Consider the following 282,315-nt stretch of genomic DNA (forward strand, 5'->3'; position numbering starts at 1 on the left):
CCTAGAGCCTGTTCTCTGCAACAAGAGAAGACACTGCAATGAGAAGCCCGCACACCACAACAAAGAGTAGCCCCTGCTCGCTGCAACTAGAGAAAGCCCGTGTGCAGCAAAGAAGACCCAATGCAGCCAATACATTAATTAATTTTTAAAAATGGTGGGACCACTTTGGAAGAAGTCTGGGAATTCCTGATAAAACCTACTATGCACCTACCCTATGCTCCAGCATTTCCACATTTACCCTAGAAAATAAGAACATATGTCCAAACAAGGTCTTTTTATATGAATGTTTGTAGGAGCTTTATATATTAGCAAGCAATTCCTGGATGCACAGGGATGGATCAGACACACTGGAAGGAAACAGACACACATATAAATACACTCAGACATGGTCTACACATACAGCCATATGTGTACACACAACATACACATAGACACAGGCATGTACACAGAAGCATGCACCACAGACACGCAGACTTGCACGCATGCACACGCACACAGACATACACACACGTGTGCATACACACATGCGCACGCGCACACAGACACACATGCACACATACGCACACACGCACCAAGACACACACAGGCACACACGCACACAGACACAGACATGCACATGTACAGGTGTGCACACACAAACTCGTGTGCACACACACACGTGCACAAAGCAAAAATTCCTGATGCAAAGGCATAGACAAAGGACTCTGGACACCAGCAGTTTAGCAAATACTTATTGAGCATCAGGAAGACCAGGCAGCAGAGCAGGGGTGCACATGATGTCAAGGAATAAGTGGAAGAGAGAAGGGCATCCCAGGGTGATAGAACAGCTCCTGGAAGGCATGGGGGTTGGAGAGGGCCGGATGCAAGTGCACTGATTGCCCAGAACAGGCCACAGCAAGAGCCCATATTGAAGTAGAACCGAAGGGCTGGAACACAAGTGGCCCTGACTGTCCCGCTAGGGGTGGTGGTCCCAGTGAGAGAGGCAGGGCAGCACAGTCAGGAAGAGCACAGCAGCTAAAAGTCTCATGTCTGAATTGGAGACACGGGTGCTAGTGCCAGCTTTTAAGCATCAGCCTCTCACTGAGCCTCATTCCCCAATGTGATGTATATTTATTTAATGAGCCCCTTCTATTACCAGGCTCTGTGGTTACACCAGAGAATAAACAAATCAAAACAAAAACCCCCAAATAATACGTCAGGGGATGATAAGTGCTCAGAAGAAACTCAGGCAGGGCAAGGGGTCAGAGATTGATGCGGGTGCTGTTCTTCTAAACAAGAGAGTCAGCAGAGGGTGATGTTATAACAGAGACATGAATGAAAGGAGGATGTGGGAGCAAGGAGGATGGTTTCAGAGAGTTGTGGGGAGCAGATGCAAAGGCCCTGAGGTCAGAGTGTGCCTGCCATGTGTTCCTGAAACAGCCCGGAGGCCAGTGTGGCTGGAACAGAAGGAGCGAGAGAGAACAGAGCAAGACATGGGGACAGAGAGGTAGGGGGAGGCCAGATGTGTAAGGCATTATAGACCATTTTAAGGACTTAGAATCTCTCTTGGGGTAAAATGGGAATCCATTGGAAGGCTTTACAGAGATGTGACACAATCTGGCTCAGATCACTCTGGTACCAAGTGGGGAATAGTCTGAAGTTGGGCAAGGGCAGAGTGTTTTGCAATAATCTAGGTGAACAGTGATGGTCCCATTAGTGTTTTAAAAAAGATGTCCTCACTGTATGTTAACATTTGATTAATTTTGTTTTTGTTTTGTTTTACAAATGGTCCATATAATTTCACAAACAATTTGCCAACCATTACTCTAGACAACATTCTCATTTTCGAGATGAGGAAACTGAAGCTCAGAAAGGAAAAAGAGATCGGCTCAGGCTGAGAAAGATCCAGGGATTTCTCTCACACCAAAACAGCAGAGCCACTTCTCCTTCAGCGGGTGGTGGTGAGAGGAGGTCCCTCCACGTACATAAGCAGAAATGGGGTGAAGGATAGAAGGGGGCTTACACTTGCAAGTTTCCTTCTAAATCAGAGATTGAGGGACTCTGTACCCAGGTCACCAGGAGGGTGACTTAAGAATGTGATCATCTTCCCAAGCCTGGCACCTGGGGGTACAGACATGGACTGTACCCCCAGGTGCCAGGGGGGCACTTTCCTCCCAGATCCCTTGATGTGGAATTGCTCAAAGATGTCAAAGACAGGGAAAGCCTGAAGACAGGAGAAACCCCACAGCGCCCCTAAGAATTGAACCTATATCTAATCCTTACTCTTCTCAGAGTCAAGTGAGTAGGCTTGGGTAGAAAGGGGTGTTACCCCTACACACTCACTCACTGGGATGCACTATATATACCTAGTGTTAACAGGGAACCCAGAATTCAGCTCACTGTTCTGGCCAAATTGGAATCCCCGAGTGAGCCTCCGAGCCCCTGACTTGCTCGGGGATACCCCCTCAATCTTACATCTTCACACCCTCCCTCACCAGCCATCAAGGTAGCCTCCATGAGAAGTAAAGGCTGCATCAGGAATGATGCTAACACAGAAGAAATTACAAAAGGGTAGCAGGATGCCCCTGGAGCTTTATTCAGCACTCACTGCTTCACCTGTAACACAAATCTCTGTTATGAGTGGAATTGCCCCCAAATTCATATGTTTAAGTCCTAACCTCCAGTACCTCAGAAAGGGACCTTATTTAGAAATAGGATCCTCACAGACGTAATGACGTTAAAACGAGGTCAGGATGGGACCTAAACCAACTGGTATCCTTATACTAAGGGAAAATCTGGACACACATGCATAGAGGGGGATTTCCCTGGTGGTCCAGTGGTTAAGAATCCAACTTCCAATGCAGAGGACATGGGTTCTATCCCTGGTCAGGGAACTAAGATCCCACATGACTCAGGGCAACTAAGCGCGCTCACCGCAACTACTGAGCCCTCAAGCCATAACTAGAGAGAAGCCCGCATGCCACAATGAAGAGCCCACGCACCACAACTAAGACCCAATGCAGCCAGAAATAAAAAAATAAAAATAAATATTTTTTTAAAAAAGACATGCATAGAGGAAAGAAGACGTGAACACACACAGGGAAGACAGCCATCTACAAGCCAAGGAGAAAGGCCTGAAGAGATCTTTCCCTCACAGCCCTCAGGAGGAACCAACCCTGCTGAAACCATAATTTTGGACTTTCAGACTCTCAATCTGTGGTACGTAGTTAAGGCAGCCTCAGCAAACTACTTAATAGGCCAAGAGATTATTTAAGATGACCTTCACTACAGGTTCTAGAAGCCAGCTATGGGGCTAGGACAGAAGAGACAGGGTGAGTGCTGGTGCTAGTCAGAGACACGGGAAGGGATGGGGGCCCTGAGACAAGAGTCTGGAGCTCCAAGCAGGTGTCTGTGCAGCTCGCAATCACCCTCGATGCCCTCCAGCTCCCCCTAACCCATTGGTCCTGCATTGGCAACTGTGGCCAAGATCTGAGACCTTGCACCACACCTGCAGTTACACAGTGACCCAGAAAAACCACATACTGTTACAGCTCAAAGAAGGTGAGTGCTGGAAGCCTGAGTCCCATAAAGAAGGGAGAGTGGCTCACAGTCCTGGGTCCTGAGGGACAGGGTCTTCAGGACCAGAACTATCTCTTAACATATATATTAACTGTTCCTAATACTTATGTTAATAACAATATTAATAACTATGTTCTTAATATTAAGTTCCCAATTGAAAGCTCTAAATATATTTTTACATAAAATTAAGAGTTTTACCAACACCATTCTTACTGTGGCATTTCCTCTATGAAAAATAAATATTCATGTATACCATAGAGCTCACAGAAACAGTACCAAGTCTGAAAGAATACAAAGGGCGTCTCTACTTCATGTTACTGGAAAACTTATATAGATAAAATAGGATTTTCCAGCCATGAACAAGAAATCTGAAGGACATATCTTGTTCATGGTAGTGACACCGACACGTGGGTTAGATACGACGGCGATCTGTCATTCAGGGGTGCCGGAAGTAACCCTGAAGCCAGCACTCCTCTATTCAGCCTTCCGGGAGACCACGGAGGAGGCTGGTGCCACGATGTGTTCAGAGGATGAGGCCTGGGCTGAGCAGGTGAGGAGTGAGGAGGCCAAGCGGACTCCCAGCGGCTATGGCCACTGGATGGGTGCTGGGGCAGGGGCCAGGCTGGAAACATGAGAGGCAATTTGGGCAGGGAGAAAAGTTCAGTGGCTGAAAGCCAAGGGTTTCACTTCCTAGTGTGGCTGGAGAAGTAGCGCCTCTACAGCCGAAAGAGAGAAAGCCGTAAGCAAGGTCACTGGGGGATGCACCGCCAGCCCCTCACCAACGGCCCCGCGCTGCAAACACCAGCGAGTTCTCCGTCCCCCGGCTTGCCCGCCACTCGCCATTCTGCGCATGCGTACCTTCCAAGCCGGCCAGGGATAGGCCAAGGGGGTGTGGCGTTCCTCCGGGTTCATCCAATGAGCTCATCAGATGCTTTCGTGTCTACCAATGGGGCTTCGAGAGATCAGTCGGGTGAGGCAGGCCCCGCCTTCCGTGCCTAAGGGAGACTGAAGGAGAAGGCCGGGTAGGGTTAGCGGAGCCTTCTGGGGCGTTCCTTCAGCACCGGGAGATTCCTGTGAGATTATCTGGACGCCAGGAGGAATTTTGGTCCCTTAAAGAGAAAAAGGGGGGCTGGGGACCCAGATTCCGGGTCCTGAGGAAAGAGAAGGCTGAGGGGTGGGTGGGGGGATTCATGGAGCTGAGGGAGGCGATGGCTGGGGCTGAGAGGACAGGCTGGGTGCCCAGAGTCATGTGTCCTCCCAGAAAAGGTGACCGAACCTGAACGCCTGGATCCCTCGGTGGCACAGGACCGAGATCTCAGAATCTCGGGTTCTGATAAAGTTGGGGACTGGGGGACTTGAGGTACTTGGGCCTCGAAAAAGTGTATGCTTGAACCTGGACTCCGGAGAGTGAGGGAGACGGGGCCTCAGGGCCCGATGGTGGGTCCTGAGGTTGCAGGGTATTGGGCTGTTGAGCTCCCTGGTCTAGGTGGCTGAGCCTGAGAAGCACAGCTAGGGCAACTGAGGCTTGTTAACTAGTTAACGTGCCCAGACTCACAAGCTAGATTGGGACAGGTTGACTTTAGAAGTCATCATCTTATATGCGAGTAAGCTCTGCCCTGAAGTCAGTACTTGTTGCCAAAACTTAAGATTTCATCTCATTCCACGTGGTTGAAAAGTTTCTTCTCCCTCAAATCACAGATCCTGATCAGTTCTTCCAAACGACTCTGAAAGAAGCCATGGGAACCTGTCGTTTCCAGGGTTTGCTGTTCTTTCTCCTAGGAGCCCCGACCTTGATCTGTGTGTATTGGGAATGGGGGGGAGGAGGCTCACAGAGGATGGATTTCTGGTGAAAAAGGAGTGATTTGGGGCCCCACAGAGAAGGGCAAGTGTGTATGTTTATCTCATTTTCTCTCCAGTGGCACAAAAATTGCTTTGTCAAAAGGGTACATTCGTGGGTTTAGAAGAGGATCCACTGGAGACATTTAACTGGACCACAGACAAAGTTGAGACTTGTGACAATGGAGCACTGTGCCAGGAAACCGTGCTTATAATTAAAGCTGGTAAAATAAGAAAGAGGCAATGGGGGAGAGAGGGAATGGGGGCGGGGAGGGCTGGGAGGAAGGTGATTATGTCCATGTTAATGCTGTTCCCCCTTCCCCAAGCCAAACATTAGCCCCCCTCCCCACGACCACTTCCCTTCCCTCTTGTCTTATAGCAGGGACCAAGACAGCGGTTTTGGCCACTAAGGGCTGCAGCTCGGACGGGGCACCGGCAATACTGTTTATCCAGCACTCTCCACCCCCTGGCCTAGTCGCAATCTCCTACAATAACTACTGTGAAGATTCCTTTTGCAACAACAAAGAGGACTTATATGAGATATGGAGGATAAACAATGATGATGGTACCCTGGGAGCGGGGAGAGGGGTGCTAAGAGAAACTCTATACACCCCTGAAAAAGCAGGAGCCCTTCCATGTTTGTGTTCTTACTCAGCGTAGGTCCCTGTGGGCCATGTACAAAAGGATCTCAGACGTTTTGCTTGTCTTTCTTTTCCTAAATTGTTACCTTGAGTTCTGTAAACGCTGCTCCGAGCAGAGGGACTTCAGCAAAGGCTGGAGTGTAAATCGGGTTTGGGGTTTATTAGGCAGTAAGATGTCGGTGGAGGTTTCAGAGCAGGGTGGGGGCATCATCAATCCAACAACTATTGTTTCCCCGTTGCCGCAAGGCCACAGCCCCGTTCGCCCATTTGTTCTCAAGGCCTATAGTAATCTGGCCCCACCTATCTTTTCCGCTCATTTCCTTCTCTTCCCTCTCTCATTTATTGTGTTCCGGCTGGGGCTAGGATTCAAAATATTTAACAGTGGAGATGGTACTAACCAAGCAGAATGGATGCCGGCTATAAAAAAACAGTCCAGCCTTACTGGTGCCTACCAGCTGAATATCAACACAGCGATTTCTCACAATTCTCCAGTCCACCAAGCCGGCTCGCGCCGCAGGCCTTGTGCTTGCTGTTCCCTTTGCTACCTGCATCCCTCCCCACTGCCGTTTTCTTCCTCCATCTCGACTCAGGTGTCTAGTCTGGGAAAATACGTAACCAAATTATTATAGGTAGTTAGGCCCTCCTCCATTTCTTTGCCACTAGACCTTAGACACGGTGCTTACCGAGTTGTATGGTAGTTAACTACTTACATGTCTGCCTCCTTCAAGACAGTGATCCCAGCTGGCAGGAACCATGTCCTTTTCATTTTTGTATCTCCACACCTAAGCACAGAGTTTGAAAGTAATGTTGGAGGGGGTTCTGACAGCACAGAAATCAGTTGGAGAGTGGTGGGGAGGTGGTAGTGATAGGCCTTGAGTAAAGAGGCATCAGCAGGAAAGACTCGAGGAAGAGACAACTCCAGAGGCAGGACGCGCCCTTAATTGTCCCTCTCTTTCCCCCTTCAGCTCCCAAAGAGTCAGCAGCCCTCCACTGCCCAACCTGTTTGGCTTTAGGGTCCTGTTTGAATGCGCCTTCTCTTCCCTGCCCCAACAATACAAATCAATGCTATCAAGGAAAACTTCAGGTCACTGGAGGTAAACTGAACATCTCATGGTTTCAGAGGCTGGAAAACCAGACATCTGAGTGTAGCCCAAGAGGTTCGGACACTCAGAGTTCCAGGAATGAGGGAGGCCTGGATTCCTCTCTGATTTCCTAAAACATCTATGTGTCTCCCCAACCTTCCTTGTTCCATAGGAGACCTCAACGTACCTTTGGAGGTCAAAGGCTGTACATCCTCCCCTGGTTGCAGGCTGATGTCTGGGGTCTTTACAATAGGGCCCCTGTGGGTGAAGGAAACTTGTCCATTCAGGTCTGTCTCTCCCAGAAAGGTTGAAAGTGGGGCCACGTGGCTTCACACTTCAGTTTGGAGGTTAGAGCTACTGCTGCTGCTGTTACTGCAACCACTTGCCTGTTGAGGAGGTGCTTCTGGTCCCGGGTCACTGGACACCTCCTTTGACGGGTCATCAGTAGGTTGAGGAACAGGTGGAGATTTGAAGCACAGTTCCTGTGGATGTATTTGACATTTCTAATAAAGTTTCTGCTGTGATTTGTGTGTGCCTCAAGACTAGACGTGGCATTATTATGCTAAAAGGGCTCTTAAAATTCATCTTCTCCAACCCACATATTTTGTAGAAAGGAAATCAAAGATCTGGAAAACTTTAGTGAATTTCTCACATAGCTACTTTCTTACATAGCTATGGGCAGAGCCAGGACCAGAACTTTGATGTTTTGACTTAAAGTCTGGTTTTCCTTTCACTCTGAGAGGCTTCCTTCTCTTGCTAGCTGAACAAGAGACTAACATTATCCTCCTCCAGAACACTCCCAACCCAATTGTAAGGCCAGCGTCATGTGCTTTGGGGTTCTAATAGTTCCCTGGGAGGTGTGGCAGGATGAGCAAAATCCAACTCTAAATTCTTCAGTTGTCACGGGCCCCATCGCTCTCTGTCGTGTTTGTCTCTTGCCCACTTTGCATCATTCCTTCCCATCTCCACTGCCTACTTAATGCCTCCTCAGTGGGTGGAGGGAACTTAGGAGGGAGCTGGGCCTCAGTAGGGTCTGATGAATGTTGGTCTAAAACTATTGGGTGGGGAGTTTTTTTTTTTTTTCAGATTCTTATGCTTATCTATTTACCTTATTACTCAAGAATACATAAAGTTTATGTTATTGTAAAAGATTCCAGTGATATAGGAGCTGTATAGAGCAAAGTAAAAGGTAGAGTAAAGGGGAACAGACTTTTTTTCCATTAAAAAAAAAACAAACAGCTTTATTGAGGCTTAATTGGTCTACGGCCATACCACCCTGAACGCGCCCGATTTCGACTGATCTCGGAAGCTAAGCAGGGTTGGGCCTGGTTAGTACTTGGATGGGAGGCTTAATTGACATACAATAAACTGTGGGGTGGGAGGAGAGACTTTTAATGCAGACTGTTGGCCCCTCCCACAAAGGACAGGGGAGTCTGATCATAGTATAGTCCAGCCAGGTTCTTTCTAGAAAGTTCTCTAGTTCTAACTAATTCTGAGTTAAAGCCCACTCCAGCTAATACTTACTCTTTGTTCCTAGGCATCTAGTTCTCCATCACATCAGTTTGGTGAATCTCTCTAAAGAGAGAGAGGAAACACCAACAAATAAAATTTAACTTAATAAAGAGACATATCAATTTGGGAAATTATAAGCATTCAGAGCCATGACTGGTAAACACTATTTGGGGTAAAACACAAAATCAAAAACAAAAAATAAACCAAAAAAGCCAAGTTGCTGTTTCCCATAGGACACTGGCTTCTTAACAGCACTGAAGGCAGTTGCAGAAAACACTCCTGAGTAAGTGGAGAAGGGCTACAGTTTTCAAAAATTTGTCCTGTGCGTTGTTTTGGTATTTTTAAAATTATATCTATCATGTGCCAAAGAGCTTTATGCAACATGTACAAATTTCTCATGCCACAAACTCAAGTGTGCAAACTTTCTAATTTTTAATATAAATATATAATACAAACTATTGAAATACATTATTTGTTTTTATGATAACTTTGTTTATAATGACCCCCCTCCCCCATTATACCTAGTGGTAGGTAGAAACTTAACCAGTCTGAATAAACTCAGTCATGTCAGGGTTTTCGCAGTCATTTCAGATCCAAGTTCAGTCAATTCAGGGCTTTTTTTTCCTTTCCACTCAGGAGGTGACTGTCTAGATTTCACCTCTCATGCCGCTCACGTCCAGGTCCTTACTGATGCCTGGTGTTTAGCTTCCAGTCCTGCTGGCCTCCACGGGGAAACCTTCAACCCAGTCTGGGGATTTATGTGCTCCACACAGACCCTGTCAGCTCTGCCATCCCTCTTAAGCCACTTCCGGGCCCCTTCCAACTGAGATCCCTCAGTCTGAAGCTGCCAAGGAATCCCATGTAGCTGATGAAATTCTCCCAAGATCTGGAGAAAAGATCATTTCATAGAGATTTGCTTTCTCCCAAGGTACTTGGGAAAGAGATGGGGCCTAAACTGTGGAATTTATCTTCCACTATACACAGACTACTATCACACATTCTTCTCAAATATGGGTGTTTTGGTTTTTTTTCAACAATCATGCCATAAAGCCTTCATTCTTAGACTGAAACTTGAAAATTCCAAGTCTAATAAGTTAAAAGTTGGGCCTTTGGGATTACATCTACTTCCACTTCAATTTACATAGCCTACTTTGAAACAGCAAGGCTGAACATGAAGGTATTTCTGGCTCTGTGCATTTCTAGGGTACTAGGCCTACTGACTGAATGGGGGAGAAGGGGCAAAAGAAGTAGTATAAAGAATTGGGGTGTGGGGAGAATTCCCTGGTGATCCAGTGGTTAGGACTCCATGCTTTCACTGCTGGGGCCTGGGTTCGATCCCTGGTCAGGCAACTAAGATCCCTCAAGCCGCGTGGCCAAAAAAAAAAAAAAAAAAAAGAAAGAAAGAATGGGGGCGTGGGGAGATAGCAGTGACAGCAAACTGTAACCCTGCCATACATGTACTCCACTCACCTGAATTTAGCCTCCGTCATCACACATGATATTCATTGCTCTCTCCAGGGCTGTGTTCATGTCCTTTCCTCTGAAATTCCATCTCCTCTTTCCACCTGCCCTGCCCGGAGGGCCCCACTAGACATCTCACTGCCAACTCCAGCAGACCTTTCCCGACTTCTCTGGTACCCACTGCATAGCCCCAGCACATCTGCTGGCCTTCCTTCAATATTTTACTGTTTCCCACACAACATATGATCTCCCCATGTCAAGGTAGCAGCACTTCAGGGTCAGGCATTATTTCCAACAGCTTTACAACTTAAGAGCACCCAGGAGATGTGACTGGCAACTTGATGTTATGGGTGTTCTGGAACTGCTTATTGAAGTGAAATGAACTCCACTACACATGCACACACACCCCTCTCCAACAACAAAACTAACCACCACCAACTGCAGCCGATTACCTGAAACTTCATGCTGATATGAAGAAAAAAGGCAGTAAGTTCTAGAGAGTAGACAAGAAGAGAGGCAGAAGTCTGAGAAGGATGGGCACTGCAGAAAGCAAGAATTTGAAAATTCCTCTATTTTGTCAATGACGTTATAGTGGCCAGGTAGGCACGTCCTCATTTGAGGCAGTGATGTCAAGAGTGGAAGGTGAGTTTTTAGGAATGAAATTGAGCTATTTGTAGTGAGGTGGATGGACCTAGAGTCTGTCATACAGAGTGAAGTAAATCAGAAAGGGAAAAATAAATACCGTATGCTAACGCATATATATGGAATCTAGAAAAAACGGCACTGATGAACCTAGTGGCAGGGCAGGCAAAGACGCAGATATAGAGAACGGACTTGAGCACGTGGTGGGGGAGGGGAAGCTGGGACATAGTGAGAGAGTAGCACTGACATATATACACTACCAAATGTAAAATAGCTACTGGGAAGCTGCTGCATAGCACAGGGAGATCAGCTCAGTGCTTTGTGACAACCTAGAGGAGTGGGATAGGGAGGGTGGGAGGGAGGATCAAGAAGGAGGGGATATGGGGATATATGTATACATACAGCTGATTCACTTTGTTGTACAGCAGAAACTAACACAACATTGTAAAGCAGTTATACTCCAATAAAGACATATTTAAAATAAAAATAAAAAATAAAAACAAAATAAAAAACCTAAAAAAAGGAAAAAAATAGAAAAATTCTTACAAAGTTCAACTTATCAATGAGTCAGTATTTAACTTGATGATAAAATGTAACTTTTCAGACTGCAGATACCTAATTATTGCTACTTTTATTATTTTGTTAATTTCACTACATTGTGATTATAAGTGCTTCAAAGAAGATAACCCTAACGTGGAGATACTTTATACTTCATTAAAATTCTTTTCAATTAAGATAAAGAAAAAAGAATGGTGGAGGTGAGGGATAAACTAGGAGTTTGGGATTAACATATACACACTACTATATATAAAATAGACAATCAACAAGGACCTACTATATGGCACAAGGAACTTTACTCAATATTCTGTAATAACCTATAAGGGAAAAGAATCTGAAAAAGAATGGATATATGTATATGTATAACTGAATCACTTTGCTATATACCTGAAACTAACACAACATTGTAAAGCAACTATACTCCAATATAAAATAAGAATTTTAAAAATTAATAAAAACAAAATCACACAGGCCTATAAGGCAGTCATCAAGTCTTCATTTTAAGGAGTGTTCTGGGGTAGGTGGTCAGAACCTTGAAATACTGATTCCCTCGACAGACCTAAAGATGCATCCAGTGAGAGCATAATGGCTGGTTATCTCCTCTGGGAAAACATTACTGCATAGCTTTCCAAGACCCAGGATGTGTTCATCGGAGAACCAGAAGGGAGGAGACTTACAAATGGACCCATGGATTTGCACCAATGGTGAGGTGGCGTTCACAGAGCACCTACTGTATACAGAGTCCCCACACCAGCTTAAAGCTCCTCATGGACAGAACTCACATTGCCTTGTAAGGAAGGGATTGTGATGTGCATTTTACAAGTGAGGAAATGAAGGCTCAGAGCAAGGGAAGCACTGGTGTGCGGCAGATAAATATGGTCAAGTGTGAGACAGGGCAGGGGACCTTCCACTCTCAAAATGTCCGTTAGGCTGAGTGGCTTCAACAGCCAGCTCTGCCCCAACTCACCCTGTGCCTTGAGGAGCTCTCTGAGCCTCGGGTTCCTCCTCCTTCATCCACACAGCTGCCTTATGCAGTTGCTCTGAGGCTCCAACAGGCGAGCTGGTTGGGCCTTGAGCCTGATGCTGAGTCTGCAGTCAGGAAACGAGGTGAGATGGATGCTGGGGAAAAGCCCGTGAGAGGAGATGGCCCTTTTCACCTTTCCCTCGCCCCTTTGCCTGGTCATGGGATGCTGGAACCAAAAAGGATCTTGCAAACATTTTGGCCTCATTTTATTTTATTATTTATTTATTTGGCTGCACCACGCAGCTTGCGGGGATCTTAGATCCCCAACCAGGGATCTAACCGGTACCCCCTGCAGTGGAAGCACAGACCCCTAACCATTGGACCTTGGTCTCATTTTAAATGCATTTCAAACTATTAAGGCTCAGAGACATTAAACTGCCAGCCAATGTCTTGTACATTCTATGTGAGAGATAAACTTGAACTGCATGCTCTCAGGCTGAGGAATGTCCAAGCACCATCCCAGGGGGGTTGATTCTTATCAGGTTGAAGGGGTGTCGGGTAGCGGCTTATATAAGAAGCAGACCGACGTTTGTCAGTCACAGGCAAGCAAGCTGCCATGGCACCGCGTTTGGGGGTCTTTCTGATCTGGGCTGGCACGTCTATATTTCTACAACTGGACCCTGTGAATGGAGGTGAGAGAGGGGAAATGGGCTAGAACTGGTGTGAAAGAGCCTGCCACAGACATGCATTGATGTGTAAAAATAATGATAATAATAATAGTGGTGACAAATACGTCTGCCATCTCTTGAGTATGTCCCAAGAGCCAGACCCTATTAAGGGCTTCACATTTTATTTAATATTCATGCAACTTCTCTGCAATTTAAACCCAGGTGAGTTTGGCACCAAAGCCAAAGGCGTTATTGACTAATAACCCTCATGACAGCTGCCTCATTGCTAAATATGCATTTCAATGTCCCAGACATGGGCAGCCTACACCCAGGGTTGGTTATGTTGTTCAAATTAAGAGTTTTTGTTGTATGCAGAGTTTACTGTTTGAAATCACAAGGACAGTGTGGTCTTAGGGCAGGTCCTATGAATAGTGTGCTATAGTCGAGTCTCAGCTTTGTTGCTGAATTCATGTGTGTCAGTAGGAGAGCAATGAGAGCATGTCAGGTTCTCATTCATCTGTTCTGTCTAGCCCTCTAGTCATCAAGTACATCAGTTCAGGGTAAACAGTGACTTCAAGATACAAAACAAAATAAAAGAGATGCAGGGCAGGTCCTACTGCAGATTGTATTCTGGTTGTACCCCTGTTTTGTTCTCGCTCCTCCTCCATCCATCTCCTCTGCTCCTGGTTTCCTTCCAGATCTGCAGCTGTCTGAGAACACCACTGTTCCTACTGTACTTACCCCAGGTAATCAAGGTAATCAACATTGGAAGAGAATGACAACAAAACAACAGTCAAATGCAACAAACTAATGTGTGGCGTGGTAACTGAGATCAGGATTCTCCAAAGATAACTTCTTTACAGGCATGAGCTAATCTCACCCTCTCAGTAATGGGAGGAGGCAGGTGTGCACATTCCCCAAGGGGGTCCCCCCCATAGAGCATCAGAGGTGAGCATTCTGTAGATGGTGGAGCTGGAGTCTGAACCCAACGTCAGGGCTTCAGAGCTGGTGCCACCTGCTAAGGTAGAAACTGCCCAAAGTGAAAGAACCCTTCCTAGTCCCTGAGGGAGGGACCATACCATATTGACCTTGACATCCCTGATGCTGAGTAGGGGGCTCTGTATACAGCAGGTCCTTGGGGGTGATGGGCTAGTTTGAACAGAGACTTTGCCAGTGTTACTGCAGAGATCGTGAAACCCTAAGAGCCGAAGATGCGAACAATGCCTTTCTTCTTTCAGATAATGAATGTGTTTTCCCATTCATCTATGGAGGCATAAAGTATTTTGATTGCATTCTCCATGGTGCCACATTCTATTGGTGTGCTCTAAATGCAGATTACATAGGAAGATGGAAATACTGTACTAGGAAAGGTAGGTGTGCAGCTTGTCCTCTCACGTGAGAAGCACATGGCTTGAGATGAAGGGGGAACATCCACAATTGTCTCCTAGATGGACGCCTCGAGCGTCTCCTCACCCAGCCCCGTGTGTTCCATTCATGTCCCTTTCTTTTGATAAGACTAAAAATAACCCTCCCACAATTGATGTTTTCACTCATTTCTTCTATTTTTCAGACTATGCCAAATGTAGCTTTCCCTTTATCTATCGAGGCAAAATATATGAAAATTGCACAAAAACTGGGAGTTTGCTTTGGTGGCATTGGTGCTCACTCACTCCAGACTACGACCGGGATAGAGCTTGGAAGTACTGCTAGCAATAAAAAAGGTAAGAGCATCCAGGGAGGATGGGAAGAGACAGGGGGATAGCAGGGAAGAGACAGAGCTGGATAAAGAGGTGGAGTCAGGTGCCACAGTGAGGAGGAAGGAGGAGGCAGGTGGCGAGATGGGATGAGGTAGAAAGGTGCAGGAGGAAGAGTGAGGAGCAGAGGTTCAGAGAGGAGGAAGAGGAGAGGGGGAGAGAAGATGGAGCGAGAGGAAGAGACAAAGGCAAAAGGCAAAAGATGGAGAGAGGAGAGTCTGAGAGGGAAGAAGCAAGGGAGTTTGCAAGATGAGAAATGGAATGAGGAGGATCTGGGGAGGATTACTGGCAAGAGAAGGCAGAAGAGAAGGTGAGAGAGGGCAGAGAGAGGACAACACAGTCTTTAGAGCAGGCGTGAGAGGGCAGGAGTCGAGATGGGAAGAGCAGAGGGCAAAGGAGAAACAGACCTTTACCCTCCATGGGACTGACTGGAAAAACAGACTCATGAACACTGACCCCAAGACCACGCTCAATTACTGTCCAGTGCATCCACCCGTGGCCATGGACGCAGTCAAGCCTTTGAAACCTCAGTGAAGAAAATCAAGAAATCTCAAGCATGGAGGTGATGCTCTGAGTGGCAGAGGTGAAATCTTTTCCCTGCATCTCCACCGTGTTCCCGCTGTGCGTGGGTCCAACCAATAAACCACTTTCTCTGCAGATGTGGTCTTTTTTTCTCCAACAAAGAAACCTATGTATCAAATGGGAGGGTCTCAGTGTGCTCAGGTTAACCAGGCAGGATCCTCTTGTCTTCCCTTCCCTTCCTCAGGGTCCTGATGGAACAGCAATACACATCACACCTGTCCTTCCTGAGGGCTTGATTAGCAGGTGAAGGTCCGGTGGTGGGACTTGAGGTGAGGGTGGGAGGAGGGGCCCAGAGGGTATGGAGGGCTGGTCCTTGTCATAAAAGATTTTTCTTTTCCCAACTTAGCTGAAATGTTATCTCTTCCTGGAGCTATTCTCTGACTCCCCAGTATAATGTTTTCCGATCACTGCCTTTCCAGTTCATCCATTCTCTACTTGCAATTAAGGTGTCCATCTTCCCTGGGGGACTGTAATTTGGGGAGGACAAGATGGACTGCGTTTGCCCTGGCCTCAGTCTTCAGCACACAACCTCACACATCCTTGGCATTTTTTTAAAGGACTACTATCCTTTTCAAAACAAACAGGAATTTTAGACAAATATCTAACTGAGCCTGATTGAAAGAAGGTTGAATTCACAGGTGTCAGAAATAATGAAGGGCCTCAAAGACTGATCACTAAATTTTATCCTGGTCAAAAACACCCAGTGCCTATATAATAAATCCATGGGACCTGGTGACGAACTTTCAGACACCATCTGGGGAAGAGATACATAAACTTTTAATCACCATGCAGGAAGGAGGTACAATATTTGTCCTCTGTGATTTAAAGCCAGAAACTGAGAGCCTCACTTGAAACCAGGACATGAAATTAAGTAAAATTTTTAATTAAAAATCTTAATAAAAATAAATAAAAGGAAACCAGGGGACTTTCTAGGTGGCGCAGTGGTTAAGAATCCGCCTGCCAATGCAGGGGACACGGGCTTGATCCCTGCTCCAGGAGGATCCCACATGCCGCGGAGCAGCTAAGCCCGTGAGCCACAACTATTGAGCCCATGTGCTGCAACTACTGAAGCCCACAACAAAGAGTAGCCCCCGCTCACCGCAAATAAAAGCCCGTGCACAGCAAAAAAGACCCAACACAGCCAATAAAATAAATAAATAAATAAATAAATAAATTTTAAATTTAACTATTGAGCCTGTGTGCTGCAACCAGTGAAGCCCGAGCACCTAGAGCCTGTGCTCCACAACAAGAGAAGCCACCACAATGAGGCACACCACAATGAAGAGTAGTCCCCACTCGCTGCAACTAGAGAAAGCCCGTGAAGCAACGAACACTCAATGCAGCCAATAAATCAATCAATTAATTAATTAATTTTTTAAAAAAGGAAACCAGGACATTGTAAGGGCTATACAGTTAAGGGGCAGAAAATCTTCTCTCGTGGTCCCAAAGAAGTTTCCACTTTTGACTCTCTGAACAGATTATAAGGAAATATTAACCCAGGGGAAAGTCTATTCCCAAAGCCTTCACATACTTGTTCATGGCACTGAATTTACACAACTGGAAAAGGGCAAGATTACACACACACACACACATGCACATACACACACATGCATTCCTAGTTGAAGAATGCTGAAAAGTCTAAAGCATTGGCAGAGAAATGGAGGAGAAAGTGGAAGAAATGGCAGGTTCTTAGATCATATAAATCTTTCACCTTTTACTAAAGAATTGGCAGAAAAAAATTTAAAACCAATCTCGAGATGCTTCTATCAAAAATAAACAAAAAAATTAGCACATCTCAGACAATACATGCTAAATAACTGATATATTACATATCACCTGCTATGACAAAGAAAAAATGGAAAATAACATATAGGAAAAAATGAACCTTAGACAAATTGACAGATTGGGATTTGACATATATACACTACTATGTATAAAATAGATAACTAATGAGAACCTACTGTATAGCACAGGGAACTCTACTCAATGCTCTGTGGTGACCTAAATGGGAAGGAAATCTAAAAAAGAGTGGACATATGCATAACTGATTCACTTTGCTGTGCAGCAGAAACTAACACAACATTGTAAAGCAACTATACTCCAATTTAAAAAGAAGAAAAAAATGAACCTTATCATTATTCTTTATTTTTTAGATCGATGGACTCCAACTGAAAGTCCAGAATTAATCCTTCACATTTGCAATTGATCTTCAACAACATATGAAGATAGCTCAATGAGGCAAGAATAATCTTTGTGACAAGTGGTGCTGGGACAAACATATTTGCATCCAAAATAAAGAAGCTGGATACCTCCTTCACACCATATGCAAAAGTTAAGTCAAAACGGGTCACAGATTTTAAGAGCCAAAATCATAAAATTCTTAGAAGAAAATATGAGTAAATCTTTAAGATCTTGGGTTAAGAAATTAGTTCTTATATATAACACTAAAAGGACAAATGACAAAAGAAAAAGTTTATGTTAGACCTTATCCAAATAAAGCATTTATGCTTTAATTTTCAGAAAATGAAAAGAAAACTGCCAGAAGGGGAGAAAAGTATTTGCAGTCAGGTGTCAGATAAGGAACTTGTATGTAAAACATATACAGAACTCTTACACCTCAATAATAAAAAGACAAATAACCCAATTTAAAAGTGAGCTAAGGGGACTTCCCTGTGGCTCAGTGGTTGAGACTCTATGCTCCCGATGCAGGGGGCCGGGGTTCGATCCCTAGTCAGGGAACTAAGATCCTGCAAAGTTTGCAGCTCAGCCAATTAAAAAAAAAGTGAGCTAAGAGACTGAGTAGATACATCCCCAAAGAATATGTACAAATGGTCAATAGGCACATGAAAAGATGTTTGACATTATTAGATATAAGGAAAACCCCAATGATATACCTCTTCATTCCAACAAGATGGCCAATAAAAGATACATGCACCCCAATGTTCATACAGCATTATTTGCAATTGCCAAGATATGGAAGCAAACTAAATGTCTATCAGATAAATGGGTAAAGAAGATGTGGGATACATATACAATAGAATATTATTCAGCCATAAAAAATAATGAAACAATGCCATTTGCAGCAACATGGATAGACTTGAAGGGTATTATGCTAATGAAATAACTCAGATAAAGAAAGGCAAATACTGTATGATATCACATATATGTGGAATCTAAAAAAATAAGGCAAACTAGTGAATACAACAAAAAAGAAGCAGACTCACAGATACAGAGAACAATCTAGTATCACCAGTGGGGAGAGGGAAGGAGGGAGGGACACAATAGGGGCAGGGGATTAAGAGGTACAAACTACTATGTATATAGTAAATAAGCTACAAGGATATATTGTACAACACAGGGAATATAGCCAATAGTTTATAATAACTACGAATGAAGTATAACTTTTAAAAATTGTGAATCACTATATTGTACACCTGAAACTCATATAATATTGTACATCAACTATACCTCAATACTTTTAAAAGTTAAAATAAAAATAAAATGTCCCAAAAGTTATGAGATATGCAAAGAAACAGAAAAAGGTACTTTAGACAGGAAAAAAAAAAAAAAGCAATCAATAGAAACTGTCTTTCAGAGGTTCAGATGCTAGACTTATCAGACAAAGACTCCAAAGCATATATTTTGAATATGTGCAAAGAACTAAAAACAAGCCATGCCATAGATTTTGAAAAAGTTTGATGATATTGATCTGTCAAATAGAGAATGCTAATAGAGAGTTAGAAATTGTCTTTTTCAAAAGACCAAATGGAAATTCTAGAGTTTGAAAGTATAATAACAAAAATAAAAAAACTCACTGGAAGAGCCCAATAGCAGATTTGGGCTAGCTAAAGAATCCGTGAACTTGGCGATAGATCAATAGAGATTATCCAGTCTGAGGAAAAGAAAGAAAAAGAATGAAGAAAATTTAACAAGGCCTCAAGGACCTGTGGGACACTATCAAGTTTAGCAATGTACAAACGGGAACACAAGAAGGAGAAGAAAGAAAGGAGCACAAATAATAATAAGAACAACTTGGGAAGTATTGCCATCTTAACAATGTTGTCTCCTCATCCATGAACATGGAATGTCTTTCCATTGATTTAGGTCTTCATTTCTTTCTGCAATGCTCTGTACACATCAAACAGGTGGATTTTTTAGCGGTAAGCAACCTATACTTCAGTAAAGCTTTAAAAAAAAAGAATAAAAGGAAGTTTCTTGGGTGCTTATAAATTACACTATGTCCCACGGTCTGGACTATCATTCAGTCAGCAGGAGAGGTGGACAATGAGTTCTTCTCTTCTTGAGATTGAATGTTCTTGATACTAATCAGAAAGTCCCAGACATCTCCCAGGGATTAACCTATACACATCTTACCCCCCTGCATCAACCTCATGAATTTTCATGATTGAATTTTTCCATCAAACTAAGAGAACCGGGGGACACCTTCTCCTCTTATCACTACAAAGCCTGCCTCTTACATCCCCTGCTTATTCACTCTGCACCTAAGTGCAACCCCTGGGTGGCCCCAAGTCGTGTGCAATGTCCTCCTCCCCCAGGCTGTGAATATATGTGGCTTATATACTGCTCTCGGTCTCATCTGTGCAGTGTTGGGTGTTGTTTATTTGATCCTCTCATACTATTTAAGGTGGGCTGAATAGAAGATGATCAGAACCTCATGGCTATTTCCCTCCTGATCCCACCAGTACTACTGAACTGTAAGGGGTAGAATCAATGGTCTGCTTCTCTGGCAACCTGCAGACCTCCACCCTCCTCCTCATATTGGGAATCTGCTATGACTCTCACTGTTTCTGTTCCCACATCCCACGCTAAGAAAAGAAAGAAAAAAACAAAAAACAAAAAACCCTGCCTTATCCCTCTCCTTTATCTTTCTCCTCCCCCACCCCCATTCTGCCTTTGTCTCTATCTCTCTCTACCTCTATTTCTGTCTCTCAGACCTGGCATAAATTGTGAGTCCAGGCTTTCACAGAAAATAAGAGTTTTTGTTTCTGTGGCAGCACCGTGGCTTGTGGGATCTTAGTTCCCTGACCAGGGATTGAACCCAGGCCCTCAACAGTGAAAGTGCAGAGTCTTAACCATTGGACCGCCAGGGGATTCCACAAAAGGTTACTTTTTAACACTCCTAGATGCTAGGCAAAGATTCACTGGGGATCTTGGGTTAATGGAATTTCTATGTTTGATTTTTTTAAGGAGGAGAATATGGTAGAAATGTTTCAGTGTGACAAGCAAATATTACGGGTTGTATGTGAGCTTCAAAACTGAATGATCAAAGTTCACTGTGCTTATTGTGTGATTTCCACATTAGTTACTACCACTATAGGAGAAAAAGCTACTCCTATTAAAAAAAAGTGATAAAGATAAAATATGCAAAACTGGAAAGCTAATTCCATAGTATTATTCCCCGTTTCCTTTTTGCCATTTTCCCTTGGCAAATTCATGGGATTCTGACACACTCCTATCTTCAAGAAAAAGCCATGGTTGTTTGTTAATTATTACCACCATCCTAACACAAGAAACGAAGTATCGTTGTTGCTTGCCTTAACATGAGTCAGTTATATCACTGATATTTTCAGTGGATGTAGGATCTGTTTCAGCTGTTCATCTTCTCCGCCTGCACCACCGTTACTCCTTCCTACTCAACAACAACCACACTTAATCCTCCCAGGAGTGCACCTCTTAGCTATTTCTCCTACTCAAGGAAACTAGCAGCCTCACAAAATAAAAGAAGTGAAAAGGGGCTTAGTGATGAGGGATAAAAGGAGAAGAGGAGGTGATGGGTGATGGAAGGAGAGAAGGGAGAGGAGATGGAAAGGAAAGAGGAGAGTGAGCGCAAGGAAAGTGGTAAGATGGAGAAAAGGGGAAAGAGAAAGGGGAGAGGGAGGGGGAAGAGGAAGGAAATGGGAGAGAGAGAAGAGCTGTTAATATTAACTATGTACCCAACACTGTGGCGAGAAGTTTACCTTGAATCACCTAATGGAGTCTCATCCTAGTTTTAGTGGAAGGACTAAAAATGGCACCATTTTATCCATAAGAGAGCAAAAGCTCAGAAAAAGTTAAATAATTTCACAGGATGTAATAGCTAGTGAAAGCTGAAAGTGAAGGTCATACTCCAAATCCTACATCTATACTATGTTACCCTTTGGGGTAGATTCAGGACCTGTAGATGCCAACCGCTACAGAGACAATGTGATGTAATTGTAGGAATATTGTTCCAAACTCAGTCCTGCCCCCAAAAATGTATCCTTTATGAGTCTCGGTTTTCTTTTCTGTCAGTGGGTATGGCCAACTCCCCTTGCAAGATTTTGGCTCATAAGGTGCTCAGTCAATAAATCCTTTCTTCTCCAGTGGTATTTATTTGACCTGTGGTCAAGCAGGCTTGGGATGGTTAGGGGAAAGCGAATTTGGATGTTCCAGTCACAGGACAGTGACCCCAAGTTAGGAAAAGAAAAGAGACACTTTGAAGAGGATCTCTTCTGGTTTAGTGAATGCTAACCAGATTAAAGGTAAAGACATACTCTTGAAATCAAGAAATATTAGCTAATAGAAGAGTGAAGCGACACAAAAGAGAATATGCAGAGAAGGAAGCGACAAACATTTCAGGATATCAAATTCTGTTAAATTAGTGAGAAGCCTTGGACATAGAAAAAGACAGTAACCAAGAAACAAAATGCAGAGAAATATCCAGATTCAGATAAAAGTGCTGGAGAAAGTTCACTTTCCTTTGTTTCCAAAAGAGGGAAAACCGCCTTGACAAATTCTCTCATTTTTACCTCCCTTTAAAAACAAAAACAGTCTACTGGATTTTCTGCATATAAATAATTACATCATCAGGAAAAAGAGAGTGCCACAATATATCAAAAAATGACTGTACCATCCAAATTCATCCACATTGAATTTTTCTAGGGAAAGCAATGCAGGCTCACAATTAGAAAATCTAGCAATTACATCAATAGATTAAACACAAATATCACACAAAATCAGTAGCAGGAGAGAACATGATTCAGTTTTTCCTCCACCAGCGGGGGGAGCTTTTAATTTGGAATCACTGACTCATGGAACTAAAAGAGATAGCATTAACAGCTAACATTTACAGAACACTTCCCATGAGCCAAGTATATGCCAAGAGCTTTATAGACATTATCCATTTAATACTCAACTTTTAATTCCCACTGCAATCCCCTGAGCAAGATATTATTTATTAACTTTTTTATACAAAAGGAAATGAAGCCTCAGAGAGTTTATGTAACTTGCCGAAGTTCACAGAGTGAAGTAGCTGAGCTAGTTTTGTTTTTGTTTTTGCTTTTCAGCAGTAGAACTGTTTTTTAAAAAGTAGAATCTTATGTCAAAATCTCTGTATAAAATAAAGTAGAAAGGTGTACGAAGGCCCTTAAGGCAGTGCAAAACTCTTGATAGTTATAATTAAGAAACACACCTTGAATTCTTCTGCTAAAAGTACCTCTACCAGTTAGGCTGCTTTGATTACTCCTGTGCCCCAGTGCTCAGAACAGCACCTGGCACACAGGAGGCATTCAACAAATATTCCTGAGTGGGGAAAAAAATATGTGTATTTATACATATTATATATATACATATATAAAATATCAATAGTTATTAAAATATATTTGATATGTTTTAAATAACTCCCCATTATTAAAGTCTCTTAAAATAGAAACAAAATATTCCTTTAACTCCCTAAGAAATATCTTTTCCAAATCAACATCCAACATCCTAAGTAATGGTGAAACACGAGAGATATTATCATTAAAGCAAAAAACAACAAAAGATACAGCTCCTAAAACACGAGCACCACCTTTAGGAACTCTGACATAATTCACTAGGACAGAATAAAGAAGCATAATACATAAACATTCAAAAAGATGAAATACTAATACTACTTTCTGTTGGTTGAGTTTTTAGCCTTTAAAATTATGTTCAGAGGGGTGTGATTTCATCATCCCTATATTTCTTTCTCCTTCTAACTTCTATCTTTAATCTGTCTTAAGTATACCTTTAATATACTCACTTGTTTTGTTTTTGTGAGTTGGCTATAAACTCCTGGAGAGGAAAGACTGCTGGATTGTACCTGGGTATTCAGGGTGTAGGACAGGGAAATTTACACCTAGCGAACAAATGAATGAGGGGGTGCTGGGGGGCAATAAACATCATTTTCACAGGTACTGAAAGCAACCACACTTCAGGACCCTCCCTGTGTACCCTGTCTCTTGAAGTGAAAGACTTTGTTCCAGGCCTCCCCTGAATCTCCAAAGGCTGGCTCAAGAGTTAATGATGAGGAATACGTGGACATGCAGTAACAAAGAAAAACTGTTAGGCCAGGAATACGTCAGCCATATAGCAGAGTCACAGGACCTTTAGTTCCTCCCTGAAGGACATAGATAACAGCGTCTGATGCACCTTCCTGGTTTTTACAGAAATCAGACTCCCACCAGATGGAAACTGCTGACCTCAAGCGCAGACCCCAGACAGGTTGGGACCAGAAGGTTGATGATGTTGATGCCCCAAACATCACCCTGTTACCTCACTACCAACCAATCAGAAGAATGTCCAGCAGCTAGCTGATCAGGCACCCTGCAACCCACACCCCTAGAGTTGCCTCTAAAAACCCTAATCAAAACCACAGTGAGGGACTTCCTAGGTGGCACAGTGGTAAAGAATCCGCCTGCCAATGCAGGGGACATGGGTTCGAGCCCTGCCCTGGGAAGATTCCACATGCCACGGAGCAACGAAGCCCGTGAGCCACACTATTGAGCCTGTGCTCTAGAGCCCGTGAGCCACAACTACTGAGCCCATGTGCCGCAACTATTGAAGCCCATGCGCCTAGGGCCCGTGCTCCACACAAGAGAAGCCAATAGCCAATGAGGAGCCTGCGCACCACAATGAAGAGTAGCCCCTGCTCTCAGCAGCTAGAGAAAGCCCGTGTGCAGCAACGAAGACCCAGCACAGCCAATAAATTAAAAAATTTAAAAAAAACACAATGAGGTACCACCTCACGCCAGTCAGAATGGCCATCCTTAGAAAGTCTACAAATAACAGATGCTGGAGAGCATGTGGAGGAAAGGGAACCCTCTTACACTGTTGGTGGGAATGTAAATTGATGCAGCCACTATGGAAAACAGTATGGAGGTTCCTTAAAAAAACTAAAAATAGAGTTGCCATATGATCCAGCAATCCCACTCCTGGGCATATATTCAAACGAAACTATAGCTCGAAAAGATACATGAACTCCTATGTTCACAGCAGCACTATTTACAATAACCAAGATATGAAAATAACCTAAATGTCCATCAACAGTTGAATGGATAAAGAAGATGTGGTACACATATACAATGGAATGCTACTTGGCCATAAAAAAGAGTAAAATAATGCCATTTGCAGTAACATTGATGGACCTAGAGATTATCATACTAAGCAAAGTAAGTCAGAAAGAGAAAGACAAATACCATATGATATTACTTATATGTGGAATCTAAACTACAATACAAATCAACATAACTACGAAACAGAAATAGACTCACAGATATAAAGAACAGACTTGTGGTTGCCAAGGGAGAGGGGAGTATGGGAGGGAAGGAATGGGAGTTTGGGATTAGCAGAGGCAAACTATTATATATAGAATGGATAAACAACAGGGTCCTACTGTATAGTATAGGGAACTATATTCAATATTCTGTAACAAACCATAATGGAAAAGAATATATATATATATATATATATGTATATTATATGTATGTATATGTGTATAACTGAGTCACTTTGCTGTACAGAAGAAATTAACACAACATTGGAAATCAACTATACCTTCAAAAAATTAAAACAGAAACAAAAGCAAAAGACCTTGCCTGAAAGCCATCAGGGAGTTCAGGTCTTTTGAACACAAGATGCCCATTGTCCTTGCTTGGTGTCCTGCAAATAAACACTGTACTTTCCTTCACCACAACCTGGTGTCTGCTTTGCTGTGCATCGGATGAGCAGACCCAAATCCAAATTCGGTAACCATGTACAACACATTTTAACAAATTCTAAAACACAAACCTTTACCTCCTCAAGGTGTTTCTTTTCTATTACTAATGTGTGAGGGATGTTTCCCACCCCACCCCAACCCCCATCATCCAGCCTGGGAGGGCAGGCAGTAGTCACCACTACACACAGTCAGGAGGTGTATGGTGCCCACACGTGCTCATCTCATAAACAGTGATTGGTCATTCCAGCCAAAACTCTGTTCACTCTCTGAGAACTCATCAAGTCCTCAAAGGTTCTAAATCTTTTGCTACTTTTCCCCTTAAAATTTTTAAAAGACTTTATTTTTCAGAGCAGTTTTAGGTTCACAGCCTGGGTTCAATCCCTGATTGGAGAACTGAGATCCCACAAACTGCACGGCAAAAAAAAAAAAAAAAATCCATACACATAGAAAAGTTTAATGAATACAACAACACATGCCCATCTACTCTCCACCCAGGTCAATTATTAACTTTTGCCATATTTGCTTCCTCTCTCTCCCTCCTCCACCCTGCCACTCATACTGTTGTTGAATCCTTAAAAGTAAATTTAAACGTCATGACTTTTCACCCCTACACATTTCAACATGCATCTTCCAAGAATAAGGACAATCTTCTATAGAGACACAATAACATTATCACTTAAAAGAAAAGCAATTCTCTGGAAACCCAAATCTCTACACGTTTCATTAAAATGCACATCTCACTTTCATTACTTTTAAGAACAATACAGTTGTTACTTGCAATAAGTGTTCCATCTCTGGTGACAGGAACCATTTTCAATAAGCATTATAAAAATAAAATGGCAAGAGAGGACAAAATTGTCATAATCATCTAATTAAAATAACAAAAAGTTAATATTTTCATAATATCATTGAATACATATCTTTGTGTTTTAACTAAAAGGCAATCTAGGTCCATGCACCACATTTGGTTGCTATGCCTCTTTAGCTTCTTTAATTTGGAATAGCAGTCACAAGTTCCTTCGGCAAGACCTAGGCAAGAGGGCACATTTTAAGTGTCCCACACATTACACACACACACACACGCACGCGCGCACACACACACACATACATTGATCTGGCACTTGCAATAGTATAGTGCAATCCAAAACCCTAAACATTCGATCTTGTGTCTAACACCAGTCAGGCCTCAGAAAAATACTTCTTCACACCCTTGCCCTATGTCCTTGAAACAAATATCAAAGTCCTGTGAGTTGCACCATTATCAAAACCAGAGATGAATACTCTGTCAAGCTTTGGAGGATGGGAAGGAGTTGAGTGGCAGAAGCACTTAGATAAAAGAGAAATTTTCCTCTCAGATAAAAGAACACCAAAAGTTATTGCATAATGAAATATCATTTCCCAGTAGTGAAAAGCATTCTCTCTCTCTCTTTTTCAAATAGTCAAAATTATGATTCTGGAGGGATTCATAAATGAGTCTGATACTTGCAATAGTTGCTCAAGGTAACTGGTGGGGTTGAATAGTGTCCCCCCCAAAATTCTTATCTATCCAGAACCTAAAATTGTGACATTTGGAAACAGGGTCTTTGCAGACATAATCAGTTAAGATAAGGTCATACTGAATATTAGGGTGGGCCCTTAATCCAATGACTGGTATCTTTATAAGGAGAGGAGAGGACACATAGACACACACACAGAGAAGAAAGCCATGGGAAGACGGAGGCAGCCATTGGAGTGGTGCAGCTATAAGTCAAGGAACGCCAAGAGCATTCTTTAATTTCTTTCAGCAATGTTCTGTAATCCTCATTGTAATTTCACTTTCTTAGTTAATTGCTAAGTATTTTATTCCTTTTGATGCTATTATAAATAGAATTGTTTTTGTAATTTCCTTTTCAGAGTGTTCATTGTTCACATATAGAAATGAAACTGATTTCTGTATGTTGAATTTGTATCCTGCTACTTTGCTGAATTCATTTATTAGTTCTAAAACATTTTTTGTGTGTAATCTTTAGTGTGTTCTACATACAAGATCATATCATCTGCAAATAGAGATTAACTTTAATTCTTCCTTTCCAGTTTGGATGAATTTATTTCTTTGTCTTGCCTAACTGGTCTGGCTAGAACTTCTCTAGTACCATATTGGAAAGAAGCAATGAAAACAGACCTTCTCAGTCTTTCACCACTGACTATGGCACTGTGGGTTTTTCATATATGACTTTCATTATGTTGAGGTAGTTTCCTTCTATTCCTAGTTTGTTGACTGTTTTATCATGAAAGCATGTTGAATTTTGTCAAATGCTTTTCCTGCATTAATTAAGATGATCATGTGTTCTTTTTTCTTTCATTCTGTTAATGTGATATATTATATCAATCAACTTTCATTGTTGAACCATCCTTACATTCTAGGAATAAATTGCACTTGACCATGGTTTATAGTCCTTTTAATATGCTAGTAAATTCTGTTGTTAGCATTTTGTTGAGGATTTTTGAATCAATGTTCATAAGGATACTGGCCTATAGTTTTTTTTTTTTTAATTAATTAATTTATTTATTGGCTTTGTTGGGTCTTCGTTGCTGCGTGCGGGCTTTTCCTCTCAATACGATGAGCAGGGGCTGTTCTTTGTCGTGGTGCACAGGCTTCTCATTGCCGTGGTTCCACTTGCTGCCAAGCACAGGGTCTTCAATAGTTGCCGCATGTGGGCTCAGTGGTTGTGCCACACGGGCTTAGTTGCTCTGCAGCATGTGGGATCTTCCCGGGCCAGGGCTCAAACCCATGTCCCTTGCATTGGCAGGCGGATTCTTAACCACTATGCCACCAGGGAAGTCCTGCAGTTTTCTTTTCTTATAGTATCTTTGCCTGGCTTTGGTATCTGGTCAATGCTGGTCTCATAGAATGAGTTAGAAAGTGTTCCCTCCTCTTCAATTTGGGGTTTTGTTTTGTTTTGTTTTGTTTTTTGTGGCAATAGGGGGGTGGTAGTTTGAGAAGGATCCGTATTAGTTCTTTTTTAAATGTTTGGTAGAATTGACCAGTGAAGACATCAGGTCCAGGCTTTTCTTTGTTGAGAGATTTTTTTATTGCTGATTCAGTCTCCTTACTAATTACAGGTTTATTCAGATTTTCTGTTTCTTCACTATTTAGTCTTGGTAGGTTTTGTGTTTATAGAAATTTGTTTCACTTGGTTACCCAATTTGTTAGATTACAATTGTTCTTATAGTCCTTTCTGTAGAAGCAGGAATAATATCCCCAGTTTCATTTCTGATTTTAGTAAATTGTCTCTTTTTTTCCTTAGTCCATTTAGGTAAAGGTTTGTTAATTTTGTTGATCTTTTAGGAGAACCAACTTTTGGTTTCATTGGTTTCCTCTGTTGTTTTCTATTCTCCATTTTATTTAACTCTACTCTAATATTTATTATTTCCTTCCTTCTGTTAGCTTTGGTCTTATCTGCTCTTCTTTTTCTAGTTCCTTAAGTTGTAAAGTTTGATTGTTGATTTAGTATCTTTCTTATTTTTTAATGTAAGCATTTATAGCTATAAATTTCCCCCTTAGCACTGCTTCCACTACTTCTAATTTCCCCTGTGATTTCTTCTTTGATCTATTGCTTGTTTAAAAGTGTTGTTTAATTTCCACAACTTGGTGAATTTTCCAATTTTCCTCTTGCGATTGATTTCTAACTTCATCCCTTTAGGGTCAGATAAGATACTTTGTATGTATCTTTCTTTTAAATCTATTGAGACTTCATTTGTCCCCCAACTTATGGTCTATCCTGGAAAATGTCCCATGTACACTTGAGAATAATGTGTATTCTATAGCTGTTGGTAGAGTGTTCTGTATACCTCTGTTAGAGTTGGTTGGTTTTTTGTGTTAAGTCCTCTATTTCCTTACTTATCCTCTAACTAGTTGTTCTCTCCATTATTATGAATGGAGTACTGAAATCTCCAACTATTACTATTTCTCCTTTCAATTTCAATTTTTGCTTTATATGTTTTGATAGTCTCATTAGGTGTGCATATGTTATAATTTTTATATCTTCTTCCTGCAGTAAACCTGTTATTAACACATAATGTCCTTTGTCTCTTGTGAACTTTTGATATAAAGTCTGTTTTGTCTGATATATAGCCACCTCCACTCCCTTTGTTTTCTATTTGCATGAAATACCTTTTTCCATCCTTTCACTTTCAATCTGTTTGTGTTTTTGGATCTCAAGTGAGTGTTTTGTAGACAGCATACAGTTGGATCATATATTTTTACGCATTCTACCAATCTCTATCTTTTAATTGGAGAGTTTAATCATTTACAATGAAAGTAATTACTGATAAGGAGGAACATACTTCTGTCACTGCGCTGTTTTCTGTATGCTCTTTAGCTTTTTTTTTTTTGTTCCTCATTTCCTGCATCACTGTCCTCTTTTGTGTTTAGTTGATTTTTTGTAGTAAAATGTTTAAATTCCTTTTGCATTTCCTTTTGTGTATATTCCATAGCAGTTTTCTTTGTGGTTACCATGGGATTATATTTAACTCCCTAAAGTTATAACACTCTAATTTGCACTTGTACCACCTTATCTTCAATAACACACACAACTCTGTTCATTTGCAGTTCCATCCCCACCCCTTTAGGTTGTTGATGCTACAATATTACATCTTTAAGCAGTGTGTGCCCCCAAAATAAACTAATAATTATTTTTAAAGGATTAGTCTCTTATATTAGGTAGAAAACAAGATTTGGAATTACAAACCAAAGTTACAGTAATACTCGCTTTTACTAAAAATTGGGGTATTTTTACCTTTAAACATATTAGTCTTTTAAATCATGTAGAAAACAAAAAGTGCAGTTACAAACCATTGTTACAATAATACTAGCTCTTATAATTGCCCATATATTTACCTGTATTGAGATCTTTATTTCTCCATACAGCTTCAAGTTACTGTCTAATGTCTTAATTTTACCCTGCAGGACTCACTGGAGCATTTCTTCCTTCCTTCCTTCCTTCCTTCCTTCCTTCCTTCCTTCCTTCCTTCCTTCCTTTTCTTTCTTCTTCTTTCTTTCAGCTCTTTATTGGAATATAATTGCTTTACACTCTTGTACCAGCTTTTGAGGTACACCAAAGTGAATCAGCTGTGTTTATACATATATCCCCATAGCCCCTCCCTCCCTCAACTCCCTCCCACCCTCCCTGTCCTGGTGCTCTAAGGCATCACCCATCATCCAGTTGATCTCCCTTTGTTAGACAGCAATTTCCCACTAGCTAGCTATTTTACAGTTGGTAGTGTATATATGTCTATGCTACTCTCTCATTTCGTCCCAGCTTCCCCTTCGCCCCCCGCCCCCCAACCCTGTGTCCTCCAGTCTATTCTCTGCATCTGCATCCTTATTCTTGCCCTGTCACTGGGTTCATCAGGACCTTTTTTTTTTTTTAGATTCCGTATATATGAGTTAGCATACAATATTTGTTTTTCTCTTTCTGGCTTACTTCACTCTGCATGACAGATTCTATGTCTATCCACCTCATTACATATAGCTCCATTTCATTCCTTTTTATGGCTGAGCAATATTCCACTGTATATATGTGCCACATCTTCTTTATCCATTCATCTGTTGATGGGCATTTAGGTTGCTTCCATGTCCTGGCTATTGCAAGTAGTGCTGCAATGAACATTATGGTACATGTTTCTTTTTGGATTATGGTTTTCTCTGGGTATATGCCCAGGAGTGGGATTACCGGATCATATGGTAGTTCTATTTTTAGTTTTTTAAGGAACCTCCAAACTGTTTTCCATAGTGGCTGTACCAACTTACATTCCCTCCAACAGTGCAGGAGAGTTCCCTTTTCTCCATGCCCTCTCCATCATTTATTGTTTCTAGATGTTTTGATGATGGCCATTCTGACCGGTGTGAGGTGATACCACACTTAATGATTAGTGATGTTGAGCATCTTTTCATGTATTTGTTGGCCATCTGTATGTCTTCTTTGGAGAAATGCCTATTTAGGTCTTCCACCCATTTGTGGATTGGGTTATTTGCTTTTTTGGTATTAAGCTGCATGAGCTGCTTGTATATTCTGGAGATTAATCCTTTGTCCGTTGCTTCGTTCGCAAGTATTCTCCCATTCTGAGGGTTTTCTTCTTGTTTTGTTTATGGTTTCTTTCACTGTGCAAACATTTTAAGTTTCATTAGGTCCCATCTGTTTATTCTTGATTTTATTTCCATTATTCTAGGAGGTGGGTCAAAAAGGATCTTGCTTTGATGTACGTCATAGAGTGTTCTGCCTATGATTTCCTCTAGGAGTTTTATTCACTTGAGCATTTCTTTCAAGGCAGGTCTAGTGGTCAGGAACTCCCTCCGCTTTCATTCATATGGGAATGTCTTAACTTCTCCCTCACTTTTTTTTAAAATTTATTTATTTATTTATTTATTTATTGACTGTCCGTTGCTATGCGTGGGCTTTCGCTAGTTGCCGTGAGCAGGGGCTACTCTTCCTTGCAGTGCATGAGCTTCTCATTGCAGTGGCTTCTCTTGTTGCAGAGCACGGGCTCTAGGTTCTTGGGCTTCAGTAGTTGCAGCACGTGGGCTCAGTAGTTGTGGCTCATGGGCTTAGTTGTTCCCCGGCATGTGGGATCTTCCTGGACCAGAGCTCAAACTGGTGTCCCCCTGCATTGGCAGGAGGATTCTTAACCACTGTGCCACCAAGGAAGCCCCTCTCCCTCACTTTTGAAGGACAATTTTGCTGGGTAAAGAATTCTTAGTTGACAGTTTTTCCTTTTAGCACTTTGAATATATTGACCCTCTGTCTTCTCGCCTCCAAAGTTTCTGATGAGTAATTTCTGGTGATCTTATTGAGGATCCTTTGTACGTGATGATTTGCTTCTCTCTTGCTGCTTTCAGGATTCTTTGTCTTTGTCTTTTGAAAGTTTGATTATAAAGTGCCTCGGGGTAGCTCTTTCTGAGTTCATGTTACTTGGAGTTTATTGAGCTTTCTGGATGTTTATTTGGGAACTTTTCAACCATTATTTATTCAAATATTCTCTCACTGTGCTCTCTCTCACTCTCTCTCTCTCTTCTTTCTAGGACTCCCATGATGTGTATGTTGCTTTGCTTGATGGTACCCACAGGTCCCCTAGGCTCTGTTCACTTTTCTTCAATCTTTTTTTTTCTGTGTCTCACACTTGATCATTTCCATTTCCATTGTTTTATATTCAAGCCCCATGATTCTTTCTTTTGCCTGCTCAAGTCTGCCTTTGAATCCCTCGACTGAATTTTTCATTTAAGTTGTATTTTTCAGCTCCAGAATTTCTTTTTTGTTTCTTTTTAGGTTTTCTAACTCTTTATTGATATTTCCATTTTGTTCACACAATTGTTTTCTCGACTTTATCCACATCTTCCTTTAGTTCTTTAAGAAAGTTGTTCTTGGACGTCCCTAGTGGCACAATGGTTAAGAATCCACCTACCAATGCAGGGGACACGAGTTTGATCCCTGGTCTGGCAAGATCCCACATGCCTCAGAGCAACAAAGCCCATGCACCACAACTACTGAGCCTGTGCTCTAGAGCCCGTAAGCCACAACGACTGAGCCCGTGTGCCACAACTACTGAAGCCCACGTGCCTAGAACCCATGCTCCGCAACAAGAGAAGCCACCTCAATGAAGAGTAGCCCCCCTCACTGCAACTAGAGAAAGCCCATGCGCAGCAATGAAGACCCAACACAGTCAAAAATAATAAATAAATAAATAAATAAATAAATAAATAAATAAATAAATAAATAAATATTTTTAAAAGAAAATCATTCTAAAATCTGTCTAACATATCTGCCATTAGGTCTTTCTCAAGGATGGTTTCTGTTGATTTTTTTTCCCTTTGAATGGCCGTACTTTCCTGTTTCTTTGTGTGCTCTGTGATTTTTTTTTGGTTGAACACTGGAGATTTGAATCTAAGAATGTGGTGATTCTGAACATCAGATTCTCCCCCTCCCCTAGAGTTTGCTGTTTTATTGTTTTTGTGGGAGTTTGGGGTTTTTTTTTCAATTGTTGTAGGCTGTCTCTGTGCAGCAGATCAGCCTGAGGTGTAAACTTAAATTCTTCTCAGGTCTTTTCTAAGCCTTTTCTTGGACATGCACAGTCACTTGCTAATTTTCCCCGTATGTGTAGTTGTTTTTGAGCGTCCTCATCTTCAATGTCTGGCTCTCAAAAGAGGAAAAAGTAAAAATGAAGTCCCCTGGAAGTCGCTTCGGCTGGAGAGAGAGAGGCTCGCAACAATGGGGGGAAGGTGTGACAACCTCAGCAGCCCACCTTTGTCTGCACCTCTATGATCAAAAGCAGCTACCTGAGCACAGATCCCCGATACTTGGAGGACAGGGTCCTTGTTGCCATCTGGCTCCCACAAGCTGCATGCAAATTGCTCCAGGAATACACACACAGCAACCTGGCTGGGGGTAGTGGATGGGTAGCTGCTACTGTGCTGAGAGATGAAATTGACTGAAATGAACCACAGTTTACCATGGAGGCTTCCCCTGGAAGTTGTTAAGCCTTCAACAGACTCCAGAGTTCCAAAATTGTTATATTGTACAGATTCTGCCCATGCAGTTGTTGTCTAGGTGGGGAGACAAGATTCCTAGTGCTTCTTATTCTGCCATCTTCCCACTGTTTGCCATCGTTATCTAAGCTGAGCAGCTAAGATCAGTAGTTCTAACTACCAAGTAAAAGGGACTTTGTGGGGCAAAGGAGCATGTTAAATGATGCCACAGGGATATGATCAGCGAAATCCAGAATGTGAGAACTCTGAAGGACAATGACCTGGCTTTGTCAAAAATTAATTTTGGGCTTCCCAGGTGGTGCAGTGGTTAAGAATCTGCCTGCCAATGCAGGGGACACAGGCTCGATCTCTGGTCTGGGAAGATCCCACATGCCGAGAAGCAGCTAAGCCCATGCACCACAACTACTGAGCCTGTGCTCTAGGGCCCACAAGTCACAACTACTGAGCCCACGTGCCACAACTACTGAAGCCTGTGCGCCTAGAGCCTGTTTTCCACAACAAGAGAAGCCACCACAATGAGAAGCCTGAGCACTGCAACGAAGACCCAATGCATCAAATAAATTAATTAATAAAATTAATAAAAAATCAATAAAAAATTAAAAAATTATTTTAGTGGGAAAAAAAGAGACAGGAAGGAAGCTATAGCTTAAAAGAGACTTAAACACACAAAATCAAGGGTAATGTGTAAACCTCGCTTGAATCCTGAGTTGAAAAACCAGGAAAAAATATTTTTATGAGACAGGTAAGGAAATCTATTAATTGGTTGGCTATTTAACTATACGAGGTATTTTATTTTATTTTTGTTTTGTTTTTATTTATTTATCTATTTATTATTTTTTGGGGGGTACACCAAGTTCAATCATCTGTTTTTATACACATATCCCCATATTCCCTCCCTCCCTTGACTCCCTCCCCACCCTCCCTCGAGTCCCCCCCACCCTCCCCGCCACCCTCCCCGATAACTATACGAGGTATTTTAAATTCTATTAGATATGAGAACTGAAATTACGCATTTCAACATGACTAATGGTTTGTTCCGAGAAAGACCTGCCTAGAAAGATAAGTCTGTAAAACAATAAATAACTCATTATCTACCCCGGGAAAGTCACACAAACCTGTTTATCTAAGCAAACAGTTTATTCACCTGGGCAAACCGCTCCCCTTGCAGGATTATAGATTGCTCACGTAGGCAAAGAGCTCACTTATTACACAACAATTTGCTTATCAAGGCTTGTTTCAAGACCTGTTTCATTGTGTTCACCAACCCTAAATGATTGTGCCATAATCATTGCTTAATCTTAGTCAGTTCCTTGCTTTGAAAAACCCATCTCAAATAGCCTTACTTAATTTTCCCCTTTGTTGCATTACTGAGACTCTGGTGGTCTTTGTGAGAGTCAACTGTTAACAGGTATAATATTTTTGTGGCATGATTATTTAAAAGGGGGGACAATATATCTCAACAGAACTATAATTCGAAAAGATACATGCACCCCAAAGTTTATAGCATCACTATTTACAATAGTCAAGACATGGAAGCAACCTAAGTGTCCATCAACAGATGAATGGATGGATAAAGATGTGGTGTATATATACACTATGGAATATTACTCAGCCATAAGAAGGAATGAAATAATGTCATTTTCAGCAACATGGATGGACCTAGAGATTATCATACTAAGTAAAATAAGTCAGAGAAAGAGAAAGACAGATATCATACGATATCACTTATATGTGGAATCTAAAATATGACACAAATGAACCTATCTATGAAACAAAAACAGACTCACAGATGCAGAGAACAGACTTGTGGTTGCTAAGGGGGAAGGGGTTTGGGAAGGGATGGATTAGGAGTTTGGGATTAGCAGATGCAAACTATTATATGTAGGATAGATAAACAACAAGGTCCTACTGTATAGCACAGGGAAATATATTCAACATCCTGTGATAAACCACAATGTAAAAGAATATAAAAAATAATGTGTGTGTGTATATATATATATACTCACACACACATATATATAACCGAATCACTTTGCTGTACAGCAGAAATTAACGCAATGCTGTAATTGTTATACCCCCATTTAAAAAACAAAAAAGAGGGAGCTTATATTTTTGAAGAAATATACTGAAGGATTTACAAATTTAATGAAACAAAGTCTGAGATTTACTTCAGTGTAATATGGGATGGAGAGAGTTGAGGGCATAGAAGAAATAAAATCAATCATAACTTGAAAATTGTTGAAGTTCATTGGTAGCTACATAGGTTTTCCTATACTATTTTTGTATACTTATGTATATGTTTGAAATCGCCCAAAATAAAAGTTTTTTAAGTGTGTTACTCAAACCACATCATTGGAGCTAAGCTTGATCTTCCTCGCTTCCTCTCCTATCCTATAGCCAATCCATTAGCATATCTAACCTTCAAATTTCCTCTAGAATCTGACCATTTCGCACGACCCTCCCCTGCTACTTCACTGGTCCAGGCCATCACCTTTTCCCACCTTGATTATTGCGATGGTCTCTGTGTTTCAACCTTTGCCCTTCCCCAAACCCCTTCTATTCTCAGCAGAGCAGCCAGAGAGATCCTTTTTAAAAACAAGTCTGGAGGGCTTCCTAGGTGGCGCAGTGGTTGGGAATCCGCCTGCCAATGCAGAGGTCACGGGTTCGATCCCAGCTCCAGGAAGATCCCACATGCCGCGGAGCAACTAAGCCCGTGTGCCAAAAAAAAAAACAAGTCTGGGGAGGACTTCCCTGGTGGGGCAGTGGTTAAGAATCTGTCTGCCAATGTAGGGGAGGGGGTTCGATCCCTGGTCCTGGAGGATCCCACATGCCATGGAGCAACTAAGCCCGTGTGCCACAACTACTGAGCCTGTGCTCTAGAACCTGTGAGCCAAAACTACTGAGCCCACATGATGCAACTACTGAAGCCCAAGAGCCTAGAGCCCGTGCTCCGTGACAAGAGAAGCCCTTGCTCGCCACAACTAGAGAAAGACCACGCAGAGCAATGAAGACCCAACACAGCCAATAAATAAATACATAAAATTTAAAAATTAAAAAAAAAATAAGTAGAGGAAAATCCCTGGTTGTCCAGTGGTTAGGACTCAGTGTGTTCACTGCTGGGGCCCGAGTTCGATCTCTGGTCAGGAAGTAAGATCCTGCAAGCCATGTGGTGTAGCCAAAAAAAGAAGTCTAAACAGAGTCAAGGTCAAAGTTCTTACAACAGCCTATAATGTCCTACACTCTCTGTACCACCCCTTTCTCTCTCTGACCTCCTCTCCTAAGGCTCATCCCTTGAGTCCCTCTACTCCAGCCACACTGGCCTCCTTCCTGTTCTGCTAAGGCACCAGGCACACTCCTACCTCAGGACCTTTGCACTTGTTGTTCCTTCTGTTCCATGATGCCTCTTCAGGTCTTCACACAAATGTCCCCTTCTCAGGGAGACCTTCACTGACCACCCTGTTTAAAACTGTAACCATCTTCCCCAACCCAGGCGCTCCCTCTTCCCCACCCGTTTTCTCTCCTTTGTACTTGTTGCCATCATATGTCATGCTTGTTTACAGGATTTGGTGTCTCCGTCCTTAGAAAACAAGCCCCACATGAGCAGGGATTTCTGTCTATTCTGTCCCTGCTGTAGCCCCAATGACTGGAACAGTGCCTGGAACAGAATAGGTGCTCAGTAAATATTTATCCAATGACTTTGGTTACGACTGTCTTCCATACGGTGTCCTCGGCCACTTCACTGTTCCTCCAGGTTCAAATTTAGGTGCTAAATCCAGATGGGATACTTAGGAAAGCAAGTTTGACTTTTCAAAAAATTATCCTAAGGGAGGTGGTGCATGTAAATGACGTACCCTGAAGCAGAACTCCATGAAGGGTGCCTCTGGGGTGGTGCCCCCCAGCGGTGGGCCCAGACCTTTAGACAACAGCATTACTCATAAATGATCTAGCGTGCTAGCAGATTAGAAAAGATGTTCGGTTTCCCTCCCTAGGAACCCAGGAAAAGCAAACTAAGACAACAATAAACTACCTTGGTGGCTTTCCAAACAAAGGAGGGAACTAATCAGAAATGAGCAAACTTTGTTCAAGAACAAACTTTTAATGTAGTGTTTTGATTTGCTCAGCATGTCTTCAAGACAAATGACTCAGCTTTCTGATTCATTTTAAAAGACAGAAATAATAGGGGACTTCCTTGTCGGTCCAGTGGTTAAGACTCCTCACTTCCATGGCAGGGGGCATGGTTTCTGTCCCTGGTGGGGGAACTAAGATTCCGCATGCTGCACGGCACAGCAAAAAAAAAAAAAAAAAGACTTATATCGTGGAGTTGAAAAATTCCAGTAGGCAATTTGGAAAAAATGTTTGGCAGGGCTTCCTAGCTGGCGCAGTTTTAAGAATCTGCCTGCTAATGCAGGGGACTCGGGTTTGAGCCCTGCCCCAGGAAGATACCACATGCCCCGGAGCAACTAAGCCCATGTGCCACAACTATTGAGCCTGCACTCTAGAGCCCATGAGCCACAACTATCGAGCCCACGTGCTGCAAATACTGAAGCCCACACGCCTAGAGCCCATGCTCTGCAACAAGAGATGCCACAGCAATGAGAAGCCCGCGCACCACAACGAAGGGTAGCCCTGCTCGCCGCAACTAGAGAAAGCCTGTGTGCAGCAACAAAGACCCAACACCGCCAAAAAATAAATAAACAAATGTTTGGCAATACCTACTGAGACTAACATATGTTTGCCCTATGACCTCGTAATTCCACATCTGAGTATATTCCCAAGAAAAATGAGTGCATATATCCACAGACAAGGATGCTCATGGCGGCTCTATTCATAATAGCTGCAAACTGAAAACAGACCAAATGTCCATCAACAGTAGACTTAGATAAATAAATATGGTACATTCGTAAGATGAAATGCTTCACAGCAATTTTTTTTCCTTGCCGTACCACGCAGCTTGCGGGAATCTTAGTTCCCTGACCAGGGATTAAACCTAGGCCACAGCAGAGAAAGTGACAAGTCCTAACCACTGGGATGCCAGGGAATTCCCTTCACAGCAATTTATTTTAAATTTATTTATTTAAAGGCTGCATTGGGTCTTTGTTGCTGCACACAGGCTTTCTCTAGTTGCAGAAAGCGAGGGCTACTCTTCGTTGTGGTGCACGGGTTTCTCATTGTGGTGGTTTCTCTTGTTTCGGAGCACTGGCTCTAGGCGCATGGGCTTCAGTAGTTGTGGCACGTGGGCTCAGTAGTTGTGGCACACCAGCTTAGTTGCTCCACGGCATGTGGGATCTTCCTGGACCAGGGCTCGAACCAGTGTCCCCTGCATTGGCAGGGGGATTCTTAACCACTGTGCCATCAGGGAAGCCCCCCTTCACAGCAATTTAAAAAATAACAATACTGCTACATGCAGCAACACGGTTGAATCCCACCATATTATGTTGAGTGAAAGAAGTCAGAGACAAAATTATACATAACTGAATGATTCCCTTTATACAAGTATCAGAAATGGGCAAATCCAACTCATGGTGAGAGAAACCAGAAAGTGGTCACCCCTTGGTGGTACTGACTGGAAGGGGGCACAAGGAAACCCTCTGGAATGATTAGAATGGTCTATGTCTGGACCTATGTGGTGGTGACATGGATGAGTGCATGTATATAAATGTATCAAGCTGTATACTTTAATTTTGTGCTCTAAGTTATACTGTAATAAAAAGTTAAAATTTTTTTAAATTTTAAATAAGTAGAATAGAATAAATGACTAGTAAGTTGGTATCTTAAGACACGTAATAGCAGAATGCAGGAGTAGCCGTGTGGAGTGCCCACATGGAGAAATGGGCCCAGGTTCTCAGATTCCCTCTCTCACCACAAGGTGGCTCTCTCTCCTCCCTGAAGTCTCTCTGACCTCGTCTCTGGGAGGGAAAACCAGTTGAAGATGATATTGCCCACCTAGAAATAACACTGGAGCTGGTGGGTTCTGTGCTCCAGAAAAATGAAAGCATGGGCCTAGGGTGGGAATGCTGTATAATGATGCTGGTCTCACTACAGAGGACTGTAGCCCTTTCAAAGCAAGGACTTAAATCCTAGCTCTGTCATTTTCTAGCTGTGTGACCTTGGGAATGTTCCTTAACTTCTCTGTGCCCCAGTATCCTCATTTGTACAGTGGCTATAATACTAATACATACCTTGTGTTGTGGTTGTTTTTGTTAGTGTGAAAGGAGTTAGTCTTCATGAAGCTCTTAGAACATCACCTGGCAAAAAAAGAAGAGCTCAGAGTCACTAAATGAATAATATTAAGGGATGAAATCTCAGTAACCAATAAGGGAAGACCTGGCATCCCACTGCTTCAGGGACCAACTGGGTATGCGGAGCCTGGCTGAACTGGAGATGCCATTCTGGTTTCTATGTTCTTTTCCAGAACCTGATGGCCTACTCATAGACACCACAGCCAGTGCTGATTCAGATCTGTGACCCGGAGGGCTTCACGAGTCTTTCTGTAGGTACCAAAACTGTGTGCCTCGGCGGTGTGGGAGATAGAATAAAGCCCCCCTAAAATGTCCACGTCCTAATCCCTGGGACCTGTGACTATGTGACCTTACATGGCAAAAGGGACCTTGCAGGTGTGATTAGGTTAAGGAATTTTTTTTTTTTGGTCTGCGTTGGGTCTTCGTTTGTACATGAGAGCTTTCTCCAGTTGCAGAGAGCAGGGGCTACTCTTCATTGCAGTGAGCAGGCTTCTCATTGAGGTGGCCTCTCTTGTTGCGGAGCACAGGCTCTAGGCAGGAGGGCTTCAGTAGTTGCAGCACTTGGGCTCATCCGCGGCATACGGGATCTTTCTGGACCAGGGATCAAACCCATGTCCCCTGCATTTGCAGATGGATTCTTAACCACTGTGCCACCAGGGAAGTCCAAGTTAAGGATCTTGAGATGGAAAGTTTATCCTGGATTATCAGGAAAGGTCCAATGTAACTACCGGGGTCCTTATAAGAAGGAGGCAGGAAGATCAGAGTCAGAGAAGGAGATATGACAATAGAAGCAGAAATCAGAATTCCAGGAGCCAAGGAATGCAGGCATCCTCTGGAAACTGGAAAAGGCAAGGAATGGACTCTTTCCTTGAGCCTCTTTAAGGAAGACAGCCTCTGATTTTAACCCAGTAAGACCTATTTAAGATTTCTGATCTCCAGAACTATGGGATAATAAACCTGTGTTATTTTAAGCCACTAAGTTTGTGGCCATTTGTTACAGCAGCAATTAGAAACTAATACACTCAATTCAAGCAATGTCTGGGCAACTTGGTAGTGTTTGTAGTTGTACATCTTAATTTTCTTTGTTTATTTAAACAGGAAATACAATCTCATGGTTCAAATACTAAATTCTCACAATTCAGTAAGTATATACAACTACTTTGGAAAGCTGTTTCTCAATATTTAGCTAGACACATGCATACTTTTAACCCTGCACTTTGAGTCCTGCCTATGTACTCAATAGGAGTGCATAGGATGTCCACCATTCTCTACAAGAATGTTCCTAGCAGCAATGTTTGTAGTTGCCAAAAATTGGAAACAATCCAAATGCCTGTCAACAGTAGAATGGATAAATAGACTCATCATTTCACACCCAGCCACCTTGGGCCCTGAATCCTTCTGCTTCACAGTGTGGAGGAGTATCAATGTGCCTGAAAGAGTATGATGCAATATGAATAGTTATAATGTCAATAGCCAGTGTTTTTGGAGGGCTTCCATCACAGCTGGGTTAGAAGCACTTTACATGTGTCAACTCACCTCATCCTCACAACAACACTCTGAGGTCAGTGCTTTTACTATCCCCATTTTACAGATGAGGAAACTGAGGCACAAAAAGTCTAAGTAAGATGCTAAAGCATGCTTACTAGTACAGAGTGAGGATTTGAACCTCAGCAGCCTGGCTCCACTATGAGAGTGGGAGACATGGAAAGCCAAGAGTAGAGTACAGCCTGGGAGTGGCAAGCTTGCCCCTCAGCGGCTGGGAAATGTGGGACCCTCGGGACCAAGCTGCAAGAGGCCAGCTGCCTCAAGTGCCTGTCTGGAAGCACTTTCTAATCGTTGGGCTGTCTCTACAAATGGGCAGCCTTCCCAGGAGGTTGGTGGGCACAGGCTGAGGGTGCCAGGGTGGAGGGCTGTTAATGTCTTTCCAGTTCCAAGCTGGATGATAGGACATTTGTTCCTGCTCTGATGGTCAGTGCTGAAGAAGCCCTTAGGGATGCAGTGATAGGAGTGGGGAGAGCCGGGAGCATCTTCTGTGTTACAAAAGCCCAACACTTAATCCAGGTTCTTTGCTCGGAATCAGAATAGTAGCTCTGAGTGGCTGGGACATACCTGTGTCTCCCACTGCTCTGAAATAAAGGACCAAAAAATTTGAGTTCTGATTGGTAAAACACAGGGAAATTAATTAATACTCCAAATGCACCGTGAAGGATGATATAGCTTCCAAGTGTGGAAGATTGGGCTTGGGTTTGCCAGATTAGCTGTAAAAGAATCACTTATTACCGATACGAGCTTCTCAAAGCCTGTGAGCCCTGCCGATAGGGCTCCAGACCAGGAACAAGGAAAAACCCAGACCCACAGTTACTGTAAGAATGACAGCTGCAGAGGAGACCAGCCTCTCCATTCCATATCCTGTGGTGCTGGAAAGATGGGAGTGTTAGGGGAACCACTGACTGAAAGCGCCCTCCCTGGACAGGCACCACAGTAACCATTTGCATGAGTTATCTTCAACAGGAGGTCCTGGTAAGGAATGAGGAACTAACAAGCTACCACCAACCAGAAGAATTCTGGAAAGATCAAAAAGAGAGAGAGAACTCCAGTCCATACGTCCCACCAGCCTCCCAGAATCCTTGCTGGAATCCATCTTGGCTGAGTGATGCGTGCGCCACCAGGAAGGACCCTGAGTCGGTGATTGGACAGAGACAACCTGGAAACTAATCCCATCACCATAAAAGCTGAGACTGCAAGCCACATGGCAGAGCAGTCCTCCTGGGTTCCCTTACCCTGCAGCTCTCTGCCTGGGTGCCCCTTCCCAAAAAAGTCTTTTGCTTTGTCAGCACCTGTGTCTCCTCAGACAATTCATTCTGAATGTTAGACAAGAACCCTGGAAGGGGTCCCCCTTCCTGCAACAGGAGTGTGTCTGCATCCCTGCCTCAGGCCCCTGTGACAGGACAGCTGTCTCTAATCTGCTGATGACAGCCTATCCAGCCTCGCTTTTTTTAATCCAGGGAAGTTCTAGAATCATCTGGGTCCAGTCATTTTTACAAGCAGCAAAAGTTCTGGGAAACTGGCTTGTGGAAACCACTAAATTTTCCTCGCCTGTCAAATGGAGATAATAATAGTCTGGCTATACAGAGCTGTTGTGACGATTAAGTGGCTTCCGCAGGGCATGCAGGATGGAATGTGGGTGTGCAAAGCCCAAAGCTTACACGAGAACTAGGAAGAAAGATTTTGAGATGACTCACAAAATCTTAGGATGCATGAAACCCTCATCTACACCTTTTATTGACAAACCAAGTCTTCACTGAGCCAAAGACAAAATTCAGAAAGGCATAGCCAAAGTATAATTGATTGATAGATAAATAGATAGATCTAAATTAATCCATTTAGGTTAAAAACCTCAAATCAGATAATGCTGTGACTATGATCAAATAAGGCATTCACCCCTCAACAGGCTAATGTGGATGCCTTCCAAGCTTCCTGCCAGCTTCCTCTAGACAGCCACACCCGAACGAGAAATGCAGACACAACAGCTTCTTCCCCCAGCCACCCTCTACTGCTTTGTTCCCTTCCGCCACACAAACCCTGTTCACCCTCAGCCCCTGTGTTTTCTTCAAAGAAGCATGACACGGGCGCTCCGTGGGGTCCTCTCCCAAATGGCCTCTGACCTCTCCTGCCGGGGAGCAGAGCCCAAGATCTTTGAGCCAATGGAAACTATGGTAGATTGTACAGTTGGCCCCAGATCCTCACCCCTCCCTGTATTCACGCTCTTTACCATGTAACTGTGTAGTTATATGACTCTAGGTTGGCTGTGTGACTTGCCTTCACCAGCAGAATGAGTTTGAAATGACAGCGTGTCAATCTGCAGCCTACATCTTCATTGAGGGGCTGGCACATTTTTACCTGTACGTTTACTTCCATGAGAACAAACCTGGGCTAGCCTATTGGAAATGACACACACGAGGAGCAAAAGCAAGTCTCCCAGGCATCCCAGCCAAGACAAGTCTAGATCAGCCAACAGCAGATCTCCGGACATGTGGGTAAGCACAGCTGAGCCCAGGAAAACCGTCCAGCCGAGCCCAGCCTAAACTGCCCACCACAAACTTCATGAGCTAAATAAATGCTACCAAGAGTTGGGGTGGTTTGTTACACAGAATTACGACAGCAAAAGCTAAATGATATGGGACACATGCAGGTCCCCGGTCCAATCATTAAGCTGGGCTGCTTGGATTTGAATCCAGTGTCTGCCATTTGTCTGCTGAGTGACTTAACCTCCCTTGTGCCTTAGATTCCTCATCTGTAAAATGGGATGATAGAAGGTCTAACCCAATAGGAATGTTTCATCTTTCAGGGTCCTGATGTTTATTGAGCTCCTGCTGCTCTGGGCGAGGAGGAAGCAACAGTGAGACAAAGCTCCCGCCCTCGCGGAGTGACATTTGAGTGGGGCAGATGCATTAAAAAAACAAGTAGATGTACAATAGGATGTCAGTAGAGAGAGCTGCCATGAAGAGGGTAAAGCAGAGTAGAGGGCTGGAGGGCTGGGGGTGTGGGAGAAGAGATGCTGCTTCTGATAAAGTGGTCCAGGCAGCCCACTCAGAGGAGATGACTCTCCAGCTGAGATGGGAATGAAGAGGGAGAGGCAAAGGGCTGGCGAAGGGCTGGGGGCAGACATGAGCTTGGTGTGTATGAAGAATGAGAAGCAGGCTGGAGTGAAAAAGGCATGGAGGAGAGTGGCAGGAGGTGATGTCTGAGAGTGGGGCAGTGACCGGATCATGAGGAGAAGGGAGTCTGCATTTTATTGTCATGACAATTAAGTGAGTTACTATGTGGGAAGAGCTCTGGACGGTGCCTGGCTTGTGATAAATGCTTAGCAAGTGTCAGCACTCACTTTACCACTGGGATTTTTACCCACAGAATACAGTGTCTCTCTGTTCCAGGGTCTCTAAGAAAAAAATCCCTGTCCTGCAACAAAGAAGAAAGAGGCTCACCAGGGAAATCTTATACACATACACACACACACACACACATATATATAGGACCATATTTGATTTTACAATGTTGTGTTAGTTTCAAGTGTACAGCAAAGTGATTCAGTTATATATATACATATATCCATTCTTTTTCAGGTTTTTTCCCCATATAGGTTATTACAGAATATTGAGTAGAGTTCCCTGTGTTATAAAGGAGGTCCTTGTTAATGGGAAATCTTGACAACAGGGAATTTTCACTTTTGACTCTACATGAGTGGGTATCCTTTGAATTTCAACAGCAAGATTGATGCATTATTTATGGAATACACACACACACACACACACACACACACACACGGAGCCTTTTCTCCACCATTGTGATGTAAACAGTTGACTCTGTTCCTCACCATGTCCTTTCACAAGACTTTCAGGATCAGACAACTCCTGGCCAAGAAACAAGAGCAGAATTGTCCCATTCCTCAATGGATCTGGATGAAAACTGGTAGCAAAATCAGATACAACTCTAAGAGGAGTCACTGGAGAAGAACCAAGCTAGGTCTATAAGGAATCTCACGAGAGATGGCTTGCATATTTATGCTATATCAGAGTCCCTTGCATCTTACCAGATCACTTGGAAAACATCACTACTATCTGGATGTATTTTACGGGGAAAAATATTTTTCTCTGCCTCTGTATTTCTGCATTAGTAGGTTGGCTCAGTAATGAATATGTGAGAGCTTTTGTTGGGAAAACACACACAAACACACACAGCAGTGCAATTGCCCATCACTGGATGAATGGATAGACAAAATGTGGTATATCCATTCAGTGGAATATTATTTAACCATCAAAAGGAATGCAGTACTGCTCCATGCTACATGTGGATGCACCTCAAAGACATTACGTTGAGTGAAAGAAGCCAGACACAAAAGGTCACATATCATATGCTTCCATCTACAGGAAATATCCAGAAAAGAGAAATGCACAGAAGCAGAAAGCAGATTGGTGGTTACCAGGGGCTGGGGGAGGAAGATATAGGGAGTGACTGCTTATGGACCACTGATGGATATGGGCTTTACTTTTGGAATGATGACAATATTTTGGAACTAGATAGAGGTGGTGATTGCAAAACAGGGTGAGTGTACTAAATGCTACTGGACTGTACACTTTATAATGATTAATTTTATGTTATGTGAATTTTAGTTCAATTTTTTTAAAAAACACAAAAATAATTGGAAGTAAAGTCTCCTGGGAAAAATCAATCCCATTCTTTGTAAACTGGCAGGAAATCTAAAACCCCACTTGGCCCCTAAAACACTCACTTTGGAATTCATGTTAATTCCTCCCAGAAACCATTTACAGGGCACCCACCAGGTGGCTGCCACATCCCCAGCACTTTGTAGATGCAATTCCCACGCAGAAATGCCTTCCCTGGTCCGTTGAGTTTACTTTGCTTTGAATTTTGATATCTGTGAGATTAAAGAAGATGAGATTTTGATACAAGTATGCTATCAAACAAGTTATTCCAGTACAAAAGAATTCCTACAAGGCTTCTTAGGTGGAGCAGTGGTTAAGAATCTGCCTGCCAATGCAGGGGACACGGGTTCGATCTCTGCCCCAGGAAGATCCCATGTGCCACGGAGCAGCTAAGCCCATGTGCCACAACTATTGAGCCTGTGCTTTAGAGCCCATGACCCACAACTACTGAGCCTGTGTGCCACAACTACTGAAGCCCGAGTGCCTAGAGCCCGCGCTGCACAACAAGAGAAGCCACCAAAATGAGAAGCCCACGCACCACAATGAAGCGTGGCCCCCACTCACCGCAACTACAGAAAGTCTGTGTGCAGCAATGAAAACCCAATGCAGCCAATAAATAAATAAATTTATTTAAAAAAAAAGAATTCCTACAAACTCAATGATAGAGCCACTAGAGGGAAAGAAAGGAAAGAAAAAGTATTAGCTTAGAAAGATCATGAAATTCTAGACAAAGGTCATTTAAACTCTAGAGGAAAATAGTTAAGAGTGTTGACCTAAAACAGTAAAATAGACAGTTATTTTACCAGCAAAATGGATTTATTCAGGAAGTGCAAAGTTCCTGAATTGCAATTCAGGATTTGCAATCTATGGGGAATCACATGAAAGTCTGGAGAACAAAGAAGGAAGCTTCTTTTATAAAGGAGAAGGGAGAGTTGGGAGAGGCAGTTATAAACAGAGTTCATTGGAGGAAAGTGGAGTTCAAAGTGTAGCGGCTTTTCTTTGGCTGAGTTGTGACAGACTCAGTGGAGAGGCAGTTGCTGGGCAAGAAGAAATTCTTCCTCCTGCTGAGTACTAAACTAGTAACCATTTTCCTGTTGCAAATGCAAAGGTAACTCTTTTCTGTAGATCTGCAATTGACCTGGAGTGATAGGGGTTGAGAGCTCCCACTTCTGGCCTCCAGAATCCATTTAAAATGAGGTTTCTGTTTATTTATTTTCAAAAGAACTTGGGCCAATCTGCCCAGGATTCAAATCCTGGCTTTGCAACTCACCACCTTTGGGGTCTTGGGCAAGTTATTTCACCTCTTTCTTGTATGGCTCACTAGGAAGGAGGTAGCCAAGGAGATCTGAGAAGACACAAAAGTTTTGTGCCCTAGTACATACGGAAACATTTGCATAATGTTTTTTCCAGAATTCAGTACATCTGTGGTATGAACCCTACCCCAGGTCCCCAGAATATAGGAAATAACCATAAAAATAAATGAATTATTTTTTAAACCGATAATAAAGACTGAAGACTTCCAAATTTATTCCCTTCTATCTCCAAGCTCATCTACAACCCCACCCACCTTGACCTCATTCCTGGCAGCTTATTTCCACACTGACATTGCCCTAACAAATGTCTTTAATTTCACTTATTCCTTCTATTAGGGGCTTTCCGTGACTCTGGACTCTGAGGGTAAAACAGTGGGAAAAACAAACTCGGACCCTGCCCCTGAACATTCCCTAATATACAGTAGGTGCTTAATAAAAGCTTTTAGAATGAATAAAATGGTCTTTCTCTCTCTCTCTTTTTAAGTCCCAACTGGCAGAACAAAACGCTGACAACCCTATGTCCAACTTCCAATTTTGTCTTTGAAATTTGCTGGTTCACAAGCTCCCAACTGAGTTACCGGACAAAGTCCCAAAGCCAACGTACTTTCCCAAATGGGTCCTGACCTATTTCCCCAGCCTCATCACCTCCCACACAAAGCTGCACCCTCTTCCCAGAAGAAGGTGGATTCTCTCAGGCCTTTGCTATTTGTCCTTTAAAGCCCTGCTCCAACATCACCTCCTCCAAGAAGACATCCTGGAACCCAACAGAGTCCATTTGTCTGAGTCTCCGCTGCAGGATTTAGTTGAATGTTGTGGCACGTTAGCCAAATAGAAGTTCTCTGAAGAGACAGGGTGGATGCTAACTCAGCTGAGCGTGCTCCTCCCAGCCACCAGAGGGTGCTTTCAAAACACCAACCTCACTTCTTGCCTTAAAATTCCCACAGCGGCTCCCAAGTACTCTTAGCAGTAAAAATTCCTTGTGGTTCAAATCTTGGGTGGGCCACTTATCCATTCTGAAACTCTGAGCTAGAGACCACCTCTCCAGGCCTCTGTTTCTCCATAGGGTCGTCAGATGGATTAAGTACATTGTTTCCTGTAAAGCTCTTGGGACAATGTCTCTTAGGATGTTCTCAGTACAGTTAGCTGGCTGCATCAATCAGAGTCCAAGCAGAAAACAGACAGAAAATCCAAACTGAGTACCTGGGGAGGGGTTAATAAAAAGATGATTTACCACTACTAAGCCACAAGAAAGAATGAAATATTGCCATTTGCAGCAAAATGAACTGGCCTCGTGAATATCATACTAAGTGAAGTAAGAGAAAGACAAATATTATATGATATCACTTATATGTGGAATCTAAAAAAATAATACAAGTGAATCTATATACGAAACAGAAACAGCGTCACAGACATAGAAAACAAACTTATGGTTACCAAAGGGGAAAGAGAGGGGGAAGAGGGATAAATTAGGAGTATGGGATTAACAGATACAAACTACTATGTATAAAACAGATAAGAGATAGGGATTTACTGTATAGCACAGGGAACTATATTCAATATCCTGTAATAACTTATAATGGAAAAGAATCTGAAATACAGACACACACACACACACACACACACTCCTGAATTACTTTGCTATACACCTGAAACTAACATAATATTCTAAGTCAACTGTACTCCAATTTAAAAAAATACAAGACTATTTACAAAGGTGGAGCCATGAGCAGGGAAACCACATGGTGCAGCACTACAGGACTAGAAAGATGGGAGCTTTCATTACCCCTATGCTTGAAAGAACCCAGATGTGTGTGGAGTGGACCTCCAGACAGGAGCTGAGGCCTTGAGTCGAAAGACACAGCCAGCTGGAGGCAACCCCCACATCAAGGAGGGAGCTGGGGAAATAAACACCCCTCCTTCCAATCTCTTGTCAGTGTCCCCATTGGCCAACCCAAACAGGAAGCTGGAGGTCAAGAAAGCCCATGGTAGTCCACAGTGATCAGCCTCCCAAGGTTTGATCATATTCCCAAGAGTATGGCAGGGAAAGGTGGAGAGTGGGTCTGAAGGGGCAAACGAAAAATATCCGAAACATATCACCATCACCATCATCAATAGTATTGATCTTATTATGAAACTCCTCATCTTGGGGGCTTCCCTGGTGGTGCAGTGGTTAAGAATCCACCTGCCAATGCAGAGGACACGGGTTCGATCCCTGGTCCGGGAAGATCCCACATGCTGAGGAGCAACTAAGCCCATACACCACAACTACTGAGTCTGTGCTCTAGAGCCTGCAAGCCACAACTACTGAGCCTGTGTGCCACAACCACAGAAGCCCGCATGCCTAGAGCCCAGGCTCTGCAACAAGAGAAGCCACCACAATGAGAAGACCACACACCACACTGAAGATTAGCTCCCACTCACTGCAACTAGAGAAAGCCCAAGTGCAGCAACAAAGACCCAACACGGCCAAAAATAAATAAATAAATAAATACTTTAAATAAATAAATAAACTCCTCATCATGGTCTAAGAAGGCCTCCAAGGTCTAACCCCCATCTGTTTACCGCATTACACCTATCTCCCCTACTCCTCTCTGAAACCCAGAAATTGACCCAGAAGGGGTGCAGAGAACCCTCTGAATGATGGTAAGTTTCTGATTCAGGATAGGAATCTGGCTGGCACAGATCTACACATTTGTCATAAGTCTAACAGTGCACTTAAGATTTGTGTATTTCAGTGCATGTAAACTTTACCTGAAATGTAAAAACTAAGTAAGTAAGATTGAACAGTAAATAAATATTGAACTCATTAATTTTACACATGAGAGGGAAGTGTACTGGTGACATCGACTTTGAAATGCATCAGAAAAATCAGAGGAAGTGATGGATAGACAGAGAGATGGAAAGATGTGAGGACATGTGATAAAGTAGAGTAAAATGGTAATGGTTAAATCTAGGTGATGGAAACATGAGTGAAATTATGTTAGCTTTTCTCTATGTTTGAGATTTTTCATTAAAAAGGTTTGGGAAAGTGTAAAAATAAAAGTTGATGAGTGTGGCTTCAGCAAAGAAATTGGGGTTGAATTGGTTAGAGGCGCCAAGAAAATAAGAATTTCTCCGGGACTTTCCACAGAAACTACAGCCACTTCCCTGCAGCATTCAGAAATGAATTATGCCAACTGTCAAGTCTTGAATCAGAAGGAAGCACCCTCCCCCTAACCCCGTAGAAAAATGAAGGGAAGACAGCAAAAGAGACAGTGCCCCACTTCTCAGAAATCCTGTTATAAAGAGATCTGTTTAACATCTGAACTTATTTATTATTCATTCAACAAACATCTCTTGAAACCCTCCTCTGCCCCCAGCCCTGCCCTCAGGGGACTCCAGTGGCGGAGACAGACTTGTTCCTCAGAGATGATCTAGAGTGATCAGAACAGTTATGGGGGAAGCCCAGGGGGTATGGGAGCCCCAGAGGAGGCATCTGATCCAGACTGGAAGTCAGAGAGGGCTTCTTGCTGGGGAGGATATCTGAGCTGAGTCTTAAAGAAGGAGTAGGTGTCAGCCAGGGAGAGAGAGAGAGGGCAGGACAAGGGAAAAGCATTCTGGGCAGAAGGAACAGCACATAGAAAGGCCAGAAAGAGAGCAGAAGCGTAGGATGCTACAGTAAACTGAAGTTCAGCACACCTGCAATGTGAATGTAGATAAAGGGTGGGGAGAGGCTGAAGAGACATGAACGAATCAGCATCACGCAGAAGGGCAGGTATGGCCACAGTAAAGCACTTGGATCATCTCCTGACAGTGCTGGGAATCATGAAAAGGGTTATAAACAGCGGACTTGGTCAGATTTGCAAACGATTCCAACTGCGGGGTAAGTGAAGGGGGTGAGGAACACAGCTGTCGAGATAAGCTAAATTATGCTGCGGGAACAGCTCCAGAATTCAGCGGCTCAAACAAGGTTTAGTCCGTGCTCACATCATCTGTCACTCTTTCCACATGGTGGTCACTCTACAACCCTGGCTGACAAAAGCTCTGCCATTTGGAAGGTTGGCGGTCATATCAACAGGGATAGAGAATGTGGAGAACCACACACATCAGTTCACATGCTTCCACGTGGAAGCACCCCGCGCCACTTCCGCTCTTATTTCATTGGCCACAGCAAGTCACGTGTTCATGCAATTCTTTAAGGCGTGGGAAAGGGCCATCTTCCCAGATGCCCAGACGTAGGGGAGGACTGACTATTGGTGACCAGAAACAGTGACCACCACAGCACGTGAGCACAGAAGGTTCACGAACAGCAGGGAGTGGGCAAGAGAAGAGGTGGCCTGGACTCAAGCAGCAGAAAGAGAGGAAATGAATAAATGTGAGATATTCAAGAGTCACACAAAATTCTGTATCTGCTGTTGATATGGCCTAATTTCTTATTCTAAAAAACCAACCAACCAAAAAAAAAACCAATCAAGAATAACAATAAGGGACTTCCTAGGTGGCGCAGTGGTTAAGAATCCGCCTGCCAATGCTGGGGACATGGGTTCGATCCCTGCTGCAGGAAGATCCCACATGCCGCGGAGCAACTAAGCCCATGCGCCACAACTATTGAGCCTGCGCTTTAGAGCCCATGAGCCACAACTATTGAGCCCATGTGCTGCAACTACTGAAGCCCACACGCCTAGAGCCCATGCTCTGCAACAAGAGAAGCCACGGCAATGAGGAGCCCATGCACCACAACAAAGAGTAGCCCCTGTTCACCACAACTAAAGAAAGCCCGCGCACAGCAAAAAAGACCTAACACAGCCAATAAAATAAATTTAAAAAATTCTACAAAAAAAATTTGAGCAAATATTAAAAAAAAAAGTCCTCTCTACCTGTATGTACTATACTTGAAAGAGTACTGTATGTTTCCACAGTGTTGTTGAAACACAGCCATTTTTCTAAACATTAAAAAAATAATAAGAATAACAATCAGGCAAAATGGAGAGATATTGGTCAAAGGGGACAAACTTCTAGTCATAAGATGAGTATGTTCTGGGACTCTAACACAGTGTGGTGACTTTAATTAATACTATGTATTGTTTACTTGAAAATCACGGAGAGGAGATCTTAAGTGTTCTCGCCACACACACGGTAACTACACAAGGTGATGGATGTGTTAATTAGCTTGATTGTGGTCACCATTTCACAATACATATGTCAAATCATCATTGTGTGCACCTTAAATATATACACTTTTTATTTGTCAACTATATCTCAATAAAACTGTGGAGAAAACCAGTCAGTGTTTGTTGGAACACAAATGGGCTCTGAGGGCTGTTTATAGTAGCAGCTAACGTTTGGGTGTCCAGCATTTTTCTAAACCAGCACCATCCAACAGAAATACAGTGTGAGTCTCATATGTAATTCTTTTTTTTTTAATAAATTTATTTATTCATTTATTTATTGGCTGTATTGGTTCGTTGCTGCACACGGGCTTTCTCTAGTTGCGGTGAGTGGGGGCTACTCTTCTCTGTGGTGCGCAGGCTCCTCATTGCCATGGCTTCTCTTGTTGTGGAGCACGGGCTCTGGGCACGTGGGCTTCAGTAGTTGTGGCACATGGGCTCAACAGTTGTGGTGCATGGGCTTAGTTGCTGTGTGGCATGTGGGATCTTCCTGGAGCAGGGATCGAACCGGTGTCCCCAGCATTGGCAGGCAGATTCTTAACCACCGCGCCACCTAGGCAGCCCCTCATATGTAATTCTACATTTTCTAGTAATCACATTAAAAAAAAGCAAAAAGAAACAGGTGAAATTAATTGTACTTAATTCCAACACATCCAAAGTATTATCATTTTAGACTGTGATCAACATAAAAATGATGAATGATTTAGTTTACATTCTTTTATTTTTCATACTAAGCCTTCAGGCTGTAGTGAGTATTTTACATTGAGAGTGCACCTCTGTTGGGACCAGCCACATTTCAAGGACTCAATAGCCACGTGTGGCTAGTGCCTACCCTACTGGACAAAGCAGATCTAGGCACATTAGCTAATTATGATGTCTTCACAACAGCCCTATGATATAGGAATTGCTTCCATTTTATGGATGAGGAAACTGGGGCACAGAAGATGAAGGCACTTGCCCAAAGTCACAAACTGGTGGAGGAGCAGCTTTCTGGACTAGGCGGTGGAGATCTTGCCATGCAGAACAAGGATGGGCTCCTACACAGGTCACTTATTAGGCTGGGTGAGTGAGAGCCCATGGGAGCCCACTCCCTACTCACCAGAGATCTCCACAGGGGAGAACAATGATGGTTCTTGAGACTCCTGAAGGGGAGAGCCACAGTGGGACCCAAGCACGAGGGTGTGGGTGGGAATGCAGAGGCATGGGAAAGGACTGGGTTATCTTGCCTGTTACCCGCCAGAGATTGCCAAAGAGTTGGGAAAATCCCCCTGTGCATCTGACTGCAGACTGGTGGCTGCAAATGCTACTGACTCTTTTTTTTTTTTTTTATTGAAGTATTGAAGTATAGTTGATTTACAATATTTTGTTAGTTTCAGGTGTACAGCAAAGTGATTCGGTTATACACATATATGTATATTTCTATATTCATTTTTCAATTTTTTTCCATTATAGTTTATTACAGGATGTTGAATATGGTTCCCTGTGCTATATATTAAACCCTTGCTGTTTATTTTTATGTATAGTAGTGTGCATCTGTTAATGCCATACTCCCAATTTATCCCTTCCCCTCATTCCCCTTTGTTAACCATAAGTTTGTTTTCTGTGTCTGTGAGTCTGTTTCCGTCTCATAAATAAGTTCATTTGTGTCATATTTTAGATTCTGCATACAAGTGAAATCATATGATATTTGTCTTTATCTGACTTACTTCACTTAGTATGATAATTTCTAGGTCCATCCATGTTCCTACAGATGGCATATTTCATTCTTTTTTATGGTTGAGTAATATTCCACTATATATATATAGTGGAATATATATATACACACACACACACACACACACACACATGCATATACACACCATATCTTCTTTATCCATTCATCTGTTAATAGACACTTAAGTTGTTTCCATGTCTTGGCATTATTGGAAACAATGATGCTATGAACTCTGGGGTGCATGTGTCTCTTTATCTTCAGATAGAGCAGAAAGTTAGAGTGAGTTCCCTGTGAAGCCCCAGACATGGGGGGCAGAGTGGGGGGCTCTTTAACAGCCCATCTGCTGTGCCAGCTCCAGGATAAGAACTCCAGTCTCCCTTGTCATGACCCTCCCTTTCCAAACAGGGAAACTGAGGCTCAGGGAAGACATGTGGCTTTCCAAGATCACACAGAAAGGATGGAAAGGATGCATTAGGAAGGATGGGAAAATATCCTCCCACCCCCATCCTGTGGCACCCGATTCCCTTTCCAGAAGCAATAATATTTACTGCCTTGTGGGAATTTCTGAGATATTTTAGGCATGTACAAGCATTCACACATGGATCTTTTTTTTACACAGCAGTGGCACACAATTCTGCATTTTACTTTAATTTTTCACTTAAGATTCTCTTCAAGCTCTCTCAGATTAATACATAGAGATGTGCCTTGTTTTAAAAAAAAAAATGCCCTTAGAGAATCAAACTGTCTGAATGTACTGTAATTAGCTTAACCAGCCACCTCTTAATGAACACTTAGGTGATTCCATGACAAACACTAATTAATGTCACTTGGGCAGACCTCGTGTTGGTCATATGATCCGTGCCTGTGGATGAAGTCCTAGGAGGAAAACTGCCAAGTCGAGAGTGGTGTGCATTTGTCATCCTGAAAAATATTTCCACAGTGCCCTCCAAATTCCTCCCTTGATCGCTGGTTGACTGCCCATTTCTCAAAAGGGCTTTTTGCTCTCTCTATACATTGTTTGAATGTTTTACAGCGAGAAGGTATTCGTGTATTACTTATGTAATTAAAATTAAATAAGCCCTTCATTAAAAACACGAACCTGGGAAGAAGAGAAACTAGCAAGACGAGTTTGGGCAGAGCCTTCCACTGTGTCCTCTGTCACACCTGCTTCGTCCCCAAAGCGCCCTGAGTGATGTTGAAATCCAGTTCTCAAGCACAAACAGGGACCTCAAAGATCAAACCTTGGAAATAACATAGGGATGAAATTATGTCATGTCCCCCTCTGTTGCCTTTTTTTTTATTATTTATTTATTTATTGGCTGCGTTGGGTTTTCGTTGCTGCGCACGGGCTTTCTCTAGCTGCGGCAAGTGGAGGCTACTCTCCGTTGCGGTGCAATGGCTTCTCTGGTTGCGGAACACGGGCGCTAGGCACACAGGCCTCACTAGTTGCAGCGTACCGGCTTAGTTGCTCTGCGGCATGTGCGGCAACTTCCCAGACCAGGGACGGAACCCGTGTCCCCTGCATTGGCAGGTGGGTTCTTAACCACTGCGCCACCAGGGAAGTCCCTCTGTCGCTTTTTATGTAACTAGATTCTCCTGCTCTTCATCTTCTGCCTCTCTCTCCTCCTTTCCTTCTTTCTCTTACTTCTGTTACGCGGAGCATTAGTCTGAAAACATTTTTAAGTTATGTCCAGTTCAATAAAAGAACACTTACGCAGAATCTGGCAGGAAACAGAAAAGGAAAGGAAAGAATAGGTAGGAGCTTCGAAGTTAAAATTAGAAGAATGAAACAATAATCTATTCTATTTTAAACATCAATCTCTTCCTTGCCTTTCCCTTCCTGAGCACAAGCAAGTAGTTTTCTGGAAGAGGGGCTGGAATAGGGGGGACGCAGGGCCCAGAATAGGGTGTCAGGGCCCAAATGGGGTGAGCAGGGCACGCACCCCAGGGGCCAGCAGAGCAGGCAGTGGCAGCCCATAAGAGATTTGTTACTTTCAGGGGGATCAAGCAAATAAGTAAATATATTTAGGGCACTGGGAGCCAGACTTCTCACTGCTGGAGAAATGAGCTACAGTTAATAGAGGGAGAAAACAAGAAGGAGCACTGTAGTGCTGGGTTGGAATTGGAGATACCAGTGTTAACTCGTGACTTTCAATACAGAGAGAGAGATGTAGAAATAAATACAGATGGAATATTACTCAGCCATAAAAAAAGAATAAAATAATGCCATTTGCAGCAACATGGATGGACCTAGAGATGATCAGACTAAGTGAAGTAGGTCAGACAGAGAAAGACAAATAGTATATGATATCACTTACACGTGGACTCTAAAAAAATGATATAAACGAACTTATTTACCAAACAGAAATAGACTCACAGACATACACAACAAACTTATGCTTACCAAAAGGTAAAGGGGGGTGGGGGGGAGGGAAGAGGGACAAATTAGGAGTTTGGGATTAAAATATACACATTACTATGTATGAAACAGATAACCAATAAGGACCTACTGTATAGCACAGGGAACTATATTCAATAATCTTGTAATAAACTATAATGGAAAAGAATCTAAAAAAGAATATATATATATATGAATCACTTTGCTGTACACCTGAAACTAACACAACATTGTAAATCAACTGTATTTCAATAAAAATTAAAAAAAAAAACAAAAGCCTAGGCTTCTCATCAAAAGACTGGTAACTAAACCCATATCTGTATGTTTTAAGGTAAGGCTGAAAAAAAAAAGAAATACAGATGTAAATCTATATCTACACATATACACACATACATTCCCTGCCTCTGCCCACTGAGAGAGCCTGGGTGCATTAAGAGCCAATAGCAATGACCACATGTAACTCCCAACTCTTGGTTTCTAAATGTCACTCTCCAGTGAAATAGACCAGAGCTCCCCGGAGTAAAGGCTAATTCCAGGACTGGGACTGGGAAAGTACAAGGTTAGTCTGGCCTATCTTGTTGTGCCAGGAAGCAAAAACTGCTCAAAGAATGATGGGATATATAAAATAGATAACTAATAAGGACCTACTGTATAGCACAGGGAACTCCACTCAATAGTCTGTAATGGGCTACATGGGAAAAGAATCTTTAAAAAAGTGGATATATTATATGTATAACTGATTTGCTTGGATGTACATCTGAAATGAACACAACATTGTAAATCAACTACACTCCAATAAAAATTTTTAAAAAAATAATTACTTCTCCTTAAAAAAAAAAAAAGGAATGATGGGGACAGGCCAAAATGATACAGGAGCCAGCTGGAAAGGGCTCCCACAGGTCAAACTGGGGACAACTGGAACATCAAAATAAACAATGATTGTAATAAATTACAATCCCTTGACGCTATGAGTCTCTTCTGATATGACTAAATAAATGAATAAATCGAAAGTCTGATGAGGAACAGGGTATGTACATGACCCCAGAAGACCTCCCCAGAAAACACATTAATCACAAAGGGGAAAAAAGTAACTTTAAAGAGGAGAAGCCTGAAAGACATCACTTTAATGTGAACACCCTAATGGGATGTAAGATCCTAACATCATTTCTGTGGCCCTCCTGCCAAAGACGCACGACCAGAATCTGATCATGAGAAGATGTCAGACGAATGCAAACTCATGGACATCCTACCCGAAAACTGGCCCGTGATGGTCACAAGAGTCATGAAGTTCAAGGAAAGAATGAAGCATTTTTCCGGACTAAAGGAAGCAAAAGAGATATGTCAACAAAATGCAATGCAAGAGTCTAGATTGGAACCTTTGCTATGAACGCCATTTTGGGGACAACTGGTGACACTTGAACGCAGCCCAAGGATTAGATGTCAGTAATTTATCGAGGCTAATGCTGTTTACTTTTGAGGTTGTACTTTGTTTATGGGGGAGACGGTCCTGTTTGTAGGAAACACACTAAACATCTGTAGGTGACGGGGCATAACATTGGTGACTCATTCTTACGTGGTTTAGGAAAAATAATTTCTTTGTACTGTACTTGCAACTTTTCTGTAACTCTGAGATCTTTCCAGAGAAGGAAGCATCACAAAACAAAACATATCCTTGCTTAAAAAGATAATAGCACGTAAATCAACTATACTACAATAAAATCAATTTTTTTTAAAAAGATAGAGTAGATGAACCTAGAGATTATCATACTAAGTGAAGTAAGTCAGACAGAGAAAGACACATATCAGGTGATATATCACTTATATGTGGAATCTAAAAAATAATACAAATGAGCTTATTTACAAAACAGAAATAGACTCACAGACACAGAAAACAAACTTATGATTACCAAAAGGGAAAGGAGGCGAGGGGTAAATTAGGAATCTGGGATTTACAGATACACATTACCATATATAAACAAAAAGGACCTACTGTATAGCACAGAGAACTATATTCAATATCTTCTAGTAATCTATAAGGGAAAAGAATCTGAAAAAGAATGTACACCTGAAACATTGTAAATCAACTTCAATTTTTAAAAAAGGTAATACCAAATATGGTTTTACAAATTGTTAACATAACACAGGAAAGTGAATTCCAAGAAACACTGTAAAGAAACAGACCCCTAGGGGGACTCGAGGGAGGGTGGGGGGGAGTTGAGGGAGGGAGGGAATACAGGGATACGTGCATAAAAACAGATGATTGAACTTGGTGTACCCCCCCAAAAAAAAAAAAAAAAAAGAAACAGACCCCAAAGCACTGGTGGAGACTTACTAAATTGATTTCCTGACCTGCAATTTTTGTCCAGGCTTTTCACAAGCATATTTATAAGAGCAAACACGTATATAGGTTGTACCATGCCCCAGGCACTGTTCTAAGTACTTTACAGATACTGCTTAATTCTCATAACAATGTTATGAGGAAGGTACCATTCATTCCCACCTTAAAGTTAATGAAACTGAAGCAGAGAAAGGTTAAGTAATTTGCCCAAGGTCAAACAGCCAGAAAGAGGTGGAGCTGGTTTAGAATTTTAGCCTGATTTTACAACACAATGAGGAATATTATTATTCCTCTTTTGACAGATTGGGTAACAAAGGCTCAGAGAAACTAAATGACCAGTTCATGGCTGGGCTAATTCTGAAAAGCAGAGGCTAGTCCCAAGAACAGACTTGTATAGTCAGGTTCAAATGATGTCAGTGCTTAGATCCCAAACCAGGAACCACTGTTTGTTCATCAAACCCAATATAAAAAGCACTCCACTTTCATCGACTCAGTCTGTTGATCAAGAGCTTTGCTGTCCAAAATGGTAGCCACGAGTCACATGTGGCTGGTTAAATTTAATTCAAATTAAATAAAATTAAAATTTCGGTTTCTCACACTCACCACCTTTAAACATGAACTCATGAGCTTGTGGTTACCACACTGCACAGCACAGACTACAGGCCATTTCCATTGTCACAGGAAGTACCGTTGGACAGAGTGGAATCTAGAGATCACTTTGCAAGGGCTCGACAATTATTTTTTCAAAAGGGGCAATTGGAATATTCTAGATACTCTTTAATTAATGCAAGGGCACATTCTATCAGATTTTCTCTTAAACACATTTAACTGTGTTTTCTTTGAAGTGGCATTGTCATATTTTTCATATAAACTAACAAGGCAGAAAAGAAAGCCCACAAATCCCAACCTGGGTTTCAATCCACAGCCCTGATAACTGATGGTGCTTGTAAACTCCCACCTTGTATATTTCTAATCCCCAGATCTTGCTTCTGTATGTGGCATTTTGTGTCACACAATGTATGTATTGCCCTAAAGAATTACAGGTGGGGAAAGAAGAAAACAAAGTGTCTGCAAATAACGACAGCTACCAATTACTAACGCTCTATCCAGGGCCTTCCCTGGTGGTCCAGTGGTTGAGATTCCACCTGCCAATGTAGGGGACACAGGTTCGATCCCTGGGCCGGGAAGATCCCACATGCTGAGCAGCAACTAAGCTTGTGCGCCACAACTACTAAAGCCCGAGTATCTAGAGCCTGTGCTCTGCAACAAGAGAAGCCACTGCAATGAGAAGCCCTCACACCACAAAGAAGAGTAGCTCCGGCTCGCCGCAACCGGAGAAAGCCAGTGTGCAGCAACAAAGACCCAAAGCAACCAAAAAAAAAATAAACAAATAAATATTCTAAACAAACAGATAAACACTCTACCCAGCTAGGCCTCTTACAGACCTAATCTTCATCATTCTCACGCTACCCCTAGGAAGCACGTGTGATGATGCCCGTTTTACAGATGAGACATGGTGGCTCACAGAGGTGAAGTCACCTGCCCAAATCCACGCAGGTAATAAATATAGAATATGAACTTAGATCTTTCCACTCCACATTCAGCTTCTTCCTGTGAATGTATTTACCTAACCTAAGGTAAGGTAAGGCAAGCCAAGGAGAGACACTGATTCTGGCACAAAAAGAATTCTGACTCAGCCCACTGGAAAGTTCATCATGATATGGATCAAAGCAATTAAGATTACAGTAGACTAACGATTGAATTTATACTGATGATAGACAGGTCAGAGCAAGGGTGGAGACTAGGAAAGAATAACAGGCATATGGGGACAGATGAAAAGCCTTTAAAAAAAAAAAAGATTCAAGATAAGAGTGAGGGTAGGAAACATCCAGCTGGCTGAATTTTTCCCTACTCTGTTGCTGACACACCCTCTAACCGGAGCCCAGCGCTCACCAACAACACCACTACCATGTGGATTGAAATTATAGGTCTTTTCCATCTTACCCACTAGGGTCCAGTGCTGTGATGGGAGAAATTTTCACATACTGAAGTATGGGGAAGTCATTCTGGCTTATACATGACCTAACTTAAGCTTTTTCTTTTTCTTTCTTTTTTCTTTCTTTTTTTTTTTTTTTTTTTTGCCATGCTGCGCAGCTTGTGGGATCTTAGTCCTCCCACCGGGGATCCAACCCGGGCCCTTGGCAGTGAAAGCACAGAGTCCTAACCACTGGACCGCCAGGGAATTCCCAACCTAACTTAAACTTTATGCTAATTAGAACAGCCTGTTTTGTGGCCTATCAAAGATGCATTGTACATCTGCTTTAACCAAGAAAGATGCATTTAGAAATCAAAATGGAGTAACAGTGGTTCAGGCATTCAAAATGGAGCCAGGTGGCCATCGCAGATGCGGTCTTAGACTCGTTCCTGCATCACTGAGAACTTGAATATTCTGAACTGTATCAGACTCAAGGACACCACCAGCCATTCTCAAAACAGTATCTGCTAGCAGCTGCCAGCTGCAACCTTCTGGTCTCAAGCTCTCCCCTTGTAACTAAGCAACCATTCTGGACCCCAACCAATCCTTGCTTAACAAGCACTCTTACTTCTCGCCAGCCCCAGTCCTGACTCTTGACAAACAATTTATGTAATTTTGTGGGTTTTGCTTTTACAAGCCTCCCTCATTTTGTGGTCCGCGGAACACAATTCAAGTGCTTCTTGAAGCCATGTCTCCTGGGCAATCGTCCTCAGTTTGGCTCAAATAAAGACTCTTTTCTATTCCTATTATAGATTGTTTATTGATTATTTCCGTGGACAGCTGTAATAATGGAAACTTTTATACGTGAAACTGTTCATACCATGGCTGCAGGTAGTTATTTGAGCACTTGAAGAGCACTGAGGAATTGAATTTTAAATTTTATTTAATTTTAATGATTTAAATTTAAATGTATGTGGCCACATGTGGCTGGTGGGTATCGTACTGAACAGCGCAGCACTAAATGGTGAGATGTAGAGGTTAGGGCAGGGCTTTCCACTCTGTGTCCCCCAAAACCTAACATGTGGACTAGTTATTTTGGGGGGCACCCTCTAGGGTCAGATTTCCTTGGTCCAAATCCCAGTTCTGGGAAACCTTGAGGAATCAACTTAATCTTCCTGTGTACCTCAGTGTTTGCATCTGTAAAATGGAGTACCATAAGGTGGCCTCACAAAAAGTTAAAACTTTTTGAATATAAGTGGAGGACAAAATGTCCATTGACACATAAATAGATAAAGATGTGGTGTACACACACACACACACACACACACACACACCCCGGAATATTACTCAGCCATAAAAAAGAATGAAATAATGCCATTTGTAGCAACATGGATGGACCTAGAGATTATCATACTGAATGAATGAAGTAAGTCAGACAGAGAAAGACTAATATCATATACTATGGCCTACATGTGGAATCTAAAAAAATGATACAAATGAACTTATTTACCGAACAGAAATAGACTCACACAGACAACAAACTTATGGTTACCAAAGGGGAAAGTGGGGGAAAGAGGAATAGATTAGGAGGTTGGGATTAACATATGCACACTACTATATATAAAATAGATAACTAACAAGGACCTACTGTATAGCACAGGAAACTATACCCAATATTTCGTAATAACCTATAAGGTAAAAGAATCTGAAAAAAAAAATGTATATAAAATGAATCACTCAGCTGTATACCTGAAACTAACATGACATTGTAAATCAACTATACTTCAATAATAAAATAAAATAAAATAAAATAAAATAAAATAAAAAATAAGTGGCAGGGCTTCCTAGGTGGCACAGTGGTTAAGAATCTGCCTGCCAATGCAGGAGATACGGGTTTGACCCCTGCTCCAGGAAGATCCCACATGCTGCGGAGCAACTAAGCCCGTGAGCCACAACTATTGAGCCCATGTGCTGCAACTACTGAAGCCCACACACCTAGAGCTTGTGCTCCGCAACAAGAGAAGCCATGGCAATGAGGAGCCCCCACTCACCACAATTAAAAAGAAAGCCTGCGCACAGCATAAAAGACCCAACACAGCCAATAAAATTAATTAGTTAATTAAGCAATTAATTAAAAAATAATAAGTGGCAGCCAAATGGACATGCATTGCATGATCTTTCCAACTTGTCCGTAGGTGTGAAACTTTTCATAATAAAAGTTGGAAAACAACATGCTAATACTATTTTACAAGACTGCTCTGAATATTCAGTGGTGCCTGGAAAGTGCTTCCCATGGTGCTTGGCACCTAAGAAACAATGGTTGCTTTTAAAAATTGAGCAAGCATTTATCCGGCAAATATCTGCTCTCCGTAAGGTGCCAGAGACAGAATCATAAAAGAAATAATAATGAAATATCAAATTGTACACTCTAAATATATGCAGTTTATTGTATGTCAACTGTATCTCAGTAAAAGTTCTTAAAAAAGAAAAAAAGAAATAATAACGTTCAGTGAGTACTTCTTAGATGCCAGGTACTGTCCTACCTGTTTTATAGGTATTGGCTCATTTTTTAAATTAAAAAAAAAATGTTTATTGAAGAGCAACAAAGTACATGAATCAAGTGTAAAGTTATATAAATTTTCTACACATTATTATTTATATTCACCTAGTAATGACTTCATGAGTCAACATATAAAATATTTATTACACCCCAGACGACTCTCTCATATCCTTTCGTGGTCAAGACGGTGCACCACCCACCCCTTGCCACAGATATAAGCACTACTTTGAGGCTCGTTTTCTTCCTGAAATTCATATAAATGGAATCATACAGAGTGCACTCATTCATCTTCTTTCCCTTAGTGTATCATCTTTGAGACTGTCCAAAATGGCATTATCTTAATATAATAAAGCTTGGTTTTGGTTAGGATGGAACTATTACTGGAAAGATAAGCACAAAACTGATGGCCAAGGTCAGTGCTCTGTTGTACTTGGCCTTCCCAGACAGACATGTGCTATCTGATGGTGCAATTCTCCCTGCCCCCATTTCCATCTAGTTTTGTTTTGAGATTATAACCACCACAAAAGCACAAAATTAAAAATAAAAAACTAGGTACTGTCCTGTTTTATATATGTGTGTGTGTGTGCATGTGTGTTTATATACATATATATATATATATATATATATATATATATATATATATATATATGTATAAGCTCATTTCAAGCCTCACAACTACTCTATGAGGCAGGTATGTTATTATTTATTTACTTTTGGTATAGTATTTTTTAAAATAAATAAATTTATTTATTTATTTATTTTATTGGCTGTGTTGGGTCTTCGTTGCTGCAGACGGGCTTTCTCTAGTTGCAGCAAGAGGGGGCTACTCTTTGTTGTGGTGCGTGGGCTCCTCATTGTGGTGGCCTCTCTTGTTGTGGAGCACGGCCTCTAGGTGCATGGGCTTCAGTAGTTGCAGCACATGGGATCTTCCTGGGGCAGAGATTGAATCCATGTCCCCTGCGTTGGCAGGCGGATTCTTAACCACTGCACCACCTAGGAAGTCAACTTTTGGTGTAGTATTGGTATTGTGTTTGACATAATTTCAGTCTTATAGAAAAGTTGTAAAAATGACACAAAGAATCCCTATATACCCTTCAACGAGATTCCCCAAAGTTAACACTTTACCACATTGGTCATTTTTTTCTATCTCTATAGAAATATTTTACTCTCTCCTGAACAGTTTGAGAGTAAGAGACAGACAGGTGACCACTCTCCCTCTAAAATACACATCAGTGTGTATTTCCTAAAAACAAAGACATTCTCTTCCATAATCATATTACATTTATGTAAATCAGGAAATTAACATCAAACATAAATTGTCTAGTTTCTGAACTTTCTTGAGATTTTTGTCAACTGCGTAAGTAGTGACTCTTGCAGCAAAAGAAAATCCTTGTTCATGCACTGCCTTTGGTTTTCAAGTCTCTTTAAATCACCTTTCATCTGGAACAGGGCCTCCATCATTCTTTGTGTTCCATGACAGCAATATTTTCGCAGAGCAGAGGCCGGTTATTTTGTAGAATGTCCCTCCGTTTGGGCTTAGCAGATGTTTCCACATGATTAGATTCAGAGTGCGCACATGTTGCCTAGACCACGGAAGCAACGCTGTGCCCTTTCTCAGTGCATTATATCAAGAGATCCGTGATGTCTGTTTGCCCCCTTACTACTGATGTTAACTTTGATCACTGAAAGTGGTGGCTGCCAGGTTTTTCCTATTTTTGTCACTGTTTCCCCCTGTGTAATTAATAAGTATCCTGTGGGGAGATAATTTGTGACCATGGAAATATCCAATATCAAATATTCAAACTTGAACCCACTAGTTTTAACATGTATTATGTATGTACAAGGGTGAGTCAAAACTTATCCGCATTCCGGCTCTGTTAAAACTTCTATAAATTCTACAGCCAGAGTGCAGATAATTTTTGACTCACCGGTCTGAGTGTGTGTGTGTGTGTGTGTGTGTGTGTGTGTGTGTGTGTACACACACGTTTGGATTTATTCTGGCCTTTTTTTTTAATGGAAGCATAGTTGATTTACTATGTTGTGATAGTTTCAGGTGTGCAGCAAAGTGATTCAGATACACACATATATATCCTTTTTCAGATAAACCGTGATTTCTTGTTCAAAGCCATATCCCCACCACTCGGCATGATATCTAACCCATGGTAAGTGTTAAATAAAAATGTATTGAGCAAACGAGTAAATGAATCAACTGTCTGTCATATCCCTCAGGTCCTAACTTCCCTCCCTTCCAGTCTTACATTCCCCTCTTCGTCATTATAATCACACTTCTGCATATACTCTCAAGCCCCTGGCTTTGTCCTATTCAAAAGACAATCTGGGGACTTCCTAGGTGGCGCGGTGGTTAAGAATCCGCCTGCCAATGCAGGGGACACGGGTTTGAGCCCTGCTCTGGGAAGATTCCACATGCCACGGAGCAACTAAGCTCATGCGCCACAACTATTGAGCCTGTGCCCTAGAGTCTGTGAGCCACAACTATTGAAGCCCACGCACCTAGAGCCTGTACTCCACAACAAAAGAAGCCACTACAATGAGCCCTCACACCACAATGAAGAGCAGCCCCCGCTCAAAGCAACTAGAGAAAGCCCGTGTGCAGCAACGAAGACCCAACACAGCCAACGAATAAATTAAATTAATTAATTAATTAATTTTAAAAAAATCTCAGTGTGGTACATCTATACAATGGAATATTACTCAGCTGTAAAAAGCAATGAAACTGGGACATTTGTAGAGACATGGATGGACCTAGAGACTGTCATACAGAGTGAAGTGAGTCAGAAAGAGAAAAACAAATATCATATATTAACACATATATGCGGAATATAGAGAAATGGTACAAATCAACCCGTCTGCAAGGCAGAAATAGAGACACAGATGTAGAGAACAAACATATGGACACCAAGTGGGGAAAGTGGGGAGGGTTGAGGGGAAAGAAGTGGGAGATTGGGATACCAAATTGTATACTCTAAATACACGCAGTTTATTGTACGTTAACTGTATCTCAATAAAAGTTCTTAAAAAAAAAAAAAGACAATCTGGGGACTTCCCTGGTGGCGCAGTGGTTAAGAATCCACTTGCCAATGTAGGGGACACAGGTTAGAGCCCTGGTCCAGGAGGATCCCACATGCTGTGGAGCAACCAAGCCCGTGCACCACAACTACTGAGCCTGCGCTCCAGAGCCCGCAAGCCACAACTACTGACCCTATGTGCCACAACAACTGAAGCCCACGCACCTAGAAGCCCATGCTCCACAACAAGAGAGGCCACTACAATGAGAAGCCAGCACACGGCAATGAAGAGTAACCCCTGCTTGCCACAGCTAGAGAAAGCCCACACGCAGCAACGAAGACTCAATGGAGCCAATTAATTAACTAATTACTTTTTAAAAAGACAATCTGCCAATATCCAACTTTCTACCCACTCAATGCTTGTACCAGAATGATGTAAGTGACCAGAGCTGGTATCAGCCAAAAACAGAATGCAGGGGGCTGAAAATAAGAAAAGAGTTTATTTGGGGTTTTAAGAATCACAATTTGGGGGACTTCCCTGGTGGTCCAGTAGTTAAGACTCTACACTTCCAATTCAGGGTGTGCGGGTTCAAACCTTGGTCAGGGACTAAGATCCCACATGCCACGCCTCGGGGCCAAATGAACAAACAAGAGAATTGCAATTTGGGAGGTACAGATTCAGGTAACCCCAAAAGAGTGTTCCAAGGAAGAGAAAAAGTCAGGGGCTCATAAAGACATAAAGACAAAAAGCCACAAGTTTGTTAAAAGTTGCCTGGTGAGAACTGTGATCCACTCTAATGAAAGTCAGAAAATATTTGTCCCTAAGGAATCACAAGTTGTTTTAGGGTAGGGATCAATAAGTAGATAGCCTGTCACGAGTCTTTTTAGGGTAGTGTCCGATAAGTATCTTGAGTTTCTAGCAAGTGATCTGATCAAAAGACCAGATTCCATCCAAGCTGAGACGCGCCTAAGTCACGCTTCCTTAGTGTCCTCCAGGCTCCATTTCAGAGAGCTCTCTTAGCAATACAAACTCCATTTTGATTTTCCTCTCACATTGGAGGAAAAATCACACAATGCTGCTGAAAAGTCTGACTATAAATGTGTGATATATAACCTCCAGTGAGCCCTTTATTCTGCCTAGAAATCAGCCTAGACTTTTCTGGTCCATACACTTGCCTGCTCTCCTGTTTCATCCCTTCTCAATGCTCCACAAAGCTCCTCCCATTCTCCCCTTGGATACTACACTAGTGAAAAATTATTCGGAATGATTAGGGACTTCTCTGGCTGTCCAGTGGTTAAGACCCCATGCTTCTACTGCAGGAGGGGCATGGGTTGGATCCCTGGTCAGGGAACTAAGGTCCCGCGAGCAGTGTGGCTCGGCCAAAGGGGGGAAAATTAGACTTCAGGGAAATGTATATGAAAATCACAATTAGATACACAACGCACCTTCCAGAATAAAATTTAAAAGACCTACTGATAACACAATACATTGCTGACAATGCAGAGTGACAGGAATTCTAACTTTAGTAAAATATTAGGAGGACAGTGAAATAGGATGGCCAATTTTGAAAAGGGTCTGGTAGGTTCTTATTAAACTAAATATTTCCCCATCCTTTGACATAGCAATTCCACTCCTAGTGTTTATGAAAGAGAAATGAAAGCCTCTGTTCATAAAAAAAAAAAAGTATACAATAGTCATACCAGCTTTATTCATAATAGCTCCAAACTGGAAACAGGTGTCCATCAATAGAAGAATGAATAAACAAACTGGGATAATACCACATTCTGCTGAGTGAAAGAAGCTTTACACAAAAGAGCATATACAGTATATTTCCAGTTAAACTAAGTTCTAAAGCTTTAGGTAGTGAGCATTTGAAACATGGCTAGTGAAAACTGAAATGTAATATAAGTACAAAACACATACGGGGGCTTCCCTGGTGGCACAGTGGTTAAGAATCCACCTGCCAATGCAGGGGACACGGGTTCGATCCCTGGTCCAGGAAGATCCCACGTGTCGCGGAGCAACTAAGCCCGTGCGCCACAACTACTGAGCCTGCGCTCTATAGCCCGCAAGCCACAACTATTGAGCCCATGTGCCACAACTACTGAAGCCTGCACACCTAGAGCCTGTGCTCCGCAACAAGAGAAGCCACCGCAGTGAGAAGCCCACTCACTGCAACAAAGAGTAGCCCCTTATGCTCTGAAACTAGAGAAAGCCGGTGCGCAGCATTGAAGGGCAGAAGGGATTACTGGGTGTCCTGTCTAGCACGCCTTTCCAGGTTAGCTCCACCTTTCGCTATCTTCAACTATGATATAATACTAAACTGATAGCGACATTAAAGATTCCTGCCTGGCGGAATACAGTTGATTATTTCCCTCTGGTTGTTGACCATTTCAACATCCTCTTATAAATTTATTTCAGCACTCTTTTTTTTTTCTTATTTTATTTTATTTAATCTTTGTTGGAGTATAATTGCTTTACACTATTGTGTCAGTTTCTGCTGTACAACAAAGTGAAAGAGCCACATGTGTACATATATCCCCATATTCCCTCCCTTTTGAGCCTCCCTCCCAACCTCCCTGTCTCACCCCTTTAGGTCTTCACAAAGCATCAAGCTGGTCTCCCTGTGCTCTGTATTAGCTTCCCACTAGCCATCTATTTTACATTTGGTAGTGTGTATATGCGATGCTACTCTCTCACTACGTCCCAGATTCCCCTCCCCTCAGTGTCCTCAAGTCCGTTCTCTACGTCTGCATCTCTATTCCTACCCTGCCACTAGGTTCATTTCAGCACTCTTGATCACCTACATGCATGTATTCTTGGAAACCTCCTTTGAACCCGTTGAAACATTTTACGGGTCCCTCATTCATGAATGAGTTAAATAAAATCTTTGACACATGTTCATCTTGCATCTGTGTAAATGCTGATATTATGTTTTTAAAAACATTATCCTTCAACACCTGCTTCCCCACCTTGGAACTTCCTCCAAAGATTAGAAAACACCCTCAGGGAGTGAGAGGTGATAAAAAGAGGATTTGCAGCCTCAGTACCCTCAGAAACTCAGGAGTCCTCTGACTTACACCACCAAGATGGCAAAAAACAGACTCAGTTACTTCCAAAGAGTGTAACATGCTGCTTAGCAGGTCCTGCTTGTCAAAGCAAAAACTGCACGGGACAGGTTAAATAGGCAAGAGGTCTTCATTCAAAGTTATTCCAATAAGATACAGAGACCAGAACTCAGTCTGAAGGCTGAAACACAAGGCAGTTGGGTTTTTAAGAACTGGGGTGGGGAGTGGGGGTCGTAGGTCACCTGTGTTTGCTAATTGACTTCACCCAAAGGAAAAAAGAAACTTTCTTGCATCCTCAGGACAAGGGGTAGTTTCACAGCTTGGAGAAAGGGGCCCCACTGAAGTCAGGCTTCTAGAGAAACTGGGAGGTAGAGGTGCTTATCTCCTTTGATGTTTATATTTAGAAGAGATAGTTCCCAGGTCCTTGTGAAAGGCATTTCCTGGGTTGTAAAACTGGCAAGAGGCTTTAAAAGAGATTTATATACATCTCAAAAGGGCAGAGAAAGAATTTACCATGACAAGTTTTCTAAAGAAACAGGAGGTCTGGGGCATGTGTGGTTAGGCCATCTGGATTCTGGAAGGGACCTGGGTGAGAGGGAACACATGGTTTCGAGACAAGAACAAGTCTATCTAATGTTTAGTTAACCTGAGGGAGAAGTTACAGCCCTCTTGGTCATGCTCTATAAGGCTGGTCTGCCTGGGTTCCCATTTGGACTCCACTGCTTATTAGCTGGATGACCTGAGGCAAGTTACTCAACCTCTCTGGGCCTGGTTTCCTTATTTTTATAAAAAGCAGACGATTAATACTTAACTCATAGGATGGTTGTGTAGATTCAATCTGTTAACACAAGTAGAGCATTTAAACCAGTACCTATCACATAAATATATTACCTGCTGTGGGTTAAATTACTTTACCGTTCTGAGCCTGTGTTTCCCTAATCACCCCATCTGAGAATTTATACGGAAAATTAAATGAGATGATGGATGCAAACAACCTTAGTCCAAGCCTGGCATCTGCTAAGACTTTTCTTTTAATACTTTTTTTTTTTTTTTTTGGCTGCATTGGGTCTTAGTTGCAGCATGTGGGATCTTTCATTGGACTTAGTTGCCCTGGGTCATGGGGGATCTTAGTTCCCTGACCAGGGATCAAATTGGCATCCCCTGTATTGCAAGGTGGATTCTTAACCACTGGACCACCAGGGAAGTCCCTGGTAAGACTGTTTTAAAGGACTAACATTCCCGTAACTATAGTTACTATTACTGATACTGGTTTGTTGCTTAGGCTCTTATTCCCTATTTTGTTACTATAATCTCTATTTACTGTTATTTTATTAACACACTACTCGCTATTATGAATGGTAATATCAGCGGTATTTTTTTTTTCCACATGGCGCAGCTTGCGAGATGGTATTTCCTGGACCAGGGATCAAACCCAGGCCACAGCAGTGAAAGCAGGGAGTCCTAACCACTGGACCGCCAGCGAATTCCCAGTATTACTATTATTACCTCACCATTCTGGTCCCCTGGGCTCCCTCCGTCAAGCCGTCCCAAAGCCTGACAGGGTCTCTCTTTCCTAAGTCAGCCTTTTCCTCCCTGGGCGCCCAAGCTTTCATCTGATTGGAGGAGACGGTGGTGGGGCTCAGGCCCCAAGTCCCCAATAGGAAGCAAAGACTGACAGCAGCACCCGCGAGCCCTTTGGACAGGTGAGACGCGGTGGACAAGCCGCTGAATGTCTTTCCCCGCCCCCCCCCCCCCATCGGTAAGCTATTTTTTAATACAATTTTTAAAGGTTGCTTTCCATTTACAGTTATTTTAAAAAAATATTGGTTATATTCCCCTTGTTGTACAATGATTCTTAAGAAACCAGACAGATGGCAAAGTGGGTGGGGCCTGAGGACGGTGTACAAACCGGTGACATAAAGTTGCGCTCTGCTCCCAAGCGTTGCTGAGTTCCATTCACCCCTCCACACTGCTCAATGGTCTCGCCCGGTCTCCCCCTCACCAGTGGGATCGCCCATAAGCATGGCTAAACCTCCCCAGGAGAAAAGCTTTCAAACCCGATGTTCCCCAGGTCTGTGACTCCAGATCTGTTTCTCCATCTCGGTCTTGGCATTCCCACCCTAGCTCAGCTTCAAGAGGTTAGTGTCAGCAATGAGGTCGAGATAATTCCTTTGGAACACTATACAAAGTAACTGAACTTTTATTGAAGCCTTTATGTGCCAGACATTGACCACACGGAGGCATAAGGCACGGGTCCCTGCCCTTGAGGAGCTCACAGTCTAGAAAAGAAGACAAAGAAGATGCCAAAAAACAATTCCCACAAAATGGAGGGGCAGGGGGCGGAGCCATCAGACCCCACCTCTCCTAGTCCAGGCTGGCTGTGAAAAAGTGAATAGAAAGCTTATCACGGTCTCTCCCACCTTCCTTGGGACAGCTCTGACTTCCCTCTGTCCCAGGCACCAGGAGGACCGGGGAGAGACAAAGATGAGGGGGATACAGTGGCTGCCCTCAAAAAGCTAGAACACTCCGGCAGGATATGTACAATGGTAACTTTATGTCCCGAAGCCGCAAACCAGTGCAGCAAAAGCTGGGGAGAATAGGGGCTGGGCCAGCCCAGTCCAGTGGTGGGAAAGGGAGCAACGGGAAGGAAGGGTACCCAGGGCTAAGGAAGTAGGGCAAGAGGTGGAGAAGCTCATAGGAGGGTGCCAGCAGCCACAGCCAACAGAAGAGCCGCCCACCCCGCCAAAGGCGCTGCAGAGCCTTTATTATAGGTGTGATCTCTTACGGGATACTGCCCCATATGCCTGCGGTCCTGGTGGCCACTAGCACCTCCAGCCGAGCTAGATTCCTCTTCCTGGGAGGTCTCGGGTTCCACCTCTTGTGGAGTAGTCTGGCTGCTCAGGGCTGCCGTGGGTTTGGTGGTGGAGGTGGAGGTTGGGGCTGGGGTGGTTTGGGGGGCAGAGGTGGAAGATGGGGCTGCGGTGGAAGTACTGACAGAGTTGGCTGGGGCCAGAGTGGTGGACCGGAGAGGGGGCAGCAGGACAAGGGGCGGGAATCGAGGGGAGAAGTAGGTCCTGTTGCGGAGGTCCGAGTTACAGCGGGACCCCTGGCAGCAGGAACCGCTGAGTGTGAATCCTGGACCTGTCGCCGAATCCCGGGTGCAGAACTCATCCTGGATGCAGCCCCGAACAGGCATGGACACAGTCACATTAGCTGCAGGAGGGAGACACAGGTAGGTCTGTGGTTGGAGGGAGTGGGTAGGCACAGCCAGAAAGAAACTACAGGGCAAGACAAACGCAAGAACACCCAAAACAGAGGACAGAAGGGCTCTGCATCCATTAATCCCAAAGTCTCAATTCGGGCCCCACTTTGAGAAACACTGTCCCACGGTCTTTGGCACATGGTGGACCACATTTCCCATAGTACTTTGAGAGGAAAAATGTATAGGATGAACTACAAGACCCACAATGCCTTGGAAAAATGGTTTGAACTGGGATACAACACCTCTGGCAGAACATTGCCTCCCTCTCCCTCTCCCCATCCCCCACCCCACTCCCACCAAAATTCAGTCTTGGAGTCAGAACTACATCTCCCATAACGCACCTGGCATAGGATGGAATTTGAAGAACACCCCCATGGTTCCCTGAAGCAGAGGCCAGGAGGCTGAACTACACCTCTCCTAATACTTTCGAGACAAGTGGGGACACTAACCCTTGAGTTTTAAGGAGTCAGAACTAGATTCCCCACGATGCCTGGGCAGAAGCTTGGAGGCTTAAATACATTTCCCTTGCACATCCTCCCATTCTGCACTTGGCAGGCCTCTACGAAAATAGATTTCCCCCAAATCTCTAGGACGAAAGCATTCCTATTCCCGTGCTACCCTCCGAATAGGACTACATTTCTCATGATGCTCTAGGACAAGCCACGAACTTAGGCCCACAGTTCCCAGAATGCCCTGAGGTGGGGGAAGGGCTACCTACCACCCATGAGGCCTCAGAAAGGCTACCGCGGACTTCCTAGGTGGCGCAGTGGTTAAGAATCCGCCTGCCAATGCAGGGGACATGGGTTCGAGCCCTGCTCTGGGAAGATTCCACATGCCACAGAGCAACTAAGCCTGTGTGCCACAACTATTGAGCCTGCGCTCTAGAGCCCGTGAGCCACAACTATTGAGCCCACATGCCTAGAGCCTGTGCTCCACAACAAGAGAAGCCACTACAATGAGGAGCCCGCACACCACAATGAAGAGTAGCCCCCGCTCTCAGCAACTAGAGAAAGCCTGTGTGCAGCAATGAAAATCCAACACAGCCAAAAAAATAAATTAAAAAAAAAAAAAGGCTACCGCAGCCCGTGCAGGCCCGGTGCTTCGGAGCTCGCTTACCTGCCGTCAAGGTGACGTTGCCGTCGAAACAGCCCTTGTAGAAGTGGTCGCTGGCGTTGTAGCAGCTCACGACGGGCGGCGCCGTACCCTGGCACTCCTTGCGGCTCAGCCCCACGCAGCTGTAGCACTCGGCGCCATTGGGCTCATAGGCACTCTCATTGCCTGCGAGGGGGCCGGGGAGGGAGGAAGGGGTCGAGGGGGTTCAGGAAGCACGGCTCTGCTCCGCGTCCCTCCAGCCCACGTCTCCGCCCCTCGACGGACACGCGGCTCAGCCTCTAACCCCGCCCCCGGGAGTGGCCCCGCCCCCAGCCCCTGCGGAGTCCTCCCGCCTCCAGCTTGCGACCGCCCCTAGCCGCTCAGCCCAGGTGTGGCTCCGCCCCTTGGCCTGCGGCCCCTCCCCCACCTACCTGCGGGGTTGAGCTCTCGCGAGGTGAGGTTGAGTTTCGCGTTGCATCGGTCCTGGGAGCACTGCTGCAGCTGGATGAAGGCCAGAATCCCGTGCAGGTCCAGTCCGCGGTCATTCTTGCCGGGGAGTCCCGAACCGCAGCCCCGCACTGCCACCGAGAACTGCCCGTGGACTGCGGAGAGGGGAGGGGCGGGGTCAGAGGGGCGGGGCCTCGAATAGACCAACCACAGAGGCTAGGCCAGAGTGGGAGGGCGGGGGCTCAGAAATAGCCGACCCGAGGGGAAAAGCACAGCTGACCGAGGCGGGGGAAGCTGAAACAGCTGAGTCTGAGGGGACAGACCAGCTGACAGACACTGGACACAGTCGACGGGGGAGGGCCAAGAGAGGAGCTAAGACGGGGCACGACCATAGAGAGTCGGAACCGCAGAAAGCAACATCAGAAGGAACTGAGACTGACAAAAAAGCCACAGGATCAGAGCCAGAGGGGCGGGTCAGAGAGGCGGAGCCTCAGCCTAGGGAATTTAGGAGAAGACCTCTAGAGGGATCTCCATCACCAAGGGCCCCAACTGGATGGGAGAGTCTCGGATGGACAGAATTCTGGCAGGGACAGAAGAGGGTAGGGAAGTCTCAGTGGTCCATGGGGGAAATGGATAGGGTGTACCCTTGAAGGAGACGAGGTCCTAGATCTGGGTTCTCCCAGTTCACCCCACCCATGCGCAACTCTCAGTCCTCACCCCTCTAAGCCCTAATGGCGTGGTTGTGTTGAAGGGCCCAGGCCAGGCTGAAAGGGAAGAATGAGGCTGCGTTCAAGGGGATGTGGCCAAATTCGGGGTGGGGGGATTATAAGGAGGCGGGACCCGGATGGAGGAGCGTGAAGGGGTACCAAGCACCAGGAGGCCCCACTCACTCGTCTCCACCGCCCCCACGGCCTCTGTGCAGACGTCCAAGCCTGGCGCGCACTTCACCGTCTTAGTCTTCTGCGGAGAGCATCCGTCATCAGCTTTCTGCACGCAGCTGTAACACTCCAGGGCCTGTGTCCCTGGGGGTGCAGAGGCAGGTAGAACTGAGCGATCCCTGCTGAAGCCTCCTCCCACAAAGGAGAAATAGTCCTTCCCACTCCCTCTGTCCCTGCGCAATCCTATTCCACATCCTTTTTCCAGGGCAGGGGTAAGGAAAACCTCGCCAGAAATCTGAGGCCGAGAGATACATTGTGTCCCTTTCTTTCAAGCGCCCTATGCCTACAGTGCGAGCATCTTTCCCACAGCCCCTTATGCCCAAGGCAGGGGATCCATGCCATGGACGGGGGACTCCTTCCTACAGTTCTCCACTCAGGATGGGAGAATTTTACCCACAGTCAAGTCGGCTTAGTAAGGGATCCCTTCCCCAGGCGCCGTCTGCTCAGAATGGAAGAAATTTTCCCACAGTCCCACAGGGCAGGAATCCTTCCCACAGTCCCCTCTGCCCAGGGTAGGGAACCCTTCCCACAGCCCCCCCCCCCCCACACACACACCGAGGCTGATGATCTTTCCCACAACCCCTCTGCTCAGGATGGGAGATCCTTCCCGCAGCCCTCTCTGTAGAGCTCCCACTCTAACCCCCTCCACCCCCTTCCAGCAGCAGACTCACCTTCTCGAAGCAGCAGAGGCAGCAGCAGCAGCCAGCCTGTTGTCCAGATCGCTGTCCGGCAGCCTGCTTTCCTGGCGGGGTCCATGGTTCCGTCCTGCTCTCTCGGCTTCCCCCCTAGGTGTGCCGCCTCCCAACCCAGGCCCTCTTACCTGAACCAAGGATGAGTAACCTCCCTCCAGGCAACCCTGGCCTTGCCCAACCGGGCCAAGTCAGCGTCCGCGGTGGGGTGCGACACCCGCCCCTGGGTGTGTCACCTACAGCTGCCAAGGAGGGAAAGGGCGGGAGTCCAAGTTCCCTGACGATTCCCTGGAGAAAGTCTGTGTGTTTAAGGGAGGGTGGGGACCGTAGAGGGGAGAGAACTGAGGTTCACAGAGAGGGTCTACTCAACACTGGGCACTCAGTAAATACTGAATGAGTGCAGGTTTTGGGCCAGGTGATGCTGGAAACTAAACAGAACCCGTGCTGGTCCTGGCAGATCTCACAGTCTGTGCGACAGATATTAATCAAATCATCACACACATTGTTATTTACAGCGAGGACAATGAACGAAGAAGTGTAGGGAGCTACAAGGAGGTGTGGAGTCTAGAAGTGGGTGCTGGTCAACGAAGCGTCCCCGAGGATGTAAATCATCGAGTTTTGCCTTGTGATCTCAAAGACTTAGAGGTTTAGCCGGTGAAGCAGGTCGGGATGCGGGCAGAGCACATTGCAAAGCAGAGGCAGCAGCATGTGCAAAGCCCTCGGTGGGAAGCAGCAAGGACCATTCAAACACAGAGAGGGGAGCAGTGTACCTGGAGCTCAGAAGGTGAGGGGAGTGAGGGGGAAACTAAGGCAGAAGAGCCAGGCAGGGGTCAGACCGTTCTGGGCATTCCAGGCCCCAAGGAGGTTTGAATTAATTCTGAGAAAGATGGAGAATGTTTCAGGGGGTCTAAATCAGCTTAGGGACACAATCAGATTTGCTTTTTCACCTATCCATCCAGCAAGTGATGCAAAAACTTATCAAGAAGTGAATTCACTAATCCCAGGGATTTACACAGCAATGAAAACAGGCCTGGGTGGCAACGTGAGTCTCAAAAATTGTAGGTTGAGCTCAAGAAACCTTAAACAAATAAAAGATACCATGTGACTCCATTTCTATGAAGTTCTAGAGCAGGCAAAGCTCATCGGTGGTGATAGAAATCAGAATATGGGTTACTTTGGGGAAGGCATTGCCCCAAAGGAGTACTAGTAAGGAGCCCCTCCGTCTTCATCTGGGTGGTAGTTACGCATGTAACTACGAATACGTAAAGAATCACAGAGCCCTATGCCATTCATTTATGCACTTCACTGAATGTACACTATTCTTACAAAAAGAAAGGGGGGGGGCGGGGGGATGCCACTGTGACCTCTATAAAAAAGGAAAAGACTGTAGAAGGGACAAGAGAAGGCCAGGAGACCAGGAGACCAGGGAGGGAGCAGGGCAGTCCCCTGGGTAAGAAAGAGAGCAACAGCCCCTCATGGCTGGGAGCTGACTGGTACTCACAGCAAGGCCTGGGTGCTCTGTTGCACCCCTGCACCAACACAGATGAGGCCACACTGTGACCTCGATGGAGTAAGACACAATCAGGACCACTGCCTCCCATGTCTGAACACAGAAACAAATGAGAACACTGTGCAAACCACAAAATGACTAAGCATCCCTATATATAAGCTAATATAAGAGACTACTTATATACTATTTATATTATTATTTAAGCTACAGCTTTAATCTTGCTTTTGTCTCCTGACTCACAGGTAAGATTTACCTATGGCAAGAAAAGTAACGGCTGTGTTCATAAAGATTTTATCCGTTCCCCAGACCCCTTGGGGCACCCCCATTGCCAACAATGACTAGCACCTCAGTCAACTAGGTTGGGTCGCTTGGCATCACGCTCAGAGAGAGAAAGTGAGTGACTGTGAAGTCATTCAATACTGCCCCCTACCTCCCTGCCTCCCAGCCTTGGAATCCCAGCCTCACTTATGGTTTGCTGTGTGACCCCGCCTAAGTGTCTTCACCTCTCTGAGCCTCTGAGGCACCTGACTTATGATAAAGGAAGGAGAGTCTTTCACAGTGGAATGAGGCAGTGGACAAAGTATCAAGTGTGGAGTCAGACAGACTGAAATTTTACTCTTGCCTCTGCCAGCCTCTTGCTGTGTGACCTCAAGCAACTCCATCTCCCTCTCTGAACTCCAGCTGCCTCCTTTGCCAAACGGGTCTGAAACCCCCTATCTCTTGAGGGATGGAGTGAGGCAAGGCAACAATACTATTATTCTTGTGCACTCAGGAGCAGGAGGCCCTGCAGGTTCCAGCCGCGTGGGAGAGTTTCAGGGAGGATCCCCAACTGGTCAGACCAGAAGAGCTGGCGTCTTGGGAGGGAGTGGGACTCAGGGTGGGGAGTCTCCTCTTGCTCAGACCTGCCCGCATCTTGGGTGCTGACACCTCCCCCCCCCCCCCCCCCCCGCCGACCTTGCCACATGGCCTAGGACCAGAGTGCAGAAGGAGGTTTAAGTGCGGGGACTCTGCTTACACCTACTCTGTGACTCTCCCCAGCTCCCCTCCACAGGGGCCACTGCAAAGAGGGGTTTAGAATTGGTTCCCCAGAGAGATGAACAAAGGGATCAGTGTGGAGGCATCAGATCCCCAGCCCTGGAGGTCATGACGGGGGCTTCAGACAAGCCTGGGGCCATCTCCCCTATGGGTATCCTGTCCCCCGGGGAAGGGCAGGCTCTGAGCCCAGTGATGTTCCCAACCTGCTTCAGACCCACTCCTTCCGGGATGTGCTGTCTGGGATGTTTCAGAGAAGGGGTGGGGTCAGCCACTGTGCCCCACCCGAGATGTCAGGAGGCACAAGGGCCTGACTTTCCCATGGGCGCCCAGGGCCCTGCTGGGGCTGGAAGATGGCAGAGGTCACAGGGCAGGGGCAGGGAGGGCAAGGCAGACAGAACCTATCCCGGGGAGGGAGGAGATGGCAGGCGTGGGACCTCATTGGAGCCGAGGCCCCAATCCCCCCAGCTCAAGCTCCACATCCCTTCGCGCTTCACTTACAAAACAAATTCCAATACAAAATTAGAATTTCCAGATGGCAATCACAGGTGATTAAACCCAAGAGGGCTCTTCTGAACATGGGGACCGGTCAACTCCACTAGTCACATGCCCATGAAGGTGGCCCCAGTAAGGGGACCCAGTCTGCAGAGGGGCTGAGGGATGAAATGATTCAAGAATTCAGATGGCTCACATCTGGAGGTAGAGGCCAAGGAACACCTGGGGTCCCCAAGGGCCTGCGAATGGGGGTGTTTTCATTCCAGGGCTTCAGGAGTACATCTGGATCCTTAAGGAATCCTGGGACGGGACACCCAGGTCCTGAGGAGATGGGAGCCAGAGGGACTGAATGCCTAGTTCCAGAGAGGTTTAAGGGAGGAAAAATCTGTCCACACAGGGACAGATTACAGTGGTCAGGGCTGTAGTTGAGGAGCTCAGGGGACTGCAGAAGCCCACCAGGGATCAGGGAGAGCTTCCTGAAGGAGGGGACACCTTAGGTGAGACGTAAAGGATGAAAAATTCTGTCTGTCTTGTTCACCACCGCCCCAACCTCAGCATCTTTCTCATCAATTTATCCAAATATCAGACGTTCCCTCAACACCTAGTTTGCATACTGGCCCTTTACTGTGTGTCAGGGACTCAGTAGTGATGGAAATAGCCCAACCCCTGCCTCCTGGGGCTCCCCACCAGCACGGGAAACACACTTAGCAGCGGGGATGATCCAGAGTAGTCAACGCCATAATGGGGAAGGCAGAGTGATCAGGGCTGAGATGGAAAGCCCAGAGGAAGCATCTGACTCAGTCAGGTGAATCATGGAAGGCTTCCTGGACACATCTGAGCTATGACCTACATGATGAGGAGTACCGTGGAGTGGGGAAAGGTGACTTAGCAAAGGGAACATTACATACAAAGACAGACAGGTGAAAGACTAGCTTTTTGTTTGTTTGTTTTTCACTTTCATGGGATGAAATGTGCCCTATGCTGCTGGGGACACAGCTGTGACCAGGACAACCCTGGCTCTGCCCTCATGGAGCTCCCAGTCCATCGGGACATAGATCCATCACCAGTGATGACCCATGATGTTCAGGAATGGCACAGGGGAGCTCAAAGGGGGGTGCTTCATCCAGCTGGGGGAGTCAGAAGGGCTTCCTGAAGGAGGGCACATCCCAATTAAGACGAGAAGAATAAGGAGCTAGGTGGTTAAGGGAAAGACAGAGGGAATAACACGCGCCAAGGCCTGGAGGGCAGGAGGTTAGGAGTTCCTACAAATTGACAATAGCCCAGTCAGGTCCCAAAGGGTGGAAGCAGGCAGGCCCACAAACTGAAAAAACAAAATTGCCATAAGACTAAGGACGCATGCCTCGCCACACCCCCGCCCATCCCAGCCATGATCCTGGGGTTGAAGGCCTCCATTGCTAAAGGGTAGGACAGGCTGAGGGATGCTTGGGTCTCATAGGTACCCGTAACTCAGATATCTTGCCTCAGGCTCGAGGAACCTCAGCAGTAACCACTGTTTTTCCTCCATGTTTAATTCGGTATCACAGGAGCACCAATAAATAGTTCCTTCCCGTCCCCTCAATCTTCCCCCCACCCAGGACAGAGCCCCCGGGGCTGGCTTCCCGTCGGGGAAGGCACCTGCAACCCAGAACTGCGCGGCTCGGACCAGCCGAGCCGCCAAGCCCACAAAATTCCCGGAAGAGTTCCAAAGGGGCGGGGGCAGGCTTTCCGGCAGTGGGCGTGGCTTCAAGGCACCGCATGAGGGGCGGAGCCTCGCTGGGACGTCCCCCCAGAGGGTGTGGTCACTCAGGGGGCGTGGTTCTCATCAGCCGCAGTCACGATGACGTCCATCCAGATGCGCATGGCCTCTGGGCTCGGCGCCACCATGTAGAAAAGGCGTTCGTAGGTTTTGACACAGAATGTTAGGCGAGGGTTCGGGCTCTGGAATAAATAGCGGGAGTGGAGGTTGTTAAGAGAACAGATGAGTCCACCCTAATTCTAATTCCAGTCTTGCTATTTACAGGCTTTGTGGGGTTGGACAATTATTTAGACTCCCTGAATGTTTCCCCATCTGTCTAACTAACTGATGTTACCTACTTCATTGGGCTATGAGTATTAATTGAATTAACACAGGAAGGCGCTCAGAATTATAGGAGCAAGAGGAATTTACAAAGAGAACAGACCCATGTTCCAATCCCCCAACCTACCTATATTAGAAATACAGGCAATTCAAATTTCCCCTCCCCCCAAAATCTAGGTTCCCCTGTTTTGTAACTGGGAAAAACCTCGTGTCTACAACCTATTTATTGAGTACCTACTTGCCAACCTCAAATTAAGTTAAATCCTTTACATCCATTGTCTGTTTTTAACCTTCTCAACTCTGAAGAAATGGGTTGAAGAGTGCCCATTCTGCAGGTGAGAAAACTAAGGCTGGAGAACAGAAGTCACTTTCCTGATGTCCCACAGCTTGGATTCCAACCTAAGCTCTAAAAAGCCACAGTTGCTCTCCGGAGCTTTCTAAACATTGTATCAGTTTCTGGCACTGCCCTTTAATTTTTATAAAAGTTCTAATTCCTCACTTCTCTGGGGAAAAATAAATATGATATGACACCATGGGGCCCATTCCCGTTTGGCAGTTATGGGCAGATGCTAAGAAATGATCATCCCCTTTAGATGTTCCCAGGCTGCCTCCGTCCTCACCCGGCCCAGTTCAGATATTCATTCTCAACTTGGCATCTGAGTTTGCCAAATTTTTGCTCTAAAACTTTTGTTCCAAGAAAAATATCAGTGGCTGAGAGCCAGAGCCAGAGCTCTTAATTTTTGGTCCTTGCAGTGAAATGACCTGTGCTGGATGGAGTACCCTGACATTAGGGGCTGAGGGTGGCCTTTCCCAGGGAAAAGCTAAAGCTTGACTACTGAGGCTCCAACTAGGAGGGCAGGGCAGCACCAGACAGAGGCTTCACCTTGAAGGCACAGCGTAAGTGATCGTAGTAGACTTCCTCAATGGCCTGGAAGTAGATGACGCCTTTGAGCTTGGTCTCTTCCTTGTCTGATGGAGGGAGGTAAGGGAAAAACAGAGCCAGTGAGAGGTGTGTGTGGTGTGGGGTGGAGGGAGAGGGGGAAACCATTGGGCCCAAGTCCTGAGACTTGGGGCTGGGTAAGGAACGTGGTGACAGAGTCTGAAGGTCCCTAAAGCACTGTGGTTGGGAGGTGAGTGAATGTTGATGGGAGACTAGGTGGGAGACTGGTATGGTGATTGGACAAGACTGGAGAACGGGGTCTGGGAAGCTGGAATCCTAGGTCCTGGACTGCCTTGGCCCCTGAGAAGGGCAGGGACTCAAGGAGAGGTTCAGCATTATTGATTCCCCTAGGAAGAACGAGGGGCCTGGAACCCTAGGTTTGGGGGCTGGGCACTGATAATGCTCCTTCTGGGTATCTTAGGAAAACTAGATCTGGGGAGTCAGAATGGTACAAGACTGTTACCCATGTTACTGAGGAGGGCTGGTGGCTAAAGGGGGAAGAGGGTCCTGGGACGCAAGGCGGCCAGGCTGGGCTTACCGGCATAGTAGGCCAGGCGGCGGGCCTGGCGATCAAAGCAGAACCACCGCTTCCTCCAGGTCTTGATACGGCCGCCCATCTTCACCAGGGGTCCGTGACAGCAGCCCCCGGACACCCGTACGTGCGGGCAGTTTTCGGGGTTGTGGCCCCAGCGTTCCAGGTGCTGCCGGAGATCCAAGACCCGAGGGCCAGGAGGGCGGGATGGGGGTGTGGGCGGGGCCTGCGGAGGGAAGAGAAGGGGGGGGTGACACCATAGGGTCAGGAGAAGGGGGGGCGGGTTCTGCCGTCTGGACCCCCTGAGGAGAGCCGGTCAGAGTAGCTCAAGTGTAAGGCCCCCGCACAGCCTTTAAAATGGTAACGTTAACAATGACGGTCAAGATGATGCTTCCGACAGCTACACTGACTGACTGACACTCTGCCCAGGGTTTTACCAGCATCCATTCCTTGGCTCCCTACGGGCACCCTTGGGTCAGGGCTACTGAGTCCCATTTTTCAGATCAGCACACTGAGGTAGAGAGAGAGAAAATAATCCACCCGCGGTCACACAGAGCTTCTAAGTGGCAGAGCTGAGTTTCGAACCCAGGTCTTCCTGACCCTAGCGCTCACCCTGAAACACCAGAGACATGTTAGAGAAGTGATGGACCCCAGCAGGGCCCTCACCTCCTGCCTCGGTAAAACAGAGTGGTCAGTACATGAGAGCACTGTTTCCATTATTATTATTATTATTCTTGTGATGAAAGCAGTGATCACTGCCCGTGCTAAAAACCCACGGTATAGGTATAATCTCTCTACCCCCTCAGACTCTCCCCAGGGGGTAAGTACATCATTGTCCCCATTTTACAGATGTGGAAACCAAGACCCTGAGAAGTTAGGTCACTAAGCCCAAGCCACACAGCCAGAGCTGACCAGCTAGGACTCCCCAGACAAAGCCATCATGTCAGGTGGCCATAAAGGGGAGAAGAAGGAAGGCAATCAAAGTGTCTCCTGTCACGAGGCCTGGCTGATTATACCTATTCTTCCCAACTGATCCCTGCAAAGAACGGTGTGATCCCCGCGGTCACACTGAGGCTCAGAGCAGTACACCTCAGATGTCAGCATGCAAGCAGACTCCCTAGGGATTTTGTTAAAATGCAGACTGGGATTCAGTCATTCTGCAGTGGGGGTCTGGGGTGGGGGTGAAGTTCTGCATGTCTAACAAGCTCCCGGGCAACAGGGATGTCAATACCTGCTGGTCCATGGACCACACTTTGAGTATCAAGAGCTGAAAACATTGAAGCAAGGCCAAAGCAAGAAGGGATGAGAAACAGAGGTGAGACTCATTGGATGGAGACAGGGGAGAGTGAGGAGGAGGGGAAATGGGGAGGAGCCGGGGAGTGCATAGGAGGGAAGGGGTGGTTAAAAGGGCACCCACTGGGTCATCTCGCCAAATCCACACAGTAACACTACTGATTACCACGTATGGAAGATCCCATCTATGGCCGACACTGTGCCAAGTGATCACCTTGTTGCCTCTCCAAAACAACCCATTATTGTCCCCATTTGACAGATGAGGAAACTGAGGCCTCTAGAGAGGAAGTGACTCACCAAGGTCACCCAGGTAGGATGTGGAGGAGCCAGGCCCCAACCCAGCAGAGCAGGGGTGGGCTTAGGACTGTCAACTCCCCCACTGCCCGTCAGTGTCACCTCCATGGAATGCCTGCCCCTCTGGAAGCCTCGGTTTCCCTACACCGAAACTCAGAGGTTATCACAGCACTCTCCTCAGGGGGCTGTTTCCTGGATGAGCTCACTGCTGTCAGCCTCCCCGACCTGGTGATTCCACTTCCAGGCACAAATCCCAGAGACACACAGGCCCATGGGCACAAGAGGGGGGTGGGAGTGGGAACAGTGCAGTCAGCAGGGGTCTGTTTAATAAATGATGATGCTACACAGCAGGAGTGCTTCATTTTTAATGAGGTAGAGCTTATGCCTGACAACCCAGAAGGCTCCACCGCCCTTCCCGCTTTAGTTTATTCCTGGGCTCTTATCAGCACCTGACATGCTACTTATTTTACTTATTGATGTTGCCTTTTGTCTCTCTCCCCTGTTAAACACCAGCTTCCCTGAGGGCGGGGACTGTTACTTTGGTCACTGCTGTAACCCAGGGTCTACCACACAAGTAGGCACTCCATAAATACTGGGTTGAAATGAATAAGGAGAGGCCAAATGGTTGAGAGAACCAAAAGCAGGCTGGGAACGATGTGCTTGTTTTCGAGGAAAATAAATTCAGCAAATATGGTTTGATTGGTGTATGGAGGAAAGTATAAAACCAGATTTGAAGCCTTCTCCATGATAGAAAACACCTGTGTCTCCCGTGGTAGGGTGGGGGGACCTTTACTTTCCCAAATTCTTGTTTGTTATAACAGAAAACTATTCATGTTCTTAGTGTAAGTAGAAATAAATTTTTAACGAGGAGCTGCCAGCGAAATCCAGAGTGTGAGGAATTCTACAGGATAAGTGACTTTTCCCACAAATAAAGGGCATTATTTTAAAGCAGGGAGAGAGGACTCAATCTCAGAGATTTAAGAGACATTTTAACTAAATGTATCACGTGTGCTTTTTTGGATCCAGATTCGAGTGACCAGCTACAAGAAGACATTTTGGAGACAATTAGGGAAATGTAAATACGGACCATGTATCAGAATGTTACAGAATTACTAATAATCTCATAAGCTATGACAGTGGAATTTTTATGTTAAAAAAAAGTATCTATTGGAGATATGTAGTGAGGTATGGACGAAATGATACAATATCTGGAATTTGCTTTAAAATATTCCGCTGCAGAGTGGGAAGCAGGTGAGGATTCAGCACAACAAAATTAAGTAAAACCAGATTCGAGAATATGGGGATATGTGTATAAAAACAGATGATTGAACTTGGTGTACCCCCCAAAAAATAATAAATAAATTAAAAACAATGAATGCCACAATTCCAGATTATAATATATGTTATGAAAAAAGTAAAAAAAAACAAAAACAAAAAAACCCACCAGATTCGATATTGACAATCATTAGAGCTGCATGGTGGGTGGGTACGTGGAGATTCATTAATCTCATCTACCTTTGAACATGCTTGAATATTTCTATAATAAAAAGTTTTTTAAAAGAATCAAATAAATAAAACAAAAATTTAAATAAGATTTAAAAGCCCTCATTCTGCAGTAACTGCTGACACCCTGACACAGGCACCCACTTACAGGAGGGGAAACCGAGGCACAGAAAATAGAGCATGTCACCCCAGAACATGCCACGGCTACAGACGACCCTGATGGGAACAGAAACTAGGTCTTTTGAGTTCCCCGTCCACTTGCCAAGCCCAGCACACTTTTCTGTGCCGTTGGAGGAGAGGATACGGTGAGATAAGAAAGGGCAGAGGCCAAGGGGCAAGTCATGCAGGGGAGCGATAGGGGGAGAGGGGAGGGCAGGGGCGGGACTGACCATGATGGCAGGTACAGGGGGGCCTGGGGCACCTTCCGTGCTCCTTTTTGTCCCTTCCTGTGGGTGCAGAAAGAAAGCGTCACCGAGAATGCTAACCAATTACAAGTGGGGGAAACGTACTGATTTCCTGGGTCCTGAAGAAGGGGGGCCGGGGGCCTGGACTCTTGGGTCTGAGGGAGGAGGGGCTGGGGGAGGGGCCTCTGCTCCTGGATCTGAGGGAGGAGGGGCTGGGGGGGTGGGCCTGTGCTCCTCCCGAGTCCAAGCGAGGAGGGGCTGGAGGCCTGGGCTCCTGAGTCCGAGGGGGTAGGGGCCGGGGTCTCACCCTGGCCTGGAGCAGCCGCTCCCTCTCGGCCACCGCCTGCTGCAGGAGCCGTTCCATGCGGGCGATGTCTGGGTGGAGGGCTCCACAGCTGGGAGCAGCAAACAGAGACAGGGCAGGTTACAGCAGCCTGGCCGCTTCCCCCCATCTCCCCACCTTCTCCCTGACGTCTCACCTATTCCTGGGGCCACAGTTCAGCAGCTGATAGAGGGGGTGTCTCCCGGAGTCTCCAGCTGCTGGCGGGAGGGCCGAGGTCTCCAGGGCTTCTGGGGGGAGAAGGGCTTGGGCTAGGGGGCCGGCATGCTCCCTGGTCTCCCACAACCGAAGCATCCTGGTTCCTCCTTCCTGTGATGCAGGGAGGGTGGTGATGGCAGAAGAGGGTACATGGGGATGGGGTACGTACTCACCAGCACAATGGAGGGACAGAGGCCGGGGGGATCCCCTCTGGCTGGCTCTCTCTCCCCTCTTCCGTGGCAGGCTTCCAGTCCTCTGGAGGCCGATGGAGCCCTGAAAACACACAAGGCCCATGCACACAGGAAAAGACGCTGTCTCCACCATGAAGTCGGAGAACCGCCAAGTAAAACCACCATCTCACTGGCACAGATCAAAAAGCCACTGTAAACTTGATGCTGAGCGAAAGCAGCCAGTCACAAAGGACCACACAGTGTACCATCCAGCATGGGCAGATCCAGGGAGACAGGAAGTGGATTAGCGGTTGCCAGGGGCTGGGAGGAGAGGGGAATTGAGGGGCAATGGCTAAAGGGTATGCGGTTTCTTCAGGGGTAATGAATGTGTTCTAAAACTGATTGTGGTGATGGTTGCACAACTCTGTGACTATACTAAAAACCACTGAATTGTACACTTTAAATGGGTGAATTGTAGTGTCGGTGAATTATATATTTTGATAGAACTGTTTTTTAAAAAAAGGCCCACTGTGTTGGTGGGGATGTGGGAAACCCAGATGCTCTCCCACAATGCTGGGGGCTATTTTATTGGAACAACATGGAGGCCAATTTGGCTCTTTTTTAAAAGTCAATAAAAAAAAAGAAAAGAAAAGAAAAACAAAATAAATTAAAAAACAAAGAAAATAAAATCAAAATGACGAACGCATAAACCTTTGAGCCCCAATTCCACTTCTAGGACTGTATCCTGTGGATACTCTCAGACATGCGCAAAATGACCTGAGTTCAAGGTTAATTCTTGCAGATGCCTGGAGACCCCCTAAGTGCCCATCAAAAGGAGGCAGGGTCGATAAACCAGAGATCACCCACAAGGAGGAAAGTTCCAAAGCGTACCAAAGGAGGAGGATGCTGTTTATATCAGAGAGAAAATAACACCCAAGATAAAAGCAAGTACAGAGTGGTGCACAGAGGATACCACCTACACATAAAAAGTGGGGGAAAGTATATACATGTCTGTTTCAATACAGAGTATCTCTGGGAAGACAGGAGACACTGGTAACCCTGGCCACCCCGGGGAGGTGAACTGCATGGATGGAAACAATGGCGGGAAAGCTCTCTTCTCTGAATATCCTCCCATGGCCTTTGAACTTGGAACAAGAGGAATAGTAGTTTAAAAAATAATAATAATAAACATGACAACCAAATGCAACCTGTGTTGCTAGACCAGAAAAAAAAATTATTTTCTTTTTTTTGTTTTTCCTAAAAAAAAAAACCACCTGTGGGACAACTGACAAAAATACGAATAACAAAAAAAAAAATATGAATAATATCTGTGGACTTGAATAGTATTGTCTCAATGTTAGCTTCCTGAATGTGATCGCTATACTGTGATTATACAGGAGAATGGCCTTGACCTTAGGTAATAACAGGAGAAGTATTTAGGAGTAAAGGGGAATCATGTTTCAGAAAAGGATAAATTGTGTGTGTGGGTGTATGTGTATGGAGAGAGAATAATAAAGCAAACGTCAAATGTGGTAAAATGTTAATCTCAGAATCTGGGTGATGGGTATTCAGGAATTCTTTCTACTATTTCTACAATTTTTCTGTAAGTCAAATCATTTCAAAATAAAAAAAACTACCAAAAAAATGAAAATAAACTTATCTGAGAGTAATAAAGAAAGAAAGACAACTGAAATCATTTCTTAAAGAAAAGAGCAAAAACTCTGCCTGGATAATAAAAAAATAAAAATAAAAATAAATAAGTTGCATAATTTGAGCACCAATAGGAATACTCACTGCTATAGATCGTAACTCATCACATATATGCATGTAATCCATGAGTTAATAATAATACTAAAAGAAACATCGAACTGGTCACCTTGGAGGATGCAAGAGAACCAACTCTTTATTCTGAAGACAGGTGAATGAAGTGAAACCATCACGCATTTTCCCTGCATTTCCTACAAAAACCATATCCTTGGGTGACCAAATAATCAATGAAGGCAAGACCCTCTTTAGAGAAGAATTTGAATCAACAAATGAAGCGGGAATGACGCTTGGGATTTTACCGCTCACGAGCTCTAGTGAATCAGTCAACGGAGGTGCTGATGCCACCAAAAAGAGAAACAGATACACCGCCCCAGGAAGGCTGGCCAGAATGCCGACGCTCATCTGCTCAGCCCCCGACGTCCCACCTTACAGGAAATAAAGAGGAAGAGCGAGGTGACGCTGACCCATATGGATGCAATCAGCAAACTCTGCCTGGGAGACTTTACAGAGCAACCACCTGGTTTCTTCAACTAAATTGCAAGGGGGACAATAATAGAAATGGAGAGGGGAGTCTATAAGTCTCTAAGGAGACTTAAAAGAGATAGCCACACAGAAAAGTAAGAATAAAGTATGGTGTTTAGTGACAGACGCTTAACTACTGGAACTTTAAATGTAAAAAGGAGACTAGGATAAACGCCATGCCAATTGTTATTCTCAGGGTGGGGACAGACAGGGGTCGTCATTGTGGGTGGAGGGGGTCATGTGATGGGCTGACACAGGTGGCAGTTACCAGAGTGTCCCCATATAATCATTAAGCTGTGCATGTGCTAGATGTGATTTTCTTTCTTTTTCTTTTTCTCTTTTTGACCGCACCGTGTGGCTTGCAGGATCTTAGTTCCTGGACCAGGGATTGAACCCAGGCCCCTTGCAGTGGAAGCATGGAGTCCTAATCACCGGACTGCCAGGGAATTCCCTGGATGTGATTTTCTAGATTTGTATTATTTCACAACGTCTTTTAAAATAGTAACCAATATTTGTCAAGTGCTCAGTCTGTGCTTAACAGTGTATGTGGCGCTCAGCAGACCCATTTAAACTTCTAAAACCCCTGGGAGTCGGGAAAGATTCGCTCCACTTCACAAAGAGGAGACCGAGTCCCAAGTTCCTGTGGCTCTTCACTCTTTCCTTCCTTCAACTGATATTCCCAGAGCTTCCCAGCTGAGAGATCTTAGATTGTTGGCACTGAGGGAAAAGGTGTGTAAGAGAGACCCAAGCCTTGTCTGCACGGCGCTGACATCGTAGGAACTGAATGAGCCATTGGACAAATAAGTGTATCATCAGAAACTGCTGTGAGCGAAGAGTGTTATCAAAGGGTGATATAAAAAAAAGGATCACCTTCCAACTGGAAGACCAGGAACAGTCTTCTGGACACTGACCCTAAGACCCAAAGGTTAAGAGTTAGCCTGGGAAAACTCCCTGCCAGTCCAGTGGTTAGGACTTCAGGCTTTCATCACCAAGGGCCCAGTTTCTATCCTTGGCTGGGGAACTAAGATCCCACGATCTGTGTGGCACAGCCGAAAAAAAAAAAAGAGTTGGCCAGGGAAGACTGAGAGGAAGGGTGTTCCAGGTGGCAGGATAAGCAAGTGCAAAGGCCCTGAGGCAGGAACAAATACAGAGTGCTGGTGGGTCAGTGATCCCGCAGCTGAGCAGAGTCAGCACAGGATGGGGGATGGAGAGAGGTGGGCAGGCGTCAGAGCACATAGGGATGTGTGGGCCATGGTGAGGTGCCTGGGGGAGTCACAGAAGGCTTTCGGTGGGAAGGGCTGAAGTAGAAGGGAAGATCACTCTGGCTGTTGTTTGGGGGATAAATTATTGGGAGGCAAAAACTAAGATGGAGAAAAATCAGTGCGGAGGCTGGTTTAGGGTCACAAAAACCAGAGATGAGGGTGGGAGTGGGTGGAATAAGAATGATAATAATTATAATAGCAAACAATATAACTCTAATGGGAGTAACAGGTGTCCACATTTACTGAGCACCTGCTACACGCCAGGCATCACACTAAGCACTTTAATGCATTAACCAATGAATGCTGTTATTGTTCCCATTTTGCAGCTAAGTAAACTGAGGCACAGAGCTGTATCTAAGATCAGCCAGCTAGGAAGTGGCCAAACAGGTATTGGAACCCGAGCAGAGCCGGTACTCTTAGGCATCATATAATCCTGGCAAGAAGGGGTGGAATTGGAAAAGGATTTAAAAAGACTTGTAGGGAAAGAGAGGAAGGGGCAAGGAGGAGTCATTTGTTAATCCCTGCATTCATTTATCTGCTTGTTTACTGTTTATCTGGCTGAGTAAATAAACACTCTCTGGGCTCTTCATATGCCCTGAGGTCCCCCCACCCGTGATCCCTCTGAGCTGGTGCTAACTTGGTGCCCACTTGGGTTCTGAAGGATCCCTGAGAAACCCTCGTCTCCCAAAAAGCACAGGCTGTGGAAATAGGCAGCCTTGCTTCAAACCTAGCTCTGCTGCTTAGTTGGGTATGTGACTTTGGCAAGTCATGGCTATTTTCAGGGAGAGTTGCCCTCTGTAAAGTGAGTAACATCCTGCCACCCCGCCGTGATGGATGCAAGGATTCAACAAGTGACTTCATGCAAAGCACACAGAATAGTGCCAGGCACGGCCACCAGCATCCTGGGGTCAGTGCCTGGCCCCCAGGTGACACCCAGGTGCAAGGTGGGTATGGGATCCACACTGGTGGGTAGAGGATCCACCTGGCCTTAGAAGCTCCGTGTTCACAGGAGCCAATGACTCAGGTACCGACTCCATAGGAATGGACCCAGCTTCTTACCAAGTATCTGTAGATATGCAATTTACTTATAAAGGTTATATTTACCCTAAGTCACGTTGCCTGGCAACACAGCTGACAATCCACCTTTATGAGGCATCTGGTTAGAAAGTTACAAAAGCTCTGCTAATCCTTTACCCAGATAATAATAAGACCTATTTCTGCAGGTCCTTCTGAGCAAAAAATAAGATTATATATACATAATTTCATGAATGTGTAATATATATTATTGAATTATATACCCATAAAACATATAAAATATATGATGTGATATAATACAATATATATTAGGTTGAAGTACGTCAAACTGTCAGTATATGACTGTTTCTCCCCTCCAGATAATAGCAATTCCATGTGGTTCAAAGGGATAAGATGGCTTATTGTGGGTACAAAGACACACATACGTGGATCTTCGTACCAGCATTGCTTAAATTGCAAAAACACTCCAATCGCCATCCTCAGAGGGAAGGCTGGCTCAGTGCCCCCACACAGAACCGTGTGCCACACAGAAGCTCAGAGCGGTTCAGAGCATAGGCTCCAAAAACAGAGTGCCTGGGTTCAAATCCCAGCTCTGCCACGGACTAGCTGGTTAAGAAACTCCACCTCTCTGCCTCAGTTTCTTCATCTATAAAATGGAAAGAAGAACCCAGCTTGTGGAGTTGTTGCAAAGACTAAATGAGTGAAACCACGTGAAGCACTTAAAACGGTGCCTGGCATACGATACAGACTCCAAAGATACTAACTCTCATACTGACTGTTGTTTATATCCTTATCACTGAGCCACTGAAAAGGAAGAGGCAGCGCTAAATGCGTCAATAGAAAACAATGTCCATGTTAGAGTCTTAAGCTAGAAAATAAAAGTCAACTAGTAGCTAATAGACATGTTTTGGAAAAAAACATTTACATGATAGAACAAGAGTGCCCAGTTTCTAAGCGCTGACCCCATATCCACACGACTGAAACAAAACTTTTCTCATTGAATATTCACCCCTACCTCCCGCACAGCACTCTGCTGCGTCTACTCTACTTCATTTTTAAAGCTGGTAGCAACATATTCAATAGTTTTAACCCACTCATAAGTTGGGACCCCCTCGGGACTTCCCTGGTGGTCCAGTGGATAAGACTCCACGCTCCCAATGCAGGGGGCCCGGGTTTGATCCCTGGCTGGGGTACTAGATCCCGCATGCATGCCGCAACTAAGAAGCCTGCATGCCGCAACTAAGAAACCCACATGCCCCAACTAAGAGTCCACATGCTGCAACTAAAAGATCTCACATGCTGTAACTAAGACCCGGCACAGACGAAATAGATAAATTAATTAAACAGATGTAAGCAAAACAAAATAAGGTGGGACCCCCAGTTTTAAGAAGATCTGGAAGAAAGGATATTCAAGAAACAAGTAGCTGCCCTGCTTCTGGGGAAGGGGCAGGGGTGGGGGGGCAGTGGGGTGGGGAGAGGAGGCCTTCTTATCAATATGCCCTGTTGAGTGGCTTTTAAAATTTATACTTGGGTGGGCACAGTCCCATTTCTCCAGGGGAGAGGTGGAGTGTCAGGCAGAAGAAAGGAAAAGATTAATAAAAGCTGGAGCCTGATAAAAATAAAAATACCCCTTGATCAGCCTTCTCTCCCCCATGCCCTTGAGACCCCGGAGTGATGAGGCATTGGGGGGGCACCTGGAGGGAGCTGTGAACGGAGAAGAGGCAGGAAGAGGCAGCAGTGGCAGGGTGGGCGGTGGGGTCCTGGAGAACCAGCAACTGGCGGTCTGTCTTCTGGGTGAACAGGAGCTGCAGGAGAACAGGTGAGGGTGTCTGGCCGCTGGAAGGATGCTCTGGCCCATGCCTCCAGGGCCAGCCCATTTCTTGGATGGTAAAACCAAGGCTCAAGGTCCCAAGAGAGCTTAAATGTGGTCTCAGTGAAGGAGGACTGTGGGCAGAGACTGCTGGTTCCCTGAGGAGGAGGACCTGGAGGCCCGAACTCCTGGGTCCCAGGGGTAAAAGGGATGAGGGGTTGAGAATTGTGGATCCCAAGGAAGGAGGGGCTGGGGGCCTGGATTCCTGGGTCTGAGGGAGGAGGAGGCTGGGGGATGGACTCCCGGGTCTGAGGGAGGAGGGGACTGACAGGCACCTGGAATCCCCATACCTTGGTGAGGGCCTGATTGGACTCAGATAAGTCCCCACCAGGGGCTCCCTGAAGGCAATTAAGCTCGAGCAGTCGGCTCCGTTCCTAGGGGAAAACAAGACATCAATGACTGACACACCTCAGGGTCAGAACGAGCCATCCCAGCAGCTCTCCCTGATTCCAGGAGACATCTGGGGTGCAGGGAGGCGATGGGATGTCCCGGGGGAAGTAAGGACAGTAGGACAGGTGTCTGGGGTGAACTTACCTGCGTCAGGGCCTGAAGGGCCTCCTCCTTCTTCCGGCTCAGCCCCCAGCTCTCAGCTGCCATCTGTTCCCCCATCGACTTGAGCTGCTCCTCCAAGACCTGAATCCGGCGCTGCGGGGCACCCCCAGGGCCCTGGTTACTCAGCTGCTCCAGGGTCCCCGGCTGGTTCCCAAGAACCAGGTCCTCCTTGAGAGCCTGGGATTTGCTCCACCCCATAACAGAGACCCTGGAATCTGGGTGCCTGGGATGGGGTGGAAGACTCAGAGTTAACCTCCCTGGTGCCCTCCTTCCCTTTGGGGGGGTCCAGAAGAGACCCGGGGTGGGTTGGAGGGATGTAGGATCCAACATCCAGAGACCAAGGAAGACAGAGACCCAGAAAGTTGCCGTTGCCAAGAACAGAGAGAGAGAGAGAACGGGAAAGACAGAGAAACAAACCCCAAGAGACAGAGATGCAGAGACAAGACAGAAACAGAAGAGAAACAGACAGAAGCTGTGTGAGACAGAAATGGGAAAAGAGAGAGTGACAGGAAAAGATCCAGAAATAGAGGCGGAGAAAGGAGTCCCACATCAGAACTTTCTAATCCAAAACTCTGGGAACCTTCGTATTAAATACAGTCAAACATGTTGCTGTCTCCAGCTGGACTTGTCAGACCCTGGAATGTGAAGCTCTCGGAAAGGACTAGTGGGAGCATCATCTGGGATGAGGGCTTGAGAGGCAGGGAGCGCAGTGGCGAAGACCTAGTGGGTTTAGCTCCCAGCTCTGTGCTTCATGCACTAAGTGACTTTGGAAAAGATGACTTGAGCACCTTGACTTTGAGCGTCTTCATTTACAAAGTGGGAAAAAAAAAAAAATTAAGACCTGTCTCCCAGGATTGTTGTAAGGATGCAATGACTTAATACTCATGAAACGTTTAGGACCAAGCCCGGCACGTGGTACATGCTTAATACATGTCAGCAATCGTCATGACTACTTTGAAGTACAAGATACAGCAAGGACACAAGGACAGAGAAGGGAGCAGAGGAGACAGAGGGCAATGGCGAGGGAGGCAGGGCTAACCCGGCCCCACTCACCCTGTGCTGCGCCACGCTGGCCTGGAGTTCCTGGACCTTGGGGTCCAGCGGCCGGGCCCCAGGGCTGTCCCGATCCTCCTCTTCCCACCGGCTCTCCCGCTCCAGCTGCTGGAACTCCAGGTCCTCGTAGGCATGCTGGGCCACATCCAGCTGTTCCCTCATCTGTGGGGGGAAAACAAAAGGGCTGGAGGCCTGGACCCCTAGGAACCAGGAGGCTAGTGGGCTGGGGCCAGGACTCCTGGGCAATGAGGGAGGAGGGGGCTGAGGATCTAGACTCCCAAGCCCTGGGGGTTAGATGGGTGGGAGAGGAGGGGACTGAGGGCCTGGATGTCTGGGTCCTGAGTGGCCTGGGCACTGGGTCCCTGAGCGGGTCCAGTGGACTCTCACCTCCTGCACTCCCTGCAGAAGCCGCTCACGCTGGTCTTCAGGCTGTAAGTCAAGCTGCCCCTGGGCTTCCCGGAGCCTGTGGCGAAGACCTTCCACACGATCCCGCTCCTGGCTCAGCCTCCTCTGTTCCTGAACAAACAACCGGCCTCTTAGCCTCAGCCTGAGCACAGGGAGGGAAACTGAGGCCAGCCAGGGCCAGGCCAGCTGGATCTCAAGCCCCTCCCTGCCTAGAGTGTCGGCTCCAGGAGGGCAGGGACCCTGTCTGTCTGGTTCACACTTATACAGGCCCACCCATGGCAGGTGTCAAGTAAACAGTTGTTTAAGAAATGAAGGAGGGGACAGATGAATGGATAAAGATGTGGTGTATATATACATGATGGAATATTACTCAGCCATTAAAAAGAATGAAATAATGCCATTTGCAGCAACATGGACGGACCTAGAGATTATCATACTAAGTGAAGTAAGTCAGAAAAAGAAAGACAAATATCATATGATATCACTTATATGTGGAATCTAAAATATGACACAAGTGAACAAATCTATGAAACAGAACCAGACTTACAGACATAGAAAACAGACTTGTGGTTGCTGGAGTGGGGGCAGGCTGGGAGGGATAGATTGGGAGTTGGAGTTGGCAAGTGCAAACTATTACATATAGGATGGATAAACAACAAGGTCCTACTGTAGAGCACAGAGAACTATATTCAATATCCTGTGATACAGCATAATGGAAAAGGATATGAGGGGGACTTCCCTGGTGGTCCAGTGGTTAAGACTCTGTGTTTCCACTGCAGGGAGCACAGGTTCGATCCCCGGTCGAGGAACTAAGATTCCACACACGCGAAAGGAAGGAAGGAAGGAAGGAAGAAAGAAAGAAAAGACTATGAAAAAGAATGTATATATGTATAACTGAATTACTCTGCTGTACAGCAGAAATTAACACAACATTGTAAATCAAGTATACGTCAATAAAATAAATTTTTTTAAAAACAGAAACGAATGAGGGAATGAATACAAAACATATCCAGGCTGGGTGATTAATACCGGGAACCCAGAGTCAGGGGTCAGACCTGGCCCCTGTGCTCCAGCGAGGGACACAGCCAGTTACAGTCTGGGAAAATCAAGGCAGTGAAACACAGAGATGGGGGGAGCAGTTTCTACCGGGGTAATCCTAAGCTTCCTGGATGTGAGGATTTTAAGGTGAGCCTCAAAAAACAGGGAGAATTTAGATGTGTGTAGATAGACGGAGGCTGGAACGGCATTTTGGACAAAGGGAACAGCATGGAGCAAATGACTGGAAGTTGAAAAGTACAGGACGTGTAGGGGGCAAACTCTGGTCAAGAAGGAAGAAGCTGGGGTGGAGGGAAGAGACGGGGAGATGAGTGGAATGGCAGGCAAGGTGCAGCTCACATATGGTTTGGCCCACCAGGCTGAGGAGCCCTTATCCCGGGGAAACGGGGAGCCATGGAAGGTCTGAAAGGATGTAGTAGGATCTAGGTGTGGAATCATCCCTCTGGGAGATAGGTTCGAGGGGTTGAGACTAGCTCCTTCATGAGTCCTCCAAACAATAAGAATGAGACTCACCTGAGGTCTGGGCAGTGCGGGTGTAAAGGAGACAAACTAGAAAGAGGTTCAGGGAGCCCAAAGAACAGGACATGCTGACTGACAGGCTTGGGGTGAGAGATAAGGAGGCGCACAGAGCAAGGCTCAGGACTCTGGCCTGGTGACCAAAGGGACAGTGAGACAGGGACAGTGTGGAAAAGGGAATTGCTGAGGTCAGCTTTGGATACGGTGAATGAGAAGGGACCAGACCCCTGGGTCTGAGGGAGGAGGGGGTTGGGGGCCTGGATTCCTGGGTCTGAGGGAAGAAGGACTGGGGTCTGGAATCCCAGGTCCTAGGGGAGGAAGGAGATCTAGGAACCAGTATCCTAGGAAACAGGACACACAGGTCTAGATTTTGAGAGAGAAATCAGGGCTGGGAGAAACATAGGCTCTTTGAAGTAAATGATGACTGAACACCCAGCCCCAGGAAAACCCAATATATAAGGTAAGGGCAAAGACAGAGATTGATAGAATTACACAGTTACCATTTTCTACCTTATACAGCTAACTGTTCCAAGCAATGACCACCAATGGATGTTAAAGCCTTTAGGTAAATAACTATTACGAAGGTATCAGAGTAAATACCACTGAGGTATGGACAACCAGAGATGATGTCCCCTTGACCCAGCGCACAGGAAGCACCACAGCACATCTGAATCTAATCCAGCATCTACATCTAACCACCTGCTTCCAGGAAGAGAAACGAGATAAAGGGCACCCCGGGCACACAGCTGGTCACATACTGACCATGGGACAGAAGACTTGGTTTCTCCAACAAACAGTATGGGGGAAAAACAGGCAGGGACCATTAGAGGTGAAACAACACACACAAGGCATTTCAACCAACTACAGTATACTGGCCTTTGGGGGACCTGATTCAAACAGCCAACTGTTGGGGATTCCTTGGCGGTCCAGTGGTTAGGACCTTGTGCTTTCACTGCTGAGGGCTCAGGTTCAGTCCCTGGTCAGGGAACTAAGATCCCACAATGCACAACCAACAGTCAACCGTTGTTTTTGAGACAGTCTAGGACCCATGAGAGCTGACTGGAAATGAGAGGGCATTAAGAACTTATTAATTCTTCAGGTGTGATCGTGCTATAGGGATAATGTTTTTTAAAAGGAGTTCTCATCTATAAGATAAGAACTAAAGTATTTACAGGCAACATGATGTCTGGGATTGGCTTTCAAAACTAGGGACAGGGAAGCCAATGGGGGGATATGAAACAGGAATGCAGGATTAATCCCTGCTGAAGCTGGGGAGCACACCACGTGGCAGCCGTCTGACTACTCTCTTTTTGTTGGTTTGACGTTTTTTCACAATATGACATTTAAAGAGCAAAGAGAGATGGGGCAAAGGAAGACGCCCCAGTGAGTCAGGCCCCAAAGTCATGGACAGGGAGGGAGGAGGGAAACAGGAAGAGGCATAGGCCGACTCCCCCCGCCCCGCCCCGCCCCGCCCCGCCCCCAGCCCAAGTATCCCCGTTTGGGGAATAGGGATGGGCCCAGGGCCCAGGAGCACCACAAGGAAGAAAACTGACGATGAAGACCCAGCAGGACAAACAGACCTGTTCCCGCTGCTCCTGGCTGCCCTTTTCTGAGTCCACCCGCTGCCCCAGCAGCTCCCGGAGCTGCTCCTCCTCCCGCCGAGCGGCCACTCGCTCCCCAGTCAGCTCACCCCGCAGCAGGGCCACCTCCACCTCCATCTGCAGAGAGAATGCAAAGGCTGGGACACAGAGGCCTAGGTCTGAGTAGGAGAGGGCTGGGGGCTCAGACGCCCGGGTCTGAACGAGGGACCTGGGAATCTGAACTCCTGGATTCGGAGAGAGGATGGAGCTGGGCTCCCGCAGTTGGAAAGGACTGGGAGCCTGGCCTTGCCGGGTTCCCCAAGAGTTGGGGCCAGAATTCCCAAGAGGTCTGCAGCCTCACCTCGATTCTCAGTTCTTTCCTCTGACGCTGTAGCTCCTTCACGCGCTGCTCCATCAAAGCCACGCGAGTCAGTGCTTCCAGCTGCTGCGCTCGAAGCCGCCGGGCGGCCCCTCGAACCCCTTCTCCAGACTGAGAGGGTGCGGGGGGCATGGCCGGGGTCTGAACGGGAGGCGGAGCCTCAGCCTGAGGTTGGAGAGGGCGTGGTCAATTGGGGAGGACTCGTCCCCTGAAGTCACTAAAGAGGTGTGTTCCCCATCCCATACACCCCCTCAGAGGGTCTGAGTCTGCTTAACGCTACCACCAAGCTCTTTTACTCAAGGAGGGGAGGGTGCAGGTCCGGGGACCGCTCGGCCCCAAGAGGTGGCCCAGGGGCTCGCAGTGTGGGGAGGAGGCACAGAGTCGATTCAAGGATGGTGTTTCTTTTTCTTTATCCAGGTCCCATTCCCTTGGCGTCACGTCTTCGAAGGTCCTGCATCTTTCTCTCCCCCCAGGTCACTCTGAGTCTTTCTCCCTTTTCTCTGGGCTTCATCTTCCTGACTCAGTATCTGTCTTCTGTCTCTGAATCGCTATTTCTCTTTCTCTCTCGGGGTATCTTCCTCTTTCAAGGTTTCTGGTCTCTATTTCTGTTTTTCTGAACATCTCTGATTCTGGATTTCTGCGTCTCTATCCCCATCTCTCTGAGTCTCTGTCTCTGGTCTTTCAGGGTCTCTGACTCTTTCGGGTCTTTGTCTCTCAGTCTCCCTGTCTCTGGGTCTCTGTCTACCTGGTCTCTCTATACCTGTCTCTCTGTGTCTCTGTCACCCGCTTGGGTCTGTCTCTGTGGGTCCCCACCCCCCGCCCTCCGGGTCCCTCACCGCATCGCGGCTGCTCTCGGTGCTGCTGCCTTCTCCCCCTTCTTCCTCTTCCTCCGCCTGCTGCTCAGCTCCTTGGGCGCTCGGAAGCTCTGCTGAGGCCTTGGGCGCCTGCTGCTCGCGGGAGTCCTCGAGGTGCTCCCGGGGCTGCGTGGCCCCTTGAGACCGGACGTCCGCGTCGCGCTCCAGGACTGCGGGCGGTGGTGGGGTCCCCTCGCCCGGGCTGCTCCGCGTCCCCATGGCCTCTGCGAACTCCCGTCGGGTGGGCGGGGCCTGGAGTTCCGGGGGCGGGGCCCGGTAGCGGGGGCGGGGCCCAGGAGACCTGAGCGCCCCGCCCGAAAGCTCCGGAGAGCGCTTCAGAGGCGGGGCCTAAGAGTAAAAAGGATGGGACTGAGCATTCCGGAGGCGTGGCCTGGAGTTTCTAGGGGCGGGGTTCGACGGCTCCTAGGGCGTCACGCCCCCGGAGGCGGGACCGGAATTTGAGTCCGGGGTCCTAGCACGCCCCCTACCGGCCTCTCCCTGCTATCCAGGTGTCGAGCCTTGCACTCTCCTAGCGGCCCCGCACGATCCCTTGGAGCGCTTTAGAGGGGCCCCGTCACCTTCTCCTTTGCGGACTCAGGAGTCGAGTTCCGCCCCGTTCCCTCTGGAGCCCCATACTCTCAGCTCCGACCCCACCGTGTAAGGGAGCGGCGCCCCGGCCGCCTCACCCAGGGATCCAGGAGCCGGGGCTCCTGGTCTCCCTCTCTCTGGACAAACCAGGAGCCTTGAGTCCAAGGCTCCTACCGGAGCGAGATTCCAGAACCCCAGCCCCCTCCACCCTCGCAGCCCCGGCCCCCTCACCGGCTCAGGCTTCGGCGCGCTCCCTCCTGCGCTCCGGCGCTGCAGTTTCTGCCCACTAGACAGGTGGCTGGGGAAGAGGGAGGAGAGAGAGGCTGCTCTGTCCCCCGTCCCAGCAGCCCGGAAGTGGAAGAGGGGACAACTGGTCCGACAGCTCTCGAGGGAGGAGGGAGCGATCAGCTTGCCCCGCCCGCAGCTGCGGCATCCGGCCATCCCGGCCCCACTGGCCGCACCCTTGGAAAACCCAGCATGACCACCCCCCAACCCTGCCTCCAGCGCCCCCATTCCTGCCCCTGGAGGGCCAGGCGCCTTGGTCACTTATGTATCATGCCCAGACCCTGGGAATCCTGAAAGGAACAAGGGAATAGAGATAGGGGTCTCTTCCCTATAACGAGCCCTTTAGAAGGGCCCCGACCAGTTTGGGGAGCTGGGCAAGGGGAGGGGGTGCCCTGAGCTGAGTCAGAGACCCGCCCAGAGACAGGGGGAAGTCGGGGCTCCCCCACTTTGCTATGGGTGGAGGGCAGAGGTTAAAGGTCTCAGCCAGACCCTTCCCTCTCTGGACAAAAACAGGAAAATAACTGGTATGTGAAAAAGGATTATTGGATGTCAGAAGCTATGTGTATAAAGCATAAACATTTTATACACATTACTTTATTTCATCCTTACAGCGGCCTAGGAAGAAAGAGATTACTATCTCCCTTTTATACTTAGGAAACTGAGGCTGAGGGGGACAGGTATACCCAAAGTCTACACATGTTGTTTATGTTAACACCATATTTGTTCTCTGGAAAGTCCATGGTCTTTACCATTAGGCATACTGTCACTCAAGCCAGTAAGTGCCTGAGAAATCATTCCAAATGATTGTAACAATAGTTAACCCTGATAGGAAATCGGCCGTGCAGGCAGTGCGCCAAGCATTTCATACATATGGACTCACTGGGTCATCACAACACCCTATTATCATTATTACCATTTTGCAGATGAGGAAACTGAGGCTTGGAGAAGTGAAGTACCTTATTCTGGGTCTCATGGGACAAATGGTTTAAATTCAAGACTGTTCTAAATCCAAGGATCTGAGAAACTCTGCCCCAGATATCTGTTTGCTTCTATCTTAATGAGTTAGAAAATCTACTCCTTCCAGGCTCCCAGGACCTGTATGCTGCCTTTGCTCCCTGGCCTGTCCAGGGACCAGAACTAACTGCAGGGACCTCAGCCCAGAAACCCACTGGTTCCCCCAGAAAACAGAAGTCAGATTCAGAGGAAAAAAATATATATTTTTTTATTTAAGAAGCTTGAGGGGCTGGTAAGGGAGGCGAAGAGGAGAGAAGCTCCGGTGACGGCACCGCTCCCCTCACCCCTCCTAGTGCATTCTTAACTGGATACGAACACTTGAGAGTCAGGGTCAGGAAGGGGGGGTCTGGATCCCACAGCGCATGTTAGCTGGAACAGCAACATCTGAAAGGAAGAAGCCAAGGGTGAAACCAAGGGGCCCAGGCAGACCCTCCCGCTCCCTCAATGCCCCACTGGGGACCCAGAAATCCTAATAGCCCTTCTTTGGGAAACTAGAGTTCTGGCCCTGAGGCCCTCCATCCCTCAGACCCAGGAGTCTAAATCCCCAGCACCTCCTCCCTCAGACCCAGGAGTCTAAATCCCCAGCACCTCCTCCCTCAGACCCAGGAATCTAGACCCCAGCTCCCTCCTCCCTCAGACCCAGGAGTTCAGACCCCCAACTGCTCACCGATCTGTTGAGGTTTGGGCAAGTTCAGGTTGTTCATGACCTTGACAAACTCCTCACAGCTGAGGGTGAGCCGAGGGTTCAGAGTCCGCTCCTCCTCCACAGTGGACACTGTGAACCCTAGTGCCCAAGAGAGAGGGAGGAATGCTGAGCTGTCCAGTGCCTCAGGTCTCCCAGAACTACATTTCCCAGGAGGCCTCAGGGTGCCTTTCTGGCCCAGGACTAACAGCTTGCTTTCCCTCCTCAAGGGGCACTATGGGAAATGCAGTTTCCCACAGTTCCCTAAGTTCTATAAGGAAGTCCCAGGAAAGCCTCTGCCTTCTGGAATTCTAGGCATCTTAGTTTCTACAGCCACACTCAGTACACCTAAGCACTTGATCTTTTTGGCCAGAGGGATTTATGGGAGTTGTAGTCTGCAAGCCACAGCAGTTTGGTGCTCCCTTTCAAATAGTAAGTTATATAAATCCCACACCTCCTCCAGGAAGCCCTCACCGTGGTAATCATGAGCAGGGTAGACCAGACAGTCTCCTGGAAGTGTGAAGATCTTTTCATGAACTGAGTGGTATAAGGTCTTAGCACAGCCTGTGGAGGGAAAACTTAGAGGTCAGTGGAGTAACAGGATGAGAGAAGCTCCCAAACTCCTTCCCTTCAGGAAAAGGATGGGAGGATAAAATCACTGTAGCTAAACCCTCTGCCTCATTTTCTGCCAGCAGCCCTTTGTCTGGGTAGAGAAGGAGTGGGAAGGGCATTCTGGGCAGGTGGAACAGCATATGCAAAGAGTTGGGGAATGGTGAGAATTCAGCCTGACTGTAAAGAAGGTTGGGATAAGACCCTGAAGCATCAAGCGCCTTCACTCTAGGGCTACCAAGAAAGGATTCTGGGCAGGGAACGTGGACTGACTGGAAGGTAAGAAACTGAAGACATGAGACCGAGGAGGATAGAGCCATGGTTCTGACAAGAAGCTCTGAGTCCTTAGTTGAGACAGGGGCAAAACTCTCTGGAACATTCTGCTACTTTTCTTTTCAGCCTAAACCCTTCCATCCCGACTGTGCTGGGGATGGATAAATGGGAGATTAGGAGCCTCAGAGAAAAAGACAGAGACCAAGATGGAGAGATAAGGAAAGAGGAAGCAAGAGGAGCTTGGGAATCTGGTTACCCACTGCCCGCTCACTGCGGCTCTGTCTCTTCTCTCTCGTCCAGCCTCGCCGGCCTCCTGCAAGGCAGCTAAATCCTCCCGATCTAGTGTCCACCCCACATTCACACACAGACTCAACGGGCAGCTGAGCCCTGAGGTTCTGAAACTAAACACCCTTCCTGCAGCGAAACCCCTTAATCTAATGGCCCCCCAGCAGCTAAACCCCAAATGTAACACCACCGCTAACAATTAAACCACTGACTCCAACAACCTGCTAGCAGCTAAACTGCCAAATCTAACTGCCCCCAGCAGCTAAACTCCTGAATCCACCTCCGCACCCCTCCTCCACCAGCTAAATCCATTATGGGGGGGTTAAAAATACGTCCACAAACAGTTTGAAACTCTTCTCTTGAAAATATGACACAATTCCCCTTGCTTTGACTTAGTGGTCTGGGCTAAGTGACTTGCATCTAATAAATAGGATATGGCAGAAATAACAGAGTTTAACATCTGAGACAAGGTCATTAAAAAAAAAAATTAGGCCCTCTGTCTGTCTGTCTGTCTCTGATTGTTCCCTCTGTGAGAATCCAGCTGCCATGTCATGAAGACACTCAAGCAGCCCTACGGAGAGGTCTGCATTGGGAGGCAGTGAGGCCTCGTGCCAACAAGCAGCAAGAGCTCGCTGGCCAGGTGAGTGAGATGCTCTGGAAGTGGATTCTCCAGCCCCAGTCAAGCCTTCGGATGACTGCAGCCCTGGTCAGCAGCTTAGTTGCAACTTCATGCAAGACCCTGATCAAGAACCATCCAGTTAAGCTGCTCCCAGAGTCCTAACTCTCAGAACCTGTGTGAGATAATGTTAATCATTGTATTAAGCCACTAAGTTCTGGGTTGATTTGCTTTACAGCAATACATAACTAACACACACTCTTGACTCTAACTGTCCCCCAACCACCAACCTCTGAACCCAACTCTCCTCCACACTAGCAGCTAAACTCCTTGAATCTAATCCTGACCCCCTAAAAGTCTAACATCCATTCATTCATTCTTGCAATTGACACTTAAAACCCTGGCACCCACATAACCATACTAAGATCTTGGGCCGGGGAAAGGGGCTTGTGACCTTGCTGGAAGTCTGTCCGCCCACACCCTCGGATAAGCAGGGCGTCTCCAGTGAAGGCCATGCTGTGGTCATTTAAGACGAACGTGACACAGCCTGGGGTGTGGCCGGGGCTGGCCCGGGTCTCCAAGGCCTGGCAGAGAAGGAGAATACAAAGAGTCACCAATAAGCCTGTGGCTTTATTTTCACAGTGAAACTGACCTCAGAAGCCCCCACACCACCCCAGGGTCACAACTAGATAACCTGTTTTTGATAAAAAAAAATAATTTAAGTTAGATCCCAGACTCAAATCTCACTCCAGAGTAAACTCCCAATGAGTTAAAAACTTAAAGCAAGATAATCAAATCATAAAACAATGACAACAGCAAACATACAAATAAATACATGCTCTCTGGTTAGAGAAGAATATTCATCTCAAAAGTCATAAATCATTATGGGAAAGATCAATGGTTTGAATTTAAATAAATCTGAAGTTTCTGAATGGCAACAACATAAACAAAATTTAAAGGGAATTAACATGCTGACAAAATATATTTGTAACACATACACACAGAGTAGACAGGATACTCTATGTACAGACAGATCTTGCAAATCAATAACAAAAAGATAAGCTCGGTAATATAAATACAGAATACTAAAGTCATTTAAAATTACGTCACTGAAATAAAATTTCAAGATGCTATACACAAATATTTAATGGCATGAAAAGATGTTTACTATTCAGTAAATGCAAAAAGGAGGTTACACAGCTTGTGCAATGTCATCTTTTAAAAAAAATTATTCATTAACAAATATTTTTTGTTCTTTAGGTTTTTCCTATTTTATCTTTTTTTTTTACAATAAATACGTCATTTTATTTATGTACGTATTTTTAAAACGTCATTTTATAATCAAAAATTAAACACAAAATTCATGATAAACTAATGATCTAAACATAAAAAACCTAAAACAATTCTACAAGGAAATATAGAATATTTATACGTACATATATATTTATATATATATAAAATCTTGAGGTAGAAAAGGGTTCTCTAAGCACAACAGGAAATTCAGAGGCCATAAGGAAAAACAGGGGCAGATGTGACCACATGGTTTAACTTCATTATAGAAAAGGACGAAAATCAGAGTGACAAGACAAAAGAACTCAGAGACAATATTAAGCAGCATGTATAAGAAATTACTATAAGGTGTGAATAGCCATAATATATAAACAGCTCCTAAGCATCCATAAGAACCCCAAAAGAAAAAACCAGGCAATTCATGGTAGAGGGAACAAATAGCCAAAAAACATCTGAAAAGATGTTTAATCTCCCTTAAAAGAAAGGAAGGGAGGAAGAGATCTAAATTTTAAAACCCATATTTTTCACCTACCAGATTGGCAATTGTCAGAGTTGCTTAGGGTGTTTGAGTTGTACTCACATCCCTTTCCTCCCCCGGGATGCGAGTACAACTCAGTATAGCCATTTTAGAGGGGCAGTTTAGCAGCATCTAGCAACAACTCAAATGCACACACTTTCTCACCCCTCAAAGCCACTTCTAAGGCTCTGTGGTTAAGAACCCCTGACACATGAGCACAAAAACACTGCCCTCGCAGCCCTGATTATCTAAATTCCCACACTCAGTTCAAGGAAGCAACTGTCAGAAAAAATTATTACCCCAATGATCTAACAATCACTTATAAGATCAGTTCCCACTCACATATCACTCCTCCTCTCTTAATAGAGGCCCCTCCCACCAATTAGCATCCTTGTCCAGGTCAGTCATCTGCTAATTATCGAGGACACCACATGCAGACTGTTTCCACACCCAATATCTGTTCTAACCTTCCCCACTACAGATCTCCAATTTGGTTCTGGGCATCAGTATGCCCAGTCAAGCACTTTTCCAGGCCTCCCTGACAGCGTGGGTAGCCTCTGGCACAGTTCTCTGGACAATGAGATCTCAATAAGTCTCCTGAGGATTCCTAGGAAAGCTTTTCCCTTCCTTATAAAAGGGACTGGCACCTGCCATTTCCACTTCATCTGGTTCTGAACACAAGATGTGATGGTTCGAGCTGCAGCAGTCATCTTGCAATCATGAAGAAAAAAGCCAAGAGAAGCCCACAAATGATGGTGCTGCCAAATCAGAGAGTAACTGCCTTCTTCCAAAGCTCCTGCTACAGGAGAAAATTACACTACTTAAGCCATTGTATGGGTTTTTCAGTTACTTTCTGCCAACCACCTTCTTAGCTCATCTACAATAGGATATATGGGCAATGCAAAACAAGTGCAAAGGAAAATCACAAATCTTGCAAAATCCTGTGAGAAAAATCACATCCCCTGGCCCCCCAAATTAACACTATCTTTTGGTAGTAGAGGGAGGATCTTTCACTTTTTATTCTGTATGTTTCCATACTCTCTAAACAAAAAGCATGGGAGTCTTTTGAACAAAAAATGTGGATGGATGTTCAGCAGTAATGTTCAAAATATTTAACCAGAGTTACAGCATGGGTATTGGCCAATCAGAAGGACATCAGTAGTGGAACTTCCCCGGTGGTCCAGTGGGTAAGACTCTGAGCTCCCAACACAGGGGGCCCGGGTTCGATCCCTGGTTGGGGAACTAGATTCCTGCATTGATGCCACAACTAAAAAGTCTGCGTGCGGCAACTAAAAGATCCTGCATGCTGCAACTAAGAGTCCGCATGCCACAACAAAAAATCCCATATGCAGCAACTAAGACCTGGTGCAGCCTAAATAAATAAATAAATAAATAAATATCTTTAAAAAAGCAGGATGTGAGCTGAAAACTACCAGTAGTTAGAGTATATACAGCTGACCCTTGAATAACTTGGGTTTGAACTGTGCAAGTCCACATATACACGGATTTTTTCAGTATAATCTGTGGATGCAGAGAAATTGCAGATAGAAGGACCGACTGTAAGATATACTCAGATATTTGAATGTGGGGGAGGGTCCGTGCCCCTAACTTCCTGGGTTGTTCAAGGGTCAATGGTATATGGTATATATAATTGTGTTATGTGTATAAATTGAACACAATTTTAATATCAATTGAACACAATCCTGCAGGCCACATGGGTCAAGATCCCCTAGGCCCTCAGTGACTGAGTCTGTGTCACAAGTGGCTTTGCTGATGATCAGTGTCCCTGTTTATCTTTCCCTTCTCTGGACTATCTAGAATTTATCCTCTCTATGAACCCCCACAATCCTGCCCGTCTCAGGCCTCTCCTGCATGGGCCAACCACCAGCCTCCTCCCTGGCCCACCAGCCTCCTCCCTGGCCTACCAGCCTCCAATCCACCTCCTATATGACCCTGAGGAGGGTTTCCTATCACCCAGATCCAATTTTGTCCCTCTCTGCTCAAAATCCTTCCCCGGCTCCCACTGCCCCCAGGGCAGAGTTCCAGCTCCTCAGCCCCTGCTCAGGCGCCTGCCCACTTTTCCAGCCCAATGTCCTATAACATCCTCCTTTCCCCAGCTACTCTGAAACCCAAGGTCATGTCTGGATAATACCAGGTTTCTCCACACCTCTTTGGCCCTGCAATTCCCTCTTCTCCCATCAGTCTGGTCTACCTATTCTTTAAGAGCCCAGCACGCATGGATTGATCCCTTTTCCTGTGCCAGGCTCTCTTTTAACAACTTGACATGACTGAACTCACTCAGGCCACATACATCCTTACGAGGTAAGTACCATTCCTGTCCCCATTCTACAGATGAGGAAACTGAGGCACAGGATGAGAATGAACAAACTATAACTATATGTGACGATATGGATGAATCTCACAGATGTAACCATGAACAACAAAAAAAAGTGGGCTAGACATAAAGGGTTCCAGTCTTTCATGAAGCTGAGGTTTCAGTGCTGAATCAGATGTAAAACATTTCTCTCTCGGTGAGGGCACATGGATTAGTGGTTAAGAGCAGTCTCTGGAGCCAGATGACATGCTTTCTAAATTTGGCTCTGCTATTACCAGCTGTGTGACCTTAGGCAAGTTACTTCACCTCTCTGGGCTTCTCCGCTCATTTGTAAAATGGGGATAATAATTGTCCCCATTTCATAGGGCTATTGTAAAGATTAAATTATTTCATGTATGTAAAGCACTTTAAAAATGCCCAAGGAATTTCCTGGCAGTCCAATGGTTAGGACTCCAAGCTATCACTGCCTCAGGCCTGGGATTGATCCCTGGTCAGGGAACTAAGATCCCACAAGCTGCATGGTGTGGCCAAAAAATAAAAAAAATAAAAAATAAAATGCCCAACACACAATAATTGCTATATTATAAAAACAATAATGTTTTAAAATTCTAAAAACACTGATCTACTGGAACCACCAGGCCTCCTGGGTTCAAATTCTCGCTCAGCCACTTTCTCAGCGTAACTTTTGGGCAAGTCACTTTCCCTCTCTGCACTCCCTTCTCTGTAAAATAGGGAAAATATTTCTGATCTCACCATGTGGTTAGGAAGGTTTATTTGTCAGAAAAGACACAGTGGAGGCTCAAGAACCAGGTTTAGCCATACCAATGTTTTGTTTGGACTGCTCGGTACTTCTTAAAAGTCTGAATTTGTTCTTTATCCTTAACATTTGAAAGATTTTTCAAAAATGTACACCTGCAGCTTCTAATTAAAAAAAAAAAAAGGCTGGACAGTAGTTGACAGACTGAAGCATGAATGAATAATCAACTTGAATTATGTAGTGGGTGTCTTCACATAAACAGGGCACACACCCCAACACTGGCCACAGGTCCCACCTCTCCCTGCTGCCAGAAAGTGATATTTGATTCTGAAACTCTTGTGAGATATATGATGAGAAAATGCACTTACAGAGCTTAGCACAATGCTAAGTGAGAAACAAACACTCAATATTTGTTAACTATTATTAAGTTATTTATTATTATTATCCAGTACAGAAATATCTGCAATCTACTTCAGTTAATAGCAAAGAGAAGTTTTCCAAGAACACGTTAAATAACACTAGAAAGAGACAACCAGACACATTCAGAAAGTGGGAGATCCTGCAAGACAACAGACTGGAAGCTTCAAAAGTCAATGTCAGGCTTCCCTGGTGGCGCAGTGGCTGAGAATCCACCTGCCAACGCAGGGGACATGGGTTCGAGCCCTGGTCCGGGAAGATCCCACATGCCGTGGAGCAACTAAGCCCGTGCGCCAGAACTACTGAGCCCATGTGCTGCAACTACTGAAGCCCCCACACCGAGAGCCAGTGCTCCACAACAAGAGAAGCCACTGCAATCAGAAGCCTGTGCACAGTAAGGAGGAGTGACCCCCGCTTGCCTCAACCAGAGAAAGCCCGCACAGAACAATGAAGACCCAATGTAGCTAAATAAATAAATAAATAAATAAATAAATAAATAAATAAATAAATAAATAAAGTCAATGTCATGGGACAGAAAGGATACAAAACTGTTCTAGATTATAAAGAGACTAAATAGACATAACAGCCCCATGCCATGTATGAACCTCGACTGGGTCCTGTTTCCTAAAAACAGCTGCAAAAGGGATTCCTGAACACTTGGAGAAATTTGAACATGGACTAGATTCAGAACTATTTTAGAATTATTGTCTGTGTTGTTAGACGTGACAAAGATTCTGTAAAAAGAATAGTTCTCCAAGTGATGTAGTCAAGGGAACCCTGAGGATCTGCAATATCAAAACTATTTTCATAATAGTGTGACTGAGGTCTTTTGCCCTTTCTCACCCTCATTCTCCCATGAGAGTTCAGTGGAGTTTTCCAGAAGCTCCATAACTTGTGATGATGTCATCGCTCTGACAGCTGATGGAATGTGTGCTTGTGTATTCTTGTGTTTTAAAAAAAAGTCTCAGTTTCAGCTTCTGATACAGTAAATATGTTTTGTATATCTGAATACTTACCTTTTCTTTCTTTTTTTTTTCGCCACGCTGCGCAGCTTGAGGGATCTTAGCTCCCTGACCAGGGATTGAACCCTGGCCGTTCACAGTGAAAGCCCCGAGTGCTAACCACTGGACCACAAGGGAATTTCCTATTTCTTGTTTAAATTGAGATGTAATTGACATATGACGAACACTGAAAATATTGCTGGATAGAACCCAGGTAAACAAAAGCTTTTTAGGGCCCTCCATAATTTTTAAAAGGGTTAAGGAATCCTGAGACCAAAACATTTGAGTTTGAGAACCAATGATATAGGAAAACATAGTTATTTTTAGAAGTCTTTAGAGGGGAAATGTCTGCAATTTAGCTTTCAAGTGCAAAGGAAGGAAAAAAGTATACACACGAGAGAGAGAGAGCAAACGTGGTAAAAATGTCAGCAACTGGTGAACATCAGATGAAGGGTATGAGGGTATTTATTCTTTCGATTTACTATACTTTTGAAAATACTAAAAATAAAAAGTCGTGGGTGGGGGCATCTAACGTATTGACCTAACGCAGCCTCACCGTTACCGAAACTTGTTGCGTAATCCTCCCAGCTGTAGAATATTCTGCAGGGATTCTGTGGGACCTGCCCAACCCCACATTCTTTTCAAAAATTCTTTCCTCCCTTCCATGATACATCAAGGGCGTGACACAACTCCAGAGCTACTCTTTGCCCTATTTCCCGCAGAAGCGGTATCTTCCAAAGCTAACTCCCATCAGCTAAACGCAACACAAAAGGCAACAGCGCAAGCGCTCAGCTTCCTGGCCTGGAAGTTTCCATGGCCCGCACTGCCCCCTGGTGGCAAGTTAAGCGCTCGCCTTCTTTTCCACTTGGTTCCCAAGTTCATTTCCTCCGCTCAGTTATTTCAAAACACTTACTATTAGTGTAACCAACTGCGGTTTCTACGCCCTCAAAACTCGAAAACCCAAAATGTCATTTTCCATTGTAGCTAAATACTCTGAACATTCATCAGCTAAACCGTCTTCCATCCTTTCGTGAAAAGAAAAATTAATTTGTTCTGTTCAGGGGACCAGGTACTGATAAGTACAACTTAAAAATTCATCAAAAAATAAGATGGACACTGTGCTGCACACCTGAAACTAACACAATATTGTAAATCAGCTATACTTCAATTAAAAAAAAATAAGATTAAGTGATGGATGGACAGAGGTGTATGTTGTAAATGTTTTTCCAACTTTTCTGTATGCCTCAAATTTTTCATAAAATTTGGGGGGGGGGGGCAGTGAGGCTTGTTCCACAGTTCAAATATTTCATTCCAAATAGGAGGAAGCACTGAAAACCTCAGGCGGGCCACATGAGGATCACCTGTGAGCTTTAAAATATACTGATTTCCTGTGTCTGCCTCAAACAATTAAATCAGAATCTCTAAAGTGGGACCTGGGGGAATAGTATCTTGGGCAGCATCCCCTCTACATCAATATAGTTAACAGGCAAGACTAACTTTCTAAATCTGCCACCCCTCATGGGACCTAGAATGTTCAAGTCTCAATCATTGTTTATGAAAACAGAAAATCCATTCTACAATGAAACCATCCAGATTTGGCCCACTGGGGATATACGAGGGTGACTCAAAAATTATCTGCACTCTGATTATATTAAAACTTCTGTTGGCCACAATGTCGTATCAGTACTTTCTGTTCAAGGCTACTGTCACCCCAGTCACTGTTGTGCAGGTGTGAACAAGTTATATCAGTTCACTTGTAACTGCGGTGCAAGCAAAAATGGATGTCCCTTTTGTGATCTGCATGAAAGAAAAGCAGCGTGCAATGATTCATTTTTTGTGATCTGAGGCTGTGCATGGCCACACACTTCTGCCCACGCTGTTGACATCTGCAAAAACTTCATTTTGAGGTGTTAAAGCATCCTCCCTCTAGTCCTGATCTTGCTCCACCGGACTTTCACCTACCTGTTAGGTCCCGTGAAATCAGGCTACGAGGACAAAAATTCACTTCTGATGAAGAAGTGAAGACATTGGTGCATTCGTGGCTTGCAGCACAGCCTAAAACATTTTTTAATGAGGTAATACGAAAGCTTGTTGACAGATGGACAAAGTGTATTAAAAAGCAAGGAGATTATATCTAAAAATGATGTATTTGTCTTTTCTAAAAGTTAATTAAAATAAATTCTACAGCCAGAGTGCAGATAATTTTTGACTCACCTGCGTACATCCACATAAAAATCTGTACATGAATATTCATAGTGGCATTATTCATAATAGCCAAAAAATGGAAACAATTCAAATGTCCACTGACTGATGGATGAATAAATAAAATGTGATATATCCATACAAGGGAATATTATTCAGTAATAAAAAGAAATGAACCATTGATACATGGTACAACACGGATGAACTTTGAAAACCTTATGGTCAGTGACAAAAGCCGTTCACAAAGACCACATATAGTACGATACCACTGCTATGCAATGTACAGAATAGGCAAGTCTATAGGGACAGAATGTAGGTTAGTGGTTGCCTACAGCCGCAGCAGTGAAAGAGGGGCACACTGGGTGATAGCTAAGGGGTGTGGGGCTTCTTTCTGGAGTGATAAAATATTCTAAAATGAATTGCGGTAAGGGATGCACCACTCTGAATATACTGTCATTGAATAGTGCGCTTTAAATGGGTGAACTGGATGGTTTGTGAATTAAATCAATAAAGCTGTTTTAAAAAACCAACCACTAAAGTTAAATCTTCAGCTAAACCTTTCCACGTTGACTCACTGAAAACATCACTCATCCAATTTAACAAAGGGCTCATCTTGACACAAAACTCCAACCGTTCCTAACACCTCTAAGGCTTCTCAACCCAAGAAATGCTTGTCAGCACCTGCTTATTATGTACAGTGTACCTAAATGTACAATGCTTTTTTTTTTTAAACCTGCTTCCAGAAAAAGGCTTGAAATAAAGATGTAACCAGTGGAGCTAAACCCTCTGATCCCACACACAGCCTTCATTTCCACAAAACGCTCTCAGTTCAACTGGCCCCATTTAACAAAACTCTCCAACCTGGCGGCCAAGTCCCCACCCTGTCATGTGACATTCTGTACCCAAAGCCAGCCAAACTCTTTAAGTCTTTAGCAACTCTGGTCAGAAAAAAGTCCTGCCGGCTGTTTCCCCTCCCTCTGAGAGCAACTTCCCCTAGCACCCTCCTCACCCACCATATTGCCCTGGGATGAAATTCTGGCCAGAAACCTTCTGACTCTGCTCATGGCAAAGAAAGGAGAGGAGGTAGGAACCTTCCGACCACTCCTGTGTGAGGCAATAGCAGTGCTGGGGTTAGGGTTAGGCAAGCAGTCTCCTATAGGGCGCAACATTTAAGGAGGCGCCCACGAGAAGGCGCCAGCCCTGCCTTTGCATGACCCTGAAAATGAGTGCCTCCTCCTTAAATGCTACACGCAAGGCACCTCTCTTGTCTCACCCTAGTCCTGGCTCTGGGAAACTGGATGTGCCTTCCTCCAACAGTGGCTCTGGGAAGACAGGGCTGGGTCCCTCCCTCAGCCACGACCTTGGAATTCCAGCTCCCAGTCATATTTTATGAGACAGCAGGCCAAAGGAGCTGCCCTAAGGTTATAGGAAACTCCATAAATGTTGTTGACTTAAGGGGCTCAGCCAGAAATACGCCTGCAGAGCCTCTTGGCTTAGTTTTTCACCTAGGTTTATGGTGTCTTTCTCCCAGAGACAGAAACTCGGGGATCAGGAACCCAGGCCTGCGGCCCCTCCTTATCCCAGGACTCAGGAGTCCAGGCCCCCAATCCCCTCTTCCCTTTAGTCCAAGAAGTCCAGGCCACCATCCTCTTGGGGACCCAGCATCCAACTCACGAAGCGCCCGAAGTGGATGGAGTCACCATCCTCAATGTGCAAGTCGGCCTGGGCCCCACTAAGGCGGGAGATGACAGACTGGCAGCCGGGGAGTAGGGACCGGAGCAGCCCGGAGCCGGTAATGTGGTCCGCATGGCAGTGGGTATTCACTGGAAGAGAGAGGAGGGCCAAGTCAAGGAGGGCACAGAGAGGAAGCAGGACTCCCAGCCCCCAGCCCCCTCTTCATTCAGACCCAGAAGTCCCGGCCCCTAGCTTTCCACTCCACTCTACGGTACCGCCCCCTCATGCCAAGGAGCCGGGCCCCCAAACTGACCAGCATACAGCAGCCGTAGCTCCAGCTCCTTGACCAACTGGGCATCCCGATGCGCTGTCTCCAGAACCGGGTCGATCAGAATGGCCTCTCGGGACTCTCTGTCACCCAGGAGGTAAGTGTATGTGCAGCTCTTGGGCTCAAACATCTGGGAAAGGGGTGGGGAACAGGTGAGAGCCCAGAATCAGACTCCCTGTGGACCCAGGAGTCCAGGCCTCAACTCGATTCTATTCCTAAGATCCAGAAGCAGAAGCCCCAGCCCCTTTTTACCCCAGGAGTCAGGAGTCTGGGACCCCGGCACCTTACTCCGTCTGAACCAATGAGTCCCAACTTTAATTCATCCCCAAATCTGGGTCCCCGTCATCCTCTTCTGCAATGGAATCAAGAGTCCGGCCCCAGGGACTCGCAGATAACTCCTCTTTAAAAGAACGCAAGAGTCTAGCCCCACGCCCCTTTCCTCAAAGATCGAGGCTTCCGGGCCTGGGTACCTCTCCGGGTTTAAAGGTCCCCGGAGTTCCGCCCCTGCCGCCACCCAGCAATCTCGCTCCCCGGTCCAGCCAAAGCGAACCTGCCGTAGGAGGATGGGGGCTCCAGACCCTCTGTGTTGACTAAGCTGCCGCCCTGCAACCCTCAGTGCAGTGCCCGCCATCGCGCCGGAGGCCAAGTGGGGACTGAGCGGAGGCCGAATGCCTGCGGAAGCCGAGTGCACCCAAGGCGCATCCCTGGAAGGGCGGGGAGGGGGCGGGGCCCGCCTTAAAGGGGCCGCGAGTGCCTGGGGCACAGGGAGGGGCGGAGTGGAGCCAGGCTGGGGACCATTCTGAGATGGAGAAGACAGTAAGACCCAGAGAAACAAAGAACAATCACCTCACACTCGTCTGAATGGCCATCATCAAAGAGTCTACAAACAATAAATGCTGGAGAGGGTGTGGAGAAAAGGGAACCTTCCTAACTGTTGGTGGGAATGTAACTTGGTACAATCACTGTGGAGAATAGTATGGAGGTTCCTTAAACCACTAAAAATAGAGCTATCATATGATCCAGCAATCCAACTCCTAGGCATGTATCCAGACAAAACCATAATTCGAAAAGATACATGCACTCCAATGTTCACTGCAGCACTATTTACAATAGACAAGACACTGTAAATAGTACATTTACAATGTAATAGAAAGCAACCTGAATGTCCATTGATGGAGGAATGGATAAAGAAGATGTGGTATATATATATATAATGGAATATTACTCAGCCACAAAAAAAGATGAAATAATGCCATTTGCAGCAACATAGATGCAACCAGAGATTATCATACTAAGGGAAGTAAGTCAAAGACAAATATCATATGATATCACTTATATGTGGAATTTTAAAATATGATACAAATGAACTTATTTACAAAACAGAAACAGACTCACAGACTTTGAAAACAAACTTATGGTTACCAAAGGAGAAAGGTGTGTGTGGGGGGGAGAGGGATAAATTAGGAGTTTGGGATTAACATGCACACACTACTATATATCAAATAGATAAACAACAAGGTCCTACTGTACGGCACAGGGAACTCTACTCAATATTTTGTAATAACCTATATGGGAGAAGAATCTCAAAAAGAATGGATATGTGTGTATATGTATAACTGAATCGCTTTGCTGTGCACCTGAAACTAACACAACATTGTAAATCAACTATACTCCAATATAAAATAAAAATTAAATTAATTTTTTTAAAAGCCAGAGAAACAAAGAACAGGGAGATACTCAAAGGGCGAAGGAGACACACTGGGAGAAGCACAGATTCCTCTCCCTGGAGAAGTAGAAACCCAACAAGAGACTCCAATACTCATAGCCCCAGGGCCATTTTATAGGAAAAGCAGGTGGTTGGACCCTCATTGTTAGAGAGAAAAAATGTTTGGTTCAGTGTCATTAATGTCTTGAGGGACTGTTGGGTGAGTACCTGGTCCCAGAACAACAGATTACCCCATTAAACTTTATTTAAAAATCACTTAAGTATTTTATCAGGAATGTTTATCTCTTCCCAGGAAGAATTCATTAAAAAAAAAAAATTTTCCATGATGTCTTGCAAAACCAGGTTGGGAATCATTTGGCCTCGGCTGAAATGTGAACCTCTAAAAACGGCTTTTGTTCATTTACACCAAGGACCTAGAGTTGAGACAATGTCTAGTCATGGGCTGTCTGAAAGCTTGCTCTTTCGCATCATATCAACAGTGAGAATAAGGCATACCACTCTCATCTGGAGGGTCTAAGTCACTCTGTCACAGATGCAGAAGGCCAACTGTACCAAACCATTTTATATAAGGGACTTGAGCATTTGCCAATTTTGGTATCAATGGGGGTCCTGGAACTAAGCCCCTGTGGATACCGAGGGAAGACTGTAACTCTCCCTGTGTTTGGGGAGACAGTCCGTGATCCCTCTGCGGTTCTCTCCCATTAGCTACAGCAAATCAACAAAACCAACTGTGCCAGACTTCTAGTGTATTCCTGGTGGGCTTTATCAGGGGAGAGACCCAGGGAGCCACTCAGAGACGAGGATGATGAGACTCAGTGATACCAGAGAGAGAGAGAGAGAGAGAGAGAGAGAGAGAGACAGAGAGATCTGGAGAGACTTTCAGAGATACATGGAGAGATACAGAGTTGAAATTGGGTGTTCGTTACACAAATATGGTCACAAAGACATGCTTGAAGATTCTAGGACTTCCCAGGTGGCATAGTGGTTAAGAATCCACCTGCCAATGCAGGGGACACGGGTTCGATCCCTCGTCCAGGAAGATCCCACATGCTGCGGAGCAACTAAGCCTGTGCGCCACAGCTACTGAGCCTGCGCACCACAGCTGCTGAAGCCTGTGTGCCTAAAGCCTGTGCTCTGCAACAAGAGAAGTCACCACAATGAGAAGCCCACGCACTGCAGCAGAGTAGCCCCTGCTCTCAGCAACTAGAGAAAGCCTGTGCACAGTAGCAAAGATCCAACGCAGCCAAAAAAAAAAAAAAGATTCTAGAAGATGGTGGGGATAGGAAGAGATGTGGGGAGTGGGGAGCATTAGAGAGGGGAGAAATGTGCAGGAAGAAGGAGAGAATCTCTCAGAACAGGGAAACACCCAGAGAGGATAGAAACAGGCAGAAAGAAAAGCTCAGACTCAAGGAGAGAACTTGGCTCAGTTATTCCTCACACTGAGGTCCCCTAAATGTCTGGCTCAAGCTGGGTGAAGCTGGGGACCCAGAGGTGAGTCCTCAGTGTGGCTGGTGGGGGAAAGAGATGAAGACATCAGGGCTAAAACAAGGAGAGGAACATGGATTGCCAGGAGCTCACGGGAGAGAGAAGCCAGGAAAACGGGGACCCTCAGGCACACTCTACTGTGAGGGTCCCCCAAATAAGACCTCCCCACCCCTGGGGCCCATTCCTAATTGTTTTTGCAGGATTGCTAGATGCTTACCTGCCCCTTGAAGGCCTGTACACCTTCTGGGGGTTTTGTAGAGTCAGCTGTGAGAGATCCTAAGATTTAGAAACTGGCATCACCGTTCCCAAGTGTGTGACCTCGGGCTCAAAACTCAACACTTCTGGGCTTCTGTTTTCTCATCTGTTAACGGTGGTTGAAAACAGTTCCTCCCTCACTATGAAGATTTAAGAAAAGATACATGTGGTGACTTCCCTGGCAGTCCAGTGGTTAAGACTCCAAGCTTCCACTGCAGGGGGCACAGGTTCAATCCCTGGTTGGGGAACTAAGATCCCACAAGCTGCAAGGCCAAAAAAAAAAAAGAAAGATACATACACCCCAATGTTCATAGCAGCATTGTTTACAATTGCCAAGATACAGAAGCAAACTAAGTGCCCATCAGATGAATGGGTAAAGAAGATGTGGTATATACATATATACACAATGGAATACTACTCAGCCATAAAAAGGACGACATTTACAGCAACATGGGCGTTATGCTAAGTGAAATGTCAGACAGAGAAAGATAAATACTGTATGACATCACATATGTGGAATCTGAAAATACAACAAACTAGTGAATATAACAAAAAAGAAGTAGACTCAAATATAGAGAACCAACTAGTGGTTGGCAGGGAGGGAAGCGCAAGATAGGAGTAAGAGATTAAAAGGTACAAACTATTAGGTATAAAATAAGCTACAAGGATATATTGTACAACAGGGGGACTATAGCTAACATTTTACAACAACTATAAATGGAGTGTAACCTTTATACATTGTGAATCACTAGATTGTACACCTGTGACATATAGTATTGTCACCAACTATACTTCAACAAAAAATCAACGAGTTCACACATGCAAAGAGTTTGGGAGAGCACGTGGCACAGAACAATTGCTCGGGTGTCCTGCTCTCAGGGAGGTGGCTATCATTATTTCATCATTATTCGTGACTCCTTCCTACTCTTGCTGCTTCCTCCCAATTCATTACTAAGCCCTGTTGAGTTAACCTCTCTAATCAGATCACTTTTTCGTCATCATGCCCTCTGTCCCAGTGAAAGAGGCAGCAAAGAATAAACGCAAATTACACGGCTTCCAGGGTCAGGCTGCAAGGGTTCCAATCCTGGCCCTGCTATTTCCTGGCTGAGTGATCTTGGATAAGTGTTAGTGCCTCATTTTTATCTTCTGTGCCATGGAGATAATAGTAGGGCCTCCTCTTGAAAAACTGCGGTCAGAATTAAATGAATGAACGTATATAAAACACTCGACAGTTTCTTACATATAATATCAGATGTTGTAATTAATAATATAATTATTATAGAGTTATATTATTTCTTAAAATTACTAATATAATTAATATATAACAGCCGCCTCCCTGGCTTCTTCCACTCTAGCTTCTTGTGATCCACTTTCCATGCAGCAACCAGTGAACCTTTTAAAATGTCAATGAAGAAGCCACTGAAGAGTCAAAGCAAACACATTCAACGTGTTGATCTTGTTTAAATACTGATCGAAACGAGCCAAGTGTAATAAAAAGATTTTTATGTAATATGAGGTCTGGCATATAGTTTCAAAATCATCTGGGAGGAGTGGGTGGGGAAATGAGCCCAAATAATCCTTCCGTATAACTCCCGCGGCTCCCAGGGTTCGCCAGACCTTGTGGATTATCAGACTGAAGACCCACCCATGCGGGGGTGATTTATGGGCACTTCACGGTCATTCCTGTACGGGGCGGGAAGGTGCACCGTCACATGCCGGGGAAAGGGTGCCAAGCCAGCCACCCCGGGCCTCCAAGAGCTCCAGCGGGGAAGAAGGGGCCCGGGCACCTGGAGACCGCCGCCCTCCCCGCGCCAGGGCTGCAGCATTGGGGTGGGAGGGGCTGAGGATCCGGATTCACCCAGTGGCGAGGAGTGCCGGGCGCTGTGCAAATAACGTGTCTTTTATTGCACATCAGCTCGCTCTGAGCCCGTGCCACTCCCGCCCTCTCTCGAGGAAATGGCTAGCCTTTTTGTGCCAATGCCTTGAGGAGTAGAATAGGCAGCCGGCTCTTGAAACTGATGCAGGAGGCGGAACTCAAGCTCCGAGCGGAATGCTCGAAAAGGGGGACATGGAAAAGGGAAGCTGTTTCAGAGACCTCTTGAGCTAGGTTTCCCCGTGGCAACGCTTGCACGTGCTTGGCTCCAGTCAGCCACCGTAGGCCCCGCCGGCCGCGATACGCTTTCCGCCGGTCCCTTGGCCCGTAGCTCTGCGCTTGCTCAGCAACTCGCCTGCCTTGCGCACCCGCCCCCTCCTTCCATGCCTTCTCCCCCGCAGCAGCCTCCGCGGGCCGCGACTGCGCATGCGAACTGACGCCCCCACCGGCCCGGCGTGGGAGGGGGGACTGGAAATGAGGCTGGGCCCAGCGGCTCGCGCGCGCTCCCTCCCCTGCCCTCCCGTCGCAGGGCGCGCGCCGGGCGGTGCAGCTCCACGGCGTCCGAAGGCAGCGCCGCAGTGGCTGCGGCCGCCGAGGGAGGGGCCCGGAGCCCCGCCCCCAGGGAGGGGCCGTCCACAGGTGAGGGGGTTAGGGGTCCGGGCCCAGGCACCTGGGTCTTCGGGAAGTGGATTGGGGGCTGGACGCCAGAACTCCCGGAGAGGGATCGATTGGGGTCCTGATGCATAGGTTCCGGGAGGGGCTGCACTGGCGCCTAAGCCTTGGGAGGGTGCATTGGTGCCCGAAAGCCATGATCCCAAGGGGTGCGTGAAGGCTCGTACGTTTGGGACTTCGAGGGAGAAGTCCATTAGGGGTCTCTGGATCGCAACACACGAGCCACGCTCTGTGTCTTCCTCCAGGTCTCCCCTCTACCCTGCACGGCTCCACCTCCACGCGGGGGTTGAAATTTAACGACAAGAAGGCAGTTCACGCGGCGTCAATGGACTGAGACTAAGCCTAGAACCGGGTAAAGCCACAGCTGTGAACCCCGCCCACTGAGCTGGTAGGCCCCTCCCCTGGGACAGAGTTGCTGAGCAACCGACTTTGGCTCTTGTTAGTATAGCTCCACCTGTCCCCGTCTTAGGTTCCACGGCCGGTTCCGCCCACTCTGGACTTAGGCCCCGTCTGCTCGGAGCTCCGGGCGGCTGGGAGTTAAAGTTATGGAGGCCCCGCCCACTCCGCTGGAAGGCTCAAACGCTGGACTAAGTTCCAAATAAACTGTTTCTGGGTCGGGTTTGCATAACCCCGGCCCTTGTGCCCACAGGCTCCGCCCACCCTCGCCTTATAGGACCCCAGAGGTAAATAGTCCCTGCTCCTAAATATACTGACCCCTGATTATAGGCTCTCGGTCCTATCCCCAACAGCCTGGTAACCACTGGCGTCGGCCCCTCTCCCGCCCTAGGCCCTCCCTCCAGGTTTCTGCGCCAGCAAGATGCTGGAGCGAGACGCGCAGTCTGCGGCCGGGGGCACCGATCCTAGTCCCACTGGCAAGGAGCCTGTGACCAAAGGAGAAGGTGAGGGCGGCTCCACCTGTGGGTAGAGGGCATTCTCCAGGAAATAGGGTCAAGAGAATCACATATTGAGGGACTCTCAGGGTGAAAGTTTGAAGGCCCAGAGTGATAACCATTTCGGGTCCCCAAAACAAGACGTTCTGGGGAATCCTCCAGGTTGTCTTTGGGGGACCCCTCATTTCTAGGGGAGATGACATGCGGAATTTCAGGGTGATCACTTGGGAAGATACTAGAAACGGATACTCTAGTAGCTTTGAGGAAGCCTTAGCTCTGGGGTTCCAGCGAAGTTACCCCTTGGAGCCCCTTAGGGTGATGCATGGCAGGGGGTGAAGGGCAGGAACATGGCATTTGGGGAATCTCAGTATGACCCTTGAGGTGTCCAGATACACCAGAATATCAAGATCGAGCGGGAGCTTGGTCTAGACTCGGCGTCGGCTGCTTCCTGGAGCCCAGCAACCCTCCTGTCCCGTAGCTCCGGACCCAGGCCCGCCGCAGAAGCCCACCCAGTCGGTTCCAGGGCCCGCCACGTCCGCGGGGGCGCCTTCCCGACCCCGCCGTCGGCCCCCACCCCAGCGCCCGCACCGCTGCCCTGACTGTGACAAGGCCTTCTCGTATCCGTCCAAGCTGGCCACGCACCGGTTGGCACACGGCGGCGCCCGCCCCCACCCGTGCCCCGACTGCCCCAAGGCCTTCTCCTACCCCTCCAAGCTGGCGGCCCACCGCCTCACGCACAGCGGCGCCCGCCCGCACCCGTGCCCGCACTGCCCAAAGGCCTTCGGCCACCGCTCCAAGCTGGCAGCCCACCTCTGGACCCACGCGCCCGCCCGCCCCTACCCGTGCCCCGACTGCCCCAAGTCCTTCTGCTACCCCTCCAAGCTGGCGGCCCACCGCCACACGCACCATGCCACCGACGCCCGCCCCTATCCTTGCCCGCACTGCCCCAAGGCTTTTTCATTCCCCTCCAAACTGGCCGCCCATCGCCTCTGTCACGACCCCCCGACGGCGCCGGGCAGCCAGGCCACAGCCCGGCATCACTGCCCCAGCTGTGGCCAGGCGTTTGGTCAGAGACGCCTCCTACTCCTTCACCAGCGCAGCCACCACCAGGCCGAGAGCCCGGGGGAGCGGGAGTGAGCCCTCCCCTTGGCTCACTGGCTCCCTCTACTGCCAGCCCCGGTCAATAAAGAGGTGGCATCTCTAAGCCAGGCGGTACGGACTTGCCTCTTCCAGGTAGCCGGAAGGGAGGTTGGCCTCGCACTGCACTCAGACTTACAAAGAGGAGGAAGGGAAGGCATCGGGGAAAGCAAAGCATCACCCACAGAGTCAGCACTGGGCCCCAAACCACGGAACTGCAGGTGTGGTTTGAAAGCCCTGGCTCCGGTTTTTCTCACCTGTTCATATGGGAAAGGTTAACCGCCTGCTAGCATCATGCGCTGCTGAGGAGTGTGGGGAGACAGGCTCTCATCGTTGTGTGTTTAACTTAGAGCCTCCACTTTGGCCTTTGAGTGTCTGTATAAAAAATTTTAAATGCACATAGTCTCATGTCAACTCTTCTGCTTCTAGGGATTTATCCTATAGATAAACACGTGGGGAAAAAAGGTATAAGAATAAGGATGTTCACTGCAATACAATGGCAGTGGCCACAGGGGGAAACAACCTGAGTGCCCATCAATAGGGGACCAGCTAAGGAATTACAGTGCAGCCACAGAGTGGAAGATGTAGCTGTAAGGGAAAAAAAATCAGCTCTACATGTCCTGATATGGAAGGATTCCCAAGATATACTAAATTATAAAAGCAAGAACTGTGTATACAAACAGTATAAAAAAATTTTAAAGGCCAAACTTTGGAACCAGCCCTGACCCACACTACTTAAGAGCTGCAGGGCCTTGGATAAGCTTTGTCACTTCTTTGGACTCAGATGCCTTATCCATAAAATGGGAGGGTTTTTTGTTTGTTTTTTAAATTGGCCACACCGCAGCCTGTGGCATCTTAGTTCCCTGACCAGGGATCGAACCAGGGCCACAGGAGTGAAAGCACCAAGTCCTACCACAGGACCACCAGGGAATTCCCAAATGAGAGTATTATAAGGCCTTTACAAGCATCTTCTTTGGTAAAGATGGTTCCCCTCCTGGAGCCTGTTTCTCCGGCTATAAAACAAGGATGACTGAGCTAACATTGGACTGCGCTTTGTTCTACAGATATGAATTAAGCAGGTACTGTGTGCGGGGCCCTGCACAGGGTGTCAGGAACACAGCAGTGAACAGGACAGACCTGGTCTAGTGAGGGAGGTGGACACCAACCAAGTAGTGGCAAAAACAAGGTAAAGAAGCCAAGTCCACTTTAAACAAGTAGGAGAGCCTTGCCTCCCCTCACACCAAAAATTATTACAAAGCTGAAGTAATGAGGCTGGTGGTGCTGGCTTGGGAATAGGCTAGTGGGAGGGCACTGTGAGCTCAGAAACAGACTTGTGCTTACGAGGTCCTAACAGGAAACAGTCCCCATCTGTAGAGCAGAGGTTGGCAAACTTTCTGTAAAGGGCTAGACGGTAGATTTATTTTAGGTTTTGCAGGCCCTACAGTATCTGCCATAACTCCCCAGCTCTGCTGTTGTAGCGCAAAGGCAGACACATGCCTTATGATACGTGGATGAGTGTGGCCGTGCTCTGATAAAACTTTATTTACAGAGACACTAGGTGGACTGGATTCTGCCTATGGACTGTAGTTTGCCGGCCCCTGCTGCAGACAAGTGGGGAAAGGATAACTAATCAGTAAATGAACTCAGAGATGGGGAAGAAAATTAAATGAAACCCTGGGGCAGGCAGAAGAATGGTCCCCCAAAGATGTCCATGTCCTTATCCCCAAAACCAGTATATTGGCCCCCGCATGGCAGAAGGGACTTTGCAGATGTGATGATGGACCTTGAAATGGGGAGCTTATCCTGACTATCCCAGGGGGCCCAATGTAATCACAAGCGTCCTTACATGGGAAAGAGGGATGCAGAGGAGTCAGGGGAGATGTGACAATGGAAGCAGAGACTGGAGTGATGTGTGGCCACGAGTCAAGGAACGCGGGCCGCTTCTAAAGGCTAGAAAAGGCAAGGAAAGGGACTCTCCCCTAAGGCTTCCAGAAGGAACACAGCAAGATAAAATTCTAAATAATTAATTAAATTAAAAATAAAAATAAGTTTAAAAAGAAGGAACATGGCTCAGCCAGCACCATGATCTTAAGCCCACTCAGACTGATTTTGGACTACCGACCTCGAGAACTATAAGAAAATAAATTTGTGTTGTTTAAAGGCTACAATTTTGGTAATTTGTTACTGCAGCGTAGAAACGAATACAGCTCTCTACCTCAGAGCATACACAAAAATAAGTTTCTAGTGATTTAATGTCTAAGTTTGAAACACAAAACTCTAGAGCATTTAGATGGAAATACAGGAGAATATCTTAGTAACCCTCAGGGGCAGAGAAAGTATCCTTAAGACACAAAAAGTACAGCTCGCAGAGGAAAAGACTGGTAAATCTGATCATAAGCAAACCAAGTTACAACAAAAGCAAACCAAGTTACATCTATGATAGAGATGTAGTATTATGAGTGTATACCTGGCACATACTGGTAGATATAGAGGGTGAGGAAAGGACTTCTTGAGGAGCTACTGTTTGAGCTCAGATCTGAAAGGTGTGGAGGATGGAATGAGAGATGGCTTGTGGAATCTCCAGCATAAGGCTGGAACTGAGCAGACAAATGGAAACCTGAGGACCACAGGACAGCAGGCTGCTCAGCAAGGCCCTCGGGGAGGGGCAGGATCCCTCCTCGGAAGCTGGCAGTATGGCTTGTGTCCAGGTTTACCGTGGAGGTGTCTTGGAAGATTTCCTCCAAAGCAGCCATGCCGCCATCAAAGTTTCAAGGATGCAAACTCATTTTGGTGGTGGTGGGGAGGTATCAGTCTGGGACCTTTGTACTTGCTTTCCTTCTGCCTGGAATGCTTCCTCCAGATCCTCCCTTACTTCTCCCAAGTCCCTGCAGACGGGTGAGTCCTCTGAGACGCCTTCCCCATGACCCAATCACTCTCATCACTGTGTAACACTGCGCAGCCTTTTCTGCTCACACAGCATTTACCGCCGCCCCACACTGCGGGACACTCACTGTCTCTCTCCCCCAGCAGAATGTCAGCCACGTGAGAGCAGGGACTCTTGTCTGGTTTTTCACACCGCAGCCCCACTGTCTCACACATGGTGGGTGTGGTTGGCAGAATAATGGCCTCCCAAAGATGCCCACATCCTAATCCCTGGAACCTCTGGATATGTTACATGGCAGGGGTGAAATAAGGCAGCGTAAGGAACGAAAGTTCCTAAATGGCTGACTTTAAGACAGGGAGATTATCCCAGGTTATCCAGGTGGGCTCAGTGTAATCACAGGAAGAGCCAGTGTCAGAGTGACATGGCGTGAGAAAGACTCCACTGGCCGTTGCTGGCTTTGAAGATGGAAGGGAGTGGGTCGTGGGCAGCTGCTAGAAGCTGGAAGAGACAAAAACTCGGATTCTCTTCTGGAGGCTCCAGAAAGAGCACAGCTCTGCCTATACCTTGATATTTAGCCCAGTGAGATGCATTTCGGACCTCAGACCTCCAGACCTAGAAAGTTATACCTTTCTTTCATTTTAAGACACGACGTGTGTGGTCATTATGCTACCCAGCTCTGACCCTGCCCTTTGCCCTTCGACCCCTTCCTGACCTCTCCACGGTGAAGTCCAAGCTTCTCGGCCTCAGGACTGCCCTGTCCTGCTTTCCACAGCGAGGGAAAGGTTGTCCATCTGTGCTGGCTAGCCCAGCAGCCAGTGAGCATTTGAACTGTGGCCAGTGCACCTGAGGAAGCGAATTTTTTCTTTTGTTTCACTGTCGTTAAGTTTGTTTTATTTTATTTTTTGGGCCGCGCTGTGTGGCATGCAGGATCTTACTTCCCTGACCAGAGATTGAACCCGTGTCTCCTGCCGTGGAAGCACAGAGTCCTAACCAGGAAATTTCCTGTCGTTACGTTTAAATAGCCACCTGTGTCTACTGGCTACCGCACTGGACGGCACAGCTGCGAGGACTGTGCCCACCTTTCCAGCTAGGTCTGCCCCTAAAGCCTCGTCCCCCGAGGGGCAGTGCTCCTTCAACCGCCCCTGGGCACCAGGCCAGCTCCCACTTCCCAGCCTTTGCCCATGTGATGTCCCCATCCCACCTTCTGCCCAGCTCAGCTCCCACCTTAAATGTGGTGGAGCCTTGAAGGGGGTTCAGGATTTGTGGGAGGGGGTGATTAAAATGCCCCCTCCCCGAGTTCCACCTCCCAAATGAGGTGATGTCAAACTAGGCTGGTGATGGTTTCACAGCTACTTCTGAGAGCCCTGGAGAAAGGGAGATGTCTCTGGCCCAGGGAGCTGAGACTTTGAGAGAGAGAAAAGCCCACCCCATGAATAGCCTGGCCCACAGCCCAGGACCCCCAGAGGGACAACCGAGACACAGGAATAGGCTCCGGGGGGGTTAGAACCAGCTGAGGGGTGGTGCTGAGTGTCAGAGTCCCAATTTGCTGCCACCTGCCACCAAAGGGGTGAGGGGCCAGGGAGAAGTGACAAGGAGCTCGTTCCCTATCAGACCCCGGATAGAGAGACCTCTGTTCTTTTCAGGACCCCAGGACAGGACTCATTAGACAGCCCAGAGACCCGGCCTTCAGAGGGGAAGCAAAACCAAACAGAGCCTGTTGTGGGTTCTGGGAGACACGAGTGGGAGAGGCAGCTGCTCCAAACCAAGTCACCTTTATTAAACTCGTGTGTGTGTGTGTGTGTGTGTGTGTGTGTATGTGTGTGCGCGCGCGCGTGCACACGCATACTTCACGCCTGGGGCACCACCCCATAGAGCTGGTAGGGAAGTAACTTCTGCTTCTCGTTGCAACTGTAGATCCACCGAGGGCGGACGAACACCAGGGAGGGGTTGTCCACCAAGGCCTGCAGGGTGGGGGTGGGGGTGGGGCACGTGGGGCCGTGTGAGCCAGGAGGCTGGCGGGGGGGATGCTAGGGCAAGTTGGGTCTCCTGTTCCCTGACCTTCCAACACTCACCTCCTCAAAGCTGGGGTCCCACTCCTGTGCTGTGATCACAAACTGGACCCGGTCGCTCATATAGTCCTCAAGCTCCCTGGTGGGAGAAGAAAAGACGCAGAGAATTGGTGTCCCCTCTCTTGACACCCTACTCCCCACCCATCCTCACAGGCCATGCTCTCTCCATCCCCACCTGTGTCCCCTAGGGGCCACCTGCGGGGCCCCCGCCCTCCCACGAGCCAGGCTCGCCACAGCCACAAAACGGACAGCTCGCACCAGGGCCAATCCTTTCAGAAGGGCGGTGGGGAGCCTCGCTGTAGAGAACAGAAAGCTGAGGGGCAGCTATGCATCCAGGGCTGCCCGGCAGAGCCAGCGGGGCTGGCACGGAACTCCACGGCCTGTGCCCAGCCTGCAGGGTACAGCCCTCCTCCATCCTCCCGATGGCCTTCCTGCCCCCGACCCTCCGTACCCCCTCCCCGGCCCCTGTCCCTGGAGACTGACCCGTTGAAGGCCGTGACGTAGCGGCGGAGCATCCGCCGCTCGTCCCCCGGGAACTCCCCGTACAGGAAGAAGTGCTTGCCCTGGAAGAAGTCTGCAGGGGAGATGGGGGGAAAGCCAAGCGTGAGGCCCCTGGAGTCCCAGGGCACCAGCCAGGAGCCACAGGACACGTGGAGGCAGGACAGGAAGGCCTGCGCAGTGGCTGGAGTGAGGGAGGGGTGTCCACGCACACCCAGACTCGGGAATAATCCCCGACAAGCTGTGGTTCCTGGCCAGGCCCATCTGAGCCTCTGGGGAGGCTTTGTTTTGTTGCATTAATGGAAAAAGACACAATTACTATCATTGTGACATGTTTCTTATACCAGGTCAAGCACTTCACTAGCTTGGCCCAGGTTGGAAGTTTCACATCCTGCCACTTCCTCGCTGTGGCTGTCCCACTCCTTTTAACCAGTGCCTTCTCCGACTCTGACTGTCAGGGTGGCTCTTCGTTCCAGTTTGACATGACTTTTCATCGAGCTGTCAATGCCACGTTTGGGGCTTTAGAGATCAAAGTACTTTCCCACCCATCACCCACGAGAAAGTGGGTGGAAAAGGCTCCTTCCAGTGGCCACTGACCCTGACCTCCGCTCAGACCCTCTGACTGCCCACCTCTCCCTTCATTCTGGACCAGCAGAGGCTCCGACTCCCGCCCCCCACCGCACGCTCCCCACGTTCATGGCTGGGGTGATGAGTAACAATGCCGGCACCACGTCGATGCCCACAGAGATCAGTGCCCGCGTCGTCTGTGTTCCCTGGGCCCCACCCCACACTACACAGCTGACCCAGGGGGTGAAGGAGCCTGGGCACCTGCAGATTTTAAAAGCCCTCAGGCGATCCTGACGCCCAGGGAGGGGGAGGCCTCTGGCGTGAGGGAGCGGAAAGCCAAAGAGGGTCACTCCTGGGGCTGGGCTGTGACGGAGGCCGTCACAGCGGAAGTCAGGATGAGGACAGAGAGGGACGACAGGAGAGGATGCTGAAGGGAAGAGAACAGGCCTAAGAGGACAAGGAGGTGGCAAAGGCCAGGGGGCGGGGGTGAGGAGCCTGGGAGACCCGTCGCAGGGGACAGCAGCCATCCCGGGGCGGGGCCGGGGCACGTCACGGCAGAGAAGTGACAGGGCCACATCCCACACCGGGAGGGAGCCTGTCCCACCTGGGAGCTCGGGAACTGGTAGGCTGGGAGACTCCGGGGGACCTTCGTTGTCTGTGTTCTCATCCGTGGATCCTGCGTACGGGTCCCCGCCATCCTCCCCCTGGCCGGGGGACCGCCTTTGTTCCTTCTGCGCGGCCACCCTGCGGAGGCCAAGAGGGTGTGAGAGGAGCGTGCAGACCTGATCCGCCTGCACCCAGGGCCGGGCCACCCTGAGCCCCAGCCCCAGCCCCACCTTCTCAGCTCGTCCTCGGTGTCCCCAGAATCTTCTGCCCCGTTGTCCTGTCCTTCTGCGGGTGGAAGCGTAGTCCGTGCGTGAGGCCCCGCCTTGTCTTCTGGGAAGACGGGGAGCCCTTCCTCCCCGCCTCACGCCTGAGCACAGACGCAGGCATCCCAACCCGCAGCCTCAGCTGCCGTCCAGATCTAGTCAGGGGGTGGGGGTGGGCAGCCTCCCCTCCCCCAGACCCAGTGTTTGGGATCCCGCCGCGGCTCCCCCGGGCCCTCGCGTCCAGGCCCCCAGCCCCCTCCTCCCTCAGGCTCTGACCTGACTGCTCCCCCTCAGTGTCGGCATCTTCCTGGGGCCCTGGCGAGGCCGGTCTGGTTTCTTCTGGGGTTGGGAGTCTCTGGGGTGAGCTGGGCCCTGCTGCCTGAGGGGGCTCGGCTTTGGTCTGGGGGAGCTGAGGAGGGAGGGGGCCGCGCGGGGGTGAGCGTGGGGGGGGTGTGCCCAGAGGAGGCAGGAGTGGAGAGCCTGGGGCACCACGACACACCCATGGCCCCCCCCCCCCCGCCCGGGCAGGGGGCATCGGACCTTTCGGGGAGGCCTGGGGGCTTCATCCCCGCAGCGGCTGCCACCGTGAGAGCCCCCCTCGTCCTCGCTGCTCGAGTCCGGCCCAGCCATGAGGTACCTGGGGGAGGAACCGGGCCTCAGACACGCAGCAGACGGGTCCTCTCGGGGAGACAGGGACGGGGCTCAGGACGCAACGGGCACGGGCGTTTCCTAAATAATTGTGGCCTTTCTCCCCGCCTGCCCCTCCTCCCACGGACCCCTGGCCACCTCGGCCACCCCAGCCACCCACACCGGAGCCCGGAGCACGCCCTGGCTTCCCCTCCCTCTTAGGGAAGAAATGCCTGATTTCAGAAAGGGAAAAAAAAAAATCAGAAATAATTCTCCCCTTCGAGAATCAAAGTCAGTCTCTCATTAGGAGAATGCTTAACAATTAGGGGAACATTCTCAAAAGCAAATACATTTTTAAAGGCCTTAATGCTGTATTCCCAGTTCCTCCAGCCGCCAACACTCCAGGAAGAGAATTCTCCTAGTTCTGATCATCAGGACAATAGCTAACACTTACAGCACGGGATTTCCTACGCACCAGGCACTGTTCTGAACACGTAACAGATTCAGAGTCACTGAATCCTGAGGCAGGTGCTATTTGTAGCCCCATTTTACAGATGAGGAAACCAAGGCCCAGAGAGATGAATCAAGTTGCCCCCAAATCACAGGGCAGAGTGCGTCCATGGCAGAAGCAAATGAACCCACTGGCTATGCTTTCCTTCCCCGCATGTGGAGACCCTTCTGCGTGTGATTTAGTTGTTTCAAAGCTGGTGACACCCTGTTCGGGTAAGTCACCCTCACTGTAAAACCATGGCTTGTGGGAAATTCAGAAGACTGAAAGTGTAGCAGGGAATTCCCTGGTGGTCCAGCAGTTAGGACTCTGAGCTCTCACTGCCGACGGCCCAGGTTCAGTCCCTGGTCGGAGAACTAAGATCCCACAAGCCACATGCCACGGCTAAAAAGAAAAAATGTAGCAATGGGTTGAAGACTCGATGGTGGGTTTACTAAGCTTTTTCTTTAAAGTCCTTTGAATTAAAAAATTAAAAAAACAATTTGCAATTACTGTGGGGAGAGCCACCCCTCCGGAGTCTTCCTTCTATTGTTGAATTTTTAAATTTTTGTTTTCATTTTTTCAGCCATGCCATGTGGCTTGTGGGATCTCAGTTCCCCAACCAGGCATTAAACCCAGGCCACAGCAGTGAAAGCCCGGGTCCTAACCACTAGGCAACCAGGGAACTCCCTATCGTTGAATTTTTTAAAAATAAATAATTTATTTATTTTATTGGCTGTGTTGGGTCTCCGTTGCTGCACACGGGCTTTCTCTAGTTGCAGCGAGCAGGGGCTACTCTTCTTTGTGGTGTGTGGGCTTCTCATTGAGGTGGCCTTTCTTGTTGCAGAGCACAGGCTCTAGGCGCGTGGGCTTCAGTAGTTGCAGCACATGGGCTCAATAGTTGTGGCTTACGGGCTCTAGAGCGCAGGCTCAATAGTTGTGGTGCACGGGCTTAGTTGCTCCGCAGCATGTGGTATCTTCCTGCGGCAGGGCTCAAACCCACCTCCCCTGCATTGGGAGGCGGATTCTTACCCACTGCGCCACCTAGGAAGTCCTGAATTTTTAAAATAGAAAGTGCTTTCTGAATTTTTTTTGGGGGGGGGGGGGGCCTCAAAACCCAGTCACAAATCCAATACTATCTGCCTTGTTGCCTCTCCTTCCATGCACTCTTTCAGCTCTCCCAGGCATCAGTAATGTAAATCCAGTTCCTCTGTCCCTGAATATATCCCAAATCCCTCCCTCTTTTCACCCTGAGGCCCCAGCCGCCTCCAGGGTCCCCACCGGCAGCCTCTCCTTGACACGCCACCATTTTTCAGATTTTAGAAAAGCAAAGAGCAGGTGTACAGATCATTATATATAAACCCCCCCACTGGGGTATGAGCGAGGGCTCTGTAAAGTGAACCCATTCATATTTCTGTAATAAATATGACGACACACTTAACGGGATAAATGAAGTCCATAAATGGCCTCACACCCGTTCAGGATAATCATGTGGCCAAGTGAGTTTGTGCTAAACATAGAAAATCACTTTTGTCTTGCAGGGACATTTGGGTTCCTGATCTATAGATGAGGGGTCTGTGGAGCTGGATGGAGACCAGATATCCAAAGCCCTTTCTGAGCTGATCTCACCCAGTTTCCAGCCTCCCCCACAGACTGTCTCTCAAACACACTGGGCAAAGGTCCAACCCTGAACACACGCAGGCCTTGTCTTCTCAACAAGGAGCACGACTCAAGTTTCTGCTCCAATCCCCTGCTCTTCCCCAGCTCAAAAGCCTTTCACAGGGACTTCCCTGGTGGTCCAGTGGTTAAGACTCCGCGCTTCCACTGTAGGGGGTGCAGGTTCGATCCCTGGTCAGGGATCCCACATGCCACGTGGCACAGCCAAAAAACAAAAGTCTTTCACAGCTCCTGCTGCCCAAGCCTCGTTTTCCTGCCGCCTCTTGCCTCCACGGCACGCTGGGCGCCCCTGCGGCTCCCCCGGGCAGACACCAGGCTGACCCGACCTTGGCTCCTCCGCCCAGGCATGCCCTCTGTCTGTGTTCGTCCAGCCTGGCGAACCTCTTCTCCTTGAAGACCTCTGGCTCACTGCGGCCCTCCCCTTGGGCCTTCCTGCAAACTATTTTAGAACAAGTCTAGCCCCTCATCAAAGTCAGAGGCCTTCAGCCCGATGTCTGGGGTCCAGAATTGCACAGCCCAGCCTGGAGCCAAGCAGGGACTTGAGATAAAGGAATGTAAACTGCCCTGAGGCTTTGCAAGCTCTGCTTCTCCAGCCTGCAGTGTCCTTTTCCTTCTCTTCGAAGCAGACTTCCCAGAGCCCTCCACACACCCCCAGGCAAGCCCTCGCTCCCTCCCTCCTCCTCGTCTCCCAGCCCTGCCCCTCCTCCTCTGGGAAGTCTGCTGACTCTGGGCCGACAGGGCCCAGCCTGATTTCTCCCCAGATCCCCGGCACCTGCCAGCACAGGGAGGGGGCGAGGCTGGGGTGTGCGCGTGTAAAGCACACGCGCGCAGTGAGGCCTCACCTCCGCGAGGGCAGCCGCCGCCGCATGCGGTGACAATCCAGCACCCACTCTTTCCGCACGATTCGGCCTCCGAGGCCTAGGACCTGGCTATACTTGGGGGTGTTGGCAAAGGCGCAGCTGGTGGGGAGCAGAATGGAGGGTGTCAGCGCGGTGTGATCTGAGAGGCGAAGGGCAAAGAGAAAGACAAGGGACAGAGAGAGAGAGAGAGACACGGAGGGGTAGACGTGGGAGGAGCAGAAAAGACACAGGAAGGCTGAGGGGAAGATGTAAGAATCAGAGGGAGGAAGAGAAAAAGAACAAGAGGCAGAGGACACAGAGAGGCGAAGTGGCAGAGAGAAAGCAGGACGGAGGAGACAGAGGGAGGCGGGGAGCGTGGGGAAGGGGTGCAGGCCTACATGAGGTGGGTGCTGTCTGGAGTCCAGTCTGGCCGATACTTGGCCCCCAGCTCTAGGGCCTTGTCCCGGAGCTCCGAGCGGAAGGGGTTCTGGAAGCCGCTCAGCACTAGCACCACACCCTGGAGGATCCTCCCCAGCTCCTGGGGGCCCGCACGGGGCGCCCTGGGCGCAGCGCCTTCTCCTCGGGGCTTCCCCGGTGCCGCCCCCCGTGCTGGGGCAGGGGCGGGGGCAGCAGCTGGGGGACGGCTGGGCGCCGGTACTGGGGAAGCCAAAGCGTGGATTCAGTTAGCGGGCGTGGGGCTACACCCCCGGCCCCTCCTCCCGCAGACCCAGGACCCAGGCCCCCGTGGGGACAAGGAATCCAGCTGGCTCACATTTGGGTCTCTTGAGGGCGGGTGGTGAGGGCTGGGCTGAAGGTCTGCTGGGGGTCTTCTTTTCTTCTTGGCCCAAGTCCAGCTTCCTCTTGCCTTTGGGGGACTCCTGAGGCTGAGGGGGAGGGACGGGCTGAGGCCTCCCGCTCCCCTCCTGCTTCTCTGCCGCACCAGAGTCCGATGATCTCACCTTGGAGGTGCTGCCCCCTGCCCTGGAGGACGGGGAGGCTGAGGAGGGGGCGCTGGAGGCCTGCAGTGTAGCAGCTGCATAGCTGGGTCCTGCTGGGTCACTGGCTGCGACTGCAGAGGGAGAAAGTGGATCCCGGTTGAGAGGGCTGGACCCTCAGACCCTTTAGCTCCTATCCATGGGACGGAGTACTGTTCCCAAGACCCAGCACTGACCCAGGATCCAGGCCCCCAGCCCCTCCTCCCTCAGACCCTGGAGTCCAGGCCCCCAGCCCCTCCACCCTCAGACCCTGGAGTCCAGGCCCCCAGCCCCTCCTCCCTCAGACCCTGGAGTCCAGGCCCCCAGCCCCTCCTCCCTCAGACCCTAGAGCCCAGGCCCCTGGCCTTTACTCACTCAGGACCCAGGTTTTCCACACTCACCTGGGGGTGTCTTGTTGATCCGGCTGAAGAAGAGCGCCCCCGGTCTCAGGGAGCTGGCGCTCTCATCCTCCTCCTTCACGCGGAACTGGCCGAGCTTGGTCACCTTCTAAGGTCCCATAAGGTCAATGCAGTGGGAGGGCTGTCAGCACGTGGGGGCGAAGAGGCAGGGGAGAAGGCTCTGGGCAGCGGCAGGTAGAGCTTACCTGGGATGAGGCCTCAGCCTCCTCTTTGTCTGGGGGGCTGTGAAACCGTACAAAACTCAGGCCGTAGGGGGCGTCCTGGGAAAGGAGGGGTGGGAGTTAGGGAGTCGGGCCAAGGACAAAGGTTTGGCCCCACCCCCTTTCATTTGGCTCTTTCCCTCCTGTGGACACACACATCTGGGGGAAGTGTCCAGACGACGACAAGCCTAATATCGGCAAGCTGTCGCGGAGCCCTAACTTGGGGTCGGGCTTGGTGCAGAGCCCTTCACATGCACCAGCTCCTTGAGCCTCAGAGCAACTGTCAAGGGCTGCTGGATGTCTAAGCGAATCCACTCTGCACACCAAACTCCTGCCTGCAGAATGGGAGGGAGGGCTGTGCGCCACTTCTGGAACTCAGAAACGCTCCAGGCTCTTTCCCCCTCTGCTGGGTGGATGCAGAGCCATGAGATGGAAGGAGCCTGGGTCCTGGGATGACTGGCAGAAACCTCCTGGGACGGATCCATGGGTAAGAAGTATACCTTAACTGTGTGCTGCCATTACACTCAGGTCTCGTCATCACAGCCGAGCATCTCCAACTTACAGCAGCCCCATAAGGATCAGGAAACTGAGGCCAGAAAGGTTAAGTCACTAGCCCGAGGTCACACAGCTAAGGAGTGGAGTAGCTAGGTTTTAAACCAGCGTTCCAACTCCAGATCTCATGGTGCTAACTCTGAGGCCCAATTCTACGAAGCCACATCTCCAACAAGTCAGCAGCTCCCCTCCCAATTCCCCTGAGGTCTTGCAGGTCATCCTTCCTAATCTCTGTCCAGGAAGTGAAGATTCCTATATGGGGAGGACCTCAAACCAATTTCAGAGAACGCAGGGACCCAGGCTCCTCATAATCCCATGGGGAGACCAACTGTCTGGTCCTCCCAGCCCTCTGGGACTCAACATCGGCCCCTCGCCTCTCTCATGGCACAGGACCAAAGACCCCGCTCCCATCCTGGGTACCTTGCTGTAGGGCTGGCTGCACACGATTTTGACACGATCCCAGCGCTTCTCTGCTGCTGCCCGGACCAACTTGTCGGGCCCAAAAATGCGAACGCGGTTGGAGTTTGAGCCACTGCGACTCTCGGAAGGGGACATGAAAGATGAGGTGACCAGAAGGACCTGGGAGAAGGCACAGTGAATGCAAACCAGGCCTGGCTGGTTTCAATGACACCTCCTAGGGGCTGGAAGGGGGCCCGAGCAGGGACCAGGGAGTCACCAGGTCCAGCTGTACCTCAACCTGCCTCAAGGCCTCTAGACCCTGCTCTTGTTTCTGGGCCTCCAGTCAGTCCTTCCCTGACACAGACCCCAGAGGGATCTCTCTTTTCCCAGATTGGAACCACCCTTCTCTAAATTCTTCCAGTCTTCCAAGTCTGGCCACGGCAGGGACCCTTCCAGCAGAGGATATTCACAATGACTAGCACAATATTCAAACACCTTTCTGTACTTTTTTTTTTTTTTTGGCTGCACCACGCAGCTTGTGGGATGTTAGTTCCCTGACCGGGTACTGAACCTGTGCCCCTGGCAGTGAAAGTGTAGAGTCCTAACCACTGGACCACCAGGGAATTCCCTCAAACACATTTTTGAAATGCACAGCTGACTCAGCAGAAGGGAAGTATCAGAGGCCAGAAATAACACCACAGAATCGAAAGAAGTAGGGGGGCTGCACCCAACATTAAGTGACTGTCTCTCAGTTCAAACCCACCCTTGAAAAACAAACTAAATAAACAATAAAATAAAATTATGGAAACAAATAAAAAAGAACGCCCACCCTCAAAAAAATATTTTAAACAGAGAAAAGAAAAAACAAACAAAAAACAACACCCCACCCTTGGTGGCTCGGCTCTGGGATGCTGGGGACACATCTAACCTCCAGTGGATCCTTGTCAGGCTCTGCCAGCAGAGGGAGCTACAGAGACAGGCTGTAAGGCTGGCAGAGGGAGGCAGGTGGGAGCACCCCAGGTGTGCTTTGCTTCTGCATCTGCAGCTGTTCCTCCCCTGCCGCACCCCCCACCCCCACCCTGGTGGCAGATAAATCCAGTTTGCAGCTTCCCAGTATCTGCAGAACTGGCCTCACTGAACCCTCTCAGGGACACACCAGAACCAGCCGGGGAGCTCCCCTCCTCAGGGTCTGAGTTTCAGCTCCAAGGGCCCCACCACCAAGCTTCAAAACATCTACGTTTCAATAATTGCAAGCTCTTCCTTTTGTTCCTCCAATCCTAAGGGTGGTGGCTGCTGCCTGCAGCTGCTTCCGTGTCCTACCTTAGTCTTGAGGCCACTTCACCTCTTCAGTTCAATACCTCGTTACTAATTCTTTACATTCATTCTCTCTGTTAAACTAACTGGTGTGGTTTCAGTCTCCTGGTGGGACCCTGATACAGCAGGTGGCACTGATGTGAGTGTTTGCCCTATTGCTGATTCCAGGTGGCCCAGAGCTTGACTTGAAAGGGCTCTAGGTGGTGGCTGCAGGGGAGAAGAGGAAACAAAGCCTGGGCTCCGAGTCAGTAAGAAAGGTATCTCAGAGACCACGACCACAAAGCAGAAAGCTGGGCCCCTCAAAGGGCAACACCCTCCGTGGGTAAATTAGGGAGAAATGTGCCTTGTGGGAAGAGTCAGTGGGATGCCTTAGCTCTGGGGGGACAGCAGAGAAAAGATGAAAAATTCTCTCTGGAGACTCCTAACCGCAGGTCTGTACTTTCAACGATTTGGAGCAAAAATCCACACTAGTTATCTGCAAATCCACACTAGTTATCTGCGTGGAAAAACCCACACTGAAAATTTTAAGTGGTCCCATGTGGGTAGTATCACCTGATTCCGGGGCAAACTCTCTTTGAAGGAATGTACTTCAAACCAGACCCTCAAAAAATTTCCACAGATACATTCCCCAAGAACAGAATTAACACTTACACACAATCTTAAAAAACAAACAAACAAACAAACAAACCAATTACACACACATTCACCCATGAGGCATGAGGTAACAGATTGCCATGATTTAGGGTCAGCAGAAACCACAAACTGCAGACTCAGACCCACAAGACTGCATATATTGATATTACCAAACACATAATATAAAAGGAAGTGAGTTTAATAATTTAAAGAAATAAATGGAGCTATTGACGGTATGACGAAGGAACAAAAACTGACCAGGCAATTTTGAAAAAAAGTGGAAGAGCTGCGTGTCCAACACTAAGGGATGAACCATGATTGGGCCAAGCGGTCCCATTCTCTCTGCCAGTGGCTGGTCCAGGGGTGGGCACATGACCCAGGTCTGGCCAATTCAATGTTAAGAGGAAGGCTGCTGAAGGCTTCTGGGAAAGATTTTCCTTCTTCATTAAAGAGAAACAGAGGATCGAAGAAAACCACTGCTTTTCTGCCATTTCACTCCTCCATTTTCTGCTTTGGAGGCTACTAGGTGATGGATGGAGCAATAGCAACCATCTTGGAACCATGTGGGCAAGTCCAAAAGAATCAAGAGGTGCCCAACCAAGCACCCTGACTTTGTTCAGCTGCCCGATCAACTCTGGGTCTGCCTAACGCTGAACTTCCCTCCTAAGGAAACAATAAATATTCTTAGGCAGTAAGGCATCTTTAGTTGGGTATAATCTGTTATGTAGTCTCTTTTCTAATTGACATGCTGTGAAATTAGAAAACAAAAGCTTTTTGCTGAGAAAAACATAGACTATAACTAGATATCTCTTTGTGCTCAGCTCTGATTATGAAAAGAAACAACAAAGATGACGAAAATTATACCAAAGGGAAGCCAGCTCCCTGGCCTTGACTATACTTGCTTATAAAAGGGCTGACTTTGAGCTGATGGGGAAGCTGACTTATCATCTAGTGACTAAATGAAGGGACAAAGCAATCTGTGGTTGGCAGCTGCTACTCACACTAAGGGGGAGCTTTCCTCTGAATATGCTCTCCTTCCCTTCCATTCATTGTGAAGAGAAAACAACTCCAGTTGTTTTATTATCCAATACTGTCTTAAAGCTTCCAGGATTAAAACCTTTATTCTCTAGACTTTGTTAACCTTGCAAGCTTAGACATCTCCTCTGCAGAACTTGGAGGGGTTAAAAAAAAATGTTGGGACTTCCCTGGTGGTCCAGTGGTTAAGACTCTGCACTCCCAATGCAGGGGGCCTGGCTTCGATCCCTGGTCAGGGAACTAGATCCCACATGCCGCAACTAAGAAGTCTGCATGCCTCAACTACGACCCAGTGCAGCCAAATAAAGAAATAAATATATATTTTTTAATGTTGATGATTTTGTAGAAAATGTCACTAGTTATTACAATCTGTGACTTTGGCTTGGTGTGTATGGGTGACATCAACACAGATCAGCTCTGCTCAGCCCTTTTTCCTTTTCTTTCTTGGCTCTCTGAACCATGTCTAGTCTCTGGGCAGAAGCCAGACCTTATAAGCCTCAGAGTCTTTAATTCAGTCTTGGCTAGGAATTGTAACAAAACTTCTAGCAGAAGTTTAATTAAAAACCTTGAGAGAATGATAAACTACTGACATAGGGGTTTTTCAGTCTCTGAAAAGATAAAGCCCAGAGCTAACCATTCCACCTTTCTAGGTGGATAAGAGGTGAATAACAAGGAGTCACATACCCGATTAGATAAAGTTTTAGCTAAAAATGCACTTACTCTGTTCCTCTAATTATAAAACAGAATTTTGATCTAAATCTGCTTGCCAAGAAGGACAGAGAACTTTTTTTTTTTATGGTCTCAAAGGCTGTTGATTTTATTTAAAATTTTAAACAAGGAGGCCATTAGACTTGGTGACTCTAGCACCTCAGGAAGCCTAAGTAAACCAACCAAAATCTAAGCCAGAGTTGGTGAACTCGAATCTAAGCAAATGAAATCAACTAATCGTGAACAGCCAAGTTACTAAGTTTTCCCAAGTAGGGCAACTGTTTTAAGTTCTAGCCAATTAAATAATTGCTTTGCTTTGCTTCCCTGTTTTCTCTCCAAAAATCTCTGTCCTAGCCCGTCGACAAAGCACCCCTAATCATTGTTCAGTTTCGGCTGCCTGATTCAAATTGTTCGCTCAGATAAACTCTTCAAAACATAATGTGCCTCTGTTTGCCTTTTTACAACTTATAGAACCTTTATTTTATTATTATTATTTTTTTGGCCACACTGCACAGCTTGTGGGATTTTAGTTCCTTGACCAGGGATTGAATCTGGGCCCTTGGCAGTGACAGCATGGCATCCTAACCACCACACCGCTGGGGAACTCCCTAGAACCTTTAGAGTAAGAATGTGTGTTCAAGGAAAAACCTGATTGGTTATAATGTACCTTGTAAGGTGGAAAAAGCACTTGATAAAATTCAACACACACTCATTTAAAAGACTGGCAATATCAAGTATAAATAAGAAACAGAAGCAAAGAGACCTCAAACACTGCTGAAGGGAATATAAAATGGTACAACCACTGTGGAAAACTGTCTACTTCTAGTAAGGTTAGAACATATATCTACCTGAGGACCCTGCAATCTGACTCTTAGGTATTTACCCAAAGGAGATCTCTATACAGAGGCTTGTACAAGAATGTTCACAGAAGCTTTTTTCATAACAGTCAAAAAGTGGCAGGGAGTTCCCTGGAAGTCCAGTGGTTAGCACCTGGCACTTTCACTGCTGGGGCCTGGGTTCAATATCTGGTAGCGGAACTAAGATCCCATAAGCTGCACGGCAGGGCCAAAAAGAAGCGGCGACAGCCCAGATGCCCGTCAATACGAGAATGAATGAACCAATTGAGACCTACGCTCACAGTAATACTTCTCAGCAATAAAGTGGAACAGACGCTGACATATACACAGTATGTCAGAACATCAAAAACCAGTAAGCTGAGTAAAAGAAGCCAGCCACAAAAAAAAAGAACACATACTGTAAAATTCCACTTATGTGAAATTCTAAGACAGGCAAAACTGCTCTGTAGTGAAAGAAAAGAGATCAGTGGTGGCCTGAGCTGAGGGTGGGAGGAGTGACCGCAAAGGGACATGAGGGAACTTTTGGGAAAGCTGGCAATGCTCTACGCCTTGATCTGGGGGTTGGTTATGCAGGCATGTACATCTGTCAAAACGCTGACCTGTGTGTTTTATTATATACGAAGTATACCTCAAGTGAAAACAATTCCTCACTGCAAGGAAAAAACCGTGTCTTGTAGGAAACTGATGTGTTCACTTAAAGTTGTAAACTCTCTTTTTCACAGTAGGTTTATTTTTACCCCCAAAACATTTCAATGATTAACTAGCTGGCTCACTATGATCTCACCAATCTGACTCAAACTAATGCAACCAGTTAAAAAAAAAGGATGGGGCCCCTCCATACGAACCTCCAAGTTGTGAACTTTCAAAGATGCGAACGTGCCCCTGTATGCCAGCTGTTGTACTGTAGTACTGTACTTTTCAGGGTACTCTACTATAGTATTAAAAATGTTTTCTTTATTTATTGCGTTTGTTGGTTTTTCATATGTTATTTGTGTGAAAAGTCTTATAAACCTATTACAGGACAGCACTATATAGCCGATTGTGTTAGTTGGGTATGTAGGCTAACTTTGTTGGACTTACAAACAAATTGGACTTACGAACATGCTCTAGGAATGGAACTCATCCACATGTAGGGGACTTACTGAATTCTTCATAGAGCAAAAGCCTTGTAAACATTTGTCACAACTAAAGTAACTAATAGAGGCACCCCAAGCAATTTGGAATCTCAATTTGCTAGGAACATCTCTGAGGAGTTTTGGGACCAGAAGAAAAGCAGTTTTACTCTCAAGCAGGGACTGAATCGTAGACAAACAGGTACCTCTGGTTCTTTCTGTCATGGCAGTGCAATTTCAGCCTCAAAGCTGCACACAGCTTATCACCTGGGTCTGTTCTTTATCTCCTCACACCCTGGGCTCCTCCAGGGGGCTGCAGTCCCTGTGACTCATATGCACACTGGCCTGGTGCCTGGGAGCCCCTAGGGTGATGACAGGGACATCTAGGACAGGGATCAGCAGGGGGCCCACCTCAGGGCCCTGCTTACCTCGTAGTCCTGCTCCCCGGCCCCTCCAGCCGAGCTGCCCACCAGCACCTCCACGAAGGCTGAGCCGTCATTTCCGATGTCCACGCTGTGTATCTGCTCCTCCTTCTCCAACTGCAGGGGAGGGAAGGCCCACTGTCAGTGCTGCTCTGCCCCCCGCTTCTGCCCCACTCGCTGTGGGACCTCGGAAGATGGATGACTCCCATCCAGGCCGCCTTGTTTCCTTGCAAAGTCAACTCGGTGACCGTGGAGGCAGGGCTGAGTGGTACCACTGTGTCCCCCGCACGCAGCACAGGGGGTAGAGTCAGAGCTCGAAAATATTCACTAACAGACGGCATAAGCCCCCACACCCACTTCCCTGACTCCACCAGACTCTGCCGGGTGGGCTTCTCACCTGCCCCCACGGAGCTCTCCTTGGTGGTGCTATGCAGACAAGTGGCACATGTGCTACCCCTGCCCCCAATGACACAGGACTCAGTGGACGCTCCCTGAGGGTAAGGCCTGCTCTGCTTTGGCTCAGCACTGATTCCTGGGTTGGAGTCCCAGCTATGCCACACGCTAGCTATATGGCCTTGTCAGCTCACCTCCTGGAGCCTCAGTTTCCTCATCTGTGAAGTTGGGATGGTCACCCTATCTGGGATTATGTACATAAATACTACGGCCATGGGACTTTCCTGGTGGTGCAGTGGTTAAGAATCCGCCTGCCAACGCAGGGGACATGGGTTCATTCCTGGTCCGGGAAATTCCCACATACTGCGGAGCAACTAAGCCCGTGCGCCACAACTACCGAGCCTGTGCTAGAGCTACAACTATTGAGCCTATGTGCCACAACTACTGAAGCCTGTGTGCCTAGAGCCCGTGGTCCGCAGCAAGAGAAGCCTCTGCCATGAGAAGCTCGCGCACCACAACGAAGAGTATCCCCCACTAACCACAACTAGAGAAAGCCTGTGTGCAGCAATGAAGACCCAACGCAGCCAATAAATAAAAAAATATTACTGCCACAGGGCATAGCAGGTAGTGCCAAGCACCCTGCCGCTGCCAGTCAGGAGACATAATTAGTCGCTGCTCAATGATTATCTTTGAAAGAAGGAAAGACCTGGCTTAGGAAGGCTTTCCCCAAAGTTTCTGCCATTCCCGTCTGACAGTAAAGGCCATGTGGGGGTGGACGGCAGTTAGGAACAGCTGATGCAATTCTGCTTCCCACTCTGGGGCTCTGTTATTTGGCTCCTAGAATGACAATGGCTCTTTCCTACGACCCCCAAAGGTACCCAGTCTGCCACCCTACAGTGCCAGGGTCATCTGATGGTCCGATCTGCCCTGTCACCTCCCAGTCGCGAGGTGGCCGGACACTGCCTGCACACTCCCACAGGCAGGAACCGCCCAAGAAGGGAGGAAGCAGCCTCGGTTTGTGGGGAGGCTGGCCTGAGAAGCTGCTCAAATTCAGCCCTGCTACTACCAAGCTGTGCAGCCCCAGGTGACGAACAACCTCTCTGAGCGGCAGCTGTCTCACATGCGAAAGAGAAAGCCCTCATAATCACCCTCCTTCCGAAGGGAGTCGGGATGACATTGAACACTAGGCACTGCAACCCACGGCCACAGCGAGGACATCTACGTGCTCACGACGTGGCAGGCCCGTAATACCTGTATTTTCTCTCCGCCTGACATCTCTGCCACACAGAAGCTATTATTATCTCCATTTCACACAAGAGCGATCGGAGGCAGGAAGCCGCTGTGTCACTTCCCCGAGGTCACACAGCTGGTGCCCAGGCAGGCTGGCTGGCCTAAAATCCAGGTGTCAGCAGGGCTGCATTCCTTCTAGAGGTTCTGCGGAAGAATCCTTTCCTTGTCTGCTGTCCAGCTTCTAGAGCCCCTGCACTCCTCGGCTGGGGCCTCTTCCTCCATCCTCAGAGCCAGCCGTGCCATCGCTCCCACCTCTGCTTCCGGCGTCACATCTCCTCGGACTCTGGTTCTCCTGCCTCCCTCCTTCCCTCACAAGGACCCTTGTGATTCCACTGCACACCCGCCCCCAGCCCCAAATCACCCAGGCCAGTCTCACCATCTCAAGATCCTCAGGTCCTCACATCCACAAAGTCCCTCCCACCATATAAAGGACACAGTCATAGGTTCTGGGATGGGGATGTGGATATCTATTAGGGGGCCATTATTCAGTCTACACACTCAGCTAAGCTCTCCCTGGGCCAGGCCCCCCGGAATCCTCACAACCACCTTGGAAGGAAGGGTCTGTAACTCTCCCGGCTTCACAGATGGGGAAACTGAGGCTCAGACAGGTAAATAAAACACTCCCATGTCACACACAGAGTGACTGGCACAGAAATTCAGACTCAACTGTCTAATGAAAAGCCAATACTGCTTCCTAACTCCCGAGTTTCAAACCTTGAGGTAAAAACTCAGCATTTCGGGACTTCCCCGGAGGTCCAATGATGAGGACGCCGAGCTTCCACTGCAGGGGGCACAGGTTGGATCCCTAGTTGGGGAACTAAGAACCCACATGCCAAATGGCACGGCCAAAAAAACCATCCAAATAAACAAACAAAAAAACCACATCTCTGCCTTTTCCACATTATAAAGCATGGGCCCTCCATCTAGTAGGATGTATATATTTGTATTTTAATGAATGGTTCTTATTTCATATATAACTACTTCTACTTTATTATTTTTTATTTTTTTATAAATTTATTTATTTATTTATTTTATTGGCTGTGTTGGGTCTTTTTTGCTGTGCACAGGCTTTCTTTAGTTGCGGTGAGTGGGGGCTACTCTTCATTGTGGTGTGCAGGCTCCTCATTACCATGGCTTCTGTTGTTGCAGAGCACGGGCTCTAGGCACATGGGCTTCAGTCGTTGCAGCACATGGGCTCAACAGTTGCGGCGCACGGGCTTAGTTGCTCTGTGGCATGTGGGATCTTCCTGGAGCAGGGATCAAACCCGTGTCCCTTGCATTGGCAGGTGTATTCTTAACCACTGCACTACCTAGGAAGCCCAAACTACTTCTACTTTAAACACACACATATACTCCCTCGTCTTTCTTCTTTTTGATAAGTAAAAAATTTCTGATAAAAACATGGAAATAATCCAAATGTCTATTAGTTTGGGTTGTTGGATACACAATGAATGAAATTCCCTACAATGGAACAGTAATTACCTGTAAAAATGAACAAAACACTGATCCAAGCTACAACATGGGAACCCCAAAACATGAAGTAAGTGAAAAGAGCCAGACACAAAAGGCCACATATTGTATGATCTTATTTATGCGAAATGTCCAGGACAGACAAATCCACAGTGACAAAAAGTACATCAGCAGTACATACACACACTAGTGTATATAATGTAGATAACCAACAAGGACGTGCTGTACTGCAGAGGGAACTGTATTGCAAGTTTTGTAATAACATGAGGGAAGAGAATCTGAAAAACAAATCGGACTAACACGGCATTGTAAATCAACTATACTTCAATTTTAAAAAATTGGGAAAAAAATTTAAACTAAAATAATAACATATTTTTTATCTTGAAGATTTGCAAATTAAAAAGGTTAAAATCGTCTTGATTTAAAAGTACACCAGGAGTGTTAAATGCAGGGTAATTCAGTAAACTCATTTGAGTGAAAAATAAAACAAATAAAAAATTAAAAAAATAAACAACTGAACTCCCTGTTTAAAAAGAAAAAGTGTATCAGTGGTTGCCAGGGTAACAAGGAGAGGGGAATAGGGAGTGAGCACTTCACCGTTTCTGGTTTCTTTTTAGAAGCGATGTACGTGTTCTGGATTAGACAGCAGTAATGAATGCAGAACACTGTCAATATACTAAAAACCCCTGAAGTGTACACTTTAAATGGTTAAACTAATGAACTTTATGTTACATGAATTCTATCTCAAGAAAAAAGAAAAGAGTGTTCAGTAAGTATCAGCTGTTGGGAGAAAGGCTTAAGCACAAGATGACTCATCTGTGGCCCAGGTCTGTGTGCACCTTTCCCAGGAAGACAGAATTCACCAGTGGAAGAAATGAGACACGGGAGGTTTGCAAAGTCCCTGAGACATCTTATTAAAAAAAGCTCTTCCAAGTCAAATATCATATGACACTGCTTATATGCCAAATTAAAAAAAAAAAAAAAAAGAACAAAAAAAAAGAAAGCTACAAACGAAATTATCCACAAAACAGAAACAGACTCACGGCCTTAGTGAATGAACTTATGGTTACGAGGCGGGGGAAGGGTGGGGGGAAGGGACAGATTGAGAATTTGGGATTGATGTGTACCCACTGCTATATTTAAAACAGATGACCAACCAGCACCTAATGTATAGCACAGGCAACTCCACTCAATACTCTGCAATAACCTAAGTGGGAAAAGAATTTGAAAAAGAATAGGTACATGTATTTGTATCACTGAATCACTTGGCTGTGCACTTGAAACTAACACATTGTTAATCAACTCTACTCCAATATACAGTAAAAATTAAAAAGCAAAACAAAACAAAACGGCTTCACATCCATGAAAGGCAATGTCATGCATCACTTCAAAGAATAAGGTAGAACTTGCTGCCGTGACAATGGATCTCCAAGATGCAGTTTCTTGGAAAAAAGCAAGGGAGGACCCTGTACATACTAGGCACTTTTTAAAAGCGGGGGGTGGGGGGGTGGGGGTGGGGAACAGAGTGACCCAGGGGGGGCACATGACAAACTGCGCACAGTGGTGGCCACAGGAGGGAAGCCCTGGGTCGCAGGAATCGGGGAGGGGGCAGGAGGGGATGCAAGCAGGTGGCCACGAGGATGTCCTCCTCAGGGTACACCCTCCCTGTGTGCCTTCTGAGTTACGCACCATATGCATACCACACCCATTTGAAACCTACAGTTAATGAAACCACACTGGTTGTCGCCAACAAGGGAACACTATGCAGAAATGAGAAGGAGCCCTCCATAGCCACACCCCGCAAGGAGGGTGAAACTATCGACATGAATCTAGCAAACAATGTCAGGAAAGAACAGGGCAGCCAGAGGAGAAGGTACTATATACTGTGTGATTCCATTGCCATACAAATCAAAACCAGGCAGAGCTAATTGAAGGTGTTAAAAATCAGGGCCATGCTGAGACTGTCCTCGGGAAATCATCCGAACATAAAGTGATGGGGGTGACATTTCAAGGGGAATGACATTTCCTGCCACTCTGGTTTCCCAGGGTGCTGAAACAGTCCCCTCAGGAACTGAGCATCCTGTGTTTCCCAAGGCTTCTGAGCTGGAAAAATGGACTAGTCCTCACATTCTGGGTAGCATTCTAAAATATGGGACTACTAGTGAGAGTGGAGCCTTATCCTTGGAACCCAGTTATATAGGTGACCTGCAAAAAGCAGACACCAGTAGTCAAGGTGCTTTAGGGTTTCTCTCAAAGGACTAAGAGGTAGAAAATCAAAATCCTCTGGCATCTCCTATGAACACTTTGTTAGGCTCCGCCAAAGAAGAGAGATACCAGAGAGGCCTAGAAAGGAATGATAGGTGGGGTTCTTTTGACCTGAGGGCTGCTACTGTATATCACACTAAAGAAATGGAATCTGTTTGGAATTTGCAGAAACAAGATCCCAAAAGGATAATCCCTTACAATGAAGCCATGGATAGTCCAGATCAATGAAGGACCAGACTGCCTATCTGTAACCTTTCTGCAGCATTAGAGCCATGGTTCATGGGGGGACACAAGGCTTTTATGCTCCTAGATCTTCAACGCAGCAGAGGAACCATAAGTAGATTCACAGGATAATATATATAAATACATATATACACACACACACACATATATAGTTATATTTTTAAAAGGCAACTGAAAGTAATTAGACATCTTAAGGAATCAAATTGAAAAAAAAATCAGGGCCACAGTTACCCTTGAGGGGGGCAGTGACAGGAAGGAGCAGAAGGGGGCTTGGGAGACGGGGGGGATGCGGGTGCTGTTCCTCCATCTGGGTACAGCGTACATGGGCTGCCTTGCACTGTGTGCTTTCCTGTACACACGTGTTGTGGCAAAGAAGGTAAAAAATTTAAAAACACCACGATGGCAAATCCAGTGATGAGAAAACCACCAAAAAGCAGAAATGGAATGTGTCCACCTTGCTACTGAACATTTAAAGAATGCACCTCCAGCCAGGGATGGGAGTTACACCTGGGCTGCAACCCAGACACCCGCTCTGGCCCAGGGGCCCTTAGCAAAGAGGCTGGAACTGTCCTCCTGGGAGCAGGTGATGGGTTGGCCACAGAGCCTCTTTCGGCGCCAAAAAGAAAAAAGGCAAAAGCCATGTGGGGCTGTGAGGAGCAGAGGGCTGAGCCCCACATGGTGACACACGGATGTGGCGACATATTATTTGAGGGACAAAATACTGAGTAGCAGGAAAACCCACAGAGCAGTCTACGTGTCTTGGTGTCCTGAAGGGTCCTCTTATTCGCTTCAAAAGAACCAAAATTAGCATTCGGGGAGTTTGGAGTCAGCCCGGCTACTGGCAACTGACAAGTGTCAGGAGATGTTCTAAAGGGTCTCCAGCGCGACATAAATTAACAACTGCTGCTGCACTGCTGCCTGCTCCTGCACGTTCCCCCTGCAGTTTCTTCTGAACCTGCAAACCTCACAGAAGATGCTGTGAAAACCGAAGTCAGCTTCTGTTCCTCCTCTGCTCAGAGGCCTTCCATGGCGCCCATCGCATGCAGAGGAAATGCTTAAATCCTTACAATAGCTTTCAGGCCTCACGTGGGTTGGGGGCTCTCTACTCCCACCCCATCAGCCCCTCTCTCTCTCCCGTCAACTCCGCTCCACCTACACACAGGGTTTGCTGGCCCTCCAGGCTGCTAGGCACCAGCCAGGCACTGGAACATGGAAGAGCTAAAGCTGACTATATGTTGGATCTCTTTCGTTTACTTTAAGCTTTGCTTCCGGCTGCTTTGGTTCAGAAAAAGGATACTGTATACACACAATGGCCTGCCTGGGAGAACCCTGCGCCTCTGCCTGAATGTTAAACAGAAGGGCCTTTGTTCAGGGAAACATCCTCACCCTGTCCACCTGCGGAAGGTTGCAAGAAAAAAGAAATTAACACATCCTCTCCATGAGCCTGGCCATTCCAGGCCACACCTGCAAATCTAACGGCATTTTTACTTACTTTACTTTCTCGTCTCTGCCCCCTCTCTGTTCTATAAATGATACTGGCAGCCAACCCAGATAGGACAGTTACTTTTGAAACTTTAGTTGCCCAATTTCTTGGTCGGCCAGCTTTCCGAATAAAGGCGTATTCCTTCCCTCAACACCTCATCTCCAATTTACTAGCCTGTTGTGCAGCAAGCAGAGCGAGCTTGGACTCAGTAACAGCACCCGCCCGGCATCAGCCCACCAGGCACCAAGCCTGCCTCGGAGTCTGTTTCTTTCCCAGATAGCTGCAGAGCTCACTCCGCTTGAATGTCAGCTTCTCAGGGAGGCCTTCCCTCACTCCTCCTTATTGAGCTAAAAGCCTCTTGCCAGTGCCTCCTCTGCCACTGGAGGTATTCCTCCGTTCTCTACACTGTGTAATCTCCTCCCCAGCACGCATCACCTGACGCACATTTCACATATTGATTTTTCAGTCTTTCCTCGCTAACATGAAAGCTCCAGCAGCTGACATATGTGTCTGTTGTGCTGTGCACTGCACGACAACCCAGGACCTAAACAGTGGGGGGCCTACAGAAGGTGCTTCTATGAATGAACAAACGAACCCATTCACTCCAAAGTCTCCAGGGCCGGTCCCTGTGCTGACAACTCCTACAGCGCCGTCTCTGGATCCATGTCCTAAATCTTGCTGTCCCCTGGACGCGATCCCCTGGATGTACCAAAGTCACAGCAAACCTGGGACATCCCGACCAACGTATCACCTTCTCAAGCTGCCCCTTCTCGGGGCTTCCCATTTTGCTGGCAGCTGCAATATCCCCCTGGCTCTGCCAGGCCAGACAGTCCTGTGCCTCACCTGGCTTCTCTGAATCCCTCACTCCCCATAACCTGTCTCTTCTTGCTCCCACTGCAAGGGGGGTGCAGACCAAACAGGCTGTTCCTGATCATAAAATAGCGCAGCAGAATCATCGCCCACTCACAGAGACAGGAATCCCTCCCTCTCCACAAACACCTGCCTGCTGACAGGCACTTTGGCAAACATCATGTCACAGGATTTTCACAACAATCCTGTGATCAGATCACATGATTCCCAATGGGCAGATGAGAAAATAGGTTCAGAAAAATGTAAACATTTGCCTGAGCTCACAGACTAATGAGGGAGAGATGGAGACTTGAATCCAGGTGCCGAGACTAACTAGTCAGCAACCTATATCTTTATCAGCTTAAAACACTGGCTGTAGTCAAGTTGCATAACCTCTCTAGGCCTAATTCCTCATTGCAAAAGGGGACAATAAAAGACTCGAGGCCATGGGGTTTTTATAAGGATTCAACGAAATAACTCATGTGAAGTATTCAGAATGGTGACTAGCAATGGGAATTTTTTTTTTTTTTTTCTACCACACTGTGCTGCTTGTGGGGTCTTAGTTTCCCCATGCCTGATGGAACCTGGGTCCTCGGAGCACGGGGTGCCAAACACTGGACCACCAGGGAATTCCTGGGCAGCTGTAAGGTTGAATAAATGTCAGCACTCATTATTCTTACTATGTTAGGGACCTAGGAGATATTTAAACTCTTCAATTCATTCCAAAAATCCTGTGGGTCTGTGTATTTTTCCTGGGAAGACAATTCTCACATTCTCTCTACTTCTCAAAAGCTTCTGTGAACTCAAACTTTTCCAGAACCACTAGGCAAGAGAGACAATAATATGTTTAACACAATCAGGGAAGTCTTGTCCCCAAACACCTCTACACTCAGAAGCGAGGAATGTGGTCAAAAGCAGAAAGCCAACACAGGAACACAAAGCAGCATGGCAAAGTGGCTACGAGCACCCACAACAGGTTCAAGTCTCGGCAGCGCCAATGGTTAGTGGTCATAACAGTCCCTACATCCTCTGACTCCATGAACAGCCAGGTCACGCAGGTCAAACACCCAGGCAAGCACATGACAAACAGTACGTGCTTGGCAGCACATTGAGCTCGCTTCTCCCACCAGTTTCTTCTGCCTGACAGGAACGGCCTGTTTGGAATTCTGTAACCATCTTGGGTGAAACTACCCTTTCCCCTTGGCCGCCCTCCAACTCCACAGAGCAGGTACCAAAGCACTCAGCACTCCACATGTAGAAACCTAGACTGGCCACATCAATTTGCGCTTCCCTTTGCTCCAGGTTCCCCACCTTGCAAATGAGGTGGACTGGGGACTTCCCCGGTGCTCCAGTGGTTAAGACTCCACGCTCCCAATGCAGCAGGCTGGGCTTCGATCCCTGGTCAGGAAACTAGAGCCCGTATGCGGCAACTAAGAGCCCACATGCCACAACTCAGACCTGGCCCAGCCAAATAAATAAAGAGTTTACAAAGGAAAACTAAATAAAATGAGCTGGATTGGCTTAGATGACCGGAGACACCTCCCAGCCCAGAGCCCTGTGACTTTAGAACACAGGATACGTGGCAATGATGCACTCTGTTCCAGCTGAGGAAACTGAGGTCCTCAAAGTAGCAGGAACCAACCTGGGCCACACACCCATTCATCCCTGGCCAAGCCCCGGGATCACCTTTCTCCTCGGCTAAGGGCCACAGGGGCACACTGCTCATTTCCAGCTGAGGAAGCTGACGCCCAAAGGGAAAGAGCCTCAACTCACTGCCACTTAACTGCAGAGCACAGGCTGCACCCTGGGTCTCCAGACTCCTATGAAGGAGATGGGGGGGGAGGGGTAGAAGCACCTGGAGCACCACAGAGATGGTCTTCTCGCCCGCCTTGCCTGCCCGCCATTTTCGGTACGTGTCTGCCTTGAGAAGGTTTTCTGCACAGTAGGTCTGGAGAAAAGAGTAGGAAAAGCAAAGTTAGAGGCCAGAGATGAGAGCTACGTCCCCAGCTCTCACATCGCCCTTTTGAGTTCTCCCAGCCCTCTGAGATCCCCCAGATTTCAATTTCCCTATTCATCCCCCCACACACTCTGCCTTGAGTCCCCTACAGCATTTTCCCCTGGAAATTCACCTGCAGTCCCTCCAAGGAAGCTCTCCTATCATCCCTCCTGTTCTGTCTGGAAGGTCCTCTTTTCCACAAGCCTCCAGAATTCTCTTATGGCCTCTGAGAAATTCTCCCATGACCCTCCTTAGAATTCCACAAAGTCCCTTTTATGAAAGGAAAATCAAAAGGAAGTAGGTATTGCTCACAGGGCCCTCTAAAGCGGAGCTGGGAGGCCACTGAGGAATTGAGACCACACATGTCTCAGCCGGGATGGAATCTGATCTTTGCATTAACACAGGCATCGTATTGGGCCCTGACCGGAAAGTAACTCACCACAGCCTCTTCTTGAAAGCCAAATATTTCCCGTGTATCACAGTCAATTACAGTCCCTCTAGACAACTTTAATCACCTGGTGACCTGTGTCCTCATAAGCCCCTGACTCTCTCCCCCAACACTCTTTCAGTTTGACGGGCACCTGTGTCTCCCGAATTGCAATTCCTAACACCCCAAATAAAGCTCTAGTTTCTTTGCAGCCGGGGTACTGATTATTGCTCAACACCTTTCAGACTCCAAAAGTTCTCGCAGCGCCCCTCACGACTTCCGTTACGTCTTCCCACCCCTCCCCCACGCCAGTCCCTCACCGAGTCCTGGCTACTGCAGGACACCACATGGCGGAGGCGGATCTCCGGCATGTCAACGTCGGGGGCATCGCCAGACCGAGAAGATGCGGGAAAGTCTGAATTTCGGGGGCACACAGGGGTGCGCCCCGCACGGGCTTCACTGCGCAAGCGCACGAGGCTCGGGCCTTTCAAACAGCGGCGCGCCGGAGGTCGCGTCAACACTGCGCAAGCCCAGTGCGTCAGTCCGGCGAGAGGCAAGCGGCGTGGAGTTGCCTAGCAACACGCTTTTCCCGCCTCCCTCTGGCCAAACCGCTCTCGAGCCCCTCCTCCCGGTGACTTCCGCGCTAGGCTTTCTGGGCGCCTAGCAAGAGGGGAGCTTCTAGGATTGGTCCCCAGAAGAAATTCGCCCCCTTCACTGCCCCAGCTGAAGCCTGGAAAGCAAGAGGCCAGCAAACCTGAGTGCAATTTGTAGGGAGCCTGGAGCCTATCGCAACAGGCTCTCCTGCACTGCTTGCTGGCTACGCTCCCTATACCCCCCCACCCCCTACGTCCCCGCCACACACACACACACACACACACACACACACACACACACACACACACACACACACACACACACACACACACACACACACACACACACACACACACACACACACACACACACACACACACTCTGATCACACGCACGCACAGACACACTGATCTCTCATGGTTATGCCTAAGGCAGAGAGAGTGGATAAAGAAGTGAATAAAACACAATGGGGACTTCCCTGGACACCCACTGGTTTAGGACTTTGCCTTCCAGAGCAGGGGGTGCGGGTTTCATCCCTGGTCATGGAGCTAAAATCCCACATGCTTCAGGGCCAAAATATCAAAACAAAAAAAACAAAACGAATGTTGTAACAAAGTCAATAAAGACTTTTAAAAAAGTGAACCACAGCAAAAACAAAAAAAAAATCTTAAAAAAACCAACAAAACCCACAGTGCATGTGCTGAAACCAGACACACATACCCAGCCTTCAGTGCTTCCAACCGTGCCTCGGGTTTCCAATGTGACCTGTGGGCACCTGTCTCGTGCCATGCCCATCGCTGCCCTATTACAAGCACCCCTCTCTTCAGTCCCTGAGAACCCAGAAGTGCCTCTTGGGGTGCGGCTGGAGCTGGAGACAGCCCACACACAGAAAAGGGAGTAGGAGCCAAGCATGCCCCCACAGAACAAGCCTGGCCACGCTGGGCACTCCCAGGTAGGGGCCCACCCATGCTGGGCACCCTTTAGGAAAAGTGCGAAGAGTATCTCAGTCCCAGCAGGTGCTCTACCCTACAGGGAATCTAATGACCTGATTCTGATCTTGGGCTTCAGGCCAGAAAATATAATGGGACGGGGTGGGAGGGGGTGGGGGGGGCAGGGTAGGAAGTGGTGGGAATATGAGAAAATAAGGAAGTCACCTTCTGGCTCCTGATGAAAGAGAGGGCTGGAAGCCCAGACTCCTGGGGTCTTCAAGGAAGAGAGGGCTGGGTACAAGATGCCCATGTCCCTTTCAGATTCTGGTTCTGCCTCCCCAACCCACCGCTGCAGACACCTGCCCCCAGATCTTACATCACTTCTTTCTCACCCTAAGGGTAAGATGGGGCCAGACCCGCCCCTCCTCAGCTTCCCATAAGAAGAGCTGGGGACCTGGGACTGCAGGGTCACTCCCTCATCCATCATGAGGACTTGCATGAACCCCCAGACCTTCCTGCTGGCCTCCGCGCTGCTCTGCACCCTCCTGGGTCTAGGTAAGGAACGAGGGGTCTGGGCTCCTGGGACCCTCAGAGCATTCAGCAAGGTCCTCCAGCAGGGAGGGGGAAAGAGGAGGTGTCCTGGGAATTCAGATTCATGGGGAAGGCAGAGGGTAAAGGAGAGAAGGCCTGGGGCCGCAAGGGAAGAATAAATAACTCAAAATCTTGTGTGTGTGTGTGTGTGAATCCTGGATAAAGGAGGGGGTTTAATGGGCTTTGTATGCCTTGTCTCCAAGGCAGGGGATCAAAAGAAGACATCTGGGGACTTCCTTGGGGCCCGAGTTCAAGATTCTGTGCTTCCACTGCTGGGGGTACAGTTTCGATCCCTGGTTGGGGAACTAAGATCCTGCATGCCAAACAGCGTGGTCAAAACAAAACAAAACAAAAACTGAATTCTAGAAAATCAGTTGAGTGTATGCTTAGAAAGGGAAATCTTTAAAAAACAAAAAAAGAAAAAATCTGAGGGGCAGGGGTGATTTCCTTTCTCCTAGGACTCTAGGGTGTTCGGATCCCCAGCGTCCTCCTGCTTGCTTTGTTTGTTTGTTTGTTTGTTTATTTAATTGTCTGTGTTGAGTCTTCATTATTGCACACGGGCTTTCTCTAGTTGCAGCGAGTGAGGGCTACTCTTTGTTGTGGTGCGTGGGCTTCTCATTGCGGTGGCCTTTCTTGTTGCAGAACACGAGCTCTAGGTGCATGGGCTTCAGCAGTTGCAGCACACAGTCTCAACAGTTGTGGCTCACGGGCTCTAGAGAGCAGGCTCAATAGTTGTGGAGCACAGGCTTATTTGTTCCACGGCATGTGGTATCTTCCTGGGGCAGGGATCAAACCCCTGTCCACCTCATTGGCAGGGGAATTCTTACCTACTGCGCCACCTAGGAAGTCCTCTTCCTACCTTAGATGCAGGAGTTCAGGCAAGGCCCAACTTCTCCAGGACCCAGTTGCCCAGAGACTGGGCCCCCAGTTGCCTCTGGTCTCAGGACTGAGGAGTCCATGACCTTGCCCTCCTGGTCCTCACTCTCCCTTCTTGACCTGGGATGCTGATCCCAGCCTCAGGTACCCCTGCCGGGGCTCCTGCTGTCTGTGAGACCTACGCCTGGGACCTACAAGGAAGAGGGTTCCAGTTCCGAGAACCAGCTGGACCTGAAGCTTCACAGAAGTCCATGGAAACCTTCACCAGGCCCCCTCCCTGTCCCCAAGCTTTCTCAGAGGACCCTAGTGTCCAAAGTCCCTAGCCTTACAATTAGGTAAAGTTGCTCCCTGGTGGAGTGGCTTCCCAACCCTGAAGGCACAGTATCCCTACTGGAGGAGCTTTGGACAGTTCCCTGGACCGCGGTCAATACCCCGCCCAAGAACAATCAGGGACACACCGGTCCCTCCGTCCTCTGACCCCCCCCCGCCCCCACCACGCCATTCCCCCTCTGGACTCCTAAGTCTTGTTCCCCAGACTAGAGCCCTGCTCTCTGCACTGCAGGATACCCACTAAGCTGTGAGGTGTGTACGGGCTCTGGACCCACATGCAGTGGAAATGTGCAGACTTGCAACCATGACCAGGACTCCTGCGTGGTCACCGTGGCTGAGACCAGCAAAAGTAAGAGGACCAGGCGTGGTGTCAGACCCTGGGGAGTGTGGTGTGCCTTCAGGGTACCAGATACCACCATGGGCTGGGAGGAGCCTTCCAATAGTGAGGGGGCAGGAAAAAGGGAAATCTCAAAGTGGATAGAGGGAGGAGAATCCGATGGAACGACAGAAACAACTGTTCTCCTGGATTTCTGAAAATGAGATTCCAAAGAGGCAATGGGGGGCAGGGAGGGGCAGATATAGAGACTTTCTTAGGCAGGAGGGGATTGGGAAAGGAACACACAGGGTTGGGGTGGGGGTGGGGGACCAGAGAGAAATAGCCAGAGGGGGAAATCTAATATGCAAGGGGCTGGGGGAGGCGGGTGTAGAGGAGAAGGAAGAGAATGGAGTGGGCTGCAAGGAATGGGATCAGGTTGACCGTTTGGGGAGGGAGGGATCCCTCAGGGATGTGGGCTGGAAGAGACCATTTCTGACAGGAGGTAGAGAGATATTAGGGTAGAGGGAGAGGTATAAAACGACAGAGACAGGAGAGGGAAGATATGGAGCAAATCATAACAGAGAAGCGGAGATGGGCCACTGGGGAGACACATGAGTACATGAGGAAGGAGCAACAAGACTTAAAATGGAAGGGACAGTCGCAGACCTGAGGGAGGATGGGGGAGAAGGGGGGCAAGGGAAGGAAACACTTTGCGGAGCTGGGGGGTGGGTAACGGTGTTCATTCAACTCTGAAATAAACCCAGACACTCTCAGTTAAAGGAAGATGGTGCGGCACAGTGCGGGATTGAAGAATGAAGGATGCGACAGGAGGTGAGGCCCAGGTTGAGTGCAGGAAGGAACCACCCCGACTGGAGGGGTGTGTAAGGACGTGGGATAGAAGATTGCACGCTGCCCCACTCACCTAGCAAGGGTCGGCGGGTGGGGGAGGGTCGTGAAAGCCTTGAAGAGACCACCCGGGCTTACACAGGAGGGAGATGGGACCCCGCAGCAGTGGGAGGAAGCGGGGAACACACACCCTTCTGTGGAGTGAAGAGGGGAAACCCTAGGGCTGGAAGAGACCTCCATACGGTGGGGAGGAGGAAGGACTTGGAGACTGGACAAGACCACTTCAGGCAACACCTGAGAGCAGCCAAGTAGGGCAGCAAGAGACCATCGCTGGCAGGGATTGGGAGAGAAGCTGGGTAAAAGTGAATGAGACCATGTTAGACAGAGAAGGATATGAGTATTAGGAGGAAGTGGGGGAGGGGATCCCACTCTTTGGTAGAACGGATTCCAAGGGTTGGGGAGGGCGAAAGGCTGGAAGAGACCATTTCACACAAGCAGGAGGTAGCCATAGGCGGCCTGAAAAAGACCTCTGCAGGTGTGACACCTAGAGGACGGCAGTGGGATGGCGTGGGGCGGAAAGGACCGCTCAGGCAGGCAGCAGGGTTTGCCAAGGGGAACTGCAAGGGACCACCAAAGAGGGGTGGGCTGGGTGGAACTAATAAACCGTCCACACCATGCTCCAGGCAGATAAAGGTATCTGAATTTGAGGGGCTGGAAGAGTCCTCCCTAGACAGCAGCGGGCTGCGACAGCTGTAACGTTGGGAGAGACCCAGGAGCTGGGGTCCAGGCCAGGGGCCCTGAGCCCTCCCCGCATCGTGCCATCCTGCAGAGGGACACCGGTCGGTGAACACCTACAAGGCATGCATCAAATCCAGCGCCTGCAGCTCGGGGTTCTTCTCCATCACCATGGGCCCTGAGAAATACATGGTATCCAACACACGCTGCTGCCAGGGCGACACCTGCAACCGCGATCCCGTGCCCGGTGAGTGCCCGCTCAGCCCCACGTCCAGAGTCCCTTCCTGCCTGGGCCCAGAGCCTGCTGTGAGCACCCGCCACTGACCCGGGTGGTAACACTGCTCAAGCATCTTCCTTGCTCTGAGCCCCAGGTTCCTCACTTCTGAAACGCAGTGTCCATTAGCTGCTGCTGTCCTCTGGGTGGTTGTGAGGTTGGGAAGGGGTTATGCTCCCTTATACCTTACACTCCACCCTCCTCCCCAGCTCCCCAGAACAATCGGACGGAGAATGGCCTCCAGTGCCCTACCTGCATCGCCCACTTCAAGGAAACATGCTCTTCGACTCAGCAAGTGCCCTGTGTTGGCAAGGAGAGCCGCTGTGCTGCATTCACTGGCAAAGTGCAGACGGGTGAGCGGCACCTGGATTTCTGGAGGAGGGGACAGGGAGGCTCCCAGAACTGGAGGCTCATACTTCCAGCTTCTAGGGGAGAGAGTGGCTCCAGAGAACTGCGTGAGGAGGTGGCAGGGGGATGACCCCTGGCTCATGAGGAGGGAGGGCTTGAGGTGCTGACTGGACCCTGCCATCCCTCTCCCCCCACAGGTATCATATTTGCTACTCAGGGCTGTGCTACAGAGAATGCCTGCCACACCAAGCCTGGGACCCTGGTGCCCTCAGCCTCTCGTATCTACACCATCACCCGGGCTAACTGTCCTCCAGACTCCCAGCCTTCTGGCAAGGCTAAGTAAAGAACTGAGGCTTAAGTGCCGTTTGGTCTCCATTTCTTCTCAGCTACAGCTTCCCATCTGCCAATATATTAAACAAGTGAACAGAGCAAGCCTGAGTCCTTGTGATGTGATGCATTTCGGGGAGGGGGACTCAAAAGGAGGGCTCTCAACCCTTGGGAACCCCCTCTTTGGATGCGAGAGAGGGAAGACTCTACCTGTTGTTAAGGGATTACGCCCGTCGGGTCCCCCTGCTAAGTGTTTTCCATGCGGTACCTGATTTCATAATCACAAGTCAGTGAAATCCAAAGTATTCTCCCCATTTTACAGAAGAAAATAACTGAGGCACAGATTGTGGTGTCACTTGCCTTGGGTCAAAGAGCTAGGGAGGGGCAGACTCCAAAGTCCATGCTCACCTCTCCTGGTTCATCTCTCCCTCTTTTCGCCTCAGTTTCCATGTTTGTAAAATGTGGATGTTAACAGTTGTAACTGCAGAGGACTGTCTGAAGCGTCAAGGGAAAAAACACTAAAAAAGCACTTAGGGCAGTGCCTAGCACCTTAAAGACAGCCTTGGTTCTGGGACAATGTGTCTGGCCAAATAGTTATCATCCTAATAGCTGCCACGTCCTGAGTGGCCATGAGTTGGCAAGGTGCTCGACCCTGGCATCAATCAGGAAAGACTCGATTACGCTACAGTAACCATCAAGTCCCTAATCTCCGTGGTTAAAAGCAACGGAGTTGTCGTAGCCAATTCATGCTGTAGGAATGCTCGTATAACAAACCATCCCCAAACTGAGACTTGGAACAATGATCATCCTCCTTTCCAAGGGTCTGCAGGTGGCCGGGGCGGCTCTGCTTCTGGCTGTGCTTTGGTGGGTTTGGCTCCAGTGTGGGAGGGGGGTTCCTGTCCTCCATGGGCTTCCACACTCTTCTGGGATCCGTGGCTCCCTGGCTAATGTCCTTCTCATGGCTCATCACAGGGGCACAGAAACCAGGTGCACCAAGGGCCCCTGCCGAGGTCGCGGGCGCTCATGTCCTGCAGAGTAAGGTAGATGATATGGTCAAAGCCAACATCAGTGGACCAGGCACGTCTACACCCCCTGCATCGGGAGGGACAGGAGTGGTAGTTGCTACAGAAGTACCCACTGAGGAAAGGCTGATTTATCCTTGACCTTCCATGTCTAGCACCGTCCACAGGGCGTTCTGCTCATCAGAATCGTGGAGCAGTCACCAAGTTGAACAGTGCTGATCTCTGTGCACAGCAGAGAGCCCAGGGCTGTTTCACATGGGTGATAAATGCTGCCACCCAGAAGGGACTTCACACAACTCACCAGCTGGAGCTGGTCACGTGGCCCTATGAAACCCCATGGGGAGGGGAGGAGGTAGTGCCTTCGGGTCCCCAATTGCCCCACCCCCACCCCACCCGGCCAGACACATTTCATAACCTGCACGAATGGCCACCATGTTGTCTTAGGGGCTGTTTTTCATTTTGGCTTCACGATTACTCCATGGGATAGGTGCTATTATTCTCATCCCTGTTTTCAGAGAATCTGAGGCACAGAGACAGAATGTCACATTGGCAGTCATGCAGCTAAAAAGTGTCCTAGCTGAAGATTTCAATCATTGAGTCTCATTGAGGGAGAGAAAGAGACCACATCACAGAGAGAGGGACAAGCCTGTATCAGTTACCCTTTGCCACATACCAAGCCCTTCCAAGCCTCAGTTGCTTAAAATAATTGCCTTGTATTTAACGCATTCTATGGGTTGGCAATTTGGTCTGAGTTCAGCTGGGTGATGGTTCTGTTGGTCTCTGCAGGGTTCAGCTGCTGGTCAGCTAGTCAGTTCTCTTTCAGAGGGTTGGGGTGTCAGGGCTGACGGGGCAAAACTCAGATGAAGTCTTTGCAATCCAGCCCAAGGCATTCTATCCTGCACAGACCCCCACGGTCTATCCTCTCCGGGGACCCAGGAGTCCTTACCCTTCGACCCCTCCTCCCTCAGACCTGGAGCCTATGCTTCCAGCTCCAGTCAACGTCCAAAGCACCTTCTTTCCCTCTGTGAACCCCCAAGGAACACACACACACAATGGAAGTTCTACTTTTTTATTCACTCCTCCAAACAGCACCGCGACCCAACCCACCCTTGATTCACCCGCCTCCATCGTCCCCCACCTCAATGGACACAAGTCTCTCCGTCATTATCCAGACAAGTAGGAAACTCAGCTAAGGCGAGAGGCGTGTGCACCTCCTCTGCCTCTGGCGATGGCAATGCCAACATTCACCATCCATTTCCTTGAGTGTCTGCCTTCGAGGGCCTTCCAGCCTGCAGGTGCAGAGGAACACACCCTGATGGCAGCCAGCAATCCGTCCACAAGGGAGTCTCAGTCATTTTTGCTTGGATGCTGCCAGAGACAGATGCCTCAGGAGCAACGTACTGCCTGCACAAAGCCTAAAATTCAATCCCTTTCAAAGTCATGATTTAAAAGGCAACCACCCCTAGGCCTTTCCCACCTTCTGAGATGGCCCACACTCTGTCTGTGGAATGTGTTTCTCTCTAAAATAAATCTCTAAATACACTTCTTACCTATCACTTTGTCTCTCACTGAATTCTTTCTGTGGTGAGACATCAAGAACCTGAGCTGCATTAAGTCCTGACACCACGTGTGTGATGTCCGTTGGAAGATCTTGGGTTTTGGCCAGGTTTGTGTCCCGGTCTCATGGGTTCAACTCCCAATCTGGGTATTGGCTGGGTTGGAGTCCCGGCACGTGGGCTCAAGTCCCATTGTGAGGTGCACGGTTTCAGCTGGAGACCACGAAGTGGACAGTGATAAGGTAAGAAAATATTGAGTTAGGTCTTGGTCCTAAAAGGCTCGTGGGACGCTGTGAGCCAGGTATACTGGGGAGGACGCTCTGCCGATGTCTGCTCATTTCTGAACAGCGGGTCAACCCTGTATGCTTATACACATCCAGGAGCAGGGCCAGGACAAAACTGTTACTTGACTAAGCGTTTTCTCTGACATTCCTGCACCCTTGCTCATTCCGGCTCTCTTTCTTTCTTTCTTATCCAAGGTGCACCTTTCATTGCTTTCACTCCCCTCCCTCTGACTCTCAGAGGTCCTGCCCTTCATTCCCAGCTTATAGCTGGACCACCTCCCGCTCATCGTCAACCCCGCTGGGCACGTCTTCTGTGCGGTTTCTCTGCCATGACGTTTTGGGCACTAACATCAGCTTGGGAGACGGCCTGGCAAGGGACAGCATCTACAATCGGTACGTGCAAACCTGGACCACACTGCACGCTGGACTGTGACTTACGAGGGGCACTGTGGCTAGCACGGAGGTTGGAGGAATCATCTCAGGTGTGGGTCTGCAATGGGTCAGGGGGCATCCGTCCCAACCAGCACCCCTCTGGGCCACATCCTCCAGGGCTGGGAACGATCCAGACAACGGGGAGTAAAGAGAAAAACACTCATTAGGCTAAGTCATCAGCTTTGGCCACATTGTGAGTTAGGAAGCCAAGAAAAGTGGCCACTAGACAGGTCCCGGAGCTCTGATACTATACTGCAGTTAGAGTTATATTGTAGCAGGAAATTTAAATGAAGTGAGCTTCCATATGTTCACATTTTCATGGCCCTGTATTTAGACAATGAGACCCAAAAGGAATTTAAGGCGTGTGTAGCTCGGAGGGAAAATTCTAATATAGACACAGAAGACATTTTAACCCATCTACCCTACTGGGCCATTCGAAGGTCAAAGCCTCCACAAGGAGGGGCCGCTGCTCCACCAGGACCACTGGGAGGAGCCACTTACCAGGGTCGGGGCGGGGGGGGCCGGGGGGGGGCGGGTCACCATACCAGCAGCAGATCTGGCTGAGACAAGGACCACCTCACATGCAGGAGCCCCTCCTCCAGCCAAGGCTATTAGCTCAGGGGAAGATACCACTAGGGGCAACGGAACTCCCCTATGGTTCTAACAGAAAGCAGAAAGGAACAGATTGAATGTGAAGCTGAGAGAGAAGCCTTAGAGACCCTGCAGTGTGGAATATCGAGGGTCCAGGATTGGCCAAAGACATGCCGCCCGTGGCTATTAAGTGAAGACCTGGGCAGGAATATCCCTGCAAAGAGCAGTACCCCCTAAACTCAGAGGCACCGAGAGGAATCTCTCCCTCAGTAGAGAAATACCTTTTGCATTGTTTACATGTACCCTGTCAGTCTGCATTGAATATGCCGACAGGACCCATTCTTAAACCCCACTGGGGAATAGCGATGTGTACAAGATCTAAGGGCAGCGCGAATAGCAGTGACCTGTGACTAGGGCCCCAGAGGTAACTTAGAGAGAAGTATTTAAGTAGAAATATTTATGTTAAATGTGATCATTTGTGATTCTGATTCTTGTAACCAAGTTTCTTTATCAATTACACTGTAATCTGATGTTTAGCCATGGCTTTTATTTATTTTTTTAAACCTTCTTTTTTTTTTTAATTGAATTTATTTATTTATTTATTTTATTGGCTGTGTTGGGTCTTTTTTTTGCTGTGCGCGGGCTTTCTTTTTAGTTGCGGTGAGCGGGGGCTACTCTTCGTTGTGGTGCGCGGGCTCCTCATTGCCGTGGCTTCTCTTGTTGCGAAGCATGGGCTCTAGGCCCGTGGGCTTCAGTAGTTGCAGCACATGGGCTCAGTAGTTGTGGCTCACGGGCTCTAAAGCGCAGGTTCAGTAGTTGTGGTGCATGGGCTTAGTTACTCCGCGGCATGTGGGATCTTCCTGGAGCAGGGATCGAACCCGTGTCCCCTGCATTGGCAGGTGGATTCTCAACCACTGCGCCACCTAGGAAGCCCTAGCCATGCCTGTTAAGTCTTCGGTCATTTATAGAAATTTTGTACTCTGGCCACCTGTTACAAAAAGTCCTTCATCATCAAGGAGGTTCACAGAAAAGCTATGGAGCACTTACAACAGCTCCACACCAAGATGATGGCTATTCGAGGATTCCAGCCCATACTGACTTAAAACAAGGAGCTGTCCTGCCCCTTGGGCCCTAGATCCGGCATCCAGAGATTTTTACTGTCTGACAGGCAGGGTCAATGCCCCTGCTCAGCCTGGAAGCAGCTACAGAAGATGGACCAACACCCTTCTGCTTCTCATATGAATATGGCAGTAAAATCTCTGAGGGGGGGATGAAACAGGAGGGAAGGGGGCAGGGCACCCAGAAAGAATGACATAGCCCGAGAACACAACATACACTGATCACACCCAAATGGGTCCAAAATGGCGGACAAATCAACTTCCAAGTGCCATGACTAGTCCAAGGCTGACAAGAGGATCCAAAAGTGGGCGGTGCAAGCAGGTGGCCACGAGGATGTCCTCCTCAGGGTACACCCTCCCTGTGTGCCTTCTGAGTTACGCACCATATGCATACCACACCCATTTGAAAACTAAACTTAATGAAACCACACGGGTGGTCTCCAACAATGGAACACTGTGCAGAAATGAGAAGGAGCCCTCTATAGCCACACCCAGCAAGGAGGGTGAAACTAACCACGTGAATCTAAAAAACAATGCGGGGAAAGAACAGGGCAGCCAGAGGAGAAGGTGCTACACACTGTGTGATTCCATTTCCATACAATTCAAAAGCAGGCAGAGCTAAATGAAGCTGCTAAAAATCAGGGCCACCGATACCCCTGTGGGGGGCAGTGACAGGAAGGAGCACAGGGGACACGGGGTGTGGGGAGGGACGCGGCTGCTGTTCCTCCATCTGGGTACAGAGTACGCGGGCTGCCCTGCACTGTGTGCTTTGCTGTACACAACACACATGTCATGTCAAAGTAGGTAAAAAATTGAAAGACACCACGACGGCAAATCGAGTGATGAGCAAACCGCCAAAAAGCAGAAACGGAATGTGTCCACCTTGCTACTGAACATTCCTTTTAAAGAAGGCACCTCGGGGGCGACGGGAGGTACACCTGGGCTGCAGCCCAGCCCGCCCCATCCGGCCCAGGGGCCCTGAGCAAAGAGGCTGGAACTGTCCTCCTGGGAGCAGGTGATGGGTTGGCCACGGAGCCTCTTTCGGCACCAAAAACAAAAAAGGAACGTGGGGCTGTGAGGAGCAGAGGGCTGAGCCCCACACGGCGACACACAGATGCGGCGACATATTATTTGAGGGACAAAATACTGAGTAGCAGGAAAACCCACAGAGCAGTCTACGTGTCTTGGTGTCCTGAAGGGTCCCCTTATTTGCTTCAAAAGAACCAAAATTAGCATTCGGGGAGTTTGGACTCAGCCCGGCTACTGGCAACTGACAAGTGTCAGGAGATGTTCTAAAGGGTCTCCAGCGCGACATAAATGAACAACTGCTGCTACACTGCTGCCTGCTCCTGCACGTTCCCCCTGCAGTTTCTTCTGAACCTGCACACCTCACAGAAGATGCTGTGAAAACCGAAGTCAGCTTCTGTTCCTCCTCTGCTCAGAGGCCTTCCATGCCGCCCATCTCATGCAGAGGAAATGCTTAAATCCTTACCATGGTTTTCAGGCCTCACGTGGGTTGGGGGCTCTCTACTCCCACCCCAGCACCCCTTTTCTCTCTCCCCATCAACTCCGCTCCACCTACACACAGGGCCTGTTGTCCCTCCATCTCGCTAGGCATCAGGCAGGCACTGGAACACGGAAGAGATATATCTGACTACATGTTGGATCTGTTTCTTTTACTTTAAGCTTTGCTTCCCGTTGCTTTGGGTCACTAAAAGGATACTGTCTATATATAATAACCTGCCTAGGAGAACCCTGCCCCTCTGCCTGAATATTAAACCCAAACACCTTGGTTCAGGGAAACATCCTCACCCTGTCCACCTGCGGAAGGTTGCAAGAAAGAAGAAATTAACACGTCCCCTTCCCGAGCCTGGCCATTCCAGGCCACATCTGCAAATCTTATGGCCTTTTCCTTTACTTCCTCATCTCTGCCCCCTCTCTGTTCTATAAATGATACTGGCATCAAACCCAGATAAGACAGTTACTTTTGAGACTTTAGTGGCTAATTTCTTGGTCAGCCGGCTTTCCGAATAAAGTCATTTTCCTTCCCTCAACACCTCATCTCCAATTTACTGGCCTGTTGTGCAGCAAGCACAGCAAGCTTGGACTTGGTAACAGCACCAGCACGGCACCAGCCCACCAGGCTCCAAGCCTGTCTTGGAGTCTGTTTCTTGCCCAGATATTTGTAGAGCTCACTCTGCTTGAATGTCAGCTTCTCAGGGAGGCCTTCCCTCACTCCACGCTATGGAGCTAAAAACCTCTTCCCAGTGCCTCCTCTGCCACTAGAGGTATTCCTCCGTCCTCTACACTGTGTAATCTCCTCCCCAGCACGCATCACCTGACGCACATTTCACATATGGATTTCTCAGTCTTTCCTCCCTGACATGAAAGCTCCACCAGCTGACCTATGTGTCTGTTGTGCTGTGCACTGCACGATGCCCCAGGACCTAAACAGTGCGGGGCCTACAGAAGGTGCTTCTATGAATGAACAAAGGAACCCATCCACTCCCAAGTCTCCAGGGCCGGTCCCTGTGCTGACAACTCCTACAGAGCTGGCTCTGGCTCCAGTCCGACCCATTTCTCTCCGCTGGATGCAACCCCTTGGATGTCCCAAAGTCACAGCAAACCTGGACATTCCAACCAATGTATCACCTTCTCAAGCTGCCCCTTCTCGGGGCTTCCATTTTGCTGGCACTTGCAATATCCCCCTGGCTCTGCCAGGCCAAACAGTCCTGCGCCTCGACTGACTCCTCTGAATCCCTCCCTCCCCGTATCCTGCCTCTTCTTGCTCCCACAGCAAGGGGGGTGCAGACCAAACAGGCTGTTCCTGATCATAAAGGAGCCCAGCAGAACCATCGCCCACTCATAGACAGACACATGAATCCCTCCCTTTCCACAAACACCTGCCTGCTGACAGGCACTTTGGTAAACATCATGTCACGGGATTGTCACAAAAACCCTGCGATCAGATCACATGATTCCCAAGGGGTAGATGAGAAAACAGGTTCAGAAAAATGAAAGTACTTGCCTGAGCTCACAGACTGATGAGGGACAGATGGAGATTAGAACCCAGGTGCTAAAACCAACAGGTCAGCAACCTGTATCTTTTTCAGTTTAAAACATGGGCTCTAGGCAAGTTGCAAAACCTCTCTAGGCCGAATTCTTCACTTCAAAAGGGGGTAATAAGAGACCGGAGGTCATGGGGTTTCCTTGAGGATTCAATGACTTAACTCATGTGAGGTGTTTAGAATGGTGACTAGCAATGGGAATCGTTTTTTTTTTCCTGCCACACTGTGCGGCTAGCGGCTTGTTAGTTGCCCTATCAGGGATGGAACCAGGGCCCTTGGAACACAGTGTGCCAAACACTGGACCACCAGGGAATTCCTGGGCACTGTAAGGTTGAATAAATGTCAGCACTCATTATTCTTACTATGTTAGGGACCTAGGAGATATTTAAACTCCTCAATTCACTCCGAAAATCTTGTGGGTCTGTGTATTTTTCCTGGGAAGACAATTCTCACCTTCTCTCTACTTCTCAAAAGCTTCTGTGAACCCAAACTTTTTCACTGACAGTTCACTGGGCAAGAGAGAGACAATAATATGTTTAACACAATCAGGGAATCTTGTCCCCAAACACCTCTACACTCAGAAGCGAGGAATGTGGCTAAAAGCAGAAAGCCAACACAGGAACACAAAGCAGCATGGCAAAGTGGCTACGAACACCCACAACGGGTTCAAGTCTCAGCAGGGCCATTGGTTAGTGCTGATAACAGTCCCTACATCCTCTGACTCCATGAACAGCCAGGTCATGCAGGTCAAACACCCAGGCGGGCACCTGGCAAACAGCACGTGCTTGGCAGCACACTGAGCTCGCTTCTCCCACCAGTTTCTACTGCCTGACAGGAACGGTCTGTTTGGAATTCTGTAACCATCTTGGGTGAAAATACCCTCTCCCCTTGGCCGCCCTCCAACTCCACAGAGCATGTACCAAAGCACTCAGCACTCCACACGCAGAAACCTAGACTGGCCACATTACTTTGCGCTTCCCTTTGCCCCAGGTTCTCCACCTTGCAAATGAGGTGAACTGGGGACTTCCCTGGTGCTCCAGTGGTTAAGATTCCACGCTCCCAATGCAGGGGGCCGGGCTTCGATCCCTGGTCAGGAAACTAGAGCCCGTATGCGGCAACTAAGAGCCCACATGCCACAACTCAGACCGGGCCCAGCCAAATACACAAAGAGTTTAAAAAGGAAAACTAAATAAAATGAGCTGGATTGGCTTAGATGACCTGAGACATCTCCCAGCCCAGAGCCCAGTGACTTTAGAAGACAGGATACGTGGCAATGATGCACTCTGTTCCAGCTGAGGAAACTGAGGTCCTCAAAGTAGCAGCAACCAATGTGGGCCACATTCCCATCCTTCCCCGGCCCAGTCCCGGGATCACCTTTCGCCTCGGCTAAGGGCCACAGGGGCACACTGCTCATTTCCAGCTGAGGAAGCTGACGCCCAAAGGGAAAGAGCCTCAACTCACTGCCACTTAACTGCAGAGCACAGGCTGCACCCTGGGTCTCCAGACTCCTCTGAAGGAGATGGGGGGGGAGGGGTAGAAGCACCTGGAGCACCACAGAGATGGTCTTCTCGCCCGCCTTGCCTGCCTGCCATTTTCGGTACGTGTCTGCCTTGAGAAGGTTTTCTGCACAGTAAGTCTGGAGAAAAGAGTAGGAAAAGCAAAGTTAGAGGCCAGAGATGAGAGCTACGTCCCCAGCTCTCACATTATTCCTTTGAGTTCCCCCAGCCCTCTAAGATCCCCCAGATGTCAGTTTTCCGATTCATCCCCCCACACACTCTGCCTTGAGTCCCCTACAGCATTTTCCCCTGGAAATTCACCTCCAGTCCCTCCAAGGAAGCTCTCCTATCATCCCTCCTGTTCTCTGCGGAAGGTCCTCTAACACATGCCTCCAGAATTCCCTTATGGCCTCTGAGTAATTCTCCCATCACCCTCCTTAGAATTCCACAAAGTCCCCTTTATGAAAGGAAAACAAAAGGAAGTAGGTATTGCTCACAGGGCCCTCTACAGTGGAGCTGGGAGGCCACTGAGCAATGGTCACCATGCAGGTCTCAGCCCGGATGGAATCTGATCTTTGCATTAACACAGGCATCCACAACATCCCCCAGAAACTCGAGATACGTATCGGAGCCTTTCCGGAAAGTAACTCACGACAGCCTCTTCTTGAAAGCCAAATATTTTACGTGTATCACAGTCAATTACAATCCCTCTAGGCAACTTTAAACACCTGGTGACCTCTGTCCTCATAAGCCCTGACTCTCTCCCCCAGCACTCAGTTTGACTGGCATCTGTGTATCGAATTGCAGGTCCTAAGGCTCTAAATAAAGCTCTAGTTTCTTTGCAGCCGGGATACTGATTATTGCTCAACACCTTTCAGACTCCAAAAGTTCTCGCAGTGCCCCTCGCGACTTCCGTTACGTCTCGCAACCCACCCCCCCACCCCCCCCACCCCACAACAGTCCCTCACCGAGTCCTGGCTCCTGCAGGACACCACATGGCGGAGGCCGATCTCCGGCATGTCAACGTCATGGACGTCGCAAGACCAAGAAGATACGGGAGTCTGAGTTCAAGGCGCACACAGCGGTGTGCCCCATGCGGGCAACAGCGCGCAAATGCAGGAGGCTTGGGCCTTTCAAACTGCAGCGCGCCGCAGGTCGCGTAAACACTGCCCAAGCCCAGGGCATCTCTCTGGCAAAAGGCCAGCAGCGCTGAGTTGCCTAGCAACGAGCTTTCCTGCCTCCTTCCAGCCAAACCACTCTCGAGCCCCTCCTCCCGGTGACTTGCCCACTGGGCTTTCAGGGCGCAAAGCAAAAGGGGCGCTTCCAGGATTGGTCCCCAGAAGAAATTTGCCACCCTCACTCCCCAGCTGAAGCCTGGAAAGCAAGAGGCCAGCAAACCTGAGTGCATATTTGTAGGGAGCCTGGAGCCTATCGCAACAGGCTCTCCTGCACTGCTTACTGGCTACCGTCCCTATACCCCCCCACCCCCAACGCCCCCGACACACACACACACACACACACACACACACACAATGTCTGATCTCTCATGCTTATGCCTAAGGCGGAGAGAGTGGGTAAAGAAATAAATAAAACACAATGGCGACTTCCCTGGACCTCCACTGGTTTAGGACTTTGCCTTCCAGAGCAGGGGCTGCGGGTTTCATCCCTGGTCATGAAGCTAAGATCCCACATGCCTCAGGGCCAAAATACCAAAACATAAAAAACAAAACCAATATTGTAACAAAGTCAATAAAGACTTTAAAAAAAGTGATCCGCAGCAAAAATAAATCTTAAAAAACCAACAAAACCCACAATGCATGTGCCAAAATCAGACACACATACCCAAGTTTCAGTGCTTCCAACCACGCCTCAGGTTTCCAATGTGACCTGTGGGCACCTGTCTCGTGCCATGACCATCGCTGCCCTATTACAAACACCCCTCTCTTCAGTCCCTGAGAACCCAGAAGTGCCTCTTGGGGTGGGGTCGGAGCTGGAGACAGCCCACACACAGAAAAGAGAGTAGGAGCCAAGCATGCCCCCACACAACAAGCCTGGCCACGCTGGGCCCTACCAGCTAGGGCCCCACCCATGCCGGGCACCCCTCGGGAAGAGTGGGAAGCGTATCTCAGTCCCAGCAGGTGCTCTACCCTACAGGGAATCTAAAGACCTGATTCTGATCTTGGGCTTCAGGCCAGAAAATATAACGGGGCACGGGGGTAGGAAGTGGTGGGAATGTGAGAAAATGGGCAAGTCACCTTCTGGCTCCTGATGGAAGAGAGGGCTGGAGGCCCAGACTCCTCAAGTCCCCATGGAAGAGGGGGCTGGGCACAAGAGGCCCATGTCCCTTTCAGATTCTGGTTCTGCCTCCCCAACCCACAGCTGCAGACACCTGCCCCAGATCTGACATCACTTCTTTCTCACCCTAAGGGTAAGGTGGGGCCAGACCCGCCCCTCCTCAGCTTCCTATAAGAAGAGCTGGGGACCTGGGACTGCAGGGTCACTCGCTCATCCATCATGAGGACTTGCATGAAACCCCAGACCTTCCTGCTGGCCTCCGCGCTGCTCTGCACCCTCCTGGGTCTAGGTAAGGAACGAGGGGCCTCGGCTCCTGGGACCCTCAGAGCATTCAGCAAGATCCTGCAGGGAGGATGGGGAAAGAGGAGGTGTCCTGGGGATTCAGATTCATGGGGAAGGCAGAGGCTAAAGGAGAGAAGGTCTGGGGCCGCAAGGGAAGAATACATAGCTCAAAATCTTGTGTGTGTGAATCCCGGATAAAGGAGGGGTTTAATGGGCTCTGTATCCCCTGTCCCCAAGGAAGGGTCTTAAAATAAGACATCTGGGCCAGTGTTCAAGATTCTGTGCTTCCACTACCAGGGGTATGCCTTCAATCCTTGGTCGGGGAACTAACATCCTGCATGCCAAGCAGCGTGGCCAAAACAAAACAAACACTAAATTCCAGGAAATCAGATGAGGGTATGATTAGAAAGGGAAATCTTTAAAGAAAAAATTGAGGGGAGGGGTAGATTTCCTTTCTCCCAGGACTCTATGTAGCTCAGATCCCCGGTGCCCTCCTCCCTTTGATGCAGGAGTTCAGGCCAGACCCACTTTCCCCAGGACCCAGTTGCCTCCTGTCTCAGGACCAAGGAGTCCATGACCTTGCCCTCCTGGTCCTTGCTCTCCCTTCTTGACCTGGGATGCTGATCCCAGCCTCAGGTCCCCCTGCCTGGGCTCCTACTGTCTGTGAGACCTACGCCGGGGACCTACAAGGAAGAGGGTTCCAGTTGCGAGAACCAGCTGGGCCTGAAGCTTCACAGAAGTCCATGGAAACCTTCACCAGGCTCCCTCTCTGTCCCCAAGCTTTCTCAGAGGACCCTAGTGTCCAAAGTCCCTAGCCTTGTAATTAGGTAAAGTTGCTCCCTGGTGGAGTGGCTTCTCAACCCTGAAGGCACAGTATCCCTACTGGAGGAGCTTCGGACAGTTCCCTGGACCGCGGTCAATGCCCCGCCCAAGAACACTCAGGGGGACACCTGTCCCTCCTCCCTCAGACATACCCCCCCCCCGCCCCGACCCCATACCGCCCATCCCGCTCTGGGCTTGGAAGTCTTGGTCTGCAGACCACAGCACCCTTGACTAGAGCCCCGCTCTCTGCACTGCAGGATACCCACTAAGCTGTGAGGTGTGTACAGGCTCCGGACTCACGTGCAGTGGAAATGTGCAGACGTGCGACCCTGACCAGGACTCCTGCGTGGTCACCGTGGCTGAGACCAGCAGAAGTAAGAGGGCCGGGAGTGTTGTCAGATTCTGGGGAGGGCGGTGTGCCTTCAGGGTACCAGATACCACCGTGGGTTGGGAGGAACCTTCAAATGGTGAGGGGGCAGGAAAGAGGGACGTCTCGAGGTGAATGAAGGGAAGAGAATCCGAGGGAACGACAGAAACAACTGGTCTCCTGGATTTCTGAAAATGAGGTTCCAAAGAGGCAATGGGGGGCAGGGAGGGGCAGATATAGAGACTTCCTTAGGCAGGAGGGGATTGGGAAAGGAACACACAGGGTTGGGGTGGGGGGGGGACCAGAGAAAAATAGCCAGAGGGGGAAATCTAATATGCCAGGGGCTGGGGGAGGCGGGTGTAGAGGAGAAGGAAGAGAATGGAGTGGGCTGCAAGGAATGGGATCAGGTTGACCATTTGGGGAGGGAGGGATCCCTCAGGGATGTGGGCTGGAAGAGACCATAGCTGACAGGAGGTAGAGAAGTGATATTTGGGTAGAGGGAGAGATAGAAATGGACAGAAAGGACAGGGAAGATATGGAGCAAATCATCACAGAGAAATGGAGATGGGCCACTGGGGAGACACATGAGTACATGAGGAAGGAGCGGCAGGACTTAAAATGGAAGGGACGGTCGCAGACCTGAGGGAGGATGGGGGAGAAGGGGGGCAAAGGAAGAAACCACTGCTGGCAGGGGGTTCATTCAAGGCTGAAATAGACCCAGACACCCTTAGGTAAAGGAAGATGGTGGGCGCAGAGCAGCTGATGAATGAAGGATGTGACAGGAGGTGAGGCCCTGGTTGAGTGCAGGAAGGAACCACCCCGACTGGAGGGGGTGTGTGAGGAAGTTGGGATAGAAGATTGCACGCTGTCCCACTCACCTAGCAAGGGTCGGCGGGTGGGGGAAGGTCGTGAAAGCCTTGAAGAGACCACCCGGGCTTACACAGGAGGGAGATGGGACCCCGCAGCAGTGGGAGGAAGCTGGGAACACACACCCTCCTGTGGGGTGAAGAGGGGAAACCCTAGGGCTGGAAGAGACCACCATACAGTGGGGAGGAGGAAGGCTGTGGCTGGGACAGACCTAATAAACCATCCAGACCATGCTCCAGGCAGATAAGGGGGTCTGAATCTGAGGGGCTGGAAGAGAACTCCCTAGACAGCAGCGGGCTGCGGCAGCTATAACGTTGGGAGAGACCCAGGAGCTGGGGTCCAGGCCAGGGGCCCTGAGCCCTCCCCGCATCGTGCCATCCTGCAGAGGGACACCGGTCGGTGAACACCTACAAGGGGTGCACGAAATCCAGCGCCTGCAGCTCAGAATTCCTCTCCATCACCATGGACCCTGAGAACTACGCGGTGTCCAACACACGCTGCTGCCAGGGCAACGCCTGCAACCGCGATCCCGTGCCCGGTGAGTGCCAGCTCAGCCCCACATCCAGAGTCCCTTCCTGCCTGGGCCCAGAGCCTGCTGTGAGCACCCGCCACTGACCTGGTGGTAACACTGCTCAAGCATCTTCCTTGCTCTGAGCCCCAGGTTCCTCACTTCTGAAACGCAGTGTCCATTAGCTGCTGCTGTCCTCTGGGTCGTTGTGAGGTTGGGAAGGGGTTATCCTCCCTTATACCTTACACTCCACCCTCCTCCCCAGCTCCCCAGAACAATCGGACAGAGAATGGCCTCCAGTGCCCTACCTGCATCGCCCACTTCAAGGAAACATGCTCTTCGACTCAGCAAGTGCCCTGTGTTGGCAAGGAGAGCCGCTGTGCTGCATTCACTGGCAAAGTGCAGACGGGTGAGCGGTACCTGGATTTCTGGAGGAGGGGACACGGAGGCTCCCAGAACTGGAGGCTCATACTTCCAGCTTCTAGGGGAGAGAGTGGCTCCAGAGAACTGCGTGAGGAGGTGGCAGGGGGATGACCCCTGGCTCATGAGGAGGGAGGGCTTGGAGGTGCTGACTGGACCCTGCCATCCCTCTGCCCCCACAGGTATCATATTTGCTACTCAGGGCTGTGCTACAGAGAATGCCTGCCACACCAAGCCTGGGACCCTGGTGCCCTCAGCCTCTCGTATCTACACCATCACCCGGGCTAACTGTCTTCCAGACTCCCAGCCTTCTGGCAAGGCTAAGTAAAGGACTGAGGCTTATGTGACGTTTGGTCTGCATTTCTTCTCAGCTACAGCTTCCCATCTGCCAATATATTAAACAAGTGAACAGAGCAAGCCTGAGTCCTTGTGATGTGATGCATTTCGGGGAGGGGGGACTCAAAAGGAGGGCTCTCAACCCTTGGGAACCCCCTCTTTGGATGCGAGAGAGGGAAGACTCTACCTGTTGTTAAGCAATTACGCCCTGTCGGGTCCCCCTTCTAAGTGTTTTCCATGCGGTACCTGATTTCATAATCACAACAAGTCCGTGAAATCCAAAGTATTCTCCCCATTTTACAGAGGAAAAAAACTGAGGCACAGATTATGGTGTCACTTGCCTTGGGGCAAAGAGCTAGGGAGGGTCAGACTCCAGAGTCCAAGCTCACCTCTCCTGGTTCATCTCTCCCTCTTTTTGCCTCGGTTTCCATGTTTGTAAAATGTGGATGTTAACAGTTGTAACTGCAGAGGACTGTCTGAAGCGACTAAGAAAATAACACGAAAACAGCACTGAGCACAGTGCCTAGCACCTTAGAGACATCCTTGGTCCTGGGACAATGTGTCTGGCCAAATAGTTATCATCCTAATAGCTGCCACTTCCTGAGTGGCCATGAGTTGGCAAGGTGCTCGATCCTGTCATCAATCAGGACAGCCTCGATTATGCTACAGTAGCCATCAAGTCCCTAATCTCCGTGGTTAAAAGCAACGGAGTTGTCGTAGCCAATTCATGCTGTAGGAATGCTCGTATAACAAACCATCCCCAAACTGAGACTTGGAACAATGATCATCCTCCTTTCCAAGGGTCTGCAGGTGGCCGGGGCGGCTCTGCTTCTGGCTGTGCTTTGGTGGGTTTGGCTCCAGTGTGGGAGGGGGGTTCCCGTCCTCCATGGGGTTCCACACTCTTCTGGGATCCGTGGCTCCCTGGCTAATGTCCTTCTCATGGCTCATCACAGGGGCACAGAAACCAGGTGCACCAAGGGCCCCTGCCGAGGTCGCGGGCGCTCATGTCCTGCAGAGTAAGGTAGATGATATGGTCAAAGCCAACATCAGTGGACCGGGCACGTCTACACCCCCTGCATCGGGAGGGACAGGAGTGGTAGTTGCTACAGAAGTACCCATTCAGGAAAGGCTGATTTATCCTTCACCTTCCATGTCTAGCACCGTCCACAGGGCGTTCTGCTCGTCAGAATCGTGGAGCAGTCGCCAAGTTGAACAGTGCTGGTCTCTGTGCACAGCAGAGAGCTCAGGGCCGTTTCACATGGGTGATGAAATGCTGCCACCCAGAAGGGACTTCACACAACTCATCAGCTGGAGCTGGTCACGTGGCCCTACGAAATCCCACAGGGAGGGGAGGAGGTACTGCCTTTGGGTCCCCGATTGCCCCACCACTACCCCACCCCGCCAGACACATTTCATAACCAGCACGCATGGCCACCATGTTGTCTTAGGGGCTGTTTTTCATTTTGGCTTCACGATTACTCCATGGGATAGGCGCTATTATTCTCATCCCTGTTTTCAGAAGAATCTGAGGCACAGAGACAGAATGTCACATTGGCAGTCATGCAGCTAAAAAGTGTCCTAGCTGAAGATTTCAATCGAGTCACATTGAGGGAGAGAAAGAGACCACATCACAGAGAGAGGGGACAAGCCTGTATCAGTTACCCTTTGCCACATACCAAGCCCTTCCAAGCCTCAGTTGCTTAAAATAATTGCCTTGTATTTAACGCATTCTATGGGTTGGCAAATTGGTCTGAGTTCAGCTGGGTGATGGTTTTGTTGGTCTCTGCGGGATTCAGCTGCTGGTCAGCTAGTCGCTTCTCTTTCAGAAGGTTGGGTGTCAGGGCTGACGGGGCCATATGTCTCTGATCACCCAGGAAGTTAGCCTGGACTTCTTGTTTTTCTTGTTTTCTTTCTTTTTTTTTTTCCTTCTTTTTGCCGCACTTTGGGGCTTGAGGGATCTTAGTTCCCCAACCAGGGGTTGAACCCTGGGCCTGGCAGTGGCAGCGCTGAGTCTTAACCACAGCACCAGCCAGGAATTCCCCAGCCTGCACTTCTTGGTGTGGTGGTGGTGGCAGGGGCAGGGTCCCCAGGGCAGCAAGAGAGGAAGTCCCAACACATTGGCACGTGTCAAGCCTCTCCCCATCGTGTTTGCAGCTGTCCCACAGCCAGAGGTCCTCTGTCCAGCTCTTGAGTCAGAATGAGAAGCGACAATCCAAGGGCAGGCCTGCACAGACGCTGAACAGACGGGGGGCATGAATGGGCCACGCTGGTTCCAGGGCCGAGATGTGTCTCATCACAGCCCCAGGGCTAGACAGTTACTAGGCCACCCCACCCTCCAGGGTGGAAAAACTCAGATGAAGTCTTTGCAATCCAGCCCAAGGCATTCTATCCTGCACAGACTCCCACGGTCTCTCCTCTCTGGGGACCCAGGAGTCCCTACCCTTGGACCCCTCCTCCCTCAGACCTGGGAGCCGACGCTTTCAGCTCTAGTCAACATCCAAAGCACCTTCTTTCCCTCTGTGAACCCCCAAGGAACACACACACACAATGGAATTTCTACTTTTTTATTCACTGCTCCAAACAGCACCGCGAGCCAACCCACCCTTGTTTCACCTGTCTCCATGGTTCCCCACCTCAATGGACACAAGTCTCTCTGTCATTATCCAGACAAGTAGGAAACTCAGCTAAGGTGAGGAGGCGTGTGCACCTCCTCTGCCTCTGGCGATGGCAACGCCAACATTCACCATCCATTTCCTTGAATGTCTGCCCTCGAGGGCCTTCCAGCCTGCAGGTGCACAGGAACACACCCTGATGGCAGCCAGTGATCCGTCCACAAGGGAGTCTCAGTCATTTCTGCTTGGATGCTGCCAGAGACAGATGCCTCAGGAGCAATGTGCTGCCTCCACAGAGCCTAAGATTCAATCCCTTTCAAAGTCATGATTTAAAAGGCAACCACCCCTAGGCCTTTCTCACCTTCTGAGATGGCCCACACTCTATCTGTGGAGTGTGTTTCTCTCTAAAATAAATCCCGAAATACACTTCTTACCTATCACTTTGTCTCTCACTGAATTCTTTCTGTGGTGAGACATCAAGAACCTGAGCTTCTACTGAACGCAGTTTACAGATTCAATGCAATCCCGATCAAATGACCAATGGCATTTTTCACAGAACTAGAACAAGACATTTTACGATTTGTATGGAAACACAAAAGACCCCGAAAAGCCAAAGCAATCTTGAGAAGGAAAGACAGAGTTGGTGGACTCAGGCTTCCCGACTTCAAGCTATACTACAAGGCTACAGTGATCAAGACAGTATGGTCCTGGCACAACAACAGAAATATAGATCAATGGAACAGGATAGAAAGCCCAGAGATAAACTACGGTCAACTAATCTATGACAAAGGAGGCAAGGACATACAATGGAGAAAAGGTAGCCTCTTCAATAAGTGGTGCTGGGAAAACTGGACAGCTACATGCAAAAGAACGAAATTAGAATTCCTAACACCATCCACAAAAATAAACTCCAAATGGATTAAAGACCTAAATGTAAGGCCAGACACTATAAAACTCCTGGAGGAAAACATAGGAAGAACACTCTTCGACATAAATAACAGCAAGATCTTTTCTGATCCACCCCCTAGAATAATGGAAATAAAAACAAAAATAAATAAGTGGCACCTAATGACACTTCAAAGCTTCTGCACAGCAAAGGAAACTATAAGCAAGACAAAAAGACAACCCTCAGAATGGGAAAAAAAATTCCCAAATGAATCAACAGACAAAGGACTAATCTCCAAAATATATAAACAGTTTACCCAGCTCAATATCACAAAAACAAACAACCCAAACCAAAAATGGGCAGAAGACCTAAACAGGCATTTCTCCAAAGAAGACATACAGATGGCCAAGAGGCACAGGAAAAGCTGCTCAACATCACTAATTATTAGAGAAATGCAAATCAAAATGACAATGAGGTATCACCTCACACCAGTCAGAATGGGCATCATCAGAAAATCGACAAACAGTAAATGCTGGAGAGGGTGTAGAGAAAAAGGAATGCTCTTACATTGCTGGTGGGAATGTAAATTGATACAGCCGCTATGGAAAACAGTATGGAGGTTCCGTGCAAAACTAAAAATAGAATTACCATATGACCCATCAATCCCACTACTGGGCATATACCCACAGAACACCACCATTCAAAAAGACACATGCACTCCAATGTTCACTGCAGCACTGTCGACAATAGCTAGGACATGGAAGCAACCTAAATGTCCATCAACAGATGAATGGATAAAGAAGATGTGGTACATACATACAATGGAATATTACTCAGCTGTAGAAAGCACTGAAACTGGGACATTTCTAGAGACAGGGATGGACCTAGAGACTGTCGTACAGAGTGAAGTGAGTCAGAAAGAGAAAAACAAATATTGTATATTAACACATATACGTGGACTATAGAGAAATGGTACAGATCAACTGGTTTGCAAGGCAGAAATAGAGACACAGATGTAGAGAACAAACATATGGACACCAAGTGGGGAAAGCGGGGAGGGCTGGGGGGGGAATGAATTGGGAGATTGGGATACCAAATTGTACACTCTAAATATATGCAGTTTATTGTAAAAAATAAAAAAAAAAAAGTTAAAAAAAACAAAAAAGAACCTGAGCTTCATTAAGCCCGAACACCAGGTGTGTGATCTCTGTTGGAAGATCATGGGTTTTGGCCAGGTTTGAGTCCCGGTCTCATGGGTTCAAGTCCCAATCTGGGTTTTGGCTTGGTTTCAGTCCTGGCACGTGAGCTCAAGTCCCAAAGTGAGGTGCGTGGTTTCAGCTGGCGACCACGAAGTGGACAGTGATAAGGTAAGAAAATATTGAGTTAGGTCTTGGTCCTAAAAGGCTCGTGGGACGCCGTGAGCCAGGTATACTGGGGAGGACACTCTGCCAATGTCTGCTCACTTTTGAACAGCGGGTCAACCCTCTATGCTTATACACATCCAGGAGCAGGGCCAGGACAAAACTGTTACTTCACTGCGTTTTTTCTCCGACATTCCTGCACCCTTGCTCATTCCTGCTCTCTTTCTTTCTTCTGCAAGGGGCACCTTTCATTGCTTTCACTCCCCTCCCTCTGACTCTCAGGGGTGCTGCCCTTGATTCCCAGCTTATAGCTGGACCACCTCCCGCTCATCGTCAACCCCGCTGGGGACGTCTTCTGTGCGTTTTCTCTGCCATGACTTTTGGGCACTAACATCAGCTTGGGAGACGGCCTGGCAAGGGACAGCATCTACAATCGGTACGTGCAAACCTGGACCACACTGCACGCTGGACTGTGACTTACGAGGGGCACTGTGGCTAGCACGGAGGTTGGAGGAATCATCTCAGGTGTGGGTCTGCAATGGGTCAGGGGGCATCCGTCCCAACCAGCACCCCTCTGGGCCACATCCTCCAGGGCTGGGAACGATCCAGACAACGGGGAGTAAAGAGAAAAACACTCATTAGGCTAAGTCATCAGCTTTGGCCACATTGTGAGTTAGGAAGCCAAGAAAAGTGGCCACTAGACAGGTCCCGGAGCTCTGATACTATACTGCAGTTAGAGTTATATTGTAGCAGGAAATTTAAATGGAGTGAGCTTCCATATGTTCACATTTTCATGGCCCTGTATTTAGACAATAAGACCCAAAAGGAATTTAAGGCATGTGTAGCTCGGAGGGAAAATTCTAATATAGACACAGAAGACATTTTAACCCATCTACCCTACTGGGCCATTCGAAGGTCAAAGCCTCCACAAGGAGGGGCCGCTGCTACATCAGGACCACTGGGAGGAGCTACTTCCCTGGGGGGGGGGGGGGAGGTGGGTCACCATACCAGCAGCAGATCTGGCTGAGACAAGGACCACCCCACATGCAGGAGCCCCTCCTCCAGCCAACGCTATTAACTCAGGGGAAAATACCGCTAGGGAGGAAAACGGGCCCCATCCATATTCAGGAACCTCTTCTCCATACCCTGAGGTACCCAAAGGGCCCATCCTTAGCCCACGGAGCACTCGCAGCAGGATATGTTACCAACCAACTGCCCCTGCCGTTTTGCCTCTGACAGAAGTTTCTCATAGAAGTCAAGGAACAATAAGAGTCCATGTACCTTTCTCAGTGTCTGATCTAAGTAGGCAGAGGACAGGTTGGGAAGTTTTTCTGAGACTCTTAAACGTATTGCAAAGGGGTTTACCCGACTAGTACGTTCTTTTGATCTGACTGACAGGCCTTCCTACCCCACTGCTGCACCCCTGAGGAAAAGCAGCCTATAATACTGGCGGCCAGAGCCCCACAGGGCCATGCATTGTACCGGGCGGGGAATGACACTGTCCCTAAAGCAAACCCACAGTGGAACTACCGAGTGAATTCTAGTGCTCTCTAGATGGGACCATATGATGAACTGCTTAACAGAGGGTATGAAGAAACAGTAAAACCTGTTCATTATGAAAAGGTGAGAGAGGTCCAGCAGGCACAGGATGAAAAGCCTGCAGCCTTCCAAAGGAGACGAGTGGAGGCTTCCAGGAAGTATGCAAACGTGGATCCCTCCTCCCCCAAGGGACAGGCCCTTTTGGCTAAGCCCTTCATTGCCCAGCTGGCCCCAGACATCAGGCCCAACATTCAGAAAGCAACTGCGGGTCCTCGGCCTCCAATGAGCGATTGTCTCCAGTTGCCTTATTCGGTTTTCAATAATAGAGATATGGCTGAAAAGGCTGAACGCACCCTGAGAAATATGCAAAAGGCCCACATGATTGCACTGGCTTTGTCCGCTCAGAGACCACCAACGGGAAGGCTGGCTTTGCCAGGCCAATCTGGCCCTGGCAGACCACAAGGCCCAAGGGTACCCACACAAGGCCAGTGTACCCCGTGTGGACAAGAGGGGCACTGGAGGAACGAGTGCAATCGATGTGCCCTTTGCAAACAGCCCAGGCACTGGAAGAGGGAATGCCCCACATACCAGAGAGCGATGGAGGCCCCTCAGCCACTGATGGTGTTGCAATCAGAAGACTGTAGGGGCCCAAGGCCAAAAGTGCCTCTACCTAAGGATACCATCTATACAACGAATGTCGGGCCTTGGCTGGTCACTGACGTGGCAGGCCACAGGACAGCATTTCTTATAGATACTGGTGCAGTCTTCTTGGTCTGAACCCAAAGGGCTGGAAACCTTAGCGATCATAACAAATACATAACGGGGTTGTCAGGGAAGACCCAAGGGCACACGTTCCTGGAGCCCCTTGTGTGCAAGGTCAACGGCCAGCCATTTGCACATTCCGTTCTCTTTGTGCCTGACTCTCCCATCCCTTTAAAGGGAAGGGATTTATTAACCAAGTTAGGGGCCACTCTGTTGCTCGAGGGGCAAGGGAACCCCCCTCATTGCCAAATGGTTCTAACAGAAAGTGGAAAGGAACAGATTGAATCTGAAGCTGAGACAGAAGCCTTGGTGACCCTGCAGTGTGGAATATCGAGGGTCCAGGCTTGGCCAAAGACATCCCGCCGGTGGCTATTAAGTTAAGACCTGAGCAGGAATATCCTGGCAAAAAGCAGTAACCCCTAAACTCATAGGCACCGAGAGGACTCTCTCCCTCAGTAGAGAAATACCTTTTGCATTGTTTATCTGTACCCTGTCAGTCTCCATTCAATTCGCCAACGCGACCCAATCTTAAACCCCACTGGGGAATAGCATGTATATAAGATCTAAGGGCAGCGCGAATAGCAGTGACCAGGGCCTCGGAGGTAACTTAGAGACAAGTATTTAAGCAGAAATATTTATGTTAAATGTGATCATTTGTGATTCTGATTATTGTAACCAAGTTTCTTTATCAATTACACTGTAATCCGATGTTTAGCCATGGCTTTTAAGTCTTCGGTCATTTATAGATATTTTGCACTCTGGCCATCTGTTACAAAAAGTGCTTCATCATCAAGGAGGTTCATAGCAAAGCTATGGAGCACTTGCAACACCTCCACACCAAATTGATGGCTATTCGAGGACTCCAGCCCATACCGACTTAAAACAAGGAGCTGTCCTGCCCCTGGTGCCCCTAGATCCGGCATCCAGAGATTTTTACTGTCTGACAGGCAGGGTCAACGCCCCTGCTCAGCCTGGAAGCAGCTACAGAAGATGGACCAACGCCCTTCTGCTTCTCATACGAATATGGCAGTAAAATCTCTGAGGGGGAAATGAAACAGGAGGGAAGGGGACAGGGCACCTGGAAAGAATGACATAGCCCGAGAACACAACATAAACTGATCACACCCAAATGGGTCCAAGATGGCGGACAAATCAACTTCCAAGTGCCATGACTAGTCCAAGGCTGACAAGAGGATCCAAAAGTGGGTGGTAGCCCCATTCTGGAACACTCTGCCCACTCATTAGCCTATCAAATTACCCACCCTTAAAAAGACTGAAAACCCCCATACCCTGGTGCCTTTCTCACCTTCTGAGATGGCCCACACTATCTGCGGAGTGTGTTTCTCTCTAAATAAATCTCTAAATAAACTTCTTATCTACAAAAAAAAAAGGCATCCATGCTAAAAGATAGTCGTGACACCCAAGAGCACCGATACACAGCTACATAGGCACAATCAGTACACTCCAGGAGGGTCAGAGACACATGAAAACAAAGGTGGGTCTTGCTTTCTCAGATCTGATCTCAGGCACGATTCCCATTGGCATGAGGGCAGAGAGAATGTGGAACAGAGAAGCGCAGAGCAGAGATGTCAGACAGGACCAAGTCAGAGATGGTGGCAAAGTGGCAGAAACACAGGAGGGCACTCTGAGCAAAGGCATGGGGGTGAGATGGACCTCTGAGCTCGGTGTGCCAGCTTCTAGGAGGGGCTGCAAGCTCATTGCTGTGCAGAGACAGGATGCGTGTACACACATGCACACACTGAATTCTCACCAAAACCCTGTGAGCGAGGTGCCATTTGCTGAGTGACTTATCCAAGGTCACCCCCACGGTCAGTCAAAGGGCTCTCTGACCCCACAGCAATGAGAACAGAATGCCCTGTGATACCGGGAAGTGTTCTAGCCGTGGCTACTCAGCACATGCAGATGGTGCAACTGGGAAAGTGTAGTTTACATTTTAGTGACTTCTAAGTAATTTACAAATTGCTACTCATCTCACTTAATGGGAAATTATTCAATATGATGGGATGACTTGGATATATTGACTTCTCCAAACATGAGTTTTCTGAACTCTGAATAGAGGTCAAGTGTTTCATGAGAATGTATCATCTGGGGACTTCCTAGGTGGCGCAATCGCTTAGAATCTGCCTGCCAATGTAGGGGACACAGGTTCCATCCCTGCTCCAGGAGGATTCCACATGCCAAGGAGCAACTAAGCCTGTGTGCCACAACTAGTGAAGCTCATGAACCTAGAGCCCATGGTCCGCAACAAGATAAGCCACCACAATGAGGAGCCCGCGCACCACAATGAAGAGTAGCAGCCTAGAGAAAGCCCATGTGCACCAGCAAAGACCCAATGCAGCCAATAAATAAATAAATAAATACTTAAAAAAAAAGAAAAAGAAAATGTATCATCTGCATTGGGAAGTGTTGTGAGAAATGTAAACCACATTTCAGAGACTTAGTATGAAAAGGGACATGAAATATCTCATTAATACTTTCCTATAAGGATTACATGTAGAAATGATAATATTTTGGATATATAGAAGGAAGACATTGAATTAGAATTAGTTTCACCAGCTTCCTTTTCCTTTTATCATGTGGATACTAGAAAATTGGAAACCACCCTTCTGGCTCTATTCTGTTTCTACTGGACAGTGCTGCTCTGCGCATCTCCTGCTGCTGCACGTGGCAGACGGGTTTGATGGCGAAAACAGACCTGCATTTCCGGGGGAGACAGCATCGAACCGGCTATTACAGATATGGGTGAGGAACAGTCTGCTGAGGCCAAAAGAGCTTTGAGGACAATGCTTGGAGCCATTTGGTATAGAGCCCAATGCTGTTCCCCATCTTGCCCGTCTCAACTTTGACGGCACAGATTGGGCAACCGGTGGGAGTTCAAGGTACACATGGGGGAACCGCCCCTCAACTCCCTGCCCCTCAGACTCCCTTGTGTTTGGCTCTCACAGCAAATAGCATCTCGCAAGTGTTTATGGTTCTTGTCCCGCCCTTTTGTGGCACAGGTGGGAAAAGAAGGCACTGGCCCAAGTCACCAGAGTCACCGTGGCAAAGGCGACCTTGCTCCCCAGGTCCGCTGACCTCGGACAGGGCCTTTCTCTTCCACGAGGTGCTTGTTTCCCCTCATCTCACACCTCCTCCCTGTCTTGTGGCAAGAGGCTGACGACCTAATGCCAGCCCTAGTTCGGCCACGGAATAACCAACGAAATACTGACCAGCACCTTCCATGAGTCAAGCACTATTCTAGGTGCTGGGGGTGCAGCAGAGAACAGGACAGATACGGGGAGAGTAGCCAATAATTAGGTAAATACGTAAATAAGGTAACTTTCTATGGTAATCCCTGCTACAAGGAACAGTAACAAGCTGCGATGAATAAGCCGGGTGGGGGTGTGACCTACGCTGGTTACAGTGGTCAGGGAAGGCCTCTCTCAGGGGACAGGGGAGCTGAGACCTGAGTGACAACTAGGAGCCACTCATGGGAAGATCTGGGAGAAAAGCATTCTAGGCAGAAATAACAGACGGACGCAAGCCTCCTGCTTCCACTTTGCGGCTCTTTCATTTGGCCCCTAGAAGGACACGTTATTTCCACCCCCACAGGTACCCAGTCTGCCACCCTACTCTGCCAGGAGCATCTCATGGTCTGATGTGTCCTGTCACCTCCCAGCTGGGAGGCGGCCCGGACACTGCCCGCACACTCCCACAGGCAGGAACATCCCGAGAGGGGAGGAAACAGCCTGGTTTGTGGAAAGGCCGGCCTGACTTCAAATCCAGCCCTGCCTCTTCCAAGCTGTGCAGCCCTGGGTGACGGACAACCGCTCTGAGTGGCAGTTTCCTCATGTGTGAAAGGGAAAGTTCTCATAATCACACTCCTTCCCAAGGGAGTCAGGATGACACATAACACTAAGCACCGCAACCCACAGTCACAAGGGGACATCTACATGCTCACAACGTGGCAGACCTGTAATACCTGCACTTTCTCTCACCCCAACAGCTCTGTGAGACAGAAGCTATTATTATCTCCAATGCACACAAGAGCAATTGGAGGCAGGAAGCGGCTGTGTCACTTCCCCGAGGTCACACAGCTGGCGCCCAGGCAGGCTGGCTGGGCTAAAATCCAGGTGTCAGCAGGGCTGGGCTGCATTCCTTCTACAGGTTCTGCGCGAGAATTCTTTCCTTGTCTGGTGACCAGCTTCTAGAGCCCCTGCACTCCTCGCCTGGGGCCCCTTCCTCCATCCTCAGAGCCAGCCGTGCCATCGCTCCCACCTCTGCTTCCGGCGTCACATCTCCTCGGACTCTGGTTCTCCTGCCTCCCTCCTTCCCTCACAAGGACCCTTGTGAATCCACTGCACACCCACCCCCAGCCCCAAATCACCCAGGCCAGTCTCACCATCTCAAGATCCTCAGCTCATCCCATCCACAAAGTCCCTTTCGCCCAGTAAAGGACACACTCACAGGTTCTGGGATGGGGACGTGCATATCTATTCGGGGGCCATTATTCGGTCTACACACTTAGCTAAGCTCTCCCTGGGCCAGGCCCCCCGGAATCCTCACAACCACCTTGGAAGGAAGGGTCACTAACTCTCCCGGCTTCACAGATGGGGAAACTGAGGCTCAGACAGGTAAATAAAACACTCCCGTGTCACACACAGCTAGTGACTGGAACGGAAACTCAGACTCAAGTGCCTAACGACAAGCCAACACTGCTTCCCAACTCCCCAGTTTCAATCCTTGAGGTAAAACTCAACATCTCAGGACTTCCCTGGTGGTCCAGGGCTTAGGACGCCGAGCTTCCACTGCAGGGGGCACAGGCTGTATCCCTGGTTGGAGAACTAAGCTTCCGCCAGCCTCAGGGCACGGCCAAAACAAACAAACAAACAAAACCAAAAGGCTCAACATCTCTGCCTCTCCCACATTATAAAGCAGGGGGCCCTCTATTTAGCAGGATGTGTATATTTATATTTTAATGAATGGTTCTGATTTCATACATGACCACTTCTACTTTAAACACACGCATACACTCCCTTGTCTTTCTTCTTTTTGATAAGTAAAAAATGACTGATCAAAACATGGAAACAACCCAAATGTCCATCAGTTTATGAATGCATACATAATGAATGAAATTTCCTACAATGGAACAGTATTTAGCTGTAAAAAAAAATGAAGCACTGATCCAAGCTATGACATGGAAGAATTGTGAAAACATGATGGTGAGTGAAAGGAGCCAGACACAAAAGGCCACATATTGTATGATCTTATTTACATGAAATGTCCAGGACAGACAAATCCACAGTCACAAAAAGTACAACAGCGGTACAAACACACACTAGTGTATATACAGTAGATAACCAACAAGGACCTGCTGTATTGCTGAGGGAACTATACTGCATATTTTGTAATAACCTGTAAGGGAAGGGAATCTGAAAAAAAAACTGAAACTAATACGACACTGTAAATCAACTACACTTCAGTCTTAAGGAATTGGGAAAAAAAGCTTAAACTACAATAATGATACATTTTTAATCTTGAAGATTTACAGATTAAAAAGGTCAATATCATGTTGATTTACATGTACACCAGCAGTGTTAAATGCAGATTAATTGAGTACATTAGGGACTTCTCTGGTGGCGCGGGGCTTAAGAATCCGCCTGCCAATGCAGGGGACACGGGTTCGATCCGGGGTCCGCAAAGGTCCCACACGCCAAGGAGCAACTAAGCCCATGAGCCACAACTAGGGAGCCCTCAAGCCACAACTACTGAAGCCTTCGCGCCTAGAGAAGCCATGCTCTGCAACAAGAGGAGCCACCACAAGGAGAAGCCTGTGCACCGCAATGAAGAGTAGCCCCTGCTCACCATAACTAGGGAAAGCCTAGGTGCAGCAACGAGACCCAATGCAGCCAAGAAATAAATAAATTCATTTTTAAAAAATTCAGTAAATTCAGTTGCGTTAAAAATAAAAGAAACAAAAAATTTAAAAAATAAACAACTGAACTCCCTATTTTAAAAAAAAGTACATCAGTGGTTGCCAGGGGCAACGAGGAGAGAGGGGAATAGGGAGTGAGCACTTTGTGGTTTCAGGTTTCTTTTTAGAGCGATGATGAACTTAGTGTTCTGGATTAGACAGCAGTAATGAATTCAGCACACTGTCAGTATACTAAAACCCCTGAGGTGTACACTTTAAATGGTTCCACTAATGAACTTCATGTTACATGAATTCTATCTCAAGAAAAAAGAAGAGAGTGTTCAGTATTAGCTGTTGGGAGAAAGGCTTAAGCACAAGATGACTCATCTGTGGCCCAGGTCTGTGTGCACCTTTCCCAGGAAGACAGAATTCACCAGTGGAAGAAATGAGACAGGGGAGGTTTGCAAAGTCCCTGAGACAGCTTATTAAAAAAAACTCTGCCAAGACAAATAGTATATGATATTGCTTACATGCCCAATCTAAAAAAAAAAACATGATACAAATGAACTTATACACAACACAGAAAGAGACTCACAGACTTCGTGAATGAACTTCTGGTTACCGGGGGGAGGAATACATTGGGAATTTCGGATTGATGTGTACCCACTGCTATGTTTAAACAGATGACTAACGAGGACCTAATGGATAGCACAGGCAACACCACTCAGTATTCTGTAATAACCTATTGGGAAAAGAATATGAAGAATAGGTACATGTATTTGTATAACTGAAACACTTGGCTGTGCACCTGAAACTAACACAACATTGTTAATCAACTCTACTTCAATATAAAATAAAAATTAAAAAAGAAAACAAGGATTTCCTAGGTGGCGCAGTGGTTAAGAATCCGCCTGCCCATACAGGGCACACGGGTTCGAGCCCTGCTCCAGAAAGATCCCACATGCCACGGACCAACTAAGACCATGAGTCATAGCCACTGAGCCTGTGTGCTGCAACTACTGAAGCCCCCATACCCAGAGCCCGAGCGCCGCAACAAGAGAAGCCACTACAGTGAGGAGCCTGCGCACCACAGTGAAGAGCAGCAGCCCCTCTCAGCAGCTAGAGAAAGCCTGTGTGCATCAACGAAGACCCAATGCAGCCAATAAATTAAATAAATAAATAAATTTATTAAAAAAATAGAAAAAAATTAAAAAAAAAAAGCAGCCTCTTCCACATCCATGAAAGGCAATGCCATGCACCACTTAAAATAATAAAGTAGGACTTCCCAGGTGGCACAGTGGTAAAGAATCTGCCCGCCAGTGCAGGGGACACGGGTTCGATCCCTGCCCTGGGAAGATCCCACGTGCCACAGAGCAACTAAGCCTGAGCGCCACAACTACTGAGCCTGGGCTCTAGAGCCCATGAGCCACAACTATTGAGCCCATGTGCCGCAACTATTGAAGGCCATGGCCTAGAGCCCGAGCTCCAAAACAAGACACACCACTACAACGAGGAGCCTGCGCACCACAAGGAAGAGTAGCCCCCGTTCTCAGCAACCAGTGAAAGCCCGTGTGCAGCAATGAAGACCCAACACAGCCAATAAATAAAAAAAAAAAAAAAAAAAAAGAATAAAGTAGAACTTGCTGCCATGACAACAGATCTCTAAGATGCAGTTTCTTGGCAAAAAGCAAGGGAGGATCCTGTACATTCTCTGTACCTTTCAAAAGGGGCGGGGGAGGTGGGGACAGAGTGACCCAGGCAGGCAGATGAGAAACTGCCCACAGTGGTGGCCACAGGACGGAAGCCCTGGGAAGCAGAAATCAGGCGAGGGGCAGGAGGGGATGCAAGCAGGTGGCCACGAGGATGTCCTCCTCAGGGTACACCCTCCCTGTGTGCCTTCTGAGTTACGCACCATATGCATACCACACCCATTTGAAAACTAAACTTAATGAAACCACACTGGTGGTCTCCAACAGTGGAACACTGTGCAGAAACGAGAAGGAGCCCTCTATAGCCACATCCAGCAAGGAGGGTGAAACTAAAGACAAGAATCTAGCAAACAATGCGGGGAAAGAACAGGGCAGCCAGAGGAGAAGGTGCTACACACTGTGTGATTGCATTTCCATACAATTCAAAAGCAGGCAGAGCTAACTGAAGCTGTTAAAAATCAGGGCCACGGTTACCCCTGTGGGGGGCAGTGACAGGAAGGAGCACAGGGGACATGGGGGGTGGGGAGGGACGCGGGTGCTGTTCCTCCATCTGGGTACAGAGTACGCGGGCTGCCCTGCACTGTGTGCTTTGCTGTACACAACACACATGTCATGTCAGAGTAGGTAAAAAATTGAACGACACCACAACGGCAAATCGAGTGACGAGAAAACCCCCAAAAAGCAGAAACGGAATGTGTCCACCTTGCTACTGAACATTCCTTTTAAAGAAGGCACCTCGGGGGCGACGGGAGGTACACCTGGGCTGCAGCCCAGCCCGCCCCATCCGGCCCAGGGGCCCTGAGCAAAGAGGCTGGAACTGTCCTCCTGGGAGCAGGTGACGGGTTGGCCACGGAGCCTCATTCAGCACCAAAAACAAAAGAGGCATGTGGGGCTGTGAGGAGCAGAGGGCTGAGCCCCACACGGCGACACACAGATGCGGTGACATATTATTTCAGGGACAAAATACTGAGTAGCAGGAAAACCCACAGAGCAGTCTACGTGTCTTGGTGTCCTGAAGGGTCCCCTTATTCACTTATTTGCTTCAAAAGAACCAAAATTAGCATTCGGGGAGTTTGGAGTCAGCCCGGCTACTGGCAACTGACAAGTGTCAGGAGATGTTCTAAAGGGTCTCCAGCCTGACATAAATTAACAACTGCTGCTGCACTGCTGCCTGCTCCTGCACGTTCCCCCTGCAGTTTCTTCTGAACCTGGACACCTCACAGAAGATGCTGTGAAAACCGAAGTCAGCTTCTGTTCCTCCTCTGCTCAGAGGCCTTCCATGCCGCCCATCTCAGGCAGAGGAAAGGTTTAAATCCTTACCATGGTTTTCAGGCCTCATGTGGGTTGGGGGCTCTCTACTCCCACCCCAGCACCCCTTTTCTCTCTCCCCATCAACTCCGCTCCACCTACACACAGGGCTTGCTGGCCCTCCAGCCCGCTAGGCATCAGGCAGACACTGGAACACAGAAGAGATATATCTGACTACATGTTGGATCTGTTTCTTTTACTTTAAGCTTTGCTTCCCGTTGCTTTGGGTCACTAAAAGGATACTGTCTATATATAATAACCTGCCTAGGAGAACCCTGCCCCTCTGCCTGAATATTAAACCCAAACACCTTGGTTCAGGGAAACATCCTCACCCTGTCCACCAGTGGAAGGTTGCAAGAAAGAAGAAATTAACACGTCCCCTTCCCGAGCCTGGCCATTCCAGGCCACATCTGCAAATCTTATGGCCTTTTCCTTTACTTCCTCATCTCTGCCCCCTCTCTGTTCTATAAATGATACTGGCATCAAACCCAGATAAGACAGTTACTCTTGAGACTTTAGTGCCTAATTTCTTGGTCAGCCAGCTTTCCGAATAAGGTCATATTCCTTCCCTCAACACCTCATCTCCAATTTACTGGCCTGTTGTGCAGCAAGCACAGCAAGCTTGGACTTGGTAACAGCACCAGCACGGCACCAGCCCACCAGGCTCCAAGCCTGTCTTGGAGTCTGTTTCTTGCCCACATATTTGCAGAGCTCACTCTGCTTGAATGGCAGCTTCTCAGGGAGGCCTTCCCTCACTCCTCCTTATTGAGCTAAAAACCTCTTGCCAGTGCCTCCTCTGCCACTGGAGGTATTCCTCCATCCTCTACACTATGTAATCTCCTCCCCAGTACTCAACACCTGACGCACATTTCACATATTGATTTCTCAGTCTTTCCTCCCTGACATGAAAGCTCCAGCAGCTGACCTATGTGTCTGTTGTGCTGTGCACTGCACGATGCCCCAGGACCTAAACAGTGCGGGGCCTACAGAAGGTGCTTCTATGAATGAACAAAGGAACTCATCCACTCCCAAGTCTCCAGGGCCGGTCCCTGTGCTGACAACTCCTACAGAGCTGTCTCTGGCTCCATGTCCGATCCCTTGCTGTCCCCTGGACGCAATCCCTTGGATGTCCCAAACTCACAGCAAACCTGGACATTCCAACCAATGTATCACCTTCTCAAGCTGCCCCTTCTCGGGGCTTCCATTTTGCTGGCACTTGCAATATCCCCCTGGCTCTGCCAGGCCAAACAGTCCTGTGCCTCCACTGACTCCTCTGAATCCCTCCCTCCCCGTATCCTGTCTCTTCTTGCTCCCACTGAAAGGGGGGTGCAGACCAAACAGGCTGTTCCTGATCATAAAGAAGACCAGCAGAACCACTGCCCACTCATAGACACATGAATCCCTCCCTCTCCACAAACACCTGCCTGCTGACAGGCACTTTGGTAAACATCACGTCACGGGATTGTCACAAAACCCTGCGATCAGATCACATGATTCCCAAAGGGTAGATGAGAAAACAGGTTCAGAAAAATGAAAGTACTTGCCTGAGCTCACAGACTGATGAGGGAGAGATGGAGATTAGAATCCAGGTGCTAAAACCAACAGGTCAGCAATCTGTATCTTTATCAGTTTAAAACAGTGGCTCTAGTCAAGTTGCAAAACCTCTCTAGGCCTAATTCTTCACTGCAAAAGGGGATAATAAGAGACCGGAGGTCATGGGGTTTCCTTGAGGATTGAATGACTTAACTCATGTGAGGTGTTTAGAATGGTGACTAGCAATGGGAATCTTTTTTTTTTTTCCTGCCACACTGTGCGGCTTGTGGGGTGTTAGTTCCCTGATCAGGGATGGAACCCAGGCCCTTGGAACACAGTGTGCCAAACACTGGACCACCAGGGAATTCCTGGGCAGTGTAAGGTTGAATCAATGTCAGCACTCATTATTCTTACTATGTTAGGGACCTAGGAGATATTTAAACTCCTCAATTCATTCCGAAAATCTTGTGGGTCTGTGTATTTTTCCTGGGAAGACAATTCTCACCTTCTCTCTGCTTCTCAAAAGCTTCTGTAAACCCAAACTTTTTCACTGACAGTTCACTGGGCAAGAGAGAGACAATAATATGTTTTACACAATCAGGGAAGCCTTGTCCCCAAACACCTCTACACTCAGAAGCGAGGAATATGGCCAAAAGCAGAAAGCCAACACAGGAACACAAAGCAGCATGGCAAAGTGGCTACGAGCACCCACAACGGGTTCAAGTCTCAGCAGGGCCATTGGTTAGTGGTGATAACAGTCCCTACATCCTCTGACTCCATGAACAGCCAGGTCACGCAGGTCAAACACCCAGGCGGGCACCTGGCAAACAGCAGGTGCTTGGCAGCACACGGAGCTCGCTTCTCCCACCAGTTTCTTCTGCCTGACAGGAACGGCCTGTTTGGAATTCTGTAACCATCTTGGGTGAAAATACCCTCTCCCCTTGGCCGCCCTCCAACTCCACAGAGCATGAACCAAAGCACTCAGCACTCCACACGTAGAAACCTAGACTGGCCACATCACTTTGCGCTTCCCTTTGCCCCAGGTTCCCCACCTTGCAAATGAGGTGAACTGGGGACTTCCCTGGTGCTCCAGTGGTTAAGATTCCACGCTCCCAATGCAGGGGGCCAGGCTTCGATCCCTGGTCAGGAAACTAGAGCCCGTATGCGGCAACTAAGAGACCACATACCACAACTGAGACCTGGCCCAGCCAAATAAATAAAGAGTTTACAAAGGAAAACTAAATAAAATGAGCTGGATTGGCTTAGATGACCTGAGACATCTCCCAGCCCAGAGCCCAGTGACTTTAGAAGACAGGATACGTGGCAATGATGCACTCTGTTCCAGCTGAGGAAACTGAGGTCCTCAAAGTAGCAGCAACCAATGTGGGCCACATTCCCATCCTTCCCCGGCCCACTCCCGGGATCACCTTTCTCCTCGGCTAAGGGCCACAGGGGCACACTGCTCATTTCCAGCTGAGGAAGCTGACGCCCAAAGGGAAAGTGCCTCAACTCACTGCCACTTAACTGCAGAGCACAGGCTGCACCCTGGGTCTCCAGACTCCTATGAAGGAGATGGGGTGGGGAGGGGTAGAAGCACCTGGAGCACCACAGAGATGGTCTTCTCGCCCGCCTTGCCTGCCTGCCATTTTCGGTACGTGTCTGCCTTGAGAAGGTTTTCTGCACAGTAGGTCTGGAGAACAGAGTAGGAAAAGCAAAGTTAGAGGCCAGAGATGAGAGCTACGTCCCCAGCTCTCACATTATTCCTTTAAGTTCCCCCAGCCATCTAAGATCCCCCAGATGTCAGTTTTCTGATTCATCCCCCCACACACTCTGCCTTGAGTCCCCTACAGCATTTTCCCCTGGAAATTCACCTCCAGTCCCTCCAAGGAAGCTCTCCTATCATCCCTCCTGTTCTCTGCGGAAGGTCCTCTAACACATGCCTCCAGAATTCCCTCATGGCCTCTGAGTAATTCTCCCATCACCCTCCTTAGAATTCCACCAAGTCCCTTTTATGAAAGGAAAATCAAAAGGAAGTAGGTATTGCTCACAGGGCCCTCTACAGTGGAGCTGGGAGGCCACTGAGCAATGGTCACCATGCAGGTCTCAGCCCGGATGGAATCTGATCTTTGCATTAACACAGGCATCCACAACATCCCCCAGAAACTCGAGATACGTATCGGAGCCTTTCCGGAAAGTAACTCACAACAGCCTCTTCTTGAAAGCCAAATATTTTACGTGTATCACAGTCAATTACAATCCCTCTAGGCAACTTTAAACACCTGGTGACCTCTGTCCTCATAAGCCCTGACTCTCTCCCCCAACACTCAGTTTGACTGGCATGTGTGTATTGAATTGCAGGTCCTAAGGCTCCAAATGAAGCTCTAGTTTCTTTGCAGCCGCGATACTGATTATTGCTCAACACCTTTCAGACTCCAAAAGTTCTCGCAGCGCCCCTCACGACTTCCGTTACGTCTCGCAACCCACCCACCCCACCCCCCACCCCACAACAGTCCCTCACCGAGTCCTGGCTCCTGCAGGACACCACATGACGGAGGCGGATCTCCGGCATGTCAACGTCAGGGACGTCGCAAGACCAAGGAGATACGGGAGTCTGAGTTCAAGGCGCACACAGGGGTGTGCCCCACGCAGGCAACAGCGCGCAAATGCACGAGGCTTGGGCCTTTCAAACTGCAGCGCGCCACAGGTCTCCTAAACACTGCGCAAGCCCAGGGCATCTCTCTGGCAAAAGGCCAGCAGCGCTGCGTTGCCTAGCAACGAGCTTTCCTGTCTCCTACCCGCCAAACCACTCTCGGGCCCCTCCTCCCGGTGACTTGCCCACTAGGCTTTCTGGGCGCAAAGCAAAAGGGGCGCTTCCAGGATTGGTCCCCAGAAGAAATTCGCCACCCTCACTCCCCAGCTGAAGCCTGGAAAGCAAGAGGCCAGCAAACCTGAGTGCATATTTGTAGGGAGCCTGGAGCCTATCGCAACAGGCTCTCCTGCACTGCTTACTGGCTACCCTGCCCATGCCCCCCCACCCCCAACGCCCCCGCCACACACACACACACACACACACACACACACACACACACACACAATGTCTGATCTCTCATGGTTATGCCTAAGGCGGAGAGAGTGGGTAAAGAAATAAATAAAACACAATGGCGACTTCCCTGGACGTCCACTGGTTTAGGACTTTGCCTTCCAGAGCAGGGGCTGCGGGCTTAATCCCTCGTCATGAAGCTAAGATCCCACATGCCTCAGGGCCAAAATACCAAAACATAGAAAACAAAACCAATATTGTAACAAAGTTAATAAAGACTTTAAAAAAAGTGATCCACAGCAAAAATAAATCTTAAAAAACAAACAAAACCCACAATGCATGTGCCAAAACCAGACACACATACCCAAGTTTCAATGCTTCCAACCATGCCTCAGGTTTCCAATGTGACCTGTGCGCACCTGTCTCGTGCCACGCCCATCGCTGCCCTATTACAAGCATCCCCCTGTTCAGTCCCTGAGAGACCCAGAAGTGCCTCTTGGGGTGGGGTCGGAGCTGGAGACAGCCCACACACAGAAAAGGGAGTAGGAGCCAAGCATGCCCCCACAGAACAAGCCTGGCCACGCTGGGCCCTACCAGCTAGGGCCCCACCCATGCCGGGCACCCCTCGGGAAGAGTGGGAAGCGTATCTCAGTCCCAGCAGGTGCTCTACCCTACAGGGAATCTAAAGACCTGATTCTGATCTTGGGCTTCAGGCCAGAAAATAGAACGGGGCAGGGGGGTAGGAAGTGGTGGGAATGTGAGAAAATGGGCAAGTCACCTTCTGGCTCCTGATGGAAGAGAGGGCTGGAGGCCCAGACTCCTCAAGTCCCCATGGAAGAGGGGGCTGGGCACAAGAGGCCCATGTCCCTTGCAGATTCTGGTTCTGCCTCCCCAACCCACAGCTGCAGACACCTGCCCCAGATCTGACATCACTTCTTTCTCACCCTAAGGGTAAGGTGGGGCCAGACCCGCCCCTCCTCAGCTTCCTATAAGAAGAGCTGGGGACCTGGGACTGCAGGGTCACTCGCTCATCCATCATGAGGACTTGCATGAAACCCCAGACCTTCCTGCTGGCCTCCGCGCTGCTCTGCACCCTCCTGGGTCTAGGTAAGGAACGAGGGGCCTCGGCTCCTGGGACCCTCAGAGCATTCAGCAAGATCCTACAGGGAGGATGGGGAAAGAGGAGGTGTCCTGGGGATTCAGATTCATGGGGAAGGCAGAGGCTAAAGGAGAGAAGGCCTGGGGCCGCAAGGGAAGAATACATAGCTCAAAATCTTGTGTGTGTGAATCCCGGATAAAGGAGGGGTTTATGGGCTCTGTATCCCCTGTCCCTAAAGAAGGGTCTTAAAATAAGGCATCTGGGCCAGTGTTCAAGATTCTGTGCTTCCACTACCAGGGGTATGCCTTCAATCCTTGCTGGGGGAACTAACATCCTGCATGCCAAGCAGCGTGGCCAAAACAAAACAAACACTGAATTCCAGGAAATCAGATGAGGGTATGATTAGAAAGGGAAATCTTTAAAGAAAAAATTGAGGGGAGGGGTAGATTTCCTTTCTCCCAGGACTCTATGTAGCTCAGATCCCCGGTGCCCTCCTCCCTTTGATGCAGGAGTTCAGGCCAGACCCACTTTCCCCAGGACCCAGTTGTCTATTGTCTCAGGACCAAGGAGTCCATGACCTTGCCCTCCTGGTCCTTGCTCTCCCTTCTTGACCTGGGATGCGGATCCCAGCCTCAGGTCCCCCTGCCTGGGCTCCTACTGTCTGTGAGACCTACGCCAGGGACCTACAAGGAAGAGGGTTCCAGTTGCGAGAACCAGCTGGGCCTGAAGCTTCACAGAAGTCCATGGAAATCTACACCAGGCCCCCTCCCTGTCCCCAAGCTTTCTCAGAGGACCCTAGTGTCCAAAGTCCCTAGCCTTGTAATTAGGTAAAGTTGCTCCCTGGTGGAGTGGCTTCTCAACCCTGAAGGCACAGTATCCCTACTGGAGGAGCTTCGGACAGTTCCCGGGACCGCGGTCAATGCCCCAGCCAAGAACACTCAGGGGGACACCCGTCCCTCCTCCCCCAGACACATACCCCCGCCCCACCCCCTGTCACTGCCCATCCCGCTCTGGGCTTGGAAGTCTTGGTCTGCAGACCACAGCACCCTTGACTAGAGCCCCGCTCTCTGCACTGCAGGATACCCACTAAGCTGTGAGGTGTGTACAGGCTCCGGACTCACGTGCAGTGGAAATGTGCAGACGTGCGACCCTGACCAGGACTCCTGCGTGGTCACCGTGGCTGACACCAGCAGAAGTAAGAGGGCCGGGACTGCTGTCAGATTCTGGGGAGGGCGGTGTGCCTTCAGGGTACCAGATACCACCGTGGGTTGGGAGGAACCTTCAAATGGTGAGGGGGCAGGAAAGAGGGACGTCTCGAGGTGAATGCAGGGAAGAGAATCCGAGGGAACGACAGAAACAACTGGTCTCCTGGATTTCTGAAAATGAGGTTCCAAAGAGGCAATGGGGGGCAGGGAGGGACAGATATAGAGACTTTCTTAGGCAGGAGGGGATTGGGAAAGGAACACACAGGGTTGGGGTGGGGGGGGGGACCAGAGCGTAATAGCCAGAGGGGGAAATCTAATATGCCAGGGGCTGGGGGAGGCGGGTGTAGAGGAGAAGGAAGAGAATGGAGTGGGCTGCAAGGAATGGGATCAGGTTGACCATTTGGGGAGGGAGGGATCCCTCAGGGATGTGGGCTGGAAGAGACCATAGCTGACAGGAGGTAGAGAAGTGATATTTGGGTAGAGGGAGAGATAGAAATGGACAGAAAGGACAGGGAAGATATGGAGCAAATCATCGCAGAGAAATGGAGATGGGCTACTGGGGAGACACATGAGTACATGAGGAAGGAGTGGCAGGACTTAAAATGGAAGGGACGGTCGCAGACCTGAGGGAGGATGGGGGAGAAGGGGGGCAAAGGAAGAAACCACTGCTGGCAGGGGGTTCATTGAAGGCTGAAATAGACCCAGACACCCTTAGGTAAAGGAAGATGGTGGGCGCAGAGCAGCTGATGAATGAAGGATGTGACAGGAGGTGAGGCCCAGGTTGAGTGCAGGAAGGAACCACCCCGACTGGAGGGGGTGTGTGAGGAAGTTGGGATAGAAGATTGCACGCTGTCCCACTCACCGAGCAAGGGTTGGCGGGTGGGGGAAGGTCGTGAAAGCCTTGAAGAGACCACCCGGGCTTACACAGGAGGGAGATGGGACCCCGCAGCAGTGGGAGGAAGCTGGGAACACACACCCTTCTGTGGAGTGAAGAGGGGAAACCCTAGGGTTGGAAGAGAGCACCATACGGTGGGGAGGAGGAAGGCTGTGGCTGGGACAGACCTAATAAACCGTCCAGACCATGCTCCAGGCAGATAAGGGGGTCTGAATCTGAGGGGCTGGAAGAGACCTCCCTAGACAGCAGCAGGCGGCGGCAGCTGGAAGGTTGGCAGAGACCCAGGAGCTGGGGTCCAGGCCAGGGGCCCTGAGCCCTCCCCGCATCGTGCCATCCTGCAGAGGGACACCGGTCGGTGAACACCTACAAGGGGTGCATGAAGTCCAGCGCCTGCAGCTCGGAATTCCTCTCCATCACCATGGACCCTGAGAACTACGCGGTGTCCAACACACGCTGCTGCCAGGGCGACGCCTGCAACCGCGATCCCGTGCCCGGTGAGTGCCCGCTCAGCCCCACATCCAGAGTCCCTTCCTGCCTGGGCCCAGAGCCTGCTGTGAGCACCCGCCACTGACCCGGTGGTAACACTGCTCAAGCATCTTCCTTGCTCTGAGCCCCAGGTTCCTCGCCTCTGAAACGCAGTGTCCATTAGCTGCTGCTGTCCTCTGGGTCGTTGTGAGGTTGGGAAGGGGTTATCCTCCCTTATACCTTACACTCCACCCTCCTCCCCAGCTCCCCAGAACAATCGGACAGAGAATGGCCTCCAGTGCCCTACCTGCATCGCCCACTTCAAGGAAACATGCTCTTCGACTCAGCAAGTGCCCTGTGTTGGCAAGGAGAGCCGCTGTGCTGCATTCACTGGCAAAGTGCAGACGGGTGAGCGGCACCTGGATTTCTGGAGGAGGGGACAGGGAGGCTCCCAGAAACGGAGGCTCATACTTCCAGCTTCTAGGGGAGAGAGTGGCTCCAGAGAACTGCGTGAGGAGGTGGCAGGGGGATGACCCCTGGCTCATGAGGAGGGAGGGCTTGAGGTGCTGACTGGACCCTGCCATCCCTCTCCCCCCACAGGTATCATATTTGCTACTCAGGGCTGTGCTACAGAGAATGCCTGCCACACCAAGCCTGGGACCCTGGTGCCCTCAGCCTCTCGTATCTACACCATCACCCGGGCTAACTGTCCTCCAGACACCCAGCCTTCTGGCAAGGCTAAGTAAAGAACTGAGGCTTATGTGACGTTTGGTCTCCATTTGTTCTCAGCTACAGCTTCCCATCTGCCAATATATTAAACAAGTGAACAGAGCAAGCCTGAGTCCTTGTGATGTGATGCATTTCAGGGAGGGGGACGCAAAAGGAGGGCTCTCAACCCTTGGGAACCCCCTCTTTGGATGCGAGAGAGGGAAGACTCTACCTGTTGTTGAGGGATTACGCCCTGTCGGGTCCCCCTGCTAAGTGTTTTCCATGCGGTACCTGATTTCATAATCACAACAAGTCCGTGAAATCCAAAGTATTCTCCCCATTTTACAGAGGAAAAAAACTGAGGCACGGATTGTGGTGTCACTTGCCCTGGGTCAAAGAGCTAGGGAGGGTCAGACTCCAGAGTCCATGATCACCTCTCCTGGTTCATCTCTCCCTCTTTTTGCCTCGGTTTCCATGTTTGTAAAGTGTGGATGTTAACAGTTGTAACTGCAGAGGACTGTCTGAAGCGTCAAAGGAAAAAACACGAAAACAGCACTTAGGGCAGTGCCTAGCACCTTAAAGACAGCCTTGGTCCTGGGACAATGTGTCTGGCCAAACAGTTATGATCCTAATAGCTGCCACTTCCTGAGTGGCCATGAGTTGGCAAGGTGCTCGACCCTGGCATCAATCAGGAAAGACTCGATTACGCTACAGTAGCCATCAAGTCCCTAATCTCCGTGGTTAAAAGCAACGGAGTTGTCGTAGACAATTCATGCTGTAGGAATGCTCGTATAACAAACCATCCCCAAACTGAGACTTGGAACAATGATCATCCTCCTTTCCAAGGGTCTGTAGGTGGCCGGGGTGGCTCTGCTTCTGGCTGTGCTTTGGTGGGTTTGGCTCCAGTGTGGGAGGGGGGTTCCCGTCCTCCATGGGGTTCCACACTCTTCTGGGATCCGTGGCTCCCTGGCTAATGTCCTTCTCATGGCTCATCACAGGGGCACAGGAACCAGGTGCACCAAGGGCCCCTGCCGAGGTCGCGGGCGCTCATGTCCTGCAGAGTAAGGTAGATGATATGGTCAAAGCCAACATCAGTGGACCAGGCACGTCTACACCCCCTGCATCGGGAGGGACAGGAGTGGTAGTTGCTACGGAAGTACCCACTGAGGAAAGGCTGATTTATCCTTGACCTTCCATGTCTGGCACCGCCCACAGGGCGTTCTGCTCGTCAGAATCGTGGAGCAGTCGCCAAGTTGAACAGTGCTGGTCTCTGTGCACAGCAGAGAGCCCAGGGCCGTTTCACATGGGTGATGAAATGCTGCCACCCAGAAGGGACTTCCCACAACTCACCAGCTGGAGCTGGTCACATGGCCCTACGAAACCCCACGGGGAGGGGAGGAGGTACTGCCTTTGGGTCCCCGATTGCCCCACAGCTACCCCACCCCGCCAGACACATTTCATAACCAGCACGCATGGCCACCATGTTGTCTTAGGGGCTGTTTTTCATTTTGGCTTCACGATTACTCCATGGGATAGGCGCTATTATTCTCATCCCTGTTTTCAGAAGAATCTGAGGCCCTGAGAAGGAATGTCACATTGGCAGTCATGCAGCTAAAAAGTGTCAGAGCTTAAGATTTCAATCATTGAGTCACATTGAGGGAGAGAAAGAGACCACATCACAGAGAGAGGGGACAAGCCTGTATCAGTTACCCTTTGCCACATACCAAGCCCTTCCAAGCCTCACTTGCTTAAAATAATTGCCTTGAATTTAACGCATTCTATGGATTGGCAATTTGGTCTGAGTTCAGCTCGGTGATGGTTTTGTTGGTCTCTGCGGGATTCAGCTGCTGGTCAGCTAGTCGCTTCTCTTTCAGAAGGTTGGGTGTCAGGGCTGACGGGGCCATATGTCTCTGATCACCCAGGAAGTTAGCCTGGACTTCTTGTTTTTCTTGTTTTCTTTCTTTCTTTTTTTTCCTTCTTTTTGCCGCACTTTGGGGCTTCAGGGATCTTAGTTCCCCAACCAGGGGTTGAACCCTGGGCCCGGCAGTGGCAGCGCTGAGTCTTAACCATGGCAGCAGCCAGGAATTCCCCAGCCTGCACTTCTTGGTGTGGTGGTGGTGGCAGGGGCAGGGTCCCCAGGGCAGCAAGAGAGGAAGTCCGAACACATTGGCACGTGTCAAGCCTCTCCCCATCATGTTTGCAGCTGTCCCAGTAGCCAGAGGTCCTCTGTCCACCTCTTGAGTCAGAATGAGAAGCGACAATCCAAGGGCAGGGCTGCACAGACGCTGAACAGACGGGGGGCATGAATGGGCCACGCTGGTTCCAGGGCCGAGATGTGTCTCATCACAGCCCCAGGGCTAGACAGTTACTAGGCCACCCCACCCTCCAGGGTGGAAAAACTCAGATGAAGTCTTTGCAATCCAGCCCAAGGCATTCTATCCTGCACAGACCCCCACGGTCTCTCCTCTCTGGGGACCCAGGAGTCCCTACCCTTCGACCCCTCCTCCCTCAGACCTGGGAGCCGACGCTTTCAGCTCTAGTCAACATCCAAAGCACCTTCTTTCCCTCTGTGAACCCCCAAGGAACACACACACACAATGGAATTTCTACTTTTTTATTCACTGCTCCAAACAGCACCGCGAGCCAACCCACCCTTGTTTCACCTGTCTCCATGGTTCCCCACCTCAATGGACACAAGTCTCTCCGTCATTATCCAGACAAGTAGGAAACTCAGCTAAGGTGAGGAGGCGTGTACACCTCCTCTGCCTCTGGCGATGGCAACGCCAACATTCACCATCCATTTCCTTGAATGTCTGCCCTCGAGGGCCTTCCAGCCTGCAGGTGCACAGGAACACACCCTGATGGGAGCCAGCGATCCGTCCACAAGGGAGTCTCAGTCATTTCTGCTTGCATGCCGCCAGAGACAGATGCCTCAGGCGCAACGTGCTGCCTCCACAGAGCCTAAGATTCAATCCCTTTCAAAGTCATGATTTAAAAGGCAACCACCTCTAGGCCTTTCTCACCTTCTGAGATGGCCCACACTCTATCTGTGGAGTGTGTTTCTCTCTAAAATAAATCCCTAAATACACTTCTTACCTATCACTTTGTCTCTCACTGAATTCTTTCTGTAGTGAGACATCAAGAACCTGAGCTTCTACTGAATGCAATTTACAGATTCAATGCAATCCCGATCAAATGACCAATGGCATTTCTCACAGAACTAGAACAAGACATTTTACGATTTGTATGGAAACACAAAAGACCCCGAAAAGCCAAAGCAATCTTGAGAAGGAAAGACAGAGTTGGTGGAATCAGGCTTCCCGACTTCAGGCTATACTACAAGGCTACAGTGATCAAGACAGTATGGTCCTGGCACAACAACAGAAATATAGATCAATGGAACAGGATAGAAAGCCCAGAGATAAACTACGGTCAACTAATCTATGACAAAGGAGGCAAGGACATACAATGGAGAAAAGGTAGCCTCTTCAATAAGTGGTGCTGGGAAAACTGGACAGCTACATGCAAAAGAATGAAATTAGAATTCCTAACACCATCCACAAAAATAAACTCCAAATGGATTAAAGACCTAAATGTAAGGCCAGACACTATAAAACTCCTGGACGAAAACATAGGAAGAACACTCTTCGACATAAATAACAGCAAGATCTTTTCTGATCCACCCCCTAGAATAATGGAAATAAAAACAAAAATAAATAAGTGGCACCTAATGACACTTCAAAGCTTCTGCACAGCAAAGGAAACTATAAGCAAGACAAAAAGACAACCCTCAGAATGGGAAAAAAAATTCCCAAAGGAATCAACAGACAAAGGACTAATCTCCAAAATATTTAAACAGTTTATCCAGCTCAATATCACAAAAACAAACAACCCAATCCAAAAATGGGCAGAAGACCTAAATAGGCATTTCTCCAAAGAAGACATACAGATGGCCAAGAGGCACAGGAAAAGCTGCTCAACATCACTAATTATTAGAGAAATGCAAATCAAAACGACAATGAGGTATCACCTCACACCAGTCAGAATGGGCATCATCAGAAAATCGACAAACAGTAAATGCTGGAGAGGGTGTGGAGAAAAAGGAACGCTCTTACATTGCTGGTGGGAATGTAAATTGATACAGCTGCTATGGAAAACAGTATGGAGGTTCCTTGCAAAAAATAGAATTACCATATGACCCATCAATCCCACTACTGGGCATATACCCACAGAACACCATCATTGAAAAAGACACATGCACTCCAATGTTCACTGCAGCACTGTCGACAATAGCCAGGACGTGGAAGCAACCTAAATGCCCATCAACAGATGAATGGATAAAGAAGATGTGGTACATACATACAATGGAATATTACTCAGCTGTAGAAAGCACTGAAACTGGGACATTTCTAGAGACAGGGATGGACCTAGAGACTGTCGTACAGAGTGAAGTGAGTCAGAAAGAGAAAAACAAATATTGTATATTAACACATATACGTGGACTATAGAGAAATGGTACAGATCAACCGGTTTGCAAGGCAGAAATAGAGACACAGATGTAGAGAACAAACATATGGACACCAAGTGGGGAAAGCGGGGAGGGCTGGGGGGGGGGGTGAATTGGGAGATTGGGATACCAAATTGTACACTGTAAATATATGCAGTTTATTGTAAAAAATAAAAAAATAAAAAGTTAAAAAAACAAAAAAGAACCTGAGCTTCATTAAGTCCGGACACCAGGTGTGTGATCTCTGTTGGAAGATCATGGGTTTTGGCCAGGTTTGAGTCCCGGTCTCATGGGTTCAAGTCCCAATCTGGGTTTTGGCTGGGTTTCAGTCCTGGCACATGAGCTCAAGTCCCAAAGTGAGGTGCATGGTTTCAGCTGGCGACCACGAAGTGGACAGTGATAAGGTAAGAAAATATTGAGTTAGGTTTTGGTCCTAAAAGGCTCATGGGACGCCATGAGCCAGGTATACTAGGGAGGACACTCTGCCGATGTCTGCTCACTTTTGAACAGCAGGTCGACCCTGTATGCTTATACACATCCAGGAGCAGGGCCAGGACAAAACTGTTACTTGACTCTGTGTTTTTTCTCTGACATTCCTGCACTCTTGCTCATTCCTGCTCTCTTTCTTTCTTTCTTCTCCAAGGGGCACCTTTCATTGCTTTCACTCCCCTCCCTCTGACTCTCAGAGGTGCTGCCCTTTATTCCCAGCTTATAGCTGGACCACCTCCCGCTCATCGTCAACCCCGCTGGGGACGTCTTCTGTGCGGTTTCTCTGGGATGACTTTTGGGCACTAACATCAGCTTGGGAGACGGCCTGGCAAGGGACAGCATCTACAATCGTGAAGAGCAAATCTGGACCACACTGCATGCTGGATTGTGACTTACGAGTGCCCCTGCTGTTTTGCCTGTGAGAGAAGTTTCTCATAGAAGTCAAGGAACAATAAGAGTCCATGTACCTTTCTCAATGTCTGATCTAAGTAGGCAGAGGACAGGTTGGGAAGTTTTTCTGAGGATCCTGAACTTTTTACAAAGGGGTTTACCCGACTAGTGAGGTCTTTTGCTCTCACCTGGTGGGACTGACAGGTCTTACTACCCCTCTGCTGCACCCCTGAGGAAAAGCAGCCTATAATACTGGCGGCCAGAGCCCCACAGGGCCATGCATTGTACCGGGTGGGGAATGACACTGTCCCTGAAGCAAACCCACCGTGGAATTACCAGGTGAATTCTAGTGCTCTCTAGATGGGACCATATGATTAACTGTTTCACAGAGGGTATGAAGAAACAGTAAAACCTGTTCATTATGAAAAGGTGAGAGAGGTCCAGCAGGCACAGGATGAAAAGCCTGCAGCCTTCCAAAGGAGGCGAGTGGAGGCTTCTAGGAAGTATGCAAACGTGGATCCCTCCTCCCCCAAGGGACGGGCTCTTTTGCCTATGTACTTCATTGCCCAGCCGGCCCCAGACATCAGGCCCAACATTCAGAAAGCAACTGCGGGTCCTCGGCCTCCAATGAGCGATTGTCTCCAGTTGCCTTATTCGGTTTTCAATAATAGAGATATGGCTGAAAAGGCTGAACGCACCCAGAGAAATATGCAAAAGGCCCACATGATTGCACTGGCTTTGTCTGCTCAGAGACCACCAACGGGAAGGCTGGCTTTGCCAGGCCAATCTGGCCCTGCCAGACCAGAAAGCCCATGGGTACCCACACAAGGCCAGTGTACCCTGTGTGGACAAGAGGGGCACTGGAGGAACGAGTGCAATCGATGTGCCCTTTGCAAACAGCCCGGGCACTGGAAGAGGGAAAGCCCCACATACCAGAGAGCGATGGGGGCCCCTCAGCCACTGATGGTGTTGCAATCAGAAGACTGTAGGGGCCCAAGGCCAAAAGTGCCTCTACCTAAGGATACCATCTATACAACGAATGTCGGGCCTCGGGTGGTCACTGACGTGGCAGGCCACAGGACAGCATTTCTTATATATACTGGTGCAGTCTTCTCGGTATGAACCCAAAGGGCTGGAAATCTTAGCGATCATAACAAATACATAACGGGGTTGTCAGGGAAGACCCAAGGGCACACTTTCCTGGAGCCCCTTGTGTGCAAGGTCAATGGCCAGCCATTTGCACATTCCGTTCTCTTTGAGCCTGAGTCGCCCATCCCTTTAAAGGGAAGGGTTTTATTAACCAAGTTAGGGGCCACTCTGTTGCTCGAGGGGCAAGGGAACCCCCCTCATTGCCAAATGGTTCTAACAGAAAGTGGAAAGGAACAGATTGAATCTGAAGCTGACACAGAAGCCTTGGTGACCCTGCAGTGTGGAATATCGAGGGTCCAGGCTTGGCCAAAGACATCCCGCCAGTGGCTATTAAGTTAAGACCTGAGCAGGAATATCCCGGCAAAAAGCAGTAACCCCTAAACTCAGAGGCACCGAGAGGACTCTCTCCCTCTGTAGAGAAATACCTTTTGCATTGTTTATCTGTACCCTGTCAGTCTCCATTCAATTCGACAACGCGACCCAATCTTAAACCCCACTGGGGAATAGCATGTGTATAAGATCTAAGGGCAGCGCGAATAGCAGTGACCAGGGCCCCGGAGGTAACTTAGAGACAAGTATTTAAGTAGAAATATTTATGTTAAATGTGATCATTTGTGATTCTGATTATTGTAACCAAGTTTCTTTATCAATTACACTGTAATCCGATGTTTAGCCATGGCTTTTAAGTCTTCGGTCATTTATAGATATTTTGCACTCTGGCCATCTGTTACAAAAAGTGCTTCATCATCAAGGAGGTTCATAGCAAAGCTATGGAGCACTTGCAACACCTCCACACCAAATTGATGGCTATTCGAGGATTCCAGCCCATAGCGACTTAAAACAAGGAGCTGTCCTGCCCCTGGGGGCCCTAGATCCGGCATCCAGAGATTTTTACTGTCTGACAGGCAGGGTCAACGCCCCTGCTCAGCCTGGAAGCAGCTACAGAAGATGGAGCAACGCCCTTCTGCTTCTCATACGAATATGGCAGTAAAACTCTGAGGGGGAAATGAAACAGGAGGGAAGGGGACAGGGCACCTGGAAAGAATGACATAGCCTGAGAACACAACATACACGGATCACACCCAAATGGGTCCAAAATGGCGGACACGTCAACTTCCAAGCGCCGTGACTAGTCCAAGGCTGACAAGAGGATCCAAAAGTGGGCGGTAGCCCCATTCTGGAACACTCTGCCCACTCATTAGCCTATCAAATTACCCACCCTTAAAAGGACTGAAAACCCCCATACCCTGGTGCCTTTCTCACCTTCTGAGATGCCCCACACTATCTGCGGAGTGTGTTTCTCTCTAAATAAATCTCTAAATAAACTTCTTACCTCCAAAAAAAAAAAGGCATCCACGCTAAAAGATAGTCGTGACACCCAGGAGCACCGATACAGAGCGACACAGGCACAATCAGCACACTCCAGGAGGGTCAGAGACACATGAAAACAAAGGTGGGTCTTGCTTTCTCAGATCTGATCTCAGGCACGATTCCCACTGGCATGAGGGCAGAGAGAATGTGGAACAGAGAAGCGCAGAGCAGAGATGTCAGACGGGACCAAGTCAGAGATGGTGGCAAAGTGGCAGAAACACAGGAGGGCACTCTGAGCAAAGGCATGGGGGTGAGATGGACCTTTGAGTTCCCAGTGTGCCAGCTTCTAGGAGAGGCTGCAAGCTCATTGCTGTGCAGAGACAGGATGCGTGTACACACATGCACACACTGAATTCTCATAAAACCCTGTGAGCTAGGTGCCATTTGCTGAGTGACTTACCCAAGGTCACCCCCACGGTCAGTCAAAGGGCTGTCTGACCCCACAGCAATGCGAACAGAATGCCCTGTGATACCGGGAAGTGTTCTAGCCGTGGCTACTCAGCACATGCAGCTGGTGCAACTGGGAAAGTGTAGTTTACATTTTAGTGACGTCTAATTTACAAATTGCTACTCATCTCACTTAATGGGAAATTATTCAATATGATGGGATGACTTGGATATATTGACTTCTCCAAACATGAGTTTTCTGAACTCTGAATAGAGGTCAAGTGTTTCATGAGAATGTATCACCTGGGGACTTCCTAGGTGGCGCAATGGTTTAGAATCTGCCTGCCAATGTAGGGGACACAGGTTCCATCCCTGCTCCAGGAGGATTCCACATGCCAAGGAGCAAATAAGCCCGTGCGCCACAACTAATGAGCCTGTGTGCCACAACTAGTGAAGCTCATGAACCTAGAGCCCGTGGTCCGCAACAAGACAAGCCACCACAATGAGGAGCCCACGCACCACAATGAAGAGTAGCAGCCTAGAGAAAGCCCGTGTGCAGCAACAAAGACCCAACACAGCCAACAAATAAATAAATAAATACTTAAAAAAAAAGAAAAAGAAAACGTATCATCTGCATTGGGAAGTGTTGTGAGAAATGTAAACCACATTTCAGAGACTTAGCATGAAAAGGGACATGAAATATCTCATTAATACTTTCCTATAAGGATTACATGTTGAAATGATAATATTTTGGATATATAGAAGGAAGACATCGAATTAGAATTAGTTTCATCTGTTTCCTTTTCCTTTTACCATGTGGATGTTAGAAAACTGGAAACCACCCTTGTGGCTCTATTCTGTTTCTACTAGACAGCGCTGCTCTACATGTCTCCTGATCCTGCACGTGGTAGGCGGGCTTGATGGAGAGAACAGACCTGCATTTCGGAGGGAGACAGCGTCGAACCGGCTATTACACATATGGGTGAGGAACAGTCTGCTGAGGCCAAAAGAGCGTTGAGGACAATGCTTGGAGCCATTTGGTATAGAGCCCAATGCTGTTCCCCATCTTGCCCGTCTAAACTGTGATGGGACACATTGGGCCAGCGGTGGGAGTTCAAGGTACACATGGGGGAACTGCCCCTCAACTCCCTGCCCCTCAGGCTCCCTTGTGTTTGGCTCTCACAGCAAATAGCATCTCACAAGTGTTTATGGTTCTTGTCCAGCTCTTTTGTTGCAGGGGTGGGAAAAGAAGGCACTGGCCCAAGTCACCCGGAGTCACCGTGGCAAAGGCAACCTTGCTTCCCAGGTCCGCTGACCTCGGACAGGGCCTTTCTCTCCCACGAGGTGCTTGTTTCTCCCCCATCTCACACCTCCTCCCTGTCTTGTGGCAACAGGCCGACGCCCTAATGCCAGCCCGAGCTCTGCCACTGATGAACCAACGAAATACTGACCAGCACCTTCCATGAGTCAAGCACTGTTCTAGGTGCTGGGGGTGCAGCAGAGAACAGGACAGATACGGGGAGAGTAGCCAATAATTAGGTAAATACATAAATAAGGTAACTTTCCATGGTAATCACTGCTACAAGGAACAATAACAAGCTGCGATGAATAAGCCGGGTGGGGGTGTGAGCTACGCTGGTTACAGTGGTCAGGGAAGGCCTCTCTCAGGGGACAGGGGAGCTGAGACCTGAGTGACAACTAGGAGCCACTCATGGGAAGATCTGGGAGAAAAGCACTCTAGGCAGAAATAACAGACGGACGCAAGCCTCCTGCTTCCACTTTGCGGCTCTTTCATTGGGCCCCTAGGAGGACACGTTATTACCACCCCCAAAGGTACCCAGTCTGCCACCCTACGCTGCCAGGAGCATCTCATGGTCTGATGCGTCCTGTCACCTCCCAGCTGGGAGGTGGCCCGGACACTGCCCGCACACTCCCACAGGCAGGAACATCCCGAGAGGGGAGGAAACAGCCTGGTTTGTGGGGAGGCCGGCCTGATTTCAAATCCAGCCCTGCCTCTTCCAAGCTGTGCAGCCCCGGGTGATGGACAACCTCTCCGAGCGGCAGTTTCCTCAGGTGTGAAAGGGAAAGTTCTCATAATCACCCTCCTTCCCAAGGGAGTCAGGATGACACACAACACTAAGCACCGCAACCCACAGTCACACGGGGACATCTACGTGCTCACAACGTGGCAGACCCGAAATACCTGCACTTTCTCTCACCCCAACAGCTCTATGAGACAGAAGCTATTATTATCTCCAATGCACACGAGAGCAATTGGAGGCAGGAAGCGGCTGTGTCACTTCCCCGAGGTCACACAGCTGGCGCCCAGGCAGGCTGGCTGGGCTAAAATCCAGATGTCAGCAGGGCTGGGCTGCATTCCTTCGACAGGTTCTGTGCGAGAATCCTTTCCTTGTCTGGTGACCAGCTTCTAGAGCCCCTGCACTCCTCGCCTGGGGCCCCTTCCTCCATCCTCAGAGCCAGCCGTGCCATCGCTCCCACCTCTGCTTCCGGCGTCACATCTCCTCGGACTCTGGTTCTCCTGCCTCCCTCCTTCCCTCACAAGGACCCTTGTGATTCCACTGCACACCCACCCCCAGCCCCAAATCACCCAGGCCAGTCTCACCATCTCAAGATCCTCAGCTCATCACATCCACAAAGTCCCTTTCGCCCAGTAAAGGACACACTCACAGGTTCTGGGATGGGGACGTGCATATCTATTCGGGGGCCATTATTCAGTCTACACACTTAGCTAAGCTCTTCCTGGGCCAGGCCCCGCTGAATCCTCACAACCACCTTGGAAGGAAGGGTCTGTAACTCTCCCGGCTTCACAGATGGGGAAAGTGAGGCTCGGACAGGTAAATAAAACACTCCCATGTCACACACAGTGAGCGACTGGAATGGAAACTCAGACTCAAGTGCCTGACGACAAGCCAACACTGCTTCCCAACTCCCCAGTGTCAATCCTTGAGGTAAAAACTCAACATCTCAGGACTTCCCTGGCGGTCCAGGGCTTAGGACTCCGAGCTTCCACTGCAGAGGGCACAGGCTGGATCCCTGGTTGGAGAACTAAGCTTCCGCCTGCCTCAGGGCACGGCCAAAACAAACAAACAAACAAACAAAACTAAAAGGCTCAACATCTTTGCCTCTCCCACATTATAAAGCAGGGGGCCCTCCATTTAGCAGGATGTATATATTTATATTTTAATGAATGGTTCTGATTTCATACATGACCACTTCTACTTTAAACACACGCATACACTCCCTTGTCTTTCTTCTTTTTCATAAGTAAAAAATCACTGATGAAAACATGGAAACAACCCAAATGTCCATCAGTTTATGAATGGATACATAATGAATGAAATTTCCTACAATGGAACAGTATTTAGCTGTAAAAAAAATGAAGCACTGATCCAAGCTACGACATGGAAGAAACGTGAAAACATGATGGTGAGTGAAAGGAGCCAGACACAAAAGGCCACATATTGTATGATCTTATTTACATGAAATGTCCAGGACAGACAAATCCACAGTCACAAAAAGTACAACAGCAGTACATACACACACTAGTGTATATACAGTAGATAACCAACAAGGACCTGCTGTATTGCTGAGGGAACTATACTGCATATTTGTAATAAACTGTAAGGGAAGAGAATCTGAAAAAAAATCTGAAACTAATACGACACTGTAAATCAACTACACTTCAATCTTAAGGAATTGGGAAAAAAAGCTTAGACTACAATAATGATACATTTTTAATCTTGAAGATTTACAGATCAAAAAGGTCAATATCATGTTGATTTACATGTACACCAGCAGTGTTAAATGCAGATTAATTCAGTACATTAGGGACTTCTCTGGTGGCGCGGGGCTTAGGAATCCGCCTGCCAATGCAGGGGACACGGGTTCGATCCGTGGTCCGCAAAGGTCCCACACGCCAAGGAGCAACTAAGCCCATGAGCCACAACTAGGGAGCCCTCAAGCCACAACTACTGAAGCCTTTGCGCCTAGAGAAGCCATGCTCTGCAACAAGAGGAGCCAGCACAATGAGAAGCCTGTGCACCACAATGAAGAGTAGCCCCTGCTCACCATAACTAGGGAAAGCCTAGGTGCAGCAACGAGACCCAATGCAGCCAATAAATAAATAAATTCATTTTTAAAAAATTCAGTAAATTCATTTGCTTAAAAATAAAAGAAACAAAAAATTTAAAAAATAAACAACTGAACTCCCGATTTTAAAAAAAAGTACATCAGTGGATGCCAGGGGCAACGAGGAGAGAGGGGAATAGGGAGTGAGCACTTTGTGGTTTCAGGTTTCTTTTTAGAGCGATGATGAACTTAGTGTTCTGGATTAGACAGCAGTAATGAATTCAGCACACTGTCAGTACACTAAAACCCCTGAGGTGTACACTTTAAATGGTTCCACTAATGAACTTTATGTTACATGAATTCTATCTCAAGAAAAAAGAAGAGAGTGTTCAGTATCAGCTGTTGGGAGAAAGGCTTAAGCACAAGATGACTCATCTGTGGCCCAGGTCTGTGTGCACCTTTCCCAGGAAGACAGAATTCACCAGTGGAAGAAATGAGACAGGGGAGGTTTGCAAAGTCCCTGAGACAGCATATTAAAAAAACCTCTGCCAAGACATATAGTATATGATATTGCTTACATGCCCAATCTAAAAAAAAACATGATACAAATGAACTTATACATAACACAGAAAGAGACTCACAGACTTAGTGAATGAACTTCTGGTTACCAGGGGGAGGAATACATTGGGAATTTGGGATTGATGTGTACCCACTGCTATGTTTAAACAGATGACCAACGAGGACCTAATGGATAGCACAGGCAACACCACTCAGTATTCTGTAATAACCTATTGGGAAAAGAATATGAAGAATAGGTACATGTATTTGTATAACTGAATCACTTGGCTGTGCACCTGAAACTAACACAACATGGTTAATCAACTCTACTTCAATATAAAATAAAAATTAAAAAAGAAAACAAGGACTTCCTAGGTGGCGCAGTGGTTAAGAATCCGCCTGCCCATACAGGGCACACGGGTTCGAGCCCTGCTCCAGAAAGATCCCACATGCCACGGACCAACTAAGACCATGAGTCACAGCCACTGAGCCTGTGTGCTGCAACTACTGAAGCCCCCATACCCAGAGCCCGAGCGCCGCAACAAGAGAAGCCACTACAGTGAGGAGCCTGCGCACCACAGTGAAGAGCAGCAGCCCCTCTCAGCAGCTAGAGAAAGCCCGTGTGCATCAACGAAGACCCAATGCAGCCAGTAAATTAAATAAATAAATAAATAAATAAATATATTAAAAAAATAGAAAAAAATTAAAAAAAAAAAAAAAGCCTCTTCCACATCCATGAAAGGCAATGCCATGCACCACTTAAAATAATAAAGTAGGACTTCCCAGGTGGCACAGTGGTAAAGAATCTGCCCGCCAGTGCAGGGGACACGGGTTCGATCCCTGCCCTGGGAAGATCCCACGTGCCACAGAGCAACTAAGCCTGAGCGCCACAACTACTGAGCCTGGGCTCTAGAGCCCATGAGCCACAACTATTGAGCCCATGTGCCGCAACTATTGAAGGCCATGGCCTAGAGCCCGAGCTCCAAAACAAGACACACCACTACAACGAGGAGCCTGCGCACCACAAGGAAGAGTAGCCCCCGTTCTCAGCAACCAGTGAAAGCCTGTGTGCAGCAATGAAGACCCAACACAGCCAATAAATAAAAAAAAAAAAAAAAAAAAAAGAATAAAGTAGAACTTGCTGCCATGACAACAGATCTCTAAGATGCAGTTTCTTGGCAAAAAGCAAGGGAGGATCCTGTACATTCTCTGTACCTTTCAAAAGGGGCGGGGGAGGTGGGGACAGAGTGACCCAGGCAGGCAGATGAGAAACTGCCCACAGTGGTGGCCACAGGACGGAAGCCCTGGGAAGCAGAAATCAGGGGAGGGGCAGGAGGGGATGCAAGCAGGTGGCCACGAGGATGTCCTCCTCAGGGTACACCCTCTCTGTGTGCCTTCTGAGTTACGCACCATATGCATACCACACCCATTTGAAAACTAAAGTTAATGAAACCACACTGGCGGTCTCCAACAGTGGAACACTGTGCAGAAACGAGAAGGAGCCCTCTATAGCCACATCCAGCAAGGAGGGTGAAACTAAAGACAAGAATCTAGCAAACAATGCGGGGAAAGAACAGGGCAGCCAGAGGAGAAGGTGCTACACACTGTGTGATTGCATTTCCATACAATTCAAAAGCAGGCAGAGCTAACTGAAGCTGTTAAAAATCAGGGCCACGGTTACCCCTGTGGGGGGCAGTGACAGGAAGGAGCACAGGGGACATGGGGGGTGGGGAGGGACGCGGGTGCTGTTCCTCAATCTGGGTACAGAGTACGCGGGCTGCCCTGCACTGTGTGCTTTGCTGTACACAACACACATGTCATGTCAGAGTAGGTAAAAAATTAAACGACACCACAACGGCAAATCGAGTGACAAGAAAACCCCCAAAAAGCAGAAACGGAATGTGTCCACCTTGCTACTGAACATTCCTTTTAAAGAAGGCACCTCGGGGGCGACGGGAGGTACACCTGGGCTGCAGCCCAGCCCGCCCCATCCGGCCCAGGGGCCCTGAGCAAAGAGGCTGGAACTGTCCTCCTGGGAGCAGGTGATGGGTTGCCCACGGAGCCTCTTTCAGCACCAAAAACAAAAGAGGCACGTGGGGCTGTGAGGAGCAGAGGGCTGAGCCCCACACAGCGACACACGGATGCGGCGACATATTATTTGAGGGACAAAATACTGAGTAGCAGGAAAACCCACAGAGCAGTCTACGTGTCTTGGTGTCCTGAAGGGTCCCCTTATTCACTTCAAAAGAACCAAAATTAGCATTCGGGGATTTTGGAGTCAGCCCAGCTACTGGCAACTGACAAGTGTCAGGAGATGTTCTAAAGGGTCTCCAGCGCGACATAAATTAACAACTGCTGCTGCACTGCTGCCTGCTCCTGCACGTTCCCCCTGCAGTTTCTTCTGAACCTGCACACCTCACAGAAGATGCTGTGAAAACCGAAGTCAGCTTCTGTTCCTCCTCTGCTCAGAGGCCTTCCATGCCGCCCATCTCAGGCAGAGGAAATGCTTAAATCCTTACCATGGTTTTCAGGCCTCACGTGGGTTGGGGGCTCTCTACTCCCACCCCAGCACCCCTTTTCTCTCTCCCCATCAACTCCGCTCCACCTACACACAGGGCTTGCTGGCCCTCCAGCCCGCTAGGCATCAGGCAGGCACTGGAACACGGAAGAGATATATCTGACTACATGTTGGATCTGTTTCTTTTACTTTAAGCTTTGCTTCCCGTTGCTTTGGTTCACTAAAAGGATACTGTCTATATATAATAGCCTGCCTAGGAGAACCCTGCCCCTCTGCCTGAATATTAAACCCAAACACCTCGGTTCAGGGAAACATCCTCACCCTGTCCACCAGTGGAAGGTTGCAAGAAAGAAGAAATTAACACGTCCCCTTCCCGAGCCTGGCCATTCCAGGCCACATCTGCAAATCTTATGGCCTTTTCCTTTACTTCCTCATCTCTGCCCCCTCTCTGTTCTATAAATGATACTGGCATCAAACCCAGATAAGACAGTTACTCTTGAGACTTTAGTGCCTAATTTCTTGGTCAGCCAGCTTTCCAAATAAAGTCATATTCCTTCCCTCAACACCTCATCTCCAATTTACTGGCCTGTTGTGCAGCAAGCACAGCAAGCTTGGACTTGGTAACAGCACCAGCACGGCACCAGCCCACCAGGCTCCAAGCCTGTCTTGGAGTCTGTTTCTTGCCCACATATTTGTAGAGCTCACTATGCTTGAATGGCAGCTTCTCAGGGAGGCCTTCCCTCACTCCTCGCTATGGAGCTAAAAACCTCTTCCCAGTGCCTCCTCTGCCACTAGAGGTATTGCTCCGTCCTCTACACTGTGTAATCTCCTCCCCAGCACGCATCACCTGACGCACATTTCACGTATTGATTTCTCAGTCTTTCCTCCCTGACATGAAAGTTCCACCAGCTGACATATGTGTCTGTTGTGCTGTGCACTGCACGACGCCCCAGGACCTAAACAGTGCGGGGCCTACAGAAGGTGCTTCTATGAATGAACAAAGGAACCCATCCACTCCCAAGTCTCCAGGGCCGGTCCCTGTGCTGACAACTCCTACAGAGCTGGCTCTGGCTCCAGTCCGACCCCTTTCTGTCCCCTGGATGCAATCCCTTGGATGTCCCAAAGTCACAGCAAACCTGGACATTCCAACCAATGTATCACCTTCTCAAGCTGCCCCTTCTCGGGGCTTCCATTTTGCTGGCACTTGCAATATCCCCCTGGCTCTGCCAGGCCAAACAGTCCTGTGCCTCCACTGACTCCTCTGAATCCCTCCCTCCCCGTATCCTGTCTCTTCTTGCTCCCACTGAAAGGGGGGTGCAGACCAAACAGGCTGTTCCTGATCATAAAGAAGACCAGCAGAACCACTGCCCACTCATAGACACATGAATCCCTCCCTTTCCACAAACACCTGCCTGCTGACAGGCACTTTGGTAAACATCACGTCACGGGATTGTCACAAAACCCTGCGATCAGATCACATGATTCCCAAAGGGTAGATGAGAAAACAGGTTCAGAAAAATGAAAGTACTTGCCTGAGCTCACAGACTGATGAGGGAAAGATGGAGATTAGAATCCTGGTGCTAAAACCAACAGGTCAGCAACCTGTATCTTTTTCAGTTTAAAACATTGGCTCTAGGCAAGTTGCAAAACCTCTCTAGGCCAAATTCTTCACTTCAAAAGGGGGTAAAAAGAGACCGGAGGTCATGGGGTTTCCTTGAGGATTCAATGACTTAACTCATGTGAGGTGTTTAGAATGGTGACTAGCAATGGGAATCGTTTTTTTTTCCCTGCCACACTGTGCGGCTTGCGGGTTGTTAGTTGCCTGATCAGGGATGGAACCAGGGCCCTTGGAACACAGTGTGCCAAACACTGGACCACCAGGGAATTCCTGGGCAGTGTAAGGTTGAATCAATGTCAGCACTCATTATTCTTACTATGTTAGGGACCTAGGAGATATTTAAACTCCTCAATTCACTCCGAAAATCTTCTGGGTCTGTGTATTTTTCCTGGGAAGACAATTCTCACCTTCTCTCTACTTCTCAAAAGTTTCTGTGAACCCAAACTTTTTCACTGACAGTTCACTGGGCAAGAGAGAGACAATAATATGTTTAACACAATCAGGGAAGCCTTGTCCCCAAACACCTCTACACTCAGAAGCGAGGAATGTGGCTAAAAGCAGAAAGCCAACACAGGAACACAAAGCAGCATGGCAAAGTGGCTACGAGCACCCACAACGGGTTCAAGTCTCAGCAGGGCCATTGGTTAGTGCTGATAACAGTCCCTACATCCTCTGACTCCATGAACAGCCAGGTCATGCAGGTCAAACACCCAGGCGGGCACCTGGCAAACAGCACGTGCTTGGCAGCACACTGAGCTCGCTTCTCCCACCAGTTTCTTCTGCCTGACAGGAACGGCCTGTTTGGAATTCTGTAATCATCTTGGGTGAAAATACCCTCTCCCCTTTGCCTCCCTCCAACTCCACAGAGCATGTACCAAAGCACTCAGCACTCCACACGTAGAAACCTAGACTAGCCACATCACTTTGCCCTTCCCCTTGCCCCAGGTTCCCCACCTTGCAAATGAGGTGAACTGGGGACTTCCCTGCTGCTCCAGTGGTTAAGACTCCACGCTCCCAATGCAGGGGGCCGGGCTTCGATCCCTGGTCAGGAAACTAGAGCCCGTATGCGGCAACTAAAGACCACATGCCACAACTGAGACCTGGCCCAGCCAAATAAATAAAGAGTTTAAAAAGGAAAACTAAATAAAATGAGCTGGATTGGCGTAGATGACCTGAGACATCTCCCAGCCCAGAGCCCAGTGACTTTAGAAGACAGGATACGTGGCAATGATGCACTCTGTTCCAGCTGAGGAAACTGAGGTCCTCAAAGTAGCAGCAACCAATGTGGGCCACATTCCCATCCTTCCCCGGCCCAGTCCCGGGATCACCTTTCGCCTCGGCTAAGGGCCACAGGGGCACACTGCTCATTTCCAGCTGAGGAAGCTGACCCCCAAAGGGAAAGTGCCTCAGCTCACTGCCACTTAACTGCAGAGCACAGGCTGCACCCTGGGTCTCCAGACTCCTATGAAGGAGATGGGGGGGGAGGGGTCGAAGCACCTGGAGCACCACAGAGATGGTCTTCTCGCCCGCCTTGCCTGCCCGCCATTTTCGGTACGTGTCTGCCTTGAGAAGGTTTTCTGCACAGTAAGTCTGGAGAAAAGAGTAGGAAAAGCAAAGTTAGAGGCCAGAGATGAGAGCTACGTCCCCAGCTCTCACATTATTCCTTTGAGCTCCCCCAGACCTCTGAGATCCCCCAGATGTCAGTTTTCCGATTCATCCCCCCACACACTCTGCCTTGAGTCCCCTACAGCATTTTCCCCTGGAAATTCACCTCCAGTCCCTCCAAGGAAGCTCTCCTATCATCCCTCCTGTTCTCTCCGGAAGGTCCTCTAACACATGCCTCCAGAATTCCCTTATGGCCTCTGAGTAATTCTCCCATGACCCTCCTTAGAATTCCACAAAGTCCCCTTTATGAAAGGAAAACAAAAGGAAGTAGGTATTGCTCACAGGGCCCTCTACAGTGGAGCTGGGAGGCCACTGAGCAATGGTCACCATGCAGGTCTCAGCCCGGATGGAATCTGATCTTTGCATTAACACAGGCATCCCCAACATCCCCCAGAAACTCGAGATACGTATCGGAGCCTTTCCGGAAAGTAACTCACGACAGCCTCTTCTTGAAAGCCAAATATTTTACGTGTATCACAGTCAATTACAATCCCTCTAGGCAACTTTAAACACCTGGTGACCTCTGTCCTCATAAGCCCTGACTCTCTCCCCCAGCACTCAGTTTGACTGGCATCTGTGTATCGAATTGCAGGTCCTAAGGCTCTAAATAAAGCTCTAGTTTCTTTGCAGCCGGGATACTGATTATTGCTCAACACCTTTCAGACTCCAAAAGTTCTCGCAGCGCCCCTCGCGACTTCCGTTACGTCTCGCAACCCACCCCCCCACCCCCCCCCCACCCCACAACAGTCCCTCACCGAGTCCTGGCTCCTGCAGGACACCACATGGCGGAGGCCGATCTCCGGCATGTCAACGTCATGGACGTCGCAAGACCAAGAAGATACGGGAGTCTGAGTTCAAGGCGCACACAGCGGTGTGCCCCACGCGGGCAACAGCGCGCAAATGCAGGAGGCTTGGGCCTTTCAAACTGCAGCGCGCCGCAGGTCGCGTAAACACTGCGCAAGCCCAGGGCATCTCTCTGGCAAAAGGCCAGCAGCGCTGAGTTGCCTAGCAACGAGCTTTCCTGCCTCCTTCCAGCCAAACCACTCTCGAGCCCCTCCTCCCGGTGACTTGCCCACTGGGCTTTCAGGGCGCAAAGCAAAAGGGGCGCTTCCAGGATTGGTCCCCAGAAGAAATTTGCCACCCTCACTCCCCAGCTGAAGCCTGGAAAGCAAGAGGCCAGCAAACCTGAGTGCATATTTGTAGGGAGCCTGGAGCCTATCGCAACAGGCTCTCCTGCACTGCTTACTGGCTACCGTCCCTATACCCCCCCACCCCCAACGCCCCCGACACACACACACACACACACACACACACACACACACAATGTCTGATCTCTCATGCTTATGCCTAAGGCGGAGAGAGTGGGTAAAGAAATAAATAAAACACAATGGCGACTTCCCTGGACCTCCACTGGTTTAGGACTTTGCCTTCCAGAGCAGGGGCTGCGGGTTTCATCCCTGGTCATGAAGCTAAGATCCCACATGCCTCAGGGCCAAAATACCAAAACATAGAAAACAAAACCAATATTGTAACAAAGTCAATAAAGACTTTAAAAAAAGTGATCCGCAGCAAAAATAAATCTTAAAAAACCAACAAAACCCACAATGCATGTGCCAAAATCAGACACACATACCCAAGTTTCAGTGCTTCCAACCACGCCTCAGGTTTCCAATGTGACCTGTGGGCACCTGTCTCGTGCCATGACCATCGCTGCCCTATTACAAACACCCCTCTCTTCAGTCCCTGAGAACCCAGAAGTGCCTCTTGGGGTGGGGTCGGAGCTGGAGACAGCCCACACACAGAAAAGAGAGTAGGAGCCAAGCATGCCCCCACACAACAAGCCTGGCCACGCTGGACCCTACCAGCTAGGGCCCCACCCATGCCGGGCACCCCTCGGGAAGAGTGGGAAGCGTATCTCAGTCCCAGCAGGTGCTCTACCCTACAGGGAATCTAAAGACCTGATTCTGATCTTGGGCTTCAGGCCAGAAAATATAACGGGGCACGGGGGTAGGAAGTGGTGGGAATGTGAGAAAATGGGCAAGTCACCTTCTGGCTCCTGATGGAGGAGAGGGCTGGAGGCCCAGACTCCTCAAGTCCCCATGGAAGAGGGGGCTGGGCACAAGAGGCCCATATCCCTTTCAGATTCTGGTTCTGCCTCCCCAACCCACAGCTGCAGACACCTGCCCCAGATCTGACATCACTTCTTTCTCACCCTAAGGGTAAGGTGGGGCCAGACCCGCCCCTCCTCAGCTTCCTATAAGAAGAGCTGGGGACCTGGGACTGCAGGGTCACTCGCTCATCCATCATGAGGACTTGCATGAAACCCCAGACCTTCCTGCTGGCCTCCGCGCTGCTCTGCACCCTCCTGGGTCTAGGTAAGGAACAAGGGGCCTGGGCTCCTGGGACCCTCAGAGCATTCAGCAAGATCCTGCAGGGAGGATGGGGAAAGAGGAGGTGTCCTGGGGATTCAGATTCATGGGGAAGGCAGAGGCTAAAGGAGAGAAGGCCTGGGGCCGCAAGGGAAGAATACATAGCTCAAAATCTTGTGTGTGTGAATCCCGGATAAAGGAGGGGTTTAATGGGCTCTGTATCCCCTGTCCCCAAGGAAGGGTCTTAAAATAAGACATCTGGGCCAGTGTTCAAGATTCTGTGCTTCCACTACCAGGGGTATGCCTTCAATCCTTGGTCGGGGAACTAACATCCTGCATGCCAAGCAGCGTGGCCAAAACAAAACAAACACTAAATTCCAGGAAATCAGATGAGGGTATGATTAGAAAGGGAAATCTTTAAAGAAAAAATTGAGGGGAGGGGTAGATTTCCTTTCTCCCAGGACTCTATGTAGCTCAGATCCCCGGTGCCCTCCTCCCTTTGATGCAGGAGTTCAGGCCAGACCCACTTTCCCCAGGACCCAGTTGCCTCCTGTCTCAGGACCAAGGAGTCCATGACCTTGCCCTCCTGGTCCTTGCTCTCCCTTCTTGACCTGGGATGCTGATCCCAGCCTCAGGTCCCCCTGCCTGGGCTCCTACTGTCTGTGAGACCTACGCCGGGGACCTACAAGGAAGAGGGTTCCAGTTGCGAGAACCAGCTGGGCCTGAAGCTTCACAGAAGTCCATGGAAACCTTCACCAGGCCCCCTCCCTGTCCCCAAGCTTTCTCAGAGGACCCTAGTGTCCAAAGTCCCTAGCCTTGTAATTAGGTAAAGTTGCTCCCTGGTGGACTGGCTTCCCAACCCTGAAGGCACAGTATCCCTACTGGAGGAGCTTCGGACAGTTCCCTGGACCGCGGTCAATGCCCCGCCCAAGAACACTCAGGGGGACACCCGTCCCTCCTCCCTCAGACATACCCCCCCCCCCCGCCCCGACCCCATACCGCCCATCCCGCTCTGGGCTTGGAAGTCTTGGTCTGCAGACCACAGCACCCTCGACTAGAGCCCCGCTCTCTGCACTGCAGGATACCCACTAAGCTGTGAGGTGTGTACAGGCTCCGGACTCACGTGCAGTGGAAATGTGCAGACGTGCGACCCTGACCAGGACTCCTGCGTGGTCACCGTGGCTGAGACCAGCAGAAGTAAGAGGGCCGGGAGTGTTGTCAGATTCTGGGGAGGGCGGTGTGCCTTCAGGGTACCAGATACCACCGTGGGTTGGGAGGAACCTTCAAGTGGTGAGGGGGCAGGAAAGAGGGACGTCTCGAGGTGAATGAAGGGAAGAGAATCCGAGGGAACGACAGAAACAACTGGTCTCCTGGATTTCTGAAAATGAGGTTCCAAAGAGGCAATGGGGGGCAGGGAGGGGCAGATATAGAGACTTCCTTAGGCAGGAGGGGATTGGGAAAGGAACACACAGGGTTGGGGTGGGGGGGGGGACCAGAGAAAAATAGCCAGAGGGGGAAATCTAATATGCCAGGGGCTGGGGGAGGCGGGTGTAGAGGAGAAGGAAGAGAATGGAGTGGGCTGCAAGGAATGGGATCAGGTTGACCATTTGGGGAGGGAGGGATCCCTCAGGGATGTGGGCTGGAAGAGACCATAGCTGACAGGAGGTAGAGAAGTGATATTTGGGTAGAGGGAGAGATAGAAATGGACAGAAAGGACAGGGAAGATATGGAGCAAATCATCACAGAGAAATGGAGATGGGCCACTGGGGAGACACATGAGTACATGAGGAAGGAGCGGCAGGACTTAAAATGGAAGGGACGGTCGCAGACCTGAGGGAGGATGGGGGAGAAGGGGGGCAAAGGAAGAAACCACTGCTGGCAGGGGGTTCATTCAAGGCTGAAATAGACCCAGACACCCTTAGGTAAAGGAAGATGGTGGGCGCAGAGCAGCTGATGAATGAAGGATGTGACAGGAGGTGAGGCCCTGGTTGAGTGCAGGAAGGAACCACCCCGACTGGAGGGGGTGTGTGAGGAAGTTGGGATAGAAGATTGCACGCTGTCCCACTCACCTAGCAAGGGTCGGCGGGTGGGGGAAGGTCGTGAAAGCCTTGAAGAGACCACCCGGGCTTACACAGGAGGGAGATGGGACCCCGCAGCAGTGGGAGGAAGCTGGGAACACACACCCTTCTGTGGGGTGAAGAGGGGAAACCCTAGGGCTGGAAGAGACCACCATACAGTGGGGAGGAGGAAGGCTGTGGCTGGGACAGACCTAATAAACCATCCAGACCATGCTCCAGGCAGATAAGGGGGTCTGAATCTGAGGGGCTGGAAGAGAACTCCCTAGACAGCAGCGGGCTGCGGCAGCTATAACGTTGGGAGAGACCCAGGAGCTGGGGTCCAGGCCAGGGGCCCTGAGCCCTCCCCGCATCGTGCCATCCTGCAGAGGGACACCGGTCGGTGAACACCTACAAGGGGTGCACGAAATCCAGCGCCTGCAGCTCAGAATTCCTCTCCATCACCATGGACCCTGAGAACTACGCGGTGTCCAACACACGCTGCTGCCAGGGCGACGCCTGCAACCGCGATCCCGTGCCCGGTGAGTGCCCGCTCAGCCCCACATCCAGAGTCCCTTCCTGCCTGGGCCCAGAGCCTGCTGTGAGCACCCGCCACTGACCTGGTGGTAACACTGCTCAAGCATCTTCCTTGCTCTGAGCCCCAGGTTCCTCACTTCTGAAACGCAGTGTCCATTAGCTGCTGCTGTCCTCTGGGTCGTTGTGAGGTTGGGAAGGGGTTATCCTCCCTTATACCTTACACTCCACCCTCCTCCCCAGCTCCCCAGAACAATCGGACAGAGAATGGCCTCCAGTGCCCTACCTGCATCGCCCACTTCAAGGAAACATGCTCTTCGACTCAGCAAGTGCCCTGTGTTGGCAAGGAGAGCCGCTGTGCTGCATTCACTGGCAAAGTGCAGACGGGTGAGCGGTACCTGGATTTCTGGAGGAGGGGACACGGAGGCTCCCAGAACTGGAGGCTCATACTTCCAGCTTCTAGGGGAGAGAGTGGCTCCAGAGAACTGCGTGAGGAGGTGGCAGGGGGATAACCCCTGGCTCATGAGGAGGGAGGGCTTGGAGGTGCTGACTGGACCCTGCCATCCCTCTGCCCCCACAGGTATCATATTTGCTACTCAGGGCTGTGCTACAGAGAATGCCTGCCACACCAAGCCTGGGACCCTGGTGCCCTCAGCCTCTCGTATCTACACCATCACCCGGGCTAACTGTCTTCCAGACTCCCAGCCTTCTGGCAAGGCTAAGTAAAGGACTGAGGCTTATGTGACGTTTGGTCTGCATTTCTTCTCAGCTACAGCTTCCCATCTGCCAATATATTAAACAAGTGAACAGAGCAAGCCTGAGTCCTTGTGATGTGATGCATTTCGGGGAGGGGGAACTCAAAAGGAGGGCTCTCAACCCTTGGGAACCCCCTCTTTGGATGCGAGAGAGGGAAGACTCTACCTGTTGTTAAGCAATTACGCCCTGTCGGGTCCCCCTTCTAAGTGTTTTCCATGCGGTACCTGATTTCATAATCACAACAAGTCCGTGAAATCCAAAGTATTCTCCCCATTTTACAGAGGAAAAAAACTGAGGCACAGATTATGGTGTCACTTGCCTTGGGGCAAAGAGCTAGGGAGGGTCAGACTCCAGAGTCCAAGCTCACCTCTCCTGGTTCATCTCTCCCTCTTTTTGCCTCGGTTTCCATGTTTGTAAAATGTGGATGTTAACAGTTGTAACTGCAGAGGACTGTCTGAAGCGACTAAGAAAATAACACGAAAACAGCACTGAGCACAGTGCCTAGCACCTTAGAGACATCCTTGGTCCTGGGACAATGTGTCTGGCCAAATAGTTATCATCCTAATAGCTGCCACTTCCTGAGTGGCCATGAGTTGGCAAGGTGCTCGATCCTGTCATCAATCAGGACAGCCTCGATTATGCTACAGTAGCCATCAAGTCCCTAATCTCCGTGGTTAAAAGCAACGGAGTTGTCGTAGACAATTCATGCTGTAGGAATGCTCGTATAACAAACCATCCCCAAACTGAGACTTGGAACAATGATCCTCCTCCTTTCCAAGGGTCTGCAGGTGGCCGGGGCGGCTCTGCTTCTGGCTGTGCTTTGGTGGGTTTGGCTCCAGTGTGGGAGGGGGGTTCCCGTCCTCCATGGGGTTCCACACTCTTCTGGGATCCGTGGCTCCCTGGCTAATGTCCTTCTCATGGCTCATCACAGGGGCACAGAAACCAGGTGCACCAAGGGCCCCTGCCGAGGTCGCGGGCGCTCATGTCCTGCAGAGTAAGGTAGATGATATGGTCAAAGCCAACATCAGTGGACCGGGCACGTCTACACCCCCTGCATCGGGAGGGACAGGAGTGGTAGTTGCTACAGAAGTACCCATTCAGGAAAGGCTGATTTATCCTTCACCTTCCATGTCTAGCACCGTCCACAGGGCGTTCTGCTCGTCAGAATCGTGGAGCAGTCGCCAAGTTGAACAGTGCTGGTCTCTGTGCACAGCAGAGAGCTCAGGGCCGTTTCACATGGGTGATGAAATGCTGCCACCCAGAAGGGACTTCACACAACTCATCAGCTGGAGCTGGTCACGTGGCCCTACGAAATCCCACAGGGAGGGGAGGAGGTACTGCCTTTGGGTCCCCGATTGCCCCACCACTACCCCACCCCGCCAGACACATTTCATAACCAGCACGCATGGCCACCATGTTGTCTTAGGGGCTGTTTTTCATTTTGGCTTCACGATTACTCCATGGGATAGGCGCTATTATTCTCATCCCTGTTTTCAGAAGAATCTGAGGCCCTGAGAAGGAATGTCACATTGGCAGTCATGCAGCTAAAAAGTGTCCTAGCTGAAGATTTCAATCGAGTCACATTGAGGGAGAGAAAGAGACCACATCACAGAGAGAGGGGACAAGCCTGTATCAGTTACCCTTTGCCACATACCAAGCCCTTCCAAGCCTCAGTTGCTTAAAATAATTGCCTTGTATTTAACGCATTCTATGGGTTGGCAAATTGGTCTGAGTTCAGCTGGGTGATGGTTTTGTTGGTCTCTGCGGGATTCAGCTGCTGGTCAGCTAGTCGCTTCTCTTTCAGAAGGTTGGGTGTCAGGGCTGACTGGGCCATATGTCTCTGATCACCCAGGAAGTTAGCCTGGACTTCTTGTTTTTCTTGTTTTCTTTCTTTTTTTTTTTCCTTCTTTTTGCCGCACTTTGGGGCTTGAGGGATCTTAGTTCCCCAACCAGGGGTTGAACCCTGGGCCTGGCAGTGGCAGCACTGAGTCTTAACCACGGCACCAGCCAGGAATTCCCCAGCCTGCACTTCTTGGTGTGGTGGTGGTGGCAGGGGCAGGGTCCCCAGGGCAGCAAGAGAGGAAGTCCCAACACATTGGCACGTGTCAAGCCTCTCCCCATCGTGTTTGCAGCTGTCCCACAGCCAGAGGTCCTCTGTCCAGCTCTTGAGTCAGAATGAGAAGCGACAATCCAAGGGCAGGCCTGCACAGACGCTGAACAGATGGGGGGCATGAATGGGCCACGCTGGTTCCAGGGCTGAGATGTGTCTCATCACATCTAGACAGTTACTAGGCCACCCCACCCTCCAGGGTGGAAAAACTCAGATGAAGTCTTTGCAATCCAGCCCAAGGCATTCTATCCTGCACAGACCCCCACGGTCTCTCCTCTCTGGGGACCCAGGAGACCCTACCCTTCGACCCCTCCTCCCTCAGACCTGGGAGCCTACGCTTCCAGCTCTAGTCAACATCCAAAGCACCTTCTTTCCCTCTGTGAACCCCCAAGGAACACACACACACAATGGAATTTCTACTTTTTTATTCACTGCTCCAAACAGCACCGCGAGCCAACCCACCCTTGTTTCACCTGTCTCCATGGTTCCCCACCTCAATGGACACAAGTCTCTCTGTCATTATCCAGACAAGTAGGAAACTCAGCTAAGGTGAGGAGGCGTGTGCACCTCCTCTGCCTCTGGCGATGGCAACGCCAACATTCACCATCCATTTCCTTGAATGTCTGCCCTCAAGGGCCTGCCAGCCTGCAGGTGCACAGGAACACACCCTGATGGCAGCCAGCGATCCGTCCACAAGGGAGTCTCAGTCATTTCTGCTTGGATGCTGCCAGAGACAGATGCCTCAGGAGCAACGTGCTGCCTCCACAGAGCCTAAGATTTAATCCCTTTCAAAGTCATGATTTAAAAGGCAACCACCCCTAGGCCTTTCTCACCTTCTGAGATGGCCCACACTCTATCTGTGGAGTGTGTTTCTCTCTAAAATAAGTCCCTAAATACACTTCTTACCTATCACTTTGTCTCTCACTGAACTCTTTCTGTAGTGAGACCTCAAGAACCTCAGCTTCTACCGAACGCAATTTACAGATTCAATGCAATCCTGATCAAATGACCAATGGCATTTTTCACAGAACTAGAACAAGACATTTTACGATTTGTATGGAAACACAAAAGACCCCGAAAAGCCAAAGCAATCTTGAGAAGGAAAGACAGAGTTGGTGGAATCAGGCTTCCCGACTTCAAGCTATACTGCAAGGCTACAGTGATCAAGACAGTATGGTCCTGGCACAACAACAGAAATATAGATCAATGGAACAGGATAGAAAGCCCAGAGATAAACTACGGTCAACTAATCTATGACAAAGGAGGCAAGGATATACAATGGAGAAAAGGCAGCCTCTTCAATAAGTGGTGCTGGGAAAACTGGACAGCTACATGCAAAAGAACGAAATTAGAATTCCTAACACCATCCACAAAAATAAACTCCAAATGGATTAAAGACCTAAATGTAAGGCCAGACACTATAAAACTCCTGGAGGAAAACATAGGAAGAACACTCTTCGACATAAATAACAGCAAGATCTTTTCTGATCCACCCCCTAGAATAATGGAAATAAAAACAAAAATAAATAAGTGGCACCTAATGACACTTCAAAGCTTCTGCACAGCAAAGGAAACTATAAGCAAGACAAAAAGACAACCCTCAGAATGGGAAAAAAAATTCCCAAATGAATCAACAGACAAAGGATTAATCTCCAAAATATATAAACAGTTTATCCAGCTCAATATCACAAAAACAAACAACCCAATCCAAAAATGGGCAGAAGACCTAAATAGGCATTTCTCCAAAGAAGACATACAGATGGCCAAGAGGCACAGGAAAACCTGCTCAACATCACTAATTATTAGAGAAATGCAAATCAAAATGACAATGAGGTATCACCTCACACCAGTCAGAATGGGCATCATCAGAAAATCGACAAACAGTAAATGCTGGAGAGGGTGTAGAGAAAAAGGAACGCTCTTACATTGCTGGTGGGAATGTAAATTGATACAGCCGCTATGGAAAACAGTATGGAGGTTCCGTGCAAAACTAAAAATAGAATTACCATATGACCCATCAATCCCACTACTGGGCATATACCCACAGAACACCATCATTCAAAAAGACACATGCACTCCAATGTTCACTGCAGCATTGTCGACAATAGCCAGGACATGGAAGCAACCTAAATGTCCATCAACAGATGAATGGATAAAGAAGATGTGGTACATACATACAATGGAATATTACTCAGCTGTAGAAAGCACTGAAACTGGGACATTTCTAGAGACATGGATGGACCTAGAGACTGTCATACAGAGTGAAGTGAGTCAGAAAGAGAAAAACAAATATTGTATATTAACACATATACGTGGACTATAGAGAAATGGTACAGATCAACCGGTTTGCAAGGCAGAAATAGAGACACAGATGTAGAGAACAAACGTATGGACACCAAGTGGGGAAAGCGGGGAGGGCTGGGGGGGGAATGAATTGGGAGATTGGGATACCAAATTGTACACTCTAAATATATGCAGTTTATTGTAAAAAATAAAAAAATAAAAAGTTAAAAAAAACAAAAAAGAACCTGAGCTTCATTAAGCCCGAACACCAGGTGTGTGATCTCTGTTGGAAGATCACGGGTTTTGGCCAGGTTTGAGTCCCGGTCTCATGGGTTCAAGTCCCAATCTGGGTATTGGCTGGGTTTCAGTCCTGGCACGTGAGCTCAAGTCGCAAAGTGAGGTGCATGGTTTCAGCTGGCGACCACGAAGTGGACAGTGATAAGGTAAGAAAATATTGAGTTAGGTCTTGGTCCTAAAAGGCTCGTGGGACGCCGTGAGCCAGGTATACTGGGGAGGACACTCTGCTGATGTCTGCTCACTTTTGAACAGCGGTCAACCCTCTATGCTTATACACATCCAGGAGCAGGGCCAGGACAAAACTGTTACTTGACTCTGCGTTTTTTCTCCGACATTCCTGCACCCTTGCTCATTCCTGCTCTCTTTCTTTCTTTCTTCTGCAAGGGGCACGTTTCATTGCTTTCACTCCCCTCCCTCTGACTCTCAGAGGTGCTGCCCTTCATTCCCAGCTTATAGCTGGACCACCTCCCGCTCATCATCAACCCCGCTGGGCACGTCTTCTGTGCGGTTTCTCTGCCATGACTTTTTAGGCACTAACATCAGCTTGGGAGATGGCCTGGCAAGGGACAGCATCTACAATCGTGAAGAGCAAATCTGGACCACACTGCACGCTGGACTGTGACTTACGAGGGGCACTGTGGCTAGCACGGAGGTTGGAGGAATCATCTCAGGTGTGGGTCTGCAATGGGTCAGGGGGCATCCGTCCCAACCAGCACCCCTCTGGGCCACATCCTCCAGGGCTGGGAACGATCCAGACAATGGGGAGTAAACAGAAAAACACTCATTAGGCTAAGTCATCAGCTTTGGCCACACTGTGAGTTAGGAAGCCAAGAAAAGTGGCCACTAGACAGGTCCCGGAGCTCTGATACTATACTGCAGTTAGAGTTATATGGTAGCAGGAAATTTAAACCGAGTGAGCTTCCATATGTTCAAATGTTCATGGCCCTCTATTTAGACAATGAGACCCATAAGGAATTTAAGGCGTGTGTAGCTCGGAGGGAAAATTCTAATATAGACACAGAAGACATTTTAACCCATCTACCCTACTGGGCCATTCGAAGGTCAAAGCCTCCACAAGGAGGGGCCGCTGCTCCACCAGGACCACTGGGAGGAGCCACTTCCCAGGGTCGGGGCGGGGGGCGGGGGTCACCATACCAGCAGCAGATCTGGCTGAGACAAGGACCACCCCACATGCAGGAGCCCCTCCTCCAGCCAAGGCTATTAGCTCAGGGGAAGATACCCCTAGGGAGGAAAACGGGCCCCATCCATATTCAGGAACCTCTTCTCCATACCCTGAGGTACCCAAGGGGCCCATCCTTAGCCCACGGAGCACTCGCAGCAGGATATGTTACCAACCAACTGCCCCTGCCGTTTTGCCTCTGAGAGAAGTTTCTCATAGAAGTCAAGGAACAATAAGAGTACATGTACCTTTCCCAATGTCTGATCTAAGTAGGCAGAGGTCAGGTTGGGAAGTTTTTCTGAGACTCTTAAACGTATTGCAAAGGGGTTTACCCGACTAGTACGTTCTTTTGGTCTGACTGACAGGCCTTCCTATCCCACTGCTGCACCCCTGAGGAAAAGCAGCCTATAATACTGGAGGCCAGAGCCCCACAGGGCCATGCATTGTACCGGGCGGGGAATGACACTGTCCCTGAAGCAAACCCACCGTGGAACTACCGAGTGAATTCTACTGATCTCTAGATGGGACCATATGATGAACTGCTTCACAGAGGGTATGAAGAAACAGTAAAACCTGTTCATTATGAAAAGGTGAGAGAGGTCCAGCAGGCACAGGATGAAAAGCCTGCACTCTTCCAAAGGAGACGAGTGGAGGCTTCCAGGAAGTATGCAAACGTGGATCCCTCCTCCCCCAAGGGACAGGCCCTTTTGGCTAAGCCCTTCATAGCCCAGCCGGCCCCAGACATCAGGCCCAACATTCAGAAAGCAACTGCGGGTCCTCAGCCTCCAATGAGCGATTTGCTCCAGCTGCCTTATTCGGTTTTCAATAATAGAGATATGGCTGAAAAGGCTGAACGCACCCAGAGAAATATGCAAAAGGCCTACATGATTGTACTGGCTTTGTCCGCTCAGAGACCACCTACGGGAAGGCTGGCTTTGCCAGGCCAATCTGGCCCTGCCAGACCACAAGGCCCATGGGTACCCACACAAGGCCAGTGTGCCCTGTGTGGACAAGAGGGGCACTGGAGGAACGAGTGCAATCGATGTGCCCTTTGCAAACAGCCCGGGCACTGGAAGAGGGAAAGCCCCACATACCAGAGAGCGATGGGGGCCCCTCAGCCACTGATGGTGTTGCAATCAGAAGACTGTAGGGGCCCAAGGCCAAAAGTGCCTCTACCTAAGGATACCATCTATACAACGAATGTCGGGCCTCGGGTGGTCACTGACGTGGCAGGCCACAGGACAGCATTTCTTATAGATACTGGTGCAGTCTTCTCGGTCTGAACCCAAAGGGCTGGAAACCTTAGCGATCATAACAAATACATAACGGGGTTGTCAGGGAAGACCCAAGGGCACACATTCCTGGAGCCCCTTGTGTGCAAGGTCAACGGCCAGCCATCTGCACATTCCCTTCTGTTTGTGCCTGACTCGCACATCCCTTTAAAAGGAAGGGATTTATTAACCAAGGTAGGGGCACTCTGTTTCTCGAGGGGCAACGGAACCCCCCTATGGTTCTAACAGAAAGCGGAAAGGAACAGATTGAATCTGAAGCTGAGACAGAAGCCTTAGTGACCCTGGAGTGTGGAATATTGAGAGTCCAGGCTTGGCCAAAGACATCCCGCCGGTGGCTATTAAGTTAAGACCTGGGCAGGAATATCCCGGCAAAAAGCAGTACCCCCTAAACTCAGAGGCACCGAGAGGACTCTCTCCCTCAGTAGAGAAATACCTTTTGCATTGTTTATATGTACCCTGTCAGTCTGCATTCAATTTGCCGACACGACCCATTCTTAAACCCCACTGGGGAATAGCATGTGTATAAGATCTAAGGGCAGCGCGAATAGCAGTGACAAGGGCCCCGGAGGTAGCTTAGAGAGAAGTATTTAAGTAGAAATATTTATGTTAAATGTGATCATTTGTGATTCTGATTCTTGTAACCAAGTTTCTTTATCAATTACACTGTAATCCGATGTTTAGCCACGCCTTTTAAGTCTTCGGTCATTTATAGATATTTTGTACTCTGGCCACCTCTTAAAAAAAAGTGCTTCATCCTCAAGGAGGTTCATAGAAAAGCTATGGAGCACTTACAACAGCTCCACACCAAGATGATGGCTATTCGAGGATTCCAGCCCATAGCAACTTAAAACAAGGAGCTGTCCTGCCCCTGGGGGCCCTAGATCCGGCATCCAGAGATTTTTACTGTCTGACAGGCAGGGTCAACGCCCCTACTCAACCTTGAAGCAGCTACAGAAGATGGACCAATGCCCTTCTGCTTCTCATACGAATATGGCAGTAAAATCTCTGAGGGGGGATGAAACAGGAGGGAAGGGGGCAGGGCACCCGGAAACAATGACATAGCCCGAGGACACAACATACACTGATCACACCCAAATGGGTCCAAAATGGCGGACACGTCAACTTCCAATTGCCATGACTAGTCCAAGGCTGACAAGAGGATCCAAAAGTGGGCGATAGCCCCATTCTGGAACACTCCGCCCACTCATTAGCCTATCAAATTACCCACCCTTGAAAGGACTGAAAACCCCCATACCCTGGTGCCTTTCTCACCTTCTGAGATGGCCCACACTGTCTGCGGAGTGTGTTTCTCTCTAAATAAATCTCTAAATAAACTTCTTACCTACAAAAAAAAAAGGCATCCACGCTAAAAGATAGTCATGACACCCAAGAGCACCGATACACAACTACATAGGCACAATCAGCACACTCCAGGAGGGTCAGAGACACATGAAAACAAAGGTGGGTCTTGCTTTCTCAGATCTGATCTCAGGCATGATTCCCACTGGCATGAGGGCAGAGGGAATTTGCAACAGAGAAGCACAGAGCAGAGATGTCAGACAGGACCAAGTCAGAGATGGCGGCAAAGTGGCAGAAAGACAGGAGGGCACTCTGAGCAAAGGCACGGGGGTGAGATGGACCTCTGAGCTCCCGGTGTGCCAGCTTCCAAGAGGGGCTGCAAGGTCGTTGCTGTGCAGAGACAGGATGCGTGTACACACGTGCACACACTGAATTCTCACCAAAACCCTGTGAGCTAGGTGCCATTTGCTGAGTGACTTATCCAAGGTCACCCCCACGGTCAGTCAAAGGGCTGTCTGTCCCCACCGAAATGAGAACACAATGCCCTGTGATAACGGCAAGTGTTCTAGCCGTGGCTACTCAGCACGTGTAGCTGGTGCGACTGGGAAAGAGTAGTTTAAATTTTAATGACTTCTAAGTAATTTACAAATTGGTACTCATCTCACTTAATGGAAAATTATTCAATATAATTGGGATGACTTGGATATATGAATCGACTTCTTCAAATATGAGTTTTCTGAACTCTGAATAGAGGTCAAGTGTTTCATGAGCATGTATCATCTAGGGACTTCCTAGGTGGCACAATGGTTAAAAATCTGCCTGCCAATATGGGGGACACAGGTTCGATCCCTGTTCCAGGAAGATTCCACATGCCGTTGAGCAACTAAGCCCGTGCACCACAACTAATGAGCCTGTGTGCCACAAGAAGTGAAGCTTGCGAACTTAGAGCCCATGCTCGGCAACAAGAGAAGCCACCACAATGAGGAGCCTGCGCACCACAATGAAGAGTAGCAGCCTAGAGAAAGCCCGTGTGCAGCAACAAACACCCAACGCAGCCAATAAATAAATACTTTAAAAAAATGGAAAAGGAAATGTATCATGTGCATTGAGAAATGTTGTGAGAAATGTAAACCACATTTCAGAGACTTAGCACGAAAAAGCACGTGAAATATCTCATTAGTACTTTCCTATAAGGATTACATGTTGAAATGATAATATTTCGGATATATAGAAAGAAGACATCGAATTAGAATTAGTTTCACCTGTTTCCTTTGCCTTTTATGATGTGGATGCTAGAAAATTGGAAACCACCCTTGTGGCTCTATTCTGTTTCTACTGGACAGCGCTGCTCTGCGCATCTCCTGCTCCTGCACGTGGTAGGCGGGCTTGATGGAGAGAACAGACCTGCATTTCAGGGGGAGACAGCGTCGAGCCGACTATTACACATATGGGTGAGGGACACTCTCCTGAGGCCAAAAGAGCTTTGAGGACAATGCTTGGAGCCGTTTGGTATAGAGCCCAATGCTGTTCCCCATCTTGCCCGTCTCAACTGTGATGGGACAGATTGGGCCAGCGGTGGGAGTTCAAGGTACACATGGGGGAACCGCCCCTCAACTCCCTGCCCTTCAGACTCCCTTGTGTTTGGCTCTCACAGCAAATAGCATCTCACAAGTGTTTATGGTTCTTGTCCTGCCCTTTTGTTGCACAGGTGGGAAAAGGAGGCACTGGCCCAAGTCACCCGGAGTCACCGTGGCAAAGGCGACCTTGCTCCCCAGGTCCGCTGACCTCGGACGGGCTTTCTGTCCCACGAGGTGCTTGTTTCCCCCCCATCTCACACCTCCTCCCTGTCTTGTGGCAACAGGCCGACGCCCTAATGCCAGCCCGAGCTCTGCCACTGATGAACCAACGAAATACTGACCAGCACCTTCCATGAGTCAAGCACTGTTCTAGGTGCTGGGGGTGCAGCAGAGAACAGGACAGATACGGGGAGAGTAGCCAACAATTAGGTAAATACACAAATAAGGTAACTTTCTATGGTAATCCCTGCTACAAGGAACAGTAACAAGCTGAGATGAATAAGCCGGGTGGGGGTGTGAGCTACGCTGGTTACAGTGGTCAGGGAAGGTCTCTCTCAGGGGACAGGGGAGCTGAGACCTGCGTGACAACTAGGAGCCACTCATGGGAAGATCTGGGAGAAAAGCATTCTAGGCAGAAATAACAGACGGACGCAAGCCTCCTGCTTCCACTTTGCGGCTCTTTCATTTGGCCCCTAGGAGGACACGTTATTTCCACCCCCACAGGTACCCAGTCTGCCACCCTACACTGCCAGGAGCATCTCATGGTCTGATGTGTCCTGTCACCTCCCAGCTGGGAGGTGGCCCGGACACTGCCTGCACACTCCCACAGGCAGGAACATCCCGAGAGGGGAGGAAACAGCCTGGGTTTGTGGAAAGGCCGGCCTGACTTCAAATCCAGCCCTGCCTCTTCCAAGCTGTGCAGCCCCGGGTGACGGACAACCGCTCTGAGGGGCAGTTTCCTCAGCTGTGAAAGGGAAAGTTCTCATAATCATCCTCCTTCCCAAGGGAGTCAGGATGACACACAACACTAAGCACCACAACCCACAGTCACAAGGGGACATCTACGTGCTCACAACATGGCAGACCCGTAATACCTGCATTTTCTCTCACCCCAACAGCTCTGTGAGACAGAAGCTATTCTTATCTCCAATGCACACGAGAGCAATTGGAGGCAGGAAGCGGCTGTGTCACTTCCCCGAGGTCACACAGCTGGCGCCCAGGCAGGCTGGCTGGGATAAAATCCAGGTGTCAGCAGGGCTGGGCTGCATTCCTTCGACAGGTTCTGCGCAAGAATCCTTTCCTTGTCTGGTGACCAGCTTCTAGAGCCCCTGCACTCCTCGCCTGGGGCCCCTTCCTCCATCCTCAGAGCCAGCCGTGCCATCGCTCCCACCTCTGCTTCCGGCGTCACATCTCCTCGGACTCTGGTTCTCCTGCCTCCCTCCTTCCCTCACAAGGACCCTTGTGATTCCACTGCACACCCACCCCCAGCCCCAAATCACCCAGGCCAGTCTCACCATCTCAAGATCCTCAGCTCCTCACATCCACAAAGTCCCTTTCGCCCACTAAAGGACACACTCACAGGTTCTGGGATGGGGACGTGCATATCTATTCGGGGGCCATTATTCGGTCTACACACTTAGCTAAGCTCTCCCTGGGCCAGGCCCCCCGGAATCCTCACAACCACCTTGGAAGGAAGGGTCTGTAACTCTCCCGGCTTCACAGATGGGGAAACTGAGGCTCGGACAGGTAAATAAAACACTCCCATGTCACACACAGCGAGTGACTGGAACGGAAACTCAGACTCAAGTGCCTGACGACAAGCCAACACTGCTTCCCAACTCCCCAGTGTCAATCCTTGAGGTAAAACTCAACATCTCAGGACTTCCCTGGCGGTCCAGGGCTTAGGACTCCGAGCTTCCACTGCAGAGGGCACAGGCTGGATCCCTGGTTGGGGAACTAAGCTTCCGCCTGCCTCAGGGCACGGCCAAAACAAACAAACAAACAAACCCCAGAAGCTCAACATCTCTGCCTCTCCCACATTATAAAGCAGGGGGCCCTCCATTTAGCAGGATGTGTATATTTATATTTTAATGAATGGTTCTGATTTCATACATGACCACTTCTACTTTAAACACACGCATATACTCCCTTGTCTTTCTTCTTTTTCATAAGTAAAAAATGACTGATGAAAACATGGAAACAACCCAAATGTCCATTGCTTTATGAATGGATACATAATGAATGAAATTCCCTACGATGGAACAGTATTTAGCTGTAAAAAAAAATGAAGCACTGATCCAAGCTACCACATGGAAGATATGTGAAAACATGATGGTGAGTGAAAGGAGCCAGACACAAAAGGCCACATACTGTATGATCTTATTTACATGAAATGTCCAGGACAGACAAATCCACAGTCACAAAAAGTACATCAGCGGTACAAACACACACTAGTGTATATACAGTAGATAACCAACAAGGACCTGCTGTATTGCTGAGGGAACTATACTGCATATTTGTAATAACCTGTAAGGGAAGAGAATCTGAAAAAAAATCTGAAACTAATACGACACTGTAAATCAACTACACATCAATGTTAAGGAATTCGGAAAAAAAGCTTAAACTACAATAATGATACATTTTTAATCTTGAAGATTTACAGATTAAAAAGGTCAATATCATGTTGATTTACATGTACACCAGCAGTGTTAAATGCAGATTAATTCAGTACATTAGGGACTTCTCTGGTGGCGCGGGGCTTAAGAATCTGCCTGCCAATGCAGGGGACATGGGTTCGATCCGGGGTCCGCAAAGGTCCCACACGCCAAGGAGCAACTAAGCCCATGAGCCACAACTAGGGAGCCCTCAAGCCACAACTACTGAAGCCTTCGCACCTACAGAAGCCATGCTCTGCAACAAGAGGAGCCACCACAATGAGAAGCCTGTGCACCACAATGAAGAGTAGCCCCTGCTCACCATAACTAGGGAAAGCCGAAGTGCAGCAACGAGACCCAATGCAGCCAATAAATAAATAAATGTATTCTTTTTAATTCAGTAAATTCATTTGAGTTAAAAATAAAACAAACAAAAATTAAAAAAATAGTCAATTGAACTCCCTATTTTCAAAAAAAGTACATCAGTGGTTGCCAGGGCAACAAGGAGAGACAGGAATAGGGAGTGAGTGCGTCACGGTTTGTGGTTTCTTTTTAGAGTGATGTACGTGTTCCGGATTACACAGCAGTAATGAATGCAGAACACTGTCAGTATACTAAAAACCCCTGAGGTGTACACTTTAAATGGTTCCACTAATGAACTTTATGTTACATGAATTCTATCTCAAGTCAAAAGAAGAGAGTGTTCAGTAAGTATCAGCTGTTGGGAGAAAGGCTTAAGCACAAGATGACTCATCTGTGGCCCAGGTCTGTGTGCACCTTTCCCAGGAAGACAGAATTCACCAGCAGAAGAAATGAGACATGGGAGGTTTGCAAAGTCCCTGAGACATCTTATTAAAAAAAACTCTTCCAAGTCACATATCATATGATATTGCTTACATGCCTAATCTAAAAAAACATGATACAAATGAACTTATACACAAAACAGAAGGAGACTCACAGACTTAGTGAATGAACTTCTGGTTACCGGGGGGAGGAATATATTAGGAATGTGGGATTGATGTGTACCCACTGCTATATTTAAAACAGATGACCAACGAGGACCTAATGGATAGCACAGGCAACTCCGCTCAGCATTCTGTAATAACCTATTGGGAAAAGAATATGAAGAATAGGTACGTGTATTTGTATAACTGAATCACTTGGATGTGCACTTGAAACTAACACAACATTGTTAATCAACTACTTCAATATAAAATAAAAATTAAAAAACAAAACAAGGACTTCCTATGTGGCGCAGAGGTTTAGAATCCGCCTACTGGGGAGGCTGGCGGGGAGTCGAGGGAGGGAGGGGATACGGGGATATGTGTATAAATGCAGATGATTGACCGTGGTGTACCTCAAAAACTCGAACAAGAGTGTAAAGCAATTAAAAAAAAAAAAAAGAATCCACCTGTCAATGCAGGGGACACGGGTTCAAGCCCTGCTCCAGGAAGATCCCACATGCCACGGAGCAACTTAGCCCATGAGCCACAACCACTGAGCCTGTGTGCTGCAACTACTGAAGCTCCCACACCTAGAGCCCATGCTCTGCAACAAGAGAAGTCACTACAATAAGGAGCCTGAGCACCACAGTGAAAAGTAGCAGCCCCTCTCAGCAGCTAGAGAAAGCCCATGTGCATTAACCAAGACCCAATGCAGCCAACAAATTAAATAAACAAATTTATTAAAAAGAGAAATAAAAATTAAAAAAAAACCAAAAAACAAAAAACCTCTTCCACATCCAGGAAAGGCAATGTCATACACCACTACAAAGAATAAAGCAGAACTTGCTGCCGTGACAATGGATCTCCAAGATGCAGTTTCTTGGCAAAAAGCAAGGGAGGATCCTGTACATTCTATGTACCTTTTAAAGGGGCGGGGGAGGTGGGGACAGAGTGACCCAGGCAGGCATATGAGAAACTGCGCACAGTGGTGGCCACAGGACGGAAGCCCTGGGTCGCAGAAATCAGGGGAGGGGCAGGAGGGGATGCAAGCAGGTGGCCGCGAGGATGTCCTCCTCAGGGTACACCCTCCCTGTGTGCCTTCTGAGTTACGCACCATATGCATACCACACCCATTTGAAAACTAAAGTTAATGAAACCACACGGGTTGTCTCCAACAATGGAACACTGTGCAGATGAGAAGGAGCCCTCTATAGCCACACTCAGCAAGGAGGGTGAAACTAAAGACAAGAATCTAGCAAACAATGCGGGGAAAGAACAGGGCAGCCAGAGAAGAAGGTGCTACACACTGTGTGATTCCATTTCCATACAATTCAAAAGCAGGCAGAGCTAACTGAAGCTGTTAAAAATCAGAGCCACCGATACCCCTGTGGGGGGCAGTGACAGGAAGGAGCACAAGGGGACATGGGGGGTGGGGAGGGATGCAGGTGCTGTTCCTCCATCTGGGTACAGAGTACGCGGGCTGCCCTGCACTGTGTGCTTTGCTGTACACAACACACGTCATGTCAAAGTAGGTAAAAAATTGAAAAACACCACGACGGCAAATCGAGTGATGAGAAAACCCCCAAAAAGCAGAAACGGAATGTGTCCACCTTGCTACTGAACATTCCTTTTAAAGAAGGCACCTCGGGGGCGACGGGAGGTACACCTGGGCTGCAGCCCAGCCCGCCCCATCCGGCCCAGGGGCCCTGAGCAAAGAGGCTGGAACTGTCCTCCTGGGAGCAGGTGACGGGTTGCCCACGGAGCCTCTTTCGGCACCAAAAACAAAAAAGGCACGTGGGGCTGTGAGGAGCAGAGGGCTGAGCCCCACACGGCGACACACAGATGCGGCGACATATTATTTGAGGGACAAAATACTGAGTAGCAGGAAAACCCACAGAGCAGTCTACGTGTCTTGGTGTCCTGAAGGGTCCCCTTATTCACTTCAAAAGAACCAAAGTTAGCATTCGGGGAGTTTGGAGTCAGCCCGGCTACTGGCAACTGACAAGTGTCAGGAGATGTTCTAAAGGGTCTCCAGCGCGACATAAATTAACAACTGCTGCTGCACTGCTGCCTGCTCCTGCACGTTCCCCCTGCAGTTTCTTCTGAACCTGCAAACCTCACAGAAGATGCTGTGAAAACCGAAGTCAGCTTCTGTTCCTCCTCTGCTCAGAGGTCTTCCATGCCGCCCATCTCATGCAGAGGAAATGCTTAAATCCTTACCATGGTTTTCAGGCCTCATGTGGGTTGGGGGCCCTCTCTCCCACCCCAGCAGCCCCTCTCTCTCTCCCCATCAACTCCGTTCCACCTACACACAGGGCTTGCTGGCCCTCCAGCCCGCTAGGCACCAGCCAGGCACTGGAATATGGAAGAGATATATCTGACTACATGTTGGATCTGTTTCTTTTACTTTAAGCTTTGCTTCCCGTTGCTTTGGTTCACTAAAAGGATACTGTCTATATATAATAGCCTGCCTAGGAGAACTCTGCCCCTCTGCCTGAATATTAAACCCAAGCACCTTGGTTCAGGGAAACATCCTCACCCTGTCCACCAGTGGAAGTTTGCAAGAAAGAAGAAATTAACACGTCCCCTTCCCGAGCCTGGCCATTCCAGGCCACATCTGCAAATCTTATGGCCTTTTCCTTTACTTCCTCATCTCTGCCCCCTCTCTGTTCTATAAATGATACTGGCATCAAACCCAGATAAGACAGTTACTCTTGAGACTTTAGTGCCTAATTTCTTGGTCAGCCGGCTTTCCGAATAAAGTCATATTCCTTCCCTCAACACCTCATCTCCAATTTACTGGCCTGTTGTGCAGCAAGCACAGCGAGCTTGGACTTGGTAACAGCACCAGCACGTCACCAGCCCACCAGGCCCCAAGCCTGTCTTGGAGTCAGTTTCTTTCCCACATATTTGTAGAGCTCACTCTGCTTGAATGGCAGCTTCTCAGGGAGGCCCTCCCTCACTCCTCGCTATGGAGCTAAAAACCTCTTCCCAGTGCCTCCTCTGCCACTAGAGGTATTCCTCCGTCCTCTACACTGTGTAATCTCCTCCCCAGCACGCATCACCTGACGCACATTTCACATATTGATTTCTCAGTCTTTCCTCCCTGACATGAAAGCTCCACCAGCTGACATATGTGTCTGTTGTGCTGTGCACTGCACGATGCCCCAGGACCTAAACAGTGCGGGGCCTACAGAAGGTGCTTCTATGAATGAACAAAGGAACCCATCCACTCCCAAGTCTCCAGGGCCGGTCCCTGTGCTGACAACACCTACAGAGCTGTCTCTGGCTCCAGTCCGACCCCTTTCTGTCCCCTGGATGCAATCCCTTGGATGTCCCAAAGTCACAGCAAACCTGGACATTCCAACCAATGTATCACCTTCTCAAGCTGCCCCTTCTCGGGCATTCCATTTTGCTGGCACTTGCAATATCCCCCTGGCTCTGCCAGGCCAAACAGTCCTGTGCCTCCACTGACTCCTCTGAATCCCTCCCTCCCCGTATCCTGCCTCTTCTTGCTCCCACAGCAAGGGGGGTGCAGACCAAACAGGCTGTTCCTGATCATAAAGGAGCCCAGCAGAACCATCGCCCACTCATAGACACATGAATCCCTCCCTCTCCACAAACACCTGCCTGCTGACAGCCACTTTGGTAAACATCATGTCACGGGATTGTCACAAAAACCCTGCGATCAGATCACATGATTCCCAAGGGGTAGATGAGAAAACAGGTTCAGAAAAATGAAAGTACTTGCCTGAGCTCACAGACTGATGAGGGACAGATGGAGATTAGAATCCAGGTGCTAAGACCAACAGGTCAGCAATCTGTATCTTCATCAGTTTAAAACATGGGCTCTAGGCAAGTTGCAAAACCTCTCTAGGCCGAATTCTTCACTGCAAAAGGGGATAATAAGAGACCGGAGGTCATGGGGTTTCCTTGAGGATTCAATGACTTAACTCATGTGAGGTGTTTAGAATGGTGACTAGCAATGGGAATCGTTTTTTTTTTCCTGCCACACTGTGCGGCTTGTGGGGCCTTAGTTGCCTGATCAGGGATGGAACCCGGGCCCTCAGAACACAGTGTGCCAAACACTGGACCACCAGGGAATTCCTGGGCAGTGTAAGGTTGAATCAATGTCAGCACTCATTATTCTTACTATGTTAGGGACCTAGGAGATATTTAAACTCCTCAATTCACTCCGAAAATCTTGTGGGTCTGTGTATTTTTCCTGGGAAGACAATTCTCACCTTCTCTCTACTTCTCAAAAGCTTCTGTGAACCCAAACTTTTTCAGACAGTTCACTGGGCAAGAGAGAGACAATAATATGTTTAACACAATCAGGGAAGTCTTGTTCCCAAACACCTCTACACTCAGAAGCGAGGAATGTGGCCAAAAGCAGAAAGCCAACACAGGAACACAAAGCAGCATGGCAAAGTGGCTACGAGCACCCACAACGGGTTCAAGTCTCAGCAGGGCCATTGGTTAGTGCTGATAACAGTCCCTACATCCTCTGACTCCACGAACAGCCAGGTCATGCAGGTCAAACACCCAGGCAGGCACCTGGCAAACAGCATGTGTTAGGCAGCACACTGAGCTCGCTTCTCCCACCAGTTTCTTCTGCCTGACAGGAACAGTCTGTGTGTAATTCTGTAATCATCTTGGGTGAAAATACCCTTTTCACTTAGCCGCCCTCCAATTCCACAGAGCACGTACCAAAGCACTCAGCATTCCACGCGTGGAAACCCAGACTGCCCACATCACTTTGCCCTTCCCCTTGCCCCAGGTTCCCCACCTTGCAAATGAGGTGGACTGGGGACTTCCCTGCTGCTCCAGTGGTTAAGACTCCACACTCCCAATGCAGGGGGCCGGGCTTCGATCCCTGGTCAGGAAACTAGAGCCCGTATGCAGCCACTAAGAGCCCACATGCCACAACTGAGACCTGGCCCAGCCAAGTAAAGAAAGAGTTTAAAAAGGAAAACTACATAAAATGAGCTGGATTGGCTTAGATGACTGGAGACACCTCCCAGCCCAGAGCCCTGTGACTTTAGAACACAGGATACGTGGCAATGATGCACTCTGTTCCAGCTGAGGAAACTGAGGTCCTCAAAGTAGCGGCAACCAACTTGGGCCACACATCCATTCATCCCCGGCCAAGCCCCGGGATCACCTTTCGCCTCGGCTAAGGGCCACAGGGGCACACTGCTCATTTCCAGCTGAGGAAGCTGACGCCCAAAGGCAAAGTGCCTCAACTCACTGCCACTTAACTTCAGAGCACAGGCTGCACCCTGGGTCTCCAGACTCCTATGAAGGAGATGGGGGGGGAGGGGTAGAAGCACCTGGAGCATCACAGAGATGGTCTTCTCGCTCGCCTTGCCTGCCCGCCATTTTCGGTACGTGTCTGCCTTGAGAAGGTTTTCTGCACAGTAGGTCTGGAGAACAGAGTAGGAAAAGCAACGTTAGAGGCCAGAGATGAGAGCTACGTCCCCAGCTCTCACATCATCCTTTTGAGTTCTCCCAGCCCTCTGAGATCCCCCAGATGTCAGTTGCCCTATTCATTCCCCCACTCTCTGCCTTGAGTCCCCTACAGCATTTTCCCCTGGAAATTCACCTCCAGTCTCTTCAAGGAAGCTCTCCTATCCTCCCTCCTGTTCTGTCTGGAAGGTCCTCTATTCCACATGCCTCCAGAATTCCCTTATGGCCTCTGAGAAATTCTCCCATGACCCTCCTTAGAATTCCACAAAGTCCCTTTTATGAAAGGAAAATCAAAAGGAAGTAGGTATTGCTCACAGGGCCCTCTAAAGCGGAGCTGGAGGCCACTGAGGAATTGTGACCATGCAGGTCTCAGCCCAGATGGAATCTGATCTTTGCATTAACACAGGCATCGTATTGGGCCCTGACCGGAAAGTAACTCACCACAGCCTCTTCTTCAAAGCCAAATATTTCACTTGTATCACAGTCAATTACAGTCCATCTAGACAACTTTAACCACCTGGTGACCTGTGTCCTCATAAGCCCCTGACTCTCTCCCCCAACACTCTTTCAGTTTGACGGGCACCTGTGTCTCCCGAATTGCAATTCCTAACACCCCACATAAAGCTCTTGTGTCTTTGCAGCCTGGATACTGATTATTGCTCAACACCTTTCAGACTCCAAAAGTTCTCGCAGCGCCCCTCACGATTTCCCTTACGTCTGGCAACCCACCCACCCCCCCCCCCCCCCCACTCCAGTCCCTCACCGAGTCCTGGCTCCTGCAGGACACCACATGGCGGAGGCCGATCTCCGGCATGTCAACGTCATGGACGTCGCAAGACCAAGAAGACACGGGAGAGTCTGAGTTCAAGGCGCACACAGGGGTGTACCCCGCGCGGGCAACAACGCGCAAACGCACGAGGCTTGCGCCTTTCAAACTGCAGCGCGCCGCAGGTCGCGTCCACACTGCGCACGCCCAGGGCATCTTTCTGGCAAAAGGCTAGCAGCGCTGAGTTGCCTAGCAACGAGCTTTCCCGCCTCCCTCAGGCCAAACCGCTCTCGAGCCCCTCCTCCCGGTGACTTTCGCGCTAGGCTTTCTGGGCGCCTAGCTAGAGGGGCGCTTCCAGGATTGGTCCCCAGAAGAAATTCGCCTCCCTCACTGCCCCAGCTGAAGCCTGGAAAGCAAGAGGCCAGCAAACCTGAGTGCAATTTGTAGGGAGCCTATCGCAACAGGCTCTCCTGCACTGCTTACTGGCTACCGTCCCCATGCCCCCCCACCCCCAAACGCCCCCGCCACACACACACACACACACACACACACACACACACACACACACAATGTCTGATCTCTCATGCTTATGCCTAAGGCGGAGAGAGTGGGTAAAGAAATGAATAAAACACAATGGCGACTTCCCTGGATGTCCACTGGTTTAGGACTTTGCCTTCCAGAGCAGGGGCTGCGGGTTTCATCCCTGGTCATGAAGCTAAGATCCCACATGCCTCAGGGCCAAAATACCAAAACATAGAAAACAAAACCAATATTGTAACAAAGTCAATAAAGACTTTAAAAAAAGTGATCCACAGCAAAAATAAATCTTACAAAACCAACAAAACCCACAATGCATGTGCCGAAACCAGACACACACACCCAGCCTTCAGTGCTTCCAACCACGCCTCAGGTTTCCAATGTGACCTGTGGGCACCTGTCTCGTGCCATGCCCATCGCTGCCTTATTACAAGCATCCCCCTGTTCAGTCCCTGAGAACCCAGAAGTGCCTCTTGGGGTGGGGTCGGAGCTGGAGACAGCCCACACACAGAAAAGGGAGTAGGAGCCAAGCATGCTCCCACAGAACAAGCCTGGCCACGCTGGACCCTACCAGCTAGGGCCCCACCCATGCTGGGCACCTCCTCGGGAAGAGTGGGAAGGGTATCTCAGTCCCAGCAGGTGCTCTACCCTACAGGGAATCTAAAGACCTGATTCTGATCTTGGGCTTCAGGCCAGAAAATAGAACAGCGCACGGGAGTAGGAAGTGGTGGGAATGTGAGAAAATGGGCAAGTCACCTTCTGGCTCCTGATGGAGGAGAGGGCTGGAGGCCCAGACTCCTCAAGTCCCCATGGAAGAGGGGGCTGGGCACAAGAGGCCCTTGTTCCTTTCAGATTCTGGTTCTGCCTCCCCAACCCACAGCTGCAGACACCTGCCCCAGATCTGACATCACTTCTTTCTCACCCTAAGGGTAAGGTGGGGCCAGACCCGCCCCTCCTCAGCTTCCTATAAGAAGACCTGGGGACCTGGGACTGCAGGGTCACTCGCTCATCCATCATGAGGAGTTGCATGAAGCCCCAGACCTTCCTGCTGGCCTCCACGCTGCTCTGCACCCTCCTGGGTCTAGGTAAGGAATGAGGGGCCTGGGGTCCTGCGACCCTCAGAGCATTCAGCAAGGTCCTGCAGGGAGGATGGGGAAAGAGGAGGTGTCCTGGGGATTCAGGTTCATGGGGAAGGCAGAGGCTAAAGGAGAGAAGGCCTGGGGCCGCAAGGGAAGAATACATAGCTCAAAATCTTGTGTGTGTGTGAATCCCGGATAAAGGAGGGGTTTAATGGGCTCTGTATCCCCTGTCCCCAAGGAAGGGTCTTAAAATAAGACATCTGGGCCAGTGTTCAAGATTCTGTGCTTCCAATACCAGGGGTATGCCTTCAATCCTTGGTGGGGGAACTAAGATCCTGCATGACAAGCAGCGTGGCCAAAACAAAACAAAAACTGAATTGCGGGAAATTAGAGGAGGGTATGATTAGAAAGGGAAATCTTTTCAAAAACAACTGAGGGGCAGGGGAGATTCCCTTTCTCCCAGGACTCTAGGGAGTTCGGATCCCCGGTGTCCTCCACCCTTTGATGCAGGAGTTCAAGCCAGACCCACTTTCCCCAGGACAGAGTTGCCTCCTGTCTCAGGACCAAGGAGTCCATGACCTTGCCCTCCTGGTCCTCGCTCTCCCTTCTTGACCTGGGATGCTGATCCCAGCCTCAGGTCCCCCTGCCTGGGCTCCTGCTGTCTGTGAGACCTACGCCTGGGACCTACAAGGAAGAGGGTTCCAGTTCCGAGAACCAGCTGGACCTGAAGCTTCACAGAAGTCCATGGAAACCTTCACCAGGCCCCCTCCCTGTCCCCAAGCTTTCTCAGAGGACCCTAGTGTCCAAAGTCCCTAGCCTTGTAATTAGGTAAAGTTGCTCCCTGGTGGAGTGGCTTCCCAACCCTGAAGACACAGTATCCCTACTGGAGGAGCTTCGGACAGTTCCCGTGACTGCGGTCAATGCCCCAGCCAAGAACACTCAGGGGGACACCCGTCCCTCCTCCCCCAGATACATACCCCCACCCTACATCCCGTCACTGCCCATCCCACCCTGGGCTTGGAAGTCTTGGTCTGCAGACCACAGCACCCTTGACTAGAGCCCCGCTCTCTGCACTGCAGGATACCCACTAAGCTGTGAGGTGTGTACAGGCTCCGGACTCACGTGCAGTGGAAATGTGCAGACGTGTGACCCTGACCAGGACTCCTGCGTGGTCACCGTGGCTGAGACCAGCAGAAGTAAGAGGGCCGGGAGTGTTGTCAGATTCTGGGGAGGGCAATGTGCCTTCAGGGTACCAGATACCACCGTGGGTTGGGAGGAACCTTCAAATGGTGAGGGGGCAGGAAAGAGGGAAGTCTCGAGGTGAATGAAGGGAAGAGAATCCGAGGGAACGACAGAAACAACTGGTCTCCTGGATTTCTGAAAATGAGATTCCAAAGAGGCAATGGGGGGCAGGGAGGGGCAGATATAGAGACTTCCTTAGGCAGGAGGGGATTGGGAAAGGAACACACAGGGTTGGGGTGGGGTGGGGGACCAGAGAGAAATAGCCAGAGGCGGAAATCTAATATGCAAGGGGCTGGGGGAGGCGGGTGTAGAGGAGAAGGAAGAGAATGGAGTGGGCTGCAAGGAATGGGATCAGGTTGACCATTTGGGAAGAGAGGGATCCCTCAGGGATGTGGGCTGGAAGAAACCATAGCTGACAGGAGGTAGAGAAGTGATATTTGGGTAGAGGGAGAGATAGAAATGGACAGAAAGGACAGGGAAGATATGGAGCAAATCATCGCAGAGAAATGGAAATGGGCCACTGGGGAGACACATGAGTACATGAGGAAGGAGCGGCAGGACTTAAAATGGAAGGGGCGGTCGCAGACCTGAGGGAGGATGGGGGAGAAGGGGGGCAAAGGAAGAAACCACTGCTGGCAGGGGGTTCATTCAAAGCTGAAATAGACCCAGACACCCTTAGGTAAAGGAAGATGGTGGGCGCAGAGCAGCTGATGAATGAAGGATGTGACAGGAGGTGAGGCCCTGGTTGAGTGCAGGAAGGAACCACCCCGACTGGAGGGGGTGTGTGAGGAAGTTGGGATAGAAGATTGCACGCTGTCTCACTCACCTAGCAAGGGTCGGCGGGGGGAGGAAGGTCGTGAAAGCCTTGAAGAGACCACCCGGGCTTACACAGGAGGGAGATGGGACCCCCCAGCAGTGGGGGGAAGCTGGGAACACACACCCTCCTGTGGGGTGAAGAGGGGAAACCCTAGGGCTGGAAGAGACCACCACACGGTGGGGAGGAGGAAGGCTGTGGCTGGGACAGACCTAATAAACCGTCCACACCATGCTCCAGGCAGATAAGGGGGTCTGAATCTGAGGGGCTGGAAGAGACCTCCCTAGACAGCAGCGGGCTGCGGCAGCTGTAACGTTGGGAGAGACCCAGGAGCTGGGGTCCAGGCCAGGGGCCCTGAGCCCTCCCCGCATCGTGCCATCCTGCAGAGGGACACCGGTCGGTGAACACCTACAAGGGGTGCATGAAGTCCAGCGCCTGCAGCTCGGAATTCCTCTCCATCACCATGGACCCTGAGAACTACGCGGTGTCCAACACACGCTGCTGCCAGGGCGACGCCTGCAACCGCGATCCCGTGCCCGGTGAGGGCCCGCTCAGCCCCACATCCAGAGTCCCTTCCTGCCTGGGCCCAGAGCCTGCTGTGAGCACCCGCCACTGACCCGGTGGTAACACTGCTCAAGCATCTTCCTTGCTCTGAGCCCCAGGTTCCTCACTTCTGAAACGCAGTGTCCATTAGCTGCTGCTGTCCTCTGGGTCGTTGTGAGGTTGGGAAGGGGTTATGCTCCCTTATACCTTACACTCCACCCTCCTCCCCAGCTCCCCAGAACAATCGGACAGAGAATGGCCTCCAGTGCCCTACCTGCATCGCCCACTTCAAGGAAACATGCTCTTCGACTCAGCAAGTGCCCTGTGTTGGCAAGGAAAGCCGCTGTGCTGCATTCACTGGCAAAGTGCAGACGGGTGAGCGGCACCTGGATTTCTGGAGGAGGGGACAGGGAGGCTCCCAGAACTGGAGGCTCATACTTCCAGCTTCTAGGGGAGAGAGTGGCTCCAGAGAACTGCGTGAGGAGGTGGCAGGGGGATGGCCCCTGGCTCATGAGGAGGGAGGGCTTGGAGGTGCTGACTGGACCCTGCCATCCCTCTCCCCCCACAGGTATCATATTTGCTACTCAGGGCTGTGCTACAGAGAATGCCTGCCACACCAAGCCTGGGACCCTGGTGCCCTCAGCCTCTCGTATCTACACCATCACCCGGGCTAACTGTCCTCCAGACTCCCAGCCTTCTGGCAAGGCGAAGTAAAGAACTGAGGCTTAAGTGCCGTTTGGTCTCCATTTCTTCTCAGCTACAGCTTCTCATCTGCCAATATATTAAACAAGTGAACAGAGCAAGCCTGAGTCCTTGTGATGTGATGCATTTCGGGGAGGGGGACTCGAAAGGAGGGCTCTCAATCCTTGGGAACCCCCTCTTTGGATGCGAGAGAGGGAAGACTCTACCTGTTGTTAAGGGATTACGCCCTGTCGGGTCCCCCTGCTAAGTGTTTTCCATGCGGTACCTGATTTCATAATCACAACAAGTCCGTGAAATCCAAAGTATTCTCCCCATTTTACAGAGGAAAAAACCTGAGGCACGGATTGTGGTGTCACTTGCCTTGGGTCAAAGAGCTAGGGAGGGGCAGACTCCAGAGTCCATGCTCACCTCTCCTGGTTCATCTCTCCCTCTTTTTGCCTCGGTTTCCATGTTTGTAAAGTGTGGATGTTAACAGCTGTAACTGCAGAGGACTGTCTGAAGCGTCAAAGGAAAAAACACGAAAACAGCACTGAGCACAGTGCCTAGCACCTTAAAGACAGCCTTGGTCCTGGGACAATGTGTCTGGCCAAATAGTTATCATCCTAATAGCTGCCACGTCCTGAGTGGCCATGAGTTGGCAAGGTGCTCGACCCTGGCATCAATCAGGACAGCCTCGATTACGCTACAGTAGCCATCAAGTCCCTAATCTCCGTGGTTAAAAGCAACGGAGTTGTCGTAGCCAATTCATGCTGTAGGAATGCTCGTATAACAAACCATCCCCAAGCTGAGACTTGGAACAATGATCCTCCTCCTTTCCAAGGGTCTGCAGGTGGCCGGGGCGGCTCTGCTTCTGGCTGTGCTTTGGTGGGTTTGGCTCCAGTGTGGGAGGGGGGTTCCCGTCCTCCATGGGGTTCCACACTCTTCTGGGATCCGTGGCTCCCTGGCTAATGTCCTTCTCATGGCTCATCACAGGGGCACGGGAACCAGGTGCACCAAGGGCCCCTGCCGAGGTCGCGGGCGCTCATGTCCTGCAGAGTAAGGTAGATGATATGGTCAAAGCCAACATCAGTGGACCAGGCACGTCTACACCCCCTGCATCGGGAGGGACAGGAGTGGTAGTTGCTACAGAAGTACCCACTGAGGAAAGGCTGATTTATCCTTGACCTTCCATGTCTAGCACCGTCCACAGGGCGTTCTGCTCGTCAGAATCGTGGAGCAGTCGCCAAGTTGAACAGTGCTGGTCTCTGTGCACAGCAGAGAGCCCAGGGCCATTTCACATGGGTGATGAAATGCTGCCACCCAGAAGGGACTTCCCACAACTCACCAGCTGGAGCTGGTCACATGGCCCTACGAAACCCCACAGGGAGGGGAGGAGGTACTGCCTTCGGGTCCCCGATTGCCCCACAAATACCCCACCCCCCCAGACACATTTCACACCCAGCACGAATGGCCACCATGACCTCTTAGGGGCTGTTTTTCATTTTGGCTTCACGATTACTCCATGGGATAGGCGCTATTATTCTCATCCCTGTTTTCAGAAAAATCTGAGGCACAGAGACAGAATGTCACATTGGCAGTCATGCAGCTAAAAAGTGTCAGAGCTTAAGATTTCAATCATTGAGTCACATTGAGGGAGAGAAAGAGAGCACATCACAGAGAGAGGGGACAAGCCTGTATCAGTTACCCTTTGCCACATACCAAGCCCTTCCAAGCCTCAGTTGCTTAAAATAATTGCCTTGTATTTAACGCATTCTATGGGTTGGCAATTTGGTCTGAGTTCAGCTGGGTGATGGTTCTGTTGGTCTCTGCGGGGTTCAGCTGCTGGTCAGCTAGTCGGTTCTCTTTCAGAGGGTTGGGTGTCAGGGCTGACGGGGCCATATGTCTCTGATCACCCAGGAAGTTAGCCTGGACTTCTTGTTTTTCTTGTTTTCTTTCTTTCTTTTTTTTCCTTCTTTTTGCCGCACTTTGGGGCTTCAGGGATCTTAGTTCCCCAACCAGGGGTTGAACCCTGGGCCTGGCAGTGGCAGCGCTGAGTCTTAACCACAGCACCAGCCAGGAATTCCCCAGCCTGCACTTCTTGGTGTGGTGGTGGTGGCAGGGGCAGGGTCCCCAGGGCAGCAAGAGAGGAAGTCCCAACACATTGGCACGTGTCAAGCCTCTCCTCATCATGTTTGCAGCTGTCCCAGTAGCCAGAGGTCCTCCGTCCACCTCTTGAGTCAGAATGAGAAGCGACAATCCAAGGGCAGGCCTGCACAGACGCTGAACAGATGGGGGGCATGAATGGGCCACGCTGGTTCCAGGGCTGAGATGTGTCTCATCACAGCCCCAGGCCTAGACAGTTACTAGGCCACCCCACCCTCCAGGGTGGAAAAACTCAGATGAAGTCTTTGCAATCCAGCCCAAGGCATTCTATCCTGCACAGACCCCCACGGTCTCTCCTCTCTGGGGACCCAGGAGACCCTACCCTTCGACCCCTCCTCCCTCAGACCTGGGAGCCTACGCTTCCAGCTCTAGTCAACATCCAAAGCACCTTCTTTCCCTCTGTGAACCCCCAAGGAACACACACACACAATGGAATTTCTACTTTTTTATTCACTGCTCCAAACAGCACCGCGAGCCCACCCACCCTTGTTTCACCTGTCTCCATGGTTCCCCACCTCAATGGACACAAGTCTCTCTGTCATTATCCAGACAAGTAGGAAACTCAGCTAAGGTGAGGAGGCGTGTGCACCTCCTCTGCCTCTGGCGATGGCAACGCCAACATTCACCATCCATTTCCTTGAATGTCTGCCCTCAAGGGCCTGCCAGCCTGCAGGTGCACAGGAACACACCCTGATGGCAGCCAGCGATCCGTCCACAAGGGAGTCTCAGTCATTTCTGCTTGGATGCTGCCAGAGACAGATGCCTCAGGAGCAACGTGCTGCCTCCACAGAGCCTAAGATTTAATCCCTTTCAAAGTCATGATTTAAAAGGCAACCACCCCTAGGCCTTTCTCACCTTCTGAGATGGCCCACACTCTATCTGTGGAGTGTGTTTCTCTCTAAAATAAGTCCCTAAATACACTTCTTACCTATCACTTTGTCTCTCACTGAACTCTTTCTGTAGTGAGACATCAAGAACCTCAGCTTCTACCGAACGCAATTTACAGATTCAATGCAATCCTGATCAAATGACCAATGGCATTTTTCACAGAACTAGAACAAGACATTTTACGATTTGTATGGAAACACAAAAGACCCCGAAAAGCCAAAGCAATCTTGAGAAGGAAAGACAGAGTTGGTGGAATCAGGCTTCCCGACTTCAAGCTATACTGCAAGGCTACAGTGATCAAGACAGTATGGTCCTGGCACAACAACAGAAATATAGATCAATGGAACAGGATAGAAAGCCCAGAGATAAACTACGGTCAACTAATCTATGACAAAGGAGGCAAGGATATACAATGGAGAAAAGGCAGCCTCTTCAATAAGTGGTGCTGGGAAAACTGGACAGCTACATGCAAAAGAACGAAATTAGAATTCCTAACACCATCCACAAAAATAAACTCCAAATGGATTAAAGACCTAAATGTAAGGCCAGACACTATAAAACTCCTGGAGGAAAACATAGGAAGAACACTCTTCGACATAAATAACAGCAAGATCTTTTCTGATCCACCCCCTAGAATAATGGAAATAAAAACAAAAATAAATAAGTGGCACCTAATGACACTTCAAAGCTTCTGCACAGCAAAGGAAACTATAAGCAAGACAAAAAGACAACCCTCAGAATGGGAAAAAAAATTCCCAAATGAATCAACAGACAAAGGATTAATCTCCAAAATATATAAACAGTTTATCCAGCTCAATATCACAAAAACAAACAACCCAATCCAAAAATGGGCAGAAGACCTAAATAGGCATTTCTCCAAAGAAGACATACAGATGGCCAAGAGGCACAGGAAAACCTGCTCAACATCACTAATTATTAGAGAAATGCAAATCAAAATGACAATGAGGTATCACCTCACACCAGTCAGCATGGGCATCATCAGAAAATCGACAAACAGTAAATGCTGGAGAGGGTGTAGAGAAAAAGGAACGCTCTTACATTGCTGGTGGGAATGTAAATTGATACAGCCGCTATGGAAAACAGTATGGAGGTTCCGTGCAAAACTAAAAATAGAATTACCATATGACCCATCAATCCCACTACTGGGCATATACCCACAGAACACCATCATTCAAAAAGACACATGCACTCCAATGTTCACTGCAGCATTGTCGACAATAGCCAGGACATGGAAGCAACCTAAATGTCCATCAACAGATGAATGGATAAAGAAGATGTGGTACATACATACAATGGAATATTACTCAGCTGTAGAAAGCACTGAAACTGGGACATTTCTAGAGACATGGATGGACCTAGAGACTGTCATACAGAGTGAAGTGAGTCAGAAAGAGAAAAACAAATATTGTATATTAACACATATACGTGGACTATAGAGAAATGGTACAGATCAACCGGTTTGCAAGGCAGAAATAGAGACACAGATGTAGAGAACAAACGTATGGACACCAAGTGGGGAAAGCGGGGAGGGCTGGGGGGGGAATGAATTGGGAGATTGGGATACCAAATTGTACACTCTAAATATATGCAGTTTATTGTAAAAAATAAAAAAATAAAAAGTTAAAAAAAACAAAAAAGAACCTGAGCTTCATTAAGCCCGAACACCAGGTGTGTGATCTCTGTTGGAAGATCACGGGTTTTGGCCAGGTTTGAGTCCCGGTCTCATGGGTTCAAGTCCCAATCTGGGTATTGGCTGGGTTTCAGTCCTGGCACGTGAGCTCAAGTCGCAAAGTGAGGTGCATGGTTTCAGCTGGCGACCACGAAGTGGACAGTGATAAGGTAAGAAAATATTGAGTTAGGTCTTGGTCCTAAAAGGCTCGTGGGACGCCGTGAGCCAGGTATACTGGGGAGGACACTCTGCTGATGTCTGCTCACTTTTGAACAGCGGTCAACCCTCTATGCTTATACACATCCAGGAGCAGGGCCAGGACAAAACTGTTACTTGACTCTGCGTTTTTTCTCCGACATTCCTGCACCCTTGCTCATTCCTGCTCTCTTTCTTTCTTTCTTCTGCAAGGGGCACGTTTCATTGCTTTCACTCCCCTCCCTCTGACTCTCAGAGGTGCTGCCCTTCATTCCCAGCTTATAGCTGGACCACCTCCCGCTCATCATCAACCCCGCTGGGCACGTCTTCTGTGCGGTTTCTCTGCCATGACTTTTTAGGCACTAACATCAGCTTGGGAGATGGCCTGGCAAGGGACAGCATCTACAATCGTGAAGAGCAAATCTGGACCACACTGCACGCTGGACTGTGACTTACGAGGGGCACTGTGGCTAGCACGGAGGTTGGAGGAATCATCTCAGGTGTGGGTCTGCAATGGGTCAGGGGGCATCCGTCCCAACCAGCACCCCTCTGGGCCACATCCTCCAGGGCTGGGAACGATCCAGACAATGGGGAGTAAACAGAAAAACACTCATTAGGCTAAGTCATCAGCTTTGGCCACACTGTGAGTTAGGAAGCCAAGAAAAGTGGCCACTAGACAGGTCCCGGAGCTCTGATACTATACTGCAGTTAGAGTTATATGGTAGCAGGAAATTTAAACCGAGTGAGCTTCCATATGTTCAAATGTTCATGGCCCTCTATTTAGACAATGAGACCCATAAGGAATTTAAGGCGTGTGTAGCTCGGAGGGAAAATTCTAATATAGACACAGAAGACATTTTAACCCATCTACCCTACTGGGCCATTCGAAGGTCAAAGCCTCCACAAGGAGGGGCCGCTGCTCCACCAGGACCACTGGGAGGAGCCACTTCCCAGGGTCGGGGCGGGGGGCGGGGGTCACCATACCAGCAGCAGATCTGGCTGAGACAAGGACCACCCCACATGCAGGAGCCCCTCCTCCAGCCAAGGCTATTAGCTCAGGGGAAGATACCCCTAGGGAGGAAAACGGGCCCCATCCATATTCAGGAACCTCTTCTCCATACCCTGAGTTACCCAAGGGGCCCATCCTTAGCCCACGGAGCACTCGCAGCAGGATATGTTACCAACCAACTGCCCCTGCCGTTTTGCCTCTGAGAGAAGTTTCTCATAGAAGTCAAGGAACAATAAGAGTACATGTACCTTTCCCAATGTCTGATCTAAGTAGGCAGAGGTCAGGTTGGGAAGTTTTTCTGAGACTCTTAAACGTATTGCAAAGGGGTTTACCCGACTAGTACGTTCTTTTGGTCTGACTGACAGGCCTTCCTATCCCACTGCTGCACCCCTGAGGAAAAGCAGCCTATAATACTGGAGGCCAGAGCCCCACAGGGCCATGCATTGTACCGGGCGGGGAATGACACTGTCCCTGAAGCAAACCCACCGTGGAACTACCGAGTGAATTCTACTGATCTCTAGATGGGACCATATGATGAACTGCTTCACAGAGGGTATGAAGAAACAGTAAAACCTGTTCATTATGAAAAGGTGAGAGAGGTCCAGCAGGCACAGGATGAAAAGCCTGCACTCTTCCAAAGGAGACGAGTGGAGGCTTCCAGGAAGTATGCAAACGTGGATCCCTCCTCCCCCAAGGGACAGGCCCTTTTGGCTAAGCCCTTCATAGCCCAGCCGGCCCCAGACATCAGGCCCAACATTCAGAAAGCAACTGCGGGTCCTCAGCCTCCAATGAGCGATTTGCTCCAGCTGCCTTATTCGGTTTTCAATAATAGAGATATGGCTGAAAAGGCTGAACGCACCCAGAGAAATATGCAAAAGGCCTACATGATTGTACTGGCTTTGTCCGCTCAGAGACCACCTACGGGAAGGCTGGCTTTGCCAGGCCAATCTGGCCCTGCCAGACCACAAGGCCCATGGGTACCCACACAAGGCCAGTGTGCCCTGTGTGGACAAGAGGGGCACTGGAGGAACGAGTGCAATCGATGTGCCCTTTGCAAACAGCCCGGGCACTGGAAGAGGGAAAGCCCCACATACCAGAGAGCGATGGGGGCCCCTCAGCCACTGATGGTGTTGCAATCAGAAGACTGTAGGGGCCCAAGGCCAAAAGTGCCTCTACCTAAGGATACCATCTATACAACGAATGTCGGGCCTCGGGTGGTCACTGACGTGGCAGGCCACAGGACAGCATTTCTTATAGATACTGGTGCAGTCTTCTCGGTCTGAACCCAAAGGGCTGGAAACCTTAGCGATCATAACAAATACATAATGGGGTTGTCAGGGAAGACCCAAGGGCACACATTCCTGGAGCCCCTTGTGTGCAAGGTCAACGGCCAGCCATCTGCACATTCCCTTCTGTTTGTGCCTGACTCGCACATCCCTTTAAAAGGAAGGGATTTATTAACCAAGGTAGGGGCACTCTGTTTCTCGAGGGGCAACGGAACCCCCCTATGGTTCTAACAGAAAGCGGAAAGGAACAGATTGAATCTGAAGCTGAGACAGAAGCCTTAGTGACCCTGGAGTGTGGAATATTGAGAGTCCAGGCTTGGCCAAAGACATCCCGCCGGTGGCTATTAAGTTAAGACCTGGGCAGGAATATCCCGGCAAAAAGCAGTACCCCCTAAACTCAGAGGCACCGAGAGGACTCTCTCCCTCAGTAGAGAAATACCTTTTGCATTGTTTATATGTACCCTGTCAGTCTGCATTCAATTTGCCGACACGACCCATTCTTAAACCCCACTGGGGAATAGCATGTGTATAAGATCTAAGGGCAGCGCGAATAGCAGTGACCAGGGCCCCGGAGGTAGCTTAGAGAGAAGTATTTAAGTAGAAATATTTATGTTAAATGTGATCATTTGTGATTCTGATTCTTGTAACCAAGTTTCTTTATCAATTACACTGTAATCCGATGTTTAGCCACGCCTTTTAAGTCTTCGGTCATTTATAGATATTTTGTACTCTGGCCACCTCTTAAAAAAAAGTGCTTCATCCTCAAGGAGGTTCATAGAAAAGCTATGGAGCACTTACAACAGCTCCACACCAAGATGATGGCTATTCGAGGATTCCAGCCCATAGCAACTTAAAACAAGGAGCTGTCCTGCCCCTGGGGGCCCTAGATCCGGCATCCAGAGATTTTTACTGTCTGACAGGCAGGGTCAACCCCCTACTCAACCTTGAAGCAGCTACAGAAGATGGACCAATGCCCTTCTGCTTCTCATACGAATATGGCAGTAAAATCTCTGAGGGGGGATGAAACAGGAGGGAAGGGGGCAGGGCACCCGGAAACAATGACATAGCCCGAGGACACAACATACACTGATCACACCCAAATGGGTCCAAAATGGCGGACACGTCAACTTCCAATTGCCATGACTAGTCCAAGGCTGACAAGAGGATCCAAAAGTGGGCGATAGCCCCATTCTGGAACACTCCGCCCACTCATTAGCCTATCAAATTACCCACCCTTGAAAGGACTGAAAACCCCCATACCCTGGTGCCTTTCTCACCTTCTGAGATGGCCCACACTGTCTGCGGAGTGTGTTTCTCTCTAAATAAATCTCTAAATAAACTTCTTACCTACAAAAAAAAAAGGCATCCACGCTAAAAGATAGTCATGACACCCAAGAGCACCGATACACAACTACATAGGCACAATCAGCACACTCCAGGAGGGTCAGAGACACATGAAAACAAAGGTGGGTCTTGCTTTCTCAGATCTGATCTCAGGCATGATTCCCACTGGCATGAGGGCAGAGGGAATTTGCAACAGAGAAGCACAGAGCAGAGATGTCAGACAGGACCAAGTCAGAGATGGCGGCAAAGTGGCAGAAAGACAGGAGGGCACTCTGAGCAAAGGCACGGGGGTGAGATGGACCTCTGAGCTCCCGGTGTGCCAGCTTCCAAGAGGGGCTGCAAGGTCGTTGCTGTGCAGAGACAGGATGCGTGTACACACGTGCACACACTGAATTCTCACCAAAACCCTGTGAGCTAGGTGCCATTTGCTGAGTGACTTATCCAAGGTCACCCCCACGGTCAGTCAAAGGGCTGTCTGTCCCCACCGAAATGAGAACACAATGCCCTGTGATAACGGCAAGTGTTCTAGCCGTGGCTACTCAGCACGTGTAGCTGGTGCGACTGGGAAAGAGTAGTTTAAATTTTAATGACTTCTAAGTAATTTACAAATTGGTACTCATCTCACTTAATGGAAAATTATTCAATATAATTGGGATGACTTGGATATATGAATCGACTTCTTCAAATATGAGTTTTCTGAACTCTGAATAGAGGTCAAGTGTTTCATGAGCATGTATCATCTAGGGACTTCCTAGGTGGCACAATGGTTAAAAATCTGCCTGCCAATATGGGGGACACAGGTTCGATCCCTGTTCCAGGAAGATTCCACATGCCGTTGAGCAACTAAGCCCGTGCACCACAACTAATGAGCCTGTGTGCCACAAGAAGTGAAGCTTGCGAACTTAGAGCCCATGCTCGGCAACAAGAGAAGCCACCACAATGAGGAGCCTGCGCACCACAATGAAGAGTAGCAGCCTAGAGAAAGCCCGTGTGCAGCAACAAACACCCAACGCAGCCAATAAATAAATACTTTAAAAAAATGGAAAAGGAAATGTATCATGTGCATTGAGAAACGTTGTGAGAAATGTAAACCACATTTCAGAGACTTAGCACGAAAAAGCACGTGAAATATCTCATTAGTACTTTCCTATAAGGATTACATGTTGAAATGATAATATTTCGGATATATAGAAAGAAGACATCGAATTAGAATTAGTTTCACCTGTTTCCTTTGCCTTTTATGATGTGGATGCTAGAAAATTGGAAACCACCCTTGTGGCTCTATTCTGTTTCTACTGGACAGCGCTGCTCTGCGCATCTCCTGCTCCTGCACGTGGTAGGCGGGCTTGATGGAGAGAACAGACCTGCATTTCAGGGGGAGACAGCGTCGAGCCGACTATTACACATATGGGTGAGGGACACTCTCCTGAGGCCAAAAGAGCTTTGAGGACAATGCTTGGAGCCGTTTGGTATAGAGCCCAATGCTGTTCCCCATCTTGCCCGTCTCAACTGTGATGGGACAGATTGGGCCAGCGGTGGGAGTTCAAGGTACACATGGGGGAACCGCCCCTCAACTCCCTGCCCTTCAGACTCCCTTGTGTTTGGCTCTCACAGCAAATAGCATCTCACAAGTGTTTATGGTTCTTGTCCTGCCCTTTTGTTGCACAGGTGGGAAAAGGAGGCACTGGCCCAAGTCACCCGGAGTCACCGTGGCAAAGGCGACCTTGCTCTCCAGGTCCGCTGACCTCGGACGGGCTTTCTGTCCCACGAGGTGCTTGTTTCCCCCCCATCTCACACCTCCTCCCTGTCTTGTGGCAACAGGCCGACGCCCTAATGCCAGCCCGAGCTCTGCCACTGATGAACCAACGAAATACTGACCAGCACCTTCCATGAGTCAAGCACTGTTCTAGGTGCTGGGGGTGCAGCAGAGAACAGGACAGATACGGGGAGAGTAGCCAACAATTAGGTAAATACACAAATAAGGTAACTTTCTATGGTAATCCCTGCTACAAGGAACAGTAACAAGCTGAGATGAATAAGCCGGGTGGGGGTGTGAGCTACGCTGGTTACAGTGGTCAGGGAAGGCCTCTCTCAGGGGACAGGGGAGCTGAGACCTGCGTGACAACTAGGAGCCACTCATGGGAAGATCTGGGAGAAAAGCATTCTAGGCAGAAATAACAGACGGACGCAAGCCTCCTGCTTCCACTTTGCGGCTCTTTCATTTGGCCCCTAGGAGGACACGTTATTTCCACCCCCACAGGTACCCAGTCTGCCACCCTACACTGCCAGGAGCATCTCATGGTCTGATGTGTCCTGTCACCTCCCAGCTGGGAGGTGGCCCGGACACTGCCTGCACACTCCCACAGGCAGGAACATCCCGAGAGGGGAGGAAACAGCCTGGGTTTGTGGAAAGGCCGGCCTGACTTCAAATCCAGCCCTGCCTCTTCCAAGCTGTGCAGCCCCGGGTGACGGACAACCGCTCTGAGGGGCAGTTTCCTCAGCTGTGAAAGGGAAAGTTCTCATAATCATCCTCCTTCCCAAGGGAGTCAGGATGACACACAACACTAAGCACCACAACCCACAGTCACAAGGGGACATCTACGTGCTCACAACATGGCAGACCCGTAATACCTGCATTTTCTCTCACCCCAACAGCTCTGTGAGACAGAAGCTATTCTTATCTCCAATGCACACGAGAGCAATTGGAGGCAGGAAGCGGCTGTGTCACTTCCCCGAGGTCACACAGCTGGCGCCCAGGCAGGCTGGCTGGGATAAAATCCAGGTGTCAGCAGGGCTGGGCTGCATTCCTTCTACAGGTTCTGCGCAAGAATCCTTTCCTTGTCTGGTGACCAGCTTCTAGAGCCCCTGCACTCCTCGCCTGGGGCCCCTTCCTCCATCCTCAGAGCCAGCCGTGCCATCGCTCCCACCTCTGCTTCCGGCGTCACATCTCCTCGGACTCTGGTTCTCCTGCCTCCCTCCTTCCCTCACAAGGACCCTTGTGATTCCACTGCACACCCACCCCCAGCCCCAAATCACCCAGGCCAGTCTCACCATCTCAAGATCCTCAGCTCCTCACATCCACAAAGTCCCTTTCGCCCACTAAAGGACACACTCACAGGTTCTGGGATGGGGACGTGCATATCTATTCGGGGGCCATTATTCGGTCTACACACTTAGCTAAGCTCTCCCTGGGCCAGGCCCCCCGGAATCCTCACAACCACCTTGGAAGGAAGGGTCTGTAACTCTCCCGGCTTCACAGATGGGGAAACTGAGGCTCGGACAGGTAAATAAAACACTCCCATGTCACACACAGCGAGTGACTGGAACGGAAACTCAGACTCAAGTGCCTGACGACAAGCCAACACTGCTTCCCAACTCCCCAGTGTCAATCCTTGAGGTAAAACTCAACATCTCAGGACTTCCCTGGCGGTCCAGGGCTTAGGACTCCGAGCTTCCACTGCAGAGGGCACAGGCTGGATCCCTGGTTGGGGAACTAAGCTTCCGCCTGCCTCAGGGCACGGCCAAAACAAACAAACAAACAAAACTAAAAGGCTCAACATCTCTGCCTCTCCCACATTATAAAGCAGGGGGCCCTCCATTTAGCAGGATGTGTATATTTATATTTTAATGAATGGTTCTGATTTCATACATGACCACTTCTGCTTTAAACACACGCATATACTCCCTTGTCTTTCTTCTTTTTCATAAGTAAAAAATGACTGATGAAAACATGGAAACAACCCAAATGTCCATTGCTTTATGAATGGATACATAATGAATGAAATTCCCTACGATGGAACAGTATTTAGCTGTAAAAAAAAATGAAGCACTGATCCAAGCTACCACATGGAAGAAATGTGAAAACATGATGGTGAGTGAAAGGAGCCAGACACAAAAGGCCACATACTGTATGATCTTATTTACATGAAATGTCCAGGACAGACAAATCCACAGTCACAAAAAGTACATCAGCGGTACAAACACACACTAGTGTATATACAGTAGATAACCAACAAGGACCTGCTGTATTGCTGAGGGAACTATACTGCATATTTGTAATAACCTGTAAGGGAAGAGAATCTGAAAAAAAGTCTGAAACTAATACGACACTGTAAATCAACTACACTTCAATGTTAAGGAATTCGGAAAAAAAGCTTAAACTAAACTAATGATATATGTTTAATCTTGAAGATTTACAGATTAAAAAGGTCAATATCATGTTGATTTACATGTACACCAGCAGTGTTAAATGCAGATTAATTCAGTACATTAGGGACTTCGGTGGCGCAGGGCTTAAGAATCTGCCTGCCAATGCAGGGGACACGGGTTCGATCCGTAGTCCGCGAAGGTCCCACACGCCATGGAGCAACTAAGCCCATAAGCCACAACTATGGAGCCCTCAAGCCACAACTACTGAAGCCTTCGTGCCTAGAGCCCATGCTCTGCAACAGGAGAAGCCACTGCAATGAGAAGCCCGTGCACCACAATGAGGAGTAGCCCCTGCTCACCATAACTAGGGAAAGCCTAGGTGCAGCAACGAGACCCAATGCAGCCAACAAATTAAATAAATAAATTTATTTTAAAAATAAATAAAACTTAAAAAAAAAACCAGAAAACAAAAATCCTCTTCCACATCCGTGAAAGACAATGTCATGCACGACTTCAAAGAATAAAGTAGAACTTGCTGCCGTGACAATGGATCTCCAAGATGCAGTTTCCTGGCAAAAAGCAAGGGAGGATCCTGTACATTCTCTGTACCTTTCAAAGGGGCGGGGGAGGTGGGGACAGAGTGACCCAGGCAGGCATATGAGAAACTGCGCACAGTTATGGCCACAGGACGGAAGCCCTGGGTCACAGAAATCAGGGGAGGGGGCAGGAGGGGATGCAAGCAGGTGGCCACGAGGATGTCCTCCTCAGGGTACACCCTCCCTGTGTGCCTTCTGAGTTACGCACCATATGCATACCACACCCATTTGAAAACTAAAGTTAATGAAACCACACGGGTGGTCTCCAACAATGGAACACTGTGCAGAAATGAGAAGGAGCCCTCTATAGCCACATCCAGCAAGGAGGGTGAAACTAAAGACAAGAATCTAGCAAACAATGCGGGGAAAGAACAGGGCAGCCAGAGGAGAAGGTGCTACACACTGTGTGATTCCATTTCCACACAATTCAAAAGCAGACAGAGCTAACTGAAGCTGTTAAAAATCAGGGCCACCGATACCCCTGTGGGGGGCAGTGACAGGAAGGAGCACAGGGGACATGGGGGGTGGGGAGGGACGCGGCTGCTGTTCCTCCATCTGGGTACAGAGTACGCGGGCTGCCCTGCACTGTGTGCTTTGCTGTACACAACACACATGTCATGTCAAAGTAGGTAAATAATTGAAAGACACGGCGACGGCAAATCGAGTGATGAGAAAACCCCCAAAAAGCAGAAACGGAATGTGTCCACCTTGCTACTGAACATTCCTTTTAAAGAAGGCACCTCGGGGGCGACGGGAGGTACACCTGGGCTGCAGCCCGCCCCATCCGGCCCAGGGGCCCTGAGCAAAGAGGCTGGAACTGTCCTCCTGGGAGCAGGTGATGGGTTGGCCACGGAGCCTCTTTCGGCACCAAAAACAAAAGAGGCACGTGGGGCTGTGAGGAGCAGAGGGCTGAGCCCCACATGGCGACACACAGATGTGGCGACATATTATCTGAGGGACAAAATACTAAGTAGCAGGAAAACCCACAGAGCAGTCTACGTGTCTTGGTGTCCTGAAGGGTCCCCTTATTCACTTATTTGCTTCAAAAGAACCAAAATTAGCATTCGGGGAGTTTGCAGTCAGCCTGGCTACTGGCAACTGACAAGTGTCAGGAGATGTTCTAAAGGGTCTCCAGCGCGACATAAATTAACAACTGCTGCTGCACTGCTGCCTGCTCCTGCACGTTCCCCCTGCAGTTTCTTCTGAACCTGCAAACCTCACAGAAGATGCTGTGAAAACCATAGTCAACTTCTGTTCCTCCTCTGCTCAGAGGCCTTCCATGGCGCCCATCTCATGCAGAGGAAATGCTTAAATCCTTACCATGGTTTTCAGGCCTCATGTGGGTTGGGGGCTCTCTACTCCCACCCCAGCACCCCTTTTCTCTCTCCCCATCAACTCCGCTCCACCTACACACAGGCCTTGCTGGCCCTCCAGCCCGCTAGGCACCAGCCAGCCACTGGAATATGGAAGAGATATATCTGACTACATGTTGGATCTGTTTCTTTTACTTTAAGCTTTGCTTCCCGTTGCTTTGGTTCACTAAAAGGATACTCTCTCTATATAATAACCTGCCTTGGAGAAGCCTGCCCCTCTGCCTGAATGTTAAACCCAAACACCTCGGTTCAGGGAAACATCCTCACCCTGTCCACCTGCGGAAGGTTGCAAGAAAGAAGAAATTAACATGTCCCCTTCCTGAGCCTGGCCATTCCAGGCCACATCTGCAAATCTTATGGCCTTTTCCTTTACTTCCTCATCTCTGCCCCCTCTCTGTTCTATAAATGATACTGGCATCAAACCCAGATAAGACAGTTACTCTTGAGACTTTAGTGCCTAATTTCTTGGTCAGCCGGCTTTCCGAATAAAGTCATTTTCCTTCCCTCAACACCTCATCTCCAGTTTACTGGCCTGTTGTGCAGCAAGCACAGCAAGCTTGGACTTGGTAACAGCACCAGCACGGCACCAGCCCACCAGGCTCCAAGCCTGTCTTGGAGTCTGTTTCTTGCCCAGATATTTGTAGAGCTCACTCTGCTTGAATGGCAGCTTCTCAGGGAGGCCTTCCCTCACTCCACGCTATGGAGCTAAAAACGTCTTGCCAGTGCCTCCTCTGCCACTGGAGGTATTCCTCCGTCCTCTACACTATGTAATCTCCTCCCCAGTACTCAACACCTGACGCACATTTCACATATTGATTTCTCAGTCTTTCCTCCCTGACATGAAAGCTCCAGCAGCTGACCTATGTGTCTGTTGTGCTGTGCACTGCACGATGCCCCAGGACCTAAACAGTGCGGGGCCTACAGAAGGTGCTTCTATGAATGAACAAAGGAACCCATCCACTCCCAAGTCTCCAGGGCCGGTCCCTGTGCTGACAACTCCTACAGAGCTGTCACTGGCTCCATGTCCGATCCCTTTCTGTCCCCTGGACGCAAACCCTTGGATGTCCCAAAGTCACAGCAAACCTGGACATTCCAACCAATGTATCACCTTCTCAAGCTGCCCCTTCTCGGGGCTTCCATTTTGCTGGCACTTGCAATATCCCCCTGGCTCTGCCAGGCCAAACAGTCCTGTGCTTCGACTGACTCCTCTGAATCCCTCCCTCCCCGTATCCTGTCTCTTCTTGCTCCCACTGCAAGGGGGGTGCAGACCAAACAGGCTGTTCCTGATCATAAAGAAGACCAGCAGAACCACTGCCCACTCATAGACACATGAATCCCTCCCTTTCCACAAACACCTGCCTGCTGACAGGCACTTTGGTAAACATCACGTCACGGGATTGTCACAAAACCCTGAGATCAGATCACATGATTCCCAAAGGGTAGATGAGAAAACAGGTTCAGAAAAATGAAAGTACTTGCCTGAGCTCACAGATTGATGAGGGACAGATGGAGATTAGAATCCAGGTGCTAAAACCAACAGGTCAGCAACCTGTATCTTTTTCAGTTTAAAACATTGGCTCTAGGCAACTTGCAAAACCTCTCTAGGCCATATTCTTCGCTTCAAAAGGGGATAATAAGCGACCGGAGGTCATGGGGTTTCCTTGAGGATTCAATGACTTAACTCATGTGAGGTGTTTAGAATGGTGACTAGCAATGGGAATTGTTTTTTTTTTTCCTGCCACACTGTGCGGCTTGCGGGTTGTTAGTTGCCTGATCAGGGATGGAACCAGGGCCCTTGGAACACAGTGTGCCAAACACTGGACCACCAGGGAATTCCTGGGCAGTGTAAGGTTGAATCAATGTCAGCACTCATTATTCTTACTATGTTAGGGACCTAGGAGATATTTAAACTCCTCAATTCACTCCGAAAATCTTGTGGGTCTGTGTATTTTTCCTGGGAAGACAGTTCTCACCTTCTTCTACTTCTCAAAAGTTTCTGTGAACCCAAACTTTTTCACTGACAGTTCACTGGGCAAGAGAGGGACAATAATATGTTTAACACAATCAGGAAAGCCTTGTCCCCAAACACCTCTACACTCAGAAGCGAGGAATGTGGCTAAAAGCAGAAAGCCAACACAGGAACACAAAGCAGCATGGCAAAGTGGCTACGAGCACCCACAACGGGTTCAAGTCTCAGCAGGGCCATTGGTTAGTGCTGATAACAGTCCCTACATCCTCTGACTCCATGAACAGCCAGGTCATGCAGGTCAAACACCCAGGCGGGCACCTGGCAAACAGCACGTGCTTAGCAGCACACTGAGCTCGCTTCTTCCACCAGTTTCTACTGCCTGACAGGAACTGTCTGTTTGGAATTCTGTAACCATCTTGGGTGAAAATACCCTCTCCCCTTTGCCGCCCTCCAACTCCACAGAGCATGTAGCAAAGCACTCAGCATTCCACACGTAGAAACCTAGACTGCCCACATCACTTTGTGCTTCCCTTTGCCCCAGGTTCCCCACCTTGCAAATGAGGTGAACTGGGGACTTCCCTGGTGTTCCAGTGGTTAAGACTCCACGCTTCTAATGCAGGGGGCCAGGCTTCGATCCCTGGTCAGGAAACTAGAGTCCGTATGCGGCAACTAAGAGACCACATACCACAACTGAGACCTGGCCCAGCCAAATAAATAAAGAGTTTAAAAAGGAAAACTACATAAAATGAGCTGGATTGGCTTAGATGACCGGAGACAAATCCCAGCCCAGAGCCCAGTGACTTTAGAACACAGGATACGTGGCAATGATGCACTCTGTTCCAGCTGAGGAAACTGAGGTCCTCAAAGTAGCGGCAACCAATGTGGGCCACATTCCCATCCTTCCCCGGCCCAGTCCCGGGATCACCTTTCTCCTCGGCTAAGGGCCACAGGGGCACACTGCTCATTTCCAGCTGAGGAAGCTGACGCCCAAAGGCAAAGTGCCTCAACTCACTGCCACTTAACTGCAGAGCACAGGCTGCACCCTGGGTCTCCAGACTCCTATAAGGAGATGGGGGGGGAGGGGTAGAAGCACCTGGAGCACCACAGAGATGGTCTTCTCGCCCGCCTTGCCTGCCTGCCATTTTCGGTACGTGTCTGCCTTGAGAAGGTTTTCTGCACAATAGGTCTGGAGAAAAGAGTAGGAAAAGCAACGTTAGAGGCCAGAGATGAGAGCTACGTCCCCAGCTCTCACATTATCCTTTTGAGTTCTCCCAGCCCTCTGAGATCCCCCAGATGTCAGTTGCCCTATTCATTCCCCCACACTCTGCCTTGAGTCCGCTACAGCATTTTCCCCTGGAAATTCACCTCCAGTCCCTCCAAGGAAGCTCTCCTATCCTCCCTCCTGTTCTGTCTGGAAAGTCTTCTATTCCGCATGCCTCCAGAATTCCCTTATGGCCTCTGAGAAATTCTCCCATGACCCTCCTTAGAATTCCACAAAGTCCCTTTTGTGAAAGGAAAATCAAAAGGAAGTAGGTATTGCTCACAGGGCCCTCTAAAGTGGAGCTGGGAGGCCACTGAGGAATTGTGACCATGCAGGTCTCAGCCCAGATGGAATCTGATCTTTGCATTAACACAGGCATCGTATTGGGCCCTGACCGGAAAGTAACTCACCACAGCCTCTTCTTGAAAGCCAAATATTTCACGTGTATCACAGTCGATTACAGTCCATCTAGACAACTTTAACCACCTGGTGACCTGTGTCCTCATAAGCCCCGACTCTCTCCCCCAACACTCTTTCAGTTTGACGGGCACCTGTGTCTCCCGAATTGCAATTCCTAACACCCCACATAAAGCTCTTGTGTCTTTGCAGCCGGGATACTGATTATTGCTCAACACCTTTCAGACTCCAAAAGTTCTCGCAGCGCCCCTCACGACTTCCCTTACGTCTCCCCCCCCCCCCCCCCCGCCACGCCAGTCCCTCACCGAGTCCTGGCTCCGGCAGGACGCCACATGGCGGAGGCCGATCTCCGGCATGTCAACGTCATGGACGTCGCAAGACCAAGACACGGGAGAGTCTGAGTTCAAGGCGCACACAGGGGTGTGCCCCGCGCGGTCAACAACGCGCAAACGCACGAGGCTTGCGCCTTTCAAACTGCAGCGAGCCGCAGGTATCGTCCACACTGCGCACGCCCAGGGCATCTTTCTGGCAAAAGGCGAGCAGCGCTGAGTTGCCTAGCAACGAGCTTTCCCGCCTCCCTCCGACCAAACCGCTCTCGAGCCCCTCCTCCCGGTGACTTTCGCGCTAGGCTTTCTGGGCGCCTAGCAAGAGGGGCGCTTCCAGGATTGGTCCCCAGAAGAAATTCGCCTCCCTCACTGCCCCAGCTGAAGCCTGGAAAGCAAGAGGCCAGCAAACCTGAGTGCAATTTGTAGGGAGCCTGGAGCCTATCGCAACAGGCTCTCCTGCACTGCTTACTGGCTACCCTGCCCATACCCCTCTTCCCCCCACGTCCCCGCCCCCGCCCTCTCCCCCCCCACACACAATGTCTGATCTCTCATGGTTATGCCTAAGGCGGACAGAGTGGGTAAAGAAATGAATGAAACACAATGGCGACTTCCCTGGACGTCCACTGGTTTAGGACTTTGCCTTCCAGAGCAGGGGGTGCGGCTTTCATCCCTGGTCATGAAGCTAAGATCCCACATGCCTCAGGGCCAAAATACCAAAACATAAAAAACAAAACCAATATTGTAACAAAGTCAATAAAGACTTTAAAAAAAGTGATCCGCAGCAAAAAAAATCTTAAAAAAACCATCAAAACCCACAATGCATGTGCCAAAACCAGACACACATACCCAGGTTTCAGTGCTTCCAACCATGCCTCAGGTTTCCAATGTGACCTGTGGGCACCTGTCTCGTGCCATGCCCATCGCTGCCCTATTACAAGCACCCCTCTCTTCAGTCCCTGAGAACCCAGAAGTGCCTCTTGGGGTGGGGTCGGAGCTGGACACAGCCCACACACAGAAAAGAGAGTAGGAGCCAAGCATGCCCCCACAGAACAAGCCTGGCCACGCCGGGCCCTACCAGCTAGGGCCCCACCCATGCCGGGCACCCCTCGGGAAGAGTGGGAAGGGTATCTCAGTCCCAGCAGGTGCTCTACCCTACAGGGAATCTAAAGACCTGATTCTGATCTTGGGCTTCAGGCCAGAAACTATAACGGGGCACGGGGGTAGGAAGTGGTGGGAACGTGAGAAAATGGGCAAGTCACCTTCTGGCTCCTGATGGAGGAGAGGGCTGGAGGCCCAGACTCCTCAAGTCCCCATGGAAGAGGGGGCTGGGCACAAGAGGCCCATGTCCCTTGCAGATTCTGGTTCTGCCTCCCCAACCCACAGCTGCAGACACCTGCCCCAGATCTGACATCACTTCTTTCTTTCTCACCCTAAGGGTAAGGTGGGGCCAGACCCGCCCCTCCTCAGCTTCCTATAAGAAGAGCTGGGGACCTGGGACTGCAGAGTCACTCGCTCATCCATCATGAGGACTTGCATGAAATCCGAGACCTTCCTGCTGGCCTCCGCGCTGCTCTGCACCCTCCTGGGTCTAGGTAAGGAACGAGGGGCCTGGGCTCCTGGGACCCTCAGAGCATTCAGCAAGGTCCTGCAGCAGGGAGGGGGAAAGAGGAGGTGTCCTGGGAATTCAGATTCATGGGGAAGGCAGAGGCTAAAGGAGAGAAGGCCTGGGGCCCCAAGGGAAGAATACATAGCTCAAAATCTTGTGTGTGAATCCCGGATAAAGGAGGGGTTTAATGGGCTCTGTATCCCCTGTCCCCAAGGAAGGGTCTTAAAATAAGACATCTGGGCCAGTGTTCAAGATTCTGTGCTTCCACTACCAGGAGTATGCCTTCAATGCCTGGTGGGGGAACTAAGATCCTGCATGACAAGCAGCGTGGCCAAAACAAATGAAAAACTGAATTGTGGGAAATTAGAGGAGGGTATGATTAGAAAGGGAAATCCTTTAAAAAACAACTGAGGGGCAGGGGAGATTCCCTTTCTCCCAGGACCCTAGGGAGTTCGGATCCCCGGTGTCCTCCACCCTTTGATGCAGGAGTTCAAGCCAGACCCACTTTCCCCAGGACCCAGTTGCCTCCTGTCTCAGGACCAAGGAGTCCATGACCTTGCCCTCCTGGTCCTTGCTCTCCCTTCTTGACCTGGAATGCAGATCCCAGCCTCAGGTCCCCTTGCCTGGGCTCCTACTGTCTGTGAGACCTACGCCTGGGACCTATAAGGAAGAGGGTTCCAGTTGCGAGAACCAGCTGGACCTGAAGCTTCACAGAAGTCCATGGAAACCTTCACCAGGCCCCCTCCCTGTCCCCAAGCTTTCTCAGAGGACCCTAGTGTCCAAAGTCCCTAGCCTTGTAATTAGGTAAAGTTGCTCCCTGGTGGAGTGGCTTCCCAACCCTGAAGGCACAGTATCCCTACTGGAGGAGCTTCGGACAGTTCCCGGGACCGCGGTCAATGCCCCAGCCAAGAACACTCGGGGGACACCCGTCCCTCCTCCCCCAGGCACATACGCCCACCCCACACCCCGTCACTGCCCATCCCGCTCTGGGCTTGGAAGTCTTGGTCTGTAGACCACAGTACCGTTGACTAGAGCCCCGCTCTCTGCACTGCAGGATACCCACTAAGCTGTGAGGTGTGTACAGGCTCCGGACTCACGTGCAGTGGAAATGTGCAGACGTGCGACCCTGACCAGGACTCCTGCGTGGTCACCGTGGCTGAGACCAGCAGAAGTAAGAGGGCCGGGAGTGTTGTCAGATCTGGGGAGGGCGGTGTGCCTTCAGGGTACCAGATACCACCGTGGGTTGGGAGGAACCTTCAAGTGGTGAGGGGGCAGGAAAGAGGGACGTCTCGAGGTGAATGCAGGGAAGAGAATCCGAGGGAACGACAGAAACAACTGGTCTCCTGGATTTCTGAAAATGGGATTCCAAAGAGGCAATGGGGGGCAGGGAGGGGCAGATATAGAGACTTTCTTAGGCAGGAGGGGATTGGGAAAGGAACACACAGGGTTGGGGTGGGGGGGGGGGGACCAGAGAGAAATAGCCAGAGGGGGAAATCTAATATGCCAGGGGCTGGGGGAGGCGGGTGTAGAGGAGAAGGAAGAGAATGGAGTGGGCTGCAAGGAGTGGGATCAGGTTGACCATTTGGGGAGGGAGGGATCCCTCAGGGATGTGGGCTGGAAAAGTCCATAGCTGACAGGAGGTAGAGAAGTGATATTTGGGTAGAGGAAGAGATAGAAATGGACAGAAAGGACAGGGAAGATATGGAGCAAATCATCGCAGAGAAATGGAGATGGGCCACTGGGGAGACACATGAGTACATGAGGAAGGAGTGGCAGGACTTAAAATGGAAGGGACGGTCGCAGACCTGAGGGAGGATGGGGGAGAAGGGGGGCAAAGGAAGAAACCACTGCTGGCAGGGGGTTCATTCAAGGCTGAAATAGACCCAGACACCCTTAGGTAAAGGAAAATGGTGGGCGCAGAGCAGCTAATGAATGAAGGATGTGACAGGAGGTGAGGCCCAGGTTGAGTGCAGGAAGGAACCACCCCGACTGGAGGGGGTGTGTGAGGACGTGGGATAGAAGATTGCACGCTGTCCCACTCACCTAGCAAGGGTCGGCGGGTGGGGAAGGTCGTGAAAGCCTTGAAGAGACCACCCGGGCTTACACAGGAGGGAGATGGGACCCCGCAGCAGTGGGAGGAAGCTGGGAACACACACCCTTCTGTGGGGTGAAGAGGGGAAACCCTAGGGCTGGAAGAGACCTCCATACGGTGGGGAGGAGGAAGGCTGTGGCTGGGACAGACCTAATAAACCGTCCACACCATGCTCCAGGCAGATAAGGGGGTCTGAATCTGAGGGGCTGGAAGAGACCTCCCTAGACAGCAGCGGGCTGAGGCAGTTGGAAGGTTGGGAGAGACCCAGGAGCTGGGGTCCAGGCCAGGGGCCCTGAGCCCTCCCCGCATCGTGCCATCCTGCAGAGGGACACCGGTCGGTGAACACCTACAAGGGGTGCACGAAATCCAGCGCCTGCAGCTCGGAATTCCTCTCCATCACCATGGACCCTGAGAACTACGCGGTGTCCAACACACGCTGCTGCCAGGGCGACGCCTGCAACCGCGATCCCGTGCCCGGTGAGTGCCCGCTCAGCCCCACATCCAGAGTCCCTTCCTGCCTGGGCCCAGAGCCTGCTGTGAGCTCCCGCCACTGACCCGGGTGGTAACACTGCTCAAGCATCTTCCTTGCTCTGAGCCCCAGGTTCCTCACTTCTGAAACGCAGTGTCCATTAGCTGCTGCTGTCCTCTGGGTCGTTGTGAGGTTGGGAAGGGGTTATGCTCCCTTATACCTTACACTCCACCCTCCTCCCCAGCTCCCCAGAACAATCGGACAGAGAATGGCCTCCAGTGCCCTACCTGCATCGCCCACTTCAAGGAAACATGCTCTTCGACTCAGCAAGTGCCCTGTGTTGGCAAGGAGAGCCGCTGTGCTGCATTCACTGGCAAAGTGCAGACGGGTGAGCGGCACCTGGATTTCTGGAGGAGGGGACACGGAGGCTCCCAGAACTGGAGGCTCAGACTTCCAGCTTCTAGGGGAGAGAGTGGCTCCAGAGAACTGCGTGAGGAGGTGGCAGGGGGATGACCCCTGGCTCATGAGGAGGGAGGGCTTGGAGGTGCTGACTGGACCCTGCCATCCCTCTCCCCCCACAGGTATCATATTTGCTACTCAGGGCTGTGCTACAGAGAATGCCTGCCACACCAAGCCTGGGACCCTGGTGCCCTCAGCCTCTCGTATCTACACCATCACCCGGGCTAACTGTCCTCCAGACTCCCAGCCTTCTGGCAAGGCGAAGTAAAGAACTGAGGCTTATGTGACGTTTGGTCTCCATTTCTTCTCAGCTACAGCTTCCCATCTGCCAATATATTAAACAAGTGAACAGAGCAAGCCTGAGTCCTTGTGATGTGATGCATTTCGGGGAGGGGGACGCAAAAGGAGGGCTCTCAACCCTTGGGAACCCCCTCTTTGGATGCGAGAGAGGGAAGACTCTACCTGTTGTTAAGGGATTACGCCCTGTCGGGTCCCCCTGCTAAGTGTTTTCCATGCGGTACCTGATTTCATAATCACAACAAGTCCGTGAAATCCAAAGTATTCTCCCCATTTTACAGAGGAAAAAAACTGAGGCACGGATTGTGGTGTCACTTGCCTTGGGGCAAAGAGCTAGGGAGGGTCAGACTCCAGAGTCCATGCTCACCTCTCCTGGTTCATCTCTCCCTCTTTTTGCCTCGGTTTCCATGTTTGTAAAGTGTGGATGTTAACAGCTGTAACTGCAGAGGACTGTCTGAGGCGTCAAAGGAAAAAACACGAAAACAGCACTGAGCACAGTGCCTAGCACCTTAAAGACAGCCTTGGTCCTGGGACAATGTGTCTGGCCAAATAGTTATCATCCTAATAGCTGCCACTTCCTGAGTGGCCATGAGTTGGCAAGGTGCTCGACCCTGGCATCAATCAGGACAGACTCGATTACGCTACAGTAGCCATCAAGTCCCTAATCTCCGTGGTTAAAAGGAACGGAGTTGTCGTAGACAATTCATGCTGTAGGAATGCTCGTATAACAAACCATCCCCAAGCTGAGACTTGGAACAATGATCATCCTCCTTTCCAAGGGTCTGCAGGTGGCCGGGGCGGCTCTGCTTCTGGCTGTGCTTTGGTGGGTTTGGCTCCAGTGTGGGAGGGGGGTTCCCGTCCTCCATGGGGTTCCACACTCTTCTGGGATCCGTGGCTCCCTGGCTAATGTCCTTCTCATGGCTCATCACAGGGGCACAGAAACCAGGTGCACCAAGGGCCCCTGCCGAGGTCGCGGGCGCTCATGTCCTGCAGAGTAAGGTAGATGATATGGTCAAAGCCAACATCAGTGGACCAGGCACGTCTACACCCCCTGCATCGGGAGGGACAGGAGTGGTAGTTGCTACAGAAGTACCCACTGAGGAAAGGCTGTTTTATCCTTGACCTTCCATGTCTGGCACCGCCCACAGGGCGTTCTGCTCGTCAGAATCGTGGAGCAGTCACCAACTTGAACAGTGCTGGTCTCTGTGCACAGCAGAGAGCCCAGGGCCGTTTCACATGGGTGATAAATGCTGCCACCCAGAAGGGACTTCCCACAACTCACCAGCTGGAGCTGGTCACATGGCCCTACGAAACCCCACGGGGAGGGGAGGAGGTACTGCCTTCGGGTCCCCGATTGCCCCACAACTACCCCACCCCGCCAGACACATTTCACACCCAGCACGAATGGCCACCATGACCTCTTAGGGGCTGTTTTTCATTTTGGCTTCACGATTACTCCATGGGATAGGCGCTCTTATTCTCATCCCTGTTTTCAGAAAAATCTGAGGCACAGAGACGGAATGTCACATTGGCAGTCATGCAGCTAAAAAGTGTCCTAGCTGAAGATTTCAATCATTGAGTCACATTGAGGGAGAGAAAGAGACCACATCACAGAGAGAGGGGACAAGCCTGTATCAGTTACCCTTTGCCACATACCAAGCCCTTCCAAGCCTCACTTGCTTAAAATAATTGCCTTGTATTTAACGCATTCTATGGGTTGGCAATTTGGTCTGAGTTCAGCTCGGTGATGGTTTTGTTGGTCTCTGCGGGATTCAGCTGCTGGTCAGCTAGTCGCTTCTCTTTCAGAAGGTTGGATGTCAGGGCTGACCGGGTCATATGTCTCTGATCACCCAGGAAGTTAGCCTGGACTTCTTGTTTTTCTTGTTTTCTTTCTTTCTTTTTTTTCCTTCTTTTTGCCGCACTTTGGGGCTTGAGGGATCTTAGTTCCCCAACCAGGGGTTGAACCCTGGGCCTGGCAGTGGCAGCGCTGAGTCTTAACCACAGCACCAGCCAGGAATTCCCCAGCCTGCACTTCTTGATGTGGTGGTGGTGGCAGGGGCAGGGTCCCCAGGGCAGCAAGAGAGGAAGTCCCAACACATTGGCATGTGTCAAGCCTCTCCCCATCATGTTTGCAGCTGTCCCAGTAGCCAGAGGTCCTCCGTCCACCTCTTGAGTCAGAATGAGAAGCGACAATCCAAGGGCAGGGCTGCACAGACGCTGAACAGACGGGGGGCATGAATGGGGCACGCTGGTTCCAGGGCCGAGATGTGTCTCATCACAGCCCCAGGCCTAGACAGTTACTAGGCCACCCCACCCTCCAGGGTGGAAAAACTCAGATGAAGTCTTTGCAATCCAGCCCAAGGCATTCTATCCTGCACAGACCCCCACGGTCTCTCCTCTCTGGGGACCCAGGAGACCCTACCCTTCGACCCCTCCTCCCTCAGACCTGGGAGCCGACGCTTCCAGCTCTAGTCAACATCCAAAGCACCTTCTTTCCCTCTGTGAACCCCCAAGGAACACACACACACAATGGAATTTCTACTTTTTTATTCACTCCTCCAAACAGCACCGCGAGCCAACCCACCCTTGTTTCACCTGTCTCCATAGTTCCCCAACTCAATGGACACAAGTCTCTCCGTCATTATCCAGACAAGTAGGAAACTCAGCTAAGTTGAGGAGGCGTGTGCACCTCCTCTGCCTCTGGCGATGGCAACGCCAACATTCACCATCCATTTCCTTGAATGTCTGCCCTCAAGGGCCTTCCAGCCTGCAGGTGCACAGGAACACACCCTGATGGCAGCCAGCGATCCGTCCACAAGGGAGTCTCAGTCATTTCTGCTTGGATGCTGCCAGAGACAGATGCCTCAGGAGCAACGTGCTGCCTCCACAGAGCCTAACATTCAATCCCTTTCAAAGTCATGATTTAAAAGGCAACCACCCCTAGGCCTTTCTCACCTTCTGAGATGGCCCACACTCTATCTGTGGAGTGTGTTTCTCTCTAAAATAAGTCCCTAAATACACTTCTTACCTATCACTTTGTCTCTCACTGAACTCTTTCTGTAGTGAGACATCAAGAACCTGAGATTCTACTGAACGCAATTTACAGATTCAATGCAATCCCGATCAAATGACCAATGGCATTTTTCACAGAACTAGAACAAGACATTTTACGATTTGTATGGAAACACAAAAGACCCCGAAAAGCCAAAGCACTCTTGAGAAGGAAAGACAGAGTTGGTGGAATCAGGCTTCCCGACTTCAAGCTATATTGCAAGGCTACAGTGATCAAGACAGTATGGTCCTGGCACAACAACAGAAATATAGATCAATGGAACAGGATAGAAAGCCCAGAGATAAACTACGGTCAACTAATCTATGACAAAGGAGGCAAGGACATACAATGGAGAAAAGGTAGCCTCTTCAATAAGTGGTGCTGGGAAAACTGGACAGCTACATGCAAAAGAACAAAATTAGAATTCCTAACACCATCCACAAAAATAAACTCCAAATGGATTAAAGACCTAAATGTAAGGCCAGACACTATAAAACTCCTGGAGGAAAACATAGGAAGAACACTCTTCGACAAAAATAACAGCAAGATCTTTTCTGATCCACCCCCTAGAATAATGGAAATAAAAACAAAAATAAATAAGTGGCACCTAATGACACTTCAAAGCTTCTGCACAGCAAAGGAAACTATAAGCAAGACAAAAAGACAACCCTCAGAATGGGAAAAAAAATTCCCAAATGAATCAGCAGACAAAGGACTAATCTCCAAAATATATAAACAGTTTATCCAGCTCAATATCACAAAAACAAACAACCCAAACCAAAAATGGGCAGAAGACCTAAATAGGCATTGCTCCAAAGAAGACATACAGATGGCCAAGAGGCACAGGAAAAGCTGCTCAACATCACTAATTATTAGAGAAATGCAAATCAAAATGACAATGAGGTATCACCTCACACCAGTCAGAATGGGCATCATCAGAAAATCAACAAACAGTAACTGCTGGAGAGGGTGTAGAGAAAAAGGAACGCTCTTACATTGCTGGTGGGAATGTAAATTGATACAGCCGCTATGGAAAACAGTATGGAGGTTCCGTGCAAAACTAAAAATAGAATTACCATATGACCCATCAATCCCACTACTGGGCATATACCCACAGAACACCATCATTCAAAAAGACACATGCACTCCAATGTTCACTGCAGCACTGTTGACAATAGCCAGGACTTGGAAGCAACCTAAATGCCCATCAACAGATGAATGGATAAAGAAGATGTGGTACATACATACAATGGAATATTACTCAGCTGTAGAAAGCACTGAAACTGGGACATTTCTAGAGACAGGGATGGACCTAGAGACTGTCGTACAGAGTGAAGTGAGTCAGAAAGAGAAAAACAAATATTGTATATTAACACATATACGTGGACTATAGAGAAATGGTACAGATCAACCGGTTTGCAAGGCAGAAATAGAGACACAGATGTAGAGAACAAACATATGGACACCAAGTGGGGAAAGCGGGGAGGGCTGGGGGGGGAATGAATTGGGAGATTGGGATACCAAATTGTACACTCTAAATATATGCAGTTTATTGTAAAAAATAAAAAAATAAAAAGTTAAAAAAAACAAAAAAGAACCTGAGCTTCATTAAGCCCGAACACCAGGTGTGTGATCTCTGTTGGAAGATCACGGGTTTTGGCCAGGTTTGAGTCCCAGTCTCATGGGTTCAAGTCCCAATCTGGGTATTGGCTAGGTTTCAGTCCTGGCACGTGAGCTCAAGTCGCAAAGTGAGGTGCATGGTTTCAGCTGGTGACCACGAAGTGGACAGTGATAAGGTAAGAAAATATTGAGTTAGGTTTTGGTCCTAAAAGGCTCGTGGGGCGCCGTGAGCCAGGTATACTGGGGAGGACGATCTGCTGTATGCTTATACACATCCAGGAGCAGGGCCAGGACAAAACTGTTACTTCACTGCGTTTTTTCTCCGACATTCCTGCACCCTTGCTCATTCCTGCTCTCTTTCTTTCTTCTCCAAGGGGCACCTTTCATTGCTTTCACTCCCCTCCCTCTGACTCTCAGAGGTGCTGCCCTTCATTCCCAGCTTATAGCTGGACCACCTCCCGCTCATCGTCAACCCCGCTGGGGACGTCTTCTGTGCGGTTTCTCTGCCATGACTTTTGGGCACTAACATCAGCTTGGGAGACGGCCTGGCAAGGGACAGCATCTAAAATCGTGACGAGCAAATCTGGACCACACTGCACGCTGGACTGTCACTTACGAGGGGCACTGTGGCTAGCACGGAGGTTGGAGGAATCATCTCAGGTGTGGGTCTGCAGTGGGTCAGGGGGCATCCGTCCCAACCAGCACCCCTCTGGGCCACATCCTCCAGGGCTGGGAACGATCCAGACAACGGGGAGTAAAGAGAAAAACACTCATTAGGCTAAGTCATCAGCTTTGGCCACATTGTGAGTTAGGAAGCCAAGAAAAGTGGCCACTAGACAGGTCCCGGAGCTCTGATACTATACTGCAGTTAGAGTTATATTGTAGCAGGAAATTTAAACGGAGTGAGCTTCCATATGTTCACATTTTCATGGCCCTGTATTTAGACAATGAGACCCAAAAGGAATTTAAGGCGTGTGTAGCTCGGAGGGAAAATTCTAATATAGACACAGAAGACATTTTAACCCATCTACCCTACTGGGCCATTAGAAGGTCAAAGCCTCCACAAGGAGGGGCCGCTGCTCCACCAGGACCACTGGGAGGAGCCACTTCCCAGGGTCGGGGCGGGGGGCGGGGGTCACCATACCAGCAGCAGATCTGGCTGAGACAAGGACCACCCCACATGCAGGAGCCCCTCCTCCAGCCAAGGCTATTACCTCAGGGGAAGATACCGCTAGGGAGGAAAACGGGCCCCATCCATATTCAGGAACCTCTTCTCCATACCCTGAGGTACCCAAAGGGCCCATCCTTAGCCCACGGAGCACTCGCAGCAGGATATGTTACCAACCAACTGCCCCTGCCGTTTTGCCTCTGAGAGAAGTTTCTCATAGAAGTCAAGGAACAATGAGTCCATGTACCTTTCTCAATGTCTGATCTAAGTAGGCAGAGGACAGGTTGGGAAGTTTTTCTGAGACTCTTAAACGTATTGCAAAGGGGTTTACCCGACTAGTACGTTCTTTTGATCTGACTGACAGGCCTTCCTATCCCTCTGCTGCACCCCTGAGGAAAAGCAGCCTATAATACTGGCGGCCAGAGCCCCACAGGGCCATGCATTGTACCGGGCGGGGAATGACACTGTCCCTGAAGCAAACCCACCGTGGAACTACCGAGTGAATTCTATTGATCTCTAGATGGGACCATATGATGAACTGCTTCACAGAGGGTATGAAGAAACAGTAAAACCTGTTAATTGTGAAAAGGTGAGAGAGGTCCAGCAGGCACAGGATGAAAAGCCTGCAGTCTTCCAAAGGAGGCTAGTGGAGGCTTCCAGGAAGTATGCAAACGTGGATCCCTCCTCCCTCAAGGGACAGGCCCTTTTGGCTAAGCTCTTCATAGCCCAGCCGGCCCCAGACATCAGGCCCAACATTCAGAAAGCAACTGCGGGTCCTCAGCCTCCAATGAGCGATTTGCTCCAGCTGCCTTATTCGGTTTTCAATAATAGAGATATGGCTGAAAAGGCTGAACGCACCCAGAGAAATATGCAAAAGGCCCACATGACTGCACTGGCTTTGTCCGCTCAGAGACCACCAACGGGAAGGCTGGCTTTGCCAGGCCAATCTGGCCCTGGCAGATCACAAGGCCCATGGGTACCCACACAAGGCCAGTGTACCCTGTGTGGACAAGAGGGGCACTGGAGGAACGACTGCAATCGATGTGCCCTTTGCAAACAGCCCGGGCACTGGAAGAGGGAATGCCCCACATACCAGAGAGAGATGGGGGCCCCTCAGCCACTGATGGTGTTGCAATCAGAAGACTGTAGGGGCCCAAGGCCAAAAGTGCCTCTACCTAAGGATACCATCTATACAACGAATGTCGGGCCTCGGGTGGTCACTGACGTGGCAGGCCACAGGACAGCATTTCTTATAGATACTGGTGCAGTCTTCTCGGTCTGAACCCAAAGGGTGGGAAACCTTAGCAATCATAACAAATACATAACGGGGTTGTCAGGGAAGACCCAAGGGCACACGTTCCTGGAGCCCCTTGTGTGCAAGGTCAACGGCCAGCCATCTGCACATTCCCTTCTGTTTGTGCCTGACTCGCACATCCCTTTAAAAGGAAGGGATTTATTAACCAAGGTAGGGGCACTCTGTTTCTCGAGGGGCAACGGAACCCCCCTATGGTTCTAACAGAAAGCGGAAAGGAACAGATTGAATCTGAAGCTGAGACAGAAGCCTTAGTGACCCTGGAGTGTGGAATATTGAGAGTCCAGGCTTGGCCAAAGACATCTCGCCCGTGGCTATTAAGTTAAGACCTGGGCAGGAATATCCCTGCAAAAAGCAGTACCCCCTAAACTCAGAGGCACCGAGAGGACTCTCTCCCTCAGTAGAGAAATACCTTTTGCATTGTTTATATGTACCCTGTCAGTCTGCATTCAATTTGCCGACATGACCCATTCTTAAACCCCACTGGGGAATAGCATGTGTATAAGATCTAAGGGCAGGGCGAATAGCAGTGACCAGGGCCCCGGAGGTAGATTAGAGAGAAGTATTTAAGTAGAAATATTTATGTTAAATGTGATCATTTGTGATTCTGATTCTTGTAACCAAGTTTCTTTATCAATTACACTGTAATCTGATGTTTAGCCATGCCATTTAAGTCTTCGGTCATTTATAGATATTTTGTACTCTGGCCACCTCTTTAAAAAAGTGCTTCATCATCAAGGAGGTTCATAGAAAAGCTATGGAGCACTTACAACAGCTCCACAACAAATTGATGGCTATTCGAGGATTCCAGCCCATAGCAACTTAAAACAAGGAGCTGTCCTGCCCCTGGGGGCCCTAGATCAGGCAACCAGAGAGTTTTACTCTCTGACAGGCAGGGTCAACGCCCCTACTCAACCTTGAAGCAGCTACAGAAGATGGACCAATGCCCTTCTGCTTCTCATACGAATATGGCAGTAAAATCTCTGAGGGGGGATGAAACAGGAGGGAAGGGGACATGGCACCCGGAAACAATGACATAGCCCGAGGACACAACATACACGGATCACACCCAAATGGGTCCAAAATGGCGGACACGTCAACTTCCAAGCGCCATGACTAGTCCAAGGCTGACAAGAGGATCCAAAAGTGGGTGGTAGCCCCATTCTGGAACACTCCGCCCACTCATTAGCCTATCAAATTACCCACCCTTGAAAGGACTGAAAAGCCCCATACCCTGGTGCCTTTCTCACCTTCTGAGATGGCCCACACTGTCTGCGGAGTGTGTTTCTCTCTAAATAAATCTCTAAATAAACTTCTTACCTACAAGAAAAAAAAAAAGGTAACCACGGTACAGAGTCGTGACACCCAAGAGCACCGATACACAACTACACAGGCACAATCAGTACACTCCAGGAGCGACAGAGACACATGAAAACAAAGGTGGGTCTTGCTTTCTCAGATCTGATCTCAGGCACGATTCCCACTGGCATGAGGGCAGAGAGAATGTGGAACAGAGAAGCGCAGAGCAGAGATGTCAGACAGGACCAAGTCAGAGATGGTGGCAAAGTGGCAGAAACACAGGAGGGCACTCTGAGCAAAGGCATGGGGTTGAGATGGACCTTTGAGTTCCCAGTGTGCCAGCTTCTAGGAGGGGCTGCAAGCTCATTGCTGTGCAGAGACAGGATGCGTGTACACACATGCACACACTGAATTCTCATAAAACCCTGTGAGCTAGGTGCCATTTGCTGAGTGACTTATCCAAGGTCACCCCCACGGTCAGTCAAAGGGCTGTCTGACCCCACAGCAATGAGAACAGAATGCCCTGTGATACCGGGAAGTGTTCTAGCCCTGGCTACTCAGCACGTGCAGCTGGTGCAACTGGGAAAGTGTAGTTTACATTTTAGTGACGTCTAATTTACAAATTGCTACTCATCTCACTTAATGGGAAATTATTCAATATGATGGGATGACTTGGATATATTGACTTCTCCAAACATGAGTTTTCTGAACTCTGAATAGAGGTCAAGTGTTTCATGAGAATGTATCATCTGGGGACTTTCTAGGTGGCGCAATGGTTTAGAATCTGCCTGCCAATGTAGGGGACACAGGTTCCATCCCTGCTCCAGGAGGATTCCACATGCCAAGGAGCAAATAAGCCCGTGCGCCACAACTAATGAGCCTGTGTGCCACAACTAGTGAAGCTCATGAACCTAGAGCCCGTGGTCCGCAACAAGACAAGCCACCACAATGAGGAGCCCGCGCACCACAATGAAGAGTAGCAGCCTAGAGAAAGCCCATGTGCAGCAACAAAGACCCAACACAGCCAACAAATAAATACATAAATACTTAAAAAAAAAGAAAAAGAAAACGTATCATCTGCATTGGGAAGTGTTGTGAGAAATGTAAACCACATTTCAGAGACTTAGCATGAAAAGGGACATGAAATATCTCATTAATACTTTCCTATAAGGATTACATGTTGAAATGATAATATTTTGGATATATAGAAGGAAGACATCGAATTAGAATTAGTTTCATCTGTTTCCTTTTCCTTTTACCATGTGGATGTTAGAAAACTGGAAACAACCCTTGTGGCTCTATTCTGTTTCTACTAGACAGCGCTGCTCTACACGTCTCCTGCTCCTGCACGTGGTAGGCGGGCTTGATGGAGAGAACAGACCTGCATTTCGGAGGGAGACAGCGTCGAACCGGCTATTACACATATGGGTGAGGGACAGTCTGCTGAGGCCAAAAGAGCTTTGAGGACAATGCTTGGAGCCATTTGGTATAGAGCCCAATGCTGTTCCCCATCTTGCCCGTCTAAACTGTGATGGGACACATTGGGCCAGCGGTGGGAGTTCAAGGTACACATGGGGGAACTGCCCCTCAACTCCCTGCCCCTCAGACTCCCTTGTGTTTGGCTCTCACAGCAAATAGCATCTCACAAGTGTTTATGGTTCTTGTCCAGCCCTTTTGTTGCACAGGTGGGAAAAGAAGGCACTGGCCCAAGTCACCCGGAGTCACCGTGGCAAAGGCGACCTTGCTCCCCAGGTCCGCTGACCTCGGACGGGCTTTCTCTCCCACGAGGTGCTTGTTTCCCCTCATCTCACACCTCCTCCCTGTCTTGTGGCAACAGGCCGACGCCCTAATGCCAGCCCGAGCTCTGCCACTGATGAACCAACGAAATACTGACTAAGCACCTTCCATGAGTCAAGCACTATTCTAGGTGCTGGGGGTGCAGCAGAGAACAGGACAGATACGGGGAGAGTAGCCAACAATTAGGTAAATACACAAATAAGGTAACTTTCTATGGTAATCCCTGCTACAAGGAACAGTAACAAGCTGAGATGAATAAGCCGGGTTGGGGTGTGA

General features: G+C 48.7%; 14 protein-coding genes across 22 annotated transcripts; 10 read left to right on the forward strand and 4 right to left on the reverse strand.

Annotated features, from left to right (window-relative positions):
* The first annotated feature begins 4,805 nt into the window (after positions 1 to 4,805).
* Positions 4,806 to 7,510, forward strand: TEX101 (testis expressed 101). The gene is made up of 6 exons (XM_057710878.1): positions 4,806 to 4,824; positions 5,257 to 5,355; positions 5,475 to 5,618; positions 5,774 to 5,959; positions 7,001 to 7,129; positions 7,290 to 7,510. Exons 1-6 carry the CDS (start codon positions 4,806 to 4,808, stop codon positions 7,508 to 7,510), a joined length of 798 nt encoding a protein of 265 aa, XP_057566861.1.
* A 5,360-nt stretch (positions 7,511 to 12,870) lies between these two features.
* On the forward strand, positions 12,871 to 14,632 carry LOC130839028 (seminal plasma protein PDC-109-like). Its single transcript, XM_057712815.1, has 3 exons — positions 12,871 to 12,946; positions 14,110 to 14,292; positions 14,493 to 14,632. Exons 1-3 carry the CDS (start codon positions 12,871 to 12,873, stop codon positions 14,630 to 14,632), a joined length of 399 nt encoding a protein of 132 aa, XP_057568798.1.
* Positions 14,633 to 45,390: 30,758 nt separating this feature from the next.
* Positions 45,391 to 45,546, forward strand: LOC130839027 (60S ribosomal protein L39-like). The gene has a single exon (XM_057712813.1). The coding sequence runs from the start codon at positions 45,391 to 45,393 to the stop codon at positions 45,544 to 45,546; it is 156 nt and encodes a 51-aa protein (XP_057568796.1).
* A 26,417-nt stretch (positions 45,547 to 71,963) lies between these two features.
* Positions 71,964 to 76,348, reverse strand: LYPD3 (LY6/PLAUR domain containing 3). Its single transcript, XM_057711074.1, has 5 exons — positions 76,190 to 76,348; positions 75,471 to 75,602; positions 74,565 to 74,735; positions 74,158 to 74,319; positions 71,964 to 72,992 (listed from the first exon to the last, which is right to left on the reverse strand). Exons 1-5 carry the CDS (start codon positions 76,272 to 76,274, stop codon positions 72,472 to 72,474), a joined length of 1,071 nt encoding a protein of 356 aa, XP_057567057.1. The 5' UTR covers positions 76,275 to 76,348; the 3' UTR covers positions 71,964 to 72,471.
* A 3,904-nt stretch (positions 76,349 to 80,252) lies between these two features.
* PHLDB3 (pleckstrin homology like domain family B member 3) lies at positions 80,253 to 100,789 on the reverse strand. 4 transcript variants are annotated; one of them, XM_057711069.1, is made up of 16 exons: positions 100,666 to 100,789; positions 99,829 to 100,194; positions 98,975 to 99,157; positions 98,614 to 98,751; positions 95,444 to 95,572; positions 95,057 to 95,218; positions 93,986 to 94,096; positions 93,742 to 93,825; positions 93,210 to 93,386; positions 86,999 to 87,098; positions 86,767 to 86,857; positions 86,595 to 86,682; positions 86,273 to 86,329; positions 82,800 to 83,019; positions 82,205 to 82,290; positions 80,268 to 81,182 (listed from the first exon to the last, which is right to left on the reverse strand). In XM_057711069.1, the coding sequence occupies exons 2-16, from the start codon at positions 100,063 to 100,065 to the stop codon at positions 81,048 to 81,050; spliced, it is 1,998 nt and encodes a 665-aa protein (XP_057567052.1). In that variant the 5' UTR covers positions 100,066 to 100,194; positions 100,666 to 100,789; the 3' UTR covers positions 80,268 to 81,047. The 4 variants fall into 4 exon arrangements, with proteins under 4 accessions (XP_057567055.1, XP_057567053.1, XP_057567052.1 ...); XM_057711071.1 differs by having other exon boundaries at positions 80,275 to 81,182; positions 93,276 to 93,386; XM_057711072.1 differs by lacking the exon at positions 98,614 to 98,751 and having other exon boundaries at positions 80,253 to 81,182.
* A 1,126-nt stretch (positions 100,790 to 101,915) lies between these two features.
* ETHE1 (ETHE1 persulfide dioxygenase) lies at positions 101,916 to 115,424 on the reverse strand. Of its 2 annotated transcripts, none has more exons than XM_057711598.1 (7): positions 115,270 to 115,424; positions 114,705 to 114,849; positions 114,392 to 114,540; positions 104,653 to 104,782; positions 102,890 to 102,979; positions 102,401 to 102,517; positions 101,916 to 102,117 (listed from the first exon to the last, which is right to left on the reverse strand). In XM_057711598.1, exons 1-7 carry the CDS (start codon positions 115,348 to 115,350, stop codon positions 102,065 to 102,067), a joined length of 765 nt encoding a protein of 254 aa, XP_057567581.1. In that variant the 5' UTR covers positions 115,351 to 115,424; the 3' UTR covers positions 101,916 to 102,064. The 2 variants fall into 2 exon arrangements, with proteins under 2 accessions (XP_057567581.1, XP_057567582.1); XM_057711599.1 differs by lacking the exon at positions 115,270 to 115,424 and adding an exon at positions 114,972 to 115,093.
* A 4,762-nt stretch (positions 115,425 to 120,186) lies between these two features.
* Positions 120,187 to 123,155, forward strand: ZNF575 (zinc finger protein 575). 3 transcript variants are annotated; one of them, XM_057711602.1, is made up of 4 exons: positions 120,187 to 120,697; positions 120,976 to 121,118; positions 121,518 to 121,629; positions 122,099 to 123,155. In XM_057711602.1, exons 3-4 carry the CDS (start codon positions 121,548 to 121,550, stop codon positions 122,755 to 122,757), a joined length of 741 nt encoding a protein of 246 aa, XP_057567585.1. In that variant the 5' UTR covers positions 120,187 to 120,697; positions 120,976 to 121,118; positions 121,518 to 121,547; the 3' UTR covers positions 122,758 to 123,155. The 3 variants fall into 3 exon arrangements, with proteins under 3 accessions (XP_057567585.1, XP_057567586.1, XP_057567583.1); XM_057711603.1 differs by having other exon boundaries at positions 120,976 to 121,082; positions 121,480 to 121,629; XM_057711600.1 differs by having other exon boundaries at positions 120,976 to 121,082.
* A 4,205-nt stretch (positions 123,156 to 127,360) lies between these two features.
* Positions 127,361 to 152,788, reverse strand: XRCC1 (X-ray repair cross complementing 1). Of its 3 annotated transcripts, none has more exons than XM_057711596.1 (17): positions 152,636 to 152,788; positions 151,748 to 151,840; positions 141,906 to 142,016; positions 135,840 to 135,998; positions 134,853 to 134,927; positions 134,650 to 134,755; positions 134,234 to 134,343; positions 134,047 to 134,152; positions 133,673 to 133,931; positions 133,278 to 133,394; positions 130,185 to 130,281; positions 129,921 to 130,053; positions 129,612 to 129,666; positions 129,380 to 129,519; positions 128,194 to 128,284; positions 127,714 to 127,789; positions 127,362 to 127,602 (listed from the first exon to the last, which is right to left on the reverse strand). In XM_057711596.1, the coding sequence occupies exons 1-17, from the start codon at positions 152,684 to 152,686 to the stop codon at positions 127,489 to 127,491; spliced, it is 1,893 nt and encodes a 630-aa protein (XP_057567579.1). In that variant the 5' UTR covers positions 152,687 to 152,788; the 3' UTR covers positions 127,362 to 127,488. The 3 variants fall into 3 exon arrangements, with proteins under 3 accessions (XP_057567580.1, XP_057567579.1, XP_057567578.1); XM_057711595.1 differs by having other exon boundaries at positions 134,047 to 134,158; XM_057711597.1 differs by lacking the exon at positions 133,673 to 133,931 and having other exon boundaries at positions 127,361 to 127,602; positions 133,278 to 133,434; positions 134,047 to 134,158.
* A 1,535-nt stretch (positions 152,789 to 154,323) lies between these two features.
* On the forward strand, positions 154,324 to 158,578 carry PINLYP (phospholipase A2 inhibitor and LY6/PLAUR domain containing). The gene is made up of 5 exons (XM_057710879.1): positions 154,324 to 154,393; positions 155,868 to 155,984; positions 157,627 to 157,779; positions 158,016 to 158,159; positions 158,352 to 158,578. Exons 1-5 carry the CDS (start codon positions 154,324 to 154,326, stop codon positions 158,495 to 158,497), a joined length of 630 nt encoding a protein of 209 aa, XP_057566862.1. The 3' UTR covers positions 158,498 to 158,578.
* An 11,964-nt stretch (positions 158,579 to 170,542) lies between these two features.
* On the forward strand, positions 170,543 to 173,937 carry LOC130837952 (phospholipase A2 inhibitor and Ly6/PLAUR domain-containing protein-like). The gene is made up of 5 exons (XM_057710673.1): positions 170,543 to 170,632; positions 171,705 to 171,821; positions 173,067 to 173,219; positions 173,455 to 173,598; positions 173,792 to 173,937. The coding sequence occupies exons 1-5, from the start codon at positions 170,563 to 170,565 to the stop codon at positions 173,935 to 173,937; spliced, it is 630 nt and encodes a 209-aa protein (XP_057566656.1). The 5' UTR covers positions 170,543 to 170,562.
* A 21,709-nt stretch (positions 173,938 to 195,646) lies between these two features.
* LOC130837969 (phospholipase A2 inhibitor and Ly6/PLAUR domain-containing protein-like) lies at positions 195,647 to 199,069 on the forward strand. The gene is made up of 5 exons (XM_057710698.1): positions 195,647 to 195,716; positions 196,787 to 196,903; positions 198,150 to 198,302; positions 198,538 to 198,681; positions 198,874 to 199,069. Exons 1-5 carry the CDS (start codon positions 195,647 to 195,649, stop codon positions 199,017 to 199,019), a joined length of 630 nt encoding a protein of 209 aa, XP_057566681.1. The 3' UTR covers positions 199,020 to 199,069.
* A 20,958-nt stretch (positions 199,070 to 220,027) lies between these two features.
* LOC130837954 (phospholipase A2 inhibitor and Ly6/PLAUR domain-containing protein-like) lies at positions 220,028 to 223,405 on the forward strand. Its single transcript, XM_057710676.1, has 5 exons — positions 220,028 to 220,097; positions 221,172 to 221,288; positions 222,535 to 222,687; positions 222,923 to 223,066; positions 223,260 to 223,405. The coding sequence occupies exons 1-5, from the start codon at positions 220,028 to 220,030 to the stop codon at positions 223,403 to 223,405; spliced, it is 630 nt and encodes a 209-aa protein (XP_057566659.1).
* A 21,453-nt stretch (positions 223,406 to 244,858) lies between these two features.
* Positions 244,859 to 248,235, forward strand: LOC130837960 (phospholipase A2 inhibitor and Ly6/PLAUR domain-containing protein-like). Its single transcript, XM_057710682.1, has 5 exons — positions 244,859 to 244,928; positions 246,002 to 246,118; positions 247,365 to 247,517; positions 247,753 to 247,896; positions 248,090 to 248,235. Exons 1-5 carry the CDS (start codon positions 244,859 to 244,861, stop codon positions 248,233 to 248,235), a joined length of 630 nt encoding a protein of 209 aa, XP_057566665.1.
* A 20,155-nt stretch (positions 248,236 to 268,390) lies between these two features.
* On the forward strand, positions 268,391 to 271,762 carry LOC130837956 (phospholipase A2 inhibitor and Ly6/PLAUR domain-containing protein-like). Its single transcript, XM_057710678.1, has 5 exons — positions 268,391 to 268,460; positions 269,529 to 269,645; positions 270,891 to 271,043; positions 271,280 to 271,423; positions 271,617 to 271,762. Exons 1-5 carry the CDS (start codon positions 268,391 to 268,393, stop codon positions 271,760 to 271,762), a joined length of 630 nt encoding a protein of 209 aa, XP_057566661.1.
* Positions 271,763 to 282,315: the final 10,553 nt, after the last annotated feature.

The sequence above is a fragment of the Hippopotamus amphibius genome, chromosome 16, assembly GCF_030028045.1.
Source record: "Hippopotamus amphibius kiboko isolate mHipAmp2 chromosome 16, mHipAmp2.hap2, whole genome shotgun sequence".
In the NCBI taxonomy this organism is placed as follows: Eukaryota; Metazoa; Chordata; class Mammalia; order Artiodactyla; family Hippopotamidae; genus Hippopotamus; species Hippopotamus amphibius.

What these genes read in the sequence shown, in the direction of transcription:
- TEX101 (XM_057710878.1), top strand. An exon ending in AGGAGCCCCGACCTTGATCT is followed by an intron (nt 5,356 to 5,474) that starts GTGTGTATTGGG and finishes TTTTCTCTCCAG; the next exon opens with TGGCACAAAAATTGCTTTGT. An exon ending in AAAACTTCAGGTCACTGGAG is followed by an intron (nt 7,130 to 7,289) that starts GTAAACTGAACA and finishes CTTGTTCCATAG; the next exon opens with GAGACCTCAACGTACCTTTG.
- LOC130839028 (XM_057712815.1), top strand. Translation starts at nt 12,871, where the DNA reads ATGGCACCGCGTTTGGGGGTCTTTCTGATCTGGGCTGGCACGTCTATA. An exon ending in ACTGGACCCTGTGAATGGAG is followed by an intron (nt 12,947 to 14,109) that starts GTGAGAGAGGGG and finishes GTTACTGCAGAG; the next exon opens with ATCGTGAAACCCTAAGAGCC. An exon ending in GAAATACTGTACTAGGAAAG is followed by an intron (nt 14,293 to 14,492) that starts GTAGGTGTGCAG and finishes TCTATTTTTCAG; the next exon opens with ACTATGCCAAATGTAGCTTT.
- LOC130839027 (XM_057712813.1), top strand. Translation starts at nt 45,391, where the DNA reads ATGTCCTTTCACAAGACTTTCAGGATCAGACAACTCCTGGCCAAGAAA.
- LYPD3 (XM_057711074.1), bottom strand. Translation starts at nt 76,274, where the DNA reads ATGGACCCCGCCAGGAAAGCAGGCTGCCGGACAGCGATCTGGACAACA. An exon ending in GCCTCTGCTGCTTCGAGAAG is followed by an intron (nt 75,603 to 76,189) that starts GTGAGTCTGCTG and finishes CTGCACCCCCAG; the next exon opens with GGACACAGGCCCTGGAGTGT. An exon ending in GCGAGAGCTCAACCCCGCAG is followed by an intron (nt 74,320 to 74,564) that starts GTAGGTGGGGGA and finishes GCCCCCTCGCAG; the next exon opens with GCAATGAGAGTGCCTATGAG.
- PHLDB3 (XM_057711069.1), bottom strand. Translation starts at nt 100,065, where the DNA reads ATGGGGACGCGGAGCAGCCCGGGCGAGGGGACCCCACCACCGCCCGCA. An exon ending in CCCCTGTACCTGCCATCATG is followed by an intron (nt 83,020 to 86,272) that starts GTCAGTCCCGCC and finishes TTCCCTCCGCAG; the next exon opens with GCCCCGCCCACACCCCCATC. An exon ending in ACTTACGCTGTGCCTTCAAG is followed by an intron (nt 81,183 to 82,204) that starts GTGAAGCCTCTG and finishes TATTTATTCCAG; the next exon opens with AGCCCGAACCCTCGCCTAAC.
- ETHE1 (XM_057711598.1), bottom strand. Translation starts at nt 115,350, where the DNA reads ATGGCGGGCACTGCACTGAGGGTTGCAGGGCGGCAGCTTAGTCAACAC. An exon ending in GCTACGGCTGCTGTATGCTG is followed by an intron (nt 114,541 to 114,704) that starts GTCAGTTTGGGG and finishes TCTCTCTTCCAG; the next exon opens with TGAATACCCACTGCCATGCG. An exon ending in GCGGACAGACTTCCAGCAAG is followed by an intron (nt 102,980 to 104,652) that starts GTCACAAGCCCC and finishes TTCCCTCCACAG; the next exon opens with GCTGTGCTAAGACCTTATAC.
- ZNF575 (XM_057711602.1), top strand. Translation starts at nt 121,548, where the DNA reads ATGCTGGAGCGAGACGCGCAGTCTGCGGCCGGGGGCACCGATCCTAGT. An exon ending in GCCTGTGACCAAAGGAGAAG is followed by an intron (nt 121,630 to 122,098) that starts GTGAGGGCGGCT and finishes CCTGTCCCGTAG; the next exon opens with CTCCGGACCCAGGCCCGCCG.
- XRCC1 (XM_057711595.1), bottom strand. Translation starts at nt 152,686, where the DNA reads ATGCCGGAGATCCGCCTCCGCCATGTGGTGTCCTGCAGTAGCCAGGAC. An exon ending in AGGCTGAGGCCTCATCCCAG is followed by an intron (nt 134,756 to 134,852) that starts GTAAGCTCTACC and finishes ATGGGACCTTAG; the next exon opens with AAGGTGACCAAGCTCGGCCA. An exon ending in GATCAACAAGACACCCCCAG is followed by an intron (nt 134,344 to 134,649) that starts GTGAGTGTGGAA and finishes CTCCCTCTGCAG; the next exon opens with TCGCAGCCAGTGACCCAGCA.
- PINLYP (XM_057710879.1), top strand. Translation starts at nt 154,324, where the DNA reads ATGAGGACTTGCATGAACCCCCAGACCTTCCTGCTGGCCTCCGCGCTG. An exon ending in CTGCACCCTCCTGGGTCTAG is followed by an intron (nt 154,394 to 155,867) that starts GTAAGGAACGAG and finishes TCTGCACTGCAG; the next exon opens with GATACCCACTAAGCTGTGAG. An exon ending in CGTGGCTGAGACCAGCAAAA is followed by an intron (nt 155,985 to 157,626) that starts GTAAGAGGACCA and finishes GCCATCCTGCAG; the next exon opens with AGGGACACCGGTCGGTGAAC.
- LOC130837952 (XM_057710673.1), top strand. Translation starts at nt 170,563, where the DNA reads ATGAGGACTTGCATGAAACCCCAGACCTTCCTGCTGGCCTCCGCGCTG. An exon ending in CAACCGCGATCCCGTGCCCG is followed by an intron (nt 173,220 to 173,454) that starts GTGAGTGCCAGC and finishes CCTCCTCCCCAG; the next exon opens with CTCCCCAGAACAATCGGACA. An exon ending in CACTGGCAAAGTGCAGACGG is followed by an intron (nt 173,599 to 173,791) that starts GTGAGCGGTACC and finishes CTGCCCCCACAG; the next exon opens with GTATCATATTTGCTACTCAG.
- LOC130837969 (XM_057710698.1), top strand. Translation starts at nt 195,647, where the DNA reads ATGAGGACTTGCATGAAACCCCAGACCTTCCTGCTGGCCTCCGCGCTG. An exon ending in CTGCACCCTCCTGGGTCTAG is followed by an intron (nt 195,717 to 196,786) that starts GTAAGGAACGAG and finishes TCTGCACTGCAG; the next exon opens with GATACCCACTAAGCTGTGAG. An exon ending in CGTGGCTGACACCAGCAGAA is followed by an intron (nt 196,904 to 198,149) that starts GTAAGAGGGCCG and finishes GCCATCCTGCAG; the next exon opens with AGGGACACCGGTCGGTGAAC.
- LOC130837954 (XM_057710676.1), top strand. Translation starts at nt 220,028, where the DNA reads ATGAGGACTTGCATGAAACCCCAGACCTTCCTGCTGGCCTCCGCGCTG. An exon ending in CTGCACCCTCCTGGGTCTAG is followed by an intron (nt 220,098 to 221,171) that starts GTAAGGAACAAG and finishes TCTGCACTGCAG; the next exon opens with GATACCCACTAAGCTGTGAG. An exon ending in CAACCGCGATCCCGTGCCCG is followed by an intron (nt 222,688 to 222,922) that starts GTGAGTGCCCGC and finishes CCTCCTCCCCAG; the next exon opens with CTCCCCAGAACAATCGGACA.
- LOC130837960 (XM_057710682.1), top strand. Translation starts at nt 244,859, where the DNA reads ATGAGGAGTTGCATGAAGCCCCAGACCTTCCTGCTGGCCTCCACGCTG. An exon ending in CAACCGCGATCCCGTGCCCG is followed by an intron (nt 247,518 to 247,752) that starts GTGAGGGCCCGC and finishes CCTCCTCCCCAG; the next exon opens with CTCCCCAGAACAATCGGACA. An exon ending in CACTGGCAAAGTGCAGACGG is followed by an intron (nt 247,897 to 248,089) that starts GTGAGCGGCACC and finishes CTCCCCCCACAG; the next exon opens with GTATCATATTTGCTACTCAG.
- LOC130837956 (XM_057710678.1), top strand. Translation starts at nt 268,391, where the DNA reads ATGAGGACTTGCATGAAATCCGAGACCTTCCTGCTGGCCTCCGCGCTG. An exon ending in CGTGGCTGAGACCAGCAGAA is followed by an intron (nt 269,646 to 270,890) that starts GTAAGAGGGCCG and finishes GCCATCCTGCAG; the next exon opens with AGGGACACCGGTCGGTGAAC. An exon ending in CACTGGCAAAGTGCAGACGG is followed by an intron (nt 271,424 to 271,616) that starts GTGAGCGGCACC and finishes CTCCCCCCACAG; the next exon opens with GTATCATATTTGCTACTCAG.